Source organism: Nipponia nippon, unplaced genomic scaffold (assembly GCF_047370975.1).
Source record: "Nipponia nippon isolate SJK-2023a ecotype South Korea unplaced genomic scaffold, ASM4737097v1 scaffold_11, whole genome shotgun sequence".
Lineage (NCBI taxonomy): Eukaryota > Metazoa > Chordata > Aves > Pelecaniformes > Threskiornithidae > Nipponia > Nipponia nippon.
This window is the reverse complement of record NW_028262302.1, coordinates 9,032,186-9,320,543: the sequence shown is the minus strand read 5'-3', so window position 1 is coordinate 9,320,543 and position 288,358 is coordinate 9,032,186. Positions and strand designations below refer to the sequence as shown.

The 288,358-nt window shown below is 40.5% G+C and overlaps 3 protein-coding genes and 1 long non-coding RNA gene across 13 annotated transcripts; all 4 read left to right on the top strand.

The window, feature by feature from the left end:
- The first annotated feature begins 111,423 nt into the window (after positions 1-111,423).
- SEL1L (SEL1L adaptor subunit of SYVN1 ubiquitin ligase) lies at positions 111,424-148,600 on the top strand. Of its 2 annotated transcripts, none has more exons than XM_087747451.1 (21): positions 111,424-111,622; positions 119,007-119,044; positions 119,404-119,623; positions 123,199-123,366; positions 124,580-124,685; positions 126,432-126,594; positions 128,455-128,508; positions 128,589-128,648; positions 129,264-129,345; positions 129,673-129,827; positions 130,583-130,639; positions 131,658-131,726; positions 133,023-133,100; positions 134,290-134,352; positions 135,153-135,240; positions 135,502-135,650; positions 136,215-136,380; positions 138,010-138,081; positions 139,219-139,391; positions 143,009-143,137; positions 144,556-148,600. In XM_087747451.1, the coding sequence occupies exons 1-21, from the start codon at positions 111,550-111,552 to the stop codon at positions 144,757-144,759; spliced, it is 2,367 nt and encodes a 788-aa protein (XP_087603577.1). In that variant the 5' UTR covers positions 111,424-111,549; the 3' UTR covers positions 144,760-148,600. The 2 variants fall into 2 exon arrangements, with proteins under 2 accessions (XP_087603577.1, XP_087603576.1); XM_087747450.1 differs by having other exon boundaries at positions 111,425-111,622; positions 138,007-138,081.
- On the top strand, positions 145,964-238,313 carry STON2 (stonin 2). Of its 6 annotated transcripts, XM_087747444.1 has the most exons (9): positions 145,964-146,097; positions 152,715-152,768; positions 153,699-153,827; positions 174,653-174,866; positions 175,300-175,554; positions 181,808-182,005; positions 224,308-226,143; positions 232,373-232,575; positions 233,717-238,313. In XM_087747444.1, the coding sequence occupies exons 4-9, from the start codon at positions 174,779-174,781 to the stop codon at positions 233,798-233,800; spliced, it is 2,664 nt and encodes an 887-aa protein (XP_087603570.1). In that variant the 5' UTR covers positions 145,964-146,097; positions 152,715-152,768; positions 153,699-153,827; positions 174,653-174,778; the 3' UTR covers positions 233,801-238,313. The 6 variants fall into 6 exon arrangements, with proteins under 6 accessions (XP_087603570.1, XP_087603574.1, XP_087603571.1 ...); XM_087747445.1 differs by lacking the exon at positions 152,715-152,768 and having other exon boundaries at positions 146,035-146,097; XM_087747447.1 differs by lacking the exons at positions 145,964-146,097; positions 152,715-152,768; positions 153,699-153,827 and adding exons at positions 156,378-156,467; positions 158,934-159,079.
- Positions 238,314-252,156: 13,843 nt separating this feature from the next.
- GTF2A1 (general transcription factor IIA subunit 1) lies at positions 252,157-280,504 on the top strand. Of its 4 annotated transcripts, none has more exons than XM_087747454.1 (9): positions 252,157-252,177; positions 259,937-260,038; positions 261,774-261,981; positions 264,459-264,523; positions 266,687-266,762; positions 268,602-268,735; positions 269,607-269,927; positions 271,357-271,446; positions 275,871-280,504. In XM_087747454.1, the coding sequence occupies exons 2-9, from the start codon at positions 260,024-260,026 to the stop codon at positions 275,976-275,978; spliced, it is 1,017 nt and encodes a 338-aa protein (XP_087603580.1). In that variant the 5' UTR covers positions 252,157-252,177; positions 259,937-260,023; the 3' UTR covers positions 275,979-280,504. The 4 variants fall into 4 exon arrangements, with proteins under 4 accessions (XP_087603580.1, XP_087603578.1, XP_087603579.1 ...); XM_087747452.1 differs by lacking the exon at positions 252,157-252,177 and adding an exon at positions 252,196-252,561; XM_087747453.1 differs by lacking the exons at positions 252,157-252,177; positions 275,871-280,504 and adding exons at positions 252,196-252,561; positions 274,816-275,829.
- Positions 280,505-280,702: 198 nt separating this feature from the next.
- On the top strand, positions 280,703-285,459 carry LOC148056817 (uncharacterized). Its single transcript, XR_015702265.1, has 3 exons — positions 280,703-282,733; positions 282,863-282,996; positions 285,327-285,459. It is a non-coding gene; the product is annotated as an uncharacterized LOC148056817 (long non-coding RNA).
- The last annotated feature ends 2,899 nt before the right edge of the window (positions 285,460-288,358 follow it).

Sequence of the window (288,358 nt, the reverse complement as noted above, 5' to 3'; positions counted from 1 at the left end):
ATAAAATAGAAAAATACCCATATGCATAATTTGTTCACCAAATACCAAGGGCTTTGTGTCCTTTTGCTGTCGTCAGATATGACACTGCAGACTACCACTGAACGACACTCTCAGTTCCTAACCCCAGCTGGGACATTTTTACTCACTGACACAATGGGAGACAAAACTGTGTTTACTGCAACCTTTAAATTCCACTGCCAAATTAATTTTATTCTATGTCTCAGTCAAATTCCCACCTTGTCTAGCAAAGACATCCACTGTCACTTACAGATTAACATATTTATTGGTATATAATTTGTAGGTGCTCATGTTCAGCACTGAGTCCAGGATTTGGGGCATTATATCACTACTGATCACTAACTGAACTTCTGGTTCTCTCCTACACTTGAGCTTTACGCATATTTATGCCCCCCTCTCAGCAGGCTATAGGTTAACGCAGGACTGTACTGCACTCGGCTTCTTTTGTAAAAAGCATGAGGTCAGAGTTCAGCCACAGGCAGAGCACTAAAACAGAAATTAAAGCAATGGATGCCAGAAGGCAGAAAATGGTAAAGTGCACTGCAAAAGCACTGAGCTCTGAAACATCTTGACAAAATGCCATATTGTGGTGGCAAAGCAATTATAGAGTTCACAGTCTTCCCCACCGAGAGAAATGGGTTGGTTTTCATTTCTCCAACCTACTGTTTCAGGCTTTCTGCAGAATGAAACAGGATTAAATTGATTTCCACTGTGCTCACTTGCAGATGTACAATTAATAAGTAATAGAAATATAACTGTATTAAGAAAATCTGATACTAAAAAGTATGGATGTGTGACAAAAAGTAAATTTTGTGGCTAGAGAACACAGGGCCATTACGATAAATTAATTTACTCTTTAAGCAATCCTGTGACAGGCCCTACTTTTTCAAATGGGAAACTAGATCAGAGTGCTAAAAGAACAAAGTTCCACCTTTTTCCCTATGAAGCCTCCACTTTTGTTTTTAAAACTTTCAGCTCTGTTTTGCCCTCTCTAATAGAAGAACCCATGCCGTAACCCTTCAGGGCAGTACAAGCCAGGCTCAGGTCTGCTTCCAGTCACGGACTCTTTTAAAGGTAAACAGATAGAGCTTAGCAGGTCAGGAGACTAGGCTGGTGAGGAGTAGAAGGCACTGTTATCCATGTCAAAGAGCAACTTAAAACCATTCTTGGATTAGTCTCGCAGAAATCTTTTGTATTGGGGAAAACTGAGCAGGACAGGGACTACCAGTGCCACCACGAGGTTTGGTTCTGCATTCGTTCATTAGTGAGGCACAGAGTCATACACAAAGGGACTAGAACTGCAAGTGCAGCTTATCTCGCTTTCCTCACAAATACTGAATTTATGACAAAAATATAGGGAGAAGACAGAGAAACATAATATCTGTGAACAGTATCAAGGGAGTCTCCACAGGAAATACAAACTATATCTGTATCTTTTTGAACATGAAACATGTTTTCCCTTTACACTTCATTCAGTAGAAAAAATCCCAGCCATTTTAGCTGAACATCTGGGCTCTAGGAGAGCTGCTTAGCAAGGAGAGTCAATCTATTTTCAAACCAGTACTAACAAGTAGCTCTTAACGAGTGTTTTTCATAAGAAAAGACAGAAATAATTGGGTTTAAGCTAAGGTGATTTCTGCACCTACTCCAGCACGAGGCCCCCCCCCCCAATATCAGCAACACATCAAGTGCTTGAGAAAAGGTTTGCTTGTGACCTGCAGCAGAGACACAGATAAATAGCAGATTTCAGAGTTCAGCTAGAGGTGGCATCACCTCCTATCCTTTCTTTGCCAGTGCACTTCATCAAAGGCCTGTAACAAGAAAGCACCCACTCATAATCTAGAAAGGGAACTGTCATTTTTCAGCCAAAGATCTAACAGCACTTGACAAACCTGAAGGGTTTGACTGTTGCAGTATGCTGGCAATGCATTGACTGAGAAGGGCTTTCAGGAGCAAAGTGAGACTATAGCTTGCGTACCTCCCTGAAGATGCCATGCCTGACCGTACCCTGGGTGGGCTAATTCTGGTAGAGGCATAGACCTATGTTCTGTGTGGCACTTCTGGCACTGGCCACAAAGACAGCCAGATGGACAGACAAGCTTTTGACCTTAATACTTGTACAGATAAATAGAGAAAGGAAATTGAGCCATTGAGTCAGGGAGCCAGCGCCCAGGAATTTTAATTACTATTCCAGGCACACTCGTTTTTACACCTCCATGAACGTTTCCCCAAGCCAAAAGTTCATGGCTGGATCCAAGGCATTTAGTGCTGTTTCAACATACGCATTTAGGGCAGGGCTGCCTATTACCACAGTGCGGCTTGATAATGAACTACTTAATGGTTCGATTAACAACTTTTAACAATTGCTCTTCTTATTTCCTCTTTTCACTGGTGTTTGTTTATTTATTTTATTCTACTCCTCCTTCCTCCTCTTGTCAGGCAAATATAACTAGGAGAGATCTAATTAGCTGAGGATATTGCTTTGTAAAAACTTTACTAATGACTTACTCTTGCCTATAAACCCTAGGGTGCCAGCTTCTCATGTGTCAACAGCTTCCTGTGGAGCCTCATCATTTTCTATGTGAACTTTGATCCATACTAGAAAATTAATGACTAACTCGTATAGCTTAATGTATCAAAAGAAGGCAATTCAGAACTAGCTGAAGAGATCTGTTCATTTGGTTATTGATCTGCTATGTATTTGTCAAGAACATGCCACATAACTTTATCACATGAAAAACTTTCCAGTGAAGTCTCTGACTTTCAGTGAGCCTTTTTTGTATAATTCAGCTGCTTTTAGCCTAGGCTGCCTTTTGCTCTCTTAGCTTTAGGGCAGGCTTTTCCAAAATCGTGTACCTTGAGTATGACCAGAATAGCAAATATTGTCAGCTATGCCACATAAACATCTGTTGAAGCAGACAATTGGACTCACTCCAAATTGTAGGCGCTCCCACCTAGGAAATAGACTCTTCAGAGGTGTATTTGTCCCACAGTCCCTAAATCAGCTCTGAAATGCTGCTTCATCCTCACATCTTTTTCCACTGGGAGGATGCAGGGTGATAATGCTTCTCTTTCAGTTCTGTTGGTGTCATCTGAGTTTGCTTAACACAGGGAGAATACAACTCTGCCCTTACCTTCCCAGTGTCAGTAACTCTCCCAGGGTCAAACCCACTGCTCCAAGCCACTTTATCCCAATGACTAGGCCTACTCCCAAGCATTTGACTGAACTTCTCCTTGATTTAACACCTCAGTTAAGGTCCACCTCAGCCCCAGAGCAAGAATCCAGCCTACACCATCTCCAACAGCAGAGTTTCAGACCCTCTTGCTATTTATTTGGAAGGCTAAACTTTGGAAGTCAAGGAAACATGACAAAACCCACTCTGCTAGTTCCTCTGTCGTATGCATCATCAGCATGGTACTATGGATCACAGGACTTGACCTGACTTGAATTAAGACCTTCAGTTGCATTTGTCCCACCATCTCCTCCTCATTCATGACTTAACTCATGACTCCTAAGAGGTATTTTGCTGTCATTGTCCTAAATGGTGCTATTATCACTTTGCAGGTTTCATGAGAGCAAGACAAGCTTTTCCCAACAGGGATAAGAGGATGTGTCTGGGAAAGTTTCTCTTAAGTCATATGAAAGAGAATCTACCAGAAGTATCAAAGAATCTAAAATACTGGAAGACATTCTACTCCCCAGAAATAAATAACCTATACTTTACAGAATAATTATAGATGATATGGCATCCACACTCAGTGTGGTCTCGTTGGTAGAAGGTGGCAGGACTGACCAAGCATTCATGACCACAGAAAGCTGCCAGAACACAGATAAAAATCTTTACATAAGATACGAGCCAAATCAGAACCAAAACATTTGTATTTTCAGTCAGGTTGTGGTTTCCCCTTGTGTCAAAGACAGAAAAGGGATTACTATCCTGGGAGTATAGCACCAGAAAACCATAAGGAAAGCTGTTGCTGCAGACAGAAGATCAGGCAAAGGCTCTCATAAGCTTTCAGTAATTCAGGAGTTACATGAAGTGCCCTTGTCTCCAGACCCTGCATACGATTTCACCTCCAAGACTATATATGAAATCTAGGTCAAAATCAGACCAAACAACAGCTTTCAGCTTATCTTTGAGTAAAAGATGACAAGCAAGAAATCTGGTTCAATGTTCTCTTTCCTGGGTATATTTTTTTTTCCCACTGTATCAGTAATCTTCACACTTTTCACACTACAACACTCTTTTTTTCCCCCTGATAACCATGTACAACACAGGAATCTAAAACTACTTTTCCTTCTCTGTGAGGGGCTACAGCCTCACCAGTAACCAGTATAAAGCAACTGTCTCTGTGACAAAGACTACAGGCACAAAATCTGAAATGCAAATCTTACCAGCATTTATGTTTTTATAAGCTGTATTGACATCAGCAGATTGAGAAAAAGGGAACAGTGCACTCTAACTAAAAAAATGCTTGCCACAGTTTCATTGCATCAGACAGTAACTGAAAGTCAGCTGAGCTTTAGGGAAGGCATAAATGGGAACTCTTGAAGATATAATATACACTACTGACATTTAAAAAGACAAACACCAAGTAGAGAGCAAAGGGAGCTAATTTAATAAAGTAAGGGTTTGGCAGTGAGTGTTTATTTGTCTTGGAGGACTTTTTTCTTTTTTTTAAGGAGCACCATTCATGTTGCTCATTTTCAGGCTTGGTTACATCCCTGACGGATAATTTCCCAGTTACTACCCTTATTAAAAAATACTAGACTATTTCACGGCAGTAGTCCCAATCACTGTAGCAATACAATGCTGTGTATTGTGCTATTCATCTTCAAAATGCTCCATAAATATTAAAGACTAGACCATAACACTGCAGTCTAGCTTGAATAAAGGTAGCCCATAGCTATTCCAGCCTAAGAACTTCATTCTCTGTACCCGAACACTGCAGTTTCCTGCTTGCATCCTTCTTGCTCTAAGGGGTTCAATGTAAATAGAAGTGTGGTTTTAACTGAGTTTTTATTCCTTATTTGTCATCTAAATGAGAGCTGAGGCCTCTTTAAAAGTCTAAGCATGACAGTGAATACCACACCCATGAAAACTGGCCTTTCACTTTCTAAGGTGTCCTTGATGCTAATGAAGGACTAAGCAGCCAAGGTAGAAACTTCCACTAGAAGCCTGTATACTAGAACAGTTTTCCTGAATTTAAACAGCACTGCATTGGACTACACTAAAAGCTTTATAAGTGGCACTATGCAAAAACCATGTCAACACATAGCCCTTAAAAAACTTTTTCAAATCGTTCTCTAAGATGCTAGGTCCACTTATTAGCTTCAGAGCAAACTGAAGAGGAAACACAGAGAAAGGATAAGAAACCAAGATTTTCCAGTTTGAAGGTTGTTTCTAACACTAGTCTTTCATGCCAAGTGCTATTAAGAGGTTATTTCTCATGAAGACCACTTCCTATAACCTTCAATACACTTCAGCTTGGTTATCAGCAGTTGCTTACCCAAGACCTTGGGGCAGGGGTGAGTGGTGGTTAGCAGGCACTGTCTGTCCGCACTAGGGTGTGAGCACACATGATTTCCAGGTGGAGAGAGAAATTTTGATGTTACATTGTCTACATAAATATTCTGTACCAAAGATGAAGATGTCATGTTGCTAATTCATCTGTCTTCACAATAGATATATAACCTTGTATCTTTTAGATCTCTATTGTATCTTCAAAAAAGGATAGAAGAAAGCTACAGCTTCACTAATATACTGTTTATTTTAATGCAGAAGCACCTACAATTATATAAATGTTAAGTAACCATAGCTGATTAACTCTGTTAAGGTTAATTGCAGTTGAATGTAATTTAAAGACTCATTTGAAGTTAATTATATGTTCTTTTAATAATCAACATTTTCATATTGCATAGAACAGCTGGTAGGAAAATGCTTTTATGACTAGTAAGTCCCTGTTGAGGTCTAAGAGATACCAGGGAGATTTCTCTATGAAATGCATGAAACTATTTTCCCTCTCAGCTTCAGACACTGGAATAGGGCCTTATAATCACAACATGTTGAGTGATTTTTTTCTGGACTTCCGACCACCGTCGGTACCTCAAACTGGTACCTCAAACTTGAGTAATGTATTCAAAATAAGTCTGGAAAAATCTTGACTGCAGGAGGTTTTTATATCACAATGGGTGACAATCATTTCTATCCTGGGTATTTCAATTCATCAAAGATCCAATCAATCCTTTAACTTTTAAAAGGGATTACTTAAATGATGGGAGAGTGAACATTCTAGTCTCACAGAATGAAATGCTTTCAATAAGAGTAGCAGTTCACAGAAGACTTGTGTACTGATACTGAGACATTCTGCACATTTTGCTTCAGAGTACAGTCTCATTATTTTTCCCAGTCCAAATCATTGTCAAAAGCACCTGGACTTCCAGGGAGGCATGGCCTTGTAGTCTCAATACAAGAGCAGACACAAAAGTTCAATACTATCATCATTTCATGTTTTTCCACCATGTTGCTTTAGGGAAGCAGTTTCAATTACCTTCCTTGGTTTCTAGCAGAGATAAAAACTTCCATTTAACATTTTAGAGGTGATATTTTGAAGAGTTCATATATTTCTTGTAAAATACCTGAAGCTACTATTCTAAAAGCACTGAACAATGCTGAAATGATATTTATGTAAGTTAGATATTTCACCTACATTTTTTTTACTTATGGTTCTAAAACCATAATTGTGATAAGCATCTATAAGAGTTAACAAAAAATCTGATTAGAAAGTATAGCCATATTCTGCTATGGGAAGCCAGGCTCTCACCTCCCAGTAATCTAACAAACACAGTGTAAACAACTGGAAAAAACATCTGTAAGAAACAGCAAAGAAAAGGGATGCTGACAGCAACATTTGTGAATTACAAGCAGGGTGTTCTAAAAGAACCGAGACTAGAAGGGAAGAGTACCTCTTCCTTCTACAAGCTATAAAAAACTAGCTGAGCTATTAACCTACTTTTCATTGATGACTGGGGATCACGTTGGATCTGTGTTCAGTATAAACCTGAACACCTTGCTGCCATTAGAGTATAGCACTGTGCTACTTCTGGTTCACACGGGGGTAAGAAATGAGGTGTCTTGTGTTCTGGCTGTTGTTGGATATCTGGACCTTGTCACTGTAGCTATTTTAAATTAGAGAAAGTCCACATCTGAAACAGTGTACTAATCCTATGAGAGGGAGCATTTCCATTACTTAACATCATGGTGCTGTACACAGAAGAGATAGGCAAAGCTCAATGGAAGGATGACCAGAAACAATTGTCGAAACTTCGTCTAAAATTTGTTCCTTCTCTGCATTTCTGTTCAGCCAGCTTAGCATTTTTTGCACATTTTTTAATTCTAACAGACTACATGCTGAACAGTCAACTATATTAACAAAAGTATTGCTGATTGTTAAGGTTAAATTCAAAAGACAGAAGGAAAACTACCTGGATTACTGGGGTGGGGGCTCAATTAATGCATTTCCATATCTCTAATAGAACTACAGATTTCGTCCTTTTTAATTACTCCTTCTACATTTGAGGAATACAGATGTTTATTCAAAGAATTCTGTAGTATATATTTCTATAACAGAAGGCTGTTTCCAGGACTGGAGATGAAGTACAACACTGGCAGTTTTCTAGGATCCTAGTCCTAAACCTCAGACATTAGACCTGGTTTGTACCTCTCAATGCCATAAATATTGAAATTTTGGTCTGTAAATCTTGAACCATGAATAAAGTTGTACCATCTTAACAACATTATATGGACTCTAAGTTTTCTTCATGACAGCATGGGGCTATCTTGCAAGAAATATTATCACAGACTTTTTAAAAATCTATAAAATATATAGACTTATTTTGGACATAGTCCCATCCTTTTCTAATACAGGAATGATTAAAAATACTTGGCCCAGAATACACCTACTTCTCAATGATTTTTCACCCTCTTGTCTCCTTTTTGGAAGCCATAAGCCTCTAATATGACATACAGAGCTGTACTGGTATAAGAGTTTGGTGGCTGGTGCTGTAACTCTTACATTCCAGGTTGTCTCCCTATGTCAAATTTGGACACATGATTCTTTCTTCAATACTTCTGGAAGAAATTGCCAAAGGAACAAAGTTAACGCACAAGGCCTTTAGTCAATTTATTCTGACTTCAGTAATTACATGCAAGTACTGTTAATACCAGCCACTTGGTTATATTCACATTGTTTATTCTTTAGAGTGTCACCCTTGCAGTTCATGCAACTATCTTATATTTCTTTACTTTCTTCACACAACATACCTTTCAAATTATCATCCTTCAGTGTGTCAATGGGAACAGATATACTCATATGCTGTATCCTTTTTACCTTCAGCGAGTTTCAAAGGCAAAGGATAATGTAGTATCACACATGATAAATCCATTTTTCACTAAATGCTTTATTGTCTTTCCACCAGTGTAAAACACTTCAGATCTGAGACACCCCTCGTCTGGCCACCTCAACACCTGCAAGACTGAAATGATCATGAAGAACTTTTAGTTGTTCCATGACACTTTGGAATACTTCCTTTAAGTTCAAACAGTTCCCAAGTTAAACTCCCAGTTCTCTCCACAAGTAACACTAGCATCATGTCTCCTCTTCTGAGGACTGAGCACCAAGAATTTCTTCACAACATCACTTTACTTTATGGACAACCTCAACCTCAAGATCTGGTGCCTTCTACTCTTCACAAGTCTTGTGTCACATTAAGGAATACAGGTGGTGAACAGGCAAACAGAAAACCAGGAGAAACATTCTCTAGTCTCTCCCACTAAATCCATGACTCCAATAATTACTGCGAAATATAAAGAATAAAGCAGCAAGATGACTCAGCTACCTGCCACCAGTAACTTTCAGAGAACTATTTGTGCGACAGTACTCAAGAGGGTTGTATTTTTGGCTTGGCAAAGACAAACATTTATTCATATCAAGAAAAACAACTTGTAATACCATCTCATTTACCATAACATATCATCAATATGATCTCTCAGAAAAGAAAAGTTATCCAGACAGCTATAATTACTTCTCTTTATTGTGAATGCTGTACGTTCTCCTTGTGGAATAATATTTCATCTTCAAATTCATCTCCTTTCTCACTTACTGGCTTTGTTTGTATTCAGAATTTTTGATTCCTCCTCTCCCCATCCCATGCCCCCCACCCCAGTGAACTGGATAGGTTCTGTTGTCAATGCTTCTGAGCATCCTTTTGCTAGATGACTATCCTATTTAATTGTTTTAATTGAGGCATAAAAGCAATGAGAATGCTTTCTTAAACAGATTTAAAAACCTAAACCCTTAACTGAGCCTCCTGAGTCATTCAGGCTTGGAAAATAAGGCTTTTAGTTTGGCTGTTCTAGGAAAGGCAGAATCAGAGAACTGTACTTACAGAAGCTGTAGTAAAAATCACTGCACAACATGAAATAGTCATCTATTTTTCTGCTTTTTGAGCTCTGCAGCTCCGAATTGTAAGTGTGCAGGAACATATTTAAATTATGGGAATTGCTGAGGGGATCCAGCAAAGAGTGAGTCCCAATGTTTGGGATCAGATTGCAGCCACCAGGTTGGGATACAGGCCGATATCAACACCACATAAAAGCAAGGTCAGGAACTGAGAAGTTAAGGTGCATATGAAGTTGAAAGGCAAGGTAATAACATTTTCAAAAGTCAGAAAAATAAGTAGTCAAATATGGCCACAAAGGCTGTTTTGTCGGAAGTACAGGATTGCTGGTCAGGAATCTGGCTCCAAAAGAGGAGGGACAGAACAAGAGCAGAGAATACAAAATCCAAATGGCTGCTCGAACAAAGGAGCAAGGGTCAGAACCAGGAATCAGAGATGACTGCCCAGCTTACATATGCAAACAATAAGCAGCCCAAAGCAACTGATGGGATAAAACTTACACCTGTTTGGATGCAGTAGATCACCCAGCAGTTTTACAGACCAGTTCTCTGTTAGGTTAGGCTTGTCAGGCTCTTTGCTGTCCAAGCTGGAGCCCAGATGGTGACAGAAGAGTTTGTTTGTCCAGCTGAAATATAACAACCTATAAATAAATAATTTGATTTTCAGAACAGCAAATACTGGTTCTTGTTTATAGCATAAAAGTTGCTCATTTCACAGCCCCCAACAAACACAACTGACAATCTATCAACAAATAAAATTCCCTTATAGCTTTAAAATCCTTGTGTATGACATTTGTGGATTCAGTAATTGTAGGGGAAAGAAAAGCCAGATTAAAATTTGCATAACAGAAGTTTCCTGACTTTGATTATAGTGGGAAAAATGAGGTTTTAGGATGCTGCAACTGCCCTAAGTGTTTTACACAGAGTATGAAGCACTGGGAAGAACAGTGTCTGACAGGGTAGGAGGAAATGCAGTTCTGTTCTCTGGATTTCAGCTGCTTGTTCTGCCCAGAAACCTCTGAGAGGTGGTACTTTCACAGCTGCCTGCCCTCCATGGCCTGACTCTTTGTAGAAACATAAACATGTCTGTCAGGACTGTTATCATGACTGCTTCAATGAAATTATTCCATTCAGAGTCTCTCATCCTCCTGGAAACAAATGTTGCAAGTATGAACTGCATGTAGGTGTGGTTACACCTACGCAGCAACTAATCATAGATTAAACTAGATAGATGAAGCATCAGAAGTCAGGGCCTTCTATAAACACGGATATTTGATGCGTAGATAGATGACTGGTAATTGTCTGCTGATAATCTCTGTTAGTTTGATGTAATAATATAAGGCTTTATTTTAGGCTCAAGCCACAAGTACAGGATAACCTCAGACTTATTTAGCCAACTTTTAGTCCAAAGCAGAAAAAGGCAGAAATCCATAATCTGTCTGCTAGTTCATTACGACAACACAGGGGACAGAAAGCAATCTCCGTATCATAGACTGACAAAGGATAACTTTGAGATGGAGTAAGGAGACTACAACACCCTCCAAAGACACACCTGGGTTTGAGTAAAATAATTCTTTTCAGTGGTGTTTTAAAATTGCATCCCCAGCTTCAATCAAGTGCATGTTGATGTAACAGGAATACAGTTCAGAGGAACTCGAGCGACAAAGTGCTAAAGAATGTTTTACATAAGAGCATCACAGCATGAGGAGACTTGCTAAGAACTCTGCTGGCAGGACTCAAGAAAGAGCTGAGCAACTTTAATAAGATCAGGGTAAATGAAAGCAAAATAGAAAAAAAAGGCAGAAGAAGAAAAGAAAGGCCAATGTAATAGAAATCTTGTCTGACTACAAAGGCTGAAGAGATGAAAGGCAAAAGGAACTTCATGTGTTTTCTACCTTCTTGTTTTTGGGCTCAGATGCACTGGCGCAACTCTGCAAATGTCAGCGAGTCAGAAAGCAAATCAAAAGAAACAGCTCTGATCTAGAGAGTGTGCTTTTGAAAAGGAATACATCTACTGAGGGTGTAATGTGGCACATCAGGCCACCTGGATAATGAGGGGCAGCAGATGAGAAGGAGGTCGAATTATGTCAGCTCCTAAATGAGAAGGCTGATGGCAGAGATGGATCTGTTTTGCTGGAGCTTTCATTAGGAATCATTTGTGTAGCAGCACTTTGGGCCTCAGCTTTGGCGCTCTCTTTGTTGTGCGGAATAAGTGCTCTGGGACACGAGATTTCAAGGAGCTAAACTCTGGCTTGGAGTCACGGATGACCAAGCTCTCTCCTCAAACTGTTTCCAGAAAGCTTACAAAACAATGAGCTAAAGTCCATTTTTGTCTACGTTTTCCTAGAGCTTCAGAGAATATAGTGAAGTTAAAAGAAATTGCCTAAGTGTCGTGACTTGTGAACTGTATCTAAAAATGCTGATTTATCTTTTAGATTGTTAGCTGGTTCAGGAATTTTGTCTGATATCCAAAGATTTTTGTCTTAAAATTGTAACAAGTAAGCAAGTTATATTCATACATAAATGCAATGACAAATGTAATTTTTTTGGTGAGGTTAAAAAAAAAAAGGGAAATGAGTACATAAATTGGCAGAAGTTTAAATAAGCTGTTGAGATTTTGTCAAAAAGCTTTAGACAGCAAGTTTCCAACGGAAGTTCAGAAGAAATGTGGATAAGTGTAATTATTCTGATGAATAAACAAAGGGCTCAACAGAGCAAGTTGAAAAATGGCATAAAAAGAAATAGCCATGGTCTCTTTCATTTATGTTTTAGCATCATGTTCCTTTGAAGTCTTTACCTTTACTGTGAAATAAAAATAGGATGGATGTGTAAGCAAGAACAACTTGTTAATTTGTGAGAATTATAGAATTAATTCTGTAATGCTGTTGCTGTTGTTTTTCTCATTGAATTTTGTGTTTTACTTTCACAAATATTCATGCAACTGTATGTTGCAATACTGTGCAAAGTGAATTTCATCACTTGCTGCTTGTATTCATAGAAGGATCTTTACATTTACTCATGTGAACATTCAGACTATTCAAAGTGCTGAAGGAATTGAAAAGCATCATCTGACTTAATTTACAGCTAATCAATTAAACTCAAATAGCTAAATAAGAAAAGCAGAACAATATTAAATCTTTTTTATTACAAATATATTTGGTGAATTAATTTAGAAACTGGACATTGCTATGTTTATCATTAAAACAAGTTCTCTGTTGGCTAATCATGACTTACAAACACCATGACAATAGGACAAGAAAGAGGATGGGTTGAGTCAGGTAATAATTAAGCATTAATTACATTTTGACCAGTGCTTGGACTAGCTTTACTGTTTGATTGTCTCCAGAAAATTAGATTCTTTTCTCTTGAAATTTTGTATTATTCTGTTACCCAGCTTCACTCAGAGCTACAAATGGAAATATTGGGGAAAAAAAACCACACTTGAAAACAAAGCCGTGAATAAGGCTATTTCTGTTCTCTTTCAAAGCCAGCCAGGGATGACAAAAAGCTCAAAGTCAAGTCTGTTCTAATGAGATTTCTCCTCCAAAGATTTTTGGATGCACTTGGATACACATTTGAACCCTTCAGGGTTTATCCGATCAGAAATGAACTGCTGGGCAATCCTCATATGCTCATGGATCCAAGTCATGACCTGGAACATCTTGTGCTATAAGTGGTAAAGCAGTGAAACTAATAGCTTTATCAGAACTAAAGGGCTGAAACTGAATCAGGAGAAACACAAGACAATTAATTGGAGCACAGTAACTTTTTCAGGGTGCTTGGTATCATATCTCAAATGTTATTGCAAGGCATTTCCACAAAAGCAGAAGATATATATTATTTCACATGTTATAAATGAATCAATGCTGGCTTTCATTTGAGGATGCAAAATTGAGATGGCAACAGAATGACAGAGAAACTTTAATTTGAGTGGTCCAGGGCAGAGTAAATTGATGGAAATACAGAGTTTTGCAGAAAGCAAAAGGATTTGCTGGCTGACAGCTTTTAAGCACAGCTGCTCTCTGGGCACTAGGGAATTGTACGTTTTACTGTTGCTTCAGTATGTTGGCACTTTAGTCATTTAAATCTCTGTCCAAGACTGTAAACATTTGTGAATGAAATAGTCTAGGAATATAGTGCCTGAACCCATTTTTCCCCTCTCAGAAGAGGAATAAGCTACAACATGAATGCAACCTGTTAACCAAAGTCCCTGTATTATCATGGAGACATGAGTCTTAGACACAGCTCAAAAGTCTACCCTCATTCTGACTCAAAAGCTCCATCTGAAAAGAACTGGGGGAAACTCAGTTGATTACAGATGGTAATTTTGGGGGACTAATGAAGGTTGAGATAGAAAAAAAGTTTGAAGGAAATTGGACATACATCTTAGGATTTACATGGTTACCAACACTCAAGCACAAGCTTGTCCAATGAATAAGGGTAGCTAAGAGTGAGAGATTTCTCCATCACCTGTTTTCTTTTCTGCTCTGAATAACAGTGGGAATAACACACAGCAGCAGAGAAACACACAGCAGCATCCCTAGACCATGGGGCTGATCTGCAGTTCCCATGGAGACAAGTATGGTTAATTAGTCTTTGAAGGAGAAGTGTCCTTTCTCCTGTGCATTTTCTTTAAAATTTTAGTCACTATATTGTATTGTCAGCCTTTTTATTTTTTAAAAAGGTAACAGTTCAAATAATTGCAATTCTGGTCCCTATAATTCCAAATCTCAGATTAAAAAACAACAATGCCAAGAACTGGGGAAACATTAATATAATTTCATATTTTATCCTAATGAAATAGGTAGTTTAAGAGAAGAGATTCAGGTGTAGGCAGTGTTGAACAGCACGCACACGGACCAGCAGTTCTGTCCTGCCTGCCACCTGGCTGCACTTCAGGTGAAGTGGTTTTAAGACTTAATTCCATCACTGCTCTCTCATTGAAATGAATGGAGAGAAATAATTAAAGGCGGGATTTACTTAATTGCTTGCAAAGCCCAAGGGCTTTCTGCAAAGAAATGCAGGGTTATGTCAAGCATAAAGAAATGAAAGAGACAGTACTGTTTGTCTTTTCTGTGTACTTGCAACGTTCTTGCTATGCGCACATATTCCCTTTGCTCTCTACAACAACCCTTTCCATTATTATCAACTTTACCTTCCTGAACAGCATCCTGTGTTTTCTGAGCCAAAGACAGTGTGTTTTGTCAGCAATCCTCCATTTCTGGAGTAGACAGGGATTGGTAGTATTTGCGTAGATTTGTTTGGCCAAAGATTGCCATATGTTACTTCAAAGGCAGTAATTTTCTTTTTTTTTTTTTTTTAATCTTTTTTTTCCCCCATATGTTACTTGCCAGAAATTTTTGAAGGTCTAGAGCATAAGCCAAGAGCAGATTTTAGTTGGTTTTCAGCACTGATCTCTTATCTTCATTAATTAGAAGTAGGGAAAAAAAATCTGAGAGAAAAATACGCCAGACATACTATTTGCATTTTTACATTAATTCCTTTCCCCTGTGTCTATCATTTGGAAATATTGCCATGAATAAGTTTCCTATCAGATGTAGTAATGAAAACAGCTATTTCTAGTCAATACCATGATCTACTTCAAATTACAATTATAATTTACCATCACTAGTATTTGCACTGAAATTCAGTTTCTGCTACTGAAGTGATAAAAACACAGTGTCACCTGCATCTCAGATGAACCAGCTGGGCTTCTGAACACAACACGTAGGAATCAAGTGACTGTGAATAAGCTTCAGAGCAAGAATTACTCACAGAAATGAGCCATGAAGAATCAGAAAAACTGATCTACTTCAGAAACTTTTAAACGTAAAGGGTAAGAGATTCTTTGAATAGCGTATCCATTTTAACTGGCCACGCAGAGAAGAAAGGCTTTGCAGAGGATCAGTTGAAGGTCTAGGTCCTTAATTAGCTCAATGGATTTTTGCACAGAGATGAGCAAGGGCCAGAAGGATGCCAGATGGAAGCAGCAAGCAGGCAGGGGATACAATTAGTGTATGACGATCCAGGACACAGAACCAAGTCAGAGACAAACAGCTGTTGTATTTATCACAAAGAACAAAGGCAACAACTGGAAGGAAGAACTGCAAGTCCTGATGTAGGACATGAAACTGGATGATTGTAAACATTAAGGAAAACATAAAAGCACAGTAAGCATGACTGGACATTGCACTGAGTAGAATGGGCTGTTCAGAAGTGATGGAGATGGTACTAAAGCCATAGAAAGTGATATGGATAAACAAATTCAGTTCATATCAAATAAGAGGCAGAAACATGCAAGTCAGGAATTAGAAACGTGGTGGCTTTATTTACTAGAGGGGGAAAAGTGATATTGGCAACTACAAGGCCTGATCTCAATCAGGAAAAATACAAAGGAATGAATACCAGTAAATACAAAACACAGTGAAGGATAATGGGATCTTATTTGTTAGGGTAACTCATTTTATAGGGAAAATAGGTAAAATCTAATCTATCAGACATAAGGAAAGCATTCAACATGGTCTTCAGAAGAAAAATTTTTATTTACTGTGAAGAACATATGCTGTAGTCCTGAACTGTAAGATGAGTAAAGAGCTAGCTAGCATGCGGAGAGAATTACTGGTGATTACAGTTCGACAGGAGTCTAATGTAATACTTTAATTAATTAACAGGACACAAGGAGGAGATGCCAATGGTATTTTCTGGTGACAAAAAAAGGGGAAGCATTGTCAACATAAATTAAAGCTTTTTTTTTTTTTTTTTCAATAGGAAGACCTTGCTGCTGTTACGTTCCAAAAGCATTGAAAAAACAGTTTAATAGCACAGAGCTGTGCTTCTAGATTCTGTACCAGAACTACAGTTCTGCTATTAAATGGGAAACCATCATTTAGAAACAAACAAAAAAAAGCACAACAGTCTGGGAGTGTTAGCTCATCACTGTACATATCACAAAATGTGACTCTGAGGATGACAAATTCAATTCCAGGATATGTACAAGGTAAAGTATTTCCAGTGAAACAGAATGGTATTGTACAATTGCATTATACAAGGCAATAGCAGAATAATGTGATTCAACTCTTTCTTGTTCAAGAAAAAATAATTTAAATTGGAACAAAGAGTGTTCCCGAAGGGAAAGTAGCAGTTATTTTAAGAAATGGCAACTGTTTGTCCAAGCAAAATGCAAGCTGATGGAGGGTATGACTGCTCTCTGCAAATATAAAGAGGAGAAAAATTAATTATTTATGCTAAAAAAAAAAAAAAAGAAACCTAACAAAAAATCTGTACAAACCAGCAGCAAATACAGGCATTCTAACCTTTAAAGCAGGGAAGTTCTGGAACAATCAGAAATTGGCAGGAGGACCAGAAAAATTGCCTAGGTTTACAATGGAGCTAATATATGAGAAACATTTGGTGATAGGACTTCAAATACCAAAGCACCTGCTCTTTGTCCTTGTTTGGGTGTGCCACACCTCTCCCTCATCGCTCCATGCTAACCGCTCCACAGCTTGCCAATTTACATACCATCAACTAGGTAGATGCTCTCTCACATCTAGCCTGGGCCTGATGCAGTGACTGCTCATCTCAGTCCTGTGATTGGGATCCTCTCATCATGCAAACAACCTTTTGTCAGTACCCCCTTAAATATAATTAAAATATATATAAATATAAAAGGTTAATAACTAGCTGTTGTACAGAAATCAGTTTATAAAGAAAAAGCTAGTTGCACATATGCTAGAGATTTAGTGTTTCTCTTACTAAAAGATATTCTTGAGTGTAAGTAGGGAAAGGACCAAACTGGAATCAATGCTACATTTGCTGTGTTCTTCATTAGAGCCACCAGAACCCAAGGCAGGGTCTCTATCAAACACCACAGAAACATGAAATCTGAATGTTTGGCAGAACACAAATTTAGCCATTCTCAAAGAGCAGGCTCTGACTTATAACTGAAAGGGTATTTCTGCAGCAGAAGGTCTATGGTGTGCAGCTGAGCAGTCTGGGTCCCTCCCACTAAAAGACTTAACACTATGCACTGCTCGGAGTACAGTGAAATTGAGACTGATGATCGTCTGCTAGCTCCAATGATTTGGTGACAGCACGCTTGAAATCTTTATTATCTGCTTTCTGGCACATTAACTGGACTGACTTACACCCCAAGCTGCCATAGCGGTCAGAGAAGTCCCTCTGATGGCCATTATAAACAGTTGCACTGAATTCTTGCTCATTATTCCTTGTGAAAGAAAACCACTACATCTGGATTATTACAAATCCTTTTCTGTTAAAGCAGCTCTGCATGAGTCATTGTCTGTGGCAGGGGAAATGCTGTAGGTCTCCAAGCATCTCTATAAAAAATCTCCTTGGAAATAAGGCTCCTTAGTACTGGGAGAATGTGACCTGCAGAGCTCTGTCCCACATACCCTTCCTGCCAAGTGGGCACAGGATAAGTAACCTCAGCCAACAGTGTGGAAGCTCTTTCTCTCTTCAGTAAGTGGTATTAAGCACATGCACCTTAGCAGTGAGGTCTACAGGAACCCCGCGTGTTCAGGAGATGATGTAATCTGCAGGGAAGAAATGGAGACTGCAAACCTCAAGAGGAAAACAAATTAATTAAATGCAGAAAGCATGAAAACCCAGTCAGTATCCCAAGTGCCTCCAAGAGTTTCCTTAGTCAGGCTTAGTTTCTCTCAGCAGCTGCCACCCGTAGATCTAGTATGACACTGACTTGTGCATATGCTACTTTTTCACTGGATTGTATACTGACTCAGACAGGTGAGATGATGTCAACATTATTTTTCTAGAAGCTGTGTCCCAGTCTTTGATCCCTGATGCCCTGGCCAGATAAACTGACAGCATCAACTCTTCATTTCCTCCCCATTCAATGTGTTAATCTCATTTACAGTAACATATCAAATTTAGAGGATACATGCATTAAGTTATACTGAGTCTCATTCAGAAGTGATCAAAGAGCGCTGTGTCAACATTTTCTCTGATGTGACATGGGAAAGGATTCCCTGCTAGTTTAGAGTCAAAAGTTCCACAAAGCAGAATGAGAAAAACCTCTTTTTTTCTAAACCATAATATAAATACACACTTTTTCTTCAATGAGGTAAGAGATTCCCTGTAATGATGTCAAGAATGTCATTGTCTTGCTAGAAATCCAAATCCTGAAAGGCACAATTGTGACAGAGAGCCCAAAAAAGGAACAATTCCCATCAAAAGAATCAAAATGTATTAAAATCATCTGTGTTCTGATAAGACTGGCTGGTAATGCAATTGGAAGAAAAGTTGCTCTGTACTTTGTACTTTTACTGTCTTATTACTCTTTGATGCATCTCTTGCTATTTGATGCTTTTCTTAAAGCTTCAGTTTCTAGAGGCTTCAAATCCCTAAGGCTTTCTAGAGGATAAAAAATATAGTAAATTTTTTTAATGTGATGAATTTCCATGAGGACTCATGATACTAAGAATCTTCATTTGCTGTAGTAAATCAAAATTCACATTTTGGAGTTGGCACATCAGTCCAAAATGTCAGGATCTAGGCCCCTCTTTCATGATCTTTTCTTGGAAGTGTCTCTCCTTTCACCCACTGACATAATGCTGTTTCCCCATTTTCTCCATCCTATCACAGGCGAGCTGCTGCACAGAAAGGCTGTGAGATGTCTCTGACTGCTTCATGATGCTGTTAAAAAGGGTATTCACCCTCCGTCTATTGTCATCTCTCAGGGAATGTTTTTTCAACATAAGTCAGCCTTCTCTGTGTGTTAGCAAGGAGAAAAACAGGGATGTATAAACATACAAGGTAAGCATGGAGAGGAACGCAGAAATTCTTTGGAAGAACTCCCCCTTCAGAAAGGGTTTCAGGCCATCATGGTACACAAATATCCATGTTTCCTTCTACTGTGATCAATTTGATGATTCTTAATTAAACACTTCTGATGAGTCCATATGACTTAGGGCTCAACAGCTACTTAAAGGAGGTTATTTCTCATCCCATCTGGGAATCACCCAATAAAGAGCTAACTACTTAGTTGAAATATAAATTGTATCCCTGTTGGGTCATCTCTGAACTCTTCACAAGATGGCACCTGTGCTGATGCACAAAAACAGTAGCACAGGTAGCACAGCTGACAGTTTTAACAGATCCTATGTATTAGGAATGGATGCAAATTAAACAGCTCTACCATTCAACAGCTATATGCAGAATAACAGACAAGATGCCTAAGGACTCTCAGAGGGATCTGATCAGAGAAGAGGAAGCAAGACAGGACAATTCTCCATTTCTGAGTGTTGATCACAAAGATGCTAGCTGGACAATTAGTTCGTCAGATAACATGGCATTCAGCTTAACAAAAAGACCACAGGGTCAACAGCTACAACAGCTACATTAGATGAAATTCCTTCTGACAGAATACCACCCACAACTTCTCCATATTGAGGGTGCTTAGAACTGTGTGTAGGTGGCATAATATTCCAGGTCCAGAAATGTGCAAAATCAAAGTCCTGAAGTTCCTGAAAATTCTTTCAAAAGTTAAATTATTTTCCATTGTCATCTCACCTTCTAAGCAATTTCATCCAGCATCAGTTGCAGCTGTGACTTAAGACTTGAAAGACCGCCCATGTGTTTTCATATTCCACACGCACTATGTACAGCAGAAACTCCGCTTAATGTCATTAAACTCTGTAAAATTCTTACCTAGTTCAACAATTAATTTAATTATACTGACAGATAATACAAATACTCTTTACTGGGAAATAAGCTGTGCTGACTTATTTGGTGGTTCCTGATTCCACAATTCCCATCACACACCAATTTTTCCTGATGAAGATCCTTTCTAACAAAATTGGAGGGTGAAGAAATATGTGAAAATTATATTAATTGAAAGGTATTTTCAAAGGCAGTTGGTGCTAATGAGTCCAACAAGAAAAACTATAGCCAGCTATAAAAGTAAAATAGCATGACACTTAACCCTTTGCTAAGGACGGTAATCAGCAGGAAGGTTAGGCTTAGTATTAATGAGGTAGCATTTTTATTTCGTTGAGATTAAGTTTAACAAGGCAAGTGGTCTAGGCTAGGGAGGAAGAGTTGCTAAGTACCATCCAGAAAATCACAAAGAGGCAGATGCAAAATTCTCCACTCAGGAAATATTAATGAAAACACCGTTACCTATGGAAACCTATGGCATGGGAATACCCCTGGGGGTTTTAAAGGCATATGAATGATTAAGGAGGCCAAATCCTTGAGCTTGTTATCTGAAGTCATTTGGGCACTCTTAAAATTCCCAGCCTACAATCTGTTTTCTGCCAGGAATACATAAACGTGCAAAGTGGAGGTAAAATATGGGGAGTCCTTCCCTTCTCCCAGTGCAACCAGCAGACCAAAACCTTGCCACAGCACTCAAGCAATCTAAATTGCATGGAGGACATCATAGACTACTGCCCTTGACCTCACAACAACTGTTCAGCATCTTCATCTAGGCAATGATTTTATATTCATGAGAATGTTACTTTCTAAACTATTTGCATAATATCTTGACTCCGACAGACTCAAAAAACCCTTTGGAGAGAAATGAAATATTATTAAAATGAACCCTACAGATCATCTCCTCCTCTTCTATTACTGTTACTTACTTCACCAACTAGATAGGAATGGATTTGAATTTTCTTTCTGGAGTGCTGAGGAGGTTACATACACATTGCTCACCACCTCTGCAAAAGCAACTGTGTGGCTTTAGCTGGCTTTGAGTATTAATTTTCACACCCTATGCCACACTCACTGTCCCTATTCTCATTGCATCATGAAGTGTTGAGCCTGACTTTTCCTACTAAGCATATTTGTGGCTGGGTGATGGGATAGGGCAATGGGAAACACAGACTTCATTCTTCACTCCTCTTCTATAAGAACTTCTATCTATTCTTGCATATGGGCTAATGGACATGGGCGCATGCAGAGCAGCATGTGTCTGGCATGAGGCTCTCCCCAGGTATGCAAGTGCACACCAGTGAAAGCAGTATTTAAAGCGAGTATATTTTTGGGGCAGGGATTCTTCTTGCCACACATTGTCCATCACTTCAGTATTCAGGGCAGCTTTGAATTCTCTTTGCTTCTTCTCCTTGTTCTCTACACCATGAAGCACCAGGCTCTCATCCTCACAGACACTGTCCTTGTCATCCACTTCAGAATTAATGGGGCTATTAAGAGGGAAAATGAAGATGATGTGGTTTGATTAGACATATCAACAATAGGTTCTGGGGTACCGGGTGGTATTTGGCCAAGTGGTTATTTGTCTGTCTTCCTGTTTTAGTACCTTGATTCTCTTCAGTAAGCACTGTACCTTGACAGTTGCTCAGGAATCCTGAGTCATTTTCAAATACCAAATATTATTATTAAGTATCAAGTACGATATCAAATATAGCCTCCTACTCTCCAAATCCCATCTAGACTGAGAAAAAACTTACCATCATAGATCATGAGAAGACCTGAGTATCTGTAATCTTCAGGAAACAGACATTAGTTCCTAAAGCTCTCAGATCAACCTTTTTCATCAGCCCAGTAACAACAGATATTTGTCCAACATTTTCAGGTGGTTACAATACTCCAGAAGGCCTTATAAGCAACCGACAACTTTGAATAAAGAATAATGTCATATGTATGGGCCTGCCACAAATACTGCCAGATACTTCTCACAATCAAGTCTCTGAAAATCCTCCCCATTTTTTCAATACAGAAAATTGTACATGTCATTACATAAAGTGATTACTGAAATCTATAAAGCTTGAGAAATGGGATATCTCCAGCAGTTAACAGACAAGAGTCTCTATTAATGCAGGTTAATGTGGTAATACACCATTTGTTAACAGCAGTAATTGACCAATTGTGATAAAATATGCTGTATTTAATGAATAATGTCAGGAAGACAGAGTGCCCAGAAACCTGCTGGCATTGCTATTCACATTTTTGCTCTCTGTGGTAGTGGATATGGGTAAGTGGTTGCTTCTAACGGCAAATTGCTGTCAGAGCCCATTACCCCATGCAACAACAGAGCTGGACTCTGTGAGAAGCTAGATTAAAACAGGAGCTCAAAGTAAACACAGAAGGTCTCTCTATAACAACCCATGCTCCCCATGGGTTAAAACTTCATATAAGCTCTTCCCTGACCATGAGATTCGCTAGTTTAACAGAAGAGCTAGCTTTTCCAAGCAGACCAGCAATTCCTATATATTAAGCAAGAGTAGAAACAAGGCCTTCAGGGCTCTGTCCTCTCTTTCATTGAGCCTCTGAAAAGGCTAAAACAAAAAAGGAGTCCCAAATCATAAGGGGAAGGGGGAAGAGACAAGTATTTATGTTAAAAATTCCCCAATCATTCTAATATCCTCAAAGGATAACATTTCCTGCCCAGTTTGCCACCAAAAACTAGCAAAATGTGCTTCAACAGAATTTCATGATTTTTATCCTTCCTCCCCTTCCCACATTTTTCTCGCACTCCTATTTGCAATTGAATGCAACAGATTAAATAGCATTCAGACTTTCTTTTGTTGCTTTCTTATCACTTTTCTATACTCCTTTTTGACAGTACAGCTTTTCGGAGGTTGAAGTCTTGAAATGCCACTGAGAAAGAAAAAAAGAATAAACAAAAAGGAAACCATTCAGTTGTTTGCTTCCACTAGCAAAAAGTAGGAAAAAGGGACAATAGAGAGGAAGATAAAAGAATTGTATGTCACCAATTCAACGTCTCTAGTTTTAAAACCTAAATGGAAAGCATGGATGGGAAAAGGAAGATAAACGTTTGAGGAAAGTTCTGCAAATATACTTTAAAGACTCATGTCAACTTTTGATATTACAAAGACAGTAGTGGCTCTGGACACAGTCAAAACCAAGGTAGGGCTCTGAAAAGGTGTAACCAGGTAGCACTCACACAGTAGCAAATCTAGGTAAGCATCCTCAACTTGAAAGTTTTACAATATTTACATAAGAGCAAATTCATCCTTTCAGATATTCCCAACAAAACAAGATTGTTGTAATTCCTATTTTACAGCAGGAATTAATTTCGCTATGGCATAGAATGAATTATCATCATTCCATATTTTTACTGAAATTTGATTATGAAAATCAATTTGAGCTCCCATTTACCTTCTTGTTTGTAACCATTCTGGAAACATAATTCATCTTTCACAGGCATTCATTGGATTCCAGGAAAGAATACAGTATTTCTTTTAGAGTATGCTTATCAATAAATGTGTAACGGTATATAATGGAAATATGGCTCCAAATTGAGACAGTTGAATTCAAATAAAAAACCTACTCAACATAATTACACCCTAAAAGTAAACAAACCAAAGTTTCCCAGTTTAATTCTGAAAAGTACCAGTTTTGAACTAATTAATTTTTGAGACATTGCTAATAAATCTTAATATTTCCCAAGGAATAATGAATGGCTTGTAATTTAATTTTTATTAAGCTGTTACCAAGTCCTATGCTAATTAAATCCAGGCATCAACAGCAAGTTCTCCAAAGTAAGATCTGAAAATGTAAATAATGTATTAAAATAAGTCAATACCATTGTCTTACCCTGAAACAAGGCGAACCAAGAGCACAGAGAACTAAGGAATTGAGAACTAGAGGGAAATTCTGCATGCCTGTCTCTCTCATGTAGATTTGTTCAATATTTTATAATGCCTGCTGAATTTTGCATGTATTTCACATCAACAAATCTCCTCTTTGTGTAAGTGTTAAGGGTTGGCAGCTGAGATGCCTTCTGCGAGCAAAGGGCTTGTGAGGGAACCTTTCCCCTGGGGCTGAGATGAAATAAAAGATAAGGAGGAATGAGAGATGACACCAGACAGAAGAGCTGCCCTCAAGGGTTTACAGGAACAAACTCTCATGGGATAGAGACTCTGGTGCCACACGCTCCTCTCCCCCTGCCCAGACAGACCTTGTTCCAGCTGCACCAGAAGTCAGTGACAAAACTCCGACTGACTGCAATGGGGAAGCAGGAGACTGGGCAAGAGCTGAATTTTAGGTGTGTGCATGTCAGGTTTGAGGTGTGTGCATGGGAAAGCTTAATAGACAGATCACATCCCTCACATGGAGGGAAAGACTTTTGAATCTTCCTCTCCTTCCCTTGCAATATATTAATATGTCTTCTTATCTGTATTAGAATAATCCCTAGGGATCTCAATCAAGCTGGAGATCCACTATATTAAGTATTTATACGGTAAGAGAGAATCCTGGAAGATCTTACAATTTAAAAATACAAGGTAGGAAAAAAGCAAGGAAAAACTGTTTAGCATTATATTTTGGAGCTCAGTTAATGCCAGAAGATTACCAGCAGCACCACTGGTATTTGCTCATCCACCTCCTGGCAGACAAATTAGCCATGCTAATTTTACAAATGGAAAGTGAAGGGCAAAAAGGCTGAAGAAATCATCCAAGCTCACATGAGAAGTTGCAGAGACAGCAGTAAATAAATCCCTCTATAATAAGACCAGTTCTTTAGGTGTTTGAGAAATACCTCTCTCTTAGGAACAGTTCAGCTTCCATATTTATTAGGGTGTGCCAGTGAGACCAAAACACTGAATTTGAATATCTGGTCAGGTATACTAGGATAAGGCATCCCAATGAGAGATGATGCTGTATATTCAAGTAACAGGAGATGCTAAAATATTCTGCCCTGAAATGAGGCAACAAACACAACAAAACAACAAAAAAACCCTACTCAAAACCAAAATATTGCTGTTTTCTTTTTCTTTGTAGCAGAAGAATGTTGAAAAGTCTGTGTGTGAGCTGACAACCATAGAAAAGTTTTCCATTCATTTTTGTAACCAAACCCAGACTGTGTAGTCAGCCATCCAAGCTCTTCTGAACAGGGATGGCATACAGTCTTCTTAATGCGTTGCTTTGTAGTCATTGCTAAATTCCTCCCAGACACAAATAATCCATGCTGAAGAATCATTTCTTATCTGAACCATATTTAATCAATAACAAAACTAGTTCCAGTCCTCCCTTAGATCACTCTGAAGTCTGTCTCTGCCCCAATTCTGACAACAATTGGGGCTCGCAGAGCTGAACTTCAGGGAAAAGAGAAAAAAATCCCCAGGAATTATTAGAGATGAGGAGAAAATTAGAAAAGAAACTGGGCTTTACTTCAGATTCATGCTACTATATGTCCTTCAGGTTGATTTCCCATGATAACTCGACATAGCAACAACACAGAGGCCAGAGATGTCAACAGCATTGCTAAGGACCAGCCCTGTTTCAGAATGTGAAGAGCAACATCCTTCAGTAAGACCCAATGAAGTACAGAACAGAGAACTGGCCAAGATAATAGATTTTATTTGCATGTATAGAAGTGCCTCCAAATAACTAATCACATAAAAGCAATGTATTTCCTAATACTCCACTGAAACAGTTTTTAAGAGACACAAATAAGGCCAAGACTTGGCTGTAGCAACCCATTAATGCCTGTGATCTGGACATCAAAGCTGAGAACAAGGACAGGGACACCCCAAGCCTTCTTTCTGTTCTCTAAAACAGCAGGATGCGTTGTCCCTGCTCCATGTCTGCAGCTAACTAATTCCCAAAGGGGAGATGATCCTGAACACCAAAGTGCCTAGTCCTGTGCTGTCTCATTAATAATTCTATCTATCTCATATATTTCAGTCATTTAGCACCAGTCATGATTTTGGCTTTAAGTTCTTCTTATGTTGTTACTCAGCTTAAAAATTCTGATACTACTCAGCTCTCTTCTAACAGTCAGTGGAAGTGCAGAGGCTTCTTTGCATATTATGGACCAGGTGTCAATGGTAAAGCGTAAATTCCAAGAAATTAATGCAATAACACACTCGGAGTAGGTGCAGAGCTTCAGCAGAAAACATTGCTGCGCACACATGCTACAGGCCAATGATTTTATACTCTTGCAAAGATCCTGTGGGCTTCATGATTATGCATTCCTGCCTCTTGGAGAGGCAAAATGCTGGTGATCACCTAATTTGCTGTCTCTTGCCTTTGCGAAAGGCAGCTCCTCTTCAGTCCTCCCAGGGCCATGCCAGGCAGACACTGGGAGCCTGATGGAAGCCAGCATCCTCATACAGAGGAAGGTGCTACTGAGACACACATCTTGGTTACACAAGAGGCAGCAGCTTCCAGTTCCCAGTGACTGCCAGGACCATAGTCCCTGCTCCTAACCCTGGAACAGGTTTCCAAGATCACAGTATCTGCTGTACCTCCAGTCTGTAAAAGGCACAGGATCCCACAGAGTTTATAGGAATATTCTTCTCTGACTACCAGAAATTCTTGGTACTTAAAAAGCCAAAAATAATGGTCACAGTGCATGAACACATAAAAATGAAAGCTAACTGCAACAAAGGAAAGAGAAGAGTTTCTGCTCACTGTTCAACATGTCACTGTTCTGTGCATACAAAGAAAATATAGATTCCCAGATTAACAAACTTGGTATTTAATGTTAGTGTAGGAGTGGTGTGCTCTTCTTCAGAAATATCTGGTGGGTTTAGCCTGCTTTTTACCTTTTAGCTATATATTTTCTTGGCTTTGTATTTTTAAAGTAAGTTCCAAGAGCTTCAGCAATTGTATTTTGCTTTGTTCTGAATGCCAGTGCATTTCTAGGCATTAATCCTGCCTGTTTATTCTATGCACATGTTTGTTCGTTCAGTTCGCTTGGTATGTAATGAGGTTGTTGGCAGTTGGGGCTTTTTTTATTTAGGATCATTAGGTTTCATGATGTCTACAAGTTCCACATAGCAAAACATTCACCCTGATATTAAAATGCACAGAACAATATCCACCAATTAATACTGGCTCTAGAAGTGACCATGCAGACACCATGAAATAAGTCTAATGAAGGGAACGTGTTCTTCCACTTCTGACCTTTCTACCACATTTTGTCTTCTAAAAGAAGAAAAATGTTTCTGGCCCTTTCCAATGCCACGTCCTCTTGTAAAGTACATAATGAATACACACAGGCACCACATTCACACGTGCTCACAATCTCGCTGGAAAACAGTCAACTTCTTAAAAAACCAAAACACCTCTGTGTCCAAACACCAGGTACTCCCTCAAGAAATAAGAATCAACCCAAAATGACAGTAAAAGAAAAAAACAGTTATTAGAGCAGCAACTGTTCACAAAAGGCAGCCCTGTGACACAGCTTTCTGGTCTGCACGCTTTTGGAGGCACATAAGACAGCAGTTGCAGGATAAGGATCTAAAGTCATAGTCCCACCAAATGTGCTGGTTCATGGTGGTCTGTAGAAGTTTATACCTATTTTACTCCCGGCATGTTCTTTCACAACCCTGGGTGATGCATCTGGAATAAATCTGTATATGGAATCATGATATAGTGGGGAGGACAAGGCACTACGTAGCAGAAGAGAGTGTGTTTTCCCGAGGGATGTCAGGGAGACAATATTCACCCATGGCTGGTGGTATGCAGCATCGCAGCTCTCTCACTTTACCATGACCACAGGTGCCAGATGTATCTGGACAGCAGAGCACAGAACCAATCACCTGTTATACGGTGTCAAAGATGAGGAAGAAGAGAGGCCATGGGAGCTGTGCAGCAAATATTTGAGATACAGATGCAACAGCTGGAAACATGCAGAGTGAATTAAAGGTGAAGCTCACACTGAGTGTATGACACTGGCTAAGCTAGACCTAAGAAGCATGGAAAAAGGCCAGCTGAAAGGTATTCTAACCCCTAAAGACATAGGAAGGGTGTAGGGAGAATGTTGCAGACAACTCATCCCAAGAACATTGTCATGGGAGAAAAAGACCTCATTAAAACCATTTTGAAATATTTTAAAGGGTATTTAGGAAGAAATTTGAACATTTTTAATAGTTCATGTAAAAAAACCAAGTGGTCAGCCCCTTTTAAATGATGAGGAAGGAACTGTGACCACAGGTGGTATCATTCATATTTCTCTGAAATTGCAGAACACTCAGGTATGGGGAGCACATTAGGTTAACAGCTTTTGGTCCCCTCTGGATGTACAGCTTATGTAGACTGCTGTGAAGCATGTCGGCTTGAGGCAGGGTTGTTCCCTCGACCTTTATAGACTAAATGTCTATTACAGAGTTGTGTAGGACTGAATTCACTGACCCTGGTGTTACATTCCTATTCTATGCATCTCTTTCCTAGTGCAGGGTTTATGAAGAACAAATTGAACATTTACAATGATTGCATGGAAGATAATTTTGAAAAAGTTAGAACAAGATTTGTCATCTCTGGCCATCAGATTAAACTTTCTGCTAATTTACCTATATATCACCAGCATAACTTCTTTTGTATTTCTGATTATTCTGAGTCTCATAATCAAGGTCAGGTTTAATACAAAGCAGGCATGTAATATAAATCCTGAGGTTTCTTTGGGTGGGTTTTTGGGTGGATTTTTAATGTCAGAATGCTCTATTTATCATACTTCAGTATCTCATAAATAATTGCATACACTGCACTGTAAACCCTAAAGGGAAATTCAGCTATTATAAAGAAATGACAAAAACCCTCATGTTCAGAAAACCATCCCATCCATATATACTTCTTTCCTCATAAAAATCTCCCAGCCACTTTCTAATTTGTTTTAATTACAAACTTCTATTCAGGGAACAAACGGTTTATATGTTACACAATACAAATAAAAATAGCCACACAAAGAAATCTCTATTCCCCGTAGACTGAGTGAGCTTTTCAAATGTTTGCCAGCAGGTTAAAAAATGCTTCTTACAAAAGCAATTAAAAGTAATGCCACAAATAGTCATTTGAGTCCAGTCACCTATACCCTAAGCATTTTTTTCCTGGACAGTTGTGCTTAAAATAAATGTTCCTGTGTACTCCCTCTGTTTTGCAGTCTCACTCCTGCAATATTTTACTCTCAATACTGTTAATGTGTTCAGCTCTTCCAAAATAAAGATGCATTTCCATGGAGGGTCTACCTGCCAGATTATGTTAATTGGTTCTGTTCAGTGATTCTTACTGTCATCATCCCTTGAGATGGCTTTCAGAAAACTACCCAAGTCCTAAGTCCCTGAAAGGTGTTTCTATTAAACTGCAACAGCAAATCACGGATAGAAACAAATTCCAGGTCTCCACTCGGGCAAGCACTAGGGCTGTCCCAACCCTCATTTCCCCACTGCTGTGCTCTGAGCTTGCCTGCCCAGGGCTGCTCACACAACCTGTCCACAAGATATGGCCATACAACAGGGTGCCACATGCCGAACTCAGCAGCTTGTTGGCTTTTTTCTGCTTTTTCCTTTAAAAAAAAGAAATCAAGTTCCAAACAGATAGGCTTCCTTCAGATATAATATAGTAATGTAAACAACTGTAATCTTAAGAAGCTGTCCCATTAACATTCCATCTAGCATGCTCTTCACTATTTCCCTGCTACTCAACAGCACAAGTTCTACTAATGAACTACATTTAACCTTTGTGTACTACTTTTATGAGCCAAGCTCATACCATTATGTCAGGCTGCTAAACACTGTTAGACCAATTTTGTAGCTGGAGAAACTGAAGCACTGAAAAGCAATGCGACCCATCACAACATGGGATCCTGCTGGAAAGACTGGAATCTTCCTCGGTTTTTGCTATATGTAACACAGCAGAAGAAAACTACTGCCAGTATAAGAACAGGAAGAATTTAGTCTTATTTCAGCCATGTCTCAAGAACACTGGAAATGGGAAAGTCGTATATTAGGCAGAGTGCAAACCTGCATCTGACAAAATGAATTTCAGATATGACACACCACAAATCAAAATGCTCCCATACACCCAATTCTTCTATTCAAACTCATCAATTTATCATTATAAAGCTACATATAATTAATTCACCTTCTAGGTGTGCTGCCAACTCCAGAAGTTCTAAACCAGGATACAGAACTGGAGGAAAACAAAGTTTTTTTCAATCATGTTTTTCTGCCTGTTGTGGGTTTTGGACTCCTCCTACTCTCTACAATTCATGAGAGAGATTCACAGGTTCAAAAGTCAACTTTCCATGCATGTACAAGTGAAGGAAAAGACAGAACGACCTGTGATCACCTGCCTCATTGCATCCCCTTTCCACACAGGACAGACAGTAAAATTACTGAGCTCATTACCTCACTGTAAGATCACAGGAACCCTTTTCCTTTGAAAAACTAAACTAAAAACAGTTTTACTAAACTGTTTTAATTTTACTTCTGCTCCTAAAATTGCTCCTCTACCCTCTTGCTTACAAAATTTAAAATCTACATGAATAGCACAAAGCTAAAAGTATTTTCTTCATTACTGGTTAAATATTCATACTTCACATGAATTTAGTATTTATTATTTCATTTATGTGCAACTGCTTTGTAATTTAGAGACTGTGTAGTCTGCCTTATCAGGTGACACTGTATCTAGGAAACTTCCAGCAGAACTGACGTCCAGCCTGCGCACTAACAGTGACAAAAACCTGCCAGCCGTAACCACGATAGTGTCAGCTCTCCGCAGGGGCAGGGGGATTGACCACATGTCATCTGGAGCTTGTCTTCCAGCTCTGCTGTGCTATGATTTCTATGACTGACCCAAAATTTAATTTTACACCAGGCTGATGAAATGCAATCCATATGCCTCATGGTGTATAGTCAAGCAAATGCTATCTCCTCACATAAACCTTGCAGGTCTTAAGATGCAGCCTACTGGCTTTGGTGACGAGTGTGGTGTAAATGTCAAACGAGGTATCAACAGATGGATGGTCCCCTCCAGTTAGGGTAATATTCATTTACCCAGTCTTTATAGACTTCACGCCATGAACATCTATGTCCCAGCTAATTGTTTCAACTCTCTCTATAATCAGTGGAGATAACCTGCTCTTTAATTCACCCAATGTATTTTAGATGTGTTTTAGCAATAGTATTCCACTGAAAGCCTTTGGGGGCTCTGATGCATGGAGCAGAGGGGGAAATTGAATATATTATATTGGGAGATCCGCAAATATACCGGATAAGGAGAGCTAGTACAGTGAACTCCTCCTTCATCGCATGGTACAGCTGCCTCTGCCCAAATCTCTCACCCAGTCAAATCCAAGGGCTACAGCATATATTATCAGAGGGACTATGGACAGCATTACAGTCCATAAAGAGGATAACTTAGTGCAGACTGCTATTTCTGACAGGCATCACCACCACCACAATTTTCTCCCTAAGGACAGAGGAGAGACTGTGTTTTTAAAACCAACAGAATACGGCTGAAATCGCCAGGCCACAGTAGATTCTACAAGGTAAGAGCAGATTTTTAGACATGACATATGAAAGAGATGTTTATGATCACTCATTAAAGAAAAAATGTAGCACCCCAGGAACACATGTGAAGATATTCTCCAGCTCACCCACAGCCAACAGTTCCCATTCTGTTAAAGAAGAAAGTCCTTCTAAGACCGTTAGTAAACAACTAACTTCTTTGATCTGTTATTTTGATTCTGGAACAAAGAGTTTCTGAGCAGCATAACAAATTAGTTCACCCATATTAAAGCATGTCAGACATACTGTTGTCTTGAATATTTTTCATCTCCCAGCTCTGTTTAAGATACCCAGTACAATTTACATCTTTTCTGAGCAATCACATATATACTCTTACCCTTCTGCACAGTCCAGAAGAGATATTGAGAAAGACTACAAGTTCCAAGGAATTAATGCAATGAGCCCCAAATTCTCCATTTCTTTTATTTTTAGATGTAGCTGATTCCATTACATTTCCTTGAATTCAAGACAGTGTATTTTGTTTAGTTTTAATCTTTATTTGAACTTAGTCCAAACCTCTTCTGTCTGCTCCAAAATGCTCCAGTATTAGTAGGTATGATACCTTCATCCATACACCAGAAACCAACAGGTAACGCACAAAATATTGAACCCATAATGTATGCAGCTCAGGAGCACTGACTTTAAGTACTGGCAGAGTCTTCAGGAGACATGAGTGCCTGGATTCTAGTGGCAATGATTTCTAACAGCAGAAACTTTCTTAGCATCATAGCTCATTGCTTTAATACTTTGCATGGAGTATTATATCCATTATAGATAGAGGATGATATCCTTCATTAACAGCCTCAAGACAAAAAGCCCTTAACTTCACATTACTCTGAACAGAGTTGTATCCCATCACTAAACTTAAGAGCCACTTACAAAGCATTCAGCACCTTGTGTTTTTGTTCTAGACACTTGCATTGAATTAGTCTTCACTTCTGCTTATGGCGAGGATGATGCATTAGACACTTTCACTGTTATAAGCTGTCATGGCAGAAGAGGCATTAATTTACTGGGGGGATAAGAATGTTTTGCCTCCCCTCCCCCTTGCTACCCATTCCTTTGTCCCATTCTTGCTCCTCAAGCAGACTTAGAGAATCTGTAAAATCTTCAATTGAAGCTTTTGTTTTTTGAATGAAAGCTGTCCTTCTATCCCAAATAGAAAATTTTCAATAAAAGATATTAGTACTTCTTAAGGAAACGACAAATAAAACTTCTGGAGGTATGTGCTTCCCTTATACCAAGCTACATTCAAAACCAGACAATCAAACACAAATTGATGTTTCCTGGTGCCACTGGGTAGCTATCCCAATGCTGGAGATAGTTTGAGAAAAGGTATAAGCACTGAAAGAAAAACGAAACGAAAAATTGAACCAACTTGGACTTTAACATATTTTACTGCACTTGTTGGCAAGAAGAAAAGAACTGGCAGATAAGCAGCATGAAAATGCCTTTTCCCCCATACAGAACATTATGCTTTAAAATGAGTGTGCACCACTTGTTTCGTTTTGTAATCTTGTTCTAACTCTATTTTCGGACAATGTCCTGAAGACCTGATTCCTGTACCCTCTACTGGCATTGTGAAGTATTTTACTTTGTGATTACTTCCAATCAAAGTCAGAGAAATCATTTGCAAAGTGATCAGTAGCTTAATTACAGGTGACAAAACCCAGCCCGTATCTTGCCAAGATCACTAGGGGGGGAAAAAAGTGATCTGGGCAAATCAGGTTTTTTTCTTCTTCTTCTTTTTTTCTTTTTTTTTTAAACCTCTGAGAAGCACAGAAACAAAAAGGGAAAGAAAATACAAATACCCAGTTCTCAGTGCAAGCTAGATCAATCTAAATGACAGATCTGTATCCTGACTGCAGCTGTCCTCAGGTGCTTTTACTAACCCAAAGGCTCCAAAGAGCATCTCTTCCCTTCTCCCACTCCATTACATGGCTATGGGATGGGTAAAGGGTTTAGGTCACCACTCTCACACACAGACACACACACACACTCTTACTGGGACTGTCACAGTTGTGACTGTAACCTGTTAGACTCGATGCAATACAGCCACTCTTTTTCCTAACTTTGTGTCCCTTGCATCAAATGCTCCTCCTCTACCCTTGTATAACCATAGACACCATATCACCATGCACATAACACCAGAGGCACCTTCTGCAGGCCATTTCCACATGCTCTTCAGTGTTTGTTCACAGGGCATAAAAAAGCTTCAGTAAAACAGAAAACTGAAATTTAAGATCCTAATAAAAGTTTATTTCATTATCAGTAGCAATAACTGCTATATTTTCAGCTACCCAGTAACTTACAGACTTCCTTACTCATTAACTCATAAAAAAGACCAACTCCTTTGAGTTCAGGCACAGTAAGTCATAAATTATAGAGCTCCTCATCACTGCCATGCTATGGAACTTGAATTCTGCTCTCTTCATTCAAAGCAACTTCCTCATTACCTGCTTCTGACATTTTTTCACCTCAGTTCTTATCTGCTTTGTTCCTTTTCCACCAATTCCAGCCAGTATTCCTTTTTCTAAACTACCTCTGGCTTTTCTACATACCATATTCACTGTGCAGGTATGCTCTGACGATAGGGGCTGAAAACATCATGTGTACGGGTATCATCAAAAATACTTTACATGTGTCAGTGTTTTCCTTTTCTAGCTAAGCGTGATCTGAAATGGGAAAATATGGGTGTCCTGGTTTCAGCTGGGATAGAGTTAATTTTCTTCTTGGTAGCCGGTATGGGGCTGTGTTTTGGGTTTAGGATGAGAACAATGTCGATGATGCACTGATGCTTTGGTTCTTGCTAAGTACTGCTAAGCTGTTGCTAAATAGGTGCTAAGTGGCGCTCACACTGGTCAAAGACCTTTCAGCTTCCCCTGCTCTGCCGGGTGCACAAGAAGCTGGGAGGGGGCACAGCCAGAGGGGTGCTGACCCAAACTGGCCCAAGGGCTATTCCATACCATGTGACGTCATGCTCAGTATATAAGCTGGGGGAAGAAGAAGGGGGGGACGACGACATTGGGTGTGATGGCGTTTGTCTTCCCAAGTAACCGTTACGCGTGATGGAGCCCTGCTTTCCTGGAGATGGCTGAGCACCTGCCTGCCCATGGGAAGTAGTGAATGAATTCCTTGGTTTGCTTTGTTTGCGTGCACGGTTTTTGCTTTGCCTACTTAACTGTTCTACTTTATTTTACTTCAGTTATTAAACTGTTCTTATCTCAGCCCACGAGTTTTCTCCCTTTTACCCTTCTGATTCTCTCCCCCATCCCACCGGTGAGGGAGTGAGCGAGCGGCTGTGTGGTGCTTAGTTGCCGGCTGGGGTTAAACCACGACAATGGGCTTCTAATATTTTAGTCTTCCCTGACAGATAAAAAAGTCTTGAAGGACTGTAAAGAAGTACAGGGGAGGAGAAGGAAAAAGAGGAGCATTGACTTGGGGTTGAGGGAAGAGCAATTCAAGTCTCTATTGGATGGACTGTTTTCCCAGAATTGTGCATGCATGACTGGAAAATATCAGAAGCAATATAACACCACAGGCTACAAACAGCAAAGCTTGATTAGTTGAGAAAGAAAAATTTTCCTTATTGCTGTATCTATTTAAATTCTTGTATAAACATTAGAGAAAAGGGAGGTAGTAAGGAGGCAGGGGGAAATAACAACTAGCTAACAAGCAGCAGGAGAGAGCTCTTGAGTGTAATATTCAGTCCCGCTCACCAGCACGTTGAAGGGATATGAAAGCTCCCAATCTATTTTTCTCCATTGCTATCTGTCCACTTTTATGACCCTGCCAAAGTCAAAGAATCAGTCCAATTTTTTTAAATTACGACTATTGATTTCTCTCTTTTTCCTGTCCTTGTAGGAGGGTTTCTCTGGTTGGTTTGGGCTTTGTTATTTTTGAAAGAAGACTTCTCATTCTTCCCTCCCATTCATTCCTCTCTGTATTCCAGAGAGACCTGCACTGAAAGCAGGAAAGAAGAGACACTGATAGCCCTGGTCTTTCTAAGGTCAACCACCATAGTAAAGAACACTCTCGGTGGTTTCCTTACTCTACTGGAAAAAGGGCACACATGAAGCTTGCATGCTCTTTGCAGAGACAGGGCACACAACCGAATCCCCACAGCCACATCAGAAAAAATTTATTTGGACATCAGGAATCACATTATCAGCCTAAGGAAACAGGGTTCATTTGGGAATGAAATAAACCCAAACATTTGTATTACAACAAAAAAATGAGATCACCCTATGCTACCAACCTCACCACCTAATTACAGCTCTTACGTACTCTCTAATTATTGATGAGAACTCCTGGTCCCATGGAAAAAGCTAGTCGGCCTTCTTATGGCTCATATAAGGGACATAGCATTTACGGATATTGATTCACCCTCTCTGCCTAGTGGAAGTGTTGTTCACAGACTATAAACCCAAAGAAAGGCTGGTTGCTGTGCATAAGCAGAATACATTTGGGTAGGATTTCTCTTTTCCACTTTCCCAGTTTAATTAATATATCCTGATTTCAAACTATTTTTAAAGAGTCATTTTTCTTCAATCAAAGGGCAAATGCTGTTTCAAGAATGTCATTCACCTAAATTCTCACCTAAATTATCCATCATTTTATAGTTTTCTCACAAGCCAGAGAAATAAAATATACAGCTGAATTAAGTTAGACTGTCTTATAGGGGCCTGCTATAACAGCAGTGCACTGAATCTTGAAGACCACTGAAGACTCTTGTCTTTAGCTTTAGTTTTTGCAAGAATTATCCATAGTACAGGAGGATACTGGGACCAGAACTTAACTTCTGTTGAATCTACATAAAGCTGAAAGGACTCTAATACCATCAGAGAAATTATTTTGCATTTACAATGGTACAATTGAAATAAAAACTTAGCAAAGCTAAGAATCCCCCCCTTTTGCTAAAACAGGATAAATGGAGGAATCTGAGAACACCTAGATGGCCAACCCAATGTTTCATGTTTTTGTTGAATTGTTCTGAACATTAAATAGCAAGAATGTCTAATTTCTTAAACTCAGCCTCTCCTGTCAGTGCAAAACCACCACCAGCAGCCCAAATTTCTTTCTTGCTTGGCTGATGATTACTGATCTTGACATTTGCTGGTATTCTGTGTTGTGAATAATTCAGGGATGCTGAGTTGTTCAGTGACAACTCTGAGGGTAAAATGAGATCTGACATTGCAGCCTACCTGCTTGTGCTTCAAAGCGGAACTAATAAGCAGGATCTCTCTGTTAAGCCTCGGGATTACTGAGAAGAGGCCTGAATTAAAATGCCCTAACGAACGCTCCAAGGTATTTGCCCCACTCCAGCTGAAAGGAACATGACGAAGACCGTCTTTGTTCAGCATTGTTCAAGAACTTGAAGTTCTTACCTGATTGTTGTAAATTAAGCCTTTGATTGAAGCCTAGAACAATGCTGTTTGGTTCCAAGCCACCCAGTTAGGAAGAAAATAAATTTCTTCTCTGGAAAATAAGGAACTCAAGGTAACAACCGCTTTCTGCTAGATCCAGCCACTGTAGAAGGGAATGGTTACCACGTTCTGCTCCACCCTTTGCTGTAGGCAAAAACATCTACAGATCTGCCAGCTGAGCCCTTCCTAATTTGTTCAGACAAAGCCACTTATGTTATCCTGAGCCACAGTTTGAGTTGACCTGCATGATTTTACCTGAATTAGTGAACTAGAGAGCGCTTTCAGCACTTACTCGAGAGGAAGTTGATAGAGCGAGGTTAAGCTCCAAAATAGATCCCGTCTCCTTAGACTGAGAGCATTTGGAGAGGAGGAATCTCAGGTTCCACTTGATGTGGCTGTGAGGAATCAGTTGTGTGTACCAGTGCTGTGTCCTGTCCCCATCTTACATTGGGCTCTTTTTCCACTAAGGTTAAGGAAGCCCTAGAGTGTGTTCTTTACACTGTCACTTGACTTTAGAAATATCAGCAGAAATACTAGGAGCAAGGTCAGTAACTTCTTCCACAGACATAGCTGTGTTTTCTGTAGCACAAGAGAGGGTACACAGCGTAGTAGTAAGCATTTAGTTTCTTTAAATCAAAAATGAAAAGAGATGATAGTAAAAAGCATAAGCTTTACAAAATCAAAATGAGGTTTTGTAAACCTTAAAGTGCACCTGTGATTAGCAAGCACTAGTGATAGTTCACTGTTAAAGACCACTAAAACTTTCCCTGAAGGGCATAAATTTATCCACATCCAAACATTTCTCTACAGCATTAGAAACCCAGTATCATGTACAAGACTGAGAAATCTTTAGCAAATCAGGTACTGGCCATTAAGTTGACAATTCTCATTTTACTGCCTCAGAGGCAAACAGAGTCACATAAAACCCAGCATCAATAATGAAAAATAATTGAGATGTATAACCTGCATCCAGTTTTACTGATCTACCCTTCCATGGCTGTAAAGTCGCAGCCTATTGTATCTGGGGACACCATGTGGTGTCTCCAAAACATGGTAGACCTCATGAGCTTAACAGCTACTGAACAAATTTTGTCACTTGATATGAAAGACATTTTGATTAGGTTAACTATACTTTTGGTAATAATAGTGGTAAAAAAAAAAAAAGTCTTTATATAGTCCTTGCAGTAATCTTCTTCTTTTTTTTATTCTTATGATACCTAAAATGGAGATGATGTTATCCTTAGCTGTTTTAACACTTGCACTGTTACTAGGGATGTCACTGACACCTGGCTTGAGAAGGCTGGCTTTGTGTTGACTCCCATAGACTGGATGCCATACACTGTCTTGTTAACATCTAGTTACTCAGGAGTCCTCAAATGCACAGAAAATAACCTGCTGCTGTAGAAGCATCTAAGTGCAAGCTGATGTGCTATTTTCTCATTTTATTTCTTTATGAATGCTGGGTTGGACAAAGATGTTTTTTAGTGTTGCTAAAGAGTCTAGGGCAGGCTAAGATGGCTTACCAAGTACATTAAACTTTATGAGTTAGCTGAATTACTAGATAATTGTGGAGGGAGGGTAAAACTTTTTTTGGAAACTTTTGGCAAAAAGCAAGCATGATTGTATCCTAATTTCATTCTCACATATACACACATGGTCCCCATTTATTTATTTATTATTATCTACCCCAAAGCTGCAAAAACTCCAGGAAATGCCCTGTATTGCCATGCTGCCACATAAGGCTGACAGCTTGAAGCAAATCATTAGGCAGAGCAAATCACAAGGCAGCTTCAGCCACGGATCAGCACTGCTGACCTGGGCAATAGGGCTGACACTCTGCAGGCCTGCTTGTGCCTCCTGAGGGCTCCCATTCTTTTCTTTTTGAAAGTTTCCATGCATATTTCAAATAGACAAGGGAAAAAAAAAGTAGTAATGGAGATTAGCTGAAAAATGGTCTTGTCCAATACCCCTTTTAACTCTTGAGGTGTTACGATGTTAGTTTTCCATGCCCAGCAGGGAGCCAGCACACTCTGTTGCACAGGTGGAATCTTTTTTCAGGTTGAAAAAATGAATTTGGGTCATTCTGAGCAGTAAATATTTCATGACAAACAACATACACAGAAAAGCCCCATACCACAGATCCAGCCTCGTGGATTTTGAATTTTCCATGTTAAAATTGAAAACAATGTTTCCTGTTCTGTTTTTGGTTCTGACATAGTAAAACTGGTGACCTGAAACTCAACTCAGTTGTTTTTTTCCCACTTCAGTTCTGACCTGTTCTGTGCTCCTGATATAAATGGCACTGGGACCAAAGGCTCACAAGAAGTGAGGAGATCAAGGAGGAGGAATCAAGTATCATTCAGGTAGCTGCAGCAGTACTGAGCTGACAAAAGTCACTTTCAAGACCTTTCATGACCCAGATTCATCTGTCAGCTTCTGACAGCCTAGATTTGGGGGAAGGACTGTGAGTGTGATGCCAAGAGACCCTCAGAGGCTTATTTTGGACAGTGGAACCCTCAAGCAGCCTTTACAACATAGCAATGAAACATGAAATGTTTACCCTTTTAAAATAACTGACAATTTGCTGTTTCCTGTCATGAGTCAGATCTCACCTCAGAAACAAATCAACACTATGTAGAGGCAGTGGCGCACAGGAGCTGTAGCACGCCCTTTGCAGAAGGGCAAAATAGTAGAGCAAAGTCCTAGCTATCATCAGGCCTGCATGCCACTCCCCACGTCCACCACTGAAAGCTCCATTACAGCTCATCTGACACAAGGGATTTGTACTTACTTAACGTATAATAAATTGCCTAAAGGCCTTTATGGGACCGTACCTGAAATACACATAAGTAACAAATATTTAGCAACAATGTGCAGTCTTAATTGCTTCCCTCCAACTGTTTCAAAACCACCGAATTTCAGCCTGGGGGTAAGCTTGTGTGTATAGCTAGATTTCTTACTACCTATCATGTTAACGTCCCGCAGTGCTGTTGTTTCAATCAGGATAATGGTCAAATTAGTATCATAAATGAAATACAATATTATTCTGCATTCAAGGGCATGCGATGTTAAAGCCAATGGCAACCGAACTGAACTCTCTCTGCACTTCATTTTGTTGCTTTTGCCTACTAAATTAGTCTAAAGACATCCTGAAAAATTACATGGTTTCTTGAAATGTATCTGAATAGTTCTCACTTGTGACTCTCAGAAATAGCATTAGCACATGTTCTCTTCATAAGTTCACAGCTTAAGATAATATGAAAAATAAAATCATAAGAGCATATGAGACATCCTGAAAAAATGAAGCAAAAGCAGCAATATCAGCTTCCCATTGGTAGAAAATAAATAATAAAGAAAAAAAGATAAACTTGTAAAAGCCGCTGCCTACATACTTCTGATATACCACCTGCTCTGACAAAAGCTTTTAGATGTCTCCATCTTCTCTAGGGTCTTACTCTGCAACCTAACTTCTTCTCTTCTTTGTCTGAACTATATACTCCCTAAGACACCAAATACTTGTCTGTAAAGCACTGCATGAATACTAATGTAATATTAAATGGTGTTTACAGCATTAAGGGTGTCTACACAAAGAGCAAGACAATCCTCAGAGTCTTAACCAACCTTATTTTAAATTGAGAAAAACTACACAAAAGGATGAATATACAACAGTATATTTTTGAGAGTCTTTTCTATTGTGTTGTATCACTGTGTTTTCCATCATGTTGTGCGTTGTTTTCCCTGTAACATCATACCTACATCCCATCTCACAGACTTCAACTGAAATTGCAAGAAAAGAGATCTCTCATAATGTAAAGAATTCACAGGAAACATTGCTGAACCAAAAAAGCAAACGACTTGGACTTCGGATATTTATCCTCATATGAACTTGCTTAAAACGTTTTGGTATTTTCCTACTCAAGGCACTATCTTAGAATAGGATTTTCTGATAATCTCAGTTTGCCTTCAGTTCCAGAGAACAGCAAGGGCTATTTTCTTCTACACAGTCTTTAATACATGGCTTCTGTATTGAATTTATGAAAAATGTTTGTGAGTCCCAAGTGCTCTTACTAATTTGTATTGAAAAGATGCAAGGAAATAAAGGAAGGCTGAGTGCAGGGAGCTCAAGTAATCCCAGCATCCTCTGTCGGCCTGAAGAAGATGCTTCTCAGATCTCTCTACTTGCTCTAACACAGCCATGTCAACAGGAACAATATGAAGCTCCAGTTCACTGAGGCTGTCCTGCCTCACACAAGAGGTTCACATGCTGATGCCCTCTGAGAAGCTCATCATGCTTGACTGCATTAGCAGAATGATGGCAGACCTAGCTTCTGTCAAAATTTCCCATGGCAGAGCTGTGTGACATAACACCTCCCATGCAGACTGAGACGTGTGGGAGATTAAGGTATATTATTAGGTCAGTTTTCTAAATTTTATAGCTTGGTAATTTTCACAGATAAACTACTTTTCTGCCTTCCCCTTCCACGTCGGCCTTTTTATAACCTCTTTCAATGCTGATTATCAGTGCTTGTACTTAAAGTGTGAGTAGAACAGAAAACTAGCCAAGTTGTCAGCCTGCAAATCCTTGTGTGGACATCACATTCAACGACCCTTATATTATTTACTTCACTTACACATGGTAATGGTCTTAAAAGCACTATACAAACTGATCGGTGAACCAAACAAAAGCTTGTCTTTAGCCAGCTGCTGCAGTGGCGTATAATAGCACACAGAAACTGAGTGCAATATCTTTAGAGAGAAGTGTCTAACAGCCTACCAAATGACAGCACACAGAGATTTTACTTCCCTGACCTATGGCAGTAACATTCAGCCTAATTTTAAAGTGTTCTCCTGCTTCTCACATGGCCTCACCTGGGACCTTTTACAAGTAAGGCTAAGGTGGTATCATCAGCTGCATAGTGTCCCACCAGCACAGCTGCAGTCTTGGTTCTCTACTCTCCCTGACAAAATGTAAATCCTTACTAATGCACCAGAGATTCAAGCTGTAAGTTCAGCCTGGCAGCAACTCATTCAAGAGCAGACTATGCATAAACTTTCTAGATTGGAAAAACTAATAGTTTTGGCTATCATTCGTTCTCATAACATCTCTCTCCAGGGCACACCCTAACCATGGGAAGCGGCAGCAGTAGAGGAAGTGCACTTAGCAAATGGAAGAGTCTTCGTTGCTCAGGCTAGTACATTGCATGCCATACCCAACACAGGCAAAACACATCATCAGCTATGCCTGACAGACTCACGTCCTTTGGTCAGCACCTGCTTTGTCTAGTGTCTTGAACTGGCTCCGAGAACAGTTTTATGTTCCATGAATAAATCCTTGACATGGAGTACATCCAATTTCCTAGAAGTGCTGATACTTAGCTATACTGTATATGCAGCCTGGAACTGGTGTCAGCCAAGCAGGTAGATGACCTTCCTACTGATAATTGTCTTTGAGTAAAATTAAAACCTCAGCCAGCTATAAATTGGCTTAAATTTTTAAAAGTCACTTTCATGCTTGGTTGACAGTTCTGAGCTGGGGACTAAACACTTCTGCCCACCAGTTAAGTAAAATATAGCCAGTTGAAATGCTGTCTCTCCAGTGAGACGGGACCAACTGATTCTGTCTCTCCAGCAAGATGGGACCAACTCTGTAGATGACAGAGGAGTTCATACCCTTTGGTTTATTCTGTCTTGTCTCTCAGCTGACAGTGTCAGCCAGGGGACTAGCAATGATATTTTCTCCTGCCCTCTAGTAGCTCAAAAAGAACCTAACAATGAGCACTAGTGACTTGGCCTGCACTGGAACTAGAATCCTATGTTGTACGAAGTCTGTCCACAGCTGCAAGCAGTTCCTTGCCCTCCTTACAGCTAAAAATAATGTTTCCTATACACAAACTTGAGTTTATCATCTGAGTTGTACATTGTCCTGATTTTTTCTCACATGTCCACTATAAAGACAGATTAATGGCAACTTTAAAAGATACAGAAACACAGGTTCAAAGCATACCATATGGGTAGAAGTACAGAATTACAACATTAACCACCTATAGCAGTCTCTCCGCACTAACGAATACTCTGTCCCTTGTAAAGAAAAAGAAGGAAAATAAACAAGCACAGGCATATTACAGACAGATTTAATCACCAAGAACTCCTCTCGTCAAGCAGCTTTATAAGAGAAATTGCTTTGGCTCCTCAGCTGCCTTCAAATCAAATGTGTGAGGGGATTTCAATTAGGAAAGGTGCTGACCAGTCTCACTGTCCTCATAAAAAGTTTTGCCATTTCTTCAGAGAACACAGCATTTCAGTACAAGAAGATGCCAAAGATGCTTTTGCAATTTTATCTCGTGGTTGCTTGGGATGCTGCTGAAACAAGACAGAGTACTTAATAAAATATGTTCTCTTATGGACAATTTGGTCTGGGCCTGGTTAAATAATAGGCGAGTGTGTTATTTTGAACAGTGACAAATATGTCTCTTCAATAATAGCACTCTGTTGCTTTTAAAACTTTTGAATGTTGGATTACTGGTGTGATCTCCACTGCAGAGAGAACTGCTTAATCCACTTGCTGTGCTGCAAAGTGCCCCAGTGTACCAGGCAGCACCGTACTGCTGAACACCCCGCAGGCATCAACTGAAGCAGCACACACTGTGTTTCTCAGTGCTCAAGGTACTCCAATGATATCCACCTGCAATAGTTGTATTAGTTGTATTTGGTGTCAACATCAGTGTCTTTATTATCAGTCAGATGTATTGCTACAGCACCCATAACATATTTTACCCTCAGAAGCAGAAAGTCCCAGAAAAATCAACTACCATAAAAAAAACCCCAAAAGCAAAAAGCACACATTCAGAGAGAGATTCCTCCAGCACAATTTAGAGCAACTCTCTTAACGTAAAAGAGCAGTGGCAGATAAGGATCTGACCCATCCAATTTTAATTCTTTAATATATGCATTCTTTAAAAATAAATAATTGAACTGTCAGCTCCATCTAACTGCCTCATTACTGTTCATTCGTTTCCTGTCAGCACCACAAAAATAGTTTGGGGAAGGGTTTTGCATAAGGAGAGAGCTCACAAGGGAAAGAGGGAGGGAGTTATATGTAAGAGGAAGAGCGTAGTAGACAGCATAGAGATGACTGCAGGGGAAGCCGATCAGTGGGCCAGTCAGTACTGAGATATGGGATCAAACACCAGAAAAGTAAACTATACCTGGGGCAATGAGGCATGGAAAGTGTTAGAGTGTAGGTAGCTATTAAAGTAGCTTAAGTTAAAGGGGACATTATGTACCAAGGAAAGAGGAATTTCATGTCCCTGTATCCTCTGAGTGTAAAAAAGGCCCCTAAGAAGCCAATTCTCAACAGTGGAAGGAGACTATACTAATGCATACCCTCCAACCCAGTATTATCACATCTAGAGATCTCCTCTGTGCCACTAGCAGAAGAAAGCCTCACAGGCAGTATTTTTCATTTAAAACAGCACTGAAACCTACCCACTTGGCGACTAATGAATCGGCCCTTATTTTCCTGCCTTTCTTATGCTACGGGCTGTGAGACTGACCGATCATCTGAATTTCAAAGCAGCTTCCGCATGGAGAAAGTAGTTAAGACAGCCTAAAGCTGTATCACCTGCCTGCCAGTATCTAGCAGTGACAATAATCCCTTATAGTCCTCCCAGCCTGCTGGGACGGAGGCCAGTGTTGTCCCCCTTCTCTTGTCAGAGAAGAACAGTCAGCACCAGAGAGTCAGCTACAGATGTCAGGGCAAGAGGATGTTGGAGCTCAACACTTCTGTTTCTCAGCTTGATTCCAGGATGAAGGCTCCCTCTGAACCACAGTCTGATATCTGCTGCTGCTGTGCGCTCACAGGATAGCTGGGGAGTGACAGAATGGGTGAATGATAAACCCAACAGGATCCACTCACACTAACCAACTCCTGTTCTCTGCCTTCCAGCAGAAAGGCATTTACTCTGTCCTTTGTTCTGCATGGGCAGTGGATTCATATATTTTTAATAATGAAAAAATAACTTCAAAATTATTTTGCAGTCCTTATGACCACATCACTACTGTACAGTGAATTGCAATCCCTTCTGGCATTAAGCAGCATTGCAATGGCTTTGCCTTATATCCAACACTAGGAGAACTGCCATCAACTTCAGTGAATTAAACTCTGTGTATAGCGCAAGAGTAACTAGATTTTCAAACCACCATTCAACTACAAGCTTCAGTCATCCTCTGTGGATTTTTACCAAGTTCACATATATATGCAAATCAAACCGTCATAAGAATAGATGTCAAAATAAACAGTGGAAATACAATTGATCATACAACTACTGTATATCTTTGTTTCTCTCCTTGTAAATGCTGACTACAACAGTAACTATTAAATATGAACTATCACTGTATCAGGTCTTGGTTCAGTAATAGCACTTCTCTGCATCATGAAGAGTTTAAAAAATGGAGTACTTATTCAATTGTGTCTGACTATGAGACTAATATAACTGATTCTCTGACTAATAAGCATACTAGTGGGAATTTTCTTGGTCCAGAGAATTCAGCGACTAATAACTCAAAGCCACATTTTGGCAGAAGCACCATACAGATGTTTTACATAAAAGTCCACAGCCTAGCCAGCTTGAGAAATTCGAGCTGAAATCCAAATATATCAAGTTGATAACAACTGCTCCAGTACCGCACGATAACACACGGTTATTACATATCGTTATCACACAGTGTTATCATATGTACTGTCTACATTGTTTCTGGCTACACTGGCAAGAATCAAATTGTAATAAGTGACTGCCAAATTACTAGGATGAAAAAAAAACATGGTTTTGTAGGGCTGGGTTTCTGAAAATGATGACTGCAAATCAGAGCCTAATGTTTACTGCCATTCTGCTGTTCTCAGATTGTCAGCACAGGCCTGGATAGGCAAGGACCTCCAAGGGGTTTCATGGTGCAACAGATATGCCAAAAGCTGGGAACCATTCCTCTTCAGCACAGCTTCATGAGGAGGGTTCTTGGGAAACATCTATTCAAACAGTCAGGGAAAAATTGATAGAAGGCAATGGAAAGTCTCGAACTTAAAACACTGTACTTAACAAATAAGCAGTTTTGTTGTAGCATTTTGGACCTTTGTTGTTCCCCACCTTAACTGCCCATTTAAATTGCATTTTCAGCTTTCAGCAGAGCCGTGTGAAGAAACATTTGTGTGTCTCATATGGTCCCTCCCCCTTCTCCACAAATTATCATTTCCCCACAATAACACAAGGAACTAGCTTTCTGTTAATTGCTCAGTAAAAGAGAGTGCCTCGGGGCTTTATTAAGAAAGATTTCTGAGAGACTGAACCATGTGTGACCTAAATTGGCTTCATAAATGGTTTCTGGAGGGCACAGAGCAGTATTCACAAGCATAATCGCCTTTCACCTTGACGTTAATTATATACTTTACCATTCAAAATAAGTCATGGCCATGAGCTGAAGCATTTGTAAAGTAAACATGTCAGGAAAGCAAGATACTGTAAAATGAACAAAAATAGTCAATTCAGCACTATTAAAAATTCCTTTTCTTTTTACACGCAATATCTAGTGTGGCCTGAGCAGAAAACAACCATTGGTCTCTAAAAGGAAGGCAGCAAATTTTCACCTCTCTAGGTTGCTTTGTTTAAAAATAAAAATATAATGCACAGCTCTTTTCCTCTGAATATGAAAATAAAAGGGCCTTGCTGGTTAATAACAATTTGAAGAGCTATAAGTGCCTCAGGGTCTCATAAAATACATTTCCCCTAAAAAAAAAAAAAGTTTTCCGTAACCTAGCATTTCTGCATTGCATTTCCTTTTTTTTCTTCCCTTTTCTAAATCAAGGATACTTTTACAAAACAGGATCTTCATTTCTGGAATGTGCTCTACTCCACCAAAGTCAATATACCCCATTTTTGACAGCGGCTTTTTCTGCTGGGATTTGTTATATACTGCATAAGCAGGGACAACAGGAACCCAACAAAAATCACCATGATTCAGAAAGCAAAGTCTCTGACCCAAAGAGATGTCATCCAGGTTTTACTGATTGCCAGCAACAAATAATTATGAGTTTGGAAACACAGGTTCCAGAGCTGGCCAACTTTAAAGCACTGGCTCAGCTGAGACAAAAGTACTAGATTTTACAAGCACATTTTTGGGGCATTTAAGAAAGATCATAAAGAAGATGCATTTCCAAAAGAAAAATACAGTGGGGTTTTGTTTGTTTTGAATTGGCATCTGCCAGTCTTTTGCCAGTCCTTTGAAGACATGGTACAAAGAGATAATTCAGGTTTTTTCCTGTCATTTCAAGCTTCAAAACCACACTGCTCGCTTCCTACTGGGTAGCCTGCCTCAGCCCCTCAGCAGTCCTGCTGGGGCACTGCCTCCAAATCCTGGCTGTGCTCTCTTCTCCTAAGTCACCTCCTACTTCAAACTCCAAAATTCAGTGTGAACAATTCCCTGTTTCTCATTTGATGGAGATCTCCATTTCACCCTCTTTTCTGTCCACCATTTTGTTTGCCTGATACCTAAATGCCAACCGAGTCCTCAATTCTCCTCTGTAAGCCCACAAAAAAACAAACTACAATACAAAAATAAATGTATGTAGCTTCAGAAAAGAAAATTTATGACAGATTTATGGAAGACAAATCACTGAAAGGTTCAGTACCTGGGAGAGTATTTTGGGGAAGTTTATTTTGTCTTTATGTTTTTTTCTAAACAACTGCTGATGGATCCTGTTAAAACAGAGTGTTGAGACAGGCAATCCTTTGTTCTGAGCCAGTAGGGTTGTTCTTATGTGCTGTCTGTACAACACCTCCATTCTCTGTTAGTTCTTTTATGTTTCTTTACAGAAGTGAAGACTAAGCTTCTTGCAGAACAATTTTGTTGATATCTGACATACCCTATAAACTAAGTTATATTTCATAAGCCTGCAACATCACCCCATTGGGTCATACTGGATATTAGTTACAAGTATAATAGATTAAATTAATACTAGAAGTAGTATTCTGAAGCACCTTCTTTCAAATTATAATAATAATGTTTAGATAAAGGATTTCTTACCTCCTTCAGGATATTAACTGCAGACGGGGAAGAATGATGATGGCATTGACTAAGCACACAATAGAATAAAAAAAGTTAAGGAAAATTATTAGGACTCTTTTAAGTCATTATTTTCATAGATAAAGTTTAATTTTTCCTTTATCGGCTACAGTTTAAGTCTCAGTCAAACCTCTAGAAAGGCGTTCTCAGTTTTCAGTTCTCTGTCCAAACTAGTCCTCATCTAAAATCCTCTGTGAGCTTCTTAGAGGTTTCAGCACATTTCCTATGTCCTTTGTAGCATTTCAAGTTACACGTGCTGCTTGAAAACATACTTAGTACTGAAATCTCTTAATGCTGAGAGTGCCCATGAACATTTCCAGGTGTTTTGAAGGAAGATGGAAGAATCCTCATTACAGATTATTAGCAAAATTGTTGCATTCCGCTCTTTATTTCCTTTCAAATTTCACTGATTTCTATTTCCTTTCTTAGGAAAAAAAAGTGAACACCAATACCTAATTGATCACTTTTCTGGCACTTTGGATAACTGTCTTATGGCCCGTTATTAAGATTCTTTCTGAAATATATCTTTTTGCCAGTACCATATTCCTCTCTATTTTCAAATCGTTAAATAACAGCTGAGGAGTCTTACATGCAGCAGTTGATTCAGATGCATTATTATGTGCAGGTGGCACTATCGTACCTTAAGGCACTGCTCTGATTGCGCTGGCAGTCAACCTTTTCCAGGTCTTGCCATAAAAACTGCTAGCTTATAGCAAGCAGTAAACATTTCAGAGATGACTCTAAGCCACTCTCCTAATGTGATGTTTTAAGTATATAAATCAACAACCACCACCAATAATAAAGATTCAAGGTATCAGGTTTCTACAACAGTGATGCAATTTATTAAACTGCTCACTGTAACTTGCAAAATAAGCAAAGTTGACTTGAGATAAATAAGCTTAAAAATGTCATAATGAGGTGTAGTAGCTGAAAGGGCTAAATTGCTCGTGGTAATGAACGGAGACAAAATGATCAGACAGCATTAATAAGTCACAGGGAGACAGACATTCATCTCATCGTAGAGTTGTACCATCATTAACCATTGGATATCACATTCTTAAGGTATCTTAAGAGATACTTTACCTCATACTGAAACGTTTTTTTAAGTAACCTTATCAGGAAAGTATTTTACAGAAACAAATATATGCACATAATCAAGCATTAGTGCAACAAATACTGACTGACTGACCTGTAACTGAAAAAGAAGGAAAAAGGTAATAAATTACCTGGAAAATGATTAAATATCTACATGAGAGAGATCTGATGCAGGTAAGAATGTAAGTGTGAAAGTAACAAAGAATAGCGGCAACTACCTAGGTCCCACAGTGACAAGGGGTGTTTATGCAACTAAAGATGAGATATCAGTGATTCCTCAGTATTTATTACTATTAGCTGTAGTAAATTATTTAACACATTTCCAGTTAGCTACACCGTACTCATTGCATACACAAGTTATGGCTGCAGTAAATTATTTCAGTAGTCATTCTTAAGAGTAACTTTACTCCAAAGAATAAGAAATCATAAACAAATCAATATTTTCACCACGGTTGGCTGAAGTACAGATAAAAACCCTATAATTACATCCACCAGCTTATCCTGTCATTGAATAGCATCTAGATTAATACGCGTACTACAAAAACTATGACATGGAAAGTAGCAATAGAAACCAATCCCGAACTGGTACAAGAACACCCTTTTAATTTCTTTCCTTTGTTCTCTTCAAGCTTGAGGCTCCAAAAAGAATGTGTAGGTCACACATTAATGAAATATACCAGCAACATTCATTATTAATCATAAAGCAGTGTTTAGTTTCAGGGATTTACTAGCACATCTAATATTCTTTATAAATTATTATATGTCTTTTTCCATTTTGATCCCATTAAATTGACTGGGAGCCTTTCTATAGACTGCCTTAGGCCTGAATGGAATGCACAGACTCTCCAGTAAAGGAATTCAAGTAAAAGCAGTACAAATAATGAAAGGGTTTATACAGCAAATATATGAAATATATACAAAGCTAAATCAGCTAACGTTAGGTACGGGTATAGTTTAGTATGCTGAGTTTGGCAAAATGCAAGCTATCTCCAAGAATGAGCAGCCAGAATTCTCTCTGTTCTTCTTCCCAGTTGACAGAAAATCCAGCTCTGTGGGAAAAGAAAAGTTGAGTTCCCATGGGCCATTCAGTCCCCATTTCCCTGCCAAGAACATTAGCTGGTCTGCAAATTAGAACATTTCCTACTACAGGGATGCACGTCCCACCGAGGCTACATCGACACTAGATGGTACAGTCAGGTTGGGGAAATTATGAAAGGCTACTGGGACAATCACATACTAGCTGGTATCACTTATTCTTGCTCCTCGAGCGAAAGCCTTTTTGTATCACTAACTATACTAGAGCTTTCCATCTTATTGAAACATAAAAGACAAACTACACTGCTCATTTACAGCAATACAGGTAGTATTTCTAATGTTACGAAATATTGTAAAAAACAAAATCCAATTACTCCTTTCACATAAACCATAAAAAACATGTTGGATGCTTTCACTTGCAGCTGTTACATAACTGATTGGGATTAAGACCAGTTGCCAGGTATTAAGAAACTGCCATCTCCTATCACTGACTCAGAAATGCTTTCAAAATGTCTGATGATCATTTCTGTTCTTCCTCTATTTGCAAGAAGAAAAACCTATGTACATCTACTGATAACATCATAGCTCCATCTTTATGAAAGAAAATTGAAAGAAAATTCAGTAAGCATACCAGGAATTAGCTGATTGTTCATCAACATTTGTGAGATAACAAGTAAGGACAAGGACAGAATTAAAATAAATAAATGCCAATGAGAAAAGAACTCTCTCCATCATCCTTTTGATGATTCCATCCCCATTAAACTTTCACTATGTGTTCAGTTCAGTGCAGCAGAAAGAGAATAGTATTCCTTTGTAGTTATTTACCAAGAGGTCAAATTAATCAAAATTTAAAAAGAACCTCAGCTCTGATGAAAACTTTCACATGTTCTACTTAAAACTTCAGTTCAATCATACCTGAAGCCATCTACCAAAAAATGAGGACTTAATCTTACCAGGCCTTCAATTTAACAATCCAAGATCATAAATATCCGTAAACACTATTTCACAGCACCTCCATTAAGTCAGTCATTGTTTACAAGTGAGAAAAACTAAACTAAAGCCAAAAGAAGTGAAACAATTTGTCCCAAACTTACACGGGAAGTTGGTGGCAGACCTTCGGATGCAGAAGCCTGGTCTGCTGTTAAACCATGAGGCCACAGTCGAGCACAACACTGGGGAAGGCACTGGAGTTGCATTACTTTTATCACTGTACTTATTTCATGCCTCTCATGATAAATAGCACCAGGATGAAAAGTAGAACTCATTCACTCTCAGAGGGCTTTTCTTCAAGCACACATTCCAAACCTCCTGAACACAGTTTTCAGAAGCTTCCTTGAGGTCTCCCACAGCTTTTTTCTCCTATCAGTGATACCATATGCTTGAGCAGCTGCAATGTTTGTGCCAAGCAGCTGGCAAAAACGTGTGTGTGGTAAGCGGCTGGTTATAAGCCATCATGGTATGAAGTTTGAAGCATACCAGGTTATTTCAGTTTAATGGAGTACTTTCCACTAGCAAACAATGCCAGTGACTAGTTTGTAATTATTTATTGAGCATCTTTTAAGGTCTGTTAAGGTCTCTTAAGGTTCTGCTACGAGCACTGTAACAGCTTCTTGTCTGAATAATACGATCTAAAAGAATAAAGTATGGCAGACCGCAAAAATTCTAGACTTGTATTTTTGGATCAGACTGCAATTTTAAGTAGAGTTGATAAGTGCCAACAGCAGTGGGGTTGCCTAATCATTCCTCTAAAATACATTTTTCAGTATAAAACCTGTCAAACTGCAAACTGTTCCAAATAAAGTTTTCCATAACAGGTGCTTGCCTCAAGCTGACTCTTTAGAGTTTCACCTACAATAATTTAGCAATTTCTAAGAATGAGGTTAGGAGAAAACCACCTGTGCTGTCTTGCCCTTGACCCTCACCCCCAGAACCATGAAGTCATTCTTGACATGCTCCAGGTCTTCTCTGGCAGTATCACTGGTGCCAATGTAGAAGAGCAGCAGGGGAACAGGCCAAGGGCTGGACAAGCCTCAGCAGTCTCTTCGCAGTGTTCCAGATCATAAGGTGGTTTTAAGCAAGAGATGATTACCTACTAATGCTAATATTCATCTATTCATCCCTGGATGCTTTCAGAACTCTTGGCTGAATACCATCCAGATCTGGACATTTTTACTAGTATGTTTTATAAAATGTATAAATATCTTTACAATATTCTGTATATTTATTAACAGCTATGTAATTTAGAGTATAGATGATCTCCCCTTAAATCTGCTCAGATGTCACTCCAGCAGTGGAATTCCACATTATTAAGTGGAAAGTAGTTTACCAATGCAACTCATGCCATAGGTGCTGTAGCTCATAAAAGTTTGCCTAGATTCAAAAAGCAATTGGACAGATTAATGGAAGAAAAATCTGTCAAAGGCTACTAAATATAAAGACTTCTCTTCAGGCCCAGGAATACTTGGGAGTATCCTCTAGGGAAGTATCATTATAGGTTTTACCTGCTCACACAATGCTTTGGCATTCATTATTGACCACTACTAGCCATTCTTTTGCAATTATGTAATAGAATGAGAAGAACAAAGCCAGGTCAAAGAGAAAGAAAGTTCCATCTTTTGCCTGATAAAATGTCAGACACTTAGAAATACCCATCAGTGAGAACCAAATCTCAGCATATAAAAGAAACATTTATTTCTTTATTTCCTTTGTGTAGCAAAGAAATATCTCTTTATCAGCCTGCTCCATTAAATCAGCTCTGGTCTGACATGCACTGCAGCAGATGTAAAGTTACTGTGATGCTGACAGACAAGTGTCCTCTGCGTAGAAGCAACAGTTTTAGTTTGAAGTTTGGTGAGCTCAAAAGACTCTCTAATGCATCAATGGGGTATAGAGACTGAACTTGCTATTCAGTCTTCTGGGGACCCTGAAGATGTGATGTAAATTGCACTGCTGTAGGCTGTGCTGCAGTGCTGCATAAATGGAAGCAAGGCTGTCAGGGTGAAAATGTTCACCAGCGCAAAATACCCTCGCAGACTCAAGAAAAGAAATAAATATGAAGGATGGGAGGAGGGAACAATCCAACACCGAAGATAATTGCTAGGGATAAAAAATAGAGCTGTTTAGCATTTCAAAAGGAGCCTTTCTTCTTATATATGTTCGCAGTGTTCCAAATACATCAACAAACCCAGAAATCCTCAAGCTAGAGTAGCAGCTGGTCTGTTCCAAAGGAGATCACCCTGATGGATTGTAATATATGGAGCTGGTATGTCAGTGTGAGCTAATCTGAAGCTACAGGGGCGATCTGTCAATTCTAACAAAGATAAATACAGCTTCTGCCTCACACTGTTTCGTAATGCGAAGCACTGGCCATTGGTTTCCCCAGCATGATGGATTTTGTGGTCAGGTGTGGTGACATCTCATGACCTAAATAGCTTTCAGAGAATGGCTGGTTTGTTTTGAATGATGATGGATTACATTCCAGAACTCCCTGTGAAAAATTATGTCTCAGGCTTGCAAGTATTTCATGGATATGGATAAGCCCCAGCCAGCCCTTGGTCTTTCACTTGGTAAGCCTCCTCATGGTTTTATTGCAAATTCCTGTCCATATTTTTTTCCATGCCTTATAACTCCCTCACTTGTTTCTCAATCATCTTACATAAATTGATAATTGCATCCTCCTCCGTACATCCTTGCAGGGTTACATATGGAAATATGAAGAAGGCACTGAAGTCAGAAATATTGCTAAATGAAGGTACTAAGCAACATCTGATTTCAGCTAGAGATCATGAATTTTAGCCACAATGGCAACAAAGTGACAAAATTATTAACAGTTGGGAATCTGCTCTAACATGTGGGTTGTTCTAATCCAGACTTTAATGAGGCACTAGCTATCCCCTCAGCAGAAAGTATCTAAATGAATAAATAGGAGTTTTATTGGAAAAATTCAGTTCTAAAGATAGCTCCTTAACCCAAGTTTAATCACTTGATAGAAGAAGTTTAATCACTTGATAAAAAAAAAATTGTATTCTATTTGTCAAAAAAATCCAATTCTGGTGTTCTGTAACATTTTACTACATTAGAATTTCTGCAACATTTTATCATGTTAAAATAATCTTTAGGAATGTAAAGGTAAGGAAAGAAGAAAATAATAAAATCCATCACCTATGACCGCAAATCCAGCCCTTCCTTTCTTGTGGTAAGTCACTGTGGAGCTACACTAGTGACGTCTCTCTCTGTCCTTGACGTGCATACGCAAGCCTGCACAGAAAGTACCACCATTGTCACTGGTTATGTGCTCCCATACCCCCAGAGGAAAATCCCGTAAGCAGCACTGCTGGGCAGAAAGAGCACAAGGCAAGAAGCACTGAAGGTGACAGAGTCACCTCTGCACAGAACCAGACCAAATCCAACAGGTTCCTCTGGTTACGCTGTGTATGTGCTAAAGCTAAATTTAGTCCTGTATGCTTTACCACTTGTCTACCAACCTAATGGAAAAATTGACTACCACAGGGTATTGATACTGCATCACAGAAGAGGGCCATGTCTGAATTATCTGCAACAACAGTTGTCAAGCTCCATCTCTAGACAAATTTAACTAACTGAGTTGTGGACTTTAATAAGGATTAATGATTCAAGCTTTCTTGCACTATAGGCTAATGCACACCAATAATTGCTATTTTGACCAGGCAGTGCTGCTGTTTTCCTTGCTTTCCAGTATTTTCCACTCTTTTCTTCTCCAAGGATTTAAGCGTTGTGCCTTTCTCTTTGTGTTAGGAATGAGCATTTTCAATTGAAGGTTTTTCTCTCTCTGAAAGTTGTGTGTCATTTTTTAAATATCAGGGGCATGCTGGCAGCAGGGGAGAGCAGGGAAGCACCCACCAGCACTGCCTAATGGAGTAGACAAACACCACCAATCACGGGAGAATAAATGAAATTCCAGAATATTCCTTCCATCTGTTCGCTATACTGTTGCGAAGTCCCTTTTCAGTGTAATAGCCAAAGGGAGTTGAAACATGCTTCAGTACTGAAGGAATGCATTTCCACTAAAGAAGTTACTGTACCACAAGCAATGACCTCTTTCCTGTTTGAAATGCATTAATTACTGCAGTTCTTCAGAAAGCAAGTGACTGCCTGTGGGCACAAGATTAATCCAGGCGAGTGTTACACAAGCTTTTCACGCACTGATTTTTGGAGTGCCTGCCTCTGACTTGCAGCACCCAAGCTGCTCTTTTTCTTCCTCAGCCCCTCACGTTAGTCACACCTCACTTGTTGTTGTTCTAGTACCGAATATCTATTCAACACAGCTCAGCTTGTGCCAGACCCTTCTCCTGTACTGTACGTACGTACCCAAACTGGTTTCCGCAGAGAAAAGATCCATGCTAGCAGAGGCATCTCAAGCCCTTTAATAAACTAGATTGAAATAGAGCTGAAACCCAATCCTACCATTCTGATACAGGCAAAACTGCCACAGAAGTTATTGAGAATATTGCCTAAGCAATGACTGCCTGACTAGATATTCTGGCTCCTAGTTTCTACTATTTTGTTGTTTGGAGTGTGAGTGCTTTACAGGACTGGAGTAAAGGCACAAGAAGATTAGCTGCTTTCTGTTGGATTAGTACCCTGCATGCTGAAATCTCATCACTTGAATCAGAAAGAAGATAGGGAATGCTGGGAGCCAGCTTTTAAGCTCAGTCACATATCAACCCTCCCCTCTTCCCAGTAATCACATGTACAGTTCATGCTAGGAATATCCAAATTCAGCCATGGTCACACTTCAACTTCAGGCGAATCAACTGTACTCCAATCAAGCAAGCAACTCTGCTGCAATGTAGAAAGTATCAGATCCATCAAGATCAGGCGCATTTAACATGACATACAGACAAAATAAGCCCTAACCTAAATCTTCACCCAAGAGGCAGTTCCTGTGAGACAGCTCCCATTAGTAATTTACATGTACTGCAATATCAGACAGACTCGTTTCATCTTCATTTGTTTAAACAAATGTAGTGCTACCTACAAGATAATGGTCTCACTGAGAGCTGAAGGTTATGATCACTTGTTCTCCTCTCACCTTAACAACCAAAGCCTTCCTTGAATGCCTGCTCCCTCTGTACGCATCAAAACTGCGTTTAAAGGATTCCCAAATCAGGCCATGGGAGCATATATATGCCTAGGGAATTTTTCACAGGAAACTAATACAGTAAATCAAGCCAGTAAATTTATACCAAAGAGCTAAAGATAAGTGGTTCGTTTATGTTTCTTTCAGAACTTGACATTTAAAAACAGTTCCAGAAACTTTTCAGGATTTTCTTCTTTAAGGGATAGAGAGTATTTTACAGGCAAATTCCTCTTTACTAGCTCATGAAAACTGCAAGGAAAAAACCAACAAAGCCATTCACTTTTATTCGTTACAAGCAAAACCCTCACTGCAGGATGTTTAATATATATTGGAATCCTGATATATCCTCTTCTGTGCATGAAGAATAAGGACAATTTTGGAAAGAGTTTCCTCCGATTTAACTAAAAAGAAAGGGAGAAAGGAATAAAAAACTGAGAAAGCATAAGTTGATTGCTTACCTTTCTTAGACACATAGGACAAAAAGAGCAACGCCGGAGCTTCCCGGTTGCCAGTATGCAAGATATTATAGACATTCCAATGTACCTGATGACAGAAGGGGCAGAAGTCCAGTCCTGCCTCCTTCAAAATGCATGGTTTACCAATCTGAGCCTAAGAGAAATTTCCTCAAGCTATTATCACTGCAACACCCATGAGATTCAGTAAGCAGTTCTTATTTTATTGATAACGTTTGTTCCTGCCCAGAACTTAAGTGTATGGCTTTATTAATCTGAAATATTCAATAAGTGGTTGTCATGCTCTAAGGTTTCCTTAAACATGCTGATATCACCAGAGCTTTCTAACATTCAGTCAGTTAACAGCATGGCAACTTCTGTCTCTTCAGCAAGAGATTTCTGTTGTACTTTATAAATTCCATTGCATTAAAAAAATAAGCAGGCAGAAAGCTTGTAAGGATATTTGGAGAGCCTTCTAGTTCGTTCCTGCTCAAATTCCCCGAATGCAATACTCATTCTGATTTCTGAATCATATTCTGGACATGGGACAACAAAAGATGAGCTGAAGAAAGCAAAAATTAGCTTCAGAACTGCAAGAAGATGTCTACTGGGAAATATGTCTTTCTGAAAGGGTAGTGGAAGTCCAATGGAAGTTAAAAATAAATTTACTCAAAGATCAGCCTCAGAACTCAACTTATTTAGTATCATTAATAATTCAGGCCCAATAAGGTGGAAGAAGTACCTATGTTTACTTAATCTCAACATAACTATGAGTTACTAATGTGACATGAACAGTGAAGATCCAGACATGATTCTGGGAGGTTTCAAGTAAATATTGACAACAAACAAGTAAGTACAAATGTCACCATGATCTGCAATGTGATGCAGTTGCTGTGCAGGCCCTTTGCTATTCCCACCTCAAAGAATAATATCACAGAAGTAAAGGCTCAGGGAAGGGTGATAAAAATGGTCAAGAGGTTTGAAAAGATCACATAAAGAGACACTGAAATGGCTTCAACTCTTTGCCTTAGAAAGGGGCTACAAAGGACAGAACATGATAAAAGTACATCAAATAAGGTACCATACTAGTAAAGGGAGACCAGGAGCTTCTGTTCTCTGTTGCATAATTCCATAACAGGGAGATGTGCAATGAAACTGTGAAAGGTGGAAACTGAAGACTAGCAACAGGAAAACATTTTTCATACAATATGTAGACAGATGGCAGAATTTATTTCCACTGGAGGCTGAAGATGCCAAGAACTTAGTAAAACTTTGTAAGGAACTGAGTGTTAACAGGGCATAATCCTATATTCTGAAAGCACTGAGATGCATGCACTCATCAGAAGATGTTTCTTCTTCACTCACGTTCATGTTATCAACCCCTAATCCTGCCTATCCAAGAGAGAAACATCATTTTATCCTTGGGTGTTACTTTGATTTCTAGAGCCTGACACTGCAAGAGCAAGCTCCTACTCCAGTTTACTTAACCACAATAACCAGAAGACAGCCCTGAAACCAAACTTAACCCAAGCCAAGGTAAAAATAAAATAAATCTACTTGCAAAATACAAACACAGATTTTAAAAATACAAGAGTTACAGTGGAAAAAGTAAGAGACCTACATTTGCATCTACTGACCCCCATATAAGCTCCAAAGGCTTTTTTTCATTATATACTGCCCAGCTGGCAAGCTAATCTGAACTCCTACGTACCTGTGCAGCCGAGAGATTTCCTTTGGATAGATCTTGTCCTTTTTACTGAAATTACTGACCACCTCAACACTATTAACAACTACTAACAAATCGTCCACTTTCTGTAAGGTAAACATGTACTTTTATGCCTGACCAAGCGATGTTCAAACCTGAGGATGAGGCTTTTTCACACATTAAAGCACACACTATGACCCTTCAGTTTGATATTTAGTTAGGTCTTATGAAGTATTGCTAATACAAACCAGACTCCTTTGCCATTTGGGGAACAGCAGTGTTTCTCAGAAGGATGCTTGCTGAAGAATTGTATTATTAAATCCTGCATTTACTGTGGCAGAAAAGTTGTGAGGGTAGATGTGAATGAGCAACTGGGAAGTTAAACTGGGTTTTACCAGTGAAAGTTGCTGCTGGACACTGACATACCTCTTGATCAAGGCATAAAGTGTCCAAATGTATTTTTCATTTCAATGTTAAACTGAGAAAAGAGGGGTGAAAAAAATGAGAGAAGAGGTGAAAAAGGTATGAAGGAAGCACTAACAAGTGATATTCTGTTCTTTCATTCAAGGGCTGTGGTGGGTGGGTGTGGCCTTGGAAGAGGAGACTTGACATGGTCCAAGGAGAGGAAAACTTGTTGGAGAGCCAGACTGCCCCAGTCGTGTTTACTGTCCACCTCAGATCTGCCCCCAGATCTGTTTCTCTAAGCTACACATGCCCACATGGAAAGGATCCCTGGTGTCTGTACTGCACCTTGCAGCCTCTCCACCACTCAGACAGGGGTACTGGAACATGAGAGAGGATGCCAGAATTAAACAGTAAAAATAATCTCTTGCTTGAGCAATATCCTTCTCACTCAGAGAAACATTTTCTGCTTTCCTACATAGAAAATACAATGCAAGCAAGATAGCCACCTCAAAGGTGGATATTTAACTGATAGAGCAGATATTTATCTGCTATACCTATGGGAAAAGGAGAGACTCTGACCTTAAAGTCTGCTCGCGTTTCTCTTTGCTAGTATTTCCTGACCTCCCATTATGGATCAAATTAATTTTGTTTCCGAATTCCCCTCACAAACCACCTCCCTCTATCTCTCTCCCCTCCACCAGCTTTCAAACCCAGTAAACATGAGCATCTCAGGCACAAAATACTTCAGCAGAGACCATGACTCCATCAAAGCTTAATAACTTTACTCCCGGCAAGAATAATGGAAGGAGAGCTTCTTGGGCTGTATCCATCAATTTTTATTAAACATTTCCTTCAAAGCTGTCAGGCCACTCATTCCCCCACCTAGTGAAAGCAAAGCTCTGATATGGGGCAGTGCTGAAAGGCTCTGGGAAAAAAAAGATGAGAGCCAACAACATGACCACAATCACCAAAACTTCAATCTCACCAAGGCTATTAGAGGATACACTGCTGGTTGCTATGAGTCACACAGAAAGATAACTGCTCTGCAGACTTCAATACGCCTTGAGAGAATTAGGTTTTTCTAAGCTGTGGATTGCATTTTTTTCTCCCTTTTCCTTTTTTTTTTTTTTTTCCTTCCCAGTTTACTCCATACCTCACTCAATCAATTTTGCTTCCTGTATGTGGCAGGCAGGGGACACTGCACTAAGCATATCAGAGGCCTGACACCCAACAGACTTTGGTATCATTTCAACAGGGTTCTGGTGTACACCGCAGGAATGGTTTCAGTATTTGATGAGGATGACTGCAAAGCTAGCAGCTAGAGATCAGAGTCAATCTGAAGCGGGGGGATAGGAAGAACAGATTACCTCATATGTGCTTGCAACAGGGCATAGTAACGTCCCCTGAGCCACCTGGGGACTTCAAGATAGAAGAGAGGATGAAACAGACCTAGACCCTGATCTGATCTGTGATTCCCATGCCCTCAGGAGAACGCAATAGCAGAAACAAGTTAAGTGACCTGCTTTTCTAAGCCAAAGAACATCTGCCACAGCCTTGCCTTTCAGGAAGGCAGAGTACTCACTGGAACAGACCCAAACTGAGCTGTTCTGAATGTTCCTGCAGCAATGGTGACAGACTTTAACTGCCCTCTGGTAGGCAGAGATACCTTGCGGTTAAAGAAAGTACACTAGAAGCCAGAGCACAGTCTTCCACCTGACCTACTAAGTGACAGTCATCTTAATCTATTCTTTGTGTGGATTATCTGGTTTACCAACTGTCCATGTCATGGATGCAGAGACAGTTCAGGTCCAGCTGGATAATAAATTAAGGCACAGCACCACAAATGTGTCCAGGCTGTTTTAAGTATCATCTTGGTTCTAGTAATGGCACAGCCACTGAAGCACAGTCCAGAGCCAGAACTAATAAACCCTGCTAGGCTTAATCTGGCACCATGCTAGCTCTAGGATTCACAACACACAGATGTACCAGCATCACTCTGTATTGTGGCTGATGAGCCATCCTGGAAACCAGAGTACCGGGGAACATAATGAAGAGACGCCCTAACTCTGGATCCAGCAAATGTGGTCCATAATCACCAGTGATTGGAGCGGTGGGTCCCAAGCCCTATTTATGATGGGAAGCATCAAACTCCACACACTATTAGACATATGCTATTTAGGTTTCTCTGTTTTCTTGGATAGCCCAACCATCCAGTACACTGAGGAATGAAAAGCTTTATAAGTATGTAAAAGTATAACAGAAGTGACTTTACATCTGTGGCTTCCAAGGTCTTATCTGCTAAATGTAAATCATTATTGTTCACCTCAAAGACTACTGCTATAGCAGTCAATTGATTAATGGGCTAAATTCATAAGTGAGTTCAGCTCCCACTGGCTTACAGCAGAGTCAAGGTAGGTCCCGTTTCAAAGCTCATAAAATCCATGAGAAAAGTCACTTAATCTCATATTTTAATATATAGATCCTGCTTAGAAAGTAGAGAGATGAGAAGAAGTTTGTGATCTGTGTACTGAAGTGATAGATTTGTTTAGCTGCAGGAATAGCTGTGTAAATTAGCCTTTCCCCAGTAACATCAGAAACCTGGAAGATACTTCATGACTGATGGGAGTTGCATCCTTCTTTCCTCTCCAGATCCTCAACTATATTGCAAATTATATCTGGGAAGGAATCAATATATCTGTGCAGCAATGCTTTAAAAAGAGTACTCAATTACAAGATGAGATTCTGGCTCTACTACCACTCATGACACAAGGTCTGACAAGATCACAATTGGATGTGACAGGCTTAGCAGAAGATGCTTTGGATGTTTTGAAAACACATCCTGTCTGGTAAAACTGTCAGACCAGGACTCATATCCAAACCCAAACTTTGCCCAAAGTAAGCAGTGTTTGATTCAGAAATTTGCTCCTGCCCACTAGTATATTACGCAATTCAGAAAGCATTAATTAGAAGTGCTTGTGCAGGGGGGAACGCTACTCCAAGCTCTGCCGTACAATGGTTGTGTGCGCCTCGCCAGTTACTGCTTTCTTGATGCCTCAGTTTGTTCCCCTGCAAAATAGGGCAATGTTTTTTAAACTGTGGAACATTTTGAGACATTATGTCAGAGAAGTAAAAGAATACAGACCAAATCTCCAGATGACATGAAGCAAAATTATTCTTTCAGTTGTTACCACTCTACCAAAACTGTGAAGGAAAAAATGTATAACTGGAAGCCCCATTAATATCCCACGACTCACAGGATATCAAAGGAAATAAAAAGGTTAAGACCTTGCAATTGCAACGAATCAGATGTGGAATGCACAAATGTAGAAAACTGAGGTCTACAACAAAGAACTGACTTGCTTAGGACCACACTAAGTTAGCAGGACAGCCACTTCTTGTTTCACATCCATTTGCTTTAGGCTCTGAACTTTGCTGTATCACGAACCTTCTTGGACACTCAGCCCTTCAATTCAAGGACTGCATAGAGGATCTTTAATTCTTTGCAAACACTTCTGATATGCCTGTTTCTCTAAGTATTCTGCTCAGTTACTTCTTTCTTTTGTGCTCTTCCCATGCAATTATAAAGATACATTGTGTTCTTTAGCCTCTCAGGTCCTCAGAATTCAAAGTCAGCCACCCTAAACTTCAAAAGCAAAGGTGTGAAATTCAAGCTAGAGGGTCACAAGCTCCAGAAACCAGGAAATATCTCATGTTTCAACTGGATAAAAGATGGATCTTAAGTTTCTTGGTACCCCCTTTTCTGAGAATCTTTAGAACAGCTTTCGACATTTTTCCTCCTTAGTTCTCCAACTTTGTGACTGTATTTGTCTCCCCTGACCTTCCTCCAGCATCTCTCTGGCACAAGGTAGGCCAGCTTCCTGCAGCTGAGATGCCTGCCAGCCCCAGTCCTTCAGCTGGGTCCCAGTAAGGACTCAGACTCTTGACCAGCTGGAACAAGCATCCCATTCCCCCACCTCCATGACACCAGCCACAGTTGGACCTTGACTAGTATGTGTTCCATACAGAGTGAACAAGCTAGCACCTGCACATGTTTGAACAGAAAATGCTACACACCCACTTAGTAAATACATTTCAGTTTTGATGCCACTGAGTGCTGTGGTTTTGTTCTTGTGGTTACCTCACCCTAAATTCCACCGTGACAACCACAGCAGAATTTTGCTTCTCTATAGCCATCTTATTACCGCTACTTCAGCCACAGTGGCACGCGGCTGAGCTGCGCCTGGAATCTGGCCCATGACGCAGCCACTCGGCACAGCCCAGGGTCAATCGATTACTGTTTCACAGCCTCAGCAAATTTATCCTTTTCTGGCTGCAAGTTAGTTAAGTCTCAACCTTCCCACAAGGAGTCAAGTGAGAATGAACGGCTCTGTGTCCACCATTTCTTGCCTGAGGGCAGATTCGTTTTGGTCACAGTTATTAGTTCCAAGATCTTGTAGATGAAGGAAGCTTTAATGAAAAGACACTGAACCGCATCTTAGGCTCACAGCTGTTCTGTGATGTGGGTGATGAAACATGCTTGCTAAAAATATCGCATCAGAAATATGATCCAACCAAATATAGCTCTAGTTCCTTTATGCGACTTTAAGAGAGCGTACATAGAGATGAGACATCTTGGCATAAAAGCTCAAGGGCTGTGCTATGATTTCCTTCCTTTAATAAAGCCTTCTTGCAGCCATGTGCTAAATAGAACAGCACTGAAAAAAAAAAAGAAATGCATTTTTGGCCCTGAACCTAATGAGCTGAAATAATTATACTTGCAGTAAACATCAGGATTCTGTTAAAGTTTTTCTGGTGCGTTTTCATAAATCTTACAATCTTCTTCCACGACAGAAATTTCCTTCACTGAGCACTTGAGTGCAGCCACTTCTTCAAAGAACACATTAGCTGCTAAGCAGCATACACCAGCAGCACGTAGCTGGTCAAAGCAGAAGGTGAAAGAGACTGCTCCATCTCTTTAAGCAAAAAGGAGCTTTTTTAGTTTAAGAGACGGAAGACTTGATATAAGCCAGAAGACTCAACGTACCAGCTTTAGACTCTTAGAAGTGTTTGAATTAGGGAATCCTCTAATCTCTAGTAGGGATTCCAGTAACAGTTTGCCTCTAGGGGCTCTGTATTCTTGTTCTCACATGCAACGTTACTGAGGCCGCTGAAGTGGGCAGTAAGAACATTTCAGATGTTTTGGTTGTGTTCCAATTCGGTCTAAAAACTGAGAGAGAATATGAGATAACTAAGAGTTACTTTTATCTTTCATTTTTTAATGGGGTTCTCTTATTCTCCAGGGAAATACGCTAGATAGGATAATGTCAGCTATATTCTGCTTCAAGGCCTCTACTCCATTCTAATGCAAAACCTCTCTATATTCTATATGCACCGCAATAAGGATGCTACGCAGCAAAATCACTGCTTCTCTCCCAAAGACAACTGTTAAGTTCCCCACCCCTAGCAGGATGCCATCTGCTCCTGCCCCCAATGCGTTTCAGCTAGCCCTCAAAACACCTGCTTTATGACACACAGAAAACACAGAGCTGCCAAGCAGGAAGAAGTAGCAGTCAGGGAGCATGGAAAGTCTTCAAGCCCTCCCTCTCACCCCACCACCATTCATCTTGCTGGTCCCGATATTTGCATGGTCTCTCTTCCCAACAATGACAAGGTCAGGTGCTTGCCCAAACCAAGATGCAGGCAGCAGATCTGTTGTTATTTATTTCAGGGACTACTCATTCTCGTCACTTAGGACCACCTACAGAGGACAGTGCCTCTAGCTGCTTAGTTACCATCCCTGAGCCAGTGAAGACCAAGCACAGACATGGCCAATGCTAGGAGACTGAGTTTCCTTGCTAGCTTACCACCATCATTTTACCACCACTCACACCGTTGCCCCAAGCATCTGCCAGTTTACTGACACTTAATACTGGCTCTGCTCAAGGATGTTTGTATTCTACCTAGACCACTAAGAACAAATTGGATTCCAGATAAATCACAGTAAGACTCCAATAGACAAGTGAGAGCTGTTGCATACAAAATTTCTTTATGGTCAACTAAAAGGACATAAATTGTATGAAAATCCAAGAAAAATATTTTATTATTAGTTTAACTAATGTTCTAGCAATCTAATGAAAAAATAAGAAACACTTCTTACAATTCAAATGACCCGGTTCCTATTGTGGATCATCAGTAATGCAATAAATGCCTAGAAATAAATATCTATCCTTTTCTTCTGATGTCAAGTTCTCATCCTTTCAGTGCAGTGAGTTGTCAGCTGGGAGGAGAATGATGTTGATGGTGATCTTTTTCTTCCTGGGTCTTATATCCATTCTAGGTTACTTTTGCATGTTTATGTTCCATTTTGTAAGTAGGTTACATTTTCTCCTCCCCTAATGGTTCTCAGGGTTAGTCGAGCCACAATTCCTTCTCTATACAAGGTATGATACAAAAAAATGTGGCAGAGTATCTTTTGGGAAAGAACCACACAACTGCACAAAGTGAAGAAAAACCTAAAGTAAATCAGGTAATAGTATAGCTAAAAATAAGCTCAAAACAACAGGATAGGCAAAAGGCACCTTACCATTGGAAAATTCTGCTATTAAGGTTGGGACAGGCCAGGTAGTAGTCATCTGGTTCTGGAACTAGTTAGAGGCAGAAAAGTTTAAGTAATTTTATACATAAAGCTAAAGTTAAACTACAATAGATTTAAAGACCATATAAACCCAGGCAAGGCCTGACAAGTTTTAAGGCCTGGTATGGCTAATTATTATTAGAAAACTTGAGGTCTGTTACCAGCACTTGGCAAAACCAAGTTGTCTGGGGGATGGGACTACAGAGCCAGGGACAGGAAACAGACAAAGCCAGGAAGGCACCATTTCAAAACACTAGAAAAACACAAACTTTCAGTCCCAGTCTGGATTCCAGCAAATCTGCATGGATCAGTCCAAAAGGACAAAGCAAGAACACAGAGACCAGCCTGCCAACGAGACAGGACACAGGGAAAGCCAGGGTGAGGTCTGGAACAAAATTGTGAAGCTGAGTAGGAGCTGGAACAACCATTTGGGAGCCAAGGACCATCACGGAGAAGATGGAATCGAGCAGGGAAGTGGCCTTAGTAGTTTACAGCTCTCATGGAGCTTTTGTGCAGATCCCTGCTTCATGCCAGCTTAGTACTTACTGGTATTGGGCTTGAGGAGTTCAACACCTTACCCCCTGCTTGATTGTAAATGCAGTTGCTGTCTCTCCATCCATTCACTCCAAGTCAAGGAAACAAGAGCCAGACATTACAATGGGTCTCCCATAAACAAGCAGGCTTTTGTATGATCCCTGATGCATTCTTATTTTTCTGGATATTGTTGGAAGCATAAGTTTTCAATTTAAAAGATAAGGAAGGCACAGCAGTGAGCTAAGGATATTTAGTTGTAAATATAACCAAAGTAGGTAACACGCCTCCAAACTGGAAGAAGCAGCCAGTATATCTCTTACATATAGATCCCATAATAAATCTGATGTAGCAGCTCAAGCACAGAAAGTCAAGACAGAAACAATTCTATCTTATAGATCACCAGGAGTAACTTCTTTGATTTCGTTTGTTTTAATCCTTTCTTATACCTTTGCAACAGCAGAAGTAAAGCCAGAAAACTCTCAAGGCAAAGTGGGAAAGAAACAATGCATGAGAGCACCTTTTTCTCCTAATTGGCAGACATACATATTATCTGATCTCATCTCACCACTATGGAAGGGCCACAAGTCAAATCCTTCAAGGCAACATCAGAAGATCTAATTGTGTTCCTGATAAGTGAGAAACACCAAACTAAGGATGAAAGATGGGTTGCTGGGCTCCACAGGACAACAGTACTGACAATGCAAAAAAGATAATCCCAGCAACCATTAATTCTACTTTGCCCTTTCAACTTGTACTGACATGTGGAGATAGAGAGAAGAACATGATGCAAACACACAAAGGAAATTATCAGAGGAAACGCCTGCTGTAGGTAGACTTTATCCTAGAAAAGCCCATGCATTAATCAGTAATTATTTAATATTCCTAGTAAAGCTAGTAGAGATCCCTACATCTTATTTTATGATAAATGACTGTGTGAATTGTAATGAGAACTATCTGCAGTCCTTGCAGACCCATCAGAGGAAAATGGGGAGGGAAAGGGGCTCCAGCACTTTCTAGGTGGTTTTTTGCTTCCTCTGTAGTCACATTTTTCAAGACAAGACAGCTGTACTTGTTAGGCATAGAATGGCTTTGCCTCGAGGTTACAAGGTCTTCAAAAACCTAGTAATGAAGCTGACAACATCTAGAGAAGGACATGTCCGGTAACAGGAAAGCATTGTAAAATTCAGGCAAAGCCACTCAGTATTTAATGCTTCTGCTCCTTAGAAATGATTGATTTAGATGGTGATTCAAAGAGAAAAGTATTTCTATTCAGAAAAGTATTTCCATTTCCTTGAAGGAGCAGTTATTAGCCTAAAGATTAAAATATTCTCTACTTGCTTTTGTAAAGCTCTGATTATTTAAAGGTAGAGTTAAAAAAAAAACTGTACTACTCAAATATATGATTTTTTTTTTCATTCTGTAGATATTTAACAATACAAATAGCTTCACCTTCACCTCTCCTGACCACTTTCACAAGCACTAAAATCAGTTTCTTGTCCTGATATTGCAAATGCTACAGGAAGATGTTTATTTAATGCAGGACCAAACTGTAAGTTTTCTAAAGCTTTATGCTTTTTCACTTCCCAAGACATTCACAAGCCTATGATGCACACACCAGCACGAAGAATAAGAATGAATCCCTAAATCCAAAGTAATCATTCAGGAGTGAGTGGGCATTACTGTGTTAGAAGCTCAGACAATTCTGTATACAGAGAAGACAAGCTTTATTCCTACTCAGATTTCAGTAAGAACTCTGGAATTGCTGTTATGAGACAAGTTATGAAGTCCATATTCCCATCATCTACCTCTTTTGTGACAAAATTTGATTGCCCTAGCCCTATTTCATTGCCTTCTCCCATTAGGTAAGTGTAATACTGCTCACACCATATACACATACCCACAGATTAAAATGCACCAGTTTTAAGTTGCATTCCTTCCCCACTGCAGATGTGAGAAAATTAACTCGCTCATGTGACCAGAGTAGGAGTCAGGTTAAATGGAACAGAGAAAGAAGTGCTCCTCAAAATTCCTGCTGAAATGCAAAGAAATTTAAGCTGACAATACATCTCTGACAGCAAGAGAAGCCGCAGCGCCCTGCGCTGGTGTGAAGCGTTGCTGGCAGCAGGGACAGCAGCTCTGGCAGCGCTCCTGCACCGGGGACGCCCACAGGTATCTGGTGTATCCCTGGTGCCTGCTCAGGTGTTCATTTGAATCCAGGCAGCCAGTCCTTGAAATTAAGTGCAAAGTCAAGAGACTAACTTCTAAGTGCTTTTCTGCATAATGAGGATATGATTGGACTTGTTTATTGCTCCAGCAGTTAAGAAATACCTCTCGTAATACCCATTTCCCAGAATTCCCAATCCCATTCCCCTCCCCAGCCAAAAAAACTTTTATGTTCTCTACTGTTTAACCATCAACCTGATCACAAACTTTTCCCACTGTGGATAGGAGTTACTACTATTTTAATACAGGCTGGAGGAAACTAGGTAAGCTTAGCAACAAGATTTTGCAAAGCAAGATGTGAACACTGCTTCCTAGATACAGTGCTGGGTCTGTATGAACAGCCATACCACTAGCTGAGATGGGATGCAGGCTGACGGGCTAGGGGGTTGATAAAGGATGGACTGACAAGACATGTTGTTCAAAAGGGGAAGTACAGTGTCCTACACCTGGGAAAGGAAAAACCCCATGTACCAGTACCTGCTGGGATCGACCCAAATACAGTTTTCCTGCTAAAAATAAGTAAAGCTTTTCAAATGATGTGAGCATAAAAAGCTTTTGCTTTTCTGTTCTTTATATTGTGAAACAGCTTCCCCCCCATTCTGTAAGTAGTACGGGAAGGAGGATACAATTTCCTTTTTTTGTTCAGGAAGTGGGATAATTTCCTTTTTGATGAGTTTTTTAATTTTTGGCACAAGCTGCCAGTACATATTTGTTGAGCTTCTTGGCATTCTGATCTTGTCTCTGGCACTAACACACGCTTAGAGCTTGTGGAAAATGTTCTCTAGTTCCTTGAATATCATCCTCCTTCTCCTGTCCACATTCAAATCTCAGTAGCTCTCACAAAAACTGGCTGTGATACCATTTCTCTTGCTGATACATGGTGAACTCCTCATCTCATTTTTCCTCAGCAACACATTTGCTAATTCTTCCTTGGCATTGCTTATAACCAGATGTTAACAGATACCGGGAGAACCCAATAGCCAATGATTTAAAACAGGCACAGAGGGAGGACACGGGAAAGGTGACTTTTACAGTGGTTTGCCAGGTACCAATTTTGACCCAGTATCATCTTGTTTCCTCCTCTCCTCCTTCTTGTGCCTGGAGCAAGGAGCAAGCTGCTGCTTTACAGACAATTTTCTGCTTAGAGAGCTTTGGGTGAGGAAATATAAAGCAAAGGGATCACCAATAGACACCAGTGTTAGTTACAGAAAGATTCCCAGCCTTAAATTTTAGAACACATTACACACACACACTCTCAATCCCCTTTCCCCGCTATGGTTAGAATAATGGGCCAACATTAATCCATTTAGGAAATGGATCCTCAAGGAAGCCTCCCTCCAGTCTTCCCCACTCAAGTCCCTGCTGCCAGCACCTAGAGTATACTCAAGGCCAGCACTTAACCTGGCCCCTCTCAGACACCAACAGTCAAGATACTTTGGGGCTTCTAAATACTCCAAGACCAATTCAAATGTGTTGATATTAAAAGTCACACAACTTCTGCTATCTCAGCTCTAACCATTCAAGCTGCTGTTCTCATCTCTTCTCACTAGTAATAAAGGTTTTTTCAGCGAAATGGTCAGCTAAGTTCAGCTTTTTATATACAAGGCATAAAACCAGCTGTCTCACTGTCTTGTGGTTGTATTAGGTCTACAGGACTAACAGGGAAATCACTGAACTATTATTTCATTGTTTTATTACAAGAAAGAGATGATATCCTAATATTTTCTTCATGGCTTTCAAGCACGCAGAAGGTTGTTTCTGTTTTGGCAGATACTGTTCATTTGCTCGTGTAAAGGATTCTGTGAACACTGTGCCTCCTTAAAATTATTCAGGAGCAAAACTATTTGTTGATCACCTTGTAAAGAGGTGAGAGCTCCTTCTAGAAAACGCTGGAGAAGGTTTAAACTCCCACCAAGCTGGGAATATAGGACCACCTGTTAAACAGCACAGCAGAAATGTTTGCCAGTTTTCCCACAAGGGGAAATTTCCCTTTCATTTGCAGCATCTCCACTACTCTGGAAAATTAAGCTTTGAAGTGAAAGCTGGAATACAAGCTGAAAAATTGGAGGTTTGTTTTTTAAACGGAGAAAGGACACTCTGCTCACTCCATCAAACAGGCTACTCAGCAGAGAGGAAAGGAAGAGGTCCCTTCCATAAAACAGCTAGCCTCTAGATGCAGCTAGACCACAGCAGTCAGGAAGGGATTCCAGCACTGTCCTCCAACCCTTGGACTGCACTGTACAAGTGGCAAAAAGCCTAGTTGAAAGGAGGGGGTAAAAAGAGAGAATTCAGAGCTAAAGTCAAAATTGCCAGTGAAAATGCACCACTCAGGTGCATCACCATGGACTGCATGATTTCAGACTCTGAACAAGGCAGGACTGGGCTACAGCAGGTACCAGTACAATCCACAGTCTACAGACCGGCTATTGTGCTCCACAGCACATGGCTGACATAAGACTGCGGTGCACGTAGACCGCTGTAGCTGTGTGTAAATTACACGCTATTTATGTCACCTCTGAATTTGGTTCATGCTGCTTTTTCCATTTAACACGAATCGGCTTCTACATATGGCAATTAAAACTAACCTGGCAAGTGGGAAAACACCTGTATAAACCTCTCATTATCCTGGCATCCCACACTACTCCTACTACATTTTAAGAATTCAGTATTGCCTGAGGTGGATGATTTTTGTGATGTTCTACAGCCAATGAACTTCCACCAGATGAGCTGCTGCTTTCCCTAATACCCAAGTTTTAACATTACCAAATCCTGATTAGCTTTGTGGATTAACCAGGTTCCAGGCCTAACAGCCAAGATGTACTTTACCTAAAGCTCTATTCACAGTTGACTGGGAAATACCTGTTATAATTTATAGTCACTGGCAGATCTGCTTCAGATAGCTCCTTGGAAGTAATTATCTGTTGTGCTTCGTGGATGCCATATGTAATGTATTCCAAAACCCTAAATTGCACAGAATTTACTGATTTCTTAAGTTTATTCAAACTCAAGACTCTGATCACATTCATCAAGAGTATCACAGGCCTGGAACCAGTTTCTAAAGAACTGCAGCTGTTTTATGATGCAAAGGTAGTGCCTTCACTCTGCTTTGCTGAAAGAATAAAACAATTTGGATTTGGAACATGTTTTGCTTTGGCAATTTGAGACTGTTTAATCCTGAAACTAACAAAATTCACATCAACTAACAGATATTTGCCTGAGATCTGAAGAGAAACTAAGCTTCACAAATCCTACTACCAAAGCACATTCCTTATAATGAAAGAGAATCTGTTCTATGTATAGGATGCAGTTATAAGGACTGAGAAATACAACATTCTTATACAACCCCTATTCTATTCTGCTAGAGGTCAGTCATATTTTGAGCAGGCGGGAGACTGCATACATACAGAAAAGGACAGAGATATTATTTGGGTTAAGCCCAAGACTGAAGCCACAAGAACTGGGTTTTATTCTCAGGTCTGCCAATAATTCCAGTGACCTTGAAGAATACTCCCATACCTTTCAAAATAGAACAAATAATGTGGTGGGTTGACCCTGGCTGGATGCCAGATGCCCACCAAAGCCGCTCTATCACTCCCCTCCTCAGCTGGACAGGGGAGAGAAAATATAACAAAAGGCTCGTGGGTCGAGATAAGGACAGGGAGATCACTCACCAATTGCTGTCACGGGCAAAACAGACTCAACTTGGGGAAATCAGTTTCATTTATTACCAATCAAATCAAAGTAAGGTAATGAGAAAATAAAAACTAAATCTTAAAACTTAAAATCCTTCCCCCCACTCCTCCCTTCTTCCCAGGTTTAACTTTACTCCCGAATCCTCTACGTCCTCCCCCCCAGCAGTGCAGGGAGACTGAATGGGCCTTGTGGTCAGTTCATCCCATGTTGTCTCTGCCGCCCCTTCCTCCTCAGGGGGAGGACGCCTCACGCTCTTCCCTTGCTCCAGCATGGGGTCCCTCCCACAGGAGACAGTCCTCCATGAACTTCTCCATTGTGAGTCCTTCCCACGGGCTGCAGTTCTTCACAAACTGCTCCAGCCTGGGTCCCTTCCACGGGGTGCAGTCCTTCAGGAACAGACTGCTTCAGTGTGGGTTCCCCGCAGGGTCACAAGTCCTGCCAGCAAACCTGCTCCAGCGTGGGCTTCCCACAGGGTCACAGCCTCCTTTGGGCATCCACCTGCTCTGGCATGGGGTGCTCCATGGGCTGTAGGTGGATATCTGCTCCACCATTAACCTCCATGGGCTGCAGGGGGACAGCCTGCCTCACCATGGTCTTCATCACGGGCTGCAGGGGAATCTCTGCTCCAGCGCCTGGAGCACCTCGTCCCCCTCCTTCTTCACTGACCTTGGTGTCTGCAGGGTTGTTCCTCTCACATATTCTCACTCCTCTCTCTGGCTGCAGTTGTGCAGGTTTTTTTTCCCCTTCTTAACTGTGTTGTCACAGAGGCACTACCACCATCGCTGATCAGCTCGGCCTTGGCCAGCAGTGGGTCCATCTCGGAGCCGGCTGGCATTGGCCCTATCAGATATAGGGGAAGCTGCTAGCACCTTCTCACAGAAGCCACCCCTGTAGCCCTCCTGGCTACCAAAACCTTGCCACACAAACCCAATACAAATAAAATACCCAATCATTAACAGGTTTGTTGCGTTCATTAAAATTAGCAAACTGCTTTGGGGTTCAGAAATTTCAAAGTTTGCTTCCAGCAATAACCTTAACAGTGGTAGTAAAATTAAGCCTGTTTAAGCCGGAAATCTGCTCCCCAATAGTGATGGAGAAAACCACAGCTAAATGAACATGAGACTCAGTAACAAAATAAATGTACTGATTTTTTCTTTTTTTTTTTTAAGTTATTATCCTGGATAAAGAAAGACAAAATAAAAAGATGAGGAAGAGATTTCAAGAAAGGAACAAGATACCACAAAGAGGGCATTAATGTTTCAAATTCTTCAGGTTTGCAAGAAGACTTGCAAGCCTCATGAGGAAGTCTGAAAAATATCCCCAGAGATCAGGTTATGCTTTTTTCAACCACTTTGTCTATAAATCAGGTAGATACTTTCATAATTATGCATACTTGTATTACTACATGCCAAAACTTCATGCTGCTTGCTCTTTTGAGCCTTAGAGCACTTTCTGCCTGACCTTCCCAGACCAGCAGTGATCTCCATATTGGGACTGAAGAGGGAAGCAAGTGACTGTGTGAGATAATCAAGTAGGGAAAAAGCTCCAGTGTCATTAGTTCTTGAAAATAATCTCATATCTAGGTCCACTATGGTTTGTTGGTTACTCTGTCTCACCTGTGACACCTTCAAAGACATCTATACAAATTTCAGAAATCTATCTCCTGCTTGATAAGACAGTTGGCTCTTCAAGAATTGAAGACATTCAAAATAGTCCCTGTTAAAGAACAAAGGGGAGGGCGGGGGGAAGGAAAATTGCAGTGCACAACGTTTCATTTTTTATTCACCAAAATGATGCATGAGCCACAAGTGCATGTACTATTAATCTCACTACAGTGAGAAGAAAAATAATCATAAAGAACAAATTTATTCATTCTTTGTGGTTTGACAGTTTCTTCATTCTACTGAGATGAAACACCATGTGAAATTAGCAACACTAGAAATTCAGACACTGGTGTACATACTTTGGGACAGAGTCTGCTCAACAGAAACAAGCACGGATTCCCCAGAGCGAATCTCCCAGTGCCAATGCCCCTATTAACCTTGAAATGTTCAAGTATGCAGCTGGGCAAAGGTTAGCTACTCCAGTGTGTACAGGTCTAAGAAGAGCCTAATGTTTTCACATCAACTTTTGTCCTTTTGCTTTGCCATTTTACTTGCTTTCCTTTATTAATTTCCTTTTTTTTTTTTTTTTTTATAAAATCTGCAAGTTATGGATTCCTGGGGAAAGATGGACATTTCAAATGTCGTATTTCTAAAGACAGGTTTCTTCTCCTGGTGGTGAAGGAGAAGACTTTGGAGAGGTTACATTAGATGTCTGGAAACGAGAAGACAAATCAAAACCTCGAATCTTTTGTCATTTTTTGATCTTGGTAGTCATTCCATTTAAGAGAATCTGCATCCTCATCTTAAATTCCTGAAGCAGCTAGTAATGGCTTTGAGTTTGACTTGGTCCAAAAATGTAAAGCAAAATCCATCAAGTTTTACATAACAGAAACAAACTTCCGTACCCTACTCTAATTTCACTTGCATCTTTTAATCCAAATTCAGTTCTGGGAAGCGATAACAGTATCAGCTGTAAAGCTGGGATTCAGATCCATTTTTTCCCCTAACGCTCAGACCCCGGTTTCCAGTACATCCTGCTACAGAAATAAGAGCTATCCACAAAACAGCTCCAGATCCTGATGTTTTTTAGCCAGGTGCATTTCAAAACCTATCTGCTTAGGAATACATGCCTCACACTTAGGAATCCTCAGAAGACATTAGTGAGTGTCACCACACCTTCTCCCTTCAAACAGTTGAATATTCTCCTTTGTACTATCCTGTCTATAAGGAACTTTTTTTTTTTAATTCTGTTTCTATTTACAGTTTCATCAACTTCATCTGATCCTGTTTTGAAGGCAGACCTATCTGAGAATGAAGGGCAGTGGGAAAGGCTAAGCAAAGTGAAGGAAAAAGGCAGCATAATTACAATTCCGAACAAATTCTGGCCAAAAATCCTGAGGAGAAGGATGTAATAGCATGGTGGGTTGACGCTAGCCAGCAGCCAAACACCCATCCTGCCTTTGCTCACTACCATCTCCTGTGGGGTAGGGATATATTAACAAAAAAAAAAAAAAAATCAAAGGAAGGCAAAGAGCTCATGGCTGGAGGTATTGACAGTTTAATAAGAAAACCAAAAGCTGTATGTGCAAGCAAAGCAAAAAAGAGGTATTCACGTCTTGCCATCAGCAGGCAGGCAGATGTTCAGCCACTTCCTGGGAAGCAGTGCCTCCCTACACGTAACAGTTGCTTGGGAAGAAAAATGCCATAACCACAGATGTTCCCCCTTCTTCCTCTTTTCCCTGAGCTTTTATTGCTGAGTGCAACATCATATGGTATGGAATATCCCTTTGGTCAATTCAGGTCAGTGTCCCAACTGTGTCCCCTCCCAGCCTCTTGCCAACTGCTAGCCTTCTCACAGGGGGAAGCCTTGACACTGTGCAAGCAGCGTTCAGCAGTAGCCAAAACACCAGTGTTTCCAATGCTGTTTTAGCCACAAACACAAAGCACAGCACCATATGAACTACTGTGAAGAAAGTTAACTTCATAACTTCATCCCAGCCAGACCAAGTACAAATATACATGTGAGGGAAGTGTTTAAATGCAGTCTAGGTTACTTCACCTAGAAAGAGTTATTTTTCTTTGCTTTTAGGACTGCACCTCATGCATTTAACTGCACCCTTCCATGGTTGTAGGACACCTAAGAAAAAATGCAGAAAGACAGAACTTTTTTTCAAACACTTATCTGCAGAGTATGTACTACAGAACGTGGATATGATGATTTAATGACATGAAAAGGAAGAAGTAAAAGCAGGACAACCTTTCATTCTTGCAGATTATTCCTAGACTTTAACACTTCCATTTCTTGAGAATCCTCACTCTAATGTCACTTCTCACCCAACCTACCTCCTTACAATCACGAGCCCAACCAAGTTGAGGTTGTTTCTCCCGTGCTCTGTACCATCTTTTTTCCTTTAATTTTCAGCATCAGCTGGAAATGCTCTCCATCAGTGGTTCTGCTGCCAGTCTTATGCCTGATTACTTTAATTAAAAGGCCAGAAGGGATGATTTAAGAGTCTCATCATCAGGCTTGACATAATTAGACTCCTGGACTCAGTGTCAAATGCTTACAGGGCTGCCTCAACCTTTCATCCTTCTAAGGCAGCTGTAGGCAGTACTATAAAACATGCTTTGCAGCAAGAACCATTTTTGAAAAAAGCTTTAGAAGAAAGGTTTCGTCTTCTTTCTTGAGACATAAAAGATCCCCCTGGCACTTTTTCATATAGTCCAGATTTGTGTTTATAACCTCAGCCAAAGCAGCCTTAACATCTATGCCAGAAGTAGCTTTATTTTAGTAATGCCAAGTGTATGAAGTTGAAAATTGCCTAGTGATCCTCTGGAACAGAATACAGTATGTAAATAGCTTCACTATTTATATCCTGTATAGGGACAGTTTTAAAGTCAAATGAGAAAATTAAAGGGGAAAAAGAGGTCATTGCACTCTCAGATATTCTCCAGCACTTGTCACCATCAACTAAGCACAAAAGATCAAAGCATCAGAAACAGAACAAGATTGTTTTCAAGGTGTCTCAGATCCCACTACACTGAATTGACAACTGGGTGTGAACCACTGAGGTTTGCCAAACAGAGCCAGAAGTCATCCACTGAGGTCATTGATATGGCTCTAGTGTCCTAATTACTACGTCTACTCTGACTTTGTCCTTGGAGATTAGATTCTAGCTTTTTCTGAAATTTAAGTGCTGTTTTATATGCATTGCTTTCACAAACTAGAGGATACTGGGATATCACCTTAATTGTTAAAGATTCTTGCCTGTTGTATAAAGGTAATATTACTACAAACACAAAGAAGCACCTAAAATGTTAGTTTCTGGAAGACCAAGTTAAATAGGACATACACATTACTGAAATCTCACAGCTGGGGCCTTGTAGGTAGAACTACACAGATGTAGCCAGCTTAAACAAGGCATATAGTAGTTTAAGTAAGCAGTTACCATAAAGGATGTATTTTCACCGTTGCTGAGGTGCAAGCCTTAAAACCAAGTTTTTCTGCACTTGCTATTTCCATAAGCGTTGTTGTACTGCCCTCAAGTGGGGAACATACAAAGGAAGAAGGATAAAGATAGTCATGAAGATTTATGAATAGAGGCACTACAACGAGCAAGAGTAATGGATTTCTGGGTTCCCAATTCCAATAGTCACAATTTAGGAGCCAATTCCAAAGTAACATGCAGATACCTGGATAACTGCCATATCATTTCTACACAATAAAGAAACAAGACCAGGAGACTTGGACTGAGTACACGTGGGAGGTATGCCACAGGCACCAAAGGCTTGTGACCAGACCACAAATTAAGCCATGTGAATAGATACTGACATAGTAATCTGAATTATCTGAAGGCCGATGTGCACAGAAACATTTTCCAGGGGAAAGAGGAGTTTAAGTTCAGCAACTAAGACACTAGCTGGGAATTAGTCTAAAAAATTGCTTGGAAGTGCACAGTGCTCAAAAGGCACATGTAATTCTATGGATGTATCCCTTCTTCCCTTCTTTGGATTGGTCTAGTTTTACAGTCAAATGTACTTCACTGAAGGGAAAACTTTGGCCAGTTTTAGTCAACTAAACAAATTAGTGCCTTACCTTGTGCCACTGGCTTTAATTAACTTGGGAATGCAGTGCCCATTCCAACTTAGAACCTGTATAACGGTTTTATGTCCCTCTGTGAAGCCCAAAGCCAGTAGGGTCCAGAGAGGAATGTCCGTCCCTCTTCAAGAGGGTCACAGGTGCCACAACTGGAAGCGCTGCTGAGTTCTTTCCTCTGCAATGTCCTGCCCCAAGACAGATGGTGCAAACAGCTCTGCATGGCTGGCTCTGAAGAGGCAGCAGAACGGATATTCCCAGGTAGACAGAGAGTTCCTCTCACTTGAGTGAGAGCCAACTCCGAAGATGACAAGAAAGTTTTCTGAGGTTTTGAGATTTTTCTTAACATAAAATGTATTCCCTCAGTTGCCTTTAGCCAATGAATTTCATGCAGGGACTTCAGATAAATGGCATGGAAATATGACTGATCTATCCATTAAAAAAGCATGTCACCACCAAATGGTATTATCTATGTTTTATGAGTCTAAATGTGTTTTGTATGTTGCGGAGTGTGCTTCCATTAACTCTCAGGCACAAAGGAACATGTTCGCATTTGGCAGCAGGTTGTAGACAGTATGTGAAACCAGAAACTGGGAAAAATGCAGCTGAGGGCTGCCGTTCTCAGCAACAAGCACTAACTGGCTGGATAGCAAAGCTCTGCCTCTTACAGTCCGCATTGAAGACCAAGCTTCATCCTTTGCACATACACCGTAGGAAGGCACAGTAGAGTTTAAGAGGTAAATGCTTTCAGAATTACTAATTTGTTATTGTAAAAAGAGCATGATTCAGTTTACACATATGGAGCTGCCAGTCTGAATCAAGGCATTCTTCCTCTCTAGGCCAGATGAGATCCAGGTATCTCTGGATCTACCCCCATGGTAATAACCACACATATGTAGTTCTCCAAGTAGGTTATGGGCAGTGCTTGATCACAGCCTTCAAAGAGGGAGGGACAGATTCACTCTCCATGACCCTGTTTTAGGTACAAGAACACACTGAACACACTGAATTACTGTGAAGTCGTCTCCTGAACCATTTTTCGATGATTCCAGGAAACTAACAAGTGACAGACCAGAGGGTGTGCATCTCCTTTGCTATTTGGAGGACAAAGCAATGACTTACTCTGGCTAAGTACTTAAGATGATAAAGAGAAAACTATACAGAAAACCAAGGATATGCAACAAATTTTGAATAACATCCTTCCTTTGACAGACCATCAAGCACTTCAAACAGTGGGGCGCACCTAACTTGGCTAATTCTCTACTAAATTGGTCAGAGAACTGATATGCATAGTCAGGATTTGTCCCTATCGCTATTTGTCCCATAAATTATGTCAATTTATAATCCAGTTGTGAGTTTGGTCCTAGGTACCTCATAAGTCAACTGTTTTTTCTTTTTTCTTTTTTCTTTTTTTTTTTTTTTTTTTAAACATGCGATTCTGCAGCAGCTGAAATCCACAGACTCTCCCAGAAGAGTATCTTTTCATTTAACAGGAGAGGTGGCTGACAGGCAAAAATTCACACTACAGTAGGTAAGGGAAATGGGGAATTTTCAGAAAACTGCAATTATCTCCTCAGGAACACCATACAGGCTATCTGCTTGAACTGGGTAACAATGCGTAAGCTGAGGAAAAGGCCAGTAAGAACTGCCTGAGTAAGAGGGAGGTGTAGGGACAGACCAGTGATGAGGAGATAACAATGCTGCAACTGTTAGCATCTTTTGCTGTTTCCCTGTGACTTTAATAAGAAACAGCTAAAATGCCTACAATTTAGGACAGCGAAAAAGGTAACTTTGCAAAGCCAAATGTCTCATCAACAGACATTTCAGGAAGAATCATAAATGCAGCTGAAGCAAAAACGGAAGCAGATGCACCACTGGGACAGAAAAGACCAAAATATGATGAAGCTGTACGTCAGAATCTAGAGGGACACAGACAGACAGAATGAGTTTATTCAAGTCAAACATGTCATATCACCAACTGTGTGAGACTGCTGGTCCAAAAAGAGAAAAAAAAAAATCAGTAAATCTCCTTTCTTGGTGATGTTATTTTCTCCATAATGGCTTATATAAAAAAGTCCCAAAGACCATGGACAGGAGGGTAGGCAGATGGATGAACGGATAACTTTACCCGGCAGTTTCACTGTCTAGAGCGTGATGGATGTTTAAGTGTTCTCAGTCACACTGCCAGAAAAAAGTGAGGAAGAGTCTTGCCTCTTAGCTGCAAATGCTTAGGAAATTTGGGAAGGGAGGATGCCATTACCCAATGGGAATGAAATGGTGACAGTGCAGCAAATACTGCCTACACATTCTACCCTCTAAAAACAGCAGTGACAGTCCATTGCTTGGGAACTTCATAGCCTGGGAAACAGAAACTCGCCAGAGACAAAATGCCAGGCGTGAACCAAGATCCAGACCTTGTATTACTATCCAGACTTGTACCAAATCAGCCTGCTTCTGAATTTCTCAGCAAGCTCTTATACTTAACAAGTTAAATCCAAGTAACCTTAAACTTTGTGTTTAGGGAGCAGACAATCCAAAATCCAGAACTGGATCTAAAGCATGGATAAATACTCCTGGAAACATCACTTGTTCTTCCAAGAATTTCCAACGGAGTAGAATTCATTTAATTACCAATGAATTCCTGCAGTGAAAGCTGCTTCTGTCCCTGCAGCACAATGGACGAATGAATGGATGGATGAACCTTCAGGTTCTCTGGCTTTAAGTTCCCCTGGCCCCTAAGCTATTTGCAGTCCGTGACCCTTTGAGCGGGGCATCCCACCATAGCCCTTTGGACAGACTTCATACTCTGAAATCCTTCAGCCAGGGACCAAAGGTAACAGCAAGGTAAAGTCTTCTGATCCTCACTTTTAAAACAAGAATGTATGCTGGTGATAAAAAGCACTGACAAACCATCCGTAATTCCACTGTGAAATTAACTGGGCACTTACAACCAAGCTGAAACAATTTCCAGCTATTTTATGCTACTCATTTAACTTCAAATATTTCAACCTTAAGATTTGTTATAAAGAGAAAGTACTAAAGGCAGAGAGTCACTAAGTAAAGTTTCTTCCAGTTCTCCGCCCACCAGATGGTTATTATTCTTAATAATGCATACAGAGGCAGAAAGTACTTCTCTTCCCACTACTTGATACAGCATGCAGCCTTTTGGACTTTCCATTATAACCTGTGCCCTATCACGAATCTACCATGTTTCTACATACCAGGTTCCTCCTCCACCCACCTGGGCACCAGCAGTGCTTTTAAAATGGAACCAAATTAATTTCCAGGGAGCTTGCTGTAGTTGGATTTTATTCTTGTGTTGTCTCACAAATCCAGAGCTATTTTAGGAGTCTATTAAATGTTTCTCTACAGAAATTAAAGTGCTCCAAATTAAAGGAAGATATCAACAGTGAGTACTGTATTTCATTCTTACTCCTTGTTACACAGACTTCATTTGGGATCGTGGCCTTGTTGCTCAAGGCACACAAATACAGATTCAACAATACAGTGGAACATTATAAGGAAGCCTCACAATATAAAAAGCCTCATCAACTGGTGTCAAACTTCCTTGTTATTGGCCAGTGGCTGCACAGCTCAGTTCTCATATTATGAGACTGTTGCAAAAGAGCTTCTGATAGTGAGGTTGTATCATGTCACCACAAGATCCTGCCTAGCGACTGTGCCAGAAGACCACAACCAATGTCACACAACACTGTGACATCTTACAGGAACACTCCTGAATCATGATTGCTTGATAACAGCATGTTTCTGTTGTAATGGCATATCATCTCTGGGCTGCAGCACATGGGATCATTAACACCCAACATGTATTCAGATACTGCAGGGTATGGTGAGAGATGTCAAAAGCTAGCAAGTTTCATATCATCTGATTTTGGGTGCCTAAATTAGAAGGTTAATCACCTTATACCATCCAGAGATAGCAATACAAGCATTCATAAGACAATTTATAGCTAAAGCTTAAACAACATTGTTCTTAGCTGCCTCCTGAAAGAACCCATTTCTACCACTAGGGAACCTGGGGAAACTAGTCTAAGGTAAATGTCCACACTGAGATGTCCAGTGTTTGACTCAGACTGTAATGACTTGAATAATCGTTTGCAAGACTATAATGCATAGGGCACAGGAGGACATACCAAACTGGAAGAAACAGAAGTGGTGAGCAAATGCTTGGCAGATACAAGTAACATAAATCCGCTTACATCAGGGGAGCTTTGTCAAAGAACCACAATGAAACTAGTTTGCTGCTGCATTCGTTTCCTGCTACAAACAGGCAGCCAGTCTCCCAGTAAGGGCATGTAACAAAGTAATTAAAAACTGTAACACATAAATGCAAAAAAACAAAGTTAAGTTGGTGATACTGTTCTTGGTATAAGGTTTCCTTCATTTTGACAGCCTCCCTTCACAAGTCAAATACTAACAAAGCGAAGTGATTTCTTACAAAATGCATTTATAGCGGTGTAGACATGCACCTCACCGACCTCACTGAATGCCCGACTACGTTGTCATCTTTGTAGTCCCGCTGCTAAAAGAAACTGCATCATGTTTACATGTCTAAAAAAGCATATCAAACCAAGTTTTTTAAACCAAATAGAATAATTTCTTTGCGGTATTCTTGAAATACACTGTGCTCCTCTTTCCTTTGAGCTGCAATTGAGAGTGATCAAGATCTCCCATAAGGCTACATGAAAAAGATGAACAGCAAGCAAACCAAGCCAAGTGCTTCCCCAGCTCTGCCAAGAATTAAACACACAGCTCCATCAGCAGGAGGGCTTGCTTTAGTAACAAAATCTGTCTCAGCCTGTACCTAAAAGGTTTTCTAAGGCTGCAGATTAAAGTTTAAAGGCCACTAGAAAAACCTCAAGACAGGGAGAGCTCCTATAGGAAAAATGTTATATAGAATTTCCAGAAAGAAAAAGGTAATTATTACTTTTAGTAACAACAGTAATAGCAGCAATAGTCCCTATTTTTAATGATTCTCTTTCCCTAGAGATCTCAGCATGTTTTATAAGTTATATAAGTGAACCACACACTGGTGCTTAATATTGAAATTCAGCCATCTCTGGGCACAACTGCAAAAGACAGTCTTAAATTACATTTCAGTATGACAAAAAATGCTATGTTAATTTGAAATCACAAGGGAAGTTTCACAAGACATTTGGAGAAAACACCTGGGCTACAAAACACTCCCTGGAAAAGTGCCATGGAATATTTAACAAACTGAAATGGTCAAGATTTCTTGCATGTCAAATGGAAAAAGAAGGCGGCATTTCATCCCCTTCCCCCTGCCAGCACCACACTGAAACAACTGGGGAGCAGTTCATCAGTGACTAAAAGGGAAAAGCCCAAGTACTGTATGGGAGTAGCAGCTGTTTAGAAGGTATACAAAACGCACAGGCACTACCTAGACTGGAAATGGACTTATCGGGAGAAGGATGGTCAGTCCGTTAGTTCTGTTCCGCATTGCATACATGCAAGCATGTGCTGACACATACTCACAGCCAATACATCTGACTGATAATGTAATATTAGCCCGATTTGTCAGTAGCACAGCATTAAAATTAAGATAAAGGTGCAGTATGAACAAAACTGTAGCAACACGACAGATTTCTGAAGGAAATTAGTCTGATTTGACAGAGTATGCAACCCAAAGATAAATGCTAGCTCAGTTTACATCTGCCCTACAGCAATTCCACTTATTACTTCGTGACAGTGAAGAAAGAGGCTGAGCATTTCACATTCTTCCCTTTTCATTAATAAGCACAATAAGTCAAGGTTTCCATTGTACAAAGCAAGCTGGAATACTGTTAGCTCTACCCCAACCTAACACATGGACCTCCTGTGATGTGTCACATTCTAACAAAATACTCCTCCTGCTCAGCTTTTCCGTAACACATCGTTCACTCTCATCACTGAACTCCACCAAGCGTGTGGTATTTCTCAAATGGAGATCACGTGCTTACACTCAGAAAGTATGATAAAGTAAATAAAAAATTGCAACTGGAAGTAAGCAAAATTAAAAAAGAAATTTTAAAATCCTGTGTTTCTTTTTAAATTAGCCTTATGCTTTCCCCAGACCAGAAACACTAGTCTTGAATATCTAGGCTTGGAAATACTACATAAGCTATCTCTTTGCAACTCCTGTCATCTTGGATATAACTGGATTTTAGGGCTGAACCCCCCCCACCAAAAAAAAAAAAAAAAGGGAAAAGCACATCAGAAACATACTTGGACTCATTTTATATTGTGGCCAAAACAAAGGGCATCAGTCCCAGAGCTGATAATCTAGCACCACCCCACCGTGATTAAAACATGCTTCATTTACTTTAATGTAAAATAGCTAAAGCCAGCAAGACAGAATTGTCTTTTCCTTTTAACCTGCTTTGATGGCTCAACTGGCCTGTGATTACAGGAGGCTTACAAGTCATCTGAACACTTTAATATGCAACTATTTAATAACACTACAGTGATTAAGTGTCTAAAGTTATCTTAACCAGTTCAGTGAATGTCTAACACAGAGTGAGCTAAATTAACAGTGGAGGCACAATGGCTCTGATTATGGCAAGAGTATTACAGCCATTTCTTTTAATAGTAATCTCCTGTCAAATTGATGCCCATAGATATTATAGAATTGTTTAACACTGAAATGTGGCCACATTGTTGTCATTCCCAGAAGACTTACCAGCAAAAGGAATGGACCACAAAGACTTAAACTGCCCATTAATGCTCATAAAGAGTCATCATCGAAGGCGAAGCCCTGTCATTGCACTGGAAGGAAATTTGTCTTCCCCTGTTGCAAAAAAGACAGCAAATAGTACATTCTATTAAGTTCAGAAACTTAGCAAGGAACAAAAGCCACAACTTTTAGCAGTTTGGGAAGTTCACAGTGAACATGAGGAAAAGCTTCTTCACCAGGAGGATAGTGTAGCATTGGAAGAGGTAATCCAGAAAGATGGTGGAATCTCCAAGATGCATCTAGGCAAAACCACAGCTGACCTGGTCTATTGGCACCAACAATCCTACTCCCAATGGGATGCTGGGTGAGATCAAGCTCAGAGGCCCCTTCCAACCAACTTTTCTAAGATTCTGTGATCTTGTGTGCAGACGCAAACCAAGCCAAAAAACTAACTGCAATGGGAAATGGTTGCAACAGCTTCTGATACAGCAGTAACGCCATATGCCTGGACAACTCTCAGGTAAAGACCCACAACAGATCTTGTGCAGATGCTTTCAGTGGCAGATATTTTCTCCAGAGGATGATTATGGCATTGACTTCCACCTATCAGAAAACATTTTAGGTGAAGGACTGAGGCATACCAGCCATCTCCTCCTTTATTTTTTACCCTGAGAAGCACTGTTTTGCCTATCAGACATGCCTTTGCTGAAACATGAAGATGTTCTACACCTTCAAATTAGAGGGAAAGTCTGGCACACTTCAATTCCCTCCAGAACAGCTAGCATCAGCGTGTAGTTGGTTACAAATGCACAAGGAATCTTAGTAGACAAGGGGAGTTCAGTAGAAGTGCTTTCTTCTTTTTTTATTACAGTCATCATGGTTTAACTTTGAAAAAAAATCTCTGCTTCAAAAGCCTTTCATGCATATGAATGCGATTTTTAGCTTGTCTTTCAACTTCACTGTTACAAAAACTTGTTAGAAAAAAAGTAAGTGGAAGGAACTACTCAAGGGTAAATGAAATACACAAACTGACAAAAACTGACAAACCTTTCTTCAAGGAGTGCATAGTTGCACCCTTTCCCCCCACTGATACGGAACATCTTCTTTCACATCTTTTAAAAATTGTGTGCACACACACACAAGCGTGCATATGCCAGTAAACACACTTTCCATCTCAAGCTTTCTTGTAGTCACTGGTGTGATTTGCTCTGCTGGCTAAGCATAGTTTTAATTAGCTGGTGAAGTTCCCAAGACACAAATAAATTTTTATTTTTACTTTTTTTTTTTTTTTCCAAACTTGTGGCCACAAGAGCTTAGAGAACCTTAAAAAAAAAAAAAAAGAGAGAGCAAGCGAGCTGTGGATCTCCAAAAGATATGTTCTATAGTCCAGGAATGTAAAGAGTTGAACCAGTGAACCCTGAATTCTTAATATCTGCTGCAAAAAAGGATTTCCTTTGGCCCATGTGCACCAAATTAAAAGCTAAGTTATTGAAATGACCAATAGATCGTATGTGGCAATCAAAGTGAGGTCTTGCTCCCACATGAAGCATTTTGTTCCTCCCCATAATGAAAAGTGCTCAGTGTAACTAATAACTAAGGTGTAACTAAGAGGCATGAAATATGTACATGCTAAGACTGGGGCATCTGTTTGGAGTGGTTCATTCTCTGACATCTTCTCTTTTCTTCTTAGCCTTGTCTCCCGCCAGTTTGATTGGTTTGGGTTTTTTTCCCCTCCTAGCTCACTAATACCTCCCTCCTTGTTACTTCAGTTTCATCTTCCTCCCTCCAAAACGCAGCTTTATGTTTTGCCTCGTGCTCTTCCTTCGAAATATTTAGGATGTTGTCATTAGACAAAGTCTTGATCACAAACTCAATCAAACCAGCATGCTTCCCCAGGTCTTCACAGGTTTTAATGCCTGCAGGGTAAATTTAGCATGATTTCTTTCCATTTTAACACAGCTTTCTAGGAATTATATTTAAGTACGCTCTTTAGCAAGATAACGTTAAAATGTTAAAACTTCAGACGTGAGGGCAAGTCCACCTCATTCTCTAGTTAACTGTCTGAAACTATCTTCACTTAAATATTGCATCTTTTTTAGAGTAAACGTGCCTATTTCATTGTGGTATTGCAAAGAAGACTGAAAATTCCCCTTACTAGAGCATCTTGTTTTCATATAGAGTTATCTGCATATATTAAGTCAACTTTCAGACTCGAGAGAGAGAGGTGGAGTACATCAATGTATTCAAATTCATTTCCAGCTAAGTATAATTTTTATGCCCTTCTCTGAAGTTTCTCCAACATTGCCATGTCTGTCTTGGAGTAGAAAGCCCAAAGCTGAACATAGGAATGTAGTAATCTTACCAGTGTTGCATGCAGAGGCAAGACTACGTCTGTATGTTTACCTGCTATGCCCCTTTTCAGAGTCCCAGTGTTCATAGCAGAAACTTTTTGCACATTACTAAAAACCAGTATCGAGCTAGTTACCCACTTTAATAATTCCTGCTCTAAGTTATTCCTTTCCAAGAGTTTCTTGGAAAGTTTGTTTAGGCACAGCCAGCATTCTTTACACCTATGCATACTATGTTGTATTTATCTGTAGAAAACGTTCAACTGCAACAATTTAGATAATTCATATTACTCTGTAATAATGCAATAGTACAATCACAATATTATTTGCTAGTTAATAATTTAAATAACATTTCAGAACGCTGCTAAAATGCTGAATAATATAAAAGCAAACAGATTCCTGAGGGACCTTGTCAGAAACAGATACCCTGCTTTCTTCCCAACAGCAACTTTTTTAGATCTGCCATGAAGCCAGATTTTAATCCATCTAATATATAACCTCTTAGAGCCAAGTTTCATTGGTTCCCCCCCAATCAAGATGTTATAGTGATAAGACAAATGCCTTTGAGAAATTCAAGTACACTATATTCATTCTGCTCTCTTTATCAGCCAGATCTGTGATCTTGTCAAGTGATGACAGTTTTTTATTTGACAGGACACATTTCCATAAAACCATCTTGGCTGACAATAATATGCTCTTCATCTCTAACCTTTTGTTGATGGCGTCCAAACTGTTCTGCTCTGTTGCCAAGACTTATGTGAAACTAGCTATTCTCTTGGCTGTTGGATAGTCCCTTACAATACTTTTAAATATTGGTATTATGATGGCACTCCTGCACTTTTACAGACCTTCCCCATTCTCCAACACTCTTTAATACCGAATTAATGGCTCAAAGAATTCAAACGCTAGATTTATTTATTAGGATTCCAGAACTGTTGGTCATAAAATACTTACTTTTAGCTGGTGCTCCCCACATTCCACTTTGACTATAATGAATAAATTTATACTATCCATAATATAGGAGGGTTAAAAAACAGAGCAGAAACAGCTGCTGAATATTTCTATCTGTTCTGCATCGGCAAATTTTACTTTCAGTTTAGCAACAGATAACTCAATTGACCTAATTTACATCAATCAACTGGAGGGGTATTGTTCCTAATATACCTTAAAAATGCCATCTTACTACTTTTAATCCTAATAGCTTTTGGCATTCACTTTTTCCCCCCTTGGCTTGCTTTAACACAGGGACAAAGTATAAATTAAGTTAGAAGAAAATGTACTCATGTCAGCTTTATCCTGAAAGCACAGGAAAAAAAGATACAATAAGATTGTCTAAGCAACAATGTGCATGGAAGAAATCACACTTCATTGAAAAAAATCAAATGAAACTGCAAGCAAAATTTAGAGAACTGCTACTTCAATGTTTTTCACTCGACTCACGCTTTGAATGTTGGGAATTACTTTTTATTATTTTTTATAAGATACAGGCAAATACATAAACCTAGAAGTTGCTCAATTGTTTTACAATGTAAAAATAGAATTGTTGCCTGTGAGAAACACAGCCAAAAGAAACCAATTTTAAGAGAATCAGAAAATACTGCATCTTAGATACCAACATCCCTGACACACACTCTCCATTTCCCAGTTTTGAAGGGGCATACAGGGACCTGAGAGACAGAAAACTCCGCAACCCTAACCCTTTCCAACACAAACAGAAAACAGAGGTACATTCTGAGCTGTAGTTTTTTAAAAAGGACATCAGTGACCAGCAGAGCTGGACAGATACAGAGGTGTTTCGACTCTCACTCTTGATTAGATCCTTGCCTAAGGATTGGTGAATTTCTACTACAGCTTTTTATGCAGCAAAAGTTTGTTCCACTCCGTTTCTCTGAGGAGTGGGAGGAGATGGAGGAGAGGCATCCATACCTCTCCCAATATGTTCGGTGCTGTTGTGCTTAGTTGTGCATATGCCAGGGACATGAAGCATATGGCCCGGGGGCTGCCAGTGTCCCGCTTAGCAGATGTCTTCAATACATTCTGCCATAAAAAGTCTTTTTGGGGGCTGGTTAACTGCTTTTTATCAGACAATTTTTGTCTCTGGTTGATAGAGAGTTATTCACCTTAACTGAAATCCCTCTAAGGACCTTTACCAAACTTATGCAGCTTTTCACATCCAGGAACTAGAAAATAAGACTTTACTACTCTCTCAAATTAAGTCTGCACCTAGCAGATACAGACTGACTGCTATGTGCCACAAGAAGTCATAAGTTTTCCTAAAGTAGTTATGCTACTTTGGTTTTTTGGAGTCAGAGGCAGGAAATACAGTCAGTCTTTGAGGGCAAGCACGCTTCCCGGCGTGGCATTACGTCAAGCAGCCAGGGATGAATACAACAGGTAATACATTTGCGCAGGCCTGGCATGCCAACACGTAAAGAAGGTGGCCCACACAGCTTGCAGAAAAGCAAGGCAGCAAGTAAAGTACTAACGGTAGATAATAATCTTGTGAGCTATCTGGAAACCCACTGCAAATTAATCTTGCATCTTGGCATTGTAAGAACTCATCCAGTTATTTGAATGGTGAACAATACTTAATCCTGTAGACTGTTTACAAACTCCTTTACCAGAATTGCTTTCTGGCCAGTTAATTCCCACTTCATATTTGTGCATTTGACAATTCTTTCCCCAGAGGGCTTCCAGCGTTTGGGCACATCCATCAAAATAAAGGACAAAATAACCCTGCTAGAAATTATTCCTTTTTGCCTTTGTAGAGGACAGATCAGACAGTGGAGTAATGGCTGGATGGGATAAGAAAATGCTGTTGCACAATATCAATGCTCTATACCAAACCATGTGACAAAACCTGAAAAGTTAAAGCATCAAAGGTGATTAGCCTCTAGTCAGTGAGCTCAAAGGCAGAAGAACTCACAAAAAATACTTAATTTCTATCTTTTAGTTTATTTCTTGTTATAAAGGCTGGACGCTTTCACCAAGTATCACAATCCAGTTCAGTTCTATTTTGAGCTAAACAGATGTATCACCCTAAAACTTTTACATCCTCACTTACAAATTAGAAGGGGAAGACTAGCACACTTTTTGAACCCTCATGAAAATACTTTATAGAATAAGACCCAAGAGAACCCAGAAGAATTGCCCTTCAAATGCCTCAAGTTTGGAAACTAATATTTCACTTTGCGCATTTTCTTCCCTCCCAACCAATGGTAGAGCATTCCATTCCCTAGCTGGTGATAGGAACATGCCAGGCTTCTCCCCGGTAATGTTTCTGATAATCACACAAACACCTCACACAAGAGATCTCATTTATTGATTGCCTTCTCAATGTGGTCAAACACCCTGAGTAAAAAGGAAATTAGATTGCCTCAACAAAGTCCAGCCTTCAGTGAGCAGGGTCTGCTCCCCTTGCCTTAAAAGAAGAACGGGAAAGCTTTTTTAACTATCTCAACAAAATAAGCAGTATCTTTTCAATCAAATTCAAGAAAATGTGGATTATTTCCCCCCCCCACCCCCGCGAACCCCTTGTGCCAGGTTCAGCATTACTTCCTTGTCTCTGAATTACAGAACAATCCATGCTTTAAGAACAATAATAAGCTTAGTTCTCCAACGTTTTCACTACGTAGTTGTAAATACCCCAGTGGACAAAGCTTCTCCTCCCTTCTTTGGGAGGCTATTCCCTAGACTAATACATTTCACCAACCATTTGGGATTCAGCACTCCACAGATCACAAATTCTGAACAGATCAAGGGAAAAGTGTATAATTCTGCAGACAAATTACACCCCACAGTAACCTTAATGAGTTTCCTGTATCCTCCTCTGAGAAGTTAACCACTTAATTTCTCAGACTTTCACTACTGTGTTACCATTTAGATGCAATACAAAATATAAAAGTATAATAAGCATATATTAAAAGATTCAAATTAACAGAACTATTTTTATTGTCTTCAATTGCTGCTTAATCCTTAGAAATATTTTCCATTGGCCCTGATTCAGCAAAGCACTTACAAGCACATTTTTCCCCAACTACATGCCAATGTCCCACTGAAATAAACCACGCTTTGTGTTTTCCATTCAAGTCAATACACAGGCAAGATTATTACATGTAATGGACACACTGACCTACTTCAACCTAGTATAAGTCCTATCTGCCCAAACCACTCAGACATCTGCTGATGACTAGACTGAGCAGATTACTTGAATAACTGATGCAGGTTTTACATATTTGTAATCACCTGTTCATATTCAGGAGTGTAAGCATCCATCTAGTCGTTGCTATCTACATAATTCCTTACTCCCCTCCACCCCATGAACACTAGGGGTCTATTGGGTCTATGATCACAATCTTTGAACAGCCCTTGCCTTCTGACTGTTCATCCTTGCAAAACCACAATAACCCCCATGGTTTGACAATGGTAGTGCAGAGTGATTGCTTCAGGAGACCTCCGCAATGTCACACTTATATTTTCAGGAATTAGAAGCTACTTTAAACACTCCTACCCATAGTCTCCTGATTAGCCTGCGAAATTTACTTATCAGACAAAAAACAAGAACACAATTAACTCCTGCCATGACTGGGATTACTAAAGAAAAAAAAAAGAGGGTAGAAAAAGTAATTTTCTTGATGCAACTCTTCAAAGAAAGGCTGCAACTGACATTTGTCAATTATACCAAAAAAATTGTATGATCCTGTGGTGTGTGGGTAGCTTGGCTCAAACTAAGAGAAGGAAAGGGAAAGAGAAAGAATGTCAAGTACTGCCCATCCACATATTTTCCAAGGAGAGAAAGATGCATGCTGGTGGTAAACTTAATAGCATGTGAATGGAAGCGAGGCAGTGGCACAGCGCCAGACTGTTTTGTTTTATTTGAGAAAGCGCTGAACACTGATATATGAGATCACTTACTAGAGGAGCTGGGAGAGCAATTCACAATAAACAATTTAGTCTCCAAATGTAGCTCTTTCACTATTCAAACTGTCCACAAAGACCATGCCATTTTTATAGATGTTTGCTATTTGTAATTATCCAGACAAGTATTTCCTTTTAGTCCACATCGGTTCAAGTGCTGACTTAAGTATTCAGAGTTCACAATGATAGCACTGTAACTGCTCAGGCAAGACAGCTGGTGGGGTTTCTACTGCTTTTGCTTCACTGCATAATCTAAACTCTTTTGTGCAGAACTACAAACTTCTGAAAGTTCTGTCTTGGCATCTACAGGCCTGGGGTTATTTCTCCCCAAACCTTAGCATAAAAACCCCTGCTCTTTCTGTACACTTCACAACTGATGGGAAGAACATGTCACCACAGGATTTTACTGTAAGGTTAGTCAACAATTTTTTACCCATTTCTCCAGATTTCCTTTAAAGCACATAGGGAGAAAAGGAATTAGAAGACAGTCTGAGAGACAAGACAGGTAGAATTAGTCCTTTTTGTCATATCTGCTTTGTCCCTTTCCTCTACCCTTTAAAATTCAATTTCTTGTTTGCTGAGATAGCATCTCATAAAAGCTTAACCAGAATACACAAAAAATATTTCTTCTCTAAATCTGAGATTTATCTTTTCAGAAGGCAGATGTAAGTGCAAGAGAATCATATAGCTACTTTTCTAAATGTAATTTGATTTAAGCCTCATACAGGTCTCAGGATTATAGCATGGAGACATCATGTATGAGGTAGGTAATTTGATGTACATTCACTGTAGTTCACATGCATACTCTGTTTATTCATATTAAACTGCAGCTGTTGAAGTACTTATGTTTCAAAAAATAAAACCATTGGGGGTTATGCCCTGTGATTTTAGGAAACTGATGGAAAAGAAATGGAGAAATATTAAGGTTTTTTTTCCAGTTCCCAGTCATGTGAAGTCAAGTTCATCGATTCTTAATGAAGCCAATGGGTCATGAAAGAGCTTGGCATTTTCCTCTGCAACCTCAAAGACTCACACAGAATCAACACAATTGCCTTTTCCAGAAGCAGGCTGCTAAATTTCTGGAAGCAAGTTTACACTGGAGACTTGTTCGTTTCCCAAAGGCACAGTTGCCTAAGCAGGGAGAGGAGAATCATGTGAAACAACAGAAAACTGAGAGAAATGAAAATAAATTTGCTAAGACTCTTGTTCCAAGCCTGCAGATCAGCTAGAAGCTTGCATTTTTCACTACAGTGGTTACTGAAAAGAGTAGGCAGTTATATGTTTTCAAAGTGTTGAACAAAATAACTCACATTGTCTTTAACACTGATATTTGTGGTAAACTACCAGATGCACTTGGAGCTCAGCAAAGACTAGCTTAATCTGTCAGGAAGTAGCAGAATCCTACCCACATTAGGCTCCATGCTGCTGCAGTAGAATAACCGCGTTACCAGAGCTAGTTAGTTTGGTAGCTCTATATTAGGCAGCAGACATACCTTCATTAATTCAAACAAGCGAGTTCATACTACTTGTTGGCATGGCTTAAGGTACTTTTCTGTCAGATTGAGAAGTAAAAGAAGCAGCAATGCATAGGTGATACAAAGGGCTTTGGACATTCCTTTTAATAAGATGAATGTTGCAATTCCACAGAATATTGTAAAAACTACAGAGATTCTTGAAAACTGCTCCATCTGACATTTTTGTGCTTGTAATTTTCTCATCTGACAACTGAAAAAAAAAAATCACTTTCTGCATCCTATTCTGTAGAAAAATGGGGATGATGATTGCTTACTTTGTCTGGGAGGAGGGGACCAGTGTCTCATATTGTAGATGCAGGAAAAACGCAGAAAGGGAAAGGAAATCTGTTTGTGCAATTACATTTTGCAATCATGTCACAAAGCACTCATATGTGTCAACATGCTGACAGTTAATGTGTCCTCCTCAACTTTCAGTTCATGTTAAAAGAATCCATTATGTTCTATTCTATTTTATATTACAAAAAAATAACATATCTATCATACGATATGATCAGATGGAAAAACTGCTTATAGGGAGCGACTCAAATAACCACACAAAGCTGACCGGAAAATAATAATGGAAAGCTTCTAAATGTTCTCATCTGGACTGAAGAAGGAGCATAAAAAACAGATTCTGTTTAGCCATATTTCTAGATCAGAGCTACCTGAACCCAGAAGTTAAGTAACACTAAGTCATGATTCCATTAAGCATCCTTAAATTCAGACCCAGTAGAGGGCACAGCACATATATAAGCCACTAGAGTGCTAGACGTATATATTCAAAACCAGTAACATCCAAGCCACATTTCCAACCTAATTCAAAACATCATGCAAATCACCGAGTGCACTAGAATTTGGGGTTTTTTTCCTAGAATGAGTCCCAACGGAAATACATCCCTTTCCCATCAAGACTGTGATTCTCTGGGACAATACAATTCTGCATATAGTAAAAAACACTGTTAGATACAATGCTCCTTAATAAAACTGGGTATTCTGTGCAAATAAGACTGCTTTATAATGCCATACTTCTCTGCTTTCTGTAAGACAAATAAAACTAAAGATACAAAGTACAAAACAAGGTCTAAATGTTGTCCAAATCCTAGGTGCTGAAACAGAAAAAAAAGGTTTGCTGTAATTTGGCATTGGAGAACAGATGATATAGAAGTTCTATCAAGTAGTAGAAGATTAAAAAAAGGCATCTGAACGAGTTCGAGAAGGATTGTGCTATCTCAGAATCAGGAGGTTATCAGTCATCAGACACCATGGATCTCCTGAAGAGGAGGAAAAAAAAAAAAAAAAAAAAAAAAAAGAAGAGCACACTCTAGTCTGCACCTGCTTCTGATCTAATATTTTCCTCCTAATGGGCTGCTTTTCACAAAATCTGACCAGTAAAGCATTCACCACACTTTGTTTTCACGTACACATGATGCCATGCATTTCCAGAAGACTATTCACATGGCATAAGAGTTCACAGAGTTCCAAGTTTGCTTCAGAAGATCAAAACAATTAAGTTCTTGCAGGAGAACCCCCCTGCATTAATCCTGTATTAATGATACTAGCTATCTGAATGAGAAGGCTATCAATTTCCATTAAATGTTCAGTCCTTCTCTACCCTGCTATCAGCTAAAAAGATGTTTCTCATATTAACATTTTATTGTCTGTTTAGAGAAGTCAATAAAATTATTGTTGGTAATATATACACAGTTGAGGAAAACAACACAGCTGTGGCGTTAGGTAATTAAAAATACAGTTACACTGACCCAAGACTCATTTCGCATAGGCCTTTAAATCACATTATACCAAATGACTGAATTATCCTGAGCTGGATTCAAACCAGTGACATCTAATTAAAAGGTACTATATCCTGTTACTAAACCTCCAAGGCACACGCTTTCATTGGCACAATGCTAATTGTTACAGTGCTTTCTAACTTGATGCTTTCTGTCCTGGAAAAATCCATCTCACTAATTTCATCTCAAGCTAAGAGTTTTAGCAGCCCTAACAAAAATGAGCAAAGTCTGTTACTTGTAATTCACATAAACAATACTCTATTTTACAAAGTCAGATGTCTGTTATTTCTTTTTTTCTTAGCCAAAAGTACAAATAAACACATCAGCATAAGGGAAGAAATTCTTTGAAAGCAACACCTACATTTCTAAAGCTATAAAGAGATTTTTAATGCCTGAGAGGTTTTATAATAATTATATTTCCATGAGATTACTCAAAGATCACAAGTCTCTTTCAAATGTATTAATCTTAACCTAATTAATATTTCTGTTTTACAGAGGGGAAGATTGACATAACTGACATTTTCAAATTAGGTGTCCTATAGTCAGACAACTATATTGAGAACTAAAGGTACTCAGGATCTTTGAATGACAAGACAATTTTTTAGGAACCTATCCATTGGCTAGGCTAAGAATTATAGGAGCCCACTTTTGGAAATTGCGGTCTATAGGACTAGTCCATGGATATCTTAGGAACCTGTGTGGCCAAATACCTTATTCTAACTATCACTATTGCTAATCTTGGACTAAGTATCTGTTGGATGTTCGTATTTTTTTAATATATTTATATACATTGAGAAGAGAAGAATGGAACAAACAGGTAATTTTGCCATTTCCTGTGAATTATATAAACCAGGTAGGAATACTAGGTTTATGACATCCTAATTGTGTTCCACTTAACACAATGTGCCTGCTATGCAGGCAGCTCTGCCCTTGCTTTAACCTGCCTGTAAGTAGTAATGGCAGTCTACTCATCAGGAAGACTTTAGGAAGAAATGGGTATCTGTTCAGTAGTTTGACCAGTGTCTTGATTATAAAGCTAACAGCTTCTTGGTCTGCAAGTCAGACTGAAAGGAAGGATAGAGGCTTCTGATCTAATGAGGTTACCCATTAACTCATAATACCAGGCCTTGGAATATAGCTGTTATGCATACAGGTTAGCTAATCAGACCATAGAACAGAAGCCACTCTCGGTTCAAGTATGAAGTCAAGGCTCAGCTCATTAACTTCATACTAACAAAAAAAACCCAAATCCTGGAGCTGAGTTGTTTCTCCACAAACTTCCAGAAAATTTGAGTTTAAGCAGGGAATCAGCAGATGACACTATTTTTCAGGCACAAATTCTCAGCAGGGTGGAGAAAACAGACTCAAGTGGCTCTAGTCCATTAGATCCAGAAAAGCATAGGACATGTTTGTAATGCAGCAGTTGCAGCCATTTAATTATAGAGCTGTAAATATTTAGGGTTGTTTCCAATCCTATTTCTCTTTTTTTTAAAATGTATTATTGTAATACACATGCCCAAAGACACTCTAATCTTTGAACTGCTCCTCCTCTTGAGACATTTAATATAAACAAAATATATCAATCAGTATCTCTACCTTATTGTCCCACAGAATAAAATATTCTAGAAAATACATATAAAATAAGTGCTGTCTTGAGATTAGTTTATTTTTCTCTTTAAAGCCACAGCATCTTTTGCTAAACTTCTCTTTCCCTTTAGACAGAAAATAAAAAAATAACATAAACCACCCACATATCCAACTGTCCACAGGTATCTGCATGATGTACCTTATATATAAAGTCTCTATATAACTGTAACCTTTTGTTGTCTTGTTCTCTCACTTTCTGTTTGTTCAATTGAGAACCCAACATTTTTGCATGCTGAAGTAGTAAAGAATTACAGTTACACATGGTAATCAATTGTATGTTTCAGTGCTCATCCATCCACTTACTGGGACAAGAAACTCTGAAGGAATCCTTCCCCATGAAAGGGGGAATGGACCACCTAAATTATACAGGGCTTTCTTCCCCTCCCCAATCTTTCCTCTAAAACATCTATCAGCAAAATCTCAGTAAACCAAAATTCCAGTCCAAGTATGACACACAAGCTGAGATCAGACACTGCTGCAAGAGGTGGTGCTAGGTGTAGAATCGCTTCTTTGCAGCATCTCAACTGAACACATACTAGAGCTGTACGGAAAAAAATAGCCAACAGGTGTTCATACAGTTCACTTAATTTGAAGCTCCATACTACGTTTTCCACGTGCAAAAGAGCAGCACATACAGGCCTTTCAGTGTAGACAGCTCTTCTTTTAAAGAAAAAAAAACTAGCAAGTTTTCTTCAGCAGGTACAGTATAGGTTAGATGCTGATCCATTTCTGCCCTCGCAATATACTGGTTCACTTCAGCAGTCAATAAACAACTAAGAACAAAGAGATAAAACCAAACACTAATCGTTACAAAACTGAAATTGGATGAACTCATAACATCAAGCTTCAGCTACATCTCCAGCAAGTCTGAAAGACCAGTTTTAAATTAGACAGTAAGCCTTAGCAACAGTTAGTCTGGAATGTGTTATATAAAAATTACGCATTCCTCTGTTTTTCAGTCCCAAGTCAGAAAAGCATGCTTTTTCAAAATAAAATTATTTTGAGACATAAGTTGATCAGAATTCAAAAGTGAAAACAAAGTAACCAAAGGAAGTCAGTCCCATCTGAATTAAAAAAAAAAGAGTCAAAGAGAAAGTGTAGAACCACAACGGCATGAACTGTTCCCCATGTCTTTGATACAAATACTTCCCAGTCCCAGAAGTGAGATAAAGACACTTCAAACATGTTTAGCAATTGAAATGTCTAAGTCTCTGAATAATTATGAAGAAAACAGCTATTATTTCATAACTTGGTGAGGCAGATTACGCACAATGATGCTACGCGTTATTTACTGTACTGATGTTAATTTTGCCCTGCATTTACTTTCTTTGTGGTATTTACCTAGAGATTTTGATAGCGTTATTATTAAAATATCCGAATATCGCTCCACGAGCAAGTTCTTGTTCAATAAAGAAGGGATGCATTACTAATGCCATTTCACAGTTGAGCAATGAAAGTCTTGAGAGATTAAGGCAAGATTTCTCGAAAAGTGGACTCTGAACCAGAAAAGCTTTTCCTGTTATTTTTTGGGACGCTGAGCAGCGGTACCCTTGCTGAAGCTTACAGTACCCCGCAATCTTTAACAGCAGCAGTGTTCAAGACGTTTTAAGACACTCAAAAGGCAATCCACTCGGTAAGTATAATCGACAATGGAAACCCCTCAAAAAATGCCAGCTTTTCAGAATTTTAGGTAGGGTTAACTGCAGAACCCTTCCTCTCTGTCCAGCAGTTTCCTGATTCCGTTAGCTACGTGAGTGCTCGCAAAACCCTCACCGAGCCCCGCTTACGGCGGCCGCCTCAGGCGCTCCGCCGGCCCGGCGGGGGCTCAACGCCAGCGCGGCGGCGCCACCTAGCGGGCGGCAGCGCTCCCCGCCGCTCCGGGCCGGCAAACGACGGCGCCGGTCGCGGGCAGGCAGGCAGGCGCGCCGGGGCGGGGGGCGGGAAACCTGTACCCGTGACAAATGTAATAGAAGGCGCCTTCCAATCGTATTTGCGGTGTCCAACATTCACAGCTTTCACAAGCTTTGAGGTATCTGGAATTGGATATTTTGGGTTAGTACCTAACAGCAAACTTAAGTGAGAACTTCAGTAGAGAGGACCCCCCCTATAATTCAGGACAAATCCAATTTACACCCCAAGCGAGTTTCCTTAAATAGATACGATTTTACTTCAGTGTTTAGAACAGGCACTGCTGAGGAAAGACGCCTAATTACTAATCTTAAAGTGACATGTATGGCAGAAGCAGCAGTAAAGACAGCTTTCTGCTGAAGTGAAAATTGCTTTTAAACCTAAACTGTAATGCTCCTCCTGCACAACAAATGGATGGTTGGATCTCTAATCTAGTCAGTTGATAGCTGCGCGTACTGAAGTTTGTAACATGAACGCTGAGTTCCATCAAAACTGTTTAAACGCTGTGGGTTACAGAGCAGCTTAGCAGACAAAAAACAAGGTCTTGACAGAAGTAAGCTGATCACCAATGCAACTGCCCTGAGGGAACGTTATCGAGTCAGAAGACTGATACATCAAACATTTAAAACTCACAATCGCACCAGAGAAAAAAAATCTGAAGTGCAGTTTGTACTCCATCCCACTCTGAGAATCACCTCTCTATCCACGGCGTGAACTGATGGATGCTTCCCCTGCTGAATCTGTAGGCCATCTCAAACTCCTGGAGCAAAAGATGAATAATCCATCTTAAATCATCTCTGACTGAAGATATCTTAACCTGAGCACCATAACTCTAAAGCTACTTGTGACACCCACATGTCCTTTAACAAGGCCCAAAATCTTCTGAGGTGGCACGCAGCGATAAGCAAAATTAATTCCAATTTATTTTGCCACTGTCTCTTACAGACATAGCATCTAACTGGTTTTGAAAAACAGAAATATGAGCCACTTATAAGCCAAAAGCTGTGTAACCATATTAGAATGACCTCACTAAAGGCCATGCTTATGAAGCCGAACACTGTTATAATGGTACAGTTATGTGTCTTCCAGATCTCAGTTGGCTTTAATTTGTCTCCTTAGAACATGTGGAATATACAAAATGAGCCTGATTCACTGGTGCAATTCTCTGTCTCGGTCAAAAGTAACACGATTGTTACAGAAATTACGGCCCATTAAAACGGACCAGCAACACATACACATTAATGTTGTCACTCATTTGCATGGTAGGGGATACAGTTGTGATTCTGCAGTAGGCAAAAGCATCTGTGTATTATTTACCTTATTCAGACACCAATGGAAGTTCATTAAATGAAAACTAAATGAACGTTTCCCTACTTTATCCAGAGATACTGGATTTCTTCGCTGAGGCATGAATTTGTAAATTCTCCAGATTATGTGAGGTGGCAGACAGGGCACTGAGCCTTAATGAGCTAACACATACCTTAGAATGATCTGCTCTGTGCCTAATAAGACTTTTTTTTACACCAAGACATAGGAAGACCTACATTAGAATATATTAGAATAAGAAAAAAATCCCTGCAGAATGCAGGGGAAATCATGAGCACAGGAGATCCTTCTAAACTTAATTATGCAATTGGCAGTTGTAAGAACTGTTACTGATAACAGAGGAAGATTAATTCCACTTCCTCAGATTACATATGCTTTGCCAGTTAAGGTCACATATGTCTTCTATAAGAATATGCAGGATATCATTACTCCCCAGTATTAGTCATCTGGCATCTTTCATTGCCTTCACTAGCAAAAAAACATAAATAGCATCGGAAACATGACCCAGTGTTGTAGAAGTCACTTTTTAGTTCAAATAAGAATCCAAAGACCTGTTGAAGCCTTAGACTGCAAGCTGTGAACTTTCACTTAGATACGCTGACCGTGTGCTGAACTCTTACTTAGCTACATGAAGGAAGGCCCTGAAGCCGGTGCAAACCAGGAAGATAAGGTAGCCGAAATCATCGGCAGAAGTTGCAGCTATTCAAGATAGGAAAAGGAATGTCCTGCCTGGAGACAAGGAAAGGATCCAACAAGGAACAAGAAGACGCCAGACCCAAACATCACTATTGGACCTTACCATCGCATGAGGGGAAGGGAACTTAAACTGTAAGGGTATAACTGCCCAGGGGTTTCTTTGTTCGGGGTCCCTCTCTGGAGGCACCCAGCTTGAGCTGCTCTTCACCACTGTACCACTCAATAAATTCACCTGCCGTACGTCGTGTCGGAGACTCTGCTTCGGGGAAACCGAGGGTCAAGCCTGAGGGGAGAGAGAAAGCTCCCAAGGGTGAGCGTGTGTGTGAGTGAGGAGTCGAAAAGGGGCACCCATCAGCTCAATGCAGCTGCCTGCTGCGAAGGGACCCCGGTCCTAGCAGTTGAAGTCTCTGGTGGTGTGCGTGCAACTCCCTGGATGGTGGGTGAATGCTTGGGCAGCTGCTGCTCCTTTAACACCAGAGAATTTGGCTCACACTTTCCTTTCCCTTTTTCACCAGAAGTTCAGATTCAGGATTCCAACTCATTCCTAAATATCAGAATCTGAAGAGATTAATTGTGCATCATAAATCTCCAGCTGCTGGAAGCCTTTGACATTAGCATCCTGAATTTATTTCAATTTTTTGAAGTTTCTAACCACAGCAGCTGTAGAGCAAAGCTTGAAAACATTATGAATCATTCCGCAGGGCCAAAAAGCAAGTAGAGATGACACCACAATTACGTTTTTGAAGTATCATTAATTTTAAGCTATGGTCATGCATTTTTTGCAGCTTGTCTCACCAAAAGCCAGTCTGAGCATTCCATACAGGATCTGAACACTGCCCCCCCCGCCCCCCCCCCCCAAAAAAAACCCACAACTTTTAAGTGTGTCTATACTCTGAATGCAAAACCAAAAGCATACATACCCAGCTTTGGTTATGCTTGGGATCTATATGTTGTGAAAACATTATCTACTGCAATAATCTGAAATAGAAGCTTTGCACCTGTGGCATGGCCCACAGCGTGGATTATTACCCACTACTATATTCCACTACCGAGTTAGTTTTTCAGCTTCTATTGTTCAGGAGGTAGTTATAATGCTGATTCGAGCTACCATTTGCAGAGTTACTGAGGTTCTGCATGGGCACACTGCTATCAGCCTCAATAAATTTGCCAATTCAAAGCCATTAAGACCAATATTTACTGAGAAATAGTCATTATAGCACTATCTGACTATAAACAACAGGGATTACTGAAGGCCTTCATCATCCTCAGGTTTACGGTACTTAAATTCTCTTTCAGACAGTTTACACCCTACCTGTGACTACTTTCAGTGCCCCCATCCCCCAGGCCCCAACCTCACCTAGTGTTTCACTAAGACATTTAGTGGGTTTATCTCTTGATTTTAAGAACAGCATAGAAGTAGTGGTGTGTGAAAATACCCCAAAATATTGATGAATTTTAGTGGGGAAATCATCCCTATAGCCAATGACAATTTTTACTTAAATCACACTTATAGTATCCAAGGAACTGTATAATAGGAACAAATACATAAAATAGTTATCAGAGCCCAAATTTCTTTCATTTAATATACCTATTTCCCTGCTTCCACTGCTATGATTAATTTCCATGTCATCCTAAAGGTTTGTGAGTTGGAAATGTTCTACTCAATCAACTACAGAGAGTTCACTTTGTAGCCAGCTGAAATTATGGCAAGCCTCTCTTCCCTTGTCTTTTTGTAACAGACTTATAAAAAGACAGTACATCTTTGTGGCATGCTCTTGGTTGAACCAGCTAACCTGTTTTCAGCCTCTGATTTACTGCTACTTCTTGGATCTCTTGAAAAACTAATGCTAATTAAAAAACTTTAAGGATAGAAATCAGGAACAGGATTTACTTCCCGATTTGACGCTCACACCTTGGATGTCATATGTCACTATTTATTTTGACCTCTTTGTCCAACTTTATGTGCACATGGCTCTACAGCATTAGAATTTTTACCTGTCAAGAAGAATCATCTGGAACAAACTAACACACGGAGAATGTATGAATATACCGAGAACCATACTGTGCAAGGTCAGCTGTTCACTGAGGTCAACATCCTGTCCTCAGCAATGGCTTGCACAAAACGCCTAAGGAACAAAGTATCAGAAACAGAGCTTCTCGTGGTCATTTCCAGCTTTCTATGATCAGAGAAGTGTGTACTATTTATGGTGAATACCAGATCCAGGTCATCAAGTTTAATCACCAAGAACAGACCTGCTCTTTGCAACCTTCCTTGTACTTTGTCACAAAAACTCATAGGGGAAAAAAGTTTCCATTAACCTTCATTCCACACTGGGTGAAAAAGGACTCCCTCCTCTAGTTTTAAACCTGATCATCATTCCTTTGGGTACCTGCTGAATTCCTGTGTTAGAAATGGTGAGTAATCATTCTCTACATATCTTCCCCATACTACTTGTGATTTCATAAGCCTTTAATGATATTTTTCAACTGCCTCTGTCCCAAGATAAAAAGTTCCAGTCCATTTACTTTCCTCTCACACTGAAGTTGGTCCATCCTTCTGAACATCCTCAGTGCCTGTGTACTTTCTATTAAGTCCTACTATATCCTTTTTAAGATACAGTGAACAGAACTGTATAAAGATTTGGACATACATTCCCTTTTATATTCTATTCTTTTCCTAAGAACTCTGAATGTTCAATCTGCCTTAGTATTGCTGCACACAAAACTGACATATTCAGAGAACTATCACAGATAATTCAAAGATTGTTGTAGGAGTACAGCCAAGCCATGCAATACAAGGAGTTTGTGGCATACCTGCTGACGCCAAGCAGTGGAAAGCTAAAGCTTCTGTAAATCCTCTGTCTTCCCCACCAACACCACAAATCTGCACATGGAAACAGCTGGGCAGTATCGCCTGTAAGAGCTTTTTACAGCTATCTCCCCCCATGTTGTTCCGGGTTTTGCAATCATTCCTCAACCACATTCTCTTCCCAAACACTTTTATTATTGCTTTCATTTTCCTCGCTGTTTCCTTTATTCGTCTCCCTGTTCAATTACCGATTTCCCTTTTGTCCTTGAGCCTTCTATTTCTCTCCCATGAGACTTCTTTGGTTGAAAAGTATGTAAAATTGTCTCTCAAGCATATGAGCAGCATGCAATGAAAATGAAGTTGCTTAGCCCTGTATTAATTATATGAATTCAGGAACGTCAAATTCAGTACAAACACAACCACAGTTCACTCACACACTGCATGCAAGACCCTCCCACTTTGCAGCTTACACTTGTAACAACAGTTAAACCATGAACAGGAGCAGCTAAATCATTAGAGAAAACAGCCTTTTCACCAAAGCAAATATATTTAAAATAAAATAGGTTTGATACTTTTCCATTATTCTCTCGCTAGACATCTGATCACTAAACCATTTCCCCCCAGGACGACAGTCCAGCTTTCCTTCGAGTCTCAGATGTTTGATCAGAGAAATGCCTTTCTAATGGCATTTAGTAAACTAAACATTGATTTTCACAGCCAAAACAAAGATAAAAAAGCACAACCTTCTGCTGAATTTTACTCCCCTGCTCCCTACCACATGTTTTTGCCACCAGAATCATGTCTGAATACTGTAAGCAGGCCAGCTTGTTAGTGCTTCAGGGGCCTGGCATGAAAGAGAAAGACAATGAAACTTGTGGCAGGAGAAACTTTGTGTGTATCAGCGTGACAAAGACCAGTACAGGCTTTGCTGGAAGCAATGAAATACGGCTGCACATCTAACCAGCAACCAATGACTTTCACCTTGCCTTCTTCAAAGTCCAGTGGCCCATTCTGCCCCATGGGCACACAACTAGTTACGCCTCCTCACTCGTGGCAGCTACAGAATCAAGGCATGACAAAAGCCTAATCCTGCAATGGGGAAGTCCTCCTCAAAACTCTTCCGAATATCCCTTTGCAAAACTTGTGCTGCTATTCCATTCCTGAGGAGCAGAGCCCAACTCATACTCCTCAGTCCCAACCTCCTACTAGTCCCATTTTTTTACACCCTGAGTTAGTTCTCTGATGATGAGCTTCAAACAGTCTTGGGTGGGCTGACATCTATCCTGAATATTGACCTCTTACTCCATCAAGTCTTAGGTTCTTTTAGATGTAAGTTATTTCTACATACGTGTTTCTAAATACATACAGCTGATCAGTTTTTACTATTTCCTGTTCCCAAATAACCTCAGAAAAGAATGACTCCCCCAAGCATGTTCGTTATTTGCAAGTGTTTGTTGAATCATTTTTTTGAACAAATTACACCCTGCATGACTGCTAAGATTGTTTATTTATGATTGATAGTTTAAACCTTGTGATTGTTTTCTGGTTTTCTGGCTGAATGACTCAAATTTTCTGAGCAAAGCATTATGAATAGTAAATAACCACACTTATGAGCTAACTCTGAAAAAGCCTCGGAAATAACAGTGTTGCCACAATGTAAACACAAATTAGATACACAAGAGTTCACAGAAGGCTGGGGGACAGTCAATATAGCAAAATACAATGTTCTCAGAGATGCACTCTTCATCATCTGGCTTTGTGTTCCCCCCAGAATTACAGCTCTGGGGTTGTTACCCAGTTAGTACCTAACCCTATTCTCATAATGAATACCCTGCATGCATCTTTGCCTGCTCACCTGATCACTGAACAGAGCTCTTCCTTTGGTCCTGGGCCTGCAGTCAGCACAGAAAGTTTTAAGAACAAGGACTCACAAACTGGAAAGGAAAACATCACATCCAGGTCCCACTTACCCCTGAACCCATCTCCATGCTGTACTAGTTATCTTGTCCTATTTTACCTTGAAGGCTTTCAGTCCCTTTGTGCTTTTCTTACTTTAAAGTAATTCAGGTTACTCTAGAAATTGCCATTAATATAACTGACACTGCTACATCCATAAATGCAAGTAAAGTGCAATGTATATGAAATTCTTACGTTGCAGACAGCGTTAGTTTTAATTTCCTTCTGCATCTGCACTGCAACTGATGAGACACGTCCTGGGAAATCATATCAAAGACACTCTAATACACCTAAATTCACATGTATGTGCAGCAGTACAGAAAGGGAACCAAGTATCTCTTACGATTTCCAATTATAGACCCTTAACTGTTAGACTATGTTTCTTCTAAATAAAATTATTTTCCTCATTTTGTCTAGCTTTCGAAATTTAGGGGCTAGAATAGAATTATACTGATTTTACACTGCATGACTTCAATAATTAAAACATTTTTTAAATTATAAATGCTATGTTTTCACCAGACTTCTACACAGATCGGTCTGATGTCACTACACCGTATCTCTAGAGTAGCCTGGCATTTGTTATGCTGTAACACACCGCAAACTCCTTTGTGTTTGCTATTCATTGTCATCTAAAGACAGGACCTTGAGCACAAGCCGACTGGATAACATTTTTTTTTTAGTGCAAGCATACCAATTGTCCTTGCCAGAAGGTTTCCACACCAGGCAGAGAGCTGAAGCTCTTAGCACAATCCAGAGATATAAGAAATCTATACAACCAAGTAACTCATGCCCCTGGGACTGTAACATTACAACTCTGGTAAGCATGTAATACTCAGGTTTCATTAAATCCTACAGGAAATCTCACTGAAGATAACTGGAGCTCTTCCCTTGAGAAAATGAGCAGTAAAAAAAGAAAGCGATAGCAGTAACTCAATAGCAGAGGTAAAACCAGAAGCAATACAAAAAGCAGCATGATTCCAGGACCTTAAACAAACAAAGAGTATTTTTCTCTGTGCCACTGTAAGAGAACATAGAATGTAAGAGCATCTAGTTCATTAAGCTATCCAGTTAAGGACTATTCAGTGCAACAGAAATAACAAGCAACAAGGAAAGGGATAAAGCAATAAAGCAAACAGACACACAAACGTTAATGAGCAGGCAATAAGGTAGACAAAGACCAGAACTCTTCAGTCACTGATTGATGGGCTGTTAAAAGGAACTACTCAGGTATAGTCTGGGGTGGGGTGGGGGGAGGGGAGGGGAGGGGAGGGGAGGGGAGGAGGGTAATCAAGATTTTCGTGAGCATGATGGGATATTTGAGGGTGTTTGTGGGAGTGTACCAAAGCCATGGAATAATAGAAAGAATTTGTGGGGTTATGTAAAAATTATGGGATCTTTACAGGAAGTGACAAAGGCAAGGAAAGTGAGAGATAAGGATGGATAGCAGAGGAACAAACATGGGACACTTGTCTGAGCCCTACACCTGATCAACACAGAGTATCCTATCTTCTAATTAAATCCTATTATTGACTTCCCCTTTGTAATCTCACTCTATCCTATGTCAGTGCTGCAATGTCCAATTGCCAGCAGCTGGAGGCCTGTAGATCCAGGTGCCAACAATAGAGAGACCAGAACACAACAGAGATCTGTGTGCCAGCAACTGGGGCAGGGATCATACACCATTGGGAGTGAGGTGCGTGCTGCTGGGGTCTAAGCACCCGCAACTGGAGCAGGGACTGTGGCTCACAAGGCCCATAGGTCTAAGTGCCAGCAGTTGGAGAGACCAGACTGTTTATATTTCCCTAGGGAATTTAATTGTGCGTACACGCGTGTGCATGCATGTGTATACATACACATACTTTGCTAGCAAACCTTAAGCTAGACTAGCCAGGAAGTAGAAGGCATCTAGAAAGACTCCAGGTCTGCGCCAGTAACCAGGTAAGGGAGACAGGGTCCATGCGTGGACATTAGATCACCACCTAGTGATCTAATATCTGAAGGATGCATGAGCAAGGGGCACATGTGAGAACAGCGCATGAGCATGTGCATCTGTTTTGCCACTGAACATCAAGCCAGACTACCTGGTAAGTAGGGGAGGCTCTGCATACTGGGTAAGGGCCAAGGGTCCAGGCATGGATATTAGAGCCCACACTGATATTAGACAGATCTGTGAATGTGGATGTGTTTGGGAAGCTAGAGAGCAAGGGCTGATGTTTTCACTAATGAGCTTCGACCCTTACCAGCTGGAGAGGAGAAACAGGACTGGGCTATCTGCATTTCTGTTTAGGTGAATGCTGGTAGTTCACGACGTTGGCTATTTAACCTCTACAATTTGTTCCTGGTCTAGACTGGCTGACAGCTCTTAGAGCTACATCCTTCTTGTTCCTCTTGACTGGAGTTCTCACAAAAGCCATGCCAACAACTTATTTTCTAACATAAAATGGAAGAATGTTCCTTCCTCTGCCCATCACCACTTCTCTCTCCCTCATTCCCTGTGATCAGGCACTTGAGTATCACAGATCAGGTGATACTAAGCTTGGCAATTTTCACCTTCACTCCCTCAGGTTGCTTAATTAACATTTGCATTGTGTCTCTTACTGTGCATATTGGCCTTGCTAGAATCATAACCCTCCTACAGCCGTGAACACTGGAGATTTAGGAATATTATTCTCCTTGTAATTGTTTCCTCAGAAGTAAGTGTCCAGAAACTTTAAAAACACAGAATAAACCCAAGAAAAACAAAAAATATCATTAAAAAGCTATGAAAAATAGTCTGTCTAAAACTACATATTTTGCACTCTAATTAAAAAAAGATAAGAAAAAAGGAAAGATGTGTCCTTTTTGTCAGAAAAATCTGTCAGAAAACCAGTGCATTTGAGGACAGAAATCTTCCCTGCGAGGTGGCTGAAGCATGTTCCTTTTTACTTTTTTAAAGCAAGCTGAAAAGCTTTATGAGAATATTCTGCAAGGATGATTCTTGGGAAATTGCTCTTCAAAATGTACTGAGCTTCATACCTCTTCTGCTTCCACAGTTTTACATTGGAAGAAAAAAAAAAGTCATACAAGAAAGTTTCCACAATCAGAGTAAAAAGCTGTTGCTACAAAGGGGAAAGTTGGTGCAATTGAACTATAGAGACAGAAGACAAGCAAGAGAGTATGAGAAAGACTCAGAAAGTTATCATACGTATCGCTAAACTACTCAGAACTTAACGCACACTTCGATTCTCCTACCTGGAGAATGACAAATATGCCATACAAGTACTAGGCAGTATTTAAATAGGTCCAATTCAAAAACCTTTTGAAAATTTAGATTAGATAACGCTTTGAGAAACTAAACCTAAGTGTACCTGAAACACAAAGGATGCAATTTGAGCCCTTATTATTTGTCTGGTCACTTGGACTGGCGCATAAAAGACCACCACATTTTGGCATAGAATAGAGAGGAGGAACACAGCAAAAATACCTCGGCTTCCATTCAAAGCTTCATAGAAGAAAATGCAAAACTGATTAAGAAAAGTAATGGGAATTTTATGGCTGCTGCACACATAAATGGAAAGGCAGCAATAAATTTACCACACTCTTAGAGTACACTAGATTAATTGGAACTAACTCAGCCTGCAATATTATCTGATTTTTTTATTTGGAAGGTGATTAATTAATTCAGAAAAAAATATCTCCTTCCTTCATTATGTTTTTCCTCATGGCCCTCCGTATCACTTAACACCCGCCCCCCCTCCTCCAGCTTTATATGTAGAATAAATGTGGTTAGCAGCGGCCTCCGGAGGTCACCTAGCCCAACCCCTGCTCGCAGGAGGGCTGATTAGACCAGGCCTGAGGGGAGATTTGTTCACTCACTTGTGAACGCCTGCAGGGCTGCGGGCAGCCCGCCCCGCACCCGACACGGCTCCCTCAGGGGAACGCGGGCGCCGCCGCGCTCCCGCGGCACGCGCGGCCACCCCAGCGCCTCGCGGGCACCCTCGCACCTGCAGCGCCACGCCCCGCCTCGAGCGCCCGCCCTGCGGCGAAGCTTTCCCACCCCCCCGCCCCGCCCCGCCCCGCGCGGCCGCCCCCCCCCCCCTCCCCCGCGGCGGCGCCAGGCGGCCCGGCCCGGCCCCGGGCGGCTGCTCCGGGGAGCGACCTTCACAAACCGACGGGTTTAACGCTGTTCTGCTCAGCACGACAGAGGTTAAACTTAGGCCTGGTCCAAGGTGAAACCCCGCCAGGCCTGTACTGAAACAGTAGTGCTCCCACACCACGGTGCAGCTTGGTTTTGCCTAAGCTGATGGACGCTGTTACAGCTGTACTGTAGTGAGAAAAAAATTGAGTAGTACTTAGCATTCTCCTAATTAGAATCACAACTGCTTACTACATCTGTGCAAGGCGCTTACACACTACTCGGAAGCCTCCCAGCTGAAGCAGTACCGGCCTTCCCCTGCCTGCAGACCCGGCCCCCGCAGGCAGGAAACCCCGCAGCCAGCGCCGGGTGGGACTGCGCGTTCCACGGAGCCGGCTGTTCTCTCCCGCGGGAAAAAACACCGCCACTGCTGGCTACTCTCGCCCTGTAGAGACCGCAGCTGTAGGGCTGTAAGGATGAGATGACTTAACGCTATTTAGACAGGGTGTGACAAATCCATTTTATAGTTCAGCACAGCATTGTGTAATAGCACGGTCCTGCGATGCAGTAACATTTACTACCCAGTCATGTTTCAGTGCGTTACAGGTTGGGACGCTGGTTCCCCTTTCTTGTTTGTTGCTGCTTTTTAACTGACCTACAGAAAGATGTGATTCTTGAAAGAACCAAAGAGCTGTGTCCCGCAGTCCTCAGTCCCTTCCCGGAGCTGACACCATTCTGAAGGGAAAATTCAACCATTACATCCTTTGTGAGTTCCACGTGCTTCAGCTGTGCTGGTTTCGGCAGATATTTAATTTACTGCTGCTTCCCATACACGTAATCAATAAAGTGTGTTCAGCTGCCTGGAATTCTGTTGTCTGAAACGGGACTCCCCATTGCTTTTAGAAGCAAATTAAAGTCATAAATCCTACAGTTTTCCACTGGGGAAAAAAAAAAGGTTGATATAGAAACCTATTGACAGAAGAGTGTCTTATAAAATAATTAACACTTAGTAAATTAAGCTAAACCTTTAACTTCCCTTTCCAGGTGCCCCGTAAGAGAGGCTGCAGCTACAGCTGACTGCGGCCCTGCTCTGCCTCACGAAACCCGTAGCCAGCCCAGCGGCCCAAAGACCCACCCCGCCGACGGCTTGCCAGCCACGGCCAGCGACTGCTCGTCCCTCCCCGCTTCTCTGCTACCCCCGCCCGGCTCCTCACGGTAAAGCCGCCCTTCCGCAGTCGGTACTGCTCGCCGGCGCTCCCCGGCCCTCACCGCCCACGGCCGCCCCCGCCTTTCCGACCACTACGAACGGCCACGGAACGGCCGCTCGCCTACAGGGCGGGCCCCGCGGCACGGAGCCGCCGCCCCGCTCCCCAGCCGGCCCCTACGCTTCTGAATGGGGAATGGCGGCGCTGCGGCCGCGCCCCGGCGCCCAGCTCGGGGCGGAGCTGCGGGCGGCCCGGGGCGGCTGCCGGCCGCGGCACCTCACGGCCAGGCGGCTTGCGGGCGACACCGCCGCTCCCTGCGCAGTTTGGCGCGGGGGGTTGTGGGTGACGTAGTCCCCGCCCCGCCGTGAGTCCCTGGCCGCGCCTTCGTCACCGGCTGCGCCGTGACCTTCGCAAGGCGCTCTGGGTATTGTAGGCACGGGCGCGCGAGCCAATCGGCGCCGTTGTTTCTGAAGGGCGCCCTCGCGTGGCCGGCGCCCGCTGAGGCACGTGCTTTCCTTGTGCGATTCCATTGGCCAAGAAGAGGGCGTGACCGACGATCCGTACCTCCCCCGAGCCAATCGGAGCGGGCCATGTAGAGCAAGCCGTTCCCCGGCTGGTTGCGTGTGCTGCGGCCAGCAGTCGGTGGTTGCTCGTCAGCGCGACCGGCGGATTGGTGGCGGCGGGGCGGTGGGCGGGGCGAGGAAGCCGGACTCGGAGCCCCTCGGCGGCGGCGGCGGCCCCTCAGGAGCCCGGCGGGATGGGGTGGCGGGCGCGCCTCGGGCTGGTGCTGTGCCTCGCGGCGCTCTGGGCCGGAGGACTGGCCGCGGCCGGTCAGTACCGGGGCTCCGCCTCGCCGCGTCCCGCTGGGCCTGAGCTCTGCGGCGGCCTCGCCCCCCATGGCCTGCTGCGGGAGCGGGGGGGGTGTGCTGCGGCCGCCGTGAGGTGCGGGCGCCCGCACCGGGGCGCGGAGGGGGCGGCGGCAACGGGGGAGGGGATCCTGTGTCCTCGCTGGGGCTCTGGGGTGCGTGGGGGCAGCTCTGTTCTCGCCGGGCCGCTGAGGCGGCGGAGGGGAGGGGAGAGGAGAGGAGAGGAAGGGAGCTGGGCTCCTGTCAGCTGCGTGGCCGCGAGTAGCGGGGGTGGCGGAGCCGGGCTCGCCGAGGGGCGGCGGGCCCAGTGCTCACCCTGTGCCTGCTGGCTTTGCCTCACTGGGGGCTGTTCGGTAGGCCTGATGGGGCTGAACGCATTGTTTAGTCTGGCTCCTGCCTTTAAGCAGCTCGTTAGGAGCCTGCTTTGTAATGCTTGCTCTGCTCAAAAACGAAATGAGACTTCTTTTTTCCTCCCTAGCACGTATTTTCTTGCTGAGGAGCTGATAATGCTGGTTAGCGTTTTCAGAACAGTTTTCTCACGCAAATACATATAGAGCATTTCTGGGGCCTGCGTTATGTCGCTATAATACTTTTTTTTCCTGCTTCTTTTATTGTTATGCAGCTTGGGTTTTGTGTGCTTCTCATATGTTGTCTTCTACTTCCTTTCCTGGGGCTTCTACCTCCCACACCCTTCTTTCCACCATGGGCGAGTGGGGGGAGTGTGCAATGCATTTATATATGTAGTGTTTCTAAAGCCAGAAAGCACTCCTTTAATAGACAGCCTTATCCAGTGCTACTGGGGATGTGCTTTTAGGCTGTCAGTGATATTTCAAGAAAGTAATTTAACGTTTTCTCTAGAGGTAAGTTCTGTGCTTTGGGGTTCATTTTCATGTACGCAGTAGGAAGTTGACATTCAAAGTTATGTTACTGGATTTCAGACTAGATATCAAGCACAGTTGTAGGAGCTTTTTAGGTAATGTTATAAGCCAGCAGGGCACTTCCCAAGGTGTAGAAAAGATACATACACATTCTTTCAAGTCAGAGAGATGTACCCAGATTTTGAATGATGTGTTCTCACTGACACTGTATATAAAGAAAAAAGCTAAGGTGAGAGGAGGCTGTTCATGTCAGATGAAATATCTGCTGTGTACATGGAAGTTAGGTGATAAAATTAAGGGATGGTTAAGCGTGCATCTATGGCTGTGCTAGCATGCCACTCTTCTGTCTTGACTGCTTTTCCACTATTGCGAAGTTGTGTCTGTGAATATGAAGTTCTGATAGCTTAACTCAGCCTTTAAAAAGCATATGTTTAGGGTCAATTGAACTAATACAATTAGTAGGCCCAAGAAAGCACATGGTACAGTACATGAAGGATTAAGAGCTGTAGCCAAACTTAAATCACTACTGTGAGGTAAAACTCTTCATTTATATCCAGAATTAGGAGAGGGTGTTCAGAGTCCAGCTTTTGGTAGCAGATTGTAGCAGGAAGAACTTTTTTTCTCCAGTTTTTGTCAAGAATCATTCTGAAAGAAAATAAGTCATCATCACTTCATCGATGTTTTGATTTCCTCCAGTAACAGTACCACTGTCTCTAGTAGAGTCTGGTACAAGCCTAGAGACTGTGTGTTAAATACTTCCTTGAATACTTGTTCATTCCTAATGTCTGGTCTCGAAACAGTCATCTGGAATGTGTGGACATTGAAGGGAGGGGTTTTAAGAAGGATGAGTAAAAATAGTTCAACTATTACATTTCCTGACTTCAGAAGATGTTTTTAATGAGCGGGTTTTTTTTAGTAGTGAGTCTTTTAACTATAGTTTTAAACCCTAACTCTGTAGTCATAAACTTTGCTTAAATCAATTTATTGAAAACTTGAGGTAAATGCAAGAAAACTCAGGCCTAAAGAAATGGGTGCTATTTTTTTTCAAGATATAATGTTAATACAGATTATGAAGAAGTTGAACATTGGGGGCTGGGGAAAGAAAATTAAGGAGTCCATGGGGAACTGGGAAAAGCAGCTAAAAAAAATGGTAACTGTGTTTGTTCCAGCCAAAGCTGTCTGTCTTCTGCTTATCACAGCAGCAATGGCTTTCGGCTTCTTCTGTTGATCATTCATTAAGAACATTGAAAAAAATCTCTTATTTTTTCTGATTGCCAATATTATTTGATTTTGGGGTTTTTTTCCCCTTGCTTGCAGACTAAGAGGCAGAAATTCTCTCATTCTGCCTGAATAGAGGAAGCGATTCTTCCTCTGACTATCCTGCACTTTCCGTGGCTAACTTCAGTGGTAGGCAGAGATTTTCATACTGTCTCATTAACTGGTAGGACAAATGAGCACAGTCATATACTTGTAGGAAACTTCTGTACCTATTCTCTCAAAAGACAGAGCTCCATGGCTTCCCCTGACCCTTCTGATTTTACTTACCTAACTGAAAAACATTCCCTAAACTTGTTGCCTAGTTGCCTGGTATGGAATCTCAATTCCTACAGAGGAACTGCTGGAGAGTAAATTTTCTAAATAGTTAGCCAGCAATTGCAAGGAGACTGGAAATAAGATTTGTATTCAGGGTGAGAGTTGACCTATATCTTCATCTTGTAGTTGCACTAAAATGAATACGCTGCACAGATTATAGCTGGGAACAATTTACTTGCTGCCAAGGATACTTTGAAACTAGTCTTCCTGAATAGATACCCCTTAAGGATTTTGCTTAAGTCACTGCATGTTTTAGAGGTTCATGTAATAGGAATAGCATCTATGCTATGGAGTCTGTTTCTGTGCAGAATTTAACAGTTGAAAATTGATGAGAAGCAATCTGAGGTAATTTTTTTTCTTAAGATTTCCTTTTTTCCTGCAAGAATAGGAGAGAGACAGTTTGCATTCTCTTTCAGAGACTAACTAGTCACTTGCACAAAAAGAACATTGAAAGAAATGATTAAAAATACCACAGAAAATCTCTGATGGGTGCTTGAAAGCCGTCGTTGCCAAATGGTTTTTGTTCATGCACCCCTCTCAGTAAAAATTTTGAGCATGCATCTTCAGTGTTTAACTTATAAAAAAATACATGTATGTACTACTGTACTAACATATTATGTACATCATAAAACATGCACAAAAACAGAAATGAGAAAAGAATGAGATAAAGGTGAAATAAACACTGAATTAAGAAAAAGTTTTATTTATTAATAGTATAAGAAGTATTTTCTTCCTGCACCCCCAGTGGGTTGCCTAGCGCACCCCCTGGGGTCTACAAAGCCCACTTGGGAGATCAGTGCTCTAAAGCATGCAAACTCTTACTAGTTGCTTTGTTGTGATAGTGTTTGAAGAGCTTGGTAAAAACTGGAAGGAAACAGACTACAGTGATCAGTTAGGGCATTCATCAGAGCTTTGGGAGATTGCCAACTGCTTGCATTTACTGAATTTTTGGCTATTTCCTGAAGATGAGTGACCATTCCAACATTGAAACTAATGATATTTCTTGTCTGGTAGTAGCAGTCCTTTAGGTTTATAGGCTGCTCGTCGATTTGTTCTTCTAAAACAGCAAAACTTTGGAACTGTTGCGCTCCCTCAAGCTGATGACATTCTTCTTGCTGAATCACACTGCATAGCTCTTCTTGTTTCTACCTCTCTCTCCATAGTGCTCTCTTGAAAATGGTAATTCTCACAAAACGGTACAATCTCTATCCAGCATATGGTAGGATCTTTTATCTAGCATAGGCTGCCAGAGTACTTTTGCTATATTTAAATAGACTGATTGAATCCTGGTCTTTCTAATTGAGGGAAAAATGAACACATTTTAAAGCTGATTTTAATTATATATGAAGTGGTGGATGATTGAAAGAAGTTTTTAGCTGTATGAAGTGCTTTAGAGCCCTAGCTGGGCATGAGAGCACCCAGCAGTGTCTACGGGTCAGCACTGTTTGTAAGTGAAGCATTCTGTACAACATTGTCAGCTGTTCGTTTCAGCCACAAGTATTTTTGCCTACTTTTTCCTTTTAATATATCACTGCATCTCCCTAATTTGCTTAACAAATGGTAGGATTAATTTCCAATTGGCCTTTTCAGGGGTTTATAGAATTAGCCAACCTTGGTAACAGGCCCAAATTAAAAAAAAAAAAAAAAAAAAGTTGGTTACTTTTTTTAATTTAACTGTGGAAAAACAAACTAAACTGTCAGCTTTAATCTCTGAAGCAGGTGCACAAACATAACATCTGTGGCTTTGTTCAGTAGTCTAGCCTTGACTAATAAGCTGTTCTTAGGTCAAACTGTGACCTTTCATAGATCTTTCATTAACACTTTCAGAATAGTTTTCTTAACTGTTTCTTAGAAGTAGGCACACTTCTATGAGTAAGCGGGTGCACATTAGTCAGCAGTTCTGTGAAATAACAAGGCTGTAAGTGATCCCTCCTCTAGTCACATTATCGGTCATCACTGCAACCTCATCTGCCTAACTTGGAAGTCCCAAAGCTAAGAACAGTTAAACTAATATTTTGTTGTTGCTGTAGTGCTGTTTTGGAACCATGGTTTTGAAAACAATTATTCAAGTACAACTTCTTAATCACAAAGCTGGTTCTTTCAGAGAGTGTTTAAATGATGCAATAGAAATGAAATAGGCTTATTTACTTTCAAGGAAGAAGAGCAAACATTTAATGAGCTCTACCTTATGTTTCTCAGATGTCTCTTGCCTTTTAATTTAGTAAACCTTTTGCTTTGCATATGAAGTTCCAATAGAATTGTTCTTTGATATGTGCGCATAGGTAGTATACCCTATTTATATGTGACGTTGTATGGTCTTTTGTTGTAAAATCAACCTTCCACATATTGAAATCGGTTAGTAAAGCCTTCACTAAAAAGCTAGAATGGTCTAGTGCTGTCAGGCATATAGGCTGATTTTGAGCAGACAAAACCAAACACCCTAGCTGCTATAGGTGTTAAAAAGAACACAATGTTTGTTACTGCAGTAACAGGTACTGTATAAGTGCTTTGTATGTATTAATAGCAGCATACAAGCTACTGGGTAGGTTAACCCTGTCTTAGTTTTTCCCTACTCCAGAAGCATGTCTGAACCTCTTGACAAGCGCTAGAGGTTGAAGTTGTAGGGGTGGCATTTGGTTTTAGATCAAAATTATTTAGGATAGTAGAATGTAATTTGTGGGAAACATGGTAACTTCCAATTTGTCCCATAGTTTCAAAATAGAAAGGGAAAGGACCAGCAAGTATCCTAAATGCATATGTACTTTTACTGTATTTAAAAAAACAACTGTTATATGGTGATCTGAAGTGTTGAAGTTCAGTGGTAGAACTTCTTATGACTTAACCACGGTCAGCCTTATCTGTTAGAATCCTCAAGCTGATAAGCACTGTGGTCTCTGCCAAAAATGCAGCTAGCCTTGTTTTTTCTTATGTCTCTTTTGGTGTTTTGTGTTTTTTTTTTTTTTTCCAAATTGATGTTTGTTTTCATGCTGTCTTGGTTGCTACTTGCAGGGTCTGTTTCATCTGGAGTGTTCTTTGCTGTCTCCACTAGTTTTTCTGAAGGGCTCTACATGCTTTCGTTTTTGGACCTGTAGGGTACAGCTGCTTACCCCCACTGACTGTTCTAGATCCTTTTTAATCCTGTGTCTGCTGGCAGTTAAATCTTTTTGAGCTTTACATCCTCTTCAGTATGCTCAACAGACTGTTATCTATTTGTCGCAGTTGCACTGTCAAACTTCTTGTCACCTTAGCTTTGCAGCTTCACTTATAAGTCTTAGCATTTTTTCTTGATTTTTATTATGCTGTTACAGCTTAAAGTTGATCCTCATATTTTTACTTGTTTGTTCTAATCAAAGGTTATATTTTAAATAACTATGTGGAAATCGCTTTTTGGAATCTGGCTTCCAAGATTAGCCCCTTCATTGCAAATACCCACAGTTGCTCTGCTATAGTAATAGTCTTCAAAACATGAACTGATAAAGTGTCATGTTTGTGCTTTGTCACTTCAGAGATGATTTATGTCTGGTAAGACACTTCACTTGCATGAGGATGAAAAGCATGTAACTTTTGTTTGCTGCCAAATGCTTACAGAAAGTCAGCCAAGTTCTGTAAACTTTTGGAGAGCTTTTTTGGCATTCAGTATTTCTGCAGGTAGTCTTTAATAGCTAACCATAACGTACTAAATGCTGTATCTCGTGGACAGGGCACTAACTTCTATCAGTTTAGGTACCTTTTCTAGTTGTAGTGTAAGTCTCCAGCCTGTCAATACCTTACCACTGCTATAGGGCATTACACACCCCAGAGTCTCAGAAGGGGGCGATTTCTAAATGTAGTAGGAGTTAGTGGCAGCTTTTCTTAGTCATCTGTTTATTTTGAGCTTTTATTTTGGTTTAAGTGAGTTGTGTACTGGAGAGAGGGAGGCCTGTAGCATCATCTTCTTTCACGTGTGTGGGGGTTTTGTTTCCTTAAGTGAGGTGGTATCAGACACTGATGCCTGGGAACAGTCACATTTTGGCTGTGATAATTCTAGAGGCTTTCAGTCGAGATGATAGTGCAAACCAAGTTGTTTGAAGCACAGCGAGTAGCCCGTTTAAGTTATAGGAACAAAGAAAATAGGAGAGACAGTTCTGCAAAACAATGGTAAAATTGTCATAAATAAGCTTTTCTGATTATTTTCTTCTTCCTTTTCACCTCTATTCCTTTAGGTCTCTGCCTAATAGCCTTTCTTCTTTACCATTTCTTCTCTTTCTAATCAAATATCATATTATAGCCTGTTCAGACAAGAAAGATGACAGTTAAAGAAGGCTTGCAGCTCTTGAACAGTATCTTAAAGACAAACTAATTTCTCACAGTTCTGAAGAGATACCTCTATATAAAGGTTTGAATATGCTGGTCAGGCAAAATTAAATGGTGTTCTATAAAGAACAATGTTTAATTGTAAGTGAGGTGGTATTAATGTAACTTTCTGGTCAGTACTGAAGCAGTTTATACTAAAGCTGATTTGATGACTAAAAACCTTAGGTTCCATAGGCCCTTTTCACTTGATGCATACGTTTTTAAGTAGTTTAGTTGGACTGGAACAATTCAGACTGTGTAGTAATCTAGAGGATTGATTTGGGTTTTTAAAAAAAAAAAATTCCACACTTTTTTCCAGTATTGGACACACAGTTGTGTTGGCATAATTTAAGGAAGGAGGGGATTGTCTGTGAAACATTTGATTCTTCTGACAACGCTAACAAGGCCTTTCTGAAGTGCATTAGTCAACTTAGTACATTAGAATGTTTCAGAACCATGGTATAATATTATAGCTAAACTTATTTTTATTTTTGAGAAAATTACTCATGGAAAAGCTTTTTGCTGACTTATAACATCTCTTCTAGATGAAGAGGGAAATCAAGATGAATCACTGGAGTCAAAGGTGAGGAAATAAGTTTCTAGTCATTCTGTTTTTCTTGTGGAGTGAGAGCACAGGTCTGAAATTCAGAACTATGATTTGATTCCTGTTTTAAACTGTTCTGTAGCTCTTGCTGTCTCATTAATTTCTCCTGTGCATCAGAAGAATTAATGTTGTGTTATATCTTTGAAAAAAATTTTTTTTTCAAAGAACTGAAAGTGATAGAGTCAATGAGAGCTAATAGAGGTAGCTCATCTTACTTTTGATGCTGCTGTTTAAACTTAGTATGTTAATTAATCATATCTTTAAAAAGTAATGTTTTTTTTGCCAGCTGCTGCTGTTCAGTTTCTAATCTTCTATATTATGTGGCTGCTTTCCTTCAGAGTTTATCTGCAGACGACCAGGTAAAGGACCATTCCACAGGAACTCGAGTGGTAGCAGGTCAGATCTTCCTTGAATCAGGGAAATCGGACTCTCAATCAGAGGATGAAGAGAACTTTCACAGTCAAGAGGAGGAAAAAGGGAATTCACTGGAAGAGTTGAACTCTCTAGAGTCAAACCTATTAAATAAGGATTTGGAAGAAACAGAAATACAGAGTCCAGGTAACTGCTCACAGACTTTTGAACAAGTGGCAAGAAAGATGCATCTGAGTAACTTTGGCTTGTGGATGAACACAAATAGTAATTCTAAGCATATGAAATAACTAGTGTCTTAACCTTTCTCAAATGGAATGGTAATTGCTGCTTTTTCCTTTAGAAAGTAACATCAAAAAGTTTTCAAATAGATTGTGATTGAAATCTGAGTGGTTATTTTTAGATGCATTTTAAATGGTTTTCCATAATTTTTGTTGTTCCCATCTTCTTGGAAAGCTTTAACTATCAAATGGAGAAAGCCCCAATTTCTTCAAATAGGACTCAAGTGCACATACTATGCTGTGTGTATGTATACCAACCATAGAAGGAGAAACTGCATCAGTGTTTCAGCCTGCTGGCTGTTTGCCTGGAGAGTCAGTTGACAGAGAAGGAACAAATTGTGATGCAAAGACAAGCTTCCTAGGGCGGCATTGAGAGCTTTAGGGCAACATCTAAATTGCATGTAAACTTCAGTAAGTTTTTAAATATAGGTAAAACCTTATGTCCTTCTGCCTAAATTCCCAGGAAATTCTAGTATTCTTTCTAGTATTTCTTTTTTACTACTAATAAAAATGTAAATTTAATATGATTTTTTGACTTGCAGCTAGTAGTGGATGATAACTAGATGGCACAGTTGAGTACCTTAGCCTATGCAGCAAAGACTTTTCCTTTTCACTTACGCATGAAAAGTAAATCTTCAACTTTACTGAAAAAATACAGTTACATGGTAATATTAGTATTTGTCTATCTTTTCAACTCAGATTTGAATGTCAAAAGAAAGCAGGAGTTATGAAATGAGCTCCATTATATACTAACTTTCAGTGTTTTCTAATAAGCCTTCCTTATTAATGCAGAACTAATATGCAGTTTGTAAAAACTCAGTAGTAGGATTAAGTATTGCTGTTGATAAGTGTGGTGTTGTAAAAGAAAAAGGTATATAAAATCCACTAAATAGAATGCTGCCACGAAACAGTGAGCTAAGCACCATTTTTAGTCAGTGCAGTCTATTTCAAAAGTAAACTTTAAGATACTTTTAATGTCACATCAGAAAGGGGTAACCAGATGGCTTGCTCCCTGGCAACTAAGGTTTTTAACTATACTTGTCAAAGTACTGCAAGTGACTTTCAAAAACCATAAATTTAAGTCTTGTGCAGTTTTTGGACCCTCTTATGAAGTAAATAAGCTATGGGGATGAAAGGATTACTGGTTTTATCTAAAAAGCAATTCTGAAGGAAAAGTACTTGTATTCTGGCAGGGAAAAAAGCTGCTAAAGGACAGCTTTACTGGCAAACTTTTTAACTGAGCAGGACCGGAATCTACCTCAGGTACAGATGCTCATCTCTTGAATGAGCTACTAGTGACAGGACTGCATTAAGAGTGATTAAAGCTTTTCGAAATACAGTTTGGCTCTTGTGTATGATCATGAGATTGCATGGAAAAAAAAATTCTTCAAGTTTACAAGTGTATTTTGCAGAATATTGAGCAGAAAAAAAATTCATCTTCAGTAATTTAGCATTAGTACTACTAAGGCTTTTAACCTTGTAAGAAAGAAGTTATTCTGTTCTCTTCTGATTAGTGAGGAGGTCTTGTGCGTAAAGAAAGTGGTATTTTTTAGTTATTTATCTTGTGTTGTATGTTTTTGTAACAATCAATTTCCATACAAACAGTTTTTGCTGAAAACTGCCTGTGAGTTTATACAGAGCTGGCAATCCCTGCTGTGTTTGTTTTCCTATTTGGAGGAATCTTACAGTAATGTAACCAATAATTATAAGTAATGTATGTTTGGGTTTCCTGCAGTGTAAAGTATGAGATAAGATACAAGTAAGTAAGGACAAGATATAATGATAAAATACCATATACTTTATTCAGACATAATAAAGCAGCTAAATTGCTACTTGCACACTCAGTTTGACAAAAAGTAATTTATCCTCTGAGTAAATCATTTGCCTCAGTTTGTATCTATCATTCTTTAAGTACATGATAAAGTAGCTGTGGTGAGCATTTTATCCTGTGATCACATTGCTGTGTTGCTTTAGGGGTTATTATTTGTTACTGTCTGGGGGGAAAATCAGCATTATGGTTTAATTTAGAATTAAAAAAGGGCAAGGAGGAGGACTGGGGCAGAGTAATTTCATAACTTTAGTGTGCAGCTAACTTTCATGCAGAGCACTGTGTAAATGCTTCATGTCCAGTTGGTTTCAGTACAGGAGACAAGGTACTAAACAATACAAGTAAAACTTCAAGTTCTCAAGTAGTGTTAATATCCTGGACCTGGAGTTTGTTCAAATGACAGTGATAAGAGGTCCCGTCAGTTGTTATAGGTACCCTTAGGCTGAGTTTGTGCATTACTCTGTGGTTAACAGATGTCTAAAATGATTCCAGGCTAGTTGCATCTGTACACGTTATTTTTGAATGCAATTTCTGAAAATAACACTTTTCCTTGTGTGTTATGGGATAATTAACTTGGAGTGGTGTGGTGGAACATTTGCCGAGGAATCAAATTACAAAGAACAATTTGAACAGGCTAACTATCCTGGAGACTTCCTTATGCTTCAGAAAATCAACATGAAATTTTTAAATTAGTATGGTCTCTAGACCTTACAATTATATATGCTAGAAAAAAGAACTAGCTTTCTGTATAACCATAAGAATTACAAACTTAACTTGAAAAAACACTGTATAATTGACATTCTCAATTGCATGACTTTGCAAATGTCTTCAAATGAAGCTGAACCCAACTGCTGGATTTAGCTTAGTGAAAGAGAAAAACCTTTATAAAAGGCTAATTGAAATAATTTCATTTTCAAAAAATTAAGATAATTCTTAGTCTTCATAGATTGATTTTTATTTAAAAATATTACAATATTGTAATCTGTAACCTTTGAAGTTCTAGCGCATGAGAAATGATAAATCATGCTGTTCAAAGTAATTTTGAATGCAACTTAAATATATTGGTGAAGTTTTCAATATAAGTATATGCAATGATAAGAAATTACTGGACTCGTAGTGATTTCATTTAAGTCTTTTCTTATAGTTGTATGCTCTAACTGTACTCCCTGCTGATATTCAAGTACTTTCAGTGTCACATTTGGCGATGTGAGTAGTTCTGTCATGATTATGTCTAACCCTGAGGCTAAAATGAATATATGCACTGGAATGTACTTCAAGGGTAGTCTTTTGCATGGAGAAGGGAGTGCAGAGAAGAGAGAGTGAAAGGAAGGGCTGTTTATTTTGGTAGACAATAAAAATGTAACTGAGATTTGCCTCCTCCGAACTAAACAAAAATCTTTGCTTATAACTAAGGAATATAAAAAACCATATACCTTCTGTTTCATTTCCAAATTAAAGATAATACTTTTTCAAGTGCTATTTATAAAAATAATTGCTTTTTCAGGCTTTTGTAAATTAGAAATTTTACTGAAAACTTGATTAAATGAACTTCATAGAAATTAAAACCAACATAGGAGTGCTTTCCTATATGTAGTAGATGACTTTAATTTGTAAAGTAAAGGAAAGCAGTCTAATTCCTGGGTATATATTTTCAGTTTTGACAGCTATTGGAGGCACCGCAGATGGTGAACCTTGCCACTTCCCCTTTTTGTTTATGGAGAAAGAGTATGCAGAGTGCACTGCAGATGGGAGGGAAGATGGCAGGCTTTGGTGTGCAACAACCTATGATTACAAGAAAGATCAAAAGTGGGGCTTCTGTGAAAGTAAGTAACCTGATGTCATGTTCTTGTCCAGGGAATGCTTTCTTAAGCTAGTGTTTTCAGTCTTCTCAATGCCCTTTATTTCAGGGTCTAGAAGTCCCTGTCATATATTAATGGTAACTTTATACTGTGATATACAAGTAATTATAAGGGCAAAGTTCTCATGATGGAAAAGATTATAATGCAAATGCCACTTCCCAAAGCTATTTGGGAAATCATGCAGTGGAGGCATCTTGTTGTGGTTTAACCCCAGCCGGCACCTAAGCACCACACAGCCGCTCACTCACTCCCCCGCCGGTAGGATGGAGGAGAGAATCAGAAGAGTAAAAGAGAGAAAACTCATGGGTTGAGATAAGAACAGTTTAATAGGTAAAGCAAAAGCCACGCGTGCAAGCAAAGCAAAGCAAGGAATTCATTCACTACTTCCCATGGGCAGGGAGGTGTTCAGCCATCCTCAGGAAAGCAGGATTCCATCAAGCCTAACGGTTACTTGGGAAGACAAATGCCATCACTTCGAACGTCCTCCCCCTTCCTTCTTCCCCCGGCTTTATCTGCTGAGCATGACATCATATGGTATGGGATATCCCTTTGGCCAGTCTGGGTCAGCTGTCCTGGCTGTGCTCCCTCCCAGCTTCTTATGCACCTGGCAGAGCATGGGAAGCTGAAAAGTCCTTGACCAGTGTAAACTCTACTCAGCAAGAACGAAAACATCAGTGTGTTATCAACATTATTCTCATCCTAAATCCAAAACACAGCACTATACCAGCTACTAAGAAGAAAATTAACTATCCCAACTGAAACCAGGACACATCTATAAAACTCTTAGTTTCTGAGGCTGTAGGAGTATAGGGGTTTGACAGTGTTTCCCATTATACTCGCTGATTTGTTGCACAAAGGCAAGCCTTCTCTAGGAAGCGTCCTCCTGAAGGAGGAACCTTCCTTCCTTGCACAGCTTGCTTTGGAGCAATGAAAAGAATATTTTAACAGCAAACTTGTACATGAGAGACATCACATGAGAAGAAACTGTCTACCAAGATATCCAACGCCTCCTTTAGACAGCTTTTTGTAATCATTTGGGTGGTTTATTGGTCTTCAAAAACATATTTCTGGCTGTATTTTCCCTTTAGAACCAATACGAATTTTGAGAGAATAGTCTTGAGCTGTGTAATTGGAGTCCTTAATGTACTCTTCTTTTTCTTTTTTTTTTTTTTTTTAGCTGAAGAGCAGTCTAATAAGAGAAGGCAGATGCAAGAAGCTGAGGATGTTTATCAGACTGGAATGAAAATCCTTAATGAAAGCAGTAAAAAGGCTCAGAAGAAAGAGTAAGTCTACCTCCTCCACCCCCACAAGAGAAGGATGGCATGACTGCTCACTCTGGCTTAACTGAAAAATAACTTCAGTTGCCCTGGGAGTTTGCACTTTATTGGACTTAGCATCAAACTATGCAGTGATAGTACTGAAAATAAATAGTAATTTCAGGGTATTTAGAAAAACAAATTTATGCCTGCTTTCCTCTGAATCCACTAAAAATTGTATAAGATTAATTTCTGAAGAGTGGATGTTGTCAAAACTTTGACTTAAAGCAAGATGGTGCCGCAGTTCTCTAGCTACAATTTATATGTGGCAACTGCCCAGAAAAATATGAGAATGTGATACAAGGTAATTTTCCTTTTTCAAATGTTTCTTACAGGCTGGTTCTCATTATACTTCAAAGATTAAGTGGGAAAAATCAGCATTTCTTGTCCTGCTCTGTTATTGTTCCTGCTTTCTGATGTTTTTGGTCACCACGAAAATAGTATTAAACTTAATCTCAATAAATTGTTAAAACTCTAGTAATTAACACTGTATGAGAGAAAAGGGTAATGCTTGTAGATGAAACAAAAAAGAAGAATGAAATGAGTGTTCTGTTCATTCTGGTCTGTTTACTTTCTACTCTTTATATATCCAATTACTGATGAAATAGTTGTCAGCTTACCACTATAATTAAGAATAGGTATGCTAATTTAGAACTCCCTGGTACTCATGTTGACAACTTCATCAGTAAGTGGTGACTTCAGGCTGCTGATTATTGGGAGCACTATTACCATGTTAAACTTAAGAAGGAAATAAGGGAGCTTATTTCTACTTTATGTATCAGGGAAACTGAAGCACAGCTAGAGGTTGTCCATCACACCTTGGCAAAGACAAAGGGAGACAGTATCTGTTAGACCATGACTAGTGTTCTTTTTGTATAAAATAGTGTAGGAATTGTAAAACAATATTAGATTTTTCGTTCTCTTGAACACCTTACACTGTCTTAGAAGATGAAATTATGTGAGGAACCAAGTGTGCCTCAGCCTGTCCTAAAGAAAGGAAACGAGTCTGAGAATAGGAAGGAGGAGAGGTAACGAAAAATCTTGGAATGCTATCAAAGGTCCATGAGAAATCAAGCTGAAGCATGCTTGACAGTACTGTGTTATGTCGTTTAAGGTTACAGTTTTTTAAATTGCTGTGAAATTACTTTGGAGGACTACTGTAAGTTCTGAGGCTGAAATAGAAAGGGGAGTTTCCAGAGAAGCATCTCGTTGCTAGCGTGACTGTTTCATCACAAAATTGATCGTGTATGCCGTTGTATTGGACCCAACACTTTAGTGTTTTCGTTGGAATGATTTTGTACTCAACAAATCAAAGAGACTCTGTAGTCTTTTTCGGGCTGCTTTTTTCTATCGATCTGTGAAGCTGTCAGAGTAGTGGTCCTGCTAGATACCTAGTACAGGACTTAAAATCGTTGCTATAAAAATGTGATCATTTGACCTTAAACTTTTCATATATCTTACAGGGGAGGAAATGCATACTGCTTTGCATATGGAGTAGAGTGAACGTTAAAATCCAGTTTGTCTATTAGCTAAATCGTGTGAGTTGTTGCATAGATTGAGGATTCGGAGCTGGAACAAATGACTGTAGGTAGATGCATTTGTAGAAAATAGAGGCTAAAACCGAGGAACAAAAAACCTCTCCAGAATCTTGAGCTTTATGAATGGAATCTGCTCCTTTGCCTCAAGGTGATTAAGAAATTGTTTTCTTTTAAGAGCGTATCAATATCTTCTGAAAGCAGCTGACATGAATCATACCAAGGCAATGGAGAAAGTGTCTTATGCTTTGCTGTTTGGGGATTACCTGAAGCAGAACATCCAATCATCGAAAGAACTATTTGAAAAACTAACAGAAGAAGGTTCTCCTAAAGGACAAATGGTGTGTATGTTCTTAAATTCTACAGAAGTTTTTATAGGTTTATAAACTGGTTTATAGTTCGTGCTTATTCTAAGGTGGTTTTATAGATTGTTCTTGCATCCAGACTAGAATGAGAATGGGAAGTGGCATCTGTTGCCTGGTTAAAAAAGACAGCAGACAGAGTGCTGCTTTTTTAAACTGTTTGAAAACTTGATGTAAAATGTTTGGTTCAGGCTCTGATGCAAAAAAATATATTTTATCAATGCTTGCTTCAGCCTTTCCTAATCCTGACTACTCATTGCCCTTACCTTTTTAAATTTCAGTAGTGTCTTACTTTGGTTCAAAGACTGTCCCCAAAATGCTTCTGCTTCACCTGGCTTCTGCATGCTGCTAGCATTACTGAGGGTGCAGTAACAAAAGCCACCTGCACCCTCAAGGTAAACACATGGAAACAGGTCTTCTCTTTGAGTTTAAAAAAAAAGGCATTAAACTACCAGTAATATAGTATGGTGGTGGTCTTTTAATTTAATTTCTTATCTGCTGTATGACTGACTAGATTGGATCTATAAGTTAAAAAACGGGTAGATGGAGGTGACTCCAGTCAACAAATCTTCTCTGAAACTCTGTGTTACTTTTTTCTTGTGGTTTGTGTGGGATGTTGTGGCTTTTCATCTGCAGTTTTATCTTTGAGATAGGTAGATATACACACACACAAGTTTATAATCTAGAAGTTATAAACTCCTAGGAATCATGAAAGCTGTTTAGTGGAACGGGACTCACTTTCTTCATGTGCCTTTGAACATTATAGAATTGTTCATGTGTAATTGTTCACATGTAACATCATAAAATGTGGGTGTTATCAATTTTAATGTCTCAATAGCTGCATATACTTATTATTTAGTTCTCTTTCTTGTTTCGGAAGTGTCAGCTTCTTCAGGAATTATCCAGTTTCTTTTAGCTCTTTGGCTGCCAAGTCTCCTGCTGTTCCCTGTTTAATGTTGAAGTGGTGATTTACCATAGAAAGCAGGAACATGTTTTCTCTAGAGGCTTTGTATCTCAATGAAGACCTTGACTTTTATTGGTCTAGAATTCAATATTGTCTGCATGAGGTGATTTTCTTTTGTGTGTGTGTGCTTCCAGAATTGCCTATAATAGTCTTAGAACACTGTGAAATGTAGACATCTTTATATAGTGTTACCTTCTGTGCTACTGGTTTCTCCTTGGAGCCACACAGCTGTAACAGGTGTTATAGATAGAGCAGTAATTATGTAAATTTTAAGAATAAAAATAACTTTTGAGAAAACCTCTGCCAAATAGCTCTGTGCATTCTAACTGCTTATATTTATAGTCATAAATGCAACTAACCCATGCCAAAACAGATGCAAAATAGTAAATTCATAGGATGTGTTAGTAAATCAAACAGTAAGACTCTTTTAGAGAAGGTCATGGTTCATGAATGTTTGCATTGGTGTATAAGACAAATAGGATACATGAATAATCTGACAGAAATTGCTGATCTTCACTTGAGGATCTTTAAACTGGGTTACTCTTACTGTTCAGGACCTTTGGATCTACATTTAGCATTCGGGGAAGTAGTAGTTTCTTCCTTGTGTTCGAACCACTGGACTGAATTCTGGTGAGATATGTTTATGTTAGTGTCCTAGGCAACTGAATAATTCAGAAACTTCATACTTTTTAAAAGGGGTAGCGAAGAGCCTAGATATAGGAGGAACCAAAGTGCAGGTAAAGCTTGGCATATTCGTTGCAGCTTCGAATTGTTATTTGATTTCTTTATACTTATGTATTCCAGGAAAACTGATCCTGGTTTGTTTTTTTTTTTTTTTTCAAAGGATGTGCTGACAAACTTTATTTTATTTCTAGGCTCTTGGATTTCTATATGCATCTGGTCTAGGCGTCAATTCTAGTCAAGCCAAGGTAACTTAGAAATCTTCAGTGTGTGCTCCTGTATTTTATCTTGGAAGCAGATGTTAAATAACCAATGATTTTGTTTTAAGGCCCTGGTGTATTACACTTTTGGAGCTTTAGGAGGAAATCTGATTGCCCATATGATCTTGGTAAGTAAGATAGTTAATAACTTTACACGTGCAAGAACTTCTTTGTATTCTTAAATTTTTAATATAAGATTTGCATTCATGTGAATACCTTGTCCAAATACTAGATCATCATGCATGCATTAAGTGGGCAATAGTATCTTCCCCGTTATTCCTTGTTAAGGAAAAGTCGGCTCATTTTTAGCTGTATACCACAATGAATTTAGATGGACCTTGTTTGCATCTCTTGGCTTAAAGCAGAAGTGTGAGACTTAATTTTTATAGGCTAATGAGAACTGTGAAAGACAGAGATCTTTACAGAAGATGCTGTTTTAATCAATATTGTGAGATATAAGACAAAGTGCAATGCGTGTAAGTAAAAGGCCTTAGTTTTTCACCCATAAGTATCATTCTGCTTATTTGCTTTTTCCTGAGTAATATCTGAAGTATATTGGCAATGCTTAACTTTTAATGGTGTCAGTCAGTTGCTTTTAATGCAGACACAATGGACTTGTGGCCTTTGTTTTGTCTATTGTCTCATCAAATCTTGCTCAAGTAATGTGGAAAATGTTTGTAACCTGGCAAGTGGTATGTTGTCAAATAACCGATAGTCCCATATTTTTATATTTTCCTTTCTAGGGTTACCGGTACTGGGCTGGGATAGGAGTCCTTCAAAGTTGTGAATCTGCTCTCACTCACTACCGGCTTGTAGCTAATCATGGTAAAAACTTTTTACTAGGCTGACATTCTTGACTTTCTATGTATTTCTGTATCATACACCTAGAAGATACTAGAAGTACTATCAATGCTAATAGTATAAAAATAGAGAATCCCTGCTATTAAACAAGTTATCTGTTTGGCTCTGAATCATGATACACTGTTTTTATCTCTGTCTATTGAAATATCTTTAATTCTTAGAGAGTGTCAAAGTAATTAATTCTATCTGAATAACAGTTTGAAGCTCTGTAGAGATCTGTTTTTACTAAGTTGCAGTGTAATATTTTTATTGAACAAAACTGGCTGAAAATTTATCTTATCTGTTTTTTAGTTGCTAGTGACATTTCTTTGACTGGTGGCACAGTGGTTCAGCGAATTCGCTTAGCAGATGAAGTAGAAAATCCAGGAATGGCAAGTGGGATGCTAGAAGAAGACTTGATTCAGTATTATCAGTTTTTAGCAGAGAAAGGAGATGTACAAGCACAGGTAAGATTAAGTTCACCTGATGGCATACAGAGGTTTTCAAGAATTACAGGAACAGCTTTATGAAATATGGAAAGACATTGGAGCTTTAGTTTTCTCTTCCTCCTAAATCAACCTGGTTGCTATTTCCTGATTAGTTTTTAGGAGAAGAGGCTTGTATTTTAGTGTGTTTAAGGTAGAACTTGGACAGAAAATGCAAATTTTTGTGGAAAATAAGTCCAAACATTACAACTTTAGTAATTTAGGAAAGAGGATCTTGGCTTTCACTAGAAACCAGACACACTAGTTTAAGGATGGCTTTAGATGTTGTGGAGGAAGCCTTGATCAAAAAAACTGGCCCTGACAGGGGACCTCAATTTCTTGCTGCTTCTGCTCTTACATGACTTCTGCATGCTGCAGGCTGGACCTCTTCTACACACAATGCAGGAGGGGAGGACCCTAATATAGGCAAATTGTCACAACTTGGTCGTATATGGCTTAAGAATTAGGTCGGTAGAATTCAAATGAACAATTATTATTTTGTATCTAGGACAGTCACGTCACTTTTATCTAGGATAAATTTCCACTTAGGCTAATGTGAAAAAATGGGACTGTACTGTAGTAATTGAAGCAAATCTGTGCCTTTAGACTTTGTGGCATCTTTAACGCTGATATGGTCTGTCTTTGTGCATGTAATTAGCTCACTGGTATCTGTATTACTAGAAAAAGAAAGTCCCGATGGAAAAATTACTTATTTGCAATGTAAAATTTATTTTTAGGTTGGCCTCGGACAGTTGCACTTGCATGGAGGAAGAGGAGTAGAGCAAAATCATCAGGTACCCTTTCTGTATATCTCTGATGCGTATTACACTTGGTGGAGGGGGAGAAAGTATAGCTGAGACCACAGTGAAGCAAAAGTGTTTAAGTACTGTCGTAACGTATTTAATGACTTCAGTAGTCTTGTTCAATAAAACTTAATTCATTCAGTAAAACTTAATCTTTATGTGACTAGTACATGGAGCTGTTTTTCTTACACAGTGTTTAAGACTAATCATCTTAGAAATGAGGAAGTCAAAATCAAAGACCAGGTTTTCATCAAGTAGTACTTGAAACTGGTCAAGCTTTTGTACATGTAGTAGAATCTTCAGGAGGCACCGTGCGTGCATTAGCAATGACAGTCTAGTTTGTTTGCAAGAATATTTTGCTTCTGTAGACGAACCAGTGCAACTTTCAATACTAAGGATATTAAGTGTGCATAGAAAATAGAACTTCTGCTAATGTAAGCCAACCTAGCTACTGCTTATAGAAGTTAAAATAGCTAACCTCTTAAAGTATGTATTAAAAAAATGGAGAGCTGAAGATGTGCAGTCCTGCGGATTATTTCAGACTCAGCTACCAACCAGAAATTATTTAATAGTCATCACATTTAAAATACTTTTAAAATGACTGTTCTATAAGGGTTCAGAGATGATATCAAGTATGCAGAATGAGCATAACCAAGCTCTGTGTAAAACTGGAATAGGAACTGGCAGATCTCTCCTTTTCTAAACAGGGTTTGGAAGTACAATAAGGAAGTAAGATTTACCTGTGTAGCTTGTGCATAGTAGCAGTTGTAGTATTTATTTTTTTTTCCTCTGCTTTTTGGAATACACTGTTGAGAGGGATTGCTGCTCAATATTCCAGTTATAAGTGGGGAACCCTGTTACATATCTTAAATTAGGTGGGATTGATAACTCTTATCCCCAGAAGAACCTGGTAACTTGGCAAGCAACCTACTCATCTCTGCTCAATTTGCAAGAAAAGGTACTCAAATCATAGTCATGGTGGCTAAAATTCTTTTTTTCTTCCCTACAGCGAGCATTTGAGTACTTCAATCAAGCAGCTAATGCTGGCAATTCACATGCCATGGCCTTTCTAGGAAAGGTAAGATATGAACACTCTCAAAAGTAAGCAAATGGACTGCCTTTCAGTGAAAAATAACAAATATTTCCTACTTTCTGATATCAGGCAGTCTAAAACTTGAATGCTGGAATCTAAGTACTTCTGTTTTGCTGCTGTTTTTAATTGTCCTGCAAGATTTGAGTGTCATAGTCTATTATGTCTAGTCTAAATTCTCTACTTGTTCCTTCACTTCAGGAACTTTTGTTTTTTCTAAATAGTGCTTGAACTAGATTTTTTTTTTTTTTTAATTAAATACCTAAATGTCCTTTTTCTGGGTTGGAGTTCAAAACTTGGAGTAGGCCACTATGCTCTTCCATACAGTGTGTGGGGAAAAGCTAGGCTTCTCAACATTTTGCCTAGCGGGAAATGTTAAGTTTAGGAGGGAAAGGGGAAAGACATCTATATTCTTATTCTGTGTACAGAACTGAGGCATCTGAGTCAGAGTTACCAATAGCTCTGCATCTACTTTGAAGCAAAGCCTGAGTCTGTCTGCAAGGTGGGCCATTGTATCAGTTTTCTGAGATTTAAGTCCTTCTTTTAATCTAAACCATGATTGACAAGCTGCTATTGGTGATGTTAATGTGTTGCTGCTTAGAAAGGTATTTAGGTCACTTGCCTGAGATCTGGGTTGTAGGCTACCTTTGCCCTGTGAGGAGCTAAATCCTTATTATTCCATTTGAGTGCCCTCTAAGGTTAGGCTGCAATAAGCAGCAGCTCTAGCTCTTCTTTTTCAGGCTGTCACTGCAGTAGAGGATGCAAAATTCATGTCCTTAGAGCATGAAAAAATAGCATAATGTGCTGGTCAAGGCACCTGACAGGAGAAATCGCAAGTTCCTGCTTTCTCTACTGCTTGAGCGTTTTGTATCTTGTATCTAACAAATGCTGAAATGACCAGGGTTTAGTAACCAATTTTTGCTTTGCTTTCAAGAAGTATTTTAACTGCCAATATAGTTTGACTTCCGCTGGTCTCACAAGATTTTTGCCTGCTTATGTGTTCTTCACTACACACTGATAGAACTCAAGGGTATTTTCATGAAAACTTTTCAATTTTATGGGCAGTTCATTCCCCATTAGAAAGTTAAACCATCTGAATTTTACAGCAGACACACATGTTTTCTGCTTCTGGGCAAGTTCTTTAATGATTATTCAGTAATGCAGTAGTCAGAATAGTCTAATAGTACAATAGACTCCCTTTCATATGCAAAGTGAAGACGCTTCATGATCTCCATGCTAAATTGACTTCTTCAGCTGTTCTTCAATAATGCCTTTCTCCTTCAGATGTACTCAGAAGGAAGTGATGTTGTACCTCAGAGCAATGAAACAGCTCTTCAATATTTCAAGAAAGCTGCTGATATGGTATGATTATCTGTAAGCTAGAAATACAGCATATGCACTAAAAAGTTGATTAACTCGGAAATGCTGCAAATGCTTCTTTTTGTGCACCTCCATGTGCATACACCTACTCCCAACTTCTATCCCAGATTAGCCCATAATTAAACTCTGCTTGTCTAAGATGTCAGAAACTGCCTCCAGTTCTGGTCATGGTGCTTCACGAAGCTGTGTTCAGCACAAGGAGCCTAACTCTCATGAATACTGGCAGCAGTATGAAATACTGTCCACCTAAATAGCCTGCAATTCTGTTAAGTGTTAATTTTCATTAATCTGAAGTTGTCTTGTCACAGAAATTTACAGTGCACTGATACTATGTTATTTTTGGTTCTGTTTTGTGATCAGTGAATAGATAATGTGTTTGGTTTTATACTCTCATCTCATTGGAGTGTTTGTTTTTGGCTGTTAATCCCTCGTATCTGTCTTTGACCTATCCCTTATGGTAGCATTTGTACAGTTAAAGCATGAGTAGTCCTCCAGGAGAGATGTTTAGCATGTGAAACACAGTAGATCAAGTTTTGAAAGGACTGATGTAAGATAACTGTCTTCACGGTTCTTGCATTCCACAATTAGATTGCTGTTCTACACCTCTGTCCCAGAGTAAGGATCTCTCAATTTACTAATTTCCTACATTAACTGAAGGTTTCTGATATGCCTCATTGCCGGTCCTGGCAAGGAATACCATAGTGCATACTTTTGCAGGGGCAGTGGTCAGTAATGCAGCCCACAGGACAGCCACTAATCTGCCCTTAAATGAAGACAGATTCTCAGAGTTCCTGTAGTTGTTTTGGGAGCTTCTGTAGCATCCAGAACATCTCAAACTTGGAAAAACTAAAGATGAATAAGCTATTAATGCCCACCTTTCTATGGGTGTGGGTTCTACATCTTGTACGACATTTTGAAAGTGCACAGTAGACTTCCATAACTAGTGTTGAAAGGTTTTCTTTTTCCTGTTAATCACCTGTGTAGTTACTGAATAAAAGTTACCAAAGATGCTATTTTCTCCCTAAATAACTATTACTTACTAGGAGCAAAGTTACAAAGCAAATCTATCTTAAGCACTGTTTGTTTTAGTGATGTTAAAGACAAACCAAATTTGAAAGATGCAGCTGTAGGTTTTGCCTTTCTTTGCAGAAGTGTTTTGCTGTGTTTTCAGGGTAATCCAGTTGGACAGAGTGGATTAGGAATGGCTTACCTCTACGGAAGAGGTGTTCCAGTGGTAAGCTTTTGACAGTCGTCTTTCTCATCATAGGTGATTGTGTAACTTCTTGTTGTCAACAAACTTTTTCTCTGAAGGGAAGTACTGTAGAAGACTTAATTGTGAGGATTTCTGTTACACTGAAAACTCCATGAGGAAATCTGTAATATAAAAAAAAAAAAAAATTTCACTATGGAGTTAGCAATTATGAAACATGCTGAGTACCCTCTAATAAGTTTGAAAATGTTGCTGAAGCTTCTAGAAATGCATAGCAGTGTGAATTTTTGGTAGGAGTTTTGAACTTGGCTCTCATTTTCTTGTGAAATAAATCCTAACTGTCCCCATTTTGTGTATCTTGTGAGAGTAGAGGAACACTTTGAAGCTTTAATTAGTTAATTTGCCTTGTTGCTTTTCCCACAAGAAGGTTTCTTTTCAAATGTTTTATATTTAGCTATGCAGACAGATATTCAAAAGTTGAATTAGCCCAAAGTTGAGGAAGTAAGTTAAATAATTGTTCTAGAAACAGAACAGGGCATCCATTCTGTTAAGCATAACTATTCATAGCAATGCTGTATATGGATGCCAGCTTTGAGATGGCTACAGACTTAAGACATGCTAGTATCATTGTAGGCTATTTCATTTTTTTGTTTCCAAATTTTCAGAAGGTGAATATTTTTGCAGTAGAACATCTTGCTGTAATTTTTCTGTAATATAGATCTGTCCATGCACTTACACATGCATGCATGCATGCATGTTTTCTTTCTTTACTTAAATTGTGGTGTATTGCAATGGTCTAATGACTGGACCAAATCTTCCTGCAGAACTATGAGCTAGCACTGAAGTATTTCCAGAAGGCTGCAGAACAGGGATGGGTTGATGGACAGCTTCAACTAGGCTCCATGTATTACAGTAAGTGGCATCAAAATGATGATTTGCCGGGTCTCAGTATCTGCCCTTTCAGTAACTGTTCACTAGGTGGCATTAGAAGTGTAGATGTACATTAGAAGTGTAGAGTAGTTGTACTGAATTGAATTTATATTTTATTCTGTTTTTTCCTAACACTTTCATAACATTTTTCTTTAATAATTTTAAAGAGTAAGAACCTACTGTATTTCATACAACTCTGCTTTTCAAGAGGAATGAATAGCAGCGACTTATTCTTTCTTTTAGATGGCATTGGAGTCAAGAGAGACTATAAACAAGCTTTGAAATATTTTAACTTGGCCTCCCAGGGTGGCCACATTCTGGCTTTTTATAATCTGGCTCAGATGCATGCTACTGGCACTGGAGTGATGCGATCCTGTCATACTGCTGTTGAGGTAAGGTCATACATTTATAAAAGTCAAGTAATACTGACTTGCAAAATGTTGGATATAACCACGTCAGCTTATATAGGAAATTTGTCTTAGCTAAAATCCACTGGTGACTGCAGAGCCAAGGCTATCAAAAGGAAAAGTGATATATTATCAAACTCCTTTATATCTCATGGGAAAAATCTTTATTTTTTATGTTGATATGGCAAGTTTGTATTTGCTTTATAAACTTTGAAGAAAATCAAAAGAATGTAATACAAAGCAAACATCGGTATAAGTACTGAATTCTTCATTAGACGTGGGTTTAAGTGTAACAAAAAAGCTGATCTTAAGAATAATTCTGAGTAAGCATCTGAATCTTGGCATGTATTTGCTTAGTAACCTGTATCTTAAGGTAAGCTTGTCTTAAGCAGTGAGTTTGTCTGTCAAGTTTTTTCCTGTGGAATGTAAATATTTTGAACAGGCATTTGAATGTTAGAAGTTTACCTCTTGCAAAACCTAAATTTCTGAATTTCTTGACAACCGGTCTTCTCCCCCCCCCCCCCCCCTTTTTTTTTTTTCCCTCTGCAGTTGTTTAAGAACGTATGTGAACGGGGGCGTTGGTCTGAAAGACTGATGACTGCCTACAACAGCTATAAAGATGGTGATTCAAATTCTGCTGTGGTTCAATATCTTCTTCTGGCAGAACAAGGCTACGAAGTTGCACAAAGCAATGCTGCTTTCATACTTGATCAGAGTAAGGACCTGAATTTCTACTGAAAGTTTTGTTTTGGTTTTGTTTTGTTTTTCTTCTCAGGTGGCTTTCAGTTGGCATTTAGTAGAACGCTAGAGTGCTTGAAGATGTAATTACATAGCTCTTGTTCAGTTAGAAATTCAGTGAGACTCTTGTCCTCTTTCCTGCTTTTCATACTGGAAAGAAGTCAGTTCTAATTTTCACCTCTAAGGATAGCTTTCTGGCCTAAAAGTTAGAATACACTTAAGTTCTGACTTACGGGATTTAAAAAATGGGATAGGGAGAGGATGCTTTAGAAACTTGCACTGTCCTGAAAATTTTCCTGCCTGGACTTCCTAAACACAACCTTAACACTTTATTTTTAAATCTATAAAGTAGGAAATGCCTACTAGTTTTACCTTTGGCCTTTACTATGCATACAAGCTTCAGTTTCCTTTGTTCTTTATCTTGTAATGTCTTTTCTCAGCACTTTTTTTTTTTTCCCAGATTTTTTTGTGACTTTACTTGTAGTATTCTTGAAGCAGGGATGAAAAGCTGGGCAGTTGGTTCTGTTAGACTTGAAAAAACTTGTCCCAGGTCTTTTATTGCAACTAGGTGGCTAGAACTTGGATTTCTTAGAGTTTGAGGTCATAGGGACACAATGGAAGTAAAAGTGACAAATCTTTCTAGAAACTACAAAACTCAGTATTTTAAACTTTCTGGATCTCAAATCCAGAAATCTAGGTGTCTCATTACCAGCTTTAGGGCTTTGTATCTTAATACGAAAATCAGCTATTGGTGGCTGTTAGGCTAGTCTAGCATCTTAATTTCCAGTTAATGTTTTTCAAAGGTGCCTTAGCGACTCATCTTTAGGTAAGCGACAGCAATGGCAGTCTTGGCTGGGAGTGCATTCTTGCAAAGGAGTCTTTCCCTGGGCTAAAATTCTGATTGTCATTACTCAGATATATCTGCATCTCGACTGGAGATGAATTTAAAATTATTTTATACGCTTTATACAGAAAATCTGTGTGTCAACTGTGAGATAGCATAGCTGAAACCATACTTACACTAGAAGTGAAAAAAATTATAAATGCTTTGAACTCTCTGAACTTTGATACTTCAGCAGCCTTCAATTTGACATGGACAAGTAAAATAACTTCTCAAGTATATGTAGCACTGCTGTGTATAATACGTAGCCTCTAGCTGCTTAAGGAGTTTAAGCCTTCGTTTTACTTGACTAGTCTTGGTTTTTAGATGGTCAAACTAAAATAGCTTATGCTTTAGCCTTGTATTTGAATGCACCTTTGAGAGAGCCAAAATTGTGTGCATGAAGACTTGCATCTTCTGGCATTCCTCAAGTATGCTTCAGAATCTCCTAGAGCAGGAATGGGAGAGACACTTGGCAAGCAATATTTCAGGGTGAAATGATACAGTTTGTTCCTAGCTCTTACGTGGGCAGATATATGAAAGACCATGTAAATGAAAGGGATTTTTTGTAAGTTTCAGATGAGGTACTCTTGTTTGTGCTATAGCACAGATTACTTCAAGTTTTTAATTCATTTCAGCAGACTGAATATAAGCATGGGGTTTTTTTGTGGTCTTGTGTGCATATATCATGCTCCTATTTAACTGAATTACTTTCTTCTCTAGAAGAAGCTAGCATAGTAGGAGAAAATGAAACCTATCCTCGAGCTTTGCTTCACTGGAACAGAGCAGCTTCTCAAGGTATGTCTGTACCTCACAATTCCAATTAGTTTATTTTTGATAGAGCCATTAATGTTTGATTTCATGGTTTTTATGAAACAGGGAAGGAGGGAAAGCTTACCTCCTTCTGTTCAACATTAGTTATATTACACATAGGGTAGTTGCTGTTCTTTGTTTCACTGTTAGCTATAATGTCATTGCAATATGCTTGCAGTTCTGAGCCACTCTGAGATCCTGAAGATTAAAAGGACTAAAACACAAATGTACAGTGTGTTTCTTTTGCCATTCCATGTGGAATTATAGAGCAGTGTTAAACAGCATTAGGAATGTTTACACTGACTTTTCTAAAAATAAATCCACTTGGAAAAATAGATACAAAGTACCCTTTAGGATTTTTGGTGGTTGTCATCATTTATAGGAAATGCAATTTCCTATTCAAAGCAAGCAAAGCTCAGTGATGAAGAATGCAATCTTGATGTCCAACCAACCCAAGTTTAAACTCTGGTTGCTTGTGGTCCTACCCTAAAATAAGCAAAACTAAACTTAATCATTAAATATCTCAGTGTGAGGTCTCTAACTTTCATACAGGTGCATCTACATTAATGTCTGCCTACTAGCTTTTTTACATAAGAGCAAGTGTATCATGCAAATAGAGCCTAAGAGTTTTGTCTAAAAATCTTCAGACCTACTTGGCTTTTAGTAGAAAGTTAGAAATTGAGAGGATGGAATGGTTAAGTATTCAATTACCAAATGATGATGAGAGACTGTTTTTCAAGTTTTCAGTTCCTCTGTGTTAAAAACAAAACTGAAGCCCTTAATGACCATGTAACAAATGAAAAGTTTTTCTGTAATAAGTGACCGTGAACAATATCATATAGCTTTTCAACTGATGCCACTAAATAGCAATAAAAATGTTGGTAGGATTACCGGGAAAAGGACTTTCCTGAAAATAGAAATTGGTTGTGTTTTGGGTAGCTAAACCCAATTTAAAGAAGGAAAAAAAAAAGGCAAGCTGTTTATGTGAGAGAGGGAAAAAGGGAAATAGTTTGTGCAAACTGTGGAAAATAGTACTAAAGCCCTTATTGCATTTTCATATGAAACTAAAAGGCTTTCTTTGCCTATCTGTTTTATCTTTCTTTGTTGTTTCTTGATTTATAGGATATACTGTTGCAAGAATTAAACTTGGAGATTACCATTTTTATGGCTTTGGTACTGATGTTGATTATGAAACTGCATTTATTCACTATCGACTGGCATCAGAGCAACAGCACAGTGCCCAAGCAATGTTTAATCTGGGCTACATGCATGAGAAGGGATTAGGCATCAAGCAGGTGAGTAAGCTGCAGCTGATAGTCTGCTTCATTACAGTGCATTTACTAATATTAGATTAAGTCCATAACCGCTACTGGGCTTTGGGCACTATATAACCACTTACCAGGAATTAGCATGTCTCCCAATACATTCTCCAGTAGGAAATGGGCACGTATATCCATTTCACACTTACCTATGTGAAGAAATGAGGCATAGACAGGGAAAAAACTATTTGCTGAAAATTGTGAAGATTGGCAATAAGAGTGCCATATGCTTGAGTAATGCTTTCAAGACTTTAAAGTGTGATGAAATGAGTGCAAATCAATTCCAGGTTCAGAGTACTTCAGCAGAAGATTGTTCTCATCTCTGAAACACTGGTTAATTTGTTTTCTGTATCACGACATTTTGAAAACAAGTTCTGTGCATCTTCAAGTAACAAACCATAAGCACCAACAATGTGATTATTAGCTAAGGTTTTTCAAATTTGACTAGGCCACAATTTGCTTTACAAACTACATTGCCTAAAAGAAGGCAGTATATCTAGTTCTCTTAGGAAGCCTATGATGTATTGCTGTCCATGAGCTAATGAAAACTTAGGGAATCAGAGCAACATGTTCTTGTATATGTCAAAATAATGTGATTAGTAATTGCATGCTAATTTTGAGCAGCCTACCTTACCTTAATGTATGATTAATTCATGCAGTTAATGTATGAATTTAGTAATATCTTCTGGGTTACCTGAAACTGTAAGAAATGGTTTCATTTTCCTTATTTTCAGTGAGCTTCAGCATTTGGGTTTTGTTTAGGTATGCACCTTTTAATTATTCTGTTGGTCTATTAAAAGACACATTTTTGCTTCTTTTCCCCTAAATTCTTGGCAAAAGGTTAGAACAGTGAAGGGCAAATCTTGGGTCATCTGTTACTTTGGCAGCAGCAAGCAATCAACATTTGAAAACTGCTTACTGACCTAGCTGTAGAAGTGACAATACAGTACACAAACAGCATTATTTCTAAAGCTTATCTTCAAATTTCTCTTTAGAACTGTTTTCTGTTTTTAGCTCAATCCTCAAAACTAGTTAACTTCTGAAAATGAGCTTGCAGCTAAAAGCAACAGTACTAAAGCTTGGAGGTTTTGTTTGTTTTTGTTTTTGTTTTTTTTTTAAAAAAATCCTTTCAGACATGGACTTTTTTAGTTCTTTTGCTTCTGCCTTGAAAACAACCCAATTTAGAGCAAGTCATAAAAACTTTGAAAATGTTGTTACATCATGTTCAGCATAACTGCTAAGACTTTGAGAAAAATGAGTCCTAATGCTATCACCTGCACAGAGTATTCTCCAACCTGAAGCAGAGGTGGCTACACATAGATAGCTGAAATGAGTACACAAGGGCTCACCATAAGCATACGCAGCCTTGCTTTATGCAGATGAGTAATACTTTCCTCTCATACAGATCCACTATGAAGGGAAGGGCCAGGGAAATGGAGATAGTTAATATAAATACAGGAGGGAAGCACCGACAGCGTCTAAGCAAGGACATTCCGTGTCTTAGGAATTCTGGATATGTAATGTCTTTGCTTGCTGTGTCCTAAAACTTTACAACGGTAAGATGAGAGGATGGAGACTTAGGACTGACTAGATAAGACTAAAATGGTGCTGGGCTAGGATATTCTGAAAAAGACTAAGACTGAGTTTTGAACGAAGCAAAAGAATATCTGGCTTTCCTTTCCCAGAATGGAAACTACTGAATTTTGAGTACCTCTGAAAATGACTGACAGTTAAAATCATGCTTCCTGATGTAGCAGGTGATGTCTACCACTGAAATCTGTTCTTCCACTAGAGGCCCGTGGAAGGGACATATAAAGATTTTTAGCACTGTAGTAGCTAACAAATGGGGGATTTAGTCTGTTGAAGAAAGGGATGTGTACTCTTACTCTCTCCCCACCTATGTCCACGTCGTTAAGACTGCAAGCACTCCAGAGTTAAGGAGAATGATCCAATAAGGTGGCCTGCCCAACTTCAGTTCAGGTCACTGTTTGTTCTGGATAATCCTGAATAAATCCAGTATTTCTTACTGGTTGTTTTTTGTTGGTTTGTTTGGGTTTTTTTGTTGTTGTTTTTTTTTCCCAGACAGCTTTTGCCTTATTCTCTCTTTACTTATTGAATAAATAGTCTTTCTTATATATAAGATTCTGTTCCTCTACATAGATGGTATTCATACCAGGACAATGCCAAATATTAAGCCCCTTCAGAAATCTCACATGTACACTGTTAGACACTTCATAGATTTAATGTTGTCCAATTCCTGAGCCTGCATGTCAGAGTGAAGACTGTTTCCATATACTGCTCAAAATAAGAACGAATTAATTTCCTTGAACTAATTTTCTCATGGTCTTCTCTTAAGATTTGGCATGGTATTTGTGTGTTAAAGCTCAGACTCCTACAGTTATCACTTGTCTGTCAAGTGAGAGCAAAGAATGTATAAGCAGAATGAAGTGCTTGCTAATTAGAAATGAAAATAAGCCATAATTTAGGATCTGCTTCTACACTGATACTAGCACAGTACCAAGGAGGTAAGGAAACACTTTTAAATAGTTACACAAAAGACAGACTTTCCAGGCTCAAGGAGTATTCAGAGTTGTTCTATTGAATTAAAATACTAAAATATGAGCTAGTACATCTCATTCACATAATCCGTTGATTTTCATAGTGTTACTTCCACATGCGTTGTGGAACTAAGCTTTGCTGTATAATTGAGCAGAAAATCTTTATGGTATTTCACAATCAGGATGAAATTATAAAATAAACATGTGGCATGAAGTCATGGAGATTTTTCTTATTTTAAGTGTCCGATTTGGAACACTTATAGAGGTAAGTCTTAGACAGGCCTGCCCTTCACATCACTGAGTGAATATAGGCAGTTTGTATCCAAGTATCCTAACATTGCACAGTATGTATCGGAAGCAGAGCCAAAAAAACCCCAAACAAACAAGGAAAATTAAACTATTCAGGTACATGTATCCTCTGTTCTTCTTGTTACAGTCACCTTCTTGTTCCAGCTACCACAGAAGAGAACAGTAATTTAAGTTCTTCCTAAAGTTCCTGGCTGTTTGTGCTCATGCTTTTGCCAGGCTGCCCTCACTAATGCAAGTTTTGGATAAGGAGTAGAATCTAATTTGGGAGTATGTGCAGAAATGGTTAGAAGCTGCACTATGCAGCAGGCATACTGTAGTATAACTGGGAGGAGTTGCTGCTGTGTACTCCTCTGTGACTTGTGTCGTCTTAGTCTTTCATGTTTGGTGTGGTATTGCAGATGTTAGAGTATACTAGAGTTACCTAAATATGTGCCGTATTTTACAGTGCATGGGTTGAATACGTTAATACTAATCTCTTTGTGAACTTCAACTTTAGTATTGGTTACAATAGTTTCATCCTCAGATTGAAGCTTCCCTTTACTTGTCTATTCAAAGGTGAACATCCATCAGAAAAAAGGGGAAGTCTTACTGAGTGGTTTTTGTTTAACTTGACCAAAACGCTTGTATGCAAATGACAGTATACAATAGCTTTTAGAAAAAGCTCTACATTTTATGGTTAATTTTTCAAGTCCTTCAAAACTGAGCTTTGTATTTTGTGAACTTTAGGATATTCATCTTGCAAAACGATTCTATGACATGGCAGCTGAAGCAAGCCCAGATGCTCAGGTTCCAGTCTTCCTAGCACTTTGCAAGCTTGGAGTGATTTATTCCTTGCAGTATGTACGAGAAATCAATGTAAGTAATGCAGAATTAAAAGGAAAAACAAGAAATGTGTTTTCCATTTTTAAAAGAAGCTTGAGTTGTAATCTTACTTAAGTAGAAGTCTTACTTGAGCCTTCTGAAGACTTAGGATAGGTGTGTGTTGTGTTGTTGCACATTAAGAAAGATACTGAAGCTCTGATTCGTATTTCTTATTTGTGCAGTTGTGTGAAACTGAAATGTACACAGCTAGTGCTCTTCTGTGCTGTTCTTCCCTTGAAGAGAACTTCCCTAACCTGTTTGACTGTTCTTATCCATGCCCATCTGCTATGAAAGTTAAGCAGATGATTTCAATGACATAATCACTGTTCAGGAAAAAAAGAAATACTTTTTTGTAGCCCTAATTCTCATGCTATTTTATATTCAGCTGTAACTTGAGTTGTGTTTGATTTCTATGGGAAAAAAATATTATTTGTATTAGATAGTTTAGCTATTGTGCAGAGTTTTTGCTGAGTGATGAAAAAAATATCTGCCTGGAATTTAGGTGAATTCTTTCCATATAGTGTCTGAAATATTTCTCTGTATTCTGACATCTTACTGCCTTTTGAATTACTTAATAAATTCAAATGGTATGGAACTTATTACCACTTAGAGCAAACACAAGTTCAGGTAATCCAGCTAAGTCTGATAAAATTTAATAGTCTTGAGACTGGGGACTTTCAGGAGTGGACAGTCAAAATACTCTAAATCAATTGAGCAAATACCCAAGTAGCACTCACAGAAGCTAGTATGTAGAACACGGATATTCCAAGTTTTAAGTCTGCTGATGCAAATTGGCAATGACTCTGTAGTACCATCAGGTACAGTAGTGAGGCATAAAGTGTGTGTTGGCTAATGCTTATGCGAATGGCAGTCTGATAAAAAGGCAGTCCAATCAAAACTAACAGTAAGTCACTTTAACTTCCCTGTACCTTATCTGCACAAATCTCAGCATTGTACCACATAAGTATCCTGGGTCTTAATGTTCTGTCATTCATGGTAGTCTGCTGATGGCTTCCAGTTTGGCTGGACTGATCAGTTCACTGCCTCTGTGTATGTAGTACTTACTACTCTTTCTTTAAGACAACTAGTATGGTTAGATACTTTTGATTTAAATTGTGTACTTTAATGCTCTGTATGTGAAAGCCACAAAGCCTATGTATCAAGAACCTTCATCTCTAGAACAGAAAATAGAATAGCTCATCCTATACAGCATGGCTCTTAGACTTATTGGATTTAGTTCCTGGAAATTAAGAACATCACTGATGTGATACTATTTTTTCAGAGAGGAAAAGAGCTACTGAAGTTTTAAAACTGGTACTTGTACATGAAAAATGTTACAAGTCAAGTTTAAAATCAAAGTAACTTCCCATTCTTGCTCTTTGATGTGATGATGTGGACTTCTTGTTTCTTAGATAAGGGAGTTATTCTCACATATTGATATGGACCAGCTGCTGGGGCCTGAGTGGGACCTTTACCTTATGACCATCATCGCCTTGCTTCTGGGAACCATTATAGCTTACAGACAAAGGCAACATCAGGCAATTCCCAGACCAGCAGGACTGCGGCCAGCTGTGCCTCAACAAGAACCACCACCAGAGCATCAACCACCACAATAGCAACAAGAGCCTCAGTGAAAGAACTGGATTTTTCCAAAACGAACAATTTTCATTGTGATTTAGGACTTTGGATCAACAGTCCCTCCCCCAAAAGAGGCGCAAAGAAGTTTAAAAAAGTCTGAAAGCTGCTTAGAGTGATGCCTTTTTTCAGGGATAAGAAAATTCTTTTGAAACTGATTTGAATGTTATTTCAGTGCCAATGGAATAACACTATGGCTTTTTTCATGGAAACACAAGAGTGCTACTACAAAAATGTTGCCTGCTGTATCTAGTTCCTCTTTATTCAGAGTCCTTTTCATCTCTTAGAGAGAGCAGAAGGCTAGCATTGGAAGGTTTTTGCCTGCTTGATAGCAGTTGCCCTGTATAAAAGTAATAACAGTAATAGTTTTATGGCCAATTTAAGTCCAAGAAGCTGAACTATATTCAAACTCTAAAAAGACTAGAGCTGTATGAACTTATATTCTGATCTGCATCCCAAGTATTTCTACAATCCTTATTTCGTTACTTCTTAGTATTTCTTACACTTTGGTCTTTTATGCTGTCTTGGATGGTTTAACATGGATTATTTATAAACTCTGTAAAACTAAGCCAGCAAACATGCCACTCTTCATTTGTGCTTTTTTGTTTTAAGTATTTTCCTCCATTCCCGTTAGACTAGATGGTTCTCAGCAGATAGTATGTAGCCCAGGAGGCGGAGTGGGACAGATTGGGTCTGTAAAGCTCATCAGTTGAAAACTATCCACACAGTGCCCAGATCTCGCATCCTTCTAAAACTTTTTCGGAGCCTGTGTGCTTTGCAATAGTTCATGACATAAAAACAAATTGGTAGTGTTCCTAAATTATTTAAACTTGCTCTTAAAAAGAGGCTGAGTCTAGATTGCAGAAAGCACCAGTATTATTGTGGACACTGAAGAAAGGATGGAGCCAGAAATCTCAGTGAGTTAGCTTACTTTTTTTGTTTGTTTGCTTTTAGAGGTGGAAGTTCTGTATTTCATTTTCAACAATCCTGTAAGTGATCCGCGCTGCAAGAAGGAAATGTATGTGGTATCTCATGCATGCATCTGTTTAATGCATTTACAAAAAAGGGCCCTAAAGATGCATACTCCCTACAAAAGGGCGTGGACTTACGCCAGTGATGCTACTCCAAAGTTTGTCTGACTGATAAATATTGTATATTAGATTACAGTAGTGCTCTGGCTGTTGCCCGCCTCTCTTGTATGTGGCCTACATGAGAAAGTGAAAATAACGTCTCTGGCTGTGCCATCTTGAGGATCCCTTGTAACAAGAAAATCCAATGAGAAAGAAGACTAATGGTTTACGGCTTCTTGATACCACCAGGTCAGTGCAAAGGCCTTTTAATGAGTGTAAAGAATACGACCTGTGGACTGATGTTTTTAGACTGCAAGAGGAATCTTCACTTAGTAATGATTTTCATTGAACTATAATTTCAGGGATTGGGGGTGGGAAGCAGTGGGGGGAGTAGCTTAGAGGCAAGAAATGCAGAAGTTTCTGTTCTTATTTACCAATGGCAGTTAAATATTTGTTTCTGTACTAGCATTAAACCCTCTGAATATACTGTCTTAAAGCTGAATGAAATACAAATGAGGAGGCTTTATAGCTGCTTTCTGACAAAAGCTGTTGTTTTTAAAGGGTTAAGGGCTTCCTTTCATGCAAATATTTTTCCAGTGGATTGGCAGCAATAGCAATATACTTTATTTAGAATTGAGATTTTGGTATGGTTTCATACTTAGTACATTTGTAAGGAGACAGTTGCACAATAGATCTGTAGTTTGGGAAAGAAGATAAGCAATCCACTCTTTTGTAAACTGAAATGTCATGGATGACTAGTATTAAAATATAGGTAGAACTTCTCAGTACTTCAAAATGCTTATGCTGGTTATGTGAAGACAAATCTTTCATTTTAGTTTGGAGGGTTGCAGCATGTGATAGAGGAATGTCTTGTTCAGTCTTAATCATCATTAGCAGATGGAACAGTATTGAACTTAAATGTAGTGTCTAAAATGTACAGCACTCCCCAGCTGCATTTCTAAGATATCTGACTTCTGAACACTCCCTCTGAAGTATTTTTGCCTCTGTCACTTAATAGCTTTTTTTAGCTTGGCATGAATAAATTAAAGATTATATGGAAAATGTTTTTCAATTAAATACCATTGGTTCATTGGTATTGGTCTCTTAGGATGTTTAAAAATTTTGTTACTGCATTATTAAAATGTTTTGGTTGTTTGATCTATTAGAACTAAATTCTAAAAGCTCTATCCTATTTGCATGAGAATCTCTCATCATTGCTGCTATGTGACAGTCTTAGAGCTGACTTTCACTGAACCTGATGCATTTTTACATCCCAAGAAATCAGCAGAAGAAAATGATCGAAGATCAGCAAGTTATTTTACTTTAAAGAACTGCTTTTTGAAGAAGCAATAAGGAAGTCTTTCTCCTGCTTTTTTCCCTTCCACCAAATTACTACCACTAACTTTTTCAGATGACATTCATTTGAATGAAGTGGTAGTAGCAAAAAGGTACTTACAATAAGTAATGGCAAGTTAACTCAGGGATTAAAGAAATGAGTAAGTTTCTAAATCAGTTGTCTACAACGTGACTTAAGTTTTTGTGACAATCCCTTGCTACTCTGTTCTGACGCTTGCATTTTGAGGGAAGTATATTTAACTCCTACTAGCAATATCTTCCTTGTTATGCACTCAGTTTATCAAGCAGCTTTTTTCCTAAAGGAGCTGGGTTGCTCAGTTTACTGCAGTGAAGTACTGTTCCCGTTTGGTAGTGCACAGGTGGTCTTACAGTTTATATGCAGGAGTATTTTAGAAGGGAAACTTGATTTAAGAGAAGCCTTTCTGGGTATGTTCAGCATGCTTTGAATAGAAAAATTGTATTCTTTGTCTGTAGTAATGTAGGCCAGAGCCTGCCTATTTGACCTTCCTGGACACATGCTCTTCTCTCCCTGCATGGAGAATGGAACTACAGGGCAGTAAGTGTTATCAGTGGGAGTTTTATATGTAGGAAAACCATAGAAAGATATGGGGGGAAAACATTGATTCTGTATCTCAAATTATTAATCAAACACACTAGCTGTTCTTGCTGGTTGAAAGAAACTCTGAACTGTTGAGAAAACAGGGTTCTAGTTCATCGCTCTGGTGAAAGTTGTCCCAGAGCTGTCTGTTGAAATAGTTTTCCTTGCTTTATATTGTCCATCATTGGACAATGTAATAGAAGATAAGGCCTTTGATACAAACATCCCAATGAGACTCTTATAAGAGTTTTACTCACTTTTTAGTCATCTTCCATAACTCAGCTGCTCTTATTAAAGTAAAAAAAAAAAAAAAAAAAAGAACCCTATCAAATGTTCTTTTTGGAGAAGAACATTAAAACATGGATTGTGAAAGGACTTTTAAGACTATGCATTATCTAGTTTCCACCTATTATATGCTAGTTTTGGCCTATAAAAGGGGATCACACTCACCTTTGCAAGTTGCTTCCTTTTTAGATAGGCAACAATGAACTGAAATTCTATTTTTGTTTCAGAGAATATTAAACTAAAAAGATTTAGTTTGATTTGAACTACGTCAAATGCATATGGCAAATAGGGACTATTGGGGGAACCCTTTGTTTTTATCAGCTGCAGTTCTTTAAAGGGTCTTGTAGGAGTTTTGTAAATTTACTTTGTATTTAAAATCAGTATAAAGGCTGGTCAAATGTAATATAATTGTGTAAACAAATTCTGTTAATAGAAAGATGTACAGATTCATTTTGTACTGTATCTTTAATCTTGTGAAATAAAGATACCACCTGTGTGGTTACCCTCAGTGTTCACAGTGGTTATGATAACAGAGGATGTCAATTGTTAGTCATATGCTCTGATACATGCCGCTGCTAAATGCATCCCTTCCTGTAAGGATACTCGCGCTTCTTTCACTTCTATTCTTCTTCAAAAAAATAAATCTGTTAATTTAGGAGGGGCATAGAAAGGGGAGTAGAAAATTATGCATTGTATCTTCAGCTGTGCTAGAAACTTGCTCTCTGTTTGTGTGTACGTGTGACCCGTTCTTCAGTGTATACAGCATCTGTACTGTGTGTGGCAGACACAGAACTGCTGTGTGATTCGAGAAGAGTGACCAGTAACTGGAGGATTATTGTTGCATTTTTCAATACTAATGCAGGGATAATACAGTGACTAGAAACAGATACTGGGGGAGGGACTACTCCAAGCCGACAAGTTTGCTTGCTTTTCAGGCCTTTTTCTACCCACTCATCCCTTCAGGCTCCACCTGTTGAGACCCTTGAGTCCTCCCTCGTAAATGTATTCTGTTGGTTTGCTTTCCAATGTGCTTATTAATTTGGAAGAAAACATTAAGGAGAGGGAAAGTAAGGAGAGTGAGGGAGCAATGATAACGGCTACGGAAGGCATGAATAGGTAAACTGTCTCGGGCATCAGCCCAAGTTACATAGTTTTCTGAAGTATTTGGAGGCTTCCCGTGTTGTCTGCTGCTGCCAATAGCACTTGTTGCAGGTAGGAAACAGAACTGCTGGTACTAAAACCAGCTTGAGTCTGACTGATGTAGCTCAAGCCTAGTGAGGTCATCCTTCACTTTCCAAAAGAGCCCGTGGCTTGAGATGCAATTCCTGATGTGCTCAAGTGAGATGGGGTCAGAAGTGTAAATACCTTATTTTACTTGTAGCCTGTAGTCAATAGGGAGTTGTTTTCTGTGGTGGGACTAGAGTACCAGGTATATAAATGATTGTGCGGTTTGGGGGTGGGGTGTGTTTTTTCTTTTTATTTTTAAAGAAAGAGCCACTGAATAATGTTCATTGAAAGCTAGTATATTTGGTTTGGTTTCCTGGCTTAGGTGGTTTTGTTTGGTTTTTATGTTGCTTTATTCTCCTTAGTCTAAGACTGAAACACTTCATTGAAAATGAAAATATTAATAGAAAGTATAGTTTGTAGACCTGCGACACTTGTTTCATTAGAATGTGTTATTTGATATAATGCCAAAGTGTTCTTCCTCAGCTCTAAATGATCCTGACCTTAATGGCATTTCTGAATCCTGACTTTAATTCCTATTTTTATAAAGAACTAGTGAGGAAAAAAGTCACTCTACTTGTCTACAAGTCTACTTGTTGCAAAAAAAAGACTGTAAATTACTTTTTCCAAAGCTAAGTTGAGGGAGGGCGGTGTACCATCTATCCAGGTAATGAATACATTAACATCTAGTCTTAATTTTCATTTTCAGAAAGAAAAATAAGTGGAGATAGAGCACCACTGTAGCTGCATTTCAGGTAGCAAGAGGTAAATGTGCTTTAACTTCCACAGCACAATAACTGAATTCTATAGTGAGTCTCAGACAGAATGTTTTTACCCCAAAAGGTATCAGTGCCACTGCTGCTTATTCTGGTAAGCTTTCCTAAGTGCAGCAGCATTTCAGACATCCCTCCACTTAAAGGATAGGTTGCTCACATTTTTACTTCTTTGCTACCCAACTATTTGGGCTCCACATAACATGGGTTGCAATTCCAGATTTTTGAAAATAACTTGGAAGAATATTAATTTTTGTGTCGCAAAACACTTAAATTATATTTCTCCAATTCTGCCGTCAGGCATTTTCTGTATTTCCTTCCTTATTTTTTTTTCTATACCTGGTTTTCTTCATATTCATCCTTCCTCCTAAAAACAGGCATAAACTGTACTGTAAAATGATATGTTCCAGTTCCCATCTGTTATTTATGAATGTTGCTCCATTTCTGTACAAGATTCATACTAAATTTTTTCTCTTTTTATTGCTTCTAATTAATTGCTTTTGCCGCAAAAAAAAGTTGTGGGGGGTGTGATGTGGTGTGTATTTGCAGCCACAAGGGGGCATCAGTTATTAAATGGTGACTTGGAGTTGTTAAAAAATATTTTAGGTCTCAAAGATTAGGAAAGAAGTAACTTCCACACTTTCAGTCATTGTCAGATCATGGGAGGATGTGTGTGTGTAGAAATACGCACTCATATGTATTGAGAGAGAAAAGAGTGTTTGGTTGCAGGAGCTTCAGAAACTTACTCACCAAAATGAAATAATTCAGTACTCTTGCTCTACAAATACGAGAGAAATAAGAGTCCAAAATTAAAAATTACTGTAGCTTCTGGAAAGATCCAGTAAAGAATTACCTGCTGTTGTACTACTCTGTCTAGCAACATAATATTTTGGAATATTATGTACAGATAAAATGTGGACTAGTTGGGCACAGCCTCTAGGACAGTGGCTACTTCTGCAAAGTTAAATCCAGATTTTCTTCGAGTTCAAATTCTTTCCCCCTAAAGCAAGTGAAAATGTTTAGCAACAGGTAATGAAGATCTCTTTAAAATCACTTTTTCACTGAGACCGTCTGGTGAAATATTTGAGCTATCTAAATAACTTGAAATCTGTGTTTTACAATATTTTATAGTATTTGTTTCTGTCCAATCTTACTTTAAATTTTGGTAGGCTCTGGACTTTGCTATATACTGAAATTTCATTAATTAATGGTGTTTTAAGTGCTTCTAAATAAGATTTTTTTTATTTGGAAAGTTTCCCCAGATCTATTCAACAACAGTTTCAAAGGAAAAGCTTGCTTGCATTACTAGTATTAAATGGATATGTGGAAAAAAAAAAAATCCAATACACTTTATAGACTTCGAAGTCATTACTATAGCTGATGTTAAAACTACTAAAGAAATATGTGGCATGTTCCAGTTTAAGGCTTATAACTTTGAATTATAAAAAGGATACTTCTTGGAGAATCATCCAGCTTTGAGTTCAAAGGCTAAAGGCCTGAAGATCTATGTTTGGTGAGTTTTCCAGTAGCTGATTACCTTTGTCACTGATGCTGTGAGACCAAGAGGACTTGAGTTAATTCTTTTCAGGTTGTATTTAGTTTCATCTCTAGTTCTCGTCACATCGATTATAGGACTGGACAGTCCATTAGGAAGAATAGCCACACCAAAATAGGTACACATTTTATTGTGGAATCTAGCGTGTAATGTTAAATGTTCATCTGTAATTGGATAACTAAAGGATTTCATATCTCTTACAAATAATTTTGAGTCTGACTTGATTGTTGAAATCTGGGAAACATTGCACAGAAGGGAGGTGACTATAGTACAAGAATTCAGACCCAGTGAGATAAATGTGGTGATCTCACTGCATGCAGCTGTGTTGGCTTTTTCTGCCCCTTTGCTAAACAAACAGCCTTACCCAATTTCCTACTAGGACTCTAATCTTTTACTCCATTGAAGGCAAAGGGTGCCAGTAGGTAGGAACTTCTCAAAACAGAGCAAGAAAGAAGGGTTACTTCATTAATTTATTATCTCAACTAACAAACATTTCAAATCTAGTGTCTCATTAGTCCTCTCTTAGTACTGTGAAAGGTGCTAGAACCTTTCAATAGACTGTGTCAATTGAAAATACTATTCCTTATCTAAACTCAGCAAATAAAATATTCATTTCCACTGTCTCCTGAGGATTTCTAGATGCCAAATCATAAAGGCTTTCTTGCAGCTACAGAAAAGGAAGTTTTCAAATTACATAAATGAACCATGTTTGATAAGTCTTTAACTCTCCATGTGCTTCTTATATTAAGCATTTGATGCTTCCAAGTTCTTCCACCAGCCATAACACTCCTACCACTGCTACTCTACAAACTCTTCACTTGCTCAAATCACAGGCAGAACATGTTCTGCAGCTACTGATTACTTTGGTTTGCTGTTACATGGCAAAACAAAGGTGCCTGAACACCTGAGCAATTTCTTTCCTTAAGGAAAATGCCCAGTCTATTAATGGGAAATGAAGGTGATGGCCTACCATGCTGGAAACAGCACCTTGTCCCAGAGCTACTGGTTTTAAACTAATCTTGCCCTAACTGAGACATACGATTACACGAATCTCTCCTAAAGTATGATCTTTCAGGCTTGCCTGTGTCAGCTGAAGCAAAGAGTTCACTTGTATCCACATGTGTACAAGGTAAGGAAGCTAAGCAAACAATCTTTTGGCACAACGTATTTATTTTCTGTTACTGCTCTTTGTGTTGTGTCAATGTCAACCCATGGGCTGAGGAGCATGCGTGAACAAACCCTCCTGTGAGGCTGTACTTTGTGATACAGTATAAAGAAGTATGTGAAGTACAGGCTTACTTAATCGTGGAACCGGGTCCAGATGGGTAAAAAATTCTGGAAGTGCTTCTGTACACTTCTGAATTGGGCCTCCATTGGGATACCACTAAGGGTTAAATCACACTTCTTCATTTAATACAATGAAATATATTTAATTCTGTTAACTGATGAATTCAGTTAAATCTGCAGTAAAGCTTGCATGAAAATCATTGTTGTTTTATATTGGAATAAAAAAGCATAATTAAGAGTTTCCCAAGATGTAATGAATTATTGATATCCTCTTTATAATGAAATATTAATATTAAAAACCCTGTTATCTGTCAAGTTGGAAGAACAAAAAGTCAGGTGATGTGTATATTCAAAATAAATTAGAATCAGGATTGTTCTAGCCTTTTAATTATTTGGTACATGTGTTTATAGTTATGATCTCACATGCTCTAACCCTGTAGATCCTCATCATAAACACAATTTCAATGTAGGTCAGAATACCAGCAATAGAATGTTGTATTTTTATGGTTAATATGCAACATTATGTCATATTCTAGAAAACAGAAGGACATAATCTTTGTTCTTCAAACACAAACTATTTGAAGTAGGCAAACCAGACTCTCTGGAGTGTAGGGTTTTTTTTCTTTTTTTTTTTTTTTTTTTCTCTCCTTGGAGGGGGGAAGTTCAAGTACATCCTACTTTTTCTTTTGTATGAATAGCAGTTTTCAACCAGAAATTTAATGTATAATTATTCAACTGGAGTGATTTCATTTCTCATTCTCTGATGTAATAGAATATTTCAGTGGAAGGGACCTACAATGACCATCTAGTCCAACTGCCTGACCACTTCAGAGCTGACCAAAAGCAATCTCCGTGTTTCTAATTCTGAGAAGACTCAGGAAAACATAAGAACCTGTAACAGGTATGTTACCTGCTAGCCCTTCCATTCTAGATCTTACTAGTAAAAGTATTTCAGAAACAAAAAAGTAAAAATTTCTTACAAGTCCAAATAGAATAATGGTATTAAACAGAGCTGTCTGATGGTGTGGTAATGGAGTAGTAACTTTGATGGAATAGTTAAAGAGAATCAAATGTTCTAAATCATCTTCTCCTCTCCCCCCCCCCATTGTAAAAGGATATTGAATACAGGAACTTCAATTTACTTAATATCAGAAAAAGAAAAAGTAATCAGTGCCAGAGCCAGCTTAAGCCTGTTAATCAAGTTACATAAAAGAGGGAAAAGTGCTAAAAAAGCAATAGATTATATGTAAACCTTTTTCCTTTAGTAATATTTTTAAATGAAGAAACATCCCTTTCCTCAACCTTTAAACCATCTAAAGGCTATCAGTAAACACGCTTATGGGTGAAAAGGACAGCAAAGATGGAAAACATGACTTACATTTCCAGTGCTGAGTCTTAATTACAACCTGATTGACAGAATGTCATGCTGTGTGCTTTAGCAGTGGAAGATACGGCAACCGCTGCCGCTGCTGGGCTGCTCCTGACAGCCTTGGTGACTACAGGTTCATAGTGCTGTTGTGAAAAGTGACTCTGTAATGGCTGGTCCTGATGCTGTTATTCAGAAAACAAACGAGGAAAAAAGAAAAAGAAGAAATGGGGTTCAGGACTTGACCAAATCCAGGAAAGGATTGATGGCCTTGGAGTCTTTTTTTCTAGTCAGGATCTCTCCCAGGCCAGTACCTTAGAGGTCAATGATGTTTTTCTGGATCCTGGATTTATTAAAGATGGGTAAGATAGAGGGAAACAATTGGAAGACTAATCTGTAGTTCTTTTGGCTCATAAAACGATTATGAGAAGAAACAAAGACAACAGTTGTACCTGAGCAGCACTATCCTGTGTCCTTGTTGTAGTTAACCTTTACATATGTAAAGGAGTAGGGCTACCAGCCTAAATCCGTCTTGGCCCATGGGCAGTATATGCAACTAAACATATTTTTATGGATAGTTTTGTTTGGGAAATCAACGTTTTATACTGCTGGATAAGACCGTGCGTGATCTGCAAATACTGTTCGGAAATGTTTGAGTTGTGTGATTTTCTCCCACCCACCTGTAGCTGGCACTCGTGTCAACGCTTTGTGCCAGAGCAGATTCCCCCCCGGGTCCCGGGGGCTCTGCGGTTCTGTCTGAGTGGCCCTGTACGTTTTAACGCGTGTCCCCAGATGAGTATGTCCCGATAGTAAACCTTCAGACCTCTTTGAAAGCTCCTTCAAGACAAAGTCAGGTGAACCAGATATGCTAAACTGCCAGGCGTAACATCAGTTATCATAACTGCGTGGTTATCTTGCACTTTTCATTTGAGATTTTCCCAGTGTTTTACAAGAGCACTTTAAAAACTGTTAGTTCACCTGGCGAAGAGTTAAACTTGTGTTTGTTTGGTTTTTTTACAGTCAGTCCCCACTAGTAATTAAGGCTGTTATGATAATGTTTAATGCAAATGTGAAGGTTATTAACATTTTTCAGCTTGCAAGGTTCAATTTTCTAGGAAGCTCTTTGGTGCCTTGATACTTCCTCAGCTCTCCAGAGTCATTCTCCGAATCTGCTAATGGGTGTATACGTACGCGTCTGTGCTCACGCGTGTAGGTGATGCACAGGTTCGTTTTCCATGGCTTGCCTTTCATCAGAAGCCTTGAAATTGTAGTCGGGTTAGAAGTTAAAGCCTCCCTAAAGACATTTCCGTATGCAAATTGCAATCGGAAATCTTTAAAGATAAAGGCAGAAATAAGATTAATATTTTAGATTTATATTATTAGGTCTTTAATACTACTACAACTTAACAACTTAAAAACAATTCGGTCCATAGACATTGCAGTTGAAGTTTTTTTCCAACCTTAATGATTCTATGATTCTAAGTTATTAGTCCTGACTAATACATAATATGGGGACATTTGCTGATCTGTGAAATTCATCGGGGTCTAACAAAAGAATTGAGACGCCTGTTAATTTGTATTAAAGTGGGTACACAAAGTCATCAGTTACAAGTAAACAGTGTCGTATTTCAGCATATAAGAATGCCAGTTGAATGACCCCGAGCAGAAGGATTTCATGCATTATGCTTTTTATCTACACCTTTGTATTTATTTTCGCATTTCGGTAAGAGGAGGCTAACCCATCAGGCAGGAAAGCGCGTTGACTTTGAAGCCTGTTTAAAAACAGGCCACGAAAACATTTAAAAGGCTTAATTCCGGGAAGGCGGACACAAGCGCCCGTGTCAGCCCTTCAGCCGCGGCCTTGCCGAAGGCCGAGCCGGCAGCTGCCCGCCTCCCGCCCGCAGCCCTCGGCGGCTGCCGCTCGCCCGGGGCCCGGCGGCTCCCCGCGGGCCGACACCGGCCCCGGGCGGGGCGGGGCGCCCCCGGCCAATGCGGCGCCGCGGCCCCCCGCGCCGCCGGGGAGCGCCCAATGGCGGCGGCCCCGCGCCGCCGCGGCCCGGGGAGGGGGGGGCGGGACGGGACGGGGGCCGCGCCGCCGCCTCAGCTCAGCGCCGTGTCCGCCAGCGCGGGCGGCGGCAGCCCTGCCCCGCGGAGCGCCTCGCCCGCCGCCGGCAGGTAGGTCCGCGGGGGGGCTCGGGGCAGCGGCCGCGGAGCCGGCAGCGAAGGCGGGCCGGGAGAGCTGCGCGCCCGGGGCCGCCCGGCCGGACCCGCGGGGCAGGAGGGTGCGCGCCCCCGCGCTCTCCCTTCCTGACAGGCGAGGAGGGGGTACCGCGGCTCTGGGTTTGCGGGAGCGCTGGCGCAGGCGCGGGCGGAGGACCTCGGTCCAGAAACCGGAGCCGAGGAAACCTAAGGCGAAGGCAGGTGGCCCTGCTGGCGGGGCGGGGGCTGCTGCCTTCCCCCCGGTGCATTCGCTGGTGCTTCGCTCTCTCTGCGACTGGGAGGAGGGGACGTCCTCCGCTGCGCGCCCTGAGGGAGCTGAAGTTCCCCCTCCGCGCTCCAGCCCTGTCCCTGGCCGGGGCTCATGGCACCGCTCCCGGCCGTGACCATCTGGACCGCGCTTCAACCTGTCCCCCCTTGCGCCTGACACCCTCCGTCGTGGCTGTTGACGGTGAAGACTGTGCATGACAGGCAGCCTAGCAACCCCCCAGCCGTCTTCTCCCAAATGAGTGCTTTCCTCTGTTATTTGTAATAATGCACGCTGTGTTTCTGTGTAAGCGCTAGCAGTTCATTACTCTGCGTCTGCAGAGGGGTTAATGAGTCATTAACAGGGGCATGGGGAAGCTGCTTGTATCCACCTACCCCTCAGCTGCTCTTTGCAATTACTCATGTTTTGGATTTTTCCTTTCTTGAGTCTACTGAATTGTGCTGCTTTTGAAGTTTTTCTGTGGTTAAGATATTGCAAGGCAAAGAAAAATTGCCACTCATTTTCTGTCGTCTTGTTTGACTACACTATGTATAATTATAGGTTAAAAAAGCTCAAATTACATATTTCCATGCAAAGTGGATTTTCTGTTGATATATGACCAGACAGCCCCTTCTGTGCACATTCGCCTCGTTCATGTGTTAAATATCCTTTCTGTACTGCAGTTCCACTTTCCTCTGTTGATTTTTAATTGTTTTGTTGACTACTTGGCTGTAATCAGACTCAACTATCCTGACTTTTACCCATGGTTTGATCCTTTTTGAGACTTCAGTTTTTCAGAGTGAAACAAGTTTAAAAAAAATAATGCTTGACTGCTTAACTAGATCAGGTGATGCTTTACAGCTCACATCTTCCCATACTTAGTTGCAGCTTTTGCTGGGAATTATCCTTAGAATAACTTCACAGCATTGGTTTGAGGGCATTTTTAGTATTGTCAAGGCAAAAATTTGGCAAACATTGGTGTTTCTTTACTTGTGAATCAGCTATGAATCATTCTTGTCTTCTGTGAAATGTGCATTTCATAAACTCACTAGTTTGGGCAAGTAAATTTCAAACTACAGGTTGATTGCAAAATGCTTATGTTCACTAATTGTGGCATGTGACTGATTTGTTTTTTCCTTTTCTCTGCCAAGATGACTGAAACATACCTCATGTTACACAGAGAAGTGAGCTCTGGACTTTGCCTTAATATTTTCCAGATAAACAGGCTTGTTAGTAAACAAAGTTTGTGTTATCACAAAGAAGCTTGAAGAGCGATTTCCTTCATCTCCAGTGAGATGTATTACGTAGGATTATGCCGCAGACTTTACTGAATACTTAATTTCCAAATGGCTAGGTTCTCTCTTCTCTAAGAACTTTCAGATTTGATTGATTATAACATAAAGCAGTATTTGCTATGAATTATATTCAATCTGTTACCATGTTTTTGTCAGGTAAATCTTTGACTTTTTCTGTATAACATTAAAGGCTTTTCATGATAATCCTATGGAGATCTCAAGCACAAAGCAAGTAGCAGTAACTCCCAAGCAGATCTAACATATTGTTTTCCTTAGATACAGGAATACAGCTGGTAACTTTAATGATCTCTGCTCTTTTGTAGTTGTAGCTTTTAAATTATTTTTAAAATATGGGTGCCATTAAGAGCATGACCATTAAACTTTCCAATAAGAGAAAAAGTCAGATTTTTTTTTTTCTCTGACATGTTGCACTGTATCTCAATTCTGATTAGCTGTACTGTGTTATGATTCATGTCCTTAATTATCATTAAGGACTTAACAGCATACCTTAGTCTTTAACTGCAGGTCTCTCCTTTACACGAGTTCCTTGGATCCCTCATTACATCAGTGGCATAACTGATACTCTGCTGTGTGGTTGGTTTAGATAACAGTCCAAGGGATGCAAGGTAAAAAAGCAACAGCTGCATCTCAATAGTGGCCAGTTCCCCATCTCGAGTCCTTGTTTGTGCTACCTTGCCAGCTATCTTGTTAAGAACTGGCAGCTGGTACAGTTCCCTGGTTGAGAAACGCAGACTGTGTGGGGGTTAAAACCATATTGTGCGTGGGCTAAATATATCATGTTTATAGAGTCCTCGGTTTTCAGCTATCTCAAGTCTGGCATCAGCAAATGAAGAGGAGAAATGGTATCTATGTGTGTTACAGATCTCTCAAGATGTTCTACTCTGCAAGGCTTCTGTCTCCCCTGTTGTAGAAGTGGTGACTTTTCCAGTCAGTGAGGCAGTTGCCAAGGTGGCATCAGCTACAAGATCATGGCTTGTGGATTCTCCTGCTCTGACACTTTGCTCCTGGTAGTATCCTTTCTTCATGCAGCTTTTCACCCAAGTATTGCACTGAGGCTGTATGCAAAGCTCTTGTCATGATCTTTGCCAAAAAAACGAACAGAATAAGTGAATTCTGAATTGTTGAAAAGCCCTATTCTTAAAGGGAGACTGAAAGTAAAGGTTTTAGCCTCAGAAGCTTTGCAACGATGTTAGCTTTCTCTTTGAAAGTTGGAAAGCTAAAAAAAAAACCAAAACATCAGGAAATAAGCTATCGAACCATAAGGATTCATGTGGTGGTGGCAATCTTCTAATGTAATCTTGGCCATCTTAAAAGTTGGATGTATCTAAGCTAATTACTTAGGCTCACTCTGCAGTCAGCTGGGAAAGGAGAGCCTTCAGAAGGCAATTCTTGGGCAATTTGTCTGAATTGTTAGTTGCATTACAAAAAAAAATAATCCATAAAGTACTCAATGGCAAAACCAGATTTTTTTTGTCCTCTGATTTCTTAATACATTTTCTTTGGACTCTAACCATGCTGGATGGTTTCTTAAAGGATTGCAAGTTCCGTTAATGGATGTAATAGCTTCACAAGTTGTTAACCTCAAGGAAGGAATGCCTGTCTTTGTATGCATTGGGTATGAGCGTGTGTTGTCTTCAGGGCTATGGCTGTAATTGTGACCAGATGAATTTGAGTCCTAGGAAACACAACTAGAAGCCTTGTAGCTCAGCTCACATATCTGGAAACATTAGGAGTTAAATCTTTGCTCTTTGTAGATGGTGAAAGTTTTGCTAGGACCTTAAACAGGGCCAGTAATCCATCTGAAGGTGCCTATATGGGTAAGATTGCTTCCCAAGTAGGGATTATGAATCCCTTACTGACCTCTGTGATCAATTTTCACTGTCTTTTAAATGTGCAAATAACGCGAATGGTGTGGAAGGTCCTATTTCTTTCAAAACTTAAGGGTGTAAAATTTCAGAGATTGAGATTGAAAAAACAGAAAATGCAATCCTGTGGAGATACCAGGGGATAAGCACCAGGGTTCCAGGATTCCCTTCTTTTCTGAAAAACTATGGATGCAAATACATTAGCGCATTAGTTAGAGCAGGAATGCACTTCTGAAATGAATGTCCTCGTCACCTGCACTTACTGCACTTCAGTTTGCATCTCAGAGCACGTAAACTGATTTTGCTTGGGATAAAACTGGGTTAGAAGAACTCCAGGAGCTCATTTAATGTACTCCAAGTGCTAATGCAAATTCAGTCTACAGGGTCAGATTGGAGATAATTGGAAGTAAAAGCCACAAAAAAGTAGTGTGAAAGCTATGCCCTTAATGCCAAGTATTTCACCCTACAGCTCTGTTCCTACTGGTAAGGTTTTACAATGCTTGCTAGCGTAAACTTAGGATATAGCATCTTGACCACCTTGTTACCAATTTTTTAAATGTAACAATCCTCAGTATATATTTACAGAAAAAAAATACAAGGGAAAATATAAACATCATAGCATAATGTTAAAAAAGTTAAGACATCAATGCATGTGTCTCTTAAATAACTGTAGAAACAGATAGTGCTTTATTAATAGAAAAGACTCTTAAAGGAAGTAGGTTACTGAAATGTATACGTGTCTTAAACATCAGTTGTATAGAGATACAGTTGGTGAAAGGGAGCCATAAAATTAAAGAGCTTTTGCCCTTACCCATCCCGAAAATCCTTCAATAGGTACTTTTCTGATGGTAAATATTTCCTAAAATGTTGAAAATATTTTCTTAGCAGTGATATATTAAGGTTTATCAGTCCACTGCAGTGACAAGTCTAGAAATATGTGCAAGACTTTCTTGAATTTTACATTTTTATTTATTGGAAAAGATCGTGCTGTAGGAATGTCTTGATTAGTTGTGCCATTACTTCAAATCAGCACTTGGTGATTTCATCTCTTATCGCTCAGGGGCATTCACATGAAATGAGAAATAAGTCTCTAAGTAACAAACCACTGCTGAAGTGCCTCTTGTTCATTCTTTGCAGAGTAAGCCAGTTGTTCTGTTTGGTACTGATAGGGAAGGTGGGATAGACAGGTTGCGATCCTACTGATATATTTTATTCCATAAAGTCATTTATCTTGAATATTAAATATGGTTTTTAAGCTTTGGTGCAGACATTTCCCTCCGGGAAGACAGAACTGAGTGAAACTCCTAGGAAAGAGTCCTGAAAGAAACAAATAGCAGTCCTAGAAGTAATGGGGAGGGAGCCAAAAAGCGACATGGGAAAAATAACCTGAAAATGTGTGTGTGTGTGCATAGGTTATTTAGTAATAATAATAACTACCTGCATAGAAGCCCTGTGTGATCAGGAGTGTGTGCTGTAGAGTTTGGGGGATTAGTTAGACTCCCTGGAAGAGGGGACGATCTACACTAACACAGCATATCAATGAAGGGGGAAGTAGAGTATTGGTACAACATTATTTTTGGCTGTGGTTCAGTTGCCTTAATTTAAGTGTGAAAAAGACATGCAAGCCTAAGTTAGTTGTCATAGTCTTTCTGGAGGGGGATTCACCTCCTTCGAAAATAGATCAGCCGAAGGATCCTGTGGAGGTGTTGTGTTCCTTCTATTGACTATAAACAGAGCATCAGGTGACTATCTCGGATGTCTGACTGGGCATCCGGAGTTAGATGAGCTGTGATTCATCTTGCTTTATAAAGGTAACTGAACGAAATGTCTCGGCACAATTCCTTTGGTTTGGAAGAGGACAGAACTGCCCAGTATGCTTTAGGATCCTATGAAGGTGCTCTAGTAGTACAAAACTATCCTGATACTCAAAGAGCAGGCAGAGTGCTCTGGAGCTGAGATTCAAAGCGGAGCTCCTGGTCCAAGGACAGCAGACCTGCCTGGTGAGCTGGAGAGAAAGGATGTCTTTTCGCTGAGCTGTGTTTCTTGTTTCATTATGCTTCTTTAGGCCAAGTTTTAGTTGGCATTTATAGATGTGAATATTTATAGAAACTAATTTTCTCTGTGGGCTTTTGGGTTTGCCAGCTGTGAAATGAAATGAAAGAATTATCTTTAATTTACTTTTGAAAATGGGGGTGGGTATACAATATAGTAATTTTGTTCTCTTGCTATCTGAACCAGGGGCCTCTTGTGAACAGAAGGTACCATTTTGCAGAACTGCATGGTGGTTTTGTGGTTGTGTGGGTGATGGAAATGCATGGAAAAAGCACTACTAAGCATTTTTGAAGAGAAGAAGTATTACTAGCTGCATAACTGAAACTTGAGCTGGTCAAGCTCCATAGCACAAGGCCAGTTTATTTTCTAATAAAGTAGTTTCAATGGAACAGCTGTAGGGAAGAATTTGGCCTATGAAGTTTAATGATTAGTTGCTGTTTAATTGCTAGCTGCTCCTGAGGATAGAAACTTGCCACCAGAAATGCTCCTTGATCCTTGCTATGTTGTTTCCAGTTCACCAGACTTTAAATATTTACCTGGCTAAAAATTATATCCCATATATAAAAATTACATATGGTGGAAACATCAGGTGCATGTTCCTAAATCTCATTCCAGATTATAAGGTACGTGAGTTCAGCATGAGGAATAAGATCTCAGCTGATAGGTGCGTGGATCTTTTTGGGGTATTCGCTGAGAGAATATCACATGTCACTGAAGGGGATAAAAGTGAGGTAGAACAGATTGGGCAGATCTGGGCTTTCCCCTCCTAACTCACTCATCTCTGATCTCTGCAATTTAATTGTCCAAGTCTCTCTGAATGGAGGCAGCTGTATTAGTTTACCACATTACATGTGTGCTCAGAGTTTGGCACCAGCATTCCCTTTTTTCCCAGAAAGGATTGCAAATTCTCCCTGTATTCAATCCAGGCTATTGATATGAATGTGCTTGGAGCCAAGACTGATTGAGGGTGGCCACAGACCTTTGGAAGCTGCAGCTCCAAACAGCTGCATTGAGCTCTTCAGTGACGCTGAAACAGGTACTAACTTTCAAGTGATAATCCCTTCTTTTCAGGAAGTTTGTCTTCAAAAAAACAAAAATTCCTCTAATTCTGCTAGTTTTCAGTAGTTTGTAACATGCTTTTGTTTGTGTGAATTATGCTGGTGTCCAATTTACAACTCTGCCACAGTGAGCCACTGCCAGTCTTGGTAACAGAAACAGTCCCAGTCCCTTTGTGGGTCTGTGCCTTTATGAAAGAGGGAGGTAAATATCTCAAATATTTTAAAATCTACTTGTCTGCATCCCATTTCCAAAACTTGTCCACTGGGTAGGACAGTCTTTGCCAAAGGTTAGCTGGGCTCAGCTTCCCCAGAGCTGGCAAGAGAGCTGTAATGCTGCATTAACGTTGCCATGAACTGGTATTTCCACATATCATAATGCTGTGCAACTAAGACGTATCGTGGGCTGAGGAGCAGAATAACCATGGCCACTTATGGCTACGTGAGGTTGGGTGGGGAGGTGGGGTGACCTGACGGTGTTAGGTCATTTCCAGAGCAGGCTCAGTAAGCAGCCATGCTGTCAAACATGCAGCTCTGCTGGTGGTGTTGCCTAAGAGGGATTGCATAGAGGAGGATGTTCAGATTCCAAACCTTTTAATGAAAAAAAGGCCTTGCCGATATTATCTGAGTGCCCAGCATCCATCTCCGTGTCTGCGGTGCTTTATATTGATTTTTCAGTGCAGTAAGTGAAGTCTTCATAAAGTTCTTTCTGTTCTGTTTTCCTGACTAGACTCCAGAGTCTTCAAGGCAATGGTAACCCTGCCTTAAACATCTGGGGGCTTGGGTGGGAAAGGGAGTGTTGGGGTTGGGGTCTTTTTGGTCGTTTTTGGTTTTGTGTTTTGTTGGTTTGGTTTTGTTTTGTTGTTGTTGGTTTTTTTTGTTTTACACTGTTGCTCTACTAAAGCACATGGATAACACAAAACAGGTCATGCATAAACCAGATCTTATGCCATTCTTTATAGAAAATTACCTTTGGGTTACACAATGTCTCAGCACCCAGAAATGTAACGTGAAGTAAATTCTTGTCTAAAAATTTGGGAGGCAAGATACTGCACGGGCCAAGCCCAGTTGAGAGCTGAGTATGTTCATGACTTCAGTTGTCTTACCATGTGACTTTCATCTTACTCTTTTGGTTTCCACATGTGTAATTTGAAAGTGTAGGTAAGTAGAACATACTTCTAGATATATAGAATTGCTGGTCACCTAATGTGGTTAAACTTTACACAATTTACTGATAAAACAAATGTCTGCTATTTGAGACTGAAGAGCTAGTTGTCTGAGAAGGAAAGGATAGTGAAATGTCTCACTGTGGGTTTTTCTTTTTTCTTTTTTTTCTTTTTTTTTTTTTTTAGAGTATGGATTTGTTGTAGGCAGATAAATTATTCTATATCCTCAAAACATGGAATTTTGAAAGATCAAATCACATTCCTATTTCTGTGTGAAAACCGGAGATTTTTTTCATGCACCTATAAATAGCAGTTCGCTTAGTTTTAGATTCTATCTACCATGTGCAAGTACATATACCTGCAGCGCTTGTGTACCACTGGCTCAAGCCAGGCGTATGAGGAGCTGCCATCGCGGCAGCTTCCCCAGCAAACAGTTTGGTCTATGGGGGAGCCTTCTCCCCAGGGTGTCTGCACGGCTCTGTCACTGTACCCCATGTGCAGTGCTCCCTGCTATTCCAGTTTTGACAGTTTGCTTTGACAATAATGTCCCAACCATTGAGTGATTAGCCATTGTCCGCGTCTTTTTTTTTTTTTTTTTTTATTCTTAATCATTCTGTTTTATGATCACCTGGTTGATAGCCTCATAAATGCATTGGTGCAATGACTGTTTGTTTGAGCCATTCCAAGCACTGTGAAACCAGAGACTGTGCCGCACTCTGTGGGAGCTGATTCATATGAATTTCAATGTATAATACTGCATATTTGTCAACACCCTGAATGCTTCATAATCGGGCATTTGTGTCAGATTAAAAGATGAGCATCTCATGGAAGCCATACAATAATGATGATATTAATTATTTGATGTTATTAAGCATGAGGTGCAACTGGTCCTTCTTACTGCTGTTGATACTCAGACTTGCAATGGCTCCTCTTGTCGCTTCCTCAGCAAAACACTGAGTGTGATAAAATGAGTGATTTGCTGCCACCATGTGCCACAGGGGTCTGCCTCTCACCATGTACCCCTGCAGCACATATGTGATTTCATGTAGATAGATGGCAACATATCTTGGATTCCTCTGCTGGAATGCACAAGGTTGCCTGCTGTCTCACAGGCACAGCTAACTATCAAAGGGGTACTACCGTAAAGATGAGCAGCTGCTGCTCGCCGAACTAGACGATGCCAAAGTGTCGGTAGTTAGAAAGCAGAGTATTCTGAACTTCATTTTCAGCAAAGGGCTCTACCCCTTTGCACCAGAGGAAAGCCACCTCCTGTGTTCTGTTCCTTGTAAACTTCCAGAGATGAGTGAGCAACACTCAGGAACGACTATTACCTCCACTGTCATCTTACTAAACCTGCTCTCTAGGTATGGACCTGCTGACAGAGATACTACAAAACAGGTTCTTTTTTTCTCCACTGAAACGTTTTATTTTTACTAACACCACTTACCAGTGTGTGTTAGTAAAAATAAAACAAACAAACAAAAACCCCAATAAACCCAAAACCAAACAACAAAAAATGAGGGATTTTCTCATACCCTCTGTTCTACATTGTGCTAGTATACCATGCATTCTTATTTCATGTTTTGACAATTAGACACAGATGTGTTAGACACTAGTGTTGCAAACATTATTTTGTACTGTGTATGAATTGGACTTGTCGAGATCTTTGTTTCTACTATATATATAGTTTTTTGTAATAGTCTATAAAATACTGGGTCCCTTTAAATTCAGTCTTTGCTCAAGCATGGGTTTTTTTCTAGAGTTGCTTTTCATTCTCTTGGAACAGGAGTAGTCATGCTAAAGGAACAGCACCATCAAGTCTAATGGGCCTATATTTAGAGTGTCTAAAATAGAGAGTGACAACAAACGTGATATTTGTGGGTTGCCCTGAAGGGCTGCAGTGTCCTGGCATCACACTAAGTTGTGTAATCTCAGTTGACTCTCCAGACACTGGAAACGAGGAAAGACCAGTTGGATCATCCGAGGAATTTTCTGCCAGGGCAGGCTTGTTCCCTGTGATACCTCCTCCAGTGTATTATTTTTTGTCTGGCTTTAAACAATCAAGCAGGACGTCCTTAAACTGGGAGACAGCCTCACATTTTAAGGTTGCCTTTACGTATAACCATCAAACAGGATCTCCCTTATAATGAAGATCCCTTTTCAAACTCTTTTCCTTGGAAAAGTGCTGCTGATACAGCTTAGAAGTTATAAAAGATGTTACATAGAAGTACAGTTATATAGAAGTTATTTATATAGTTATTACTTATATGGTAATACAGAGAAGGCTTGAACAGAAGATGGCTTTCTCGCTCAGTGTTCCTAATCTCCCTTTCCAGCCAACATTCATCACAGGAAAACTTCTTTGCTTTCTTTCAGGGCTGCATCACTTCCTCAATGGTCCTTGTCTTCCCGATGCTTTCACAGTTGGATTCTGTGTTTTTCCCTCACTCTGAATCTGTTCTCCCGTTCTGTGCATACTCACAGCTCAGCTAGATGAATGCCCATCCTCTCTGTAGGCATACAGCCTCCAGTGAAGCATCTCTGTCTAAAGAATCCAGTTTCTCCCTTGTCTTGAATGTGGCTAGTGTTTGAGGGCTTGACTTCTTTCTTTCTTTCTTGCGTTAGGTTTTTTTTTTTTTCTTTCCCCCCCAGCTTTCTTAGTCCAAAATGAGTTTAACTGATACTGAATTGATGCCAACTAATTATACCTACCGTTTTCAGTGAAGTTTTTTCACCTAACTTCTAGCATGAGCTTAGTTGGAATTCAGAAGATAAAGCACTGATTTCATTTGTGCAATTGAAACCAGTCCTGAGGCACAGGAAGAATTATGCTGGCTCTCCTTTTACTAATGGAGGCCCGATCTGTTTTGAGCGGTACCGTGAATACTGGTAAAGCAGTAGTTTGTTGCAAGGCATATAGGCGGTGCTGGAATGTGAGTACCTGGCAGAACAGGATGGCGTTTCATACAAGCCAGCATGTGTGTTTACTAGAAGTGTGTTTATCATCCAGCACAATATTCCTGTAAACTTATGATTGCTTACTTGCTTCCCTGTTTCTTTTGTCATTAGTCCCAGTTTGGAAGAAGGATAGGCACAGACAGGGCTTTGTGATCTGTGTTCACCTCTTGACGGCTGTCTTAAGTGATATCAGGCTGCAACGACATTGTTGGTTCAAGGGTGATTAATTGTAGAATATTATGCTTTGTATGTCAGTGAGATAATTTAAAAACCACACCTTGATAATCATCACAACAGCAAGTAAAGTACAATAGCTTTTGGAGGGTTTGGTAAATGGAATACATCTGGCTAGCTTGTCTGTGCACAATTTAGTCAAGAACATATGAAAGCATTAATATCAGATACGCAAACAAGGGTGCTCAACGGGAGCTTTCTTCTGAAAAACATGTTCCTGGTATGATTCACTTTTTCAGTTTGAAAGAAGCCAGGTTTTAAACCAAGTTCTCTCCCCATACTATGGATTGGAATGTCACTTACGGTAGCATTACATTGTGCAGTAGTTGTGAATATTGCAAATTCACCATCCGGAAGCAGAGAAAGTCTGTGACACGTGTAATGGTCAGGTGTGGAAGTCTGGGATTGGGGTGCTGCTTTGGAGTTCTGCCTCGCGGAGGCCTTGAGAAGATGAGGAAGGGTGGTAAGGACCGGGCACCCGTCCACTCCTAAGGGGGTGCTACCAGCCTCTCTCCCCTTACTGCATTTAGGTATCTTGTTGCCTACTGTTATTACCAACAGAATTTTGTTGAACAAAGAAAAACCTGATCTGTGAAGTGATTCTGAATTAGTCTAGCCTTTGGGAAGTCAAACCCTTAAATTAGCATTTTGCTTATTTTTTCCTCTTATTTGTGCAATACTGACTGGAAACAAAATTCCCAGATTTTAGAGATGTGAATGTTCTGCTAAACAAATTGGCATGTTGCCTCTTTCCTGTGATCTTTTCCCAGTCTAGTTTTAAAGCACTGTTGCTCTATATGGTAAGAGAAGCATTTGACTGATCTTTGCCTCAGATTCTCATTTGAGTTGGAAGGCTGGCAGTTTGGGAAATTATCCTTCAAGTTTTAATGCAATGACATGACTGGAGGCTTCAGTTACACTTTGAATGCATCATGGACCCACAGCGAGCTATATTTGAAGTCCTGAAATGCAGAGCTTCTACTTTCCTGATGTGACTGGGGATGTAAACTATCACTGCCAAACATTTTGTCTGGCATGCTCCCTTGGTTTCTGCCTGTTATACATTACTTCCAATTGTAAAAAAAATAAAAATAAATCAGATTCCCATTCTTTTTCTGTATTGCTGATCTTCTACAGTGCCTTTCTGCATTTCTCAAGTTCTTGGGAATACAAGGCATAGAGGAAGAGATTGTACAGTTTTCCTCCAGTATCAGGTTTTGAATCCCTCTAAACAGTATCTTGTCTGACTGGCTCTCGTTATAAGGCGTCCAGAACCCATGAAGTATTCCTAAGGCATGGCCTTGGCAGAAGGAGAGATACCATTGCCTTCTTATCTGCCTAAATATCCTGGTATTCCCTGCAGGAGAGCATCTTAGGTGCTCCCCCCCCCACCCTGGAAAACAGAGGAGTTTCTGTGCCAGATAAATTGTGGTGTAGAGAAAACAGCAGCTGCTGACCTTTAAGATATTAGCCTTGATGCAAATATTCCTGAGGGAGATGCTTATGACTTTCTTACCAACGCATCCCCTACAGGCGCTCTTCTCCTACTGTCAGGAAACACAAGTTTCCAGTAAAGCTGGAATGTGTATTTGTGGGACATGGTTTTACGTGTGGTGGTTGGGTTCTTGTGGCCTAGAGAAAATAAGGGCATTCCAGGTCACCTCAGCTTTAACACTGCTTCTGCCACTGACTTGCAGCGTGGATTTAGACAGATCACTTCATATCTATTGGAATAATTGGGTATGGCCATTAATTAGTGTGGCTGCGCTGGGTCCTGTGCTCAGGGAGACGCCCACGGCTTTTCTGTCATCCAACGTGCCAGATGGCTCTAGTCGTCTTCAGTACCACACTCTGCCTTACTCCATTTCTGTCTAAAATTGCCAGGGGACAGTAGTAGTGACCTACCTTGTAATGGCACAAAGTGGATTTGACCAGGCTCTGGGGACAGAGCACTATCAAGGCTCTTGTTACCATTCACTTAGGTGTAATCTGTAATGGGCAAAGCCATCCCTGCTTCCGGAGAAGCTGCAGGAGTTTCACAACGGACATCTGTTTGGCTGCCTTTGAGCCCTAATTCTTCCTTACCTACTGAGTTTTCATCTAAGTGAGTGTTCCTTGCACCAGGTAGTGACTGAGCTTCTTAAGCTACATCTGAAGTCGTGGAGCTCATGTAATAGCACGTATGAATCAGAGTAAGTAAAACTGGTGTAAGTTCTAAAACCTGGTGTCACCAGAGATTTTCGTGGAGCAATTTATAAGCTGGGGGAGCTCTATACATGGAGGAAATAGGATTGTCAATATTAAGAATGCAATAATCGAATAACCAAATATGACTTTATTCCTGTCATCATCTAGGTCATTCATAAGGTAATCTTACCTCAGGCATTTAGGGAGAGGCTGGTGCAATGATTTTTTCAGTAATAATAAAATCCAAATCCAGTTCCTTTATTTCATGGGGTTTCTCAAGTTTTGGGGGTTTTTGCTGTCATTTATTACTGGGTTTTGTTTTTGCTGTGGCACCCTGAAGTACTTGGGACTTTCTTTTGATGCTTGAGAACAAACTTCCAATTTGCAGTTTGTTATTCAGGTCATGATGTGCTGATGGTCAGTGCTTTTACAGGCCAAGTTGAGGGGAAGAGCCATGAGCTCTCTCTCACTTGGAAATTTGCCCAAGGCAGCAATCATTCCTCAGTTCATGCTACTAGAATTGTTTCGTCTGTACAGGTTTGCCAAACACGTGGTCAAGATAAAATTACATATTTTTCCCTTGAGACTTGCCTGCTGTTAGTGAAACTTGATTGTTACAAGAAAAGCCATGGTCAGAGTCTTTCCTTTTTTACTGTCCCTTTGGCTTAGTTTCTTTTTCTGCTACATGGAACTTAACAGCTTGTCTAGTTGTTTTCCATTGTCTCCTACAATAACTAAATGCAAAGTACAGTAACCAGTTAATGTTCAGATCCCTGGGATTGTAAGGGAATGTATAAGCAAGAAAAACAGTATTGCTGTGTGGATTACGGGCTTTTTTTCAGTGGTGCTGCCATCTAAGGCAATATACTTAAAGAATCTATAAATTTAGCACAAGCTGGCTATTGATACTATAATTGCAAAACAAAACCTGAATTTAATCCTCTCAATTTTTTTTCTAATTTTTTTTCTCCTCCTGTTTTTCCACGTAACTATAATCTAGTAACTGTGGGTAGTGGTGATAAAGGCTACTGCAGCATGCATAATATATGTATGTAACTTGAAGCAATTGGAGAAATGACCCTTAGTGCTTAAAATGATTCACTGTTCTAAGCTGTTTCTTCTGAGCAGAGTTGAAACGTACTGAGAAACAATGTTCGAATTTGCTGTCCAAACACATGAGTAATTAAATACTTTCAATGGTATGTTTACGAAAACACCATTCCATTACAGATAGTTCTGAAGTGTCTCAACAGTGCTATGAACCATTACTACTGTTGGTGTTTGTACTCACGTAGTGCGTAGAAGTCCCACCTGAAGTGAGTGCTTATTGTACAAGGTGCTGGGTGTGTGACTTTTGGCACGAGATAATTATGTCACTTGCTCAAATATATGTTTTTGGCTTGGCAAAATAAAGGGAGAAGGATGATGATATTTCTTTTCATCTGTTGCTAGAGTGGAGTTGTACAAAAGGGTAGATAGATAAGCGTGTCACAAGAAGAAATGGTTATAAACTGTGAATTTACATAGATTTGAAATGAGAGAAGGTTTCTAGTTATCAAAGCAGTGTTGTCATTTTAGAATGAACCTTCAGAATTTTTAAAAAGGGATTATGTAATGTGGTTGATCAAAACATTAGGAGGACTAAACAGGCAAGGAGTTTTCTTCCAGCTCTGTGATCTCTGCCCTTTGGAGAACTGGAAATAACTGTCACCCACTTGTGACTCAGATTTACATGTCCCACTGTGAAACTTATGTAAAAAAGGGACACATGAAGCAGAAATTTCAGCTTCTTAGAGTTTTGTTGCCTCGTGGTCAAGTCACTGCACTGGAACTGATGGTAAGGATCACTGAGGTCAGCATGTATAACATCTGCTTTACCTTGTATTTACTGTGTAATAGTAACAAACAAACTTTTGACTCGCAATTTTTTTACCAAAAATCTGATAAATTAGTTCACCTTTTTCTTTTTTTTTTTTTTTTTTTTTTTTTTGCCAATTCAGCACCAAAAACTTAATGCACATAATAACACAAATCCAGAAGTAATAAAATCTAAACTGGTACAAATCTCATTTGCTTAGAGAGGTGTAATGCTGGCCTGGCCTGGGACTATCTTGTTCCAAGAAATGTGTTTCTATCTCCTTTTCCTTGGGCTGTACAGCATAAACTTTTGCTTTAACTGTAGCTCACTTGGAGTAGAGAGGATCCATTTGTTCCCTTAGTCCTTGTAGGCTCTGAAATCCATTTCTCTAGGAATGGCCATGGATGTTTGAGAAGTCTGAAGGACAGGAAGAAAAAGCCCAAAATTTGCTTGCAGAGTATTCACTGTAGTGTTTAAATAGTGGGTGCTAATTGCTTTGCTACAGAGAGGATTCAGGTTTATCCACAGTGTCAAATGGTACCTCTGGAGACACCTACCTCTGTAGTAGTTCTGTAAATTGCAGCATCACTGTGTTAACTGAATGCACAATGGCATTGGTATTGTGCTGGCTAAGGCTCCTTCGTTCACAGTGGGGTTGGCTTAGGGTTTTTTCTAAGGAGGATTTTGGAAAGTGAAGAGAGGTGAAAAATAATTTAGGGATGAAGTTGTCTTTTCCACATAGTCTGCACAGGAGTTAGCTGTACGTGATTTATCATTCTGTACAGGCATTTGGGTCAGGGGGTGGGACTGGTGCTTTCTTGTGAAAGCTGAGAGAATGCAAAATATGCTGTCTTTTTAGTATTTTTTTTTTTCATCCTAACATATGCATCCTCAGAGTGCCTCTATTCTGAGAATCTTTGACATTATGATCTACTCAGGCTGACTTTCCTCTCTTTCAGGCTGCTTGTCTAGAAGTTGTGATAACCCTGATAAGTCAACACAATCTCCTTTATTTACCAAACTGGGAAGTCTGTAGAAAATCCTAGCCATGGGGAAGTTGTATAGCTGGAGTATGCACTTCATGCTGCACTGCATGGTACTTTGATGCTTTTCTGGGCTCATGGTGCTCACTATCCGTTTTAAGGTGTTTAAGTTTTGCTCTTTGGTACCGAGTGGATTTAGAAAAGTATGCTTGTCACAGAGCAGTAGGGTAAAAGAGCAAATCCATCCTAAAATAATGGTATAATTCTCACACATATCTGCACAACTGAAACAGTCTATTTTCTTGCCGCCTTTCATGGCTTTTTTTCCCTTGACATTTAAAAAAAAAAAAAAGAGGAGTCTCTGCATTAAGGGCAGGATAAACTGTTTTCTTTTTTCATTTCCTGCCGTTTCATGCTTCTGTCAGGACTCTTCCAGGAGAAAGGAGAGGTCAGTATTCAGTTGTTTGGGAAAAGAAGACTCGGTTACAGATATTTAAACAAGCCCAAAACAAACAGTTATTGGTCACACAAGGAAAGCAAGATACCAAGGTCATCCTCTCCTTCCCTCATACGGTGTCCAAGTGACCCTAAACATCTGATTATTCTTTTTCTCTTAGCTTGCCTCTATGTTTAGCTTTATAGTTTCTATTAATAGCACCCAGGATGGTTGCTGTACAAGGCAGGCAAAGGTATCTGCCCACACCACATGAAGGCAGACGTCCTGCCGCAGGAGCGGAGGAAAAGGGGTTGGGGCTCAAGTGCAGCTGTCCCTCCAGCATTAGGGAATTGGTTGTGTAACAAGGGAAAGATATGCAGTGTGACTGGCTGTGGGGTGGCCATAGGCTCTGGAAGGTCTACAGAGAGGGGATCAATCTTCTGGCAAACTGCATTTAACCATCAGGATTGTCTCCAGGAATCCTTTTTTGTGTTTGCGGGAAACTGTACATTTTGTGTTCAATTCTGCTTGAAAAGATTCATCTTCAGACAATGAACGTGGACCCATCAGTTCTGTCTGGGTGTCAGGCTGGTTTGTGACTTCCAAACTTTTGAAGTTTTCAGCTTTTTCACACAGCTCTTATTTGCTGACCTGCCTTCAGCAGACTTTGTGGCCCTGAAGGGAATAATCATATTAGAAGCCACTTAATGATCTACTTCCTGCAGAAAATGCTTAAAGAGTGAATGCATTTAAATACTGGTCTGCTCTTCAGACCTAAACGTTGTTAATGGAGGATAAAGAGAAGTCTCTAAAGTACACCAACATGAAGTTTCACCCCAAAAAACCCTTTAGTTAGGTGAGAGACAGCAGGCCAAGAGATGCCGCTTAAAGCTCTTTAAAATAGCCAAGCCTGAGTTTTAGTATTTTCAAGTGCTTAAGTACCATGGCAACAAGAGCTTCAATGCTTGAGATAACTGGGGACACAATTCACACGCTTCCCTAGGAGGAGGCATTAGTCCTCTGAGAGTTTTGAAGTGGTCTGCAAATCTGGGGCAGTCATGGGTGCTTGCTTGTCAAAGAGAATTTCTGTCTCCAGACCTGACCTTCCCAGTTACTTTGCAGTGCCCCATTCCCTCTAGCAGATCTGTGTGAGGTATATGCTATTGGAGTGCATCCTAATTAAAGTTGCTGTGTCTGTGAAAACATTTGATGGGCTACAGCAAAATCGTGCTTAACCCCAGACAAGATCTAAGATGTTGGTTTTTAAAATTAAAATGTGAAGTTCCAGTCAAGCAGTAGAGTTGACAGTGCAGCTAGCTGAGAGGGCATCTCTTCATGCCCAGACTATGATGAGAATCATGGGCAACACATCCCAGTCCCAGAACCAGCTACATAAATGTTATTGATAATGAGACATAGTTTATTGCTTGCTCTTGAGAGGGATCAGACACTGTAAGTAGCAAGATGAGCAAGGACAAGCTGATACCTTGGAAATGGGATTAAGTTACATCATAATCAAAATTTGCTAAACCTGGGAGAATCTCCTTATCACCTCTCTTGCTGGGGTTATGAGAAGCATGGCTCCCTGAGTAAGGAATAAAACATTGTTTTCAGTGATTGACTGTTTTAACATGAGGATGATTGAAGACTCTCAGATGCTTTAATCAAGGAGTTGCTCAAGTGTAACATAAATTGGTGTAACATTCTGGATTGTTAAAATGATGGCAGTCATTTCTCCCATTTAATTTTCTAAAAGACATAATTTACTTCTTTCTTATCTTAACAGCACTTGAAAAAAAAAAAGAAAGTGCAAAGGAGGTGTTTCCCTCTATTGGCTCATCATCACCATCCCTCTCTCCATTCTGCTTCTTCCTTATAATCCCCAAGTGAAGATGAGTAGTCTGCTGCGAATATGACGTCTCTGACTAGTGTCATTGCCTCCCACCAGTCTGAGTGGGTGTCCTTCACTGATGAACTGCTCCTCCCTGTTAACCCACGAGGTAAGCTCTCTCTGATTTTCTTTGAACCCTGTGAGACTTTTTGTTTGAATTAGGCCAACTACTGTCATATATCTAGGATCATAAAGCTTGCCTACTAAGTGGAAGCAGTATGTGCAGAGGTTGAATTATCTCCTGCTACCCCTGTGTAATAGGAGAATTTGGGCCAAAAATGTAAAATGCTCTCCTAATGTGAGATTTCCTTAGCATAGATCTATTACAGGATTTGGATCTGTGCTTCAAGATTCAAGGCAGTATCCAACTGAACATGGAGGAAGTCTCACCTGTTATAATCGAGTGCAAAACTATGCCCAGTGTTAGTCTAAAAAGTACATTAGATGAAGGAAGATCTTCTGCCTACATTTAATGGCAAATTTTAGATATTTCAATAAAAAACAAAGAATAATGGTGATTCCTCCCAATCTTTCTATTTTAGGTAGCACTGAGGAGCCTCTGGAGAAATGTGTGTCTTACTCAGACACCTCCTCAGAAGAGAACCATAACGCAGATGGAGAATTTCAAGACCTCTCCCACAAAGAGCTGGAAGATACAGCTGACCGGCCCAAGGTGGATTCTGCTGTGCTTGGGAACCACGTGTGTCCCAGCGCCGATCTGTCGTCATCCATCAGTGCTTGGGTTCAGTTTGAAGATGCACCGTGGACCAGTGCTTCATCAACCCACCCACAAGCAGGTGAGGCAAAGGCATGAAAAAGTCCATTCCAGTAACATAACAGAATACAGTGAGCCTACTGGATTTTTTCCTTGCTCTTTGATTTCTCAAAGGTTGAACTTTGACTAGTTTGTACTGTGTTTTAACACCATTAACGTTACCAGAGTTTCAAAAAGGGCTCATAATTTTGTTCTGGGTTGAACTAGCAGTATTTTGTTTTTGTAAAGAAAATGAAAGGCTTTTGTGATTCATTCCACCTATGTTTTGACCCTGGAGACCGCCAAAATGCATTCATGGGGAAACAGTATAGTGGTGTTTTCAGTAGTGACATTTCCTATGGACAGGTATGAACAGCTATCTAAAAAGTCTGAGCCGTGTTTACCTCTGTAATCTGGAACTGGAAGAATGGTGATCACTGTCCTCTACGGTCATAGTCTTTATCTGCTCATAGTCCCCATACGGTTTTTGCCAGAAGCTTAGTGAGATCAACAACTAGTGTGCCAGTGCCTATCAGTACTTTCTGCTGTCTTTTGATGTTATGATTTAGCAGCTGGAGAATTACAAAGACAACCAAAGTTGACCCTAATTCCAGGACTGCATGCACTTTTCTTCAAATGTAAAAGTTCTTTCTGACATACTTTAAACGTGCATGCAAAGCCTCTGGCTTGCCTCCTCAGCTTATGCTAACTGACATGGCTATATGAGCTTCTAGCTTTTCTGTACAGACAGACTTCTGTCCCTCCTCACAGGAGGAGGCTGTGGAGTAATTGCCCAAGAAAACATTAGTTTACTTTTCCATGTTTAAATTGAGATTCTCTCTTAAGAATTCCACTTTGTTACTGCTAGTTATTAAAGCATTTTAAAGAGTTATAGCTTTACTCTGCTCACTGAGTCCAAAATACTCCCTACGACACGAATAATACTACTGTCACAAAACTTGGATTGGCAACTTGGGTAAAACCCAACAGTTTTCCATCTCTTCTTTTTATGGGTGCTACAGACTAGTCCATTTGAGACAGTGGTTAGACCTTTGTGCAGGAGAAGTGGGTGAATCTTCAGGCAAAAAGAAGTTTCTTTTAAGTTCTGCTTAAAACCTTTGTATCTCTATATTTATTTGTTGGTTATTCTTATTAGTTGTAAATACTTACTGATCCTGGTGATGAGGAGAGAAGGAAGAGCACCCGTAACTGTAAATCTGTAAAACTGAGGTGCTCTACCTCTCTATTTAATTTCACGGTTAGATGATCCTTACTCCTACTCATACAGCCACATACTTTTTCAAATGGAGCTGTTGGTTGCTTTAACACCATATTTCCTTCCTAATGTTGTGATGTCCTTGTTGACTGGAAAACTCTAAGTGCACCTTCTTATTAAACAAAAAAAAAATTATTTGCTCAGCCTAAATAAAGCTAGCTATAACAAAGAGACTTCCATAAAACTAATTTCCTGGTGTATTACTTAATTTCCCATCCTTAAAGGGATGTGGCCCAGTCTTAAGGTATGTTCTCTTAAGGTATGTTCTTAGCAAAAGCACTCTTCTTGGTTTGTGTTTTCAGTCACAGGGGACACTAGGTTGTAGGCAGAGGTCTAAGATACCCAAAAAAGGTGATCAGAGAAGATTTTCCAAAAGCATTGCAGTTTTGAAGGTGGCACCCATTTGTGCCCCTGTAAAGGCTTGTCCTAAATGATCCATGCCACTGCGGGGGTATTTACACACTAACTCTTAGCATCCGACTGAGATTTGTGGAGGAGGATGGTTCCCCTGGCAGTCAGATCAGGATGTACTCCATATAATTCTTGTGTGGGAGGCTGTTATTCTTTAACTATACAGGAACCCTAAGCAGGTGATGTGGATATTTTAAAATCCTTATTTATGAGCTAGTCCCACTCCTATTCTGGACTCTGTATTATAAATGGGCAGCCCAGTGCAGCTGACAGCCTCTAAAGAGAAGGTCATGGAGCAGAAGAGATGACAGCTCTTTGTCTCTGGCCCTCTACTCTGAGGGGTGTTTGACAGCAAGAGGTAGGATAAACTTCAGCCTTGTTGTTCTCAATTAATCTGCAGGTCACGTCTTCTTTTTTTCTATGGGAGGCAGCAAAGCTGGAGACTTTGTGTTATAACCATGATACGCTGACACGCTCAGTGGAAAGCCCGTGGTGACAGCAATTATTCATTTCCAGTAGCAAACAGCCTGCATAAGAACAATAGCAAATAGCCAGATGGGGGGGAAGAGTATAAAGGCCAAGTGTGGACAGACAGATCGGTGTGAGAAGGATGGAGACGTCTGAAATCTGTTTCCTGTGCAGGCAGCTGTGAAGAGCAACGTCCTGAAGGCTCAGCACCCCCGGCCACGTTCCTGTCAGGGCTCCAGCACTGTTAGGAAATGGTCTGTCTGTCCGTCCATGCTGAAGCAGCTGCACAGCTGACTAGATAATTACCCAGGCTGATGGCCAAACTGCCTGGAAAAACATTTTGAAAAGGGCTTGCAAAGTGGCATTTTCAGAGTGCCACGAGAGTAGAGAGGATGGGCCCTAGGAGAGAGAGATGCTGTCATACTCTGACCTTAGGGCTACAGTATTTTTTGCATAGGTTCCCCTGAAAGCAAAGCTTTGTCCCAACGTGCTCACAGTCTAAAAAACTAGTAATTTGAAGACAACTGCTATGTAGTGGTTATCCTATAGGAAATACGTTTAAAAGAAAATGAAGGCTAATGCTGGACCCTTGTTGTCCTGGGAAATGTAAAGACATTATTGGGGGAGCAGAAGTTAGGGGGACTGTGGTAGCAAGAAACAGGGCTGAAAACACAGGCAAAGAATTCAGAAGGTGAGAAGAAAGGTCAAAAATTAAAAGCACCCATTTTGTGAGCCTCATAGCGGAAATTATCTTTATTTAGGACATTCTTGTAAACCCTTCTTTCTACCAGGTTCAGGCAGAGTAAATGCTAGGCAAAATCTCTCTTTCAAAATATTTCTGCTTTTCAGGTTTATGCAGGGATAACTGACAGCTGCCAGATCATGTGGATTTCTCCCTGGGAAGCAGTAACTTTTAAGCAAGGCCACAGAAATATTACGTCACAGAAATAATGCATTGTGGTTCGCTCTTCCCCATTTTCCTTTTGCTGGGCAAAGAAGAAATATGATTTTTCTCATAGTTAGTATCAGGCTAGTCAAACTGATACTGCAAAAGTGAAAAATGAGATTTTTAGGCTCACTCAAACGTTCCTATCACAAAAGTTACATAATCTGTAAATGATCACAGCCAGCCAGTGACATAACATTTGCATTTGTTACACAACGAGCCTCCAGCTCACAATCTCATATTCTGTCGGTGTTAGCTGCACTCTTGAATGCAATGAGGTATTCAGCAAAACACCAAAACATTAGAGCAAGGCAAGATCTGTTACATCATCTATTCCACACACGCACACCCCTCACACCCACCCCTGCCCCCAGCTTCTTCTCCAGAGCTTTGTCTGGTTTTAAATGGCTCAAGTAACTTGGACTGCTACCATGTCCCTTGAGAGGCTATCCCACAGTAAGGCAAATCTCAATTTAAGCATTTTGTGCTGTTCTGTCTGAAAATAGGAAGTACGTGCAACATGAGATTAGCAGCTGAAAACTAGACCAACTGTGATGCTGTCCTAAAATCAGGAAAATCTGAGGCCCTATGTGATAGGAAAGGAAACAATGCTAGCAAGGTTGATTGTAATACAGAGTAGGGATCAAGGAACGGGTCATCAAAACATCAAAGAGGAATGAATGCTTAAAGGTAAATCTGCATATTAAAAGCCAATCCATTGTATTAGGAACAAACATGTCAAGAAAAGTAAAATGCATGTGGAAAGAAACATTTTTCAGTCTGGGAAACAGCGCATTGATTTTCAGTATCCTACGCAAGCTACAGGATTTACGTGTTAGGGACAGTTCTGGCACTGGTCTTTCAACATAATCAGATTTCTGAGAAATTCCTGCAGCTGAAAGGCCGTGACTATACATCTATTGACATTAGAGACCAAATTCCAGATTTCTAGGAAAAAAAACCTACCTCATTTAGGAATTTGGTTTCAGCACTTCCAGGAATCTGGAGAGCAGCAGGAGCATCTGAAGAGGGATCTAAACATGTGTAGATGTTTACTTTTGCTTGTCTTGCTTTCTGAGATTGATAGATAGTTGTTTAGCTCAGCATAGGGGAAAATGCACTTTTACCAGTTCCAAGGGTTAGTGTTGGGGAACCTAGAACAGTCATAGGTGGAAGTTGACTGTAGTAAGATTCTGAAGAACATCTGTTGCAGAAAAAGCTCTCTGTGGTCATGGTTTTCCAAAGTGCAAGTCTCTTTCTTTAGAAAAAAAAAATTATATTCTTCCAACGTGGCACAACTTATCTGGAATAAAATTAATTTGCCCTTATATGGAAGTATTCTGCAACACTATTCCAGTCAGTCTCTCTCTTAGACAAAAATTGTTTTTGGAAAGCACAAAAGAAGTTGACAGTATATGAGTTATTAAATCTTATGTGTTTCTAAATTAGCTCATGTTTTTCATATTGCTGTGCCTGACTTTAAATAAAAAAAACCACTGCAAATCTAAGATATTTTTTATAAAATAATTCCACAATTTCTAGAATTCGAAATATTAAACACATTTTAAAAAGACTTAGCTCTTGCTACTGGTTCATGTATGGAACTCAGCTTTTTAGTTTGTCCTCTATGTCCAAATAAAGCACTCTGTCCATCAAAGCAATTTCAGGTGAAGTTTTAAGGGTGGGTTTTCAGATGCCTCATGCCATGTTTAACAAAAGGGCTGAAAAGAGGGACTGATAGGATGACAAGTGTATGATGATAATCTTTCTCTAAAGGCATCAAGCACAACACAGTGCAGAATTACTGGAGGGAGAAGTGGGGGGGTTTGGTCATGTCACTTTAACACAACAACTGTCAACGTGTGTGATAAGGAGACAGACCTCCTGACTTTCAGCTCCTCATCCTTAGGGATGACTCTACTCAGAAGCAGCTCAGTACATAGGCTCACAGCTGTACAAATATAAATATAGTAGTGCCTGCTTACCTGAGGGTAACAATGCAGCTATATAAAATAAATTTGCACTCCTTAACTATCAAGGCAGGGAGCACTGTTTGGATATTCCCTCTATGCACACAGCAGGGTTTCCATAATGAGGTGATGTCCTATCACACCACTTGGATGGAGCAGAGAGAGATAATTCCTCTTTAACATTAATTTGCCATTTTCTTCCCAAGTATCTGTCAACCTAGTAAGGGTTGTTTATGTTTTACATGCTGAGAAGAGGACCGCTGTGTCAGTAGTTGTTCTGTAACTGCAAAATTTGGGATGCATTAAGATCTTTGCTGGTTTAAAAAATAAACGTAGGTGTACTAACTTAGAAAACAGTTATTTTGCTGACATTAAATTAGAATTAGTCTCTACCAGTACACCTTTCCTTAGTTCAGGAAGATTTTTTTATGACATCTTTTTTTTTTTAATTTTCTCACTAGAGCCACCCGTTGCTCCTAACATTTGTTAGACGTTGTGGGCAAAGAGTATACAATATAAAATTCATAGCAGTGGGTGTATAAGATTGCGTTCTGAACTCCGGGTGATGGTAAGGCAGGACTGAACTGTTTGGCATGCAAGTCTGGCAAGTGAGCAGAAGAGGATTTTTAGCCTACACTGAGCAGAAATGTTATGCAGTTTATTCAGATTGGGGCACTCCATCCTGCATGTTCAGAAACAAAAGCTATTTCTAGTGCGCATCAATAGGTCAATTTCAGTTTATTTTTATACTCCTCCTTCCATGTGGAGCATTCCTGAGATGACAACTACATTTGAGTGGGTGTCACAGATAGGGAATACTTAATTAAATATAATAAAACCACTTTATAAAAATCTGTGGTATTATAAAAACTCCACTGTGTTGCACAACACAGATTTAGATCTTGTCAGCAGTGGCAGAAACATGAAATCTTCACGTTCTGAAAAGTCACAGCTTCTGCAATACTTGAACAACAGGAAAACATACAGCTGCCAGCAGTATGAGATCTAAGGCAGACAGCTGAGTAGTGCTGGAGGGTAACAGTGGCAGGCACTAGTTAAGTTGCTGTGTGTTTGTTATAAAATAACTGTGTTGCTGTGGATGTTGGAATTTATATTTACAGAATCAGTCTCAGTACACTGATATAGTGTGTCTTTGGAATAGTTGTGATCTTCTGGAAGATTGCCCTGTAAGTCTCTAATGAATACGTTTGTTTTCTGCATCCAGTGTCTCCATCAAAAGCACCCAGCTGGACTTCCCCCTCCTCCAGCTCTTCTGAGAGGCAAGCCCATGCCTCGGAGAGCAGCTGGACAACCAACTCGGAGAACACCAGCAGCCCAAGCATTGCTCCCTCCTACACAGATCTGCAGTCAATTAATACTGAGGACTTGACCAGTGGTGGAACGTCTGCAGCAGATTCAGCTGGTAAGAGGGAAGCCTTCAAGCTTCTATCTCAATCTTTCTGATGCTACTCAAACTCACTGCTCAGAAGTGAGCTACAGGGAACAGATCCAAAGCAGAACAAACTCAAGGATTAGGCAGGCTAACGCTGTGTTCTAGTCCAATTCCCAACAAATCACACCTGGATTTGACACACCCCTGATATGTGCAGGCTCCCAAAGTAAGAGCCAAATGCAGCTATGTACCTGTTGGTGGACTTGTCTGAGTGAAATGTTGGAGCATTTCTGGTTTTTGCATACCACATCAGCTTAAGCTGATCTAGGAGCTAGTTCTCAGTATGTTGTGGGAGAACCTGGATGCCTGTCCTGAACTTCCATGCGGAAATCTTCTTAACTCGTCAGTGTATTCAGCTGAGGCAGGTCCAGCTCTGCATGCCTCTCTCTGTTTCAGTGAGTGCCAAGACACAGATCCAGGCTGCTGGATGCGTTCTTTGCACTGTGCTTTGCACTGTTACTGTAAAGTAGTGCAGAGAGAGTGTCGGAGATGACAGAGGGTGGTTCAGTAGCAGGTTTTGATCACATATGGATCCTTTATCTGACCTTGTAGGGATCTATTCAGGTGGCATCCTGACTGTGGAAAAATGGGCTGCATGGCATTGTAGCTCATTGCTCCTCAGCTGTACTCTAGGTAATCTCTGAATCAGGAGAAATAAAGCAGAGTGGTGCAACCCATGTCATGCAGAGTTGGGATGACGAGAACTCCTGAATGACAAAACAGACTTTCACAGAGCATAAAAAAGATGGCATGTCAGGACACAAAAAGGAAAAAAGCACACAGCTCCAGGAGGAAGCACCTGCAGTATGTTGGAAGCTGTTCACCCCAAGCTGAGGAAGCTCAGTAGCTACCCAGTTTGGTGATGAAAATTGATTCATTGGTGTCATGATAGCTCAGACATGTGAAGTCTTTAATGTGTTTTCTCTCAGGTGGTGAATGTAACAATATGTGTGAAATAAGATCTGTTTTGGGAGAATGGGCTTCCTGAGCCCCACTGAGGTCATATGTCCCTTCCATAAGAAACATATACATACATCACCTGAAAAGAGTAGTATTTGATGGTTCAGTGAAACTGGGTTGGACATCAGGACAGGTTCATAAACAGCATCGTTGTGGGTACTGTCTGGGTGCTTCAGACAAAGGATTTGTGAAGAAGTAGTATTTACTTTGGATAAGTAGAAACTTTTCTTTCTTCAAATAATACAGTTACTGCAAGTCTGTCTGACCATTTTTATTTTAGAATACTCTGCTTGCAGTACTTCCAAGTTTGGAAACCATTGGTAGAAAGGTAGAGCAGGCAAGCTGGCATTATGTGCCAGCTGTTTGGATGCCAGCATGGGCATCAGTTCTGTTCTGATGAGCTCATGTCTATTAGGGTGAAATGTAAGAGTTTTCATCTGGAGTATGTGCTGGATATTGCTGTTTTGTTGATGTGGTATGGGTTGCCAAAGGGTGGCTGTTGTCACTGGAACTGTCTCCACGTGAGCAAGGGAAATGAGGATGCCCAGTTCATATATAACTTTGCATCATATAGAGAAGTGAAAGGCAAAAGTGCTGCCGTGTATCACTGGCATACATATGGAATTATTTGCTATATATGGCCAAAAGAGGAATCGATACTTCAGTAAAAGCTCTGTATGCAACTTTCTTACTCTTGTTTCTTTCCCAGTCAGTCACATACTGATGTATTTATTAGCAAAACAGGTATAAAAAAATCATTCCAATCGCCTATACATTTTTAAAAGCAAATAAGTAGGCAATATAGGCAAGGCTGTGTCATTAGCTAAAACATAAGATACGCTACCTTAGCGGTACAGGAACTTGGAGTAAGAAATACATTGAGTCTTCCTACCACCAGGTATGGAGTTTGCGAAAGGGCAGCATGAACAAGGCATATCTGTTTGTTCCCGTTCATGGGGTGGCTCACAGCCCACCTCCTGAGGTGCCTGCTGGCATCAGGCAAGGTTTGTGGAGGTGAGGGAGCTGAGGACCTGGTGGCCATGGAACTGTTGTACAGTTCTGCCTGCTTTTCTGTTGTTCACTCTGCCTTCATCCCACCCTCACAGTGCATAAGTGGACAAAAATGCATGATCACTTTCTTCTCTCCTTCCTCTCTGCCCCTCTCCAGAAATTCTGTTATTGAAACCTGACTTGATTCAAGCATTTGATTGCTTTTCTCTTTTCAAAAGACTGGCTGCCTCAGTCTGTAGTGGAGTTTGAAGGCTCCATCAAGGCAATGAAATAACATTTATTTTTTCCATGAAGTAAAAGAGAGGAATCCTCATGCTCTTTGTGATGGTGAAGTCACGTTGACTGTTAGCCAGTATGTTGACTCCAAGGTCAAGCCTGATGGAGGGGAAAAAAAAAATCAGATTCATTTCACTGCTAAAAAACGCAATGAAAATAAGAAATCAATTTTTGATCTACTTAGTGGTGGTAAAGAATCGGGTCTATGAGAGTAGCTCAGGTTTAAAATTGTTTCAAGCAAGGAAAACCTATTGGTGAGAAAAGCGTGAAAAAAAATCTACTCAGTGGTCAGACACTGAGTAAAATAACTATTTTAGCCATGGTGAATTTTTATTGCCTGAACAGCATAGAATTGAATTCAGGATACTGTCTTCCATAATTTCACCACTTGTCTTGAATTTATCCTGCATGCAAAATGCTTAAACATCAACTGCCTGTCAAAGTTCAGGGCACAGGGTTTTGTGTGGGAGCAGATGAAAGCCTGAGGTAGGTCTGACTGCAGACATCCACAGAGCCGAGTCCCAGCCGTGAGAATGCACATCTTGGTATCCAGGGCTGATAGGCTCCAAGCAGGTGAAATTGGCCAGGAACCAACTTTCTCACAGCTGACACAAGATTTGAGCATAAAACAGTTCCATGGGCTTGAGGTTTATCTTGCGCGTGTGTTTATGTGAGATATGACTTAGGGAGATACCTGAGAAAGATGATGGAGACCTGAATGATCCCAACCTGAGAGTTTACCCTCACTACGGGGGGGACTGCAGAAAGCCTCTTGACTGATGGAGTCAGGATAAGCTCAGTGACATCCTGTAAAGACAGCAGAGTTCACAGCAGTGACAGTAAATATTGCACAAGCAGAGCTGAAAAAGAAGATTTACTTTTCAATCAAAGTGCAGCTAGAAGATGCTGCACTTTATTGCCTGTGCTAGTTTGAACTCTGGCACCAAGAAGCCTTTCATATTATCGTCATCTTCGTCAGCATGGGGGGCTATTTTAGCCCGCAGCAGCTAGCCAATTAATTTGGGTCAAGTGATAGCAGACTGCCCATTTAACGTGGGCATGTTTATATGATTATAACAACAAGCACTTTACAGCAGCTGGGGTTTCACAGTGTGTGTGAAGCTGTATTTGGTGCTGGTGAAATGGCCCGTTGCCGCAGAGCTTCCTACCATGCATCGCAGTGTTGCTCAGCTTGGATCAATGAGCATGGAAAGAAGCGGGAACTTTTGGCATTTCTGCTGTACTCTGCAAGATAAGTAACACAGGACATCTCTGTTACTGATACAATACGAGTATTTATTCATTCTGAAGCAGATGCCCGTCTCGGCTTTCAAAAAAGGCCAAATATCTACATGTCGGAGGAGCAAGGGAGAGGCCTTCTTGTAGCTATGATTATAGATCTGAAAGCACTGGGATCTTTTTATGAGGTTGTGCACAAATACCTCATAGCTTGATTTGGATTTTTGCATTTCATCATTTATCTCTAAAATAATTTTTATTTATATAAATTAAAATATTGACTTGTATACAAAATAACAATAATTATATATGATCAATGCATATATAATAAAATATATACGATATATATTTGCATAGATCATAAACTATATTATATATTTAATAGAATATATAATAAAATCTGTCTATATTATATAATAATGCTCTGTGTGTGTGTATATAGAAAAAGCTGATTAGCCTTGTAGACCTAAGTTCCCTGATAGCTTTTTTAGGTGCGTTGTTCCTAGTTCTGTTGTTGTTTCTGTTGTGATTTGTATCTTAGGAGAGCTGCAGCTACACCATGTTTGACGTTGACGGTTCAATTTGCTGACCAGTTGTTCTGTTTGGCATTCTCCTGAAGCTCTGGGACTATTGGGATACTGAGGAAGTTGCTATGTTGTTATTTTCTGAGAACATCTGCATGTTTGGAGATAGAAGGTTGCATGTGTGACCCCTAACTGCTCAAAATCCAGAAAGTTAATAAGTAGCACAAGGAATTAATTCTGAGAATGTTGTTATTTTCAAAGTAAATTGCATGGTTTAAGGGAGTTCTGCTCCTTCTATTTTAAAACTTGGAGAGGACAATTCTGGCAAGCTCAGCTCCAGCTATTTCTTGAAGATAATGGAGGGCAAGTACTAACTTTTCAAACCTTTTCCCGATGCTTTTCTGCAGTAGTTCTCTTACAAATATTTTTTCTGTAACTGTAGCCAGCTAGATACTGAGTCCCGATATGATGACTGCAAGAATGGTGTTCTGTAGGTTTCAAACAAGCAACTTTGAACAAATTACACCGCTGTGCAATGTGTTTGCACTGAATGCCAGAAACAGGCTACAAGCTCTGAAGCTATTCCATGTTAATTACCGGAGCGAGGGGGAAAATAGCATACGCTGATGGTTACCACCTTCCACCCAGAACTGCACTTCAGTTATGCTGTGTAACTATTAACCAACTTGTTCTGGTGTCCCAGTCCCAGACACATGAAAAAAAATTGTATGTGAGAGCCTGCCAAAGCCAGCTGGAGAGACTGCAGCGAGGAACATTGATCCCTTGCTTCAAGGAGGAGGCGACTCTAGAATACCACGAGCAAATAGCACCTAAAATGTGTTCTTGCACAAGTCCAATCTGTAAGGGCTAAATTCATCACCAGAGGCAGGGTTTTTTTTTCTTCCTCGTGCCCAGCCACCAGCTAGCATTTTAGGAGTTTTATATCCTAGTTGTCATTTCATATTTTTCTCAAGGCATTTCTAACTCCCTTAAGAGTAATGCATTGGTAGGGCAGAACTGGGAAGCTAGGTGTAGGTAATTCATAGCAGAAGAAAAGTTTTGATCCCCAATCAGACCCGTGTGCTGGAAATCAGCTCCTCTTCAACACTTCATGGCCGCTTTAAGGAATCCACAGTATCCCAGTGGCTTCTGCAGTAGTGTTGAATCCTCATCCCTGTTTTGCAGTGGGGGAGCCTGCAGCTCAGTTGTGCAGGCTGGACCTAGGTGAAGTAGAAATGGTCTTTGCCATACAGTCTGGTAGTCTTGCTCTCTAAAGCAGCTGAAGATTGCAGTTACAAACAGTGGACCAGAGACACTGTCTCAGGCCCTCCTTATGGCAGGAAGGAAAGGCACAGAAAATCCGTCAGAAGGAAGGGGGAAATGTTAAAATGAGGAAAGAACAGGTACAACAATAAGCAATAGTTTATTTCTGTCTATTCAGTAGAGAGAATTACAAAATAAGCTTGGTCTGCAATCATCTGATTCATAGACTTTAAGGTCAGAAGGGAGGACTGTGATATCATTATTATCATCTAATCTGGTCTCCTGCATGTCTCAGGCCAAAGAACCTCACCCAGTCATTTCTGCACCAAACCCATAACTTCAGTTTGAGATATAGCATACCCTGAGCAAGTATCTCCATAATATTTTTCTGATTAACATCAACTGCAGCAAAGTTTGCCCCTGTTTAGCCATCCCCAACCCTACAAAACTTCAGTTTTTAAAAAGGACTGTCCCAGTGATAATACTTAAAGCAGAATTGAGATGTCGCTGAGCTCAGCTCTGACAGCCCATGTGTCCTCAGCTGGGACTAAATGTAGTCTAACCTCAAAAGGCTCAATATCTGCCTCATCTATGCCCTAGAAAATAACACTGATTAGTTATCTTCTCTATTACCCTGCCTCCCAAAGAAGAGTGGTTGAAGCTGCTGTAGGACTATCAGATTCTTTCTTTTTCTTCAGGAACAATGAGGAATTTCAGGAGGCAGGAGGAGGGGCTATAACGTTGCTTTCATAGCAAGAAAGGAGTTAGAAGGAAACTCAAAAGGGTCTGCTCCTACTAATTCCTACTAGGCTGAGTCTTATCCTGCTTACTCCTGTGAATTAATCAGGCTTCCCTTGCTCCTCCACATTCTGAGAACACCAGGTCTAAGACAGGGAAGAGGCAAAGTGTAGGAGGAGAAAGTGGTAACATGAAAGAACTGGGTCTTATTTTCATTATTGCTTAGAAATGTTTTAATTAAAAAAAATTTTTATTAAAAAAAAAATAGTAATTTTGCTGTTTAATGGAGTGTTTTATTGCCTGCATGCCAGCATAGAATCAGTTCTGATCTCATCCATGTCATTGGCCCTGTGCTGCAAACAGTTAATGGAGCATCTCTTAGTTCAGGTGCTGTGACTATTCTGAAGTGCCGGCTACAGTAACTGTGGGTTTGTAGCAGGGTTATACTTTGTTATAAAAGAGCTAAGTTGCTGAGCCTATATGGTGTGCTTGATGAATTTTACTCTTTCCACACCTCTTCACCAATGGTTTTATATAGTCAGATCAACTGAAAGGAAAGCAGACGGAATTCCAGCCCCAGTCATGGGACTGACCTGTTGATCTCCCTTTATGTAGGCAGAATCCCAAGAGAACAGATGTGGGTAGATGCTTTGTAGTTTTATCTCATGCCAGTGAGGCAGACTAGGTGGTATGAAGCCCTCTATTTGTGTTTGTAAGGCTGTGATTCCTCAGCCACGGTGTTTACATTGGCTCCAGTTCCTCTCTAATGCAGTGCAGAAAGCCACATGCCTATGTGATAAGCCAGAGGAGTTCAGTAGGAGATTTTGCAGCTGGGCAGGACGTTTCAGTTTGAAGCTTAATTGGAGATGCAGTACTTAAGTGCAGCAGCTATCTGAGATTGCCGTGTTGAAAGAGGAAAGACTAGGTTTGTTTGGAGCAATTTTGCAGGATGCTAAATAGCTTCTGAACTTAAAGCTTCTGGGAGGGAAAAGCATCAAGGCATCTCCCCCCATCCAGGTCTTTGGAAGTGGAAAACATCAGTGGCAATCTTCAGCAGCGTTATCTTGCCTTTTGCATTCAGTTCCTGGCAGCATGCTGCTGTACCACTGACAGGAGGCGAAAATGGCACTATAGCGATATAGCAGTGGTGCAGCACTGTCCCAGCTTCGTGCTTGACAGTGATGCAGCTGCTCCGCTGCACAGCTCTCTGCACCCCAGGGACCCCAATTCTGCAGCTCTCGGACAGCAGCGAGGTTCACTGTGTGGAGAAATTACCCGCCTGAGAACTTGCATTTTCCACAGTTATTTCTACGCGGCAGAGAAGTAAGCAAGGTTTCAGCAGCAGTACTAATTAGCAGGAGCTATAAATCATTTCATGTGTGCTTAATTAGAGATCCCAGTTCTGTGTGGAATTTCCTGTCTGAATACAAAGGGGCTGAATAGAAGTGGCAGTGTAAAACAGCAGGTGAAAAGGCTGGCAGGAGCAGACAGCAAGTAAGAATGAGAAAGTTCATGATGCCCAAATGCATGGATTTGCTTGTTTCTTCCTTACTGTGACAGCATCTGAAACCTAAGAAAGGCTCAGGGGATCACTGGACTACACAGCACAAGAATTGGAAAAGTGTTGATGAATGCCTTTAGGGTATCAGTTGTAGAGTCACCTTCTCAAAGAACAGTGTGGGATAAAATGGGAAGCAGGTTTGTTAAAAACAAGAGGAATATAGGAATTGTTTAAGCAAAACCTCTAGCTTCTATGGTGACAATTTATTCTTTTGTGTGCGCTTAGAAACTTTTTGTGATTATTTTTTATGTCCATTTTTATTGGAACTTCTGCCTCTTTTATTCTTTCATTTGAGCCCAATGTTAGGGAAAAGATGTAACACTTCCTGCTCTTTCAAGAAAAAAATGAACAGAGTTGGATGAGAGTACTGTAGGGAGATGGCTGATGTATGCCTTTGCTTCAACATCTCCATTTTCTAGCTGATTTACCCTTGATCAAACCAAATAATGCTGGAACACAGATATGACATGAATCTTGCATGATGAGATTGTTCATCAGTTATTAGAAGCAATTTGTTCTCAATTGTCCTTGTGTTTGACAGATGGGACCAAAATCCTCTGTCTAATCTTAGAACAGATACAAACTGATATTTGCATTATGACTGTGCTCGTTACACAAGAGGAAGAGACTTCACGCTGCTTTGTTCATTCTGATCTTGGTTACCAAGAGTGATCCTGGATTTTGTGATGTGGATGCCAGTCCAATTTACTTCTTGTAAACTTCCTAATGATATTGCACTAAATCTCATGGAAACTGATCTGAACTAATCGCTTAGGATTTGATCTTTATAAAAACTCTTTCCAGTGCTCAGCACCTGTTGTGAAGAAGTCCAGATCTGGGTTTGGCACATAAAACTGCTTTCAAAATACTCGGGTCCCAGCTATTCCTGTTACAGCACAGCAAAATTTTCAAAGAGCTGCAGCTCTGTGTTCTTCTCTCCAAATCTAGCCATTTAGTTTAGTGCCTAGGAGAGTAGAGATCCTTTTAACATATGTCCTGTAGCTCTGTATCCTCATGCACATTACAGGCTTTGTAGAAATTATGCCATTTAAGTGTAGACTTCAGTCACCAATTTATTGAAGTTGGTGTATTTTCACGTGTAGACATTTCAGAGTTTTAAGCATGATTCACTTAAGATCATAGGATTGGAAGCTATTTCCCAGGACACTAGTGTAAATGTATTCATGAGCATTTCCTATCCACATGTTCCTGTGCCAATATTGTCTTTCAAATAGCTTTTTGCTCTCTCCAGTGTAAGCCCTTTAATATATTTATACAGTGTAATTATATCCCTCTCTGTTTTCATTTGCTAAATTGAATGAGACGAGGTCTTTAGTATTCTGGTTCTCCATTCTCCTCCTCATCCTAGCAAGCCCCTGTCAGCTTGTGTTCCTCTTTGAGTTAATCTTTCCTGGATGTGGTGACCAAAACACAGATGGGGGTCTTGCCATAGCCTGATATCAAGATATTAGTTTCCCCGTCTTCTGGAATTCTCTCCTTGATACATCCCAGGATCTTCTTTCCTTTTGAACTAGTGCATCAGGCAAGTACCCTTTCACTATATTCAGATTGACTGTCTATACCCTAGATCACTTTCTCTCATACATAATTGATGAGTTCCTTCAGTATAACAAATCTATCTGTCCTTAAATGCCTGATTGTGAACTTTATATTGTTTATTACATTTCGTTTCATTTCTGTTACCTCAGTCCTCAAGATGAACCACTCCCTTCAGTATGATGTTCAGAGCTTCCTTTATATACCCGGTTCCTCCTAATTGTGTGCATTCAGCAGCTACCATTAGCACATTCATTTCTGTGCCATGATCGTTACTTTAAAATATGGATAAACATAGTCTTAATCATGTAGTCTTAATCCAGAAATTCTACTTGTAGCTGCTCTAACCTAATATTTCTCTTAAAACTTCCATCTTCCTTTTAGCTTGGTTTTTACTTCTGTCTTAATACGGGTATCAGTCTCCATTTTAACTCCTTCCCAGGTGGCACCACATTAAATGCTTTTTCTAATACGGACATATTTATTTTTTCATTAGAAAATCAGTTGTCAAGGGAATCTGTTAGGTTCGGCCAGAACAAACTACCTCTTTTAAAGCTAGATTCCATCCCCTTTTTTATCTTCTGCTTTTCACTTTTTCCTTCCAAAGTCTTGCATACTATTGCAGTCAGACTTTCAGCTTGTATCTTCCGAAGTCATTTTTACCCCTTATAGTTACTCTATGTGCTATTCTCCAGTTCTATGGTACCATCCCCATCTGAACCAATTCTTTTAAAATCCTTGTGCTGAAAGCTGTACTTACATATGTTAGTTCCTTCAGAGTTTAGGAACGGAGCTTATTGGACCTCCTGATCTGAGCACAGTAACCTCTCCAAAATGTTTTCTTACCTCATTAATGTTGATTCCCATTTCGACTCCTTCCTTTTGGTTATCTAGCCTGCCTCCTGTGCCCCTATCACTATGTTCTGCATCATCATTCTTATTAAAGAGCAGTGGCAAGGTATTCATTAGCTTTGGCACAATGTCTAGATGCGTTGATGTTTAATTATCACCACAGGCCCACTTCCTTGCTTTTTATATATGCATATGTGTGGTTTGCTTTAGCTCCAGTATGTAACGTTACCACCAAAGATTATTTCTGAGAAAGGTAGCGCCCATTGAAACTCAGCTTTCCAGGTCAGCTAGTCCTGTGTTGGCTTTATTGAGCTTTTATCTTCAATAAGAGTTCTAGTTGTAGGGGAGAATTAAACGGTGAGACTGACAAAGTAAGTAATCTCTGTAAGAAACAAAAATATCCCTCATTCTGGTGGCTTAAACATTAGACCAGGGATGAAGCTAAACCTGCTTTGGAAATCAAAGATTAGGGCAGGATCCCTTTCTGTCAGGTTTACGTGCTGATTAGTGCATGTATAACTAAACTAACATTTGGGAGTGAAGGAAAGAAACGCATCTTCAGCGCTTCTATTGGTGCAGTGGCACAACTGTGTTACCGCATCCTGTGCACTCTGGTCAGGTGAGGAACGCGGGGAGAGGAGCGGGAGGTGGGCAGTGTGGGCAGAGGTGGCCCACGGTGGGGAGAGGGGCTGCACACGGATGAGAGGCCTGACGCGCCAGGGAGCTGGGAATGTGGTCAGGAGACCCTCTTCACTCTTCCTCCACTTCTCTTCTCCTGCTTGCTGCTTTCTGCTTCACTGTGCCTGAGGACCTGTCTCCACGGCATCCCATGCTTGGCCCCTCATAGTGGAGGGTGGGAGCATGAGGGGAGTTGGGTCCAGGGTCTGTTTCCACTGCAGAAAGGGGAGAAGCAAGGCCAAGAAAGATGAGGAGAAGAGCAGGAGCCAGAGGCTTTCTGGTCCGCCTCCTGTTAAGGGTGTGGGAACTGCTGCTTGCAGGAGAACCTCCCAAACCCTTGGCAGGGCTGGGGCAAGGACCAGAGGGCTGCGGCAGGTAGGAATCAGCTGTCAGAGGCAGAGCAAACAATCTCCATCTCTGGCACAGGGCAGCCAGCAATCTACAATGCCTGGCAGCCCAGTACCGTTGGCTGCCATTTGCTTTTTGCTTTTAGCTGGCTTGGCATACACAGACAAACGTGCACACTGGCACTTGGAAGAGGCATAAACTCACTGAGTGTAGACTGTGAGATTGTGACCTCTGTGGGCGCAGGTGCCTGCAGGAATCTCCTCGCTGGTTGAAATCTCGGTGTGGATAGCATTTGAGAAGGTAGGTGCCTATAATAGACACCTTTTGGCTCCAGCCCTAGGGTTTGTTGATCGCTTTCATAAATATGGTAATTACAAAGTGCACTGTTTCCTGAAACATCCTAAGGCGGATTTTGGAGCAATGGAATAATTTAATGTATGAGCAGCATAAACACAGATAAAGTAACACTTGGGTGTCTTCAGTGCTCACCAGAAGTGAGAAGTGTAGGACAAAAGGAGATCAGTGGTTACTAACAAAGGGTAACTCATAACATAAAATGGGCATGTTGAAGTAGGTGTTTCAGCAAGTAGCTGTGTTGATTATTATCTCAAATGCAGACAATGTGTAAGGTTAGACTTGCCACTTTCCCAGGTTTCAGGTTATGTTAAACTGGACCTTTAAAAGTCTTGGTTTTCTGGCAACATGAAGAGGATGGCTCTCCACAGCGACACTGATGTGGCCGGAGGGAGCAGTGTAGCTCTTGAGTCTGGATTCAGACTGATCTGATAGATCTGTGAGTCTTTGGAAAAGGTGGGGTATATGCCATACTGTCATGAACTACTATCAGATGTCTGCATTTAAAGTAATCTGTTCACCTATCTGTACAACTCTGTCTCTACACAAAGAATAGGTACCAAGCATAGGCAGATGCCAAGCTTTAGGCCATTTTCCATATGCTTTTTTTAAGTGTGTCCCCAATTTGGGATGAATCCTCTTTTTCTGAAAAATTTTTATGCAGTTGCATAATGGTGAGTGTGGTGCTGAGATATACATGTTCTTACAAGAAATGTGTGGTAAGAAGAGCGTCAATTTTGAATGAAGTGAAAGAAATTCATATTCTTGCATAAGCACCAAGAATATTCTTAATTCTGTTCATCAAAATGTGTAGCCTGGTCCTCTTCTGAGACGCCCAATGGAAATGTTCGTTCGGTGCAAAAAGCAGAAGGATTTCTACATGTTTGTGCATTTTATGTTCTGCCTCCGCCTAATTGTGCATTTGTATGCTGTGTGGTAGGCATGAGTCTTTGGGAGGGATCAGGATGGAAAGGGAACACATGCCAGCGCGCAGGGTACAGAGAGGCACGCGGTCCGCCTGGCAGAGCAGAGAGCTGGAGGGTGTCAGTGTATTTGACAGGCCAGCCAGCACGCCAGTTTCACTGCTTCGCTGCACTTCAGGGCAGCAGAGCGCTGTCTCCGGCACCGCGAGCTGGCTCTGAAAGCGGGACACGAGGTTGGCCCAGGGCGCTTCGCTGTGCCTCCTCTCCGGCAGGCCCTTCGCCAGCCAGCCAGAATTGGGATCTGGGTGGGAAAGCTAACACAAAAGAAATAGGGGGCTTTACTGGAGGCTTTGCTTTCATGAACCCATCACTCCTCCGCCCCCGGATTGATTTGTTTGTTCAGGCTTGGTTGCCTCCAGCAACACGTTGTTAGCATGAGCTACGGCGTATCCCGGGAGACCTGCAGGATTCCCTGCAAACCTTTTGAGTTCTTCGTCTCTAAGGAGGGAGGCACACAAAGGCATTCACTCTGTTGATGCAGTTGCATGTACATTGTTCCCCTTTGAATGCTGGTGTCTCTCTTCAGCAAATGCTGTAACTGGACTCCACAGTCTTCAACTTGCTTCTTCATCTCAGTCAGTAGAATACACTTTTCTTAGTAAAGCCACCAAGCTGCACTGCTTTAAAGGCTGTATTTGAAACCAGGCAGTCTACTACACTTAGCTGAGAAGGTTTCAGCAGGGCTGTGCACTTATCTCTGTACACACAGGTCAGTCCTTGCTGTTGGTAGACTTCAGGCTTTCTGGGTATGTCTGGCCTTAAGGTAAATACAGATTGCGTCATTCATGAGCAGCTTTCTGCTTGATTTAACACGGCTATAAAAGCAGTGAAGACACAGTGACATAGAGTAACAACATGGGTATGTACTCAGGGCTCTGCTAAGATCATACATCTCTGCTAAAACCTGTGCTACTGCAAATTCTTTAGATATAAACAAGGGTTACAAGAGCCTCCCCATGAAGTGGTCAAACCCTGTAGGTACACTTTCCGTCTCTGCTCGGTTTGAAATTACAGGACTCCATTATTTTCCTCAGAAATCTGCTTCAGCTCCTTTGGCTGTTTTGTGTCCTGGACTTGCAGGGACCAGCCTATTTGTCACAGCATGGTTAAAACATTGTGAAAAGCATTTGATTTCTTGATTAGTCACGTATGTGTCCAGAGATGGGCAGTGTCAGATGAACTGATCTCTCATAAAGGTCAAGGCAGGTTAGCTAAGAGAGGTCAGTGTGCTAGTAGTTAAGGCATCAACACCAGATGGCATCTCAGTAACGAAGCACAGTCAAAGGGAAGGCACGAGTGTTCCCATGAGAGTGATGCTGGTGGTAATGGGGGGGGCTACTGGGAGGGCGAAGGGGTTGAGGAAATGCAGAGAAGGTGTCTTGAGCATGATCTACTTTCACCAGGCAGTTCAGTTAGCAAGAGGCTTCGATGCTGAAGAGCTGTGCAATTTCTTCCGTGCGCTCACATTAAGGCTGTGTGCATTTTGCAGGAGTTTCGCAGTGAAGGACGCTGGGCACAGCTGGTTTCTAGAGCCGTGCCCCCTGCCCTGCAAGGCTGCCCTGTACCTGTGCGGAGCTGGCTGCTGCCTGCAGCTGAGGCTTCAGCTCTGCCCTCCGTCCCCCTGCCAGGCAGGGGGCTGGGGTGCTGCTGGGCCGAAAGGGTTAGCTATGCTCTGCTGAGATTGACAGTCCAGCTGTGTCCACAGAACAAAACCAGTTTGTCTCGCGTGTCTGAACAACCCAAAGGCTGAACTAATGGAGCAAACAGGTGTGAAGGGAGAGATGGGAAGGGGAGAGAGGTTTTGCCTGAGCCATTAGCTCCTTGTCTGCTGGATAAAAGGAGAAGCAGGTCAGTAGGAATCAACACCTTACTCATCAGAGGGCAGGGAGAGGAGTTGCTCTTCAGAGAGCAAAGGCATTTGAAATTAACCCGTTATTTCTGGGGGCTTGCTTCCAAGGAGATCTCAAGTCAAACAGCATGAAACCAGGTCCCGACAGGCTTCTCCTCCTGGACCTGGAAACCCAGCTCAGGTGCCTCTTGATTTCTTTTTCCAGGGAAGAAGTGAGGAAGAAGGAAATACGAGGACAGATGGCTAGGCTATACTTTTTCTGCATTTGAATTCTTTCTTACTATGTTAAGTAGTGAACAGCTTTAATCCACATGCTCCAGTCCATCCCCTGCTTTACCAAAAATTTTAACTGGCTCTAGAGCCTCCTAGCCACCAGTACTTTCTGAAGAGAAAGAGGAGGCAGCGAAGGCTTCCTGGTGAAAAGCAGCTCTGTTTCAGGTATGATAATTGTAAATGATACTGCCTCCTTACATGTTCTTGCAGTTTTAAGAAGAAAAAGCTATTTTTCACTTGCTGATCTTTCTACACTTATAGAAAGACTTAGTATTCTTTCTCAGAGGTGACTGTTGTTTCACACTACAAAGTTTATACTTCAGTTAGTGAAGTCCATGCAGTGCTCTGGGATCATTTTGGTTGGAAACTTCTGTATTGTATGTAGATAAGATCATAAGTGAGGTCATTCTTTTCCTCTAGAATTGCCAGCCTTATGCATTTACTAGATTTTAATAAAGCACTCGTAATACATTTTCTGAACAGCCCAGCAGCCTGTCTGTTGTACAAACTGCACTGAAACACCATCTTAACAAAGCCGGGTCAAACTTCATCCTTATTTCTAGTGTTGTCCAGGATTTCTTTTGTTATATTACATGACTTCTATACACCTATGATGCAGAGGGATTCTGGGCAGAGATAAAACTTTGCCTTCAACTGCTGAAATCTCTAAAATCCATCACCTAGCTCTAAGAAATGCTCTTTTAACACGAGGTCCCTTTTACCTTCCTCCACCTCAGGATTTTCTCTCTTCCTGTCCATTTTTCCTCTTCTGGGTGCTGCATTACTTCTATTCCTTTCCAATTTAAAATAACTTAAATGGTTAAGAAGTGTGATGCTGGCGGCTTCAACTTGTTCCTAGCGGGTGAACCTGCTGCATCTTGCCTTCTGGCAGTGAAGGTAAAATGGGTAAAGGGACTGCCATTCCCCTTTACTTGGCAGAAGACCCCTCTGTGTGCAGAAGAATTTCTTCATATCCTGCTTAAGAACTTAAATTGCTGTTCATTGACTGGATAATTACAGTAGCACTGCTGCAAACTAATGAAGTAATGGTACTCTCTGAGAAAATACATACCAATTCTAGCAGTGGCTAATGCTATACTGAAGTGCCCTGCAGTGTCATTTAAATTTCATCAGTGACGATAATTTTTGCATCTTACAGGAATCGGAAACTGCAATGTTTTTCTAGCCATTTTTTCTGTCTGTATTGTGCTCTAGGACTTCGGCTCTTGCATCTGGATTTCTACTGTTGCATAAGAAAAGTGTGTTATCTTTAAAATTCAGTTTTCTGGATCAAAATTTTATGGGTATTTTCATTTTTCAACATTCATTAAATCATTCCCCCACCCCCCAAAAAATCTTTATTTCCTATACTCTAACACTATGACTCTAGTCCCACTTAAATTACCATAAATTGGGAAAATGCCACTCAAGTCAGCGCACAAGTTTTGGAGGCAACCAATCACTATGTTTAACAGTGTAATCACCTACGGTGCCCCATGCAACATGCTAGAGAGCCACATAATACAGGCAAATTTGCTAAAGTTGCACCAAACCTGTTGTATAACCAAAATGAAAGTGTAAAATAAGTCCTTGTGCCATTTTTAATCTAATTGCATAGTAATCATCAGGAGGTAAATATTCCTCACTATTTTTCCTCAAAAATTAGAGAACCTAACACTCTATATTCCTTTAGTTTTTTGTTTTAAAAGCCTTCAACTCAGAAAATCACAGCTCTGTTTGGAAAACACTATATTTTGTATGTTTTCATATAAATGGAGTTGGCTTTGTGATGTGTTTAAAGAAGTCAGTTTCCACATTGACTATGTGCAACCAGAAGGGAACATGTTTAAAAAGAAGAAAACACGATGGTGAATGTAGAGAAATGTTTAGCGTCTCCAAGCTGTATGCTGAATCTGCCAGTATAGTTTATTTTAAAGTAAATTTGAAATTAACACATGTACAAAATGGTGAACAAATGGTGAAAATGGTGAAAATACAAATTCTGTTGAAAAATAACTGCTAGAACCACTAGGGCAATGAACTACGGCCACAGCATGTTTCTTGCTATCTCACTGTCCTCTGTGATGAATGGCAAGACTGTTGATAATTCTCTTTATCCTTATAGTGTGCTAGTAATAAAGTCACTTTTAATTCCTGTGATGAGGTGAGATGGTGGGAACAGTGAAGATCTTCCAACATAATTTTCTACTCTGTGGTTTCTCCCGCAGAAGTTTGAATACAAAGGCTGCCTTTATCAACTGTATGCTTATTTTCCTCAACTTCTCGTACTTTATAATTTGGCTATGAATTTTAAAGAGCATCAAATGGAGCAGAGATTAGAAATTAGCACCCTTTGTGTCCTATTGAAAGCGGAGCAGCCCCTCCTCCTTAGGCACTGCAGAGTTCTTTGCTAATAAGGCTGACTGAACAAGTCTTCATTAAACTTCATGTTGCTAGGCTGGAGAATTTATTTGGCTCCATCATCCGTTCAGACCATGACCTGGACAAATCAACCGTGATGCCTCAGATGTGAAAAGCCTTTGTTTGGCTTCTCTCGTTCTTAACACAATTAGGAGCTCTGCAGCTCATCTCCTTGGGCAAGGTAGGGTCACACTGTCCTGTGGTGTAACTACTGCTCCCAAGGTAAGTCACTTGGAGCATCCCTCAGGTGATTCGGTAGTGTGTGATTTTTAGCCATGTAACTCCCAGTTCCATGGAAACAAGTGGCAGATGAGGATAAAGCTGGTTACACCCAGTTGTCATAGTCACCCTGTACTGTCTGGGCTGGCAACCTGCTAGGAAACATAACAGGCCAAAATTTCCTCTAAATTGGTGTAAAGAAACTTGGTTATGCAATATATCTGTCATTAGGGTGACTGAGGCTTTTCCCCACTTCCAGATGCTGTGGTCCAGATGATCACCACCTCTTTTTTCAAACAGGAGTAAGTTACAATAGGTGTGACTTCTGTGTATCATGGCAGACTGTGCACGAGTCTTTGATTAAAAATCACCTTCCACTTGAAGATAAAGCTATTACAAATAATACCAAATAAAGCAGACAGCTTTTTGTAATAGTCATTAAAGCCTTAGGAGTTGTTTCACAAATACGTAATTCCTTGAGCATGTCAGAGTTTGCTTTGCTGCAGAAGAATGAAAGGCCAGAGTTTTAAGTTGTATTTCTTCATCATAAATCCTGACGATGATGCATTTACTTTGGCACTGGTTTTGCTGCTTCTTCAAATTAGGTCTCTGTTCCCTTTGGTGTTACCGCACTGGAGGGAGTGGTATGATTTCCATTCATTACGGTCAGGAGTTAAGATTTCGGGTTTCTTCCCCCAGGCACTGGTTGAAGCCTTTCCCTTTTCTGTGCCTTAAAGTCACAAGGCAGTGGAAGCATGCAGCAGGTGAGGCAGGGTGCTCCCTCTTTCTGTGTGTCTATGCATATAATTATATATATATTTCTATATACATGTGTGTGTGCATGTATAGATGCTCTTATTTGTAGATTCTTGCAGAACATCAAACAAAAATCTAAGTTTTCTGTTGGAAGGGATGGGCGAGCATCAGACAAACCCAGCCGAGTGGCTGTTGAATCAGACAGGTCTTAACGGTGCTACAAATAATACCCTTATCCCACCCCTGGCTTTCTGGCCCCCATCCGTCCCTCTCTACACACAGATCCAGGTCTCTTCAGCCCGCAGCACAGGTTGCTTCGCAGCACCAGGAGAAACGTTTTCTGTCAGGTGGCATCCAACCAGTGTATGAGGAAAATAACATTCTCAGACTCTTCTGACCCAGCCTCGTCTTTGAGGGGGACAGAGCTCCTGCCTGCAACACGGGGTCAGAGAAAGGCTTGGTTATGTGTGGTAGGAGATGCATCTGAAGGGATCCATTTCTAACCACAGCAAGGTTGGTGTGGATTTGAATGGCAGGCACGGTTAGGACGCCCTTGGGGGTGAAGGAGGCGTCTCGCAGAGTTCCCAGCATGAGAACTGGACCTGTTGGGCAGTGGGCTGTGGCCTGTGAATTTATCTACACACTCTTCTCACAGACCTTAAATGCTTAAATGGCAAAACACTGCTTCAACTATGTGGAAACATGTAACAAGCAGAAACCCATCTGAGACCGTGTCTCATAGAGCTCCCGGATATTAGTGGGTTTGGCTATTCATATTTTCAGTCTTGAGAAGCCGTATTTAACTCTGACTAGTGCCTGGATTGAGCCGTGTGTTATATCGCTGAGGATTATCTGGCTTTCAGTTAATCTTTCCTCCCAATGTATCTTGATGCCTTTCATTCCTTATGTGCTTTTTTTGCTTTGAATATATCCTGGCCTAAACCATCTCATCCTGCTAGTATGCTACTCCAGAAACCCCTTCTGGGCCACTGAGCTTTAATTTTGCCATCTTTTCCTCCCAGGAAAAGGACCCTGGGATGGCTCCTGTTCAGAAGTCACTGGTTGCAAAATAAATTATAAACATAAGCCAAACATGGCTAACAGGAGATTGTGTTCAGCTGAATTGTACAGGCTGGGCTTGGTTCCTTCTCTCTCTCTTTCTCAACTGCTGCAGGATGAACGCAGGCCAGCAATGACAAGCTACTGCTTAAGAGCAAGTCCTTATCTGTTATCTATGCTTCATATGCCTCAGGAAACAGAGTTGAAACAGACTTTCATCCAGGTTTCATATTTGGTAAGGATGAATGTGAATAAAGCCTGAGGTGTGATGAAAAATAGACCTTGTCATGGGTAGCTGGGAGAGCTTAGGGACTCTTCAGCAATTTGTTCTGCAATGAGATCCATTAGGCTGTCAAACAGGCCCCAGCAGTTAAGAGTAAAAGCTCCACTGGTTAGCTGTCTACAACACTATCTGCCAAAGAAGCGTCAAACACCAAAAGGACAATCTTGGAAGGGGTGAACTAGACACCCGATATTGATCAGCTGTTTTTAGTTTTTCTGCATGGGTTGTTGGAAAAGTTTTGTGGCCATACTGGTTTTGACAGAAGTTCCATCAAGGTCCAAGATGGGGTTTTGACAGACTGGACCGCAACTGGCAATAGCAGGGCGGGTGGGGTCCTTCTCTAGGATGAAGGACATGAAGCGCGAGTTGAGCTTTTGTGTAAGCAAGAATAGAGTTGAACCTAGGTTTCCCACAGCCAAGCAGAAAGCCTGAGTCACCAGCCTAACAGGCATTTTGGAGTGAGGTTATCCTCCTGATTTTTTGCAAAGCCTGTTGAGAGTCTTTGAGGTGTTCAGCTTAGAGATAACAACAGCTCTTTAGTGTGTGTGTTTTTTGGAAAGCATATTTTTTTTCCCCACAAATCTGATTCTACTCCTAATTTGAGTTAATTGCTGTGCACATTTTAGAAGGTTTTTTTATCAAACAAAGGGTCAAGGGACTAATACCACATGAGGAAAAAAAACTCTATTTCCTGAGAAACAAGTTTGCTTCAATATGTCCATGACATCCCAGCACCCCATGCAGTGCTCTGTCGTGATGGCCAGATTAATTATGGACTTTAATTGGGAACAAGAAACAAACGATGACTTCATCTCCCTGCTCGTCTTACATTGCTGTTTCACACAAAAAGATTGAGGCAACAGACAGAACAGCAGACAAAATTATCTACATAAAGGTTTCCCTTGGCTGAGGAGAGGAAGGATAAAATGAGAAAAGGATCATTGTTCATCTGGAAAGTCACAAGAGCAGGTCTGAGTTTTCATCTTTTCTAGCCAGCATGTTTGTTTAAGCCCCACACCTTTAAAAGTTTTTGTTCAAGCAGTTTGTCCTTGGGCTAAATTCTCCATCTCGTTCTGCCTTAGCCTCAACTTGCTGCAAGCCTGGGAATTTTTAGCCTCTGTGAAACAAAAAGTGCTTTTTCTTACACTGATAGAGAAAGCCCTATCTGCTATATAAAGCTGTTACAACAAGGTGCAGGAGGGAATTGAGCAGTGACGGTGTTGCACAAAGGACAGCTTCATGGTTGGCAGACCTGGGGTTATTAGAAAACAAATGTTCCAGCTCTGCCGTTAATTATCTAATTTCAGATTAGTATAGGCACAAATTTGCAAAAGCCTAGATGGAGAGGCTGGCACAAGGGGGGACAGTATGTGGCAACTCTTATTTTGTTTTTTTTTCCTGAGGAGAGGCATCTAACCATTGATTCTGCCCCCTTGCCTGCTAACCCAAATGTACCCTGTTAGCAAGGCAGTTGTGTCTCTTCTGCAGGCTGGCAGGCACCAGCTTTGCTGCATGCTGTTCTGTACCTTTCCCACCTTGAAAGACTCCTGTACAACACACTTGTCCCTACGGTACCTGATGACATAGTCATTCGTTCCATCATCTAGTCCCCCTTCATCATTTAATTTCACACTAACCGTTAGACCAAAACTGAAAAGTCGTAGCTTGGTCTTTCCTTGTTGATTCTGCACACTGGTGTGCCCCACTGTTCAAACCATAAAGCCATTTACTTTCTGCAGTTAATTCAGGGTACTTAAAATAATTTCTATGCTGATTTATTTTAACGGCTAAATGTAAAATCAGTAATTTGTTTGTAAGCCGGATACTTTCTGGCATGATTTCCAAAGTATCCAGATAACCTTGCCTTCAAACAATCTGTTTGTTTTCCTTTGTGTGTCAAATTCCCAAATACATTTTGTTTCTCCATAGTAACCACCAAGGGGAAATGAGAAAAACCTGAGTAACCCTAGAAATGTCACAACAGAGCAGAAGGATGCTGGCTGTTCCTCAGAGGCACTGACAGATTGTCCCTGTGGTTTTCAGTCTTACATCTGAAATGCTTGGGGCAGGGGTGAGGGCACAGGCAAGGATGACATAGGCTAAAATGGGAGATTTGGGAAGACCTGGAGGTGTATTTGGCAGGTGGAGCGCTCTGTGTTGGTGGACCTGGCTGTTTGGTGTATAGGGTAGGTTTTCTTCTTTCATTTGGCTTTTATGGGAAGAACTGGCAAGAACTTCCTGGATGGTGAAGTCTGATCCCCTGCTATCACAAATGGACGTATCCTGTTACCCCCGACATAATTTTGTCTTGTTTGGTCTTTAAAAACAGGATTTTCATACCCTTCATTTTCCTTCTGCAAGACTGCACTAGAATCTCATATACTTCTAAGGATCAGAAACCACTCTTGAATTTCTGTCCTTTAGTTTGAGAGAGACATAGGAAAATACTTCCAAGGAGGTGCAAAAGTAGAGATTAAAAATGACTGACTGACTTCTTTAAAATGTGGTAAGTACTTGGCAATTTAAAAGTTATCTCTGTATTCACTCAATATGGAGTAAATCCGAAACAGTTCACCTGAGAGCAGAAAAGAAAATCCCAGTCCTAAAACCAGCTGGTGTCTGAAGAGTTAACTGGACACAGTGATTCAACTGCTGACACAGGGAGCAGCCTGCTGCATTTCTTGCAAGGTGATCAGTTGAAACATTTTTGGGTTTGGTTTAGTTTAGTCTTGCCCCCCCACAAAGGTAGCTTTTATACAAAAGAGGAAAAAACAAAACTTCAGTATTTTGTTTGGCAGTGTTTAACATGAAGTTTCGCGCCCGTTCAGCCTGCCGCTCCCAGCCTTTCTGTTCGTATCCCACCTCCTCCTTTTCTGGGTGTGCCAGATCTGAACGTAACCTGCACATTTTTTCATCCCTCCGCCCTGCCCACCCGGCGGAGAGGGGCTGATTGGCAGGCAGCGAGCCACGGCTCCTGCTCCAGCACGCAGGGTGCATACCTCCCCACTCAACTCCCACAGCAGGCAGCCATGGACAAACGCAGGCAGAGGCAGCCCGCCGGACTGACACGCCAGCCGCTGGCACCGTGAAACTGAAGTTATCTGAGCCCTGGGTAAGTGCAGCAGGGAGAGAATCCACTCATCTGAGCGGTCTGGGTTTAGTTTTTTTATAGCGGTGGGAGGAGGAGCGTATAAACTTCATTCAGAAGAAAGGTACTATAGCAGCAGGGGCCGATAAGTGCCCAGCGAGGCGGGTGGGTAGACGGAAGGATGGCTGATGGATGAACTACAGAGAGGGAAGACTGGAGGAGGCGTCCAAGGGAACCTCTAACACGATACCACTGACTTGGGAAAGTTTTATTTACAGGAAGAGTTTGATGCTGTGAACACTAGTAGGATGAGGCAGAGGGTTGACTTTTGGTCCTCCGGGAACAAGCAATTAAGAAGGGGATTGTAAGTTGTATGTATACAACTAATTCAGCATGTAATGTCCTCCTGTGCCTTATTCATAGTGCCCTCTGCACTGGTACAAACGTACCGTGTTTTAAAGCCGAGGAGGATGTGGGGGAGAAGGGCAGTTTGGTTCATGAACTTTTGTGGGAGGTTATTTCTTTTCTGATCAGATGGAGGAAAAGTAGGCTGTTTCCTTGTTGATAAAAGCTTCTCTGTGGTATAAAAAGATAAACTGAAACATGCAAAAAGAGCTATAATAATTTCCTCCAAATATTGCTGAAGGGATAATGGAAATCTGTGTCTGTGCCTGCTGCGGTGTTCAAGAAAGGGAAGGTTTGGAAGCAGGTTTTGCTGTGAGATTAACAGCTCTGAGCTGCTCTGTATAGAATTTCAGTGGGTGAGTGAGCAATTCAGATTCGTCAAGCGCTGCATTGTTAGGGGACCTCAGTGTTCGGTATTTGTTGAAAACACAAGAAATGCATTGCCCTCGTGTACGCAGGAATAAGCAGCTGGATTTACATATAAGCATACATTTGGAACCGAGTTCTGAAGTGCAAAAAGCAAAATTCGGCTAACTATGTTGTGATCTATAAGAAAGGATAATTTGATGCAACTCCTTTTTATTCTTCCTCTGTTATTTTTAAACAGCAATTTGTACTGCAGTATCATTATGTGTAGGAGCACGTATGTCTGAGCACTTTGAGATCAGGTTGTGTGAGGACATCCTCACAGATATGATTATATTTGGTCTCCTGAATACTGGCCTGGCTTTCTTTGTAACTTTTACTTTCCATTCCTTACAGCCAATTCCAAAATGCTCAATTCGACATCAACTCTGTATACTTAATCTAGTTACATTAATTTTTTTCTACGAGGGAGCAGCACTAAAATTCACTCAGCTATTTCTAAATTCGTCACGCAACAGAAGAGTGAGATGGAGCTACTTAAATAACCGGTGCTATAATTTTCCCATGAAGATTAAAAGGTCAAAAAGCTTTAAAGCGATCATGTAGCTGGAGCTTCTGCATATCACAAACTGTAGCGCATCCCTGACTTAGTTCCTGTGAGAACTAGAATAATCTTACCTGCCTAAAGCACTCCCGTGACATGGGACTTCACTGCGCAGAGTTTTTGGTAAATCAGTTCAATGGTTAATTGCTCTTGCTATTAAAACTCTGTATGATTTCTAATCTCAATTCCTTCATGTTGCCTTCCAACTATCACATATCACTTACTAGATCACAGCAATTTTTCTTTCATTGTTTTCTGTGTAGGTGCTTACAGACTGATTGTTCCCGAGTCTCCTGCGGAGCTGATTGAATAGATTGAGCTTTTGTCTTTTGCTGTGTGGTAGGGTTTTTATTCCTTTATAGTTGTTGTGGATCTTTTCTGAACCCTCCTCAGTTTTTCTACATCCCTGAATTCTGGACAAAAGATCGGGTCGTAGTGGTCCAGCAGGAACCAGACCATGTTACATACGCAAGTGAAATGATTTCCCTTCTGCTTCATGTTTCTATCTTCCTAAATCCTAATATTACATCAGTTCTTTTAGCCTCAGGCTTGCACCAGAGGTGATAATCATCCAAAGCTTTTTCCAGAATCACTGCTTCTAAAGGTGCTCTCCATCTCATAACGCTGCCCTACTTCCCTCTGACCCTCCTTACCTGAGTGAAATCCATGTGCGTTATCCCTAAGTACATCCTGTTGAACACACCATTCACGGTGAAACCCATTTACAGATGACACTAAATGAGATGTACAAAATTACTTCCACCTAAAAGTGGCTCCTACTCGCTCAGTGTAGCAAGAGAGGCTCCCGTTTGTCTCTTTAGCAAAATTGCTGCTCGCAGAATACAGGAGTTCTGCTTTGCATCTCTTTTATCTGCTGCCTCATGCAGAGTGCAGACAGCCTAACCAGCCAAGGAGCGTCTTCACTGAGTAGTGAAATCTACTTGGCATCTGGCCCTCCGTGGGCAGACATGGCGATCCCCTTTCCAGGTGGCCCCTTGCTAGGAATGAATGAAATAACGTAGATGAAAAGAATCAACCTGAACTTTCTCCTTCCCAAATTTAAGCCGAACTCCAGAGCTTTTCCAAAGCTGGAAGCTGTTCAGTTGAGCTTAGCTTATTGTCTGTTTTGCAGCTGCCTCAGCATGTACAGGTTCCAGCTGGGACCAACAGAGAATCACTGAAATGTTGTCAGGAATGCTGATCCAGGAGTCTTTCTGTCCTGACCTGAAGTTCAGATACTCTCATGAGAGCTCCTGTTCTCAAGAGGTTTTCAGTCTGCTTTGCAGGCCAAAAAGACAATGAAGAAACACTCAGACTTTGGTGTACTTATATGAACGTAGTTTACAAACGGTCGGAGTAGACAGCTGCTGCAGGCAGCTTGTTCCTCCAACCAAATCAAAAGTAAGGCCACTCTTGGATGAAAAGGGAATTGCTTTGTCTGCTTGTCATGGTTTAACCCCAGCTGGCAACTAAGCACCACACAGCCGCTCACTCACTCCTCCCCCGGTGGGGTGGGGGAGAGAATCGAAAGAGTAAAAGTGAGAAAACTCATGGGCTGAGATAAAGACAGTTTAATAGGTAAAGCAAAAGCCACATGTGCGAGCAAGCAAAGCAAAACAAGGAATTTATTCTCTGCTTCCCATGGGCAGGCAGGTGTTCAGCCATCTCCAGGAAAGCAGGGCTCCATCACGCATAACGGTTACTTGGGAAGACAAATGCCATCACTCCAAACGTCCCCCCCTTCCTCCTTGTTCCCCAGGCTTTATCTGCTGAGCATGATGTCATATGGTATGGAATAGCCCTTTGGTCAGTTGGGGTCAGCTGTCCCAGCTGTGTCCCCTTCCAGCTTCTTGTGCACCCCCCAGCCTGCTCGCTGGTGGGGTGGGGTGAGAGGCAGAAAAGGCCTTGACTCTGTGCAAGCACTGCTCAGCAGTAACTAAAGCATCCCTGTGTTATCAACACTGTTTTCAGCACAAATCCAAAACATAGCCCCATGCTAGCTACTAGGAAGAAAATTAACTCTATTCCAGCCAAAACCAGCACACTGCTGGACATTTTCCCCTCCATTTCTGTACCCAGGTATTACAGTGAATAAGAAGGGAAATAGGAGGATAACAATTCATCTTTTTTCTTTTCTGTTTTTTCTATCAAAGATCATTAAAATAAGTCTTGCCTACCACAAAACAAACCAGAAGTTTTCAGTTTGGACAGTGAGTCTTAGGTGTGGACTGTATAAATCTGCATACTCTAAAGCTGCATGTACATACAGAGACTCGATGCTGAGAGCCAAAAGTTACTTAAAGCGTACAGGATTCCAGTAACTGCCCTTCTATTAAACCCTACCCTGAACTTACAGAGTGTAATGCTGCCAATGCTATCTATGTTTATTCTTTGGGCTCAGGAAGTGTTTGCCACTTCCATTAAATGACTTGCTAATGGTTCACACTGTGGCATGCTGTGCAGGAGAAAGAGATAAAATATGCAGGATTAGTTCTTGCTGTATGCTAAAGTTGCAAAACCACCACTCAGTATCCCTGAGCTTCCCGTCAGCCAGAGCTTCCTGGAAAACGACTACGACCAAGGACATTTTGTGTTTTGTCCAGTATTTCTGGTGGACCCAGAAGGATGCCAGTGCCAGGTATGGTGCGTTTTTAACCTGTTTGGTGCTTGTTATTTTGATCTATTTCACATTCTGTAATTAGCAGCAAGGCTTGTCTGTACAAGCAAATACTCCAGAGGAAAGCCTTTCACAAAAGCCAACCGGCGCCCACCCTGCACCGACAGCGCGCTTCAAATCTGCTGTTTCCGCTGCCTTCCCCATCCCGCGGAGACACCAGTTATCCCCAGCACAGCAACCCTGCCTCCTTCCCCTTGCTGGCAGAGGGCAAGCAGGGGTTAATATTTCTTCCTATTCACGAATGTCTGCACAGAGCCGTGGCTTGGTGGGGCAGCCCGGTGGTGGCTGGGGGGGGTGCAGCCAGCGGTCCAGCCCATCCAGGCCGCTGCTATAGCAACAGGTTGGGAATGCCTCTGGCTCGGCCATCCCTGCCTCCATTTAGAAATGTCTGGTTTGCAGACGGCTTTATTGTCTGCCGGACAGTTGTCTTTCCATCAGCTTCCAGCGAAGGCAGCCTCTTCCCCAAAGACAAAAGGCCCGGCACAAAGAAGGGACTAAACAGGGCTAAAAGTTTGAAGAGGGGAAAAAAAAATCCCTTAATTTACGTTTTAACTGTAGGGGAGAGAGGAGAAAAATAATAATGGCTTCTCCGAAATGATAGTTTGTGATGGAGGAGAGGGGGCATAATTAGGTTTTGCTGGGATTCGATAATTGCTTCCTGATGCCTCATGAAACTACTTACAAGGAGACTGGCTTGCCCACAGGACTGTGTGGCACGGTTTTTACCCCAGCATAGTCAGGCTGCTGCCTTCTGACAGCTGCTGAGATCCTATAATAAGAGTTGGGTTTCAGTTTGCTTCATCAGTGAACCAATTTTCATATCTAAAATCACCAGCAGAGTTGACCCCAAGGAACAGTTTTGTTCACATCCAGCTCGGAGAGCTCAAGCACAGGTTTCGCCACGTGTCAAGCAGACATCTTGTTTTCTAAGGTTGCCCCCTTATGTTGTGGTGCAGAGATGATGGGGAAATTTAGGGGGGAGGATACTGCTGAGTTAGTAAATACAGGATTTAATCTTCCAAGCTGTCAGCATTTCTAGAACATTAAAATTCTGGTTCAGATAAACACACTCCCTTCCAGTACAATCTCTTTCCTTGTCCCAAGCAGAAACACGCTTTCCTTAAGCCAGAGCGAGGGCAGAATTCTCCTTCATGACTTCAAGCGCTCATATGCGTGTTCTTTAACAAATCCTACAAGAAATGGTATTTCACAAGAGATGTTAAATTCAAAGCTTTCCATACGGTGCACATCCTCCATGTGACTGGCCTTTTTGTTTCCACCATTTGACCTCAATGTGACCTAGATGAGCGGTACGAACCTGCGAACTGGGGAGATGCAGCACAAAAGATCAGATTAGATCATGTTCCTAAGCCCCATTAGATATTTCTTCTAGACTTGTTAACCTAGTAGAAGTCAGCTGATGGTACCTTTTCATCTGCCATCTCTTTCTGACACTTTATCTGCTGTGCCAAAGTAAGCCAGTGGGCAAAAAAAAAGCCCCCCCACCTGCCATTTCCATAATGTACTGAAACAATTCTGCAACATTATCTCATGAAGAAAATTCTCTTTTCCTAGGAAGTAATCAGCTTATTTCTTGAAACATTAGAATGCAACGCTCTGTAGTGAACTGAGGCAGTCGTTCTCGTCCATAGCAGTGGTGGTGTTCTTGGGCAGCTCCTCTCAAGTCTCCTGCAAGAGTCAGTGGCCCTATATAATAAGATATTGCTCTAGGGTACTTTAATGACCTGTTAAGTGTTTGTTGCCCCTTCATTTCTTGAATGTCCATTTGATCTGTTTATAGGAATACATTAATAATTATTTTTTCATTCTGTACTCTGAGTACCTTTCTTTTCAAGCTCAGTAAAGTCCTCATATTATCTTACTGTCCCGTGTTCCTTGTTTCTGTAATCCCTGTTGTTTCCTTCGGGCAGACCTCGGTTCTTTCAGGGCTCTTCTGCAAAATCTCACATGGCCCTTCAGAAAGCCGTGCTTTGTTTACAGGGCACAGCAGCTGTGGGGCCCCCGTTGTTTTCCTTCACATTGGTCACATTCACTGCTCAGCTCTTGTGTCTCAGCCGCCACCAAACCAGCTACGCAGTTTGGTGATACAGGCAGTAAGGTTTCCTATCACATTGTCTGTCTTTTTTTTTTTTTTTTTTTTTTTTTTTTTTTTGTCCTTTACCCTGAAGACCTGCTAGGTCTCGTCCACATTTCAAGAATGCAGAAGTTTATTTCCACTTAGCTTTCTGTGGTGTATTTCATGCAGGGATTGCCCTGACTCTATCAGAGCCCCGTCCCATCCGGCCCCTGTACACTGCCTAATGCCTAGTAACTGCTACCCCAGGACAGAAATTTTCAGGATTCCTTGTTCATCACCTTCAAAGCTGGCAAGTTATTCTCTCATGTATATATGTGTGTGTGTGTGTATGTATATACACGTATATGGCAAGGGGCTCATTAACTGAGATGGCTGACATTTGGGGTCTCTTCTTTACTTCTCCACAGGATTATTTTAATGTTTTCCACTCTTTGTCTCTATCTTACAAAGAAAAAGAAATGTCTTGGCAAAACCGCTAGCTGAATTCCTCCCCCCCTGCACCCCAATCAAAAGGATAGGGAGCGTCATTTGGGGAAGAAAGAGGACACGCAGCTAAGATTAAGCGGTGATGGGGGAAGCTAAAACTTAATAGTAAGAAAAGAAATCAGCGTGGCTGAGAAGTTATGCAGGACTAGCATAAGGGAATTTGGGCCCTGTATACCCTGTGTTTTGTCCCCAGGCAGAACCGTAGCTTGGAGGGAAGATGCCTGCTAGAGATGGGAAGATGGGAAGTTACAATTTGTGCAGAGAGGAAGGAAGCATGGGTTTCCTCTTCACTTCTCGCCACAGAGTGCTGTGATAACATCATGAGTTACTTCTTTCTGTTCTTCACGCGTGGGTCTCCTTTGGTCAAACTCTCACGCTTAACAGTGAGGCCCATGCCTCTCTGTTCGCTGTAATAACACCAGCATGGCCCAAGGGAGAGACGAAGAAATGGCTTGTTGGATCATTTCGATTTGGCTGCTTCTGTGGAGTGACCCTGAATAATCCCATGTACCGTGGTGGCTCCACACACACATACAAAAAGGAAAAACAAAACTCCAAATGACATAAAAAAGATCATAGCCTAGTCTTCGGTTCTGTTGATTTCCTGCAATTGTGAATAGCTGCACAACAGCTGGGCTTTTATGGTGGGAGCCTGGGCTGAAGGAAAAGGCTGTGCTAAGGGAGTCCCAGACCTGGAACAGATGAGTGTGGAAAGGGGGGAACAGCCTCATCAATCAGAGCAGTACATCGTAAAACAAGCCATTCCCTCATAACAGCCTCCCAGGCTGGTCGGCAGCTGCCTTGAGGTTGGAGATGAGGTGCTGATAGCACCATGGGATGACAACAAGATTCTCAGACTGGGTCAGAGGATCTTATAGCAGGAGCAGTTAACTAAAATGTAGTTAGATGAAGATGCTGACAAGTTTTCTGTCTTCTGCCGTCCTTAGGAGTCCTTTCGTTATGTGCATACGAAGGGTGAGCTGGGTCAGCTCCAGTAGTTTCCAAAGCTGGGTGAAGTTGTCGTTAGTATGGTTGTGCTAGTCAGACTGGCAGGGCAGGCATGCTATGCTGATACAGCCGTGCTGGTAGAAACACTCTCCAAGACAGCCCTTGTAACGTTATTGTAGTTTTCCTGGATGGACAAAAACTGAGAACAGTCTTTAAGTGTCACTGTAAAGGAGGCTAAAGCTAGGTTGCCACGAGTGGGAATCTTTCTTCTTACTATGTCCTGTCTCCCTAAACCATCTTGCTGAGCATATATCCAAACCGCATCTTTAAAGGCGTCAAGAGGTGAGAAACAGCAATGTAGCAGCCTGACTCAATTCTGCAACTGCTTTAGCAAGAGCATGATGGGGATTTTGAAGACAAAGTTTAAGTTTATTTCCAGAATAAAGTGGTGCCTATCTGACTGCAACAAACATGTTTCAGTATCTATTGCAGCAAGAGTCTGCTTTCCAAAGTCTCAGTAACTGTTAGGAAGCTCCAGGGTTCTTCTCAGTATTTTCACTCAATGCAAAGCTTTTCTTGTTTGGGATCTCTGAGCAACCCCATAGGCCCTACTTTTGTCCTCCCAATTTCTGCTTGAGCAAATATTTAGGTCTTTCAGGTGTACAGTTTAAAAGAGTGGGTATAAGCAATGCCATGCTCACCTCACACTCCTGGAAAAACTCCCAAATCTCTCTTCATTTTATAAATATTCTCCAGCCCACCTTACCACTCAATCTCTGTGTCTCAGGTCTTTCTTTGTCCCAGTCCTTGCTGCCTACCTGAGGCAAAATCAGGCATGAAAGACTTTGTTTTTTCTAACAAAATAAAAGAGATATTTTCTGTATTTTGGTTTTGTATAAGAACATGTCTGCCAGATCATAATTTTTGATGTTCCAACATTGTGCAAGCCAGAGGCATTAAAAATAACTGTATTTTAAATCATTAATTCATATGATAGTTTCCGTTGAGAGCTGGTAAGAGATGTTCGTTCTATCCATCATCAGTTTTTCCCCCAGTTAATATCAGATCAGTCTTGGCAGAGGGAGCTGTGCCATACACACTCCCGCTTTAGAAAAAACGGTATTTGTCATACGTAGTTCTCAGGAGAGATTATTGCTGACTGGTACTAGAGGCCTTTTGGACTTGCCTCCAGTATTTTTGGTGGAATCCTTCTTGCTTGTAAATAATGTGGACAGTGCTCTGTTTCTCAGCGCATGGGAGGAACAAACAGTAAGAAGTAAATTCCCAGCATTTTTCCTTCCAGTTGACAGCCAGTCCTGTACTTAAGCATCTAGTCTTAGCTGTTTACTGCAGCTCCTCCACCTTTGTGTTTGTTCTCACCCAGATACACCTACTTGCAAGCAGCCAGTACACAAGGAAATTCCTTGGCACACATGAGTTAAGTATTGCTCAGACAAGGGCCACAGCTTCTACTGTCTCCAATTATTTTATTCACTACAGGAGCTCCCTTGCTTTTTCCATTTATCCTTCATGGTCCCTAGAAAACCCACAAGCTTTCACATGACTTACGATAGCCTATTCATCAAACACACTTAGCAGCAGCCATTAACACTTTCCATTACATCAGTGTTTTTGCTTTGCTACAGAGAGAAAACTTGTGGAACAGAGGGCATAAATTGCTAGCTGAAGGTCACTTACACAATCACATAGTTCAGGTTAGCACCTAGGCCTTCTGCAGCCCATTCCTATGTCATATCCTTTGCATCATGCTGCTTCTCAAGCACCTGTAATTATCGTTATTTGTTGAGGGTGGGGGTGTTGCTTTGGCAGGTGCATCCTCAGCAACATCTACGTGGGTCAGGCATTACATGCAGATGAGGCTGTGCTTTCTGTTTTCTCACGCTATTTCCAGCTAGTCTCCTTCAGTCCTTTGTGTTAGGTGTCAAAAATCCCTCCAGGAATTAAAAAAAAATAAAATAATTTTACCTACAGATGGCTTTGCTATAGCTCCTCTCACCTTTGCATTGAGCACCTCACTTGTTAATTCATAAAACTTCACTGTAGCCTGGAGCTCCCACATGCTTTGAGTCAAGAAAGACTGGCCAAACTGGCTACCCTCACATAGTTACATGGTCCCCTCTGCACTTTAAACAGAAAATGTTTGCATGACAAGCTACAGGGGGAAAAATATTAGCATAAGCTTCGCGCAAAAGTGGAGCGCTGTTAACTTCCATAATTTATAAGTATGTATCAGCTGTGTTGTCTATGGAACAGATCTGTCTTTACAGTTACTCAGGTAACTAAATTATTAAAATATGTAGCTGAAGTTTCTACAGAGCCTTACATTAGAAATTGGGAAATGAGTCTTTGGGTTTTTTGAAATAATAGCAGTGGCATAACTTGTAAATCATTTTGATATTTTTCAGGGTAAAGGTAGTATAAATATGAGATTACCTCTTGCCCGGATAACCTGAGATATGCGGACAAATCTGGCAGACAGGATGTGAGCTGCTGACTTGATATGATATAAAACTTGATCCTGGGAAATGCCTTGGGTGCAGGAATGAGGAAGCTAGTGCTACTATTTTTAAATGTTGTGGGGAGCCAGAAGTGTTGGGCAACAGTACATTTTGAAGATGTAAAATAAAAAATGTCTGGGTTTTCTCCTCTTTTCCCCATCACTTTTTGCTTTGCAGTATAGAGGTTTAAATCTTTTTCTAGCCATATAAATTTTAATTTTGTACCTTTTTATGTCAGTCATCAAGCAAAACACATTCCTTCTCTCCCTGATATACCTTGTCCTGCCTCCTCCTAAATGATGTGCAGATACGGACATCCATGTTTATTTTTGTAAGCAGTGAATTGAGCACTGGTACAGGCTTATTTGATATCCCTGTGTACTGACTTGTCTTTCTTTGCTACAGAATCAGCACAAGACTGAGCAGATAGTTGGGGTGATGTTGGCTTCAGTCATGCAGGAACTGCCCACCTAGGAATCAGAGATCAGCCAGTTATTTTGCACTGACTACCAAGTTGTCATCAGCTAGTGTTACCACTTGTGGTCACAACCAGTACAGTTTCTGAATTGATGGACTGGCAATAGCAAACCCAGACTGTTTCAGACATCTAATGCACATGGTGGTCTCCTGCCTTCAATTTTCCTGTGGCTATGGGAATATTTCTCTTATTTATTCAACAGAGCCAGACCCCCATTGCTTATGCAATACTGCAGCTGCCTTTTGGATCCATAACTTGATGCATGAGGCCATAGTGTGTTGCTTTGCAGTCAAAGGTTATGCTGCTTAATGGGACCCCAAACTCAGAGGATCCACTAGCTGGCACATTTCCACCTGCAGTCTGGCACTGCAAATGTCAGGCTTATTCCATGTGGTACTATCTCAAGCACTGAAGACAAAACTTAAGAGGTCTGCAAACCTCTGTATTTTGCTACCAGTCCATTATGTCTCGCTTGTAAAATTATGACATAATGAAGTAGCGTATTGTCTGTGTATGAGAGATTTATGTGACTGCTCTTTGCAAAAGAGTGCTTGTTCAACAATGCTACTAGTATCAGCTCCTCCAAGATGGAGTGGGATTGTCTTTGTGTTTGTAGGATTGGCTACAGATTTATTCTGCTTGCCAAATACCATGAACTTCCTGAAACATTATTTGCTCTCAGAATATTTCTTCACGAGCTCTGTGGTCTCGTCTCAGTGGCAGTTCCGTTATTGAAGGATATGCTCTATGTACTGCTGATTAAAATCAGAAGGAGGCGGACCTCTGTGGGTGGAAGCGAAGTCCAAAGTACATTCAGAGGCAAACTGACTTCATTTATCTTAGCCAATGTACTTTGAAAGGAACGGCTTTTGAAAAATGTCATGCGTGTGTCTTCCATTGTTCTCGTTTGCTCCTTGTTCTCCTTCTGGGTGAAAGATGAAGCAGAGGGATTCATTCTTCTCCAGAGAACCTGTCACTCTCTTATTGATCCCTCTGCTGGAGCAGGTTCAGCTTTGTATTTCCCAGCTCTGCTCTGTCCCCTCACACACAGGCTTTGTCTAGTCTAGCCAAACTGGGAGCCTAAGTACTCCACTGGTAGTAATAATGACTAAGGCTGGGGTGTAGTCATAGTCTTGGTAACCTCTGGACTGAGCACACCTTTCTGAGAACAAAGTTAGATGACATAGTTGTAAAAATACGTCAGTAGTATCTATGCTGTGTCTTCAGGGGTGGAAACGAAGTTGCTTTGTAGTGAATCACGTAGGTATGCTTAGTTGCTAAGATGTTTACTTCATATTATGTTTGTTTAATAGAATTAAGTTATAAGGAAAAACAAGCCAGGTTTCAATGCTTTCTCCACCACTTAGGTGAGATCTGTCCACAACTTGGCTCAAATGATTCCTAATTATAAAACAGTAGTATTATGTCACATATATATTGTGAATTCTTTGAACAGGCATAGTCTTGTCTAAATTTTGTAAAAATCTTGAAGACTTCCTCTAATTATATCAGTCTTAATGTACCACCTTCTGGCCAGCTAATGGAAGCACATGAACCGATCTTGAGGAAAAACACATGCTTTCTAGATCTGTGAGTCTCAAATGGGTTTAAATCAAAAAGCTGCCTTTTCTGTAATAGTTTTGGGACCCATTCCCTACCATTGTTTAACATGTAAGAGAAGAATTCCACTTTTTGTAAGTATGTTACAAGAACAAATTGTATTTACTTCAATTTCTTTTTAAAGTAGCCTTCTATACTGAAAAAAAATCAAAGAAAGCTCAGTTTAAATGATAAATAATGCTTTTTCTTAGAGTACCTAATGTCTTCTAGCTATAGCTAGGAGAGTTTTATTCCCTTTTAAAGTTCCTTATTGCTTCTAACTTATTGCCACCTAAGTCCTACCTGATGTGAAGATCTAACAGTTTCTTCAAGACACTAACAACCTTGTCCATGACTTGCATGGACTATGTCTAATTTGGAATCTGCTGTTGAAATGATAAATTGGTATTAAATGGAGACCCAGGCATATAGGCACTTCTATTTCAAAGCTAATCTTTGCTGCAATGTTTTGGTGATTTCTAGATAGGTTGTGTGTTTATTCTTGACTGTAATTCTGTCTAAGAGTATTAGTACGCTAACTTCTAAGTGTTTACAGACTAAAACCTAAACAGTATATTTGGAAGGCACATTTTCTGAATATGGACATCTGCTGTAGGAATCTAATTTACCAGTTTTGTGCACGAGGTGTGTTACAGATGCCTGGTTTTGATTTAAAACTAGCCAGATCCATTCTGATTGCCTAACCTACTGCACAGTACAGACTGCAGAACATGTAAGAAACTTTTAAGAAATTATAGTTATAGCCGACACCAGATGGCATAGCCGAGATCTGTACAAGGAAAAGGAGAGTTAACTGTACATAGATTATGAGTTGCTGAAATACTGTTTCAGTTATTCCATATCACATCTGAAATTTTTTTTTCTTCAGTTTTAACTACTCAATAAACATAACACAGGAAAAATATTGAGTATTTTTAAATGAAATCATGCAGGAAAGTTCTAAGTTGCAAACTGATTTTGTTATGTTGAACATTTTCTTTACTCAAGGAATAACAACAGGGCTCTGTTTGAATTTCAGGCTTCATTTAGTTAGTTTCTCCGACTGAACAAAGATAAGCAGAGGAGCGGAAAACAGGTGAGATAAAAAAGGCACTCAGGTAGCATCATACATAGCTGGTTGCAATGAAACTTCCAGCTGCAACTACCACTGTTCTCATGGGTACTCTGATACCAGTTTCTTAATCATTAGGTCAGGCTCCCTTGTTGGGAAAATGTTTTCTTCCCTCTCCAAGCAGCAAGAGGCAATGTCAGTGAAGGAGACACAAGGTAAGTAATTTAGGGCAGTGAAGCACGGTGAGCACCAATGCCTGAAATGCAGTAGTCCTGCTTTCTCATAAATACATACATTTGTGTAGCTATAGAATAATAAAAAAATGTCAAAACATCAACAAAGTCCACAGAAACTCCTAGGGTCCTTTAGGATAGTACATAGAGGACAGTCCTTTTCAACAGTTTTCTTGCAGTACAAGGGCTGCTGCAATCTAGCTGTGAGAGGCTGAGTCATAATTTGCTTGTATTTCATCTTCAGTTTAGTATCTTCATGATAGCTTCCATTTAAAATGAAATATAGCAGTTCTTATAAAGATTAGAGACTCGTGGGGATAAATTAAATGAACGTAGATGAAATTCATTGTGTTTTAAATAGAGCTGGAAGCTCTGTGATATAACTTCTTTGTAACTTCAGATGATTTAACTTCTTTTGACAATTAAACTTCTTTTGGGACCTGTGATGAATTTGCAATAGTTAACCAAGCAACAGGAATCATATTTAAGTAGTCATTAACCCACTGCTGGGAACAGACTATTTAGTACTTCAGAACTACTCCAGATTTGGGTTAAAACTACACTAGGTTTAATCAGGCCACTGATTTACGTGGTCTAAATTTAGATGCTCAAGTTCAAAGGGATGTAATGATAGAATATGACAGAATACGATGAACTCAAAAGTTATCTAAGGATGAATCCATTCAACATGATCTGAGAAGCCTGTCAGGTGGGAGGAGGAGAAGGAATAAGAAAGGGAACCGTAGAGATCAGGTCTGTGACTTCAATCTTTCATCTTGCACCTTCTCCTGCTGGTTACTTAATCTGTGATGATTTTGAAATATCTCTTAGCCGTGTGTCCGTGCCATAAAGGATGAAGTTAAAATCATAGCTTTGGTATTAACAGTTCGACACACTGGAGAACTAGATTGCTGTTACATTTTTGTACGTGGTGTGTTCAGCAGCAGGAGTAGAGGGCGAGGACTGTGTGAGCAGTCATCTCTTCCACACGTCACATCTTGCAGAGACACTCAAAATCTGCAGGAGTGCTTACAAATGTACCTTCCAGCCTGTCGGGTGTTGGTGCTCAAGTGGTTTGGGGCTTTCCAGCCCCTCCCCATAATCCTTGTACAAGGAGGCAAGGTAATTGCCTCTTCTTCTGTCTCCAAAGTCTATTCTGAAGCTCATGGGAAGAAAGCGTCCTGCAAGCTGGGAGAGGACATTTCTAGGTATTCCCTTAATGTTACCATTTGCTGATTGATAGCATAGGTACCCAGGAAGCATGTGGAGGTAATAACTGTTATCCTTACGAGGATATCCTCTGTGCAAAATAAGCAGGTAGTAACTTCCCATAGACAAGAAACTTTCTGTGCTTTGAGTTGCAGATTCTTGCAACTGATTTCCATGGCACTTTTCTACTGTAGCTTTGTTTAGCTAGAGAAAGTCACGCTGATGACTGCAGCAGTAACACATTTGACATGCCACCGTTAACAGAGCTGTGATAAACAGGAAAGTTTACAAAAACAGGCCTAGCTTCATGGCTTGTACCAAACTTGAAGCTCTTTGCAAGTGCATAGATGTAACAGAAATATTAATTGGATCAGTTTATAGGTTTATATCTAACTCTGTGATGTTTACAGACTTACATGGTGTTCTGTGAGAGTCCTAGAAACACACTGGATACTGTAGTACAGAGGAGCAATCACTGTTCCACATTTTATAGTCAAAAATAACAAAAAAGTGGGAAAAGAACCAGAAGCTGTGAGAGTGAAAGCAATGAGGCATTTTCCTCAGAGACACATAGCAGGTCAGTGGCCAGGCTGGAAACAGGAGTCTGGTTGTATCACTTCAGAACAATAGCCCACTCGCTTTACACTACACTGTCTTGGGAGGATCAGAAACATGACGGGCCACCATGTGTATAGACACAGTTGTTGTGACTTGGATATGGAAAAGAAATGCAAGGAGATGACCAGATACGCATGTCACAGAAAGTATGTGAAAGTATAACCTTTGTCATGGAGAAATAACTGCACGACAACCTAGTCCATGATTTCTCCCAGATTCTGTCTATCTGTTCTTTCTGCTTTTCTATTATTGCTTATGAATACAGAGACACTACAGCTTTTGTAACTGGCATCCTCTTGACCTGGCTGATCTTTAAAGGCCAAGTCTGAGATACTACCTGCCCGTATATCAACATCTGGTGGACTTTATATAGATTACTTTCCCAGCAAGCACCCTACAATAGATCCAGCTATGCCAGCAGATAACTTAGCAATGCTTACTTTGAGAGACTGGTGTTGGCTACATCAAGGAAGTGAGTACTCCATTGGAAGGTACGACCGTGTTAAGGGTATGCCTGTACTATAGACTGAAGTGTAAAGTAGAGCTATCTGAATTAAATATAAATTAATATATTCAGGTAACAGAAACAGTCACGCCATGAAGCTCTGACCTAATTTCTGTCAAAAGGCAAAACAGACGAGTACTCAGAAATTTCAAAATCCAAGCTTTTGCTCAAATCGATTTCTTATCTGCCTTTCTTTTTGAAAGGTGTATAACACTCTCAGATCTTCTTCCTACTTCTGTGGCACAGTCTCAGTCATGAACAGTTTGCAATATCAATGTCCTTTAGCAGCTGGATGGCTGCCTTTCCCCCAGGCGAAAGTAACGTGGTATTGCCTGGTGGTTCTGGCCAAAATGGTTTAAACAGAAAAATGAAAAGCTAAAACAATAAAGAGAGCGAAAGCCGCCTTTCCTTGTAATGAGTCACAAGGCTGATCATAGTGAGATGTTCTATATCCATTATAACATAATACTGTTTACCAGTTTATCATACTAAAATGATGAACCCTTTTGCTACTGAACAGTTGTAAAGCCAACAAAACATGAAGAAGCCTGTGGATGGAAAAAAAATGAACAACTTACAACGCAGGTTGGCATTTTATTGTTCACCAGGAACTTAAACTTCCAAATTATTTAATGGCTTGGTAATGATGTTCAGGCATGTATGTAGTAAGGTACGGCCAGTGCTGGTTGCAGGCACCACTTATGTGGGGGAATGAATGGAGAGATGCATAGCTGTGTGGGCAGCCTGAGGCTGCTTGCCCCAGAGCTCACATGTTGCTGGTGTCACTGGGAAAGGAGACAGAGCTACTGTCCCCTTCACCTCCTTGGTAAATCTGCTCCTGTGTTTTGTGGCTGGCTGGAGCAACCTGTCAGGTTGGAATCTGGCAGGGTCAGACAATTAAAAGATATTTTAATTTTGCAAAGTAAACACCTATCAAAGTCATTTGCTTAGGAAAGCAAAAGTCAGTTGGTCAGGAAGGAAAAAACAAGTGCTTTGTTTTGATTACTTCTTCCTTTTTTTATGCAGATCTAGTTTTTCTCAGTCAGGAGTCACTCTGGGTGAAGACTATCTGCACCCCATCAGCAAGCAATTGTCTTGATGTATTTTGTAGAAAGGAATTCTGAAAACAGTTATGAAAGCAAGAAGTAAAATAATGAACTTAACGTTCACCTAGGGAATGGCTTTCTTAAGTGTCCTCTCCCAGACCTACTCGGGTGCTGCCAAATTGAAGGACTTCTGCATTTTAAACGTTATCACCCATGTTCAGGAACTCGTCAAAAGTCAAGAAGGGAAAAATTTTGCTTTTGAAATTTCTGAGTATTCATCTATTTTGCCTCTTGACAGAGATTTGTGAAAAATCTTGACGTTGCTAGAGGATGGCTTAGACATCCAGGCTGTATTTGCCTTTCCAGCAGAGGTGCCAATATTTCTCTTGGGATATGCACACTATTTCATCTAGTTCTCAGGAACTTTCTTTGGATGCTTAGCTCCATTAGCATATTGTTATTTTTATCCTCCCTGCTATTAGTCATTCTCTTACAGACAAAGCTAAAAACCTGTCTTTTCTACAACCACCTCTGTATTCTTCAAATATTTGTAAACCCAACCATATGGCTTTTTGGCAGCAGCAGAATGTACTTTTGATTTTAGTTTGGGAAAGAAAGACTATTTCACTTCCCAGATTTCACACTTCCACATATCAAATCAAATAACAATTTATTGATTTTTCTGTAAAATAAAATTAAACAAATGCTTACATTTATAAAGCTGTCTTCTCTTAATGTTTCTTCTGTATTCCTGGGCATCTGCATCAAATAAGCAATTTATTTTATAAAACTTATTCAGTTTAGAAAGAAATTTTGTCAGGTGATTTCTGTGTGTTTTTCACATGGACTCTGAAGGAGGTCTCCTCATCTGCCTCTCTCAAACTTTCCAGAATTGTTAATCCTTTATTTGTGGAATCACATTTGGTTTCTGCAATTCAAAAGCTAAGATACAGGAAAAGGGAAAATTATAATTGCAGATGGTGAAGAGGTGGTACACTCTTAAGAAACCCTGATCTTATCAACACAGGACTTTTAGAAGTCCTAAACGAAATGGGGAATGTTTTGCTGGAAATATCATAAAACCAGAGACTCTTATCACATCTTTCCATTGCCTTTGCTTTGCTTCAGAGGATTACATGCTTGCTAATCAAAGTACTGGAAAGGCATGAGACAACATAGACGGTATTGGTGCAGACCTGAGGATCAGAACAACATCAGATTATTCTTGTTGGGTTTTTTATTACTTTCTACTTTCTATTACTTTATTACATTTAGGATGTGGTTCTGGATGATAATCAGTTGGCTTCTTGGTTTTCTTCCCCCCACAAATCTATTTGTAGTCTTCTGGCAAAACTTAACAGATAAAGGAACCACCACTGTACCCAGTGGTGTAACCAGTAGCAGGGACTACAGAGAGGCATTGTGCAAAGCTGGGAGTGAAAGGCAGGGTAGAGAAGAAAATCTGAGAAACTGAGAAAGTGCCACTTCTTTTCAAATACACTTTGAAATGCATGGATAGTCTGTAAAAGCTGTCTGTTCTTGGTTTTGCTTTGTTATTATTGTGGCCTGAAAAACAAATTGGTATTCTGCTTCATATATAATTCTCAATTATAATAACCCTTGGAAGTTGCACGATGTGTTTTGTCTGTAGATCAAAAGGTTGGGTGAACTTCGATACAGCTGGGCTGAGGGGCACAGAAAATCACGTTACCCAAGATATTTTAATGAGCTAATGGCAGGACTTTGGCTAACATGAATATTCCCTATTTCATATTCTAAATGGTAACTGGAATAAACATTCAAATTGTCTATTATGGTTGAGGCAGAATGGAAATCAAGCTCATCTTTTTTGGGAACTGGTAGCAATTTAAATAATGACTTAGTTTGTTGTTGTTGTTAATACTGTAAAATATGCTCACATCATGTGTACAGCCATACCAAAGTGCTACATTTTACACTCACTTTTCTGCTCGTACTGAAGAACAGTGACTTGTATAAAACATGGGATCTATAGATCTATCAGAAACAAAAGGCACAAATGCTAGCACTGCTGTATCGTATGTAGAACAAACCCATGGTGCAGATGCAGAGCATAATTTCATGCTGGCTGCTCCTTTTGAGAACACTCTGATTCATTAGCCCAGTGGGAAGAAAATGGGAAGAAAACCCTTTAATTTCTGAACTCTGAGAATTTATGCTCATTTTGGAAAACACCGTATTAACACTGCTGCTATCTCCTCCAGACAGACCTGGGATTGAAGTAGCCCAGTATGATGCAGGCTTCTGGGAAGTGTCTTGGCAGAGCCCGAGACTAGGAAAACAGCAGTCAAAGGTTCCATTTCCTGACAGAGGGTGAGGACAGCTTCCACAATACAAGTCAAAAATATGGTTTTCCTTATCCTAGCGTACGTCCCTAGATCACAGCTTCTCCAAGAGATTTTTCAGAGACATCCAAGGACTGGCAGACTCTTTCCCACTGGGTAAGCCAAAGAGTCTCTGCTGAACACATCCTGGGCAAAAATGACACCTGGGCACCTTTTATGGTGCCTTCACCATATCCCCATGTGCTTTTGTGATAACAGCAAATGTGCAGACAAGTATGTGGGGACGGAGTGGAGAAGTGCTCTTCCTCAATGTTCATTCCCTCTCCCCGCTGGATTCTTCTGTAGAGCAAAGGGTATGGGGACAGAAATGAAAAAAATGATAACAAGGGAGAGAGGGAACAAAACAGGCAAATGACAGAAGATAAGTGGAGAGAAGAAATGCAGCCTGAAAGTTTAGAGAGGGAAGCTTTAAAAAATCACTACAACATGTGGGCTAAGTTTCTTTTTTAGGTCAATACAATCATTGCTGTCATTCCTTTCATATTTCTTCCTGCATTCCTTTTCTGTGTTAAACTGTTCATTTAAAACTGGCTGAATCTATTTCTTCATTAATTCTTGCCAGACTCTCCAGCATTTTAGCCAAGTCTTTTGATTATCTTTCTTGCCCAGCATATGAATAGGCCTTTCTTGAGCATGCTAACTATTGTGCAGACTGTTTTTCTTTTCGTGGAGAGAACTAGGTGACTTCAGAATAATTAGCTGAAATTTCCTCCCCTCCCCTCTTTTTTTAAAGACAATTCCTCGTCTCTCCAGGAAGATGAAGAGGTAGATATGGAGGCTGTCAACTGGCAGCTGAACAACACCTCCATGAATGGGCATTCATCTACCCCAACCACAGTTCGCTTTCCCAGCTGGGTGACTTTTGATGACAATGAAGTCAGTTTTTCACCACAGAACCTTTCTCCCTTGAAAACAGACACCCCACCTGCAGAAACACAGACTCCAGATGTTAACTTCAACCTCACTACATCCTTTAAGAAAAGAGAACGTCCTAAAAGCACATTGGGTGACCTCTCCAAAATTAAAAAACTAGATCTCTCCTCCTTAACCAAGTTGCCTTCTGTTGAAACACCACCATGGAGTGCTACTAATCCCTTCCTGGATGAATCTCTGCGAGATGTCCAACCCTCACCCATCAACCCATTCAGCTCATTCTTTGAGGAGCGAGACAGGCGTTCCAAAAGTTCTTCTGTCTCCAGTGCTCCAGGCAAAAGCCAAAGAGACTCTCTCATTATTCTCCATCAAGAGCCTGATACCATCAGTTTCCATGAGGCAAACAAAAGCGTAGCCCACACAGATGCTGTAGAGCAGCTCAAGCAACTCCAAATTGGAGACCCAGATCATGTGAGCAGCCCCACCTTGCCTGATGATGACCCCATAATGCCATGTGATCTGGATGCAGCCTTATTTAACCTGCCACCAGCTCAGCCAAAGGATGGATGGCCAATGATGCTCAGGATCCCAGAGAAGAAGAATATTATGTCATCCAGGCACTGGGGACCAATATACGTCAAGCTGACTGACAGTGGATGTATACAGCTTTTTTATGAGAAAGGACTGGAGAAGCCTTTCCGGGAATTCAAACTTGAAATCAATCATGAGATTTCAGAGCGCAAACTCCAGAACTATGATGAGAATGGAAGGATACACAGTGTGCGGTTGGACCGCACAACCTACAAGGAGAAAAAGAAATATCAGCCTAAGCCAGCCATTGCTCACACAGCAGAAAGAGAGCAAATTATCAAGCTCGGGACTACAGATTATGAAGACTTCCTTAGCTTCATCAGTGCTGTGCAAGACACACTGATGAACTTGCCAGCCTCATCAACAGATCTGAGCACAGTGGGACTAAACTATCAAGAAGAAGAAATCACGGTTGATGTCAGGGATGAGTTTCATGGCATCTTGGCCAAAGGAGACAGTGTGATTCTCCAGCACAGTGTGCTGACCCATATCTATGTTCTCAGCTTCCTTTCTGGCCTGGCAGAATGCAGACTGGGCCTTAATGATATCCTGATCAAAGGGAATGAAATAGTTGCAAGGCAGGATATTATGCCCACTACTACCACTAAGTGGATTAAATTATACAGCTGCCGGTTCCATTCATGTGTGGATGAGGATATGTTTAATAACTCCCGTATTATCCTGTTCAACCCCTTGGATGCCTGCCGGTTTGAACTGATGCGATTCAGAACTGTCTTTGCTGAGAAAACTTTGCCTTTTACTCTGAGGACAGCTGCCAGCATCAATGGTGCCGAGGTGGAGGTGCAGAGCTGGCTGATGATGTCCACTGGGTTCTCTTCCAACCGTGACCCTTTAACTCAGGTCCCCTGTGAAAATGTGATGATCCGCTACCCTGTGCCAAACGAGTGGGTGAAGAACTTCCGCAGGGAGAGCGTCCTGGGGGAGAAATCTTTGAAAGCCAAGGTGAACAAGGGGGCCACTTTTGGATCAACCAGTCTGTCTGGTTCTGAGCCAGTAATGAGAGTCACTTTGGGAACTGCCAAATATGAGCATGCCTTTAATTCCATCGTATGGAGGATAAACCGACTGCCTGACAAAAACTCAGGTGAGTGGTGCATACCATCTCCGCAGGAGTAAACTAAAAGGAGTTATGTATTTTGGAAGATAGGGAATACTGGGTTTACTTGGTGAGGGGTAAATCCTCCTCTGTAGTATACCAAAGGACATCAGTTAGTTGCATGAAGCATTTATCTGACCCTTCGCTGCAGTAGTTTTACGTATCCTACAAACATTGCTAATGTTAAAAACAGGTTTAGGTTTTCCAGATTCAAAAATATGCCTTCTGTCTCTGCTTTTATGAGTCCATTATGGGACTTAGGCATCAAACATCCCTGTGTGCTTAGCACTGCTATTGGAAGCAGGGCTTTTTCAGGTGACTTGCAAAGGCAAGATACTATGCTACAGGGCTGAATGACAAGACCAGATAAATTGCTGTAGTTCCAGCACATGTGATTTCTTTTCCATGCATTGCCAAGCATACTGGGCCAGTGCTATATATTTCAATGCATATACCACAACTAATGCCTACAAGGTGTCTGGAATAGGGATTGTAACAGGACAGAAGATACTGTGCAACCATTTAAAAAAAAAAAAAATCCAAACACCAGTTTGTGGCTGTGTTTCTGTACTCAGTGCAGACAGGTATATACAGCTTAAATCTGAAGAGAGAATACCAACATAAAATCCACAACTCTTTGTGTTTCTAGTAACGTATTCATAATTAAACATTCAAATAATAGGAGCAAGCTACTGTTCCCTTTGGCCATCGCTGCCAGTCATTCCACTTCCTGCCTTTCATCCATGCAGTGCAATAAAGCTAGACAACTCGGGTTTATTTTTATTCGTAGTGAATTCTACTTCTTGATTTGTCTGATCTAGACTAGCTTTTTACAAATGAGATGCATTTTTTAGTATTAATGCTGTAGTAATGCAGCTGGGTGACTGGCTGGGTTTCTGTATTCAGTGTTCCCTGAAAGTTCAGTATTGCACCAGAATTGGCACTTTCTAAGGACATATGTTTTTCCTGAGTTTGAGCTATAGTGTCAGGAAAACAGTGATCTAAGTCTTCTAGTCTTTTGGATCACATTTCAGCCCAAGGACGCCAGCTTACACCATAGGTTACAAATTTGGAGGGATATCACTGACAAAAGTGAAGGCTCCATGTTTCCTGTAGTGTGAGGCATAAGAAGACAGAGCTTGGAAACGCAAGAGAAATATCGCAATGAAAAATTAACCTCAGGATGTTTATGAGCAATAACATGCTTGTGAGGAAAAATCTCACTATGCCATCTGCATGAGCTCTGGGAACGAGATGCTGTGAAACTGGGCCTTTCTGTGGCATCTTCTCTCCAGAGATCTCTGTATACCGTATAGACATTACAGCTGGGGAAACAAAAGCCCCCAAACTTTAACACAATCGCAGAAGAAGAGGCAGAACTCCTGGCTCTACTGCTTCCTGCAAGGTGACGCTCCCTTACCCGTCGCAACTTTGAGGGAGATGTTGATCTATGTCTCCCGTTTCCTTGATCTCGTCTCTCCCAGCGTGGGGCTTTATTATATATACCCTGTGTCAGGGGGAGATGCATCACAGTCTTGGCGCTGCTGTTGGAGCCCTGCCACAGAGCATCTATCCATCAGTGTCACCGTGCAGAATGCAGGGCAGTTAGTATTTGTTTACATCCTGAGAGGAAGAGAGTGTCCTCACCCCTCCGGTCAGGTCAGATGTAATTTCAGGGAAAGGAAGGGCCTTGCAAGCACTGTCTTGGCCAGGACATATGAGATATGTGAGAGAGAGGGAATCCCAAAGTGATGACAGGGCAGGCCAAGTGTGGTTTAAATCTAACCTTGCCTCTCAAGGACTATTTACATTTCTTGACAGTACTTGTCCCATGGTTTTCCTTACTCAAAGTATATGGCAAACAGAGAGGGATATAAATGGTAGTCAAAAGCATTGATTCCCACTCCTTAGATTTGCCTGATGGACCACATATGCTTCTGACCACGATACTGATACGTGGTCTACTCCCAACCTTGTGCATGCTTGACCCTACCCACAAGTCATATAATAACTCACCTCCACCTATTTGCAGAAGTCCCTATAAATGATGCAGTTCTCAAGCACTAAGTATAAAAATATTCCCGACTCACACTTCATGCCCTCTTACTGTGGCACTTGCAACTCACGCCAAACAGCATTCTGGGTTCTCTGTAAACGTCTGGTCTGCTAATGAACTGCTCTGGTGCCTGGGACTCCAGAGCAGGAGAGAGGTGGTGGCATCACGCTGCAGCTGGTGAGAAATGCTGCAGGTAGGCACAGTCTCCAGATCCACCCTGCCTCCAGAGGCCACACAACCTGTCCACACGACCTGGGGCATATGCATTGCATGACTCCCTCCAGCACACATGCCTATCTGTCAGCCCTGTGTGTCTATCAAAGAAGTACATACGTAGGCACAGACTTACTATGGGACCCTTTGTTCATCCACATTGTGTGCTCTGACACATCAGTCCCTTGCAAACGCGATCCCAGGAACTCCAGAGGTATCCAGGTAGCCACTTGGACCTCTTGTGTTTCACTCCATTCCCTGAGTGCAGACTGGTGCTGGCTCTGAGTAGATGCGAGGCGTATGACACCATCAGCCCTGCCTGTGGTCTGCCCCGACAGCCAGTACCACAGCCCTGCAGGGGAGGAGGGCCGGTCCCTCCGGAGGCTCACTGCTTGCGTTCAGGTTGTAGTATCCTAGCACCCAAATTGTTAAGAATTATTTCAGCAGCTTCACTGTCTTATCCAAATGTTTTATCTTTGTGCTTTCTAATGGGATGGGGCCCTTTGCACTCTCACTATAGGATCTTGTTATCAGCACTGTCTGTCTTATTTTGTAGCCAAAGCATCGGCTTATGACAGGACATTGAAAAGCATATGACAAATGAAGGACTGTGTGTACTCTCACTATGATTTGACCTAAGAAAAAACTGTGGACTGGATTCTACTGAGCACATTGCTGAAATCCTTTCCAAAATAACTTGTTAAACTTTATTGTCCTTCTCATATTCGCAATTAATACGATCAAAGCACTTGATAAAGAAAGCCTATTTACAGGCTCTGCAGAGCTTCAGTTGCAGCTGGCTGGGCTCCACACGTTTGGGGTTTTTTTAATACACCAGCAGAATATTAGGAAAACATCCACCCAGTCTTCAATCGTGGGAAAACGCTCTTCCAGCGAAGCAGGGATGTAGCCTTTATGCAGAGCCTTGGATGTGGATATTTGAACTTTGGCCTAGTTTGGCTGTAGATCCCAGGCATGCTGCCTGGTATACTTTCTGAAGTAAATTAAATCCTTTAATCCAAACATGTTGGGACATCAGGGTTGTTTGGAACAGATTCCCTCCAATCACGGTAATGCATGCATATATATGAATTATATTATCAGATGCTTCATTGTCAGAATGAAATGTTAGTAGCTCAAGGAAGCAAGAGATGCAAAACCAAAAGCAGTCTGTTGATTTCCTCCTGATTTTACTAAAAAGTGTACCTGTCCGATAGAGAAAGAGCTCTGAATGAGCCTGTTGAACAAACAGAAAGTCTATAGAAGTTGTGCCTTGTGTGCCTCACACTCGGGACACTAATGAACACTGATGTGCTTGGTATTTTTGCTGTAGCTTTGGTGGAGGAGTTGCTTTCTTAATCAGTTCATCTGGTTGCCTGCCATGCTGAGGGTGTTTAAATTAGTAATTTCCATAGTTTATTGAGTGTTGTGCATGGTCTTTTCTGTTAGTGGGTACTCCTACTAGAAGAAATAAAATCATCTAAAAATTGCTTTGTTAATTGCATTGCATTAATTTTTTTTTTTTTTTTGCTTTTTCCTCATTATTCCCCCCCTTTTTTATTGGAGCCTGTGAATATCCACCAACATTCAGGTGTGTTAGAAGAGTGGTTGCTGGTTCCATGTGTCCAGTTGGAATTATGAAAAGTTTAAAAGCTCAGATCTCCGAAGCATCTGTCACACAGAGTGCTCAAGCCCAGTTAAACACTTCCCAATGTTACCTTCACATGCATCCATCCCAAAAGCAGCTGAGGACATGCCAGCTCAGGAGTGTAGCGGCACAAGTTGAACATTTTGTAGGTGTGGATGTGGCTTGCACTAGGGCACAGAGCCACCTCTCCTGGGCTGCTGTGGGCCTCCACTGCAACCCAGGCAGTCTGAAGGAGCAAGCAACCCACGGCAAACTAGAGGAGAGGAGAAGCATAGCAAAGCAGATGAGCAGGAAGGATTACAATGAGGAGTCTGCTGAGACTGGTACAGAGTGAGGAAAGAGATACGAATGGATGGGAAGCCTGAGACTGGCAGCTGGTTGCCAGTACTAAGTGCTGAACACAGAATTTTTGAGCCAGGAATGACTCATTTTTAGGCATCTTCATAATGCAGTGCCAGAGAGCAGTGCTGCCCAGGTATGTGCAGTGGCACCTGCGTGTCCCATGGCAGAGGCTGAAGTGCACTGCTGCCACAGGTCTGCCCACCACAGCCAAGCTCAAGAACTGGGCAGAAGCAAAAGCCCTGCGGTGCTGGAGGGCACAATGTTCTCCATGAGAGCACATGGGGCTGCTGCTAGCCCATGGTGGGTGGGATCATCCTGAAGGTCTGCTGTGCACCACTGCTTTTTTATCCAGAAGTATGCTCCAAGTATGAAAAGGTGGGAAGCGCTGTCAGAGAGAGATCCCATCTCACTCTAGAACCAGGGCAACTCTGCTTGGGATAATTAATCCTGATGAAAAGCGGGTGATGTATTTTAATGCTTGCAGAACTCTAGCTTTTAGATCTGCGTGATACTGCACCCACTCGTTCATAACTTGGCTCCAGCTGTGGTGCTGCATATCTCTGTGGTCTCTGCTGAACTGCATAGCCTCTTGTCGGATTTGCTGCACAGACGTAAGTTTATAAACCTTCCAGTTGTGAGGAAATTCTGGCTAGACTGTTTGGAACCATGAGGCTGACTCTAGATGAAATTTTTACCCAGACTTAGACCGGAAATTTTTTTCCAACTCTATTTCAGGGGTCAAGGAGGATCTTGCAATGCCTAAGCCCTCTAAAGACTGCTCAATTTCATCATGTTGGGACAAGTAGTATCTCAAAATCCCACATTTTGCTTTTCAAGCTTCAGCTCAACAAGGCTGACTTTTGGGCTAAGCTCTGGATGAGGAGCTGACTTCTTTTCCTTCACAGGCAGTGTTTTCCTCCTCTTCCCAGGGGGAGCTTCTGGGCTTTCCCCACCCAGTTCTTTTTACTCTGCCTGCCTTCTTCCTTCCTTGTCTCTGTCCTGTACACCTTGCTGAGCTGTATAGAGGAGAACTTTCCCAATGAACAAGCAGTCAGAAATCCTAAAGCCTGTTACAGTGGCAGACAAGGATTCCGTTCATTTATTTATACATCACTTTCATTTACACATAGTTAGATAACAGGATCCCTTCAATCAGAAAGCCCAAGGTGGCTTTAAAGGCTCTCATCTTCATTTTGCAGACAGAGAAACTGAGGCGCAGACCTCAACTGACTTGCCCAAGAGCTTAGGGAGTTGGCAGCAGTCAGAAATAAAACCAACCTAGCTTGACCTAGTCCCTACTTTAATTTTTAAACATCACTGCTGTCCAGCAAAACAAAGGGAAAAAAAATAACAACAAAGGTTATCATTTACAGATGACAAGAGCTAAATGTGGTTACTTCTTCACCTTGCCATCTTTAATGACTTTCTCATGGGTTAGAGTAAGGAATAAACAGTTATTTCCAAGCTGTGCACAAATTTGCTTTTTGAAACCAGAAAAACTATTTAACCTTATCCGGTATATTTTTTTTTCTTTTTGCTAAGAATGGGGATAACAATTTCAAATAAATGTGAAATATCTGCCAAATCCCACCTTTACTTACTATCAACACATGACATTTCAGAAGGATGTGCCACAGTGTACTTAGCATGTTACATACACTGGGGGAATCAGAAGAGGGGAAATACATTTACCCTATGGTGCTCGATTTACATCTTATATTTACACCCACTAAAAGCAAACTAGAGTGATCGGCAGTCCTTTTTGCTGTTTATTTTGTTTAATTCCTCTGGAAACTCCAACGATATTGAAGCAGGTAAGATACTGTCACTTGCTACAAATTAGTTCACCTAGGCAGATTCTGGGTTTCTTGCAGTTTTGTGATGTTGCTTCCTCCTAGATGTTGTCTTTTTTGATCGATCCAACACAACTTCCATATCTGTTTGCTCTCTTTTTCCAGCTTCTGGCCATCCTCACTGCTTCTTCTGTCACCTAGAGCTTGGCTCTGACCGGGAAGTGCCTTCCAGTTTTGTCCGCTATGTAGATGTGGAATTTGACATGCCCACCACTTCTGCGTCCAAAGCCACTGTTAGGTCCATCTCTGTTGAGGACAAGACCGATGTGAGGAAGTGGGTCAACTATTCAGCACACTACAGTTACAAGGTAAAACTGAGCATGTGGCAGTCACCATGGTTACTTTGCATACTACATTGTCTTGAAAAGTGTGGGCAGAGAAATAAAATACCATGGACAGATGAGGTGGGAGTTTGGCACATGCCAGGCTCTGTGCAGTAGCTACCCATGTGCAGCCTGTTGATTCATGGCAAACAAGCAGTGGATTATCCCCCAGCAAAGATGGAATAAACTTGCTTGCAGTTGCTTTGTGGAAGAGCATACACACAGCCAGCTACTGGGGATTAGCTGATATGGTAAGAGTGTGAAGAGGGAGTTTTGCTGCTCTTCATAGCAGCTACAGTGGGAGTGCTAGAGTGGGAGTGCTACAGCAGACAAAAGGATCGCATTATTTCTGTGCTTAAGTATTTCTTCTTCCTGCCTGCCCTAAGGAGAGGAGCAGATGGGAAAATGCAGTATGTACATACCTGCCAAGAATCTCAGTATGCCAAAATTTGCATGTTAGCTGATCACTCAGCAGAGAAATTGGCATCCTACCTGCCTTCTTTAAGAGCAATGATGAGAGATATTGAAAAGATTCTCATGGCAAGTATTTTTAATGGTAATTGTAATTACATTTTTAGTAGTCTCTTAAATTCCCTGGAGATGCTATTTGATCTTCCTAAGTATCCCTTTTAAGAATTAAACATTGGATTATCCCTGAGTTTTCGGAGGTGTTGAAATTTAGAACACAAATGTAGACATGCATTTTGTAAATTAATCTCTGCTTTACGCATCAGTCTTTGCAGAGTTTAAAAGTGAGGCTAGTCTTCTGCTGTCACTTAGGAAGCCACTTATCTGCTGCAGATTTGGTTCTGGGTTTGGATTCAGACTACAGCTGGGGATGGTAATGAATATAAAACCGTGTGAGATGGGTTCTCTGCATGACATTATCTCTTCTGGAAATGACGTCATGACACTGTTGAATCATAAAACTGTTTGGATTAGACTGAAAACACTTAGAGTAAATCAAATCCAGCTTTCCCTCCTCAGTCTATTTCTCTTCACAACCCTCTTAGTTTACAAAGAGTTTCTTCATCTGAGAAGAACACTAATCACCATTAAGGAAGATTTTTGAATCTTTTGTTTTCCTTTCTCATTACAAATGTTGTCCCTCTTTTTACTCTGCCAGGTTGAAATAGAGCAGAAAAAAAGCTTGAATGAGGATCTGAAGGGAGAAGATACTGCAAATGTCAATGAATGTGCTACGCAGTGAAGGAAGATCAGTCTGCAAGTCCCAAGAGGGATGGTCAAATTAACAGACCTGGAAGAAAGGACTTGAGGGTTTTGGTATTTTTCTTTAAAAAAGTATGGAGTACTACTTTTAAAATAATGCTCTGAAGAGTATTATTTTTCCTTGTGATGATCCATACGTTGAGAAGAAGCTCGTCAGTGGTTTGTTTGGAGCGGACCCATGGGCTTTTGCTGGAACGATTTGAGTACAGTTGGGGTATAGACAGAAGGACTCGTATTACAGTCAAGCCTGCCTTTTCTGCCTCTTCACCATCTAGGTTCTGCACTGAAGTATGGTCTGGCCACCATCACAGCCAAACCAGAAAGCAGCCTTTCTCTCACTTACAACCTTGCCCTCCTACATTAAGCAGTTTTTTTATATGCCTGTTGGTTTGGTCATTGGCAGATTCACTTCCTTCTGAACTGCCAAATAAAACCCAGAAAGCATCAAGTGAAAAATGGTATAAAATCTCTTTTCTGAAGTAGTCAACAGAATGAAAACCCTGAGCATCATTCTGGAGAATCAACGAAGTTTGCATCTTAAACATAGTAAATGGTCAAGCAGATGAAGTAGAGACAGGACAGCTAATCATGTAGCTGTTCTTCTGTTCACCCCTTCCTGTCTCATCCCCTGAACGACAAAATGTCATTGTGCACATTTTCATGGGGTCTGCACAAGTTACAAGAAAACCTCTGTAATTTCTTAAAATTTTTATTTGTTAGTCTGGGCTGTTCTGTTATCTTGCCTGAACATGGTTATGGCTGCTAGTAACAGAGAATGTGTGTTACAATAGAGGTGATACAGGAGGGACTTTGCTAAGATTAGATCATTCCTGCCTAGAAAGATATTTAAAGGAAAAACACTGGGGTTTGGTTTTGGGTTTGGTTTTTTTAATATGTTTTCTTGGATGGGTGAGGTGGGTGGTTATTGAAAATGTCAGGACATGATTACTTTAACAGACAATGTTGTTTGCCTTCCTGAAAATCCTTGGAAGTCTGTCCAGTGTAATATTACTTTCACGTTCTAGCTTGAACCTACAATCTAAGTAACTTGCATCTTTATAAAACCCCAACTAACTGGGACCCAAAATCTCTTCCCAAAAATTAACAACAAGCTTCCATCATGGAGATTTTATCTCCTCTTAGCTGAAAGTAACAGCAAGTCTTAAAACTTCTTCCTAAATAAAAATGCAGAAGGCAAAAATCACTCATTCATATATATTTTCAGAGAAAACAATGTTCAAAGTACCCATTTTTATGTTTTTTTCCATGGTTTGCGTAATATTTTGTCTCAAGGTAATTTTAAATGTAAAAAAGTAATTTATTAAATCATTTATCTTTTGAAAGGTACTGCTGACTTTAAAATCACACATTTGGAAAGCCTTGACAATGTAATTTAAAATCATAATGAATTAAAATGAAAGCTTTTTTATAAATTTATAAATTTATTTTATTTTACATTTCATGTAACAGAAAATTAATACACTCTCAATTTACTACTTTCCCCATGATTCCTATAAAAATCACTACTACAATGTTAAAATTCCAAATAAAACATGAGATTAATTACATTGAGTCTAAAACTGGTAGTGGTAGAATTTAAAACAAATTATAGGGAACTTATAAATGCCTTTTTATATGCACCTAAATTTCAGGCCTGCGTCAACCTAGTGATATATATTTACACAGGTGCACTGCTGTAAATGCATAAAGTCTTAGTCCTTCTAGGACTTCTTACTAAGCACATAATATTCTGTTGCAGGTCGTCCTGCTGAAGCCCAGGGAGCTCCTCGGAGCACACCAGTTAGTACTAAGCATTTGCAATGTCTCTGTAAATAGAAGAAGGCCATTAACTTTTATGAAGCATTTTGAGATCAGTGGATTAAAATTACTGATAAAGTGCAAAGAATTATTATTTATTAAATGATAATTTGTATAGGTTGTGAAATATCTGAGAGCACGGGGCTGAATTCATGGCTGATTCTCAGCTCTGTTACAGGCTGGCTGTGATGTGTTGCATAGCAACTCCTCTCTACAAAATTTACTCTGCTTTTCAAAGGCATTCAAAGAACTTCAGGGTGGTTTTCCTGTTTTTCACTGCAGCTCCTAGTGTAGAGTTTCTGAAAAGGACCAGCAAGAAATCCAACAAAACCAAGCTGAAGGAGTGCTGAGATGTGGCTGAGGAAGCGTGAGAATGTTTTGTGAAAGAAACAGTCGGGAGATTTCCTACACTGATCTGCAGGCTCAGTGCCTGAATTTTTGCCTATTGCCCTCCAGCCCTTGAAAACACAAATAAGTAATAACAGATGAACAAAATTATGTTGTACTCCTTAAAGAGGGGAGAAAATGAAAGGAACATCATTTTCCATCTCTGTTAAATTCTTAACTATTCAGTCTCTATCATACTCCAGCCACAGAATATTCCATGCCCCCCCAGACTGAAAGATTAACATATGGGAGGTTTCTGGATTTACTTAATTTCTCTACCTCTTCATCACTGATTCTTTTTTTTTTTTTAATTCAAAGTTAATGAATGAAAGAAAGAGTATAGGCCTGACTCTGATCTCTCTTATATAGTTAGTTGTACGACAGAAGTATCTCTTCCAATCCTTATGGAGTTATGCAGGCAAAACTGGAAAAGTGTTCTGGTTTATAAAAAAGCTATTTTAATCCATTCTGATCTCTGGAGAATATTTTTCTGATGTACCTGCCACTGAATTTTCAAGAGTTTAGGCTGAATACCTTGGCCAGAGTTTCTAAAGATCTTATTTCCTATTGAAGCGCTAGAGTAAGTAGTCTGATTTTTCAAAAGAAAGAGCACTAACAACCAAAATCTTTAGAAAATCTAGTGTTGGTGTCGCCACTAAATTCTTTTTTCAGTCCAGCACCATTATGAGCACTGAGCGTCTAAACACCAGGATCCTAAGTGCTGTTTTTGAGGCTTCCACTGTTCTTACTGGATTAAACAGTGCCAGTTTTTCAGTGTTAGATACTGTCACGTATGAACTTTATGTACATGAACCATATACTCTTCATCCATAGGGGTACAGTAGTAATTTGGACAAGACTGTTGATGGGAGTGAGGGGAAAAGAGCTGAGAAGTTTGTCAGTTTTAGAGTAGCAGAAATGATTTAGATACAAGCTATGCCTGTAGTGGGGATGATTTTTTTTTTTATTTTATCTTGGGGAAAAAATCTCTTCGAATAGGTTCAGTTTAATACTCCTTTTGAGAAAGATATAATCACTGTCCTTTGGTTTATTTGAAAGCTTTGTAGTACTCAAACACTCTGTGCAGGAAATGTGCCTTCAAGGTAAGCATGCATTTACTCCCTGAAGCTATTCCCGCTTTCAGCCTTCTTTCTATTTCTTATTACGGTTTTGTTTCATTTTTGTAATGTGGTAAGACTGGAGGTATTGCAGGGAATTTTGCCTAGAAAAATAAACTTAAACAGTCTTTAATCACAAGGGGTAAAAATGAACAACATCTCCAGGCAGCTGAGCTTATTTTAGTGAATGCGTCTTACATTTATTAACCAAGGACAGTCTGCTAGCAAAGGAAAATGGGCAAATTCAGCTGAGAAATACTGTAACTGAGTGATGTCATTTTTGTCCTTTATTTTATTTAGACTCAAATTTAGTCATCCTATGAAGGAGACAGATTTTAGGTTCTTCATGGTAGCATTATCATAAGAAACATTGCAGAAATAATTTACCTTTTCTGGTGGGTTGCTGGCTGACATATTTACTTGACAGGACGTCCAAGACCTGTAGCTGCTAAAACTCCCTCTTGATCATTCACCTCCCAGGACAGAGAGCAATTGCATGCCAAAGAGCATGAAAGCAAGAGGAGAAGGTGTACAAAGTTCAGCCTGGAGGTACTTACTCTGTTGCTTGCATGAAATTCACAGTAATTTCCTTGGCCCTTGAATGCACACAAACTAATCAAGCCCTTGATAGGTCACCTCTGTTCCAGAGGGTGAAAAATTCCTTTCAGTGACTCTTAGCAGCTCGTGCTTATAGCTGTATTCTTCTCCAGAACTGGCCAGCACAAGAATTTGCAGCACACACAGATCACTTAGGGATGAAGTACCCTCTTCTGCCGCTAAAGTTAAATCTACATCATGAGTTGCCTGAGATACAAAAATTTGTATGATAACAGGCATAGCTGTTCCTAGCCTTCTTGTTTTGTTCAGCCACCCACCCACACATCCATCCATCCATCCGTCCTCCCATCCATCCTACCCTCCCTCCCTTTCTCTCCTATACTTGCAAGTCATTCTTTGCACTATTGACATTGACTGGTTTGATGATTATTTTGTAACATGTTCCTACCTTTTGTTTTGTAAAATAAGAAAGTCTATACACTGGCTAAATTTGTAGAAGTGGTTTATTTTTTTTTTTCTTTTTATTTTATCATCAGCTGAAATGGGATGTCATGTTTTGTTTGAACTATGGGAAAACTTAAATAAATGCTAAGATGAAACAGCATATCCACATTTTCACTGTGAAACTGAAGTTGTGCATGCTGTATATTCTGGTACGTCAGAAGTCTTGAATTCAGACGAGGAAAAAGGAGTGTTTTGAATGGCATAAAGAAGGATATAAATTAGACGTAATGGGACTATATACAGAAAAGAGATTATTTCATTTGATCATCCAGACTGAATGATAGACTGCAAAGGAAATGGAGCAGGCCTAGAGCTTGAGCCACATAACAGACGTGTGGAGCCGTGCTGACATAATATAGAAGAGGATCCAACATTTGAATGAAGCCATCCTGAAACAAAGTAATTGAGAACTGAAGCTTCTGCTCAGTGGGTCTCTTCTACTTCTGTTCTCTGACCACCAAAGCCAGGAGTAGATGCGAGGGCAGTGTCTTCCTCTGATCAGAACATCTGTTTGCAAAGCAAGTGTAAGGACAAGGTCTGAACTATTTACAGAGTCCTCTGCTATGATTCTTTGTGTTCTTTCAAACTTGAATAAGCCATATATTATTTCATACATCTTTCCACTTCTCTCACAGTCACTGAGACCAGCTGCAGTGTGCTGTTTTTCTCAAAAGCACCCACTGAATCAGACTGAAGAGCTGGACAGTCTCATTGACAAAAGAAAATCAGATACCCATCATAAGGCCTGCTCAGGTTATTGCTCTGAGCCCAGCACATTCACCATAGTATGTCTCAGTACAACTGACAGTAAGTCAGTCACTCATTTTACAGTATAAGAAAATGGAGGTACACAGGGAATGATGCCTCATGTTCATTATTCAAAAGTAAATCAGGTCAGCCAGAATAAAGAAGGGAAGTTAAATAGAAAGATTCAGGGGCTGTTAGTAATAGCAGTTTATTTACTATAATTCAGATATTCAGTGACATTTGGAAATGATACTATCAAATTGGGAGGGTAGGGTTATATTAACCATGATAGCTTGATAATACACACAATGGTTTTTAGAAGAGAAAAGTTACAGAAAAAGCTGAAAATTTGAAACCAGGGAGCTCAAAGTTCCTTGGCAATAGTGCAGTCCTTCGAGACAAGCCAAAATAACACCCTACAAGAGATGGAGAAGTCAGAGTGCCAGTGCAATGTGTACCCAAACAAAAGACATCAGTAGAGTGAGATAGCACAATTTGGAGAGAAAAAAACACCACAGTTTTCTTTCAGTGCTCATAGTTGCCATGATTGCCCTTAACCATCTAATCCAGAAATGTTGTAAATCTATCAGTAGGACAAAAGCTGCTGAAGGTCGGCTGAGGTAAAGCAAAAGATGACAGAGAAGCAACCCACTGTTTCAGCTTAGGCGCAGGTCTGTGTCACAGCAGATGTGTCTGAAACGTGAAGCACACCAGTCCCAGAAAAAACTCCTGTCCTTTTGGTCACAGTATTGGAAGCCTAACAGCAACTGCCATATATAAAAAAGTAGTTGGAATAGTATTTTAAACACCAGCTATGAAAGGTGTCTTTCTCAACCCTGAATAATGGGACAGCAAAGCCTGATGGAGAGGTGTGACTATAGCACTGCCTGCAGCTGCACTAGGGTGCTACAGCAAGTGGCAGACACATGCTGGCGTTCAGGGGGTGCGGGCAGACTGGTCCTTCCCTGGTCCGGGGCCTTCTGCAGTCCCCCAGTAGCTACTGCCCCAGGGGCTGTAGATAAAGTGGGAGCAATCAGCTTGGCCTAAAGAGCTTCTGAAGGAAAAGGATGACTACAGGGTGAATACAGCTGAACATGATTTCCTAAGCTGAGAGCCTCTTTTGTAAAGGTTTCCCTTATGCAGAATAGAAAAGGAGAGCTCTGCTCATCTGTGTGGAAGCAAAGAAATTTGTTAGGGCATGGTCAGTTCAGCAGTTGTATCAATAGAGAGAGTATTCAGATTAAAAGGGAATGAAATGGGAAAACCTCATGTGAGTGCACTGATGCAGGCAGAACTGTAGTGGGGTTCTGCCTTCTGGCCAAGAGAAACAAAAGCAAAATTGCAGACAGTTTTCAACTAAGAGATTAATAGAGTTCAACCGCTACGGCATCCTCTGTCCCCACCTCCCTTTGATCAAAATCTTGCTTAAATTGCACTGCATCAGCCAGCAGGCTTCTTTTTCCCCCCAGGCTGTCACAGGTACCCTTTGCCCAGGAGGAAGAAATGTCCCTGGCGGTCAGGAAGTGACAGCTGGTGCGAGAGGAACAGCCAGGGGAGTGCGGGCGGCAAAGTAGGATACGCTGAAGTTACAATCGCAAGAGAGAAAAATGTGTGCTAACACCTCATGAAGTCCCGTGACAAGTCAGGAACTACGCAAAAAATGTGACTTGGGGAGTCCCAGTCTACAAACACTGACCATGGGAACAAAGGGAAAAATAGTCAGTAAAAAAAATAACATTAATATTATGAAAGATTGGAAGGTTTGTGAACAAATAGAATTGAATTTGGAACTGAACCACATTGTCAAAATCAGCTCTCAAATTGTACAGGGACAGAGGACCTAAAAGACACAGGATGATGAAAGTGTGAGTTGGCTGTGACATTTCTGCTGGGTAAGTTGTGGTTTGCGGTATGGGTGCTACCTGGAGAAGTGGACTACAGATGGGAACGACAAGGCGTTTAGCTGCGTGTTCACGCTCCCTGGGTTTGCAGAAGCTAAGGGACTGTTGCTCTCTAGTGGCCACTGCAAGCTGCCAGGTTTTTGCCTGGACTGCTGACCCACTGCACGGAGCAGACTCAATGAAATCCAGGTCTCGCTGGTTTTCATACAGAATTTGGCCCATTGTTGACACACTGAAAACCAGTTAGATCTCAAAACTGGGTGTAAGAGTTGACTACCTCAATTGATTCCATGTTTAGCTGAGAAAAGACCAACAGACAAATTAATTTTTCAGTGGTGTTGACTGCTCTTTTCACCCCAGTAGCCCTTATTTGTCTGCACAGTCATGCACACAATGAGTTTAAATTTATGTCCATAAAGCACTTTAAATACCTCCAACAGAAAATGCTGTAAGATAACTGTTAACTACTGTCTATTAAAAAACAAAAGCGTACATGTGTGTATAGGAATGCATAGGCCTAAACAATTAGGCACTGTATGATGAAAAGAACAGTAGTTCGACCGTTTTATTTTCTGTCCACTCTTTAAGAGACAGACACCCGCCACCGCCCCGAGGTACACCGGTGGGGCTAAGTCCGAGTCTGGGCAGCCAGGCCCACTGCTCCCATCTGGTAAACCCCCGTGCAGCTGCTGCCTCATTCTGGAAGTACCAAAATTCCCAGGAGCTCTCATAAATTTGCATGAAAGATGTCTACGTACACCTACTGTTCCTGTGCGTGCCTCAAACTACCACAGTCCTAGACGGTTTTCAAGTCAAATACTCTCCAGCCTTCCCTCTCTCGAGGATTCTAATCCGCTGTGGTGCTCAGAACGAGCATTGTGTGCTATAAACCTGCGCAGTCGTCAGAGCACTGCACTGCGGGTAAGTGAATGGGGTCTGGCTTCTTTCCTCCTCCTTGTTTGAGGCTACCTAGAGGGCCGGGACAGAGGTGGAGACAGTTCAAGACTGAAAAGAGCAACTGAAGACTTCAAGGGTTTAGAGTATTGACCAGGTTCATCAGTCCTTGACTGCAGTTTCTGAAATGCTGTTGCGTAAATTATGGAAGCAGTCCTTGGAGCAGGAACTGGACACCAGACCTGCCCTCTCCCTCTAGACACGTATTTTTCTCTGCTGAGCTCACTGAACGCAGAAGGCCTGCCGCCCAGTGAAAGTACTTTATAGGCTAAGTAATAGCACCATTTGAGGATAGTGCCTTATCTGTTTGCTGAGGTGCTATGGAAATAGAAGTGTTTAAATACATCCTTGTGCTGTATTTTCTAAGAAGTAATTTGTTATACAAAGTCCCCTTCCTGAAACAAAATGATCCTTCCGTATTAGAGCCTGCCAAGAATACAACTATATGCCTTTGAAATAAATCCCTTACAGCATGGGGACAGTTTTCCTTCGCAGAACCCACAAAAAGCAGAGGAAAATCAGTTTCAATCTGTCCTGAAGTAATTTCTTACCTAATTTTTAGGTTTAAGAAAAAGATGTACTAGTTACTAATTTTCAGCTTACATTAATCATTTAACATTTACTATGCATTATGAACCTACTTTTGTAGAAATTACAGCCAACAGTCATTGCTCTCAGCGAGAGTTCTACTAGACAATTTTAGCAGAAAGAGGGAAATTTTGAAAACATATTTCTCTGATTTGTTTTCTGCTGGGGTTACTATACTGGCATAGGAGTTCTGCCTCCCTCTTGTGGCTACATCTTTTACTTTCGACTTGGAAAAGAAACATTTACAGTGCAGCCACAATCAGAGTTCATGGTAGTTCCCTTCCTGACTGAAGCCTCATCCTCAAGTTTCCTAGAAAAGCACCATTATGCTGGGAATCTCCCATACAAAAATTTTCTACCTAAGAGGAGGTTCTTTTTCACTTTCATGTGGGAACAACTGAACATGTTTGATAAAAATCAGTGGTAATTCATGCTGGTTACATTTTGTAAATGATTCTGAATGTTCAGATTCAAGTCAGCCAAATGTACAAGCTCCACCTAGGAGTTATTAAGGTATATTCCAGGTGATGTGATATTTTCAAGTGCTGCAAAAATTCATGGCCTATACATTTTAGGATATCACTTTGTCCCTTCCTATCACCTTCCATTTAAATAGCACATAGTCCTTTTCAAACATTAAGAAATTAAGCTATCTATCTGAAGAGCTAACTGAAATAAAGACTGTACCTCTCAGATGATAAGAAAGCTAAGACAGCATTAAATCGCTGCCTTGGAATGACAGAGCCCCAGCTGAATGCAGATCTAATGTCCCTCCATTGTTTCCCTAAGCCAGAAGAACATCTTCTCCCTTCAAGGTCCTGAGCAGACTTAGAGCATTTGTAGCGTGATTTACCTTGAGTGTCTCTGCTCTGTGCCCTTGTATTCTTCATTCCTTAGCAATTTACACTGATATCAATATAGCACATTGCCTGCCGCAACATTCAGAAAGACACGTGAATTGTGTCTTGAAAGCCATAGCTGGAAACTGGGCAGGAGAGACCTGGAAATTCGTAGCAGAGGTCTACAGTAATGGAAAGAGAATAAGCTGCACAGCTTAAACGTTACTGCTGCTCTTGGTTTGTTAGGTCTAAAAGAAAGTGGCTCTGTAGTTCTGCACCGCTGTCACTTGGTCACATCCTCCAGCTTCATCTCCAATTTCAGCTGGCTTTGGCAGCAGGGCAAGGGGCTCGCTTTGACCACTCATACATTTATGTAACTGTTTGGATGATGTGGCTAGAGATATTATCACTTTGGCTTTGAAGGTACTCTCATCTGCTTCACATTAGATGATACCCATCAGCACCTCCTTGGCAGCTGGCCAATGAAAACATTGACAGGAGCTGAGCTCAGCCCCGTGCAGGCTCTGCCAGGGGCTGGCTGCAGCAACAGCTAGAACTTCTTGGGAAAAATCATCCCTGGTGCCTACAGACCACATCCAATAAAGGCAGCGTTGGGCCCTCACCCTATAACCGTTGATACTGCATCTGCATCTGGCCAGATGGGACAGACCATGGATCAGTCCTTCCAGCACAAATGCAGCTGTCTGAAAACTCTATAAAGTGGAAGTGCAGTTTTCTGCTCATCATGTGCTCTGCCCGTACCATAAAACAGGGTGCAAGGAAAATTGCAGGTATAGCAGGTGTGATGGGATGCCTCACTAGAAATGTTTTCTTTCAAGACACACAGACGTGCTGATTACTAATCTGCCTAGAGTCAGTCTGTGGGAGAAATGAGGTGGCTGATGACAGTAGATCATATTGCAAAGCTAGGAAGATTTGTAGTGGAAGATGATGCTTAAGATGGAAAAACAATCTTTCATCTAAAGCAGCAAGGCAGGGAGTAGGGACAAGCAGCTGAGGGAAAATGTGAGCTCCGCTCTGTAAGCACAGCTTCACATTTTTTTACATGTTTGCAGCTGTCAAAATCTTGGTATGCCCAAGACTTACAGGTTACACATCATTTAGCATGAAGACTCAAGCGGAGAGGAGCTCTGGAAATGGGTCATGGGTTAGAAATGGCAATAAATGCCCAGGGTCCTATAGCTCCATTACAGGATGAGTTGGGCTGCTCATTCCTGCTGTTTTTCTTTCTCTCAAAGACAGGGACTCCGACTGCCCAGCAGTCCGCATGCTAGTACGGCTTTGCCAGTTAGATAATTAGCCTCAGCATGGGAACTGCAGATTAACTGCTCATAAGCCATAGGTTGGCCACAACTGAGTTCATGTTCACTGTTCCTCTCTGGGAAGGCTGAACACAGCCAAAACTGAACTGGAGTTGTTTCCTGCAAATTCCACCCAGTCCTGTGAAAAACGACTCATCGCGGGGGGGGGGGGGGGGGGGGGGGCGTGTAGGCAAAGACTCATCTTGTCTGCCTGGTGCTTCTCTGCTGGGTCCCAGAGGGGACATATGATCACCTCTGAATAGGCTGTAAAGTGTAGGGCACACCCATGTTTTTTCCATGAAAGCTGTAGCCTCTTTGCCCTTAAAGCAGCTCGGTGTCATCCTCAGCAAGTCAGAAGCTTGCATGGTTTGCAAGGCCACTCACTTGGGCGCACAGGAACAGGCATACTAAGTGAGAGGCAGTGAGCATCCAAAGTGGAACAAACCTGCCTTACAGAAAAGCATTTTCAGTTTATGGACATGTGAATGTGTGGCCATGGGACAAACTGCCAGGTAAAATACACCAGAGCACATCCCTGCTTGGCGGTGGCTGCCTGTGTGCAGTCTCCCACCCTGCCAGCTCCGTGAGGGAAGCCGAGGCTACACAAATGCATGCACGCTCCCAAAGGAATCACAGGGTTATCTCGCACACAGACCAGCACCGTGCCATAGTTACATGCTGCATGTTTGTATTCTGGCACACTCTAGGGGGATTACTTTATCCCAAGTCACCACGTCGAGCCTGAGGTATGTAAGGCTAGCGAAGCCACACTATAGATCGCTCTGTGCAGTTTTTTTCTCTATGAATATTTCACTCTCCGATGCCTGTATCAATCAGGAATAACTTTGCTGAAGTGAATTCAGTTTTGCTGTAGAGCTTTGCACATCATAGCCGCCGGCTGGAATACATGGCAGTGATCAGTAAAAACATTTATCAGCATGCTAGGTAAAGCTTCGCTTTAGGTCCGTAATATAGGACATTGCGTGTAGAGAGAATCTAATTGGTATTTTAAGTGCAGATTTTTTGTTACCTGACTCCTTTGTTGCTCGGCTTCATGGCTCAGAGCCAGCAATATTTTGGCTGTTGTCAGAACCCCATCACAGTTGAGTAGCTGTGATTCATAACAGTATAACAGTCACAGTCCAAGTGATTAATGTTACTACTTAAAAAGCACTTAAGCAAGGTAGTACTGACAGAATGTGTAACTCGAAGGTACTCCTTTAGCTCACGCCCTTGCAGAGAAGCTCTAGCCTCCAGAATTTTAGGGGCTTTTTTTTAGCTATTTAAGAATCAGTACTCTGTATTCAAATTATGATTAATTCAGTCTGTAGAGACCTAAGCATTAGGCCAAACATGTATACACATGCAAAAAATAAAGGGGTGGTCTCTGCCCTAAGACCAGTAATCTTCCTACTACAAGCGCTGTAGCTTGCTTACAGCAAGTGGGGTGTGCATTTTCGTAATGGCCAATTCTTCTTCAATAAAAGGAAGCCTGGAGACTTTTCTACATGACAAAGCATTTGGCAACAATGTTGTTTTGAAGCATTTCCTCCTCTGGTCACTTATTTCTACTCCTGTCAGCTCTTTCAGTGGCACTAAAACGTCTTTTGTGGGGCTGCCCTATGAACCAGATCAGGAAACTGATCCAGGTTAAAAATTAGCCAGCACAGGAAAAAAAAAATAAAAATGGCACAGCAAGGAACTGGCACAACTGCAAAAGCAAGAGCGTGTGGCACGGGGACGGAACGAGCGCACAGTGGTATGGGAAGGAAGTACGAACGCCTGAAATCCTCATTACCACCGAATCCTTGGGGGTCGTGGGAACCACGGGGTCAGTGTCTCAATTAAGTTTTGCCTTTACGAACTAGGCGTAGTTTTGTCAACCAGAGGCATGAAAGAAACAATCTCTGATCTGCAAATCTATGACAGCAGAAACCTCTGCTAAGGTGTAAATAAATGCAGCACGTGGCAACAGCGTAGAAAAGAGCTTGTTGCTTCCTCCAGCTGTAACTGATCATTTACTAGAGACAGCTGTTATAAAGGCCATGGTGCAGCTGTGTGAAGTGATTTTTTTGAGGGATGGGCTGAGGGAGGCTAAGGAAAGTCAATTCCCTAAGCAGAGGAGGCACGAGTGGTCCTAGAAAAGGAATACTTTTGGAGTTTGTATAAAACAGAGAGGGAACTGTGGTCCTGCTAGGGGAGAAATCATAGTGCTGAGAGGAGAGGGTCTAGTAGTTAGTAGCAGCTTTAGAAGAAGGTCTTCTGATGGGGGTACAGGCCTCTGGGTTTTGTGGTGTTCCTCAGTCTTCGAATGCCTGAGAGGTCTGTTGGAGATACATGGGACAGAAGGAGTTAGAGTAACAAAACAACTGTAGTAGCTGGTTACCTGCGAACATAGTCTTCTGTGAAGATGCAACTTCTGTATTTTGTTTGGAGGAGGGAAGATGGTTTTCTAATGTTGGCAGCTATGCAGCTTTGACTGTATAACTAAGCACATAGTTTTATTGTCCTGTTTAGACATGCCCTAATGTGAAAGGTGTATATACAAGTTGTTGTCAAACAACTATATGTATTCTAACAGTAAACAGTCTCAGTCTATATTAAAGGAAAAATTCTTTGTGCTTCTTACTTTGCTTGAGTAAGCACTTGGTAAGAGCAGAGCAAGCCTGAGACTCCAAAAGTCTAATCATGAAATAAAAGCTTAATGTGTAGCAAGCTTCTCTGAAGGCCTTACCTACTCTAGCGCTTCAAGCTGAGAATTTGCTGAAACATTTATGTCTGCCCTCTGAAAGGGGCAGAGGCAAACCACAGTGCTCCAGGATGACAAGGTTTTGCTATCCGTGGGCTGTGAGGAGGGCAGTTGAATTGTGCATATGTGGTGCATATGCACCCTTAAAACTGGTGGTAGCGTGCTTTGCTATAGCACGTTGCTGTGCTTCAAATTCTAGATGTGAGAGTAAATCCATCTAGGAAAATAGAGATACCTTGGAATAAGGGTGATGGGAGCTATTTCATTCTATTTCTGCCTCACTTAAAAATTTGAGGGAGGAAATCCAGTGCTGAAGGCAAGAGGGATATGTTTACTCTCTTTTGTTTCCAGCTACTAGATCATGGCAAGCAGGCTGTTAGAAGGAAAATGTCACTTTATATAGATATATATATATATTTAATACCTTTTAATTAAAGAATAATTATACAATACCTGAACAGAATACCTGTCTGAAACTAATATCACATAAGCTCCATTATGTGCCAGCATCTCTTCCAGCTCCTGAGGGCTGGTTGCACCCAGAAAAGCTTCGGTATGATGTGTCTGTTGTTAACTTCTGCTTGTGCCCAAAGTTTTGGATTGCGGCTTGGGCCACTTACTTTTTTTTTTTGAGCTCTGTAGGGACACTTAAAAAAAAAACAACAAACAAACCAACACCACCCCCCAAAAAAAAAATTCTCAAATTTCATTTGAGGTTATATTCTTTCTTTGGTACAATGAGTGGAAGCAGCGAGTTAAACACAGAGGTAAACACAAGCTTTAAACTCACAATGTGTGAGCTTAACTTCCAGCAGCTTTTTCCCCTGCTAACATTTTCTAGACTGACTTCATTCTGTGTATGCTCCTGTTTTATCCTTTTAGCACATGCTGGTGCAATTTCAAGTTGAATGTGTATCTCCTCGTTCTTCTGGAAAACTGCCATTTCAGAGATTGGGGCAGAAAGTTTACTTCCTTGACTAATAATAATACTATGTCACCAAAGCCTTCTGAAAAATGTTCAACAGCTTTGTTTTGTTTTTAAGGAAAGAGTGTAATATACCGGGTGAAAATTGTATGTTGTCTTCGTGCCCACAGTGGGAGTGCCAGCAGAACTGCAACAGAAGATTGGTAACGTGGACAAGACTTACGATGACAAATCTGGAAGACGGCCTGACGGTAAGCCTCATTCTGTTACCTATGTTAAGGGTTGCACTCCTGTAATACAGTCAAGACCAATTTTTGTTTTCCTTGCTTAACTGCCTCTTGGGGAGCGGGGGGGTGGGGGTGGTGGTGGATGGGGGGGTGGGACACACACCAGTCAACGTTGATCACACTTAAGATTTTCTGTGGTTTCAAGAACTAAAAAATTATAAACTACCGTGTCAGCAACACCTCATACTAGGTGCTCTGTGCTTTGCTGTATGATCAGAAATGTTTTCAAAGAAAAATGAGGGCATGCTGATACTGGTCAGGTACTGATTTCTCCAGGTGTAGGAGATCAGGTGTACTCATGGTCTGCTCTTGGGAGACAGAAAAGTAGCTTCAGGCTATTATTATTTTTACCACTTTAGGATGAACCAAAAAAACTCCATTAAAAAAAAAAACACACAAACAACTAAAAACTGAAGATCACAACTTAAATTTCATGTGTTTGACTTAGCATCAAGATTTTGTGGTTCTTATTTTCTGCTGGATGGCTAGCTGGTGGCTTTCAGTGGCAACCACAGGTACTTAGCACCTTTTGAGTTTCTAGATTCAAGTGTGTCCCATCCCTCACCCCATTAGCAAATACTTATGCATCAGTTATCCCTTTGCAGAATAGCTTCTTGAAATATCTGCTGTGAAGAACAACGCATTAGTACTTGCCAAGAACTTTAGAATGGAAGTACAATCAACCTAAAAATCATACTGAAGAAAATTTATTCCCCGCCCCTCCCGCTTTCTACTCACAAGTTCAAAAATCTCTCTTCTAAGAGATCCTGACGGACCACAAAGGAGATGAAGTAAAAACGTCTCCATATCCTAGGCCTTTTATATTAACTTATCAAGCTACTGTTGCAGTAGTGAGTCACTTGCTCTGCTGAGGAGAAGCAAGGAATACTTCTGGTACTAACGCACAGAATCATCCAGGGCACTCAATGTAGACTGCGTGCCTCTGAGTGCAAAGTGTTGGCTATAAAAGACAATTTGTTTGTCTTTCTCCTAAACATGTTGTAGAAAAATAAAGACGATCGTGCATAGGATTGCATGGGAACTTTTTTATTTTATTTATTCTTCTAGCACACCAAGGATCAGCTTTTGATCTTGTGCGCAAATGTGCTTTTCCCTATACTATCCCATCTTTGGCACAATTTTTGCAGTGAAGGAGAACGTTTACCCAAATGTCATCGTCTTTGCTCTGGGTATAATGTCCATCATCACTGTGGAGTTCAAGTCTAGACAGTACAATGGCTAAAACAGAAGTGACCAGCCAACAGTAGAGCTGACGTTATTGCTAAACCTGGTGAAGCCACCCTGACTTGTCAGTAGTAGAAACCTTAGGGAAAAAGAAGACAGACAGGATAACACACAAACTTAATATAATTCATGCCTGACTGGCAAACAAAAGAGAATGCTGGCAGATACATACAGTTAACTATAAAAGTAATGCTGTTATATAGCTTATGCCTACTGATGCTATCCAGATTACCAGTATTGCTACTGCACTATACATAAACGTGTACGTTATTCCACTCTAACAAAATGCTAAATGAAGTAGAATCCCCTAACATCGATACAGCAGGCAGCTGTGATGCTGGGCAAAAACAAGGTGAACAGACTTCAGCAAGCGGCTAACTCGCTTGCTCTCCCCGAGCAGCAGCTGAATTGCCATGAATTAGATGGACCATTAGTCTGACTCAATGGGGCATTTCTCATGAGGGCTTGATTTTGTTCACAACAATATTCTTTACAGGCACTCGGGGGGTTTGCAGTGCTGCACCGCAGCTTGATATTGGTGCCTGAGAAACTGTGACAGGGCTATGCACACAGGTCTTACCTTCTGGGAAGACAGTCTGCTGAACTATGGAAAGGAGCATGATACCAGACCGAGCCATTACTGCTATCATGCCCATAAGTTCACTTTTTAATTATTCAGTAAGCCACTTTGAAAACCAGGGAGGGGGGTCCAGGGAAGGAAACTAGCTATCCAGTGCCTCATGTCGAAAAGAGGAAGGGTATGAATGGTGATCTGATTCCATCCTGGTGGCATGCCAGTCAGTTCAGCAGTTTCACCTCACAGCGAAGTACGAACTCTCTGCAAGAGATGATTACTACCTTCTTATTGGAGGCACTGGAAGTCAAGTCAAACACTAGCACCTCAATCAATTCCCATAGTTCATTCATCAGACTATGAATTATGGCTTCTGAGGGGGCAGACCCTCTTCAGTCCTGCTGGCTATGCTATGCAGGTGGAAAACTCCAGCAAAAAGGTGGAGTTTGACAGCTGAGAATGGTAAAACTTTGTAAACTATGCTATTTTTCAGCCGGGGCTCCAGCAGCATGCACAGTGAACAGTGGCTTCATCAGCTGGCCCACTGTAAACCAGTCATGTCCCTATACAAAGTCTGCACTCCAGAAGGGAAGGAGGTGTTCGTTACTGTAGAAATCAAGGATTTAGAGGAATGGGATGGGAAGGTCTCCTGCACCCACTAACAAGCTCCCTCCCATCAAAGATACCAGACAGGCATTCCCTTGTTACTCAGGCTACTTAATAGGAAGGACTCCAGGCTGAAGGTAAGTACAAACGTAGTCTGCAGCACAGTATCACAGTATTGGTTGAAGAGGTGTAACCTGCTCTGCCTTGTGGATGCCAAGTCAGAATTCAGTGTTATTTTTCACTTGTGCTTGAGCATAAGGACTTACACGGGTGACTTACTGGTGAAGACCGAGGGGATGAGTGGGGTTCAGCAGTTGTGCTAAGAAGGACTGAGCAAAGGTGGCAGTGGTGAAGTTAACTTTGATGGAACAATACTCGTGGTTGAGAAGATTTTCCTCTATTATGTGCGTCTCACAGGTTGCCATAGAGAAAGGGGATAGAGAATGGAAAAGGAAGAGAAGGCAATAAAGAGGGGAAAATGGAAGTTAAGCCAGCTGGCAGGGCTCTGACAACTCCTTGCACAGCTGGGAAATCCTATTGCCCCTGATTCTGAGAGGAATGGCTAAAAGCAGCAATTTTGCAAGTTGATGAGCGCCCACGGACCGTAGTGAGTCCCTGATGGAGGACATCAGTAATTTCTTCAGATTTTGCTCCCTCCATCTTCGCCTCCAGGTCTGGACTCAGCTACGAGCCTAGTGGTAGGCCACCCTCCGGTGGTAGAGCCCAGAAGCACCGTGGGGCCTGCGGCCTACAGCCGAGGCCCCGAGGCCCATGGGGCCTTTGTTTAACCGCCTGGGAGGGAAGGCATCAGCGCTCGCCAGGCCAGGCAGGGCTTCGGGCCCCCTTCTTGTGGGCCGGGAAGAGCCGTTTCTGCCCTGAGGCAAGCAGCTGTGGGCGCGGTTTTCGCTTGCCAAGGAGCAGGCAGCTCCCAGGGACTGAGCCCAGGCGAGTGAACGTCTTCCCCAGGCTGGCGCCAGCCGTGACCGGCAGCATGGGCGGGCTCGGTCCCAGCCGTCTCCCCCTCACGGGCTGCCCTCGCCCAGCCGCCGGGGCCGCTCCCGCCAGGGCCCGGGGACAGCCCGGCGCCGGCGGCCCGCAGCAGCCCCGCCTCGCGAGCGCCATGGCGTCACGCGCGGAGAGGGGCGGGGCTGCGGCGCCGCCAGCGGAGGATACGCCGCGACTTCCGCCTCGGTAGGCCCGGCCGCGCGGGCCTTCGCGCAGCCGCTTCCGCCTCGGTAGGTGTCATGGCGGCGGGGCGGGCCCCTCACGTCACGGCGCCCGGCCCGGCGCGGTCTCGCGCGCAGCTCTCGCGGTGCCTCGCCGCCCCCCCCGCCCGCGTCCCCCTCTCGCCCTGGCCGCTCGCGCAGCTGCTCGGCTCTCGCTATATAAAGGGGCGAAGCGGGCAGAGCGGGCGGCTGGCGGCGGCGGCTGCAGCCCCAGGGCCGGCGAACCAGGCCGGGCCAGGCCGCGGGGCTGCCCGTGAGCCGGGGCGGGACGCGCGGGCTCTGGGGGGACGCAGCCGGGCAGGTTTATTGTTTTAGGGGCGACTCCCCCCCCCGCGGTTGGGGGCGTCCCGGGGGGCTCGGGACATGGCGAGCTCGACTAACACAAACCCCGTGGTAAGGACCGGGTCGGGGGGCGAGGGGGGCCCCGGGGGCAGCGCGGGCGGAGGGGGCCGGCGGGGCCCGCCGCCCCCTCCCCCGCACTCCCTTCCCTCCCGCCGCCCGCCTCGAGCGGTCCCGGCCCCCTCCCCCCGGCCGCCGGCGGGAAGGGGCGGCGGGGGAGGGCCGCGGGGCAGCCTCCCCCCGCCGCCGGGGAGCCAACTTGTGGCGCCTGGCGCCGGCCGCCTCGGCGGCGGGGAGAGAGCGGAGCCGGGGGCGGCGGGAGCGGGGCGGCGGGAGCGGGGGCGCGGGGCGGCGGCCCGGGGGCGGCGGGGCGGCCCGGCGGGCGGCGGAGCCCCGCGGGGGAGGCCAGGGCCGCGCCGCCGCCCGCGGGGTCCGGCGGGGCGGGGAGGGCAGGGCTGGCGGGCGGGGGGCGCCGCCGCCGGAGGGAGCCGCCCGGGGAAGGGGCGAGAGCCGGAGCGAGCGGCGGGGGAGCGCGGGCGCTGCCGCCCGCCCCGCCGCCGCCGTCCCGGGCGAGGGGAAGCGGCGCCCGAGCCAGGTTTCGGTTTTGTGGTGTCGGTGGCAGCGAAGCCCGCCCGGGCTCCGCTGGAGCCATTTTATGTTGCTTTATAAGAAGGAGACGATGGTTGAAAAGCACTTATCCCAGCCCGGCCGGATCGGCTAAGCCGGGCGAGAGCCCTCAACTTCTCTCCGGCGAGCGAGGCAGTATTTATTTTAAAAAGAGAGAGCGAAAAAAAAAAAAAAAAAAGCAACCAACCTCTCCCCCCCTGTTCCCTTCTCGTGCTTTCTGCACCTTGGCGGGTGGCTGGCTGCTGCACTTGTACTCACAGAGGTTTGCAACAAGCAGTCACACAAACCTGCGCAGCCACCGAGCCCCCCCGGCCGCCGCTCCGCTCCGCTCCCCTTTGCGCGCCCCCCGGCCGCGACCCCCGCCCCGAAGCGCTGGAGGAGACAAACCCGGCGTCCCGGCGGCGGGCTCGGCCCCCTTGTTTGTGGCTCTCAGATCCATCATGGCTTCCCCCTGCCTTTCTGCCTCCCTGCTCCTTGTGTTCCTCCTCCCTGTGGCTGCCCTGTTTATATAGAGCTATTGCCGCTCTCTAATATAGACTCTGCTAGGATGGGAAGGTGCTTTCCAGCCCCACGTCACCGCCTCTCCATTTAAACACCACATCAGCCTTTAAATAGGGAGCGAGCCGCGGAGCGCGGGCTGGGAGGTGCATGCGTCCGCGGCGGAGGCTGGGAGACGGGCGGCTTGTCCCTCCGATCCCGGCCGGGCTTTCGCCGGCTTCCCCGTCCCCCCGCGCCGCCCGGCCCCGTCGCCACCGGCCTGCGGAGCCGTGCTGCTTTCTGCCGGCTCCGGCGGGGGCGGGGGGGTGGCTCCTAGCCGGTGTGCATGGGCTTTCCCTTGCTGTTACGCATGGCACAAAGAGAGTTTTCATCCTCTCCTGCATTTGAAACTGCTTACCTTTTTCTTCCTTTTTAAAATTTTTAAATTTTTTTTTTATTGTAGTCCCTAGCATGCAGCTAGCACATGTTCCTGTGCTCCCATAAGCTCTTAGAAGTAGTTTTTCTGTTGGGTGGGGAAAGTAGAGTTTAAGCGGTACTTACCCAGTACATCAAGGAGAGATGTGGTACTTACTTTATGGCGCTTTGCCAAGGTCTGACTACAGCTGTCACCCTAAAAGTAGCGTTAATATTAAAGTTTTGTCTATAGGTCATGGGCCACAGGTACTACTCCATGATTTGTTTGCATTTTTGGTGACTGAAGTGTGCAAATATTTTGTGACAGTCCAGGCAGAGCACAGGTTTTAGAATTTTCACTGATACTTGGTTTAATTACAATATTTGGTATACTGCAAAACAGTATACGAAAGAAACTGCAAAGCATCCTAGTTTTCCTTCCCAAATCTGAAATTTTACAGACCTGCCTGTGAGTTAGGGTCATGCAATTGCAAAGTAACATCGTTGCTTTGATACTTTGTCAGGTTTTCTATCAGAAAATTTTAGGAAAGTAGTCAGCCATTACGTGCAGGGCAGTTACTCAGTTGGATGTGTATCAAATGTGTGTGATCTGAATCTGTTGTCCCGTTGATAAACTTCTGGCTTTATTTTTTGATTGCAAGAAAATAATCTATTTCTGTGTAGCAAATTAGAGATTTTGCTTCTCTTTCTCAACCAAGTTAGTACTGAATAGCAATCTATATATTGAATAATCTCCAGAGTACTTGTAAATATCTGTGATTCAACAGTTTACTAAAACTTGCTTTCTCTCGGCTGTATTTGTGTACTGGCATAACTTCTGTGAAGTTCTCTTGGAAGATGTCTGCATTTGAACGTTGTGTTTGGAATAGCAAAAGCTAAGCTTAGAGCGTGCTTCAAATAGATATGCATTAGGCTAATTTTCACTGAGGTAGTAAAACCTTTCAATAGTGCATGGTCAACTTTGTCAAATTCAGGTCTCATTCAATAGCAAGGATCCCTATGCTTACCCTAGGAGTACCAAAGATAAATAGGAACATTTTGAAGTACTGCAACCAGGTGATAACTTTAGGAAGCTAGACTTTGAGTCTAATGTGTCAATAGTATCATGTCAGCATCCGATCAAATCTGAATTGCTAGAAATCTGTTCTTCCTCATAAAGGACAAATGTAAGACATTAACAGTTATATGCAGTATACGATTTTGTAGGTGACAAAGGTAATTTATTTGTAAAATTCTACGACAACATAAGCTCAAATTTTAATGCTTTTGCAATGTAGATTATGTGCGTTACTTCTTTTTACACACATCTTTGATGTAATTGTGACTAAAACTAGTTACCTTTACAGTGTGTTCTCCTAGCTGTCATATAGCTAGCTTCCAGCTGTAACTTGCACGGACAGGAGAAAGATGAGTGGCATTTCAGGGATAACTGTAGAAGCAACCAGGAACAAACCGCTGTCAAATGCACAAAGCGTGCCGCGGTATATCTCTCCATAGCGTGTTGGTTATTGGAAACCCAAACTGCTGAAATGCCAAGTGTTGTGATAATAATTACAAAGGGATGCAGTTTTTGTACTCTTGAAACTGAAGGAATGTAGGAAGTGTAAGTCCCCAAAGGCATGTGGCATTTCTTAAAATAGCTTGCTGGTTGCTCCTTGGATTTGGAGTGTGTGTGCGTGCGTAGCAGTCTCACCATACTCGGAGTTTTCTTTACAAGATGCACAGAGAAAGTGAAATATAATTGTTTCCTTATGTTCCCAGAGGGGGAAGTACTAGATCTCAAGTCTTTTCTATGTGTTTGTGGTTGTATCTAATAAATCAGGAATTTTAATTGTTGTCTTTAATCTATAGTAAGTGTTTGGAATAGTGTTTATTGAAGAGTGATTTGAGTATTTTGCTCTTAAAAGAGCTTGAAGTTTACAGCAATGTACTCTTTATGAGGGAGGCACTTTAATATAAACCAGATGAAAGCATGATTATTTTAATAGCAATCTTTAAAGTTTCCATTATGTTCTCATTGCTTTCTCTGACTGAATGTGGAAATTTATTGGAAAACTTAACTCACCTGCTATCCCATCTTTAGACTTGTTCAGTAATTGTATACCCATGTTTATTTTTTTGAGTAAGCAGTGTATGAAAACAATTTTGTCATTCAACTCCAGAGTCTTAGGTGGTTTGTATAAAGAGCTTGAGCATCATATAAATAATGCTTAAAGCCAACACTTAGCATATATCTAAAACAATACAGTGTGTTCCCTTTTAAAGACCAGGCTTAAGGCTGTTTTGTAATTTTACTGGATTTGCCTCTGTTGAGGTAGGAAAAGAGCGTTCTGTGATATTCTTCAAAATTCCACTATGGATGGCTCTTGAAGGCATTGCTGCTCCCTCTGTGGAAGGCATGGCATCTGACAGGGCTGGATGTTCAGTAGGAGGGTACAAGGGAGTGTTTTCAACCGGATAGGATTTTTCTGAGTATTATGTAAACATGTATAGTAAAGTCAGACACACACTTTAATTATAAGCATGCAGATACTTTCTTCTCTGTTCCTTTCCTTCTAATCATACAGCTGTGAGTGTATCATATGTTGTGATACTGCGTGATTAGAGCAGCGTCCAAAAATTCTGACCCATCTGATCCAGTGCACTGCTCATGCAGAGAGATACATGCATGTGCAAACTGCTTCTGGGTTCGTTACCCTGCATTGCACTGGGCTCGCTGCACCCGTGTGGTGCTGCTGTCTTTTGGGGGGCTTGGCTGCTCGCTTGGTCTGTGGGAAGTTGCGCAGAAGGACTCTGTCAACGGCAGAGTGAACGTCTATGCTCTTAACCTGCCTTTTGCTCTCTTGCTAAACTAATGCTGGACACTAGAAACCAGTATCCTGCTCTTTGAATTTGTTTTTTCCCTTACTACACCGGGAAGAAAGGAGACATTCCCAAGCAGACTGTCGGGCTGTAGGGTCAGTTTGTTGTGTCTGAATGTTGATGTTTTTTCCTAGGGTTTTATAGACTTGAGGAGGCTTTGTGAATAAACCTTACAAAAAAATGCCTGACTGGGAAGACAGGAGGAGTTAACTGCTAGTGGAAATTATTAGGGCCCGTTTATGTAAAATCTATTTTATTAGAAAAGTGGACCTAATAGATCATTAAAGGAGAGGAGGATTTAAGGAGAAAATGCAATCTCTATCCTGCAGGAATTTTGATTGTAATTTCATACATACAGGTAGTTCTCTTAAGTAAAGCAACTCACATGCCTGAGGTTAAGCATGTTTATTTGCAGGCTGTGGTTTTGGCATTAAGAAACAGATGCTTTTAATACAATAAGGAACAATATACGGAATAGGTTAAGTAGCATTTCTGTGCTAGTCGAATTGTATAAGCTTTATGCAATTTGTTTAATTATAGAAATAATAGGCCTTAATGTTATTAAGTAGAATGTCTTTTTGCATCTGCTATGAATTAAATCTAAGTGGAAAAATAATCCTGTTAATGATGCTTGATATTTCTAAGTTACTCACTGGGCAGATGTAAAATACTAGTGCTCAAGAGTAGTCTGGCTTTGAAAGTCTGTTTCAAATGTCTCTATAAGCACAACTAATGCTGTACTTGAAGCCTGGACACGTAAGCATGCAGTATTATTTTGAAAGAAAAAAATCTGCAAGTAGTCTGGTATGTTTTGTTTCTTTTGGAGAAGTTGTGTTTTGGACATAGGTGCTGTAAATGTAGTTTCAAGGGTGGCAAGCTTACTCTGTTAATTGAGGCCAGAAAATTTTTTGGAGAGACAAGTAACAAAAGGATGAATTGTAACATTTCAGCTACTTCATTTGCAGCAGCATGCTTTAAAGTTGAAAAGTGGCAAATTGATAAAATGTAAAATGAAGAAAAAAATAGGGTGCTGATAGCATGCCATTTGCCAAAATATTGATGTGTGGTCAATAACAGAGTGGTATGTTGTTTTTTGTTGGGTTTCTTTTGTTTTCTTTTTTTTCCTTCTCTTTTCCCTCAGTGTTTTTTTTTGTTGTTGTTTAGTTGTTTTTTTGTAAGAAAAATCACTTGAATATGCCCCAGTGTGGCGTTTGTTTTAAACACTAAGGACATAATACACTAAGCAGCCATCAGACTGCTTAGTTCTTAGGTCCAGGCTTCCAAATAGGATCTTTTCTTGTAATATCAATGTGTTTCTTTAAGGTTTTGAGGGTTTTTGTTTGTTTTTGTTTGGTTTTTTTTAACATTTAAAAGCAAAGATACTCAACTTATTTTTGTGCTTATTGGCCACTCAGCTTTTTCCTGGACTAGTATATCATGTGCTGCTATTCCCCCTGCATTATTCTGTAACATAGGCATAACAATTCCATAACATGTGTGCAATATAATCTTTGACATATCTGCAACAAATTCAACACTTCTGGGATACATTAAGCAACTGCGTATACATAAAATAAATGTTTCAAGTGCGTGCAGTAAATTTGTGTAGTTCCAGCACTGCTGGGCTAACTGCATGCGCTTGGTGCAGGTTTTCTGCATGTGTTAGAGGCACAGCCCTCCTGGAATGCCAAACACACTGCACGAGTACAGAACGATTGTTTGGCGTATATACATATATCTGATGTGCGTGGCATCATTTGGGATTACTGCTTAAGGGAGGTAGGGAACGGGGTGGAGGAAGATGTCAGCTTACAGGAGGTTGTAGCTACTTTCAAATCAGTTTAAAAATGGCCCACCCCCAGCCCAAGGAACAGCCTTGGTCAGTGAAGTATATATGGTTCCCAGGCTGGAGAGTGAGCAACCCTAACTTAGAGCTCCTAGTGCTACCTTGCACGTAGATAGCGCAGATATTTAAACCCAACCAAAATACCTTTGAGGTTCACGCATATATAGAGAGGCCCACGCTGTACTGTTCAAAAGGTATGGCACGTACATAGTACAATTGTCCTGTGGTCCTAGGAATTAAATTTTGGGCTTTAATTGATAAGGTTAAGTATTTATATTCTCTTTTTAAACTTTTACCTGCATTTTAAAATTCACAAAATGGTTGAGGTTGGAAGGGACCTCTGGAGGTCATCTTGCAACCTCCCTGCACAAGCAGGGCCACCTAGAGCCGGTTGCCCAGGACCGTGTCCAGACGGCTTTTGAGTATCTCCAAAGAGACTCCACAACTTCTTTTGGCAACCTGAAGTGAATTGACAATTCACTTCATCATTGACAATTTAGGCATGAAATCAGTGTAATAGAATAATAATGTATTTGTAGTATTTCCCCTTGAAAAAATTCTACTGTAAAAACATATGTACTGATTGAAAACAGAAGTCTGTCTAGCCCAATATCCTGTCTTCAATAGTTTCTGTGAACAGATGTGTAAGGAAGAACAGGACATTCACATGAATGCTTCCAGTTTTTTGAGCCTTCAATGTTTTTTCAGCTCGAGATCATCCTGAGCCATATTTGATTCCTGTTGAACTAGCAAGCACTAACAAGTTTCTTTCCTCTGTATTTATCTAATATCCTTTTGAGCTTTTAACGTTCTTTGACATGAATATTTTGCACACATGCAAGTATTTTTCTATATTCACTATGTACATTGTTTTCCATTCAGTAAATTTGTTTCCTGCTTGCCAATCTCCTTTACTCTGTTTTGAATTACGCTCCTCATGGCTTGAAAACTCTTTTGGCATAGTTATGTCACAAAAGATAGCGAACAGTTCCTTCCCTTTTCACCCTGTTTGAGCTGTTCTTGCTGATTTATACCTTCTTGGATATTTTAGTCATTCTGAAACACGCTATGTATTCTGTAATGCAGTTTTCAGAGTTTTTTTTTGTGGGGGGAATCTTATTTTAAAGCTAAAGTGATAAATTTCTTTCAAAGCAATGCTGACTAGTTACTTTTTTTTTAAAGCCTAAATTGTACAGGTCTGTAATTGAAGATGTCATCAATGACGTCAGAGAAGTTTTTCTGGATGAAGGAGTGGATGAACAAGTTCTTATGGAACTCAAAACAGTAAGTTGCAATTTAAAAGTTTTTTTTAATAGACCAATACAGCAATTGGTTTTCGGATCTGCTTACTGGTGTACACAGTAAAAGTACTAATTTTTAGTTAGCTTAGCATTGTATTAATCTGCGTATCTGTAGCCCCATATCATTTGAATTACACTGCTGGATAGAGATCTGCTCACCTTGTTCACTTTCCCTAATCTGACATGTCAAACCTGACATAAATTAACAGCAGGCATCCGAATTCAGTGTCATTCCAGTCCCCGAAATGTTATACCTTTAAAAAAGAAAGGGGAGAATATTTATTTTAGAGGCAGACAATTCTTAAGGTTTTTCTGCAGGAAAAATAAAATACCTGCTCTGCTTGATGTTTTTGTCTTTCTGAAGAAGAGGAGTTGTGTTGTCGGATGCATTATCAGATTTTTGCATGTATGGTTTATGGTTTGCAGAAGTAGTATTTTTGGGGGTGGTACCTAAGAAATTGCATTGTATGCATCACACTTTTCTGAAGCTCTCAGATTCATAATTTTTCTACATACAGTGAGTTTGAACTGTTACCAAGGGTCCAAAAGAAAGGCAGGATGTTGGCCTGGGCTCTAGTGGGTCTCCTGTGGCTTCAGATTCTTCCTGAGTAAAAGAAGCCCTTCAAAAGGGAAGAGCAAAGGCAGGATAAAAACCAAAAGGGAAGAGGTAAAGTAAAAGGAAACTATGAAAGTAGGTGCCTGCTTATCTCAGCTGTTGAACAAGGACTTCTTCAGAAAGCTGGATGTCCTGCACTCTCAGTAGTTTCGAAGTATGAAAAAATGGATGGAGTGGGAAAGGACTTTTGAGTTTGGCTAAACAGGAACAGGTGAAGACTACTTTTTCCGTGAAACCATGACCTGGCTTGGTGGAAATGGAGTGAGCGCTATAAGAAAAACACCTTCGTGTTTGTGTCACAGATGTGTTCTGAAAATTATGTCAGAAAAGACTGAATGAGGAAAGAAACCAGAAGGAAAATGAAGTATTGAAGAGGAAGGCTTAGGGAGCCCTAAGCAGGATTTGAAATCGGGCTTCCTGGGTGCCTGTAGTCTTTTTGACTCTGATGTATTACGAATACTTCTGTTGCTGTCTTTTTGCAAGAGCTGCTTTTTTTGCATCTGTGGCTTTTCTTGGGAGACATGTCAGCTGACATCAAGAGCTGAAGGGCTGGAGAAACTGAATTTGACATTGTGGTAGAAACTGTGTAAATGCTTGTATGGAGGCATTATCTTAGGTATACTGGTAGTTTCTGTTCAAGTGTGTTATGAGGCAGTAGTCTTCAAGCAATTTTTATTGAGGGGTTCCAAGAAGAAATGGCTTGAGGAAAACTGTAATAAAGAATTATTTTTGTCATTAAAGAGGTAAGAAAGAAAGAGGGTAGAGAAGTGAGAACTTGAAGGCTAATTTAAAGTTACCAGTTTATCTCTATTCATGCTTCTATTAGGGTTGTTATGAATCTTCCACACTTGGAAGAAAGAAAGAATGTTAAAGCTTAAGTGTGGACTGACAGTTCTTAAGGGATATTTAATTCCTCTTCTTAAAACATTACCTCTGTGGAGTTCTCTCTACAATCTGTATTTGCCTAAGGGCTTTTTGGCTAAGTAGGCTGCACAAGATAAACAGTGAAAACAAATTCGATTTTGGAGTACTGTCTTTATATTGTTACAAATCCTGTTGAGTAAAAATTGTACACAGATTTCTCTTTCCTTTTCCAAACTAGCTGTGGGAAAACAAGCTGATGCAGTCCAAGGCTGTAGATGGCTTCCATTCAGAAGAGCAGCAGCTTTTGTTGCAGGTGCAACAGCAGCAACAGCAGCAGCAGCAACAGCAGCATCATCACCACCACCATCACACACAACCTCAGCCGCAGCAGACTGTGCAGCAGCAGTCTCAGCCACAACAGGTCCTTATTCCAGCATCTCAGCAAGGTCAGACTTACTTTCTAATCTCTCTGGCAAAAGACTCTCAAGTTAGACCAACTCCTTAGCATATTCTAAATCTAGGGCAGGATGTTTATCTGATGGATAACTTTGTGCCTTTATGTTAAACTTTGTCTCTACTTGCCTCTATTTAATGGGTCAAGAGACCTGACTTGGCGAAAAATATCTTGGTACTTGTGTTAGTCATATTCATCAGAAGATTTTGGAAAAGCTGAATTCTTTCCTTGGTCTTCTACTACATAACTTATGTTTTCAGAATATGTGACTTTCAGATTCTGTCAAAAATCCATTAGCAGCTCTGTAATTTCAAGCCAATATACGCACGCAGTTGACAATTTAGTCATGAGGTAGTAATGTGATTAGGAGCAAATTAATTTAAAAAAATATGTTACTGTTTAGCATAAGTGGATGCTAGGCTGTGAAAAATACTTGTATAACAGTCTGAGTGTATGTAGGAGATGTTTTTTCATGTTAGAACAGGTTTCAAGTGAAAAGCGTAATGGCTGGGTATTTTTGTGGTCTTAAAAGACTGCACGCTGTAGGTGTGGATGTTTAAGGTATCTTTTAGCTAGCCATAACAATATTGTTTCTTGTAATTATTATCTTGTATATTCTCCATTAATAATTTAAGGGAAACATTTTTCACCAATTACAATTTCATTTGAAAACTAAGATAAATACTACTGGATTTTACTGCATATATGCTGTGTAAACAAATCTGCCACCTGTGAAATGCCTGAGTTGAGTTTTCAGTGTGCTGCTAAAATTGTGGCATAAAATATTTATCTGTGGTAGTCAGTCACAGACTTCAGTATTTTATCAGATTTCAGGGATCAGAACCTATGTTGTGATAGGCACAAAAGATAGTTATGAGTTGATTCCCCTCCTGCCTCCCAAACCCGCCCCTCCCTCAAACCCAACCACCATATATTCAAAACAGAAGAAAACTAGTGTGACAAGAACCTGTTCTTGGGGCTTTTTTCCCTTGGGGTGGTTTTGTGTGTTGTTTTTCTTGTTGCTGTTGTTGGTTTTGGTGTGTGTTTTGTTTTCTTCTACTTAGAGTACTTTGTATTTTGGCTGGACATAACGTAGTTTCGATTGTTGGGATAAAATTCATTTTGAGATGAAGACCCCTAAATACACGTGGCTTCAAATGATCCGGGTGTCTCAGCTTAAGTTACAGTCAGCAGAGCTTGGAAAGTCTACTCACCAAGACCTCTAGTGGCTCCTTAGCTGAATAGCTGTGACTCTACTAACCAGGTTTCCCTCCACTAATATGGAGGTCCCTGTCCTCCTGTTTGAGTCCGAGGGTAGAGTAAGATCCTGCCTATAGTAATACACTTTAAATGGATTTATTGTTGCCCAGTGTTGTGGCTTGTGACCAAATGACAGTGTGGAGGCTAAATGCAATTAGGATATCAAAGCACTTTAATCACAGACATGCAGTTTTATGAATTACTTGACTTCCCTGTTCCATGGGGAAGACAGTGTAGTAGTTCCTTGCATGACATGGTGCAGTCCAGAGAGAGATCAGGACAATCGGCATGGTGATTTCTGCTGTCCTGTGTGTGGTCCTGGCACAGTCATGAGATTTCCTTGGGCTCTTTTGCCCTCCCTGGGTTCCCTGAAAGTTGGAGAGATGGCCTCAGATCTTGGTACAAGGTTGTGGGGCTTCCCTCTCCAGAATCTTTTCCAGAAACTCTCAGTTAGCCCCGGTGTTCTTAAGTGTCGTTGGCTATAGGATTGGATGGAGAATACCTTGTCGATGATTAGTTTGTTCAAATTGCTCTGTCATTTTCCAATTTACTGTCACTGATATTAGCACTGGCAACCTGCTTGTTCGATAGACTTGGACACTTTTGCACTTCTAGATGATCAACAGGTTGTTTGCATAGTTTAGCTATCTGTTTCCTTTAGCACACCAAAACTATTTTGTTGTTTGGGAGAGGTGGTTCATATTTCATCGGCTTTTGCTACATTAGAAAGACAGTGAAGGTCATAAGCTTATGCTAACATCTGTGCTAACTAGACCTAACTCAAGCTAACTGTTAACATACTCTTCATCTTGAAACAATCCTTGCTTAAGTCTCTTTTAAGAGTTAACCACTGTCAATTGATGTTTTTGGAGAACTCTGGTACTGGACATCAGCGAGTTTGTCAACATTTCACTAATAACTTTAATTTCAGAAATGTATTTTAAATGTTGCTTTACCTAGGGTCGGAGTAGGTAACTGAAGCCCTTGAAATAAGATCTGTAAAGCCAAAATAGCCATATCGCCTCTCAGAGCTACTGTTGTATATTGTCTTGAGAGTAAAACCTAGTAAGATCAGAGACTGTTCAGTAGCTGGTTTTGTTATGAAGCTCAGCTGATTTTTGGGTGATGTTCTTTCTAAGTTATTCTGGCTTGGATGCTATTTTGGGCAGACTGTGTAGTTTTCATGAAATGCTATCGTTTTGTTTCTAGCACCTCAGCAGCAGGTTATTGTGCCAGATTCCAAGCTGATACCGCACATGAATGCCTCAGGCATGGTAAGAAAAGCAGAAGTTTATACATGCATACACTGTCATTATGTAAGTTGTTTTGTTTAAATAGTAAACACAAATCTGGTATGAGTCATCAGATGCTTAAAAGTAATTTAGGACACACTGGTAAAGCTGTCTGCCATCTCTCTGAGTTTTGCTGCTGCACTGACAATCTAGGAACAGTAATCCAGGACTTCAATTTTGATAACAAATCTAGGATGTACCTTGATCCTCTGCTTTAAATATGTTTAACCAAAATTTTTTTTTAATCAGGAATTGGAGTACTGTTGGTATCAATCTGCATGATGATGTGCTCGTCACGTACCAACACAACGCTATGAACTGATGCAAGCATACTGTATTTGCTAGATGCAGGAAAAAACATTAACTATTCTGAAACTTAAGCTTAGATCAAGTGAGAGATTGTTTAGCAATTCACATTGATCTTTTCTGGTCACATTAATTTAATTCACTAATTTTGTAATAGCATATAAAACTGAGTCTGGTCATTTACCCTTTTTTTGCAGTTATCATCTCTAGAGGTTAATTTTGGTTATCTTATCTTGCTTTAAATGCTCTGGCTTAATGAAAAAAAAAATTGCTTGCAAAGCCATGAAAACAACAGCTAATACAAGTTAAATGTGTGTTTTAAGACCGGAATTCATTACATTCTTACCACTTTTATGGTAAAAGCACATGAAACAAAGTTTCATGATTAGTCAAAGCTGCAGCAGCTTGGTTAGCCTTCACTTCTCCATTACCTGCTGACCTTACTACGGAAAAGAACCTGAACTTGTTACCCAAATAGTGTGATTTACCCGGAGGCTGAGAGCACATTAATGTCTACCTTTTTCTTACATGTTTTACAACCATTTAAATGTGATTTGTAACTTCCCAAGTACAACAGTTAAACATTTTTTTTCCTGTCTCATTCAGTTAGATATTGTTGGTGGATGTTGCAAAAATGAGCATGCCATGCTTTTAAAACTCTGCTGCTGTCAAAATGTAGATGAATTGTATACCACAGAAGACTGCTGTTCAGTAAATAGTTAGAATTGGTTTGAAATTATTGTGTGTGTTCATTAGAAACATTTAAGTTGATATTAAAGAATGGATCTGACAGACCTTGAATATCTTGGAAGGTGGAGAGTAAGGAGAGTTTATTCACCTGCCTTTGTCTGGGATGTGAGGATGCAGACAAGCACTTTCCAGCTTTGCTTGGTGATCCCTTATTTTGGGAGTTGTAACTACTATATTGACCAGCCAATACGGGGAGATTGTATTTCTTATAAACAGGAAGTATGCACTCTACCCAGTAATGAAGTTTAAAACCTTTCAGTAGCAAAGAGTAATCAGCCATGGTTCCTTTTTAGTGGGGAAAGGGAGGCTTTTCCACAGGCAGCTGAAGTTAAACCCTTGAAATGGAGAGGCCTCTGGAGAAGTCCATCTCCCTCTGCCAGTTAAGGACTTAATGCAGCTTTTTGTGTTTGGAGCTCCCATAATTGTGTTGGCATTCAGTTTCCTAGTAAGTTCAAATCATTACCCATTGAGAGTCTTCGGCTTTCTCTTCTAGCCAGCTGTCTTGAGAGAAAAAATTAGTCATTCTGTGAACAGTCAGTACACTGTATGCGTATATTCCCTCAAAAGAGCTGTTATGTGAGACTTGAAGTGCAAATCATTTACAGAATGAAGAAAAGTGCAAACCTGATTACTACTCCTTGTGAAAACAAGACAGGCGAACATGATCATTGCTTCGGTACCTTATGTTTCTTCAGATTTGTAGGCCCATATCTTTAGCTGCTTTGAAAAAGTGTAAGTAGAAGTGCCACATGAGCAATGCACTGTAGTACTCTATTAGTAGATCAGCAGAGAAAGCAGAGGAGGAAAAAAAATCTGCTGAGCTTGCAGATAAACAAAGAAGCCACGTGGAGCTGGGTTAAGGTGTGATGCTTAGTTGCTTCAGTCTTCTTCCTATTAAGGAAGAAGGAAAAATAATTTTTATATGTAGTATAATGTACAGTTGATTAATGCCTGCATTTCAATAGCTGCAGAAACTTGTGTGCAAACGTTGTAATCAGCAATAAACAGGTACATATTTTCAGGCAGTATGTTGGGAAATGAAACACTGTCCATAACGTCTGTGATTAAAAAGCTTTTCTTGTATTTCAGAGTGCTGCAGCCACTGCAGCTACATTGGCTCTCCCTGCTGGCGTTACTCCTGTTCAGCAGATACTTACAAATTCAGGTAACTGTCTTAACATTGAGATCAAACAATGGTTTTGAGGGTGCTTGGGAGGGAGAAATTTTGGGTTTTACTCCCTGCTCTATATATTGTTAAAAAGCAGAACCTGGGAATCCACTCTTACAAGGTAGTGCAGTCTCTTCACTAGACTTCTGGATTCTTTTGTTCACTGACTTGCTAGTCTTACGAACCTTGCGGTTCTGACCTAACAGTGGTATGCATTAGATTCTGTGAAAGTTTCCCCACTTTTTAGAGAAGCACATGAAGCAAGAAGACAGGCCTTGCTATCTCTCCCCTTTGCCTATTTCTGAGCTTTGTGATGCATGATCTGAGCACAGATCCTAGACTGGTTATAAAAGAGCAGGATCACTTCATCTGTGACTTCAGATGAGGAGTGTCTTAAGGTTGCTCGTAGCTGCTAAGCATACAGAGTGGAATTTCTAAATTTGCTGGCAATGCTGATTTTATTTTAGATTTATCATTTTTAAATACTCTCATGCTGTACATTTACAATATAATTAAATGTTACTTTTGTGAACAGTGTATCTGATGCTTCGTGTACTTTTGTAGTATGCTGATTTTATAAACTTGATCCTACATCTACTCTGTGTGGAGAGTAAAGATATGAGAATGCTCTTTTTCTAGAATCAGTTGCTGGTTTTGCCAGAGTAATTCATCTAGTCTGCTCAGAATCACCTGGGACTTAACCTCCCTGCTTGAAACATTTGAATGTTTAATGGATGTGTAGTTGAAGTAAAATTTAAATGTGTAACTGTCCTAGAAGCTCAAATCTTTCCAGTTTTTAAGGAATTACATCTATGTTTGTCATAGCATAGAATAATCTGTGGCTCACATTTGTTACTTTTGTTATGGTCAGAATTTTTTTTTCTTCAGTTACAAATATTGATAGTATGTTTTCTCAAACAAGGGGCTAGGGTAGTCCCTTCTTTCAGATATACTTAGTTATTTCAGTAAATAGGATTTTGCATTTTGCTGTGGAGGGGAGACAAGGAAATAAAATCAGTCTTTGAGTGAAATGTATAAAGTTCAGGATTATCTTAATTTAATTTCTTCTCCTCCTCCATCTTTTTGATTAGAAATGTGAAAAACTAATGTTGGAATATATCTTAGCTCTTGCTTTTCAGAGTTGGAGGCCATCTCCAAAGGTGTGTGAGTCTTAGACGTGTTTTGTGAAGTGAGGAAAGGTATAATAATGGTAAAGCTACAGGGTAATAAAAGAAAATCGAGTACAGGCATTATGGGAACAGAAAGCAGAGGTGGATAATAAGTGTAAGGATAGATTTTTTCAAAAAGGCAACTGCACAATAATATTGCAAAGTTATGCATAGAGGAATTTCTTGTAATGTGGTAATCGGAGGGAAAAGAATCTGAGGAAGGAACATCGTCTGACAGGACCCTGGAAATACCACAGCGTTAGCAGTGGGTAGAATTTTTGTGGTGTTAATACCTGTATTCCTATTTTGATATATGTTCATTTGTCTTTAAAGCTGTAAAATCTATCTTGAAACATGAGTATGTTCGTAAGTGGGAGCTAATATTTAAAATACTGTGCTGTGTTAAAGGATTAGACTTTGGCTTGGATATGTACATTTATTTTTGGATTGCATACCTCACGATCATATCTAGATGGTAAACAACCCTATTAGTTCTTTGTTTCCGACACAGCTGCTATAGCACAGTATCTTTTCACTGGTGAAAGTGACACGTAAATGCTCTCGTTTAATTGTCGTTGGTGTTCTTCCAGGAAACAAGCTTCTAAACTAAGATCATTTAAAAAGTGAATTTCTACATTTGATTAATTTGATATTTATTTTATTACAGGCCAGATCCTCCAAGTAGTTAGAACTGCAAATGGAGCTCAGTATATCATTCAACCACAGCAACCAGTTGTTCTACAGCAGCAGGTCATACCGCAAATGCAGCCTGGTGGAGTACAAGCACCTGTTATACAGCAGGTAAAGAAAAATTTTTGAATAGGTACACTTGAAAGAAAAAGCATTATAGTAATTACTAGAGACTTGCATTTTTGTAAGCAAATTGAAATAGAACACAAAGTCAGAAATGTTATACTTAAAAAAATATTGTGTTAAGAAGCGTGTTTTTTAAAAATGAACAATTTTGAAATGTTGTTTTCAATGTTGCTTTTATTCTTGCCAAATTCTGACTGGCTGCAGTTTAAAATGTCTTTTGTGTATCCCCTGATGATAATTACATTATGTGCATAATCCTAGTCTACATCCTTTTAAAAATGTGTTCAATGGTTAAAATGATTCTGTGTCACATAACATATAGAAGAAAATACCTAAAACAAACACCACCCCCACTGCCTTGGTTATTTTAGTAGTGAATACAGTATGTTTTGCGAGGACTTTTGTTCAGCTACAAGGTCAGCTGAGTGTCCAGACTGTGTAAGCATTGAATTTAGCATCGTGTCACAGTTCTGCAGTTTAAGCATGAATAACAATTTGTAGAGAGTTTAAAGTTAAATGTTTTTAAATGGTTTAAAAATAATCTATTACTTGAATCTAACCATTCCTCTGCTGTGCTTGGAACTCAGGTGTGGCATTAGTGCTAGTGTTTTAGAATGGAAAGACAATAGGTTTTCTTAGATCTAGCAATGCAAAATGCAGAATATGAACACCGAGTAGTGAAAAGGTATGTTATTGAAGATTAAATTATGTATCTGATATAGGTAGAATATTTGTAACTCTTTGTTTCTCTAATTAGTGCAAGTCAGACTGATATGCTTTAATTGTTTTCTGTGAATAAGTGATGTAGTAGCCTGTTACATTAGCAGCCACAGTACTTGCAATGATATTCCATCAGGTTTTGGCTCCTATCCCTGGAGGGATTTCCCAGCAGACAGGAGTGATTATTCAGCCTCAGCAGATCCTGTTTACAGGAAATAAAACACAAGTCATACCTACAACAGTGGCTGCCCCTACACCAGCTCAAGCACAGATTCCTGCAGCTGGTCAGCAGCAGCCACAACAACAACAGGCACAACCACAAGCACCACTTGTTCTCCAAGTTGATGGAGCAGGGGACACATCATCTGAAGAAGAAGAAGATGAGGAAGAAGACTATGATGATGATGAAGAGGAAGACAAAGAAAAAGATGGGGGTGAAGATGGCCAAGTTGAAGAGGTAAACTTAACATTATTTCAGAAGACTGGAGCATGCTTGTGTTTCACTTCAATTTTTTTGCAATATTTGAAAGAAAACTATATGCTTCAAATAATATTATACTATAATGTTGTTATAGTTTTAGACTTGAGCCAGTGGTTCTTATCAAGTTTTGGTGTGTTGCACCAAAAAGCACCACAAGAATAAGATATTAAAAGGGGGGGGGGGGGGGGCAGGTACTAATAAGGTAAAAGTACTGTTATTTCAGTCTCTGACAGGAAACTTGGTATTCCCTAAATCTGTCCCTAAAATGCATTTTGAATTGTCAGATCACTTCCACAGTTCTCTACAGCCTTTCCAATTATTTTAAGATGCCATTTAAAATGCCAGTATGAGGAGCATACGTAGCATTTCAGTCTGTATCACCCTTGCAATATATGCAGGTAAAACTAATTTTTCTCAAGGAGTTAAATCAGGTTTTCTGTAGTAAAAGTATTTTTCTCTTAAAACATACAGGTTGGGTTCACATCACTTTTCCATTATACTGATCAGCATTGATGTGAGTTTGAATGTTTTAATAGTTGCCTTATTAAATATAGGTCACCATGCTTAAATATTAAGTGTTCTTTAATGCTAGGACTTCTACTACACCTTTTTCTTCTCTCACTAGTGTCTCCCCTGTTTAGCTTCTATATTTGGGAGTAGGTGAGAAGATGCGGATTATACAGAAGACTTCAGAAAAGTTGTTTTACGTTTATTAGAGGTTGTTTTAACTTTTGAAATGTTTGTTATTTACATGAGATGAAAAAAAAAAACCCAAAATTTCTGCTGGAACAGAGTGTCAGCAGAAAGAGGAAAAAATGAAAGTAATTTTTGAGGGACATGAAAATGCATTCTAGAAGGTCTGGAGAAGTTATTTTGTATGTATCTATGCAAGATCATCTTAAAGCATCTTTTTTTCCCGTCCTGTAAAAACTTCCTGCATGTGTTGAGGTCTGTTTCTGTTTGTGGCACATTAAATGTGAGTAAGTCGTGGAATTTCTGTTTTTAATGGTGCATAGGGTGACTAATGTCACGTTTCCATTGCTTAGATGCTTTAGAAAAATGAAAATCTGCATAATGATAAATTTTTTGTAAAGACAAATTGCAAGTACCAGAACATTTACAGTAAAGGAGCAAGAATGGTTGTGGTGACAAAATGTTGCAGTGCCCAGTATCTGGCTTGCACACTGAAGCTCCAGATTAAAATTGGTAAGGATGTCTTCTCAAGATGGAGGGCAGGAAGGAAGTGTATGTACATCACCCCTCTGCTGGACAGCCCAATATTCCCCACCTCAAATGCATTTTAAGTCCTGTAGTTCATAGACAAGACTGTAGCCTCATGTGGGTAATCAAAGTAACAGCTCTGATCTTTCTAAACAGCGTAACGTTTTGCATGTGTTTGTTTCAGGAGCCTCTTAACAGTGAAGATGATGTGAGCGATGAGGAAGGACAAGAACTGTTTGATACGGAAAATGTTGTTGTGTGCCAGTATGATAAGGTAATCTCTACAGAATCCAAGAATTCTACTTTCTCTGTTCTTCTTACTATCAAGTCATAATTTTTAAGTTATAATTACTTTTAAGTAATATCTTTGTGACTGTTAAGTACAGGTAGATCTGTAAAGATTATAATGTGAATGGTTATATAAGAATTAGCTATTGTTTGTTTTTAAAACAAGTTTCTATGACATGTTTGTACTAAACTTGGTAATGAGTAAAGCTTAGAAAAATTTGGCTGCATTTTCTTCATCGTGTCTTTTTGTGACCTTTAACCTCTGGGCTCAGAAGTGAACTATTGTAAGTTTGTACATTTGCTGTGGCCATGAATGGAAGAAGTAGTCATTATAATTTAGACTTGAGGAAAATTGTTCCTTGATCACTAAAAATATATCTTCTTGATGATAGAATAGTTATCAGAGGAGAAGGTTCTTTCTGTGCTATGCATTCTTTACTGAAATGGCAATGTGGAATGCTTTTGCTTATTTTGCTTTAAATCCTGCTGAACTGTCTTGCCTCCTCTGTAATGACTAATTTCTTACTTCGTATTTGCCCTGGAATATGCAGGATTCATCCATGTCTGGAATTGTTTTAAATGTGTCCAGAGGATATCAGACACCTTTTTACTCAGATAGTATGCAGAAAGATTATTCAATGTGGATTTTCTTTCTTTTCCTATGCTAGATTAATTGGACTACGATGAATAAGGATCCTTTTTAAAGCAGAAAAAAGCTGTAAGCTTGTTGAATAAAAACTCCTACATTGCGAGGAATGGCTTGGTTAGAAAATTTTCAGTTATGCCCAGACTCTGCTTAGACTCGTCATTAGATTCAACAGAGAATTTAAGATAGAGGAAAGTGGTACCAGTGTCTACATCCCAGCCATCTGTCTCCTCCAGACTGTAATCCAAAACTGTTAGTTTCGAGGCAGTTCGTGAGGATAGTGAGGGACCTCAGAACAGCAATCAGAAAAGCTTGTTGGGAGCTGCAAAAGCTGAGCAACAGGAACTACTCTGAAATCCTCACCCTCTTAAAAGTTAAGAAGGTGAACTCAGTAGGGAACACTGTCCATCGTTAACCTCTAGTGCCACGTGCTCTGAAAAGACTTCATCACTTATCAAACAATTGTTGTTCAATTTGTCTTTATAAAATACACAGGATCAGCTCAGTTGTTCCGAGCAGAGTTCCCTCTTGCAGTGTCCTGCATCAGTGGGTGGTGGGTGCCTCTGGAACAATGAGACAAGGGCAAACAGGTAGCAATGGTCATGTAGAGTGTTTTACCATCCTTCTGAGAACTGTCTCTTGAGGGAGAGATAGTGGCTTTGTATCAGATGGCCCGCAGAGGATTTTTTCCTTAATTTGTCAGAAATTAATTTGATTTTTTTTTGAATCCTTGTAAACTTTGACAGGAAGCCTCATAAATGAATTATGTGATGTGTGAAGAATTACCTAGTTTTTAACTCATTAGTTCCATATGATATGTCCTAGTTCTTTATTTAGAAGAGTGTTTCCTGTTTGTTTTCTTGGTGCCTTTTATGTTATTGCAGACCATCATTAACCCTCCTCAGTCATCTCTTCGAAATCAGAGCTACACTTTGCTTGGTTGTTACTTGTACAGCTGTCCAAACATTTGATTATTCTTGCTTTCATTCTCCAGATCTGTTTTATTCTTCTGTATCTTGTTTGATACAGGTAGATAAGGCTGAGGGAGGATCAGAGTTATTCATAACACAGGTGAACCTTCAATTTATTAAGTGGTATAGCAATGTTCTGCAATAGTTCCTGTGTGCTTTTGACCCCACTGAACACAGAGCTGATGTTCTCATGGAAAAGTCTTAGAACATTGGGATCTCATTCCTGACCCGTAATTGTCAACACAAACCCATCATTTTTTCTATCTGTGTAAGTTGGAATTGTTTTTTCCATCATTACTACCTTCATGTACATTGAATGCCACCATTGTTTTATTACACAATGAGTTAGGGTGGTAAAATCATCCTGCAGCTCTTCAGTAACTGTTCTTTTGTATCATCAGTGACGTTTCGTCACTTTCCAGATGATTAGTGAATTCTTAAACCATGTGGACTCCAGCCAGCACAAATCTGTTCTGGAATGATCTCATTTCACTGCAAAAACAGTGTTCTTTTTTTTCCATCTTCATTCAGTTATTTATTCATCTGAGGACCTTCCTTCTTACCTCATGGCAGCTCAAATGCTTCTGATGACGGGTTTTTGTTGAATGCCGTTTGGAAGGGCAAGTAGAGTATATAAGCCAGGCTTTTCCTTGTTCATTTATTTGCTGTTGCCACGGTCTTTTTAGCTTAAAGTGAGCAAAGACTGAACAATAGTACTAATAATTGATTGAGTGCTATGATCATATCTGTTCTGGTGCTACTTTACTGTTTGTTTCTACAGCACTAATAGTAGATGATGAGGTTTCCTGTCCTTGATGGAAATTGAAAAATTGAAATGGGGTTTCCTTGGTTTTATGCCTTTTGTAAAATTTTCTTACCTTTTTTTTTAGATCGCCTAATTACATTTTTATGTTTTATCTGCAAAAGTTCATGATAGTATTTTCTCTTTTGGACAGCATTTCAGCTTTCTGAAAGATCTTTGCTTTCTTTGAATATCTTGTTGTCCTGCTGCTTAATCGTACTGGTGGTCTTTTGCTCTTTCTGATGCTCTTTTTGATAGGTGGCAGGTATTTGTCTGCTCTGTGCTTACAGTATGTGGGTTGGGGGGCATGGGTTTGGGGGGGTTTTGGGGTTGTTTTTGTGTTGGTTTTTTTGTTGTTTGTGTTTTTTGTTGTTTTTTGTTGGTTTTTTTTTTTTTTAGTTTTTTGCAAGATTTACTCTTCTGCCTTTAGACTGAATGTAGTTCAGTTTCATTTATTTTTAAATTAAACATAAGAACATAAATTTATTTAAACACTTCTAGTGGATTTATTGACTTCTTATTACCCCTGGGAAAATGTTTGTCTTACGTAGTTGCTAATAGTTCTGGTGATAAACCTTAAGCCCTGCACACTGTCTTGAACCAAGAAAAGGATTGTGTGTTTTGTGGGTTCCTGACTTAGCTTCTTCATGAAGTAGGACTTGACTGTGTAGTATCTAAAATAGCCTCAGTGCTGCACATGGATGTTTACTCAGTAGGCATAAGATAGTTGAAGTCTTCCAATACTCCAACTATGTCTTGTCCTTGTATCTTCTCTGATCTCCTTTACTACATTGGTCAACCTGCTTCCTGTAGTCAGGTAGTATTTGTTTGGGAATGGGCATGAAGAAAGAAGAGTTACTTCTGTATGGAATATTTTTGTAAAGAGAATATGAATAAAACTGTTGCTTTATTTCTTGTCTTATCCTGTGTCAACAGGAATATCCATTATAACCTGAAGACCCATTATGTCACAGGCTCCTGTAATATGGACTCCCTGGGGAGCAAGAATGGAATGACTGTCTTCAAAAAAATTTTTTTTTTTTTCCTGTTGTAGTATTTCTTGCAAATAGCTGGACTGATCATCTCCCAGCTTAATCTTAAAATTTCTTTTAAACAAAGCTTTAAAAGGGCCAGTATTTTAACTGGGAAGACTATAGGTTAAAGTTGAAGCTTCATGCCATCATCCCCAATACTGGAGATGTTACTTTCCTCACTTGACACTTTATGATGAGAATTGGATTGTAAATCATATACAATGACTCACCATTGAGGAGGAATTATAGAATATAGGACTAGTATATATATTCTATATCAGCTTGTGCATTTTGTACCATAGAGATTTTCAGACTGAAAACCTTGTAAATAATCCACGTGCCTTTTAACCAAAACTTAACATTCAGAAACCCCGGAGTCAAACTCTAATATTAGAACTAGAAAGTTGAATAGGCCTGCTGTCTATCTATACATAACATAATCAAACTAGTTTTCATGCAGAATGGCGTTCAGACAAGAGGTGCAAATAATAAAACTTAGTGTTTGACCTGTTCAGGTCTGGTTTAAAACGTTAGTCTCTCTGTTACAGTGGTTGAAATGGGGATTTCTGGCTTTCAAGTGGAGTTAGCGACTGTCGTAATCAAAGATAATTTAATCAAATGAAAGCAGCACAGGTGGATGTATCTCCTCTTCTTTCTTTCCAACCACCTCTAAAAATGTGCTATATGCGTTGGATTTTGGAATGCCACTGGGCTTGCATGGTTTTGTGACAGTTGCTGTCCCTGGTTTAAAAAATGAAAACAAAAAATACTGCTATATGCATAATTAGGTTTTGTTTTTCATAGTTAAATGCAGAATTGATTTTTAAGATATTTGTAGTGATTTAGTAATGTATGTCTAATAGTTATTTTCATTTTTTCTTGCCCTTATAATTTACTTATGCATGATTACCTATTTCTGGTGCAGAGTAATAGTTCAACTTTTTTCCCTGTTTTTAGATTCATAGAAGTAAAAACAAATGGAAATTTCATCTCAAAGATGGCATCATGAATCTTAACGGAAGAGATTATGTATTTTCCAAAGCCATTGGGGATGCAGAATGGTGAAGTTTTAAAAGACAAAACAAAACAAAAAAAACTCCCTGTAAAAGGAAAAAAAAATCAAAAGCAGGAAAGGTTGAGACTTGGACGTATACTCCAATCAAAATGTGTATCTGCACATCAGAAATAAACAATAAACGAAAGTATTGGAACAAAGGTAAAATGTGGCAACAAAGACACTACTTCAGATGAGCAAGCCATGGACTGTAGCAGCTATAGCATTGTCTGGGAGCTGGTTTTGTGTGTTAGGAATACCTTAATTATCAATTCTACATACAGGTACCTACAGCTGGTATTTAGCATGTAAGGCTTTGTTCCCTTCCCTGCCTCCCTTCTTCCCTTGATTTAAGATTTTAAAATACTTCTTCCACTGATTGAAGGAACTTTTCCCTTTGATAGATTATTAATCTGAAAATGCTTATTGTGTGTACAAATCTTTGCTTTGAACACTTCCTTTTGGTAGTGAGGATGGTCAGAATGTTACTTAAACTGCGTGCAAGCTTTGTACAGAAGGGTAAGAATTAAGGTGTTAAATTTTAAATAACTTGTATAAGGAAAATATTTTTAATTCTGATATGCTCATTAATTATTATATCTATTTGTTGTTTTCAGTTCAGTTCCCCATAAACAGGTGGTTGTTCCTAGCAGTTAAAAAATGGTAAAATGATCATTTATACTTCAAAATTATTTTAATTTCCTGTAAGTGATACCTTTTATTTACAGCTGTATTTTCTAAATAATAAGCGCCTGTAGCTCCCCCCCAAAAGTCAGATTGCTTAACTTGTTAATTATATTCTTGCTGTTTGGTGGTGGTTCAGCATCACTGAATTGAAACAGATAATATAGTTTCCACTGATTTTTTAAAAAGGCTTTGGAGACCTGTCAAATCAAATGTGTAGGTAATGGCATAATAGATGCATTCCTCACCTGCTTACTACATATGTAGTCCAGACATCCGCAAGTAATTCAACAGACCACAAGAATTACTGATTTTTTAATATAGAAAATTACAGAAAAACTCTAACATCCTGGCTGCAACTCTGTTAATCAAAGATCCGCTTTACTAAAAAGTATAGCCATAAGTTACCTGCAGCAGTTAATCTCTAAAGTTTCCAGGTGGCATGTAATTTCATGAAGAGAGCTGCACAGCTTTGAGAACACAAATTTTGTTAGAGTATCTTTAGACTGTCTTGGTAACAGAAAATCAAGCAGTCAGATGCACTAAACCTTGTGTAGTCACTTTTTCACTTGCCTATTCCAGAGGTGTGGTTTTGTTGTGGTTTGTTTTTTTGTTTTTTGTTTTTTTTTTTTTTTTTCTTCTTGTGAAAAGCAACAAGGCTGATCCCCCCTCCTTCCCTTCCTCTCCTGACAAGTGAACACCTTTTCTTCATGCACAGATTATTCTTGCAAACCCTGCTTTCGGAAATGCAGTTACTTCTGAACGAGGAGAGGGAATGGGCATTACACTTCAGAAACTGTTGAGGAAGGAATGTTCATATGGCTCACCATTTCAGAAAAGTTTTATGTTTCATTGGGTGCTTGGAAAGATGATGAAAAAAAGACACAGCGAAGATAATTTTAACTAAATTGGGGAAGGCTTTCAGAAGCAGACATTTGAACCATGATTTCTGACCTTTTTTTGCTTGAGAATGAAACTTTTTAAACATTGTTTAACGAAGTCGCAAGTGTATTTTAGCAGTATATAACGACTGCTCTAATTTTCATTCTGATTTACTTGCCTCCAAGTGCAGTCATAATCTCAGTAGTACGTAGAAAACTCAAAACACATTGTAAAGAGGGTTTTTTTCGCTGTGATTTTGTACACCTGTGCTCTCATTGATACAGACCAAAACTGCCTGTAGGCTGTGTCTAGAGCCATATGGTTGTTAGTAAGCCATCTACATACATAAGCTTCATGAAAAGTTAATTGATGTTTCTTCTCATTCATTCTTAAGTAATGGAATTGTCATTTAGAGTACATTTGTGGCTTGGGGCTTCAAGGTATCTCAAACTGATTGGTGTTTGCTTTCTTCTGAACAAAGCAGATATTTTATTTTTATTTTTTTACCACTGTTGACACTTCTATGTACAACTACAATGAAATCAATAACGTACCAACTAATTCCTTCCCTCACCTTTTCCATATCTGTTACCAGTAAGTCTTAAGTAGTGGACTTCAGAAAAATTCCCGTAACGCTGCACAACCAAACCAATAAAAGGAAGAAAAATCCCTTTAGCTATAGATTCCTGTTTATACTACTGGAACCCAGATTACTTGTACAACACTTTGTTTTCGTACATCTTAGTGATTTTTTTTTCACCCACATACATATACTAGAAGCTGCATAGCCTTTTTATTTATTTTTAAGGGATAGCAGAACTTTAAAGGTAATTTAAGCTTAGCCTGTTCTGAAGGATGTTAGAAGCTTTCTGAACTTGCACGGTCTCTTGCAAGCTAATTGTATGGTATGCTTTTCAGATAAGAAGTTTTGTCTTCAAATACAAATACCTGTGAAGTTTTCGGAAAGCCAGTCAAACATGAACATACCAAACTGTGCTCTTATTGCTACATCAAGTGTTCCTTTTTTTTAAATCAAAAAGCATGTTTTAATTTCATTTTATTGTAGCAGCTTGCTGTAAGAATGTAGTTTGCTTAATTTTATTATTGTACTTGAACTTTAATCATGGTTTTAACGATGTAACCGAACAGACCATTTCATTAGGTTCCAAAGAAACCATTCCTTTCAGAGGGCAAGGGATTCCCATGTTCATAGTTCATAAATGATGTTTTTCCCCCCTTGGAAATAGTTTTTTTTGGTTGAGGGTTGTTTTTTCCCATTTAAATAGTTCAGTATTATGGAAACAATTAATGATTTCAAAAAGGGCTTATGTTAAAATTTGCACAGATAATGGAGCACCTTTTTATCATGGAAAAAATGGGGAAAGATAACTTCATAATTATAACCATGATGGCTGATGGAAACTTGTAGAGCAACTGGGCAAAACTGGGAGTCTTGTGCCTTTTCAGCTTGCAGAATACATGTTTTGCCAGTATGACAATACTTTTTTTTGATTCCCAAGAGAGTAAATTTCCTGCAGTGCTTCAATCAGAAAAACAACTTTTTTGCTCTAATTCTGTTGGGTTTTAGTGTGTGCAATCATTTTAAAACATCTAAGTTGAAAACAAATTGAAATATGTTTTCTGTTAAGGAGATAATAGAGAATTTAGTCACATAAGGACTTTATATTGGACTATTTAAATAAAATATGTTTTTATTCCCCCTCAGTTGCTGGTTAGTGACAAGATTTCTTTGAGGCTTCATACTCCTTGTTCCTGCATTGTACTTACAAGTTGCATTTGAACATCATTCAGTTTCCTAAACAAGATTTAAAGTGATAATTGTGGTCCGAGTTTATTTCTAAAAATACGATACATGATTCTGAAGCACAGCTTCTAGAAAGGAGCAAAGAACGTGTTGTGTCATGTAACAGATTTTTTTTTTTTATAAATGTTTTTTCTATTTCTGCTGCACAATTAGGAATGTTAAAGTAAACTTCATTGAGTCTATGAAAATAATTCCACCGCTTGACAGTTAGCAGTAATTATGTCACCACATAACACTACCAGAGTAAAATTTGTTAATACCAGTGAAGGAGTTAGACACCTTGTTAACTGAAGTTCATTTTGATTCAGTCTCTTCAATTTGTAAGAGCTCCTTTGCAAACAATAAAGCCCCCCAAAGTTTCCCCCAAAGCAAAAGCTTCCTAATAGAATGCAATAAGATGTCCGGGAAGTGAACAGTGGTTTTAGGATAACGCGCACTGGGTTGATACTGGGCTGCCTTACACAGCATCCTGGGGTTTACTGTGTGCCATCCCACCCCACCCAGGCACCCCCAACTGAAATGAGAGTTCTTTTCAGACTTGGAGATAAGCGACTATACACGATGAAGAAACTTGCATATTGTTATGTATTGGTGTCTGGCATTTAAAGTCTCATTTTCCCATTGCTGTGATTGGTTGGGAAATGTGTGAAAACCAGTCCGTTGGTTTCCCTGTTGTCTACTTTTTTTTCAGGCAGTTCATGCAGTGTGTCTTTTAATTATTATTTGGTGGATTAGACATTGTGGAACAAAAGGAGCTTTTTTTTATCAGGAAGAACTACCTTGGGTTAGCTATATGTACAGTCATCCAATGAGACATGTTCCAGAGTGCATAGGGTACCAATAGATTACGGAGTGGGGGAATATCCTTTTTTGCTGTTCTGAGCTACTATTGTCAACTGCTGTTGTACATATACTGTTATGTGTAAGGGGGTAAATATATTTATTATGTTTGTAAAATTCATTCTGTACAATTGCAGATCAAGGTTGCTCCTCTGTGATATACAGGATATTATGTTTCAAAGGCCATGCTTGGAATACGATTAGAGAACTTAGTATTTTGATGTACTAAGACCTATTTTAAGTTTAATATTTTGCCTTTGCAAAAACTTTAATTAAAGATGTTATTTAAAAATGTTTGCCACTTCATTTACTATCTTGCACGTGCATTTGTTTAATATATGAGGCTTAATCACTATTATGTAATAACACTGACGATTCTGAATTTACTTTCATCACACACAGGTAACTTCGCTGTCACCTGCTTGTCGAGTTTGCCTTGCAGGCTTTCCATTTAACATCATCACAATGATATAAAAAAATTCATGTTTTAATCTTGAGGCCAGACTTCCACATTTATGTTTCTCCCTGTGGTAACTTGAGACTTAGGTCTTGAGACAAGATGGGTTGAATAACTTGGTATGCCATCTGGATGTTAGTCTTATAAATGGAAATGCCAGACAATATTGAGAATTATAATACAGAGTTCTTGGATGGGAGCTGGCTGACCACAAAGGTTTCATCTTCATCAGTGAAACTGATTTGACAGAATTGCTTTCTAGTGTAAGCAGGTGACTTCTTTTTAGTTCCTGGCTAAAAGCAGTATCTTGAGAGATGACTTGTGCTTTATTTTTAAACCTAAATTTTGAACTCGAAATTCTAAATATAATTAGAAAGGATGTAAGCTATAGGCTATACTGCCTGCATGGGGGGTTGTATTCTGGAATGTGGTGATTTTGAAGTAATCTTTAGCTATAGTGGTGAAAGGTATAGCAAACCAAGGATCGTAAGGAGTGGGGTCTTTTTTCCTGATACTCAAGGGGGTTTTTTCCCCAATACTTTTCTTGCCCTCCAGCCCTCAAGACTTGGGCAAGTCTGAAAAAAACAGTACTGCTTTTCCCATAAAATTTGCCTTACTTGTAATCTTGAAAAGGATTTGGAGATGATTCTGGATAAATAAGTATCAGAAATTATGATGTTTTACCAAAAAAGATCATTGCAGTCTGAGCTTGCATACTGTGTAAGAAAAAAACAGCTCGGAAAAATGGCTTCTTCTTGTGCCCAAAATATTTTCAAAAGGACCCTAAAAAGAGGAGGAAAAGCAGAGTGCTGACAAATCAGTAGCAAAACACAAAAAAAGCTGGATTTCATCCCTGTAAGGAAAAATGAGAACATTTTAATTGTGAATGTTAATTGTGCTCTCCCAGTTGTGCATGAGCAAAGTATTTCAAGGATATTTTTGGAGCAAAATCAAGTATATTTAAAAATACCTGGTTTTTTACTATCAGTTTCATTTCTTCATGGCTTTATTATTTTAATTGCAGAGGTACGAGAGGATGAGAATCTTGGGGTATTAGCATACATTTCGGTATATCCCCATTTAGTTTCAACTACACATCAGTCCTTACAACTTGTCTTAAACTGCTTTTGGAGTGTGTGTTTTGCTTTGTTTTTTCTAGCCCGGACTTTTGTTTGTACAATACTCTGTTAAAGACTGAAGGTCTTGCTGCTTGTTTTCCGAGCAGACTCTGTCACGCTTTTTTCAAACTATTTTTTTCACCACTAAAGGGATTATGCCAAAACCACTCTAATCCTTTCAGATGTAATGACATCTGTAGTACAGTCAAATGAACTGCAGTTGAACTACTTTTGACCTTCAGTGTGAATATATAGCATTCAGAACATTGTTTTTATGACAATTTTTTTCTTTACAGTGAAGACTTCCCCAATTATTTTTGTGCGAAGTGCCTGTGCAATTCATACACAAATTCATATATCTTTTAACGTACTATAAATGTGCATGTCCTTGCGTGACCTGAAAGAGGGTTATCTGAAATAATGAGGTAATATGGAGAGAGAATAAATAATTGAAAATAGTGCTTTGCATTACAAACGATACCGAGTTGCCCATTCACTTCCACAGGTCAAAAAACCCTCTCTGAAGATGGCTATTGGTGAGCTAGTATTTGAAAATGCCTTTTAGTGATACATATTTTAAAAAACATGTAGCTGGGTGTATTTGATTTACGCTTTCTAATTTTTGTTTTCATTTTTAGTTCAGTTTTGTAAACATAAAGTTAGTGAAATTGAAAACAGGAGGTGTTTAATTCGGGTAAGTATATTTCAATAACAAATCCAAAACAAAGACGCTTATTAAACTATAAAAATAAAAAATCTTGTAACACAAAAAATGCGTTACGTGTGGACGCGTGATTCCGTCAAGGTAGAAATGCTTTTCCTTTGCTAGAGGTACCAAATGAAGCAGAACTGCACTGCGGACAAGCCCTCTAGATGTCTGGAACGGAAGACCTGTTTGAATTCCAAGAGGGTTGGGATGCTGCTTTACAAGTGCTGGAGCTGGCAGGATTTAATGCCAAGGTAAAGAAAAACCCTTCCTAGATGGTGATGGAGAAAACGGTTTGGACTAGCAAAATAAGGAAGGCAGTGTTTTCTGCCAGGCCGCCTGGCTTCTTGATTTTTCCAAAGGCTTATTCCCGTTTCTCCTAGGAATCCTGCTGCAAGGTCCCCACAGATAGGGCTCCTCCTGTGTCCTGCTATACCAATGTCTGAGGATTTCATACAGAACTCTCCCCTTGGAGGAGCAACTGGCTGACTCCAGGTGGGCTGTCTGGATTCAACAGGTAATGTATTCTGGGAAACTTAGTGTTCTGGGGAGTACAGCTTTACTAAAAAGGATGGATCACAGAATTCACCCAGTGGAAATTCTGCTTCTAGGGTTTGTTCTGCCTTGGGTTGCCTTTTCCTCAGAAAACTCGAATCTTTGCAGGATGGAAGCTCTTTCCTTCTGAGCTTACCTTGTTCGAGCTTTTAACAAAGACAAAGCATTAGTGCTGGGAATAATATTTCTGACATACTATTTTTTGTAGACTGAATTTGTCTGTCTGATTTTAATAAGTAGTTTTAATCTTAGAACATTAAAACAGCATCTAGTAAAAATTCCGTGTGTGTGTAGAGAGTTGACAAATGGCTTAAGCATGGTGATGCTGCTGATGTTAAAAACTGGTTAGCTAAAGAAGTATATTCACATCACAGACACTTCTGCACACATCACCTAAGTTGGTTTTGGGAGGGGGCAGAGGGGAAGTGGAGCAGTTCTTAATTTTAGCAGATCAAGTTGCTGTTAATGTTTATTCATAATATCTTTTGCCTTTCATTTTCTGTCCTAAATCATTGTCATATCCTTAAATGGCTTCGTAATGTCTCTCTGAGGTTGCTGTGTATATGTTGCCGTGTAGCTTAAATAACTAGAGAATAGTTGGAAAATGTAAAATACTTCATCAAATAAAGCGTGGGGTTTCTTGCATAGTAGAGAAAGGAGACATAACGAGAATCTGGAAAGAGGAAACTGAGAGAGCACAGAGGATAAAGATAAAAGAAGGTAGCCAGCCTTTTAAAAAAAATCAGAGTGCAAACGCACATAGTTGTTGGAAGAGAAGTGTATGTAAGGCATAAAACCCCTTTTATTCTCCTGGACTTTTCATGGGAAGGTGCATCTGCCAGTGTGTCAGCCACCCCTCCTAATTGCCTTTCATCAAAATATACTTCTTGCTGCTTTATACTGACATATCTTTGCTGGGTTTAATTGAAAAAGAATTGATCTGTTGTTTCCACAGCTCCCTCTAGGCAGCAGCAGTAATCCACATATGATTTAGGGAATTCTTTCACTACAGTCAAAGTGAAACCAGGATTGTACATGCAGCACAAATACAACCTTCATGCTGCTTGGTATTTCAGTGCTATCGTGCATATGCCAGCCAGCAACAAGCCGTGGAGCAGACAGACATTCAGTCAGTGCCTCAGAATTGGCAGTGGGAAGTTTTTTGTTAAAACCCGTGTTACTGCTTGGATTTGATTTGTTGCAGCTTTGCCTTCACAAAAGACAGGGAGTGCTGTCATTTTCCTTCACTTTTCAAAGAAAAGCTGCTGTGATTTCAGCTGAAGCTGTTCAGCTGTAAGACAGCCAACATGGGTTTGGCAGTCTAGCCAGTTATCAGTCTCAGTGTTTGCAACAGAGAGGCTCTTCTTGGCAGCAAAGTACTTATAAAAAGTATCACATTATATATGCAAGTAACAATCCAACAATTCCAATCACTTTGTAATGACTGTTTAGTGAGCTTAGATACGTGTTGAGAATGAAGTTGATGTTCACAACAGATTTCATTCCTGAAAAGAGAAGAAAAACAGAGAACCCGGAGAAGACTCCTCATCACAGCTGTGTAGTGCATAGCTGAGAACCAAAATGAGTGTGCTCCTCCTCCTCTAACTAATTAACAAAGCTTCATGAGCTTCAACTGAACTGTACAGATGTGCAACAGTAAGGGTATGACTTCAGATGACCACGTGTACAAGGCTTGGCCTTGCATATAATCAGGACAGCACAGAAAGCTCCTACCCAAAAAGCAGGGTAAGATTCAAGTTGATTCATATTAATCCTGCAGAAGTTAAGCTCTTGGAAGGAGTAAGTTCAGGATGGCCCCAATGAGGTCCAAGTCCTGTGCTACAGTTGATGAGCCTTCCATGTTTTGGAATAGTTACCCAATATTTTCAGGGTGGAAAATAAGGACAGGCAGTTACAAAAATGACAAATTTCCACAGGACTGGTATCCTGTCTAATCTGAGAACCTGATAATTTGAGGTACCATGGCAATTCATACCAATGTGTGTGCATGGGGGGGCAGGTGTGGGATAGGGATAGGAAGTTAGAACTGACGGGTTCTGCTGATGAAACACTCTGCATATTGACCTCATAAAGCGTCCATTTGTTCACTTTCACATCATGATTTCTAGTCACATGAAAATAAGTTGGGTCAGATGGAAGCAACTAAACAGATCGAAAGTATTTCAGCTTTATGCAGATGTATTATTGAACCAGCGTGACTTCTAGGTTGACAATGCTGTCGGAATCTCTCGGTGTGCGTCACTAAGACCTCTTAACCATCTTCTCTTCCAGGGCGTGATGATGGCCCTTCAACACCTTGTGCCTTAGCCCGCAAAGCCTACATCAAAGCATTCATTTAGTTATTCTGAGAATTCCGCAGTAGAGTCTCTCCACTACACAAACTTCTTACTATGCAAGTGTTTTCTCATGAAGTATCCAGCCCTTAGTCACTGTGGCTCTCACATACACGTTAGGTTTAGAAAGGAGAATGGAAAAGATCAGATTGCAGATTAGTCTTTTGCAGAGGACCTCATGGCTGTTAGGAGATTCTTTGGATTATCTTGGATGTAATTAATGAAGGTTTTGGAACCCCAGAGCTCAGCAGTACTACTGCTGTTCCTTTCCATCCCCGCTGCACTGTTTGAGATGGCCATTTAGGACATCCCTTTCCCAGCTAGTGGTGGGGAAAAACTCAAAACCTCTGTCAAACAGTGTGTCATGTGGTCAGTCGTTTTGGCTATAGACCAGCCAAGGAGAACAATGAAGTTGAGTGCAAGAGAAAGAGTATTAACTTCTTCTATAGGAAAAATATTTTAAAACTTTCAGAAAAAAATTGCTGAGCCTCTTACAATTTCAAACAAAACCTTTTATTTCAATGTTCTGCATTATTTCTAAAGTATTCTAGAGAAAATATGTACTGAATGCCACAAAGAATACATCTTGCTGAAATGGATTTAAAATAGCAAGTATTATGCAAGGGTATATGCAAAACCAAAAATGGCTGAAGGGATTGATCACAGCAGAAATAGAAGAGAATATCTATAGGATACAAACATGTACAAGAAAAAGTCTGGTAGATAAATTATTTAAAGTCTATTGCCTGGATCTTTCCAATAGCTTTTTAAATATTTTTACCAAGTTAAACACAAGAAGGAATATGCAAGACATAAACCAGAAGTATCAAACTTTGTTCATAAAGGCAGTATCACAGAATTCTTTTAATAGACAAAAAAATATATGCAACGATGGGAGATAAAGTTCAATAACGTGTAAATATATCCATCATCCATTATTAACAGGAAAGAGCTGTATTAATTCAAAAGCATACTCCAATCAGTCCAACGTACTACATCTTTCCAATGTCCTACTAGTTTCCATGGAACAAATATTCTGGTTTGTTTTAAGGTAAAAAGAGTTTTGAAGTAAGTGATCCATGTTACTTTTAAAAGCACTTTTAAAATAAATGTTGATTTAGTCTTTCTCTGTTTCTGAAAAAGAATATGATTCAAGCTTGCATTTTCTTTTCCACTGGTACACTAGTATCTGTGAAGTCTGTAGCATAAACATACAGTTTGTCCATTGGAACTTGATTGTCTTAGCTGCTGATGAGATACTAAGTAAAGGCACTCAGGAAACTTCTTCTCTCTTTAATGCTTATTGCAGTATCAGAAGGGTGACAGAACCTGGGGGCAGGCGTTGCATCTCGACATAACGCATTTTGTATGGGAGTCTCGGACACGGCCAGAGTGTTCCAAATGCAGCTGTTTCAAGAGCAGGAAATTTTGCTGATCTGCACGCTTAAGAAACTACCTTTATGTTTCTGATTAACACTAGGTGAGTCCAGATCACAGAAGAGGAGGTCATAAATTATTATTTGCATGGTTTTCAGCAGTTTTGTTTTCAAAGTTTGCTGAGAATCAACCAAAAATGGAAGCATGCCCCTCCTCAAAATAAGCAGCTAAATTAATCTATAATGCAATATTGTAGATTTTTAATCAAGTTAACCATGACAGAATCATTTTTGTTATGAGACCATCTCACAGAGCTGGTGAATCTAGGCCCTTGTTTCTGCTCACTGAAGCAGCCTTCATTTATAAATCAGCAATATGGAATCAAATTGAGTTTGAATTGGAGTATGTACATGGCATTTGCAATCATGCAATTAACAGCTGTAGTAGCTAGCAGTTTGTAGGGCTCTACCATTACGTTTTTCCAGATACTACTAACCCATATTATAAAAGATCTGACAATTGTCTGTTCAAGTAATTAAAGTTACTCAAAGACTATAATTCCATTAAAACAGTATAGATATCACAAAATGAATTTTAAAATACCTACCTGAAGGCCAAGATTCACCCAATATTCTCCGTTCTCATGGTAAGCCTTCCAAATAGATGAGTGATCAGTGGCAATCTTGGTAGCAGTCCTACCAAGCTAGTCTCTACAGTTGGCTGAGAACAGGTCTGATCCTGCTGTCAAAACCAGGCACTCAAGCCACACAAGTGTTAACAAGCAAGCTGGGGCAGAGCAGCTCCTACCCCGAGTCCTGATCTCTGCAGGAGATGTAGAGAGCCAGGCCCCAGTTCATTTGTTTGTGGTGTATGGATGAACCGAGCACAGCCGCTTTGCTTGATCATGGTCTGGCCCCATCTAGCAGCAGGTATGGCAGAAGAATGCTTTAGTGCTTCACTGGAGCAGAAGACTGTGTGTTGTTCCCTGTATCTGAGCTTGGATTTCCTTCAGCACAGTGTGGAGAGTATGTGTCTAAGCTACAGACAGGCTATGGCCAACCCGAAGCTAACCATGTGGTTTATGTAGTTGTACTGCAGACATTACAGAAGTCAGATAACAGATCTCACTACAAGATGGAGACGTTCTTAAAACACGTTGGAGGAGCTAGCGGTTAGCCTTCAATTCAGTAACTGAAGGGCATGAAGTAACCTAAAGGCACGATCCACTCCCTTTGTCTAAGTGTAGATTTGAGGCAGCTCAACATAGCAAGTGCTAAAAGGAAAGTCATTCTAGCCCTGTAAGAGAGGGGTAATTAGGGATAGCAGTAGTGGTGAGAAAGCAGTAGTTACAGGGTGTTCAAAGTAATAAACGTGCTCAGATTAAACAGTACTGGAGTCAGGTAAAGAATGGATAATTGGGAGAAAATTTAGTGCAATCTTAAGTTTCAGCCATCAAAAAAGCTTGACTGGGTAGACTGGTCTTCAAAACAAATTCAAACTAAACCATTTCCTAAATAGGTTTATTAAAAAGTGAGAGAGTGATTGTAAGGGAATTTTTGCAGCGCACAAACACACTAATGTTTCTTACCCGTT

Excerpts from the sequence above, each read along its gene's own strand:
- STON2 (XM_087747444.1), top strand. The coding sequence starts at position 174,779 with ATGACGTCTCTGACTAGTGTCATTGCCTCCCACCAGTCTGAGTGGGTG. Across the intron at positions 182,006-224,307 it reads GTCTGCAGCAGATTCAGCTG|ACAATTCCTCGTCTCTCCAG; the intron begins GTAAGAGGGAAG and ends CTTTTTTTAAAG. Across the intron at positions 226,144-232,372 it reads ACTGCCTGACAAAAACTCAG|CTTCTGGCCATCCTCACTGC; the intron begins GTGAGTGGTGCA and ends CTCTTTTTCCAG.
- GTF2A1 (XM_087747452.1), top strand. The coding sequence starts at position 252,532 with ATGGCGAGCTCGACTAACACAAACCCCGTG. Across the intron at positions 252,562-259,936 it reads CGACTAACACAAACCCCGTG|CCTAAATTGTACAGGTCTGT; the intron begins GTAAGGACCGGG and ends TTTTTTTTAAAG. Across the intron at positions 271,447-275,870 it reads TTGTGTGCCAGTATGATAAG|ATTCATAGAAGTAAAAACAA; the intron begins GTAATCTCTACA and ends CCCTGTTTTTAG.
- SEL1L (XM_087747450.1), top strand. The coding sequence starts at position 111,550 with ATGGGGTGGCGGGCGCGCCTCGGGCTGGTGCTGTGCCTCGCGGCGCTC. Across the intron at positions 123,367-124,579 it reads AAAGTGGGGCTTCTGTGAAA|CTGAAGAGCAGTCTAATAAG; the intron begins GTAAGTAACCTG and ends TTTTTTTTTTAG. Across the intron at positions 143,138-144,555 it reads AGTATGTACGAGAAATCAAT|ATAAGGGAGTTATTCTCACA; the intron begins GTAAGTAATGCA and ends CTTGTTTCTTAG.